The sequence below is a fragment of the Triturus cristatus genome, chromosome 4_1 (genome assembly GCF_964204655.1).
Source record: "Triturus cristatus chromosome 4_1, aTriCri1.1, whole genome shotgun sequence".
In the NCBI taxonomy this organism is placed as follows: domain Eukaryota; kingdom Metazoa; phylum Chordata; class Amphibia; order Caudata; family Salamandridae; genus Triturus; species Triturus cristatus.
The window spans coordinates 201,587,947-201,876,304 of NC_140585.1; the positions used below are offsets into that span (position 1 = coordinate 201,587,947).

General features: G+C 45.2%; 1 protein-coding gene across 2 annotated transcripts; it reads right to left on the reverse strand.

Moving 5' to 3' along the window:
- Positions 1-80,599: 80,599 nt before the first annotated feature.
- On the reverse strand, positions 80,600-219,340 carry LOC146854034 (C-type lectin lectoxin-Enh4-like). Of its 2 annotated transcripts, none has more exons than XM_085651886.1 (7): positions 219,291-219,340; positions 210,481-210,528; positions 197,824-197,945; positions 141,211-141,348; positions 138,648-138,765; positions 85,655-85,730; positions 80,600-80,830 (listed from the first exon to the last, which is right to left on the reverse strand). In XM_085651886.1, the coding sequence occupies exons 2-7, from the start codon at positions 210,521-210,523 to the stop codon at positions 80,812-80,814; spliced, it is 516 nt and encodes a 171-aa protein (XP_085508012.1). In that variant the 5' UTR covers positions 210,524-210,528; positions 219,291-219,340; the 3' UTR covers positions 80,600-80,811. The 2 variants fall into 2 exon arrangements, with proteins under 2 accessions (XP_085508012.1, XP_085508013.1); XM_085651887.1 differs by lacking the exon at positions 219,291-219,340 and adding an exon at positions 217,504-217,546.
- Between the last annotated feature and the right edge of the window lie 69,018 nt (positions 219,341-288,358).

The following is a 288,358-nucleotide window of genomic DNA, read 5'->3' on the forward strand; positions in this document are numbered from 1 at the left end:
GTCCCTATGGAAAATTGCATGGGGAAAACACGTTTTGGGACCCCCCTTTTTTCTCAGCCCCCGCTTGATGAATCGCCCCGAGACTTTCAGGGTAGGAGCGGAGCGGAGCGCCCCACATATTTTGAGTATTTCGCGAGGATTCGTCAACCGGCGCCAAAGTTATTCCAAATAGAATGTTGCGGATTTCCTATGGAAACACGGTCCTAACTATAACTATCTACTGGCGACCGACAGTAGAGAATATATATATATATATATATATACCCAAGCATTCCCCGATTCTGGAGTCCCCGACCCTTCAGGGCGGCCTCACGGAAAAGGGCTCGGAGTAACCCATCAAAACACCATCTAGTGGAGAACAAAGAGTGAGGCCCAATACTGGAAACAAGGCTTTTATTCCGGCATTTTTAGCAGCACAGCATGCTTCCATTCGCTAACGTTTCGGCGATTGCCTTGTTCACAGCTGGAAGTTAAAACACAGGATTTGCAAAGTGCGTCAGTGCGTGCTTTTGAAATGTTGATCACATGACTGTTATGCTCAAAATACAAGTCCCACAGTGCATTGTAAAATCATTATGAATAAATGTCATGAAGATTCTCATTATTATTTCGCCATTGTTATGGATTCAAAGTTCTTACTTTGCAATAACACTATTGTTAATCTAGGGTTTTCAATCAGAGTAGCCAGGCGAGTTGATAATCCTTGCATGTTACTGTCGATTTTCATTTTGCCTGAAAAAAAACCCCATTATCCAGCAAGATTGCAACAGGAAATAATCCCTCACGAATCCCTTCCAACACGCGCTCATTTTTTGCTTGAATAGCTTTCCTTAGTAGGCTGGGTGAATGAGTGGGTCATACTCCTCGTTTAGAATACACCCAAGCATTCCCCGATTCTGGAGTCCCCAACCCTTCAGGGCGGCCTCACGGAAATGGGCTCGGAGTAACCCATCAAAACACCATCCAGTGGAGAACGAAGAGTGAGGCCCAATACCAGAAACAAGGCTTTTATTCCGGCATCTTTAGCAGCACAGCATGCTTCCATTCGCTAACGTTTCGGCAATTGCGTTGTTTACAGCTGGAAGTTAAAACACATGATTTGCAAAGTGCGTCAGTGCATGCTTTTGAAATGTTGATCACATGACTGTTATGCTCAAAATACAAGTCCCACAGTGCATTGTAAAATCATTATGAATAAATGTCATGAAGATTCTCATTATTATTTCGCCATTGTTATGGATTCAAAGTTCTTACTTGGCAATAACACTGTTGTTAATCTAGGGTTTTCAATCAGAGCAGCCAGGCGAGTTGATAATCCTTGCATGTTACTGTCGATTTTCATTTTGCCTGAAAACAAACCCCATTATCCAGCAAGATCGCAACAGGAAATAATCCCTCACGAATCCCTTCCAACACGCGCTCATTTTTTGCTTGAATAGCTTTCCTTAGTAGGCTGGGCGCATGAGTGGGTCATACTCCTCGTTTAGAATACATCCAAGCATTCCCCGATTCTGGAGTCCCCGACCCTTCAGGGCGGCCTCACGGAAATGGGCTCGGAGTAACCCATCAAAACACCATCCAGTGGAGAACAAAGAGTGAGGCCCAATACTGGAAACAAGGCTTTTATTCCGGCATTTTTAGCAGCACAGCATGCTTCCATTCGCTAACGTTTCGGCGATTGCCTTGTTCACAGCTGGAAGTTAAAACACATGATTTGCAAAGTGCGTCAGTGCGTGCTTTTGAAATGTTGATCTATATATATATATATAACTTTATTATTTTTCATTGTGAACTATGTTATCATTTATACACATTCCCACTACACACTATTTTAACTTATTTAGATCACAAAACTATACACATATATGTTACTATTCCCACTCCAGTTAGTAGTAAATCAGGGTAGATGCTGGACTCTAAACAAATACTATTTACTATTCCGACTCCACTTAGTATTAAATAAAAAAAGGTACTTGACAGTAAACTTATATAATTTACTGTTCCCTCTCCACTTAGGTGCCGATTCCGATCAGGTAAAAAAAATTCCCGTACCACTCGTATCCGTATATTTTTACGTACGAATCGTACAAGTCCCGTCCCACCGGTGAAGTACGATTCGTACGTGAAAAATATATACGATTCGTATCGGGAAAAGGTCTACGAGCGTACCCGGACAGTTTTACGTACAAAACGTAAAACTGAAGTCCGAGCGCACAAGTACGATCCGTACCGCCCTTCCGAATACACAAGCGTATGTTAAACTTCCCATACGTAGCGAACTCTGTACCACTCGTATCCCGGGTAAACTTGTGCCCTGGATATGAGTCGTACAGCCCTCCTCTCCCCCCGCGTATGTCCGCACGTACCCCCGTATGTCAGCACTGTACCCCCCCTATGTCAGCACCGTACCCCCCATGTCTGCCCCGTACCCCAGCCCCATAGTTGGACGCACCGTACCCCAGCCCCGTACTTGTACGCACCGTACCCCAGCACCGTACCCCAGCCTCGTACTTGGACGCATTGTACCCCAGCACCATACCCCAGCCCCGTACCTGTACGCACTGTACCCCAGCCCCGTACTGGTACGCACCGTACCCCAGCCCCGTACTTGTACACACCGTACCCCAGCACTGTACTTGGACGCAACGTATCCCAGCCCCGTACTTGTACGCACCGTACCCCAGCACCGTACCCCAGCCCCATACTCATACGCACCGTACCCCAGCCCCGTACTCGTACGCACCGTACCTCAGCACCGTGCCCCAGCCCCATACTTGGACGCACTGTACCCAAGCCCCATTCTGGTACGCACCGTACCCCAGCCCCGTACTTGTACGCACTGTACCCCAGCACCATACCCCAGCCCCGTACTTGGATGCACTGTACCCCAGCCCCGTACTTGTACGCACCGTACCCCAGCACCATATTTGTACGCACCGTACCCCAGCACCGTACCCCAGCCCCATACTCCAGCACCGTACCCCAGCCCCGTACTTGTACGCACCGTACCCCAGCACCGTACCCCAGTCCCGTACTTGGACGCACCGTACCCCAGCCCCGTATTTGGACGCACCGTACCCCAACCCCGTACTTGGACGCACCGTACCCCAGCCCCGTCCCCCAGCATCGCGTATGTACGGACCTTACAACAACATTGCGTATGCGAGCACGGTACAACAACATCGCATATGTACGCACCTTACATACGCGAAAACGACTCGTACTGAACCAGGACACTGTACAACAGCACAAGGAGGGTCAATTCGACTCGCACAACACCACAAAACACGTCTACAGTAGAAAAAACATCAAAATGACTGACCTGGCACATCCAAACAGGCACACAGAGGCCCAAACTCACAACCACCTCTTATAACACACCCACCAAAATTTCAAACTCAGGCCCACCCACAAATGGACCAATAAAAAGGGCCCACACACACAAACCATGAGCCTTTGCAACAGACTCACTGCAGCTACAGAGCACATCCCAACAACTGCACCCATACACCTTAACATATACACCTTCACACAAACTCCTTCACACATACCCCCTCTTCACATTCCCACACACACCTTCACATTCACACCTACACACCCACAACCATCCACCCCCTCACCCCACACATGCCCACAGACAAGAATCCAAAGTTCACAAGAGAGAAGCTGGACATCCTTGTCAACAAAGTCATCAGCGTCGAGCCACAGCTCTTTGGAACATTGGTCAGACAGACCAGCATAGCCGAAAAATCACGCCTGTGGCAGAGGATCGTCGATAGGGTGAATGCTGTTGCACAAATCAGAAGGACCAGGAATGAATGCCAACCCAGGTGGTACAATCTGCGGAGGGCAGTCAAGCGGAAAGGGCCCACACACACAAACCATGAGCCCTTGCAACAGACCTACTGCGTGAATGCTGTTGCGCCCGTTCGAAGGACCAGGCATGAATGCCAAGCCAGGTGGTACGATCTGAGCAGGGCGGTCAAGAGGAAGATGAATGAAGAACATGCCCAGAGCAACATCACTGGAGGTGGGCTGCCCCGCAGACCGGTACATTACCATCCCTGGGAGGAGAAGGTGATGGCCCTGCTTCCGCCGGTGGGAGTACACGGACTTCAAGGACTTCCAGAGCCTGGTGAGTACACAAACAACTCATGGAACATGGGGGGAATGGCATCCACACCCCAACTACACAAAATGCACGCAACTACCCCCAAGCCCTCACCGGACACAACCACACTCAAAAACAACGCTCATGGCACTAACATATGTATGTCCCATTCACAAAGCAAGGCCATGCCATGTCCCAGGCTAAGCGAAGCACTAACCCAAGACTGGATGTCCGGGATGCTGGGAGGGTGTTGCTCACAAAACACATTGTTCAACTCTGAATCAGACACCATTGCCCTCAGCCCATATGGCCCAGGTACATACCCATGCACCATGCTCAATGCACAGGGACTGGCAAAGTACTGACAAGGTAGCTGACACTTGGCCCTGCTGTAGGCAGCACAAGGCCCTCCTGTGACCACTGCAAACTCAAACACCAACACAGCAAGCTCAGATATCTAGGACAGGAACTCACACTCACTGTCATGGCAGCATGCTCCATGGGGGGACAGATACATCACCTGGGAGACCCACTGCCAAATCACAATACACCCACCAGCAGGCCCTGTCACACACACCCCTTACACAAGCACACACCCCCAGGGCAGGCAATGGATTTACCCACTATCACAATGGACATGTGACACAACAAGATCAATCCATAGCCAAAGAAGCATCCAAGCCAAAAATCTACATGTCAAACACTCAGGAGAACATATCAATCTGTCCCCCGCAACATACCCATCCACAAGTGAACATTAAGGAGAATGCTAGGCACATACAACTACCTGGAGGAACTGTGCCAACTTGAATATGTATGAAACATGGATGTCGCATGAAACAGCATTAACATTGTCTCTCTCTCTCACACACAGGGCAACCTGATGGATCTCCCCCCAACAATGGGGGTGAAGAATCACAGTCCCAGGCTTGGGAGGAACCTGAGCCCACCGGCAGCGACGCCTCTCAACACTCCGCGGATGACCCCAACCCACCTGGACCCTTTGGTGTCCAAGCCCCTGCAGCACCTGCTTCAGGAACATCTGTGCCAACTACCACCCCCATTCCTGCCACATCCCAGGAGACACCCAGGAGCCCTGCCCGCACTGAACAACTGAGCCAGTCTGACCTGGAGGGACAAGGTTCGCCGGGCACCCAGGAGGAGGCATACAACCCCGCAACTGCCATCCCTCAGGGGTCCCGTATACCCGATGTGCCCACAACGGCAGGCGGGGCTCTTGTGGGCAGGGGTGGTGGGAGTGGAGGCAGGCAGAGGCGAGAACCTGACCAGCCAGCTGAAGGGACCGGTATGTCACACATACGCAACATCATGGACGCATACCGGCGTGACACCAGGGCCATCAGCCAGGTAGTGGAGACCCTCACAGAGATTAAGAACCAGCAGGCCGAGCAACACGCCAGTCAACAAGAACCCCAAAGACGGATGGAGGCAAGACTGGCTGAGCTCCTGGCGGTGCAAACGGACATAAGCCGTTCACTCTGTCGGATCACCGACAACATGGGCAACCCTCCCTGTGCCACCAGGTGAAGACCACCACCAGCCACAGGGAGGGAGGAGGAGGAGGATTCATCCGACGGAGCGTCCCAAGCATCGTCAAGGCCTGCATCTGAGGTTCCCGCGAGGAAGGTGAGTCGTCCACGGAAAAAACTGTGAGAGGCAGCGGACCATCCACATCTCCCAGGTCACCTGGCCTGGCACCTGGCCTTCATGCGCAACAGCATCGCCTCATTCACTGACATTCTCTGCCACATGGACTTGCTGGTCACAGTCTGACCAATGATGACAAACACTGTGTTCTGGACTCTGATGACTTCAAATGCCAAGGATCTCATCTCGCCCTGTGAACTTTGGATTCTAGGCACACTGTATAGCACCTATTTTATCCCACAAAACACACCCCCCACCGAGAATAAAACTAAATTTCTTTAATTCGATGTTGCAGTCATTTTGCATGAGTCCACAACATACGTGTGGGGAAATGTCAAACTATGCCTGAGTGTTGAACTAACTCCAGCCATCCATACCCTGGGATCGGATGTATGACATTACAACGGGTGTCAATACAACGCGTGCAGTTACATCGCATGCGTTACAACGCATGCGATGTTACAACGCTATGCCATTACAACGCAAGTCTTTACATCGACTTGCACTAGATGGCGTGCTAACATTAGAAAAGTGTAATTTACTATTCCAACTTCAGTCCACTTAACAGTAGGGAAGGTGTTGGGATAGTAAACTACACTATTTGTAATGTTAGCACGCCATCTAGCGCAAGTCGATGTAAAGACTTGCGTTGTAATGGCATTGCGTTGTAACATTGCATGCGTTGTAACGCATGCGATGTAAAAGCTGCGCGTGGTAAAAACCGCGTTGTAATGGCTGTTCCCCCCTGGGATCTGAGTCCGGCACAGGAAACACATGGGTCACAGTGTATCATCCAATACAGACATGGAGCACAATACTCACCCGTGATGGCCTCAAGCTGCTGAGGGGGGGCTTGCAATACTGTGCGGACAGACCTATTTGGAAGAGTATCATTAAGGCGTAGAGGTCATGGCTCATCTGGAGGTTCCCAGGGAGGGAGTCCCAGGTATGTTTTACCAGGTGGGAAAACCATCTCCTGCATGCTGGAGTGTGGTGGATGTGAAGAATGGTGGCCAGGGCAAGGTTGGATGCACGGAGCTGGCCCAACGGGGTATTGGATGACAGAAGTCCAAGATTGGTTTGTGGTCTGGGGTTGTGGACTGCCTCCTGAGTGTGGGTGAGGAGTCTAAAGGTCATCCTGCAGCAGATAGTGATCCATTGCAGCTATCTCAGGTGCACGGTGATGTGGCTGGGGCGCGGGATGTTGAAGCTGAGGTGTGCAGATGCACCCTGGATGTGGACAAGTTCTCCGGGAGTTTGGCTATTCTTGCTCCATGGAGGGCGGGGGTGTAGTTGACACGGCTGGTGTTGTGGACCTGGGGGACAGTCTGTCTTGCCTTGGAGTTGATCTATCTGTGGATCATGTGCATCATGCGGAGGGTGTTGCAGCATGAGGTACAGATGCTGGTGAGGTGCATGGCAATTGTGAGCGACGAGTCCATGATGCACACCACCTTGCGTGCGTGGCCACTGGGTGCTGGTGCAGTGCCCTGGCGGGTGGGACACAAGGAGTTGACCCAGCTGTAAGGGGAAAATCCTCAGATGATTACCTCAGTCCTGGCCAAGTCCAGCCTCAAGTGGCTGATGTTCAGCCATTCATCAACGGACCTCATGCCTTCTTGAAGGTTGGAACTGGCAATGGCTGTGTCTTTGGTGAGGGTGAGGAGCAGCTGGCTGTCAATGGCATACGAGATGATGATGAGGTTGTGTGCGCATGTGATTGTGGAGAGGGGGGTCATGGACACATTGAAGATTGACACGCTGAGAGATGATCCCTGGGCCATGTGCCAGATGACGCCACTGTACTACATGCTTAAGGCTTGAGTCCCACTCCCATGGCCTTGCTGGTGAGCTACTTGATGATGTCATCCTGGTCTATCCTCGGGATACCAGTGTTGGAGATGTGTGAGCTGACAGTGTGTGAGCACATCGTGTATAATGCTGTGGAGAGGTCAAGGGGGGTGGCCTCACCATTGTTGAGCAGGGCAAAGTTGTCGGTGTTGGTGGTAATGATGAAGGTTGCAGTGCGTTGATTACTGTGGAAGATGGTCTTGTGCAAGTTGCCTGGAGCTCTTTGCGCGGAAAAAGTTTGTCAGTTGCTCGTTGACTGTCTTCCTGATGACATTTGCTGGCTAGGGAAGCACGGTGATGTTCCTTGAGTGCCTGCGTTCCTGCCGTCCGTTGTCTAAGAAGGGCCTGGGTCACTGCATGCCTCTTTCTACCATGGAATGTAGCTAACTCCAATGATACATACATGACGTGCTGGACGGGGGCTACAAGGATGGGGAATGATGTGGTTGAGATGTGTGGGAAGGGGCCTGATGGAGATCCCCAGGGGATGTTGCACATGAGCTGGGTGTTGTATTTCCTGATGATGGAAGTCCAAAAACCTGAGGGGGGTTGGTCCCGCGTATAATAGAGCGTTCTGCCTCTGTGTGCCAAGGCTGGCGTGTATGTCCATGAGCTTGCAGTGGTAGAAAGTTGCAAGGGATTGGCTCAGCCTTGCAAGGGTGGGGTGTCTTTTGGATGGAGAGCTGTTGTCAGTGCACTCACAATGCTGATGAGCTCCTTGATGTTGTGCGTTTTTTTGCCTCGCCCCATCTGAAGGATCTCCAATTGTCCTTGCTGATGATATGGTGATGGCTGTGTGTGCCGTTTTCCAGAGCTTTAAGGCCGCTGATGGTTATTTGTGTTGCAAGCTGTGCACAAGAGTCCTGCTAGACGTGTATGAGTCCAGTAGGTCTGCCTTGTCCCAGGTGGCTTAATTGTTGTGGTGCGACACAGGAAAGTCCGTCAATGTGGCTAGATTGTTGGATCAGTTGCTGATCCAGTGTGTGAGGTTGCAGGGTGTGGCAATGGTGTTGGTTCCAGTGTCCCACACAGCATGTCTGTGTTGACTTACATCAAGCATCTTTGGTCGGAGACGTGGATGCTAATGTGGATGGACCAATGATGGATGCTGGTGTGGCTCTCATCCAGCCAGAAGTTTCTGGCCCACAGCCACATGTATCCTGTGGATGTGAGGGCATGCATGAAGATTGACGTGTTGATGGCTTTGCAGAATTGTGGATGTAGGCCTGGAGATCTGTAGATGAGTGTTACTCTGAGGGTTTGCAGGGGGTTTGTGCCAAACCGCATTTGTGACCCTGAGGGCGTACTTGTAATAGATATCAATTCATCCTCCGGGATTGTATGTGCTGTCCCTGCGGGTGCTCTTTTATCCGTCTGAGATGGCAATGAAGAAGTTGTGTGCTGAGGAGTCTTTTATTCAGGTCACTGTCATGAAGGTGATGTGTGGGCCTCTTGTGTTGAGGAGTCCAATGGCGTGCTGTTGAACGGAGCCAGTGTGGAGTAGGAGGGACATGACCTGGTTGGTGTGACAGGGCCTGGAAGACGGAGCAGCGCTGTGTAGGCAGTTGGAGTTGCACACGCAGCATGCGAAGTTGTCGTGTGTGCGCTTAGGGTATGCCTGAGAGCAGGCAGTTGATTTTCAGTTGGACATTGCTTGGAGGGTGGCTGCAACATGAGACTGTTGTGTGATGTGGGTCATGCAAGGACATGAGGGTCGTGCAATGTGCACGTTGCATGCGCTGACGGTCCTGCCTTTGGCATGACGTGGCTGCAACAGTGGCACAGACAAGCTGATGACAGCCTAATGAATGGGTGGAGGGAGGAAGGGAGGAGCATTTTGGAGGCGTGTGGGTTGCACAATCCGGGAACTTGGTGGGCCCTTGCCGCAGGGGCCGCAGCAGCAGGCGGCATGTACTGGAAACTAGGCCGAAAGTAGCACACAAAGACAAGGTTGTCAGAAAGGACAACTGCAACAGGCTTACGTAAAGGAAGGAGTGTCAGGTTACTCATGGCTCACCCAGAGAAAATGGATGAACAATCACCAAAGATGACTGACACAGGATCAGGAAAGAGAAGGCCGAGCTGCGCACAGGAGACACACCCTCAGCAGGCGTTGACGGCCAGTTGGGGGAGCAACCTGCCCAAATACATACACAACCATGGACTTCATGCACAATAGAGATTATTAGCCATGAAGAACTGCATGCATGTTGCCGAACTACACATACACTCATATGCACAATCTTTGACAACTATGCAAGAGATGACGCATGCAAAGTGGCAAGAGACCTGCATTGACAGAGATGAGGCACTTTGGAGGGTGAGGAACACCTTTATTACTCAAACTCACACTAAGGGAAATGCACCAATATGAACAGACTCACAGGTCATTTGACTGAACATGTGAGACCTACGCTGGACACCCCCTTCACAACACGGATGTTGTAAATCCAAATGAACTGGCACACAAGTTAAGGGGATGAGCCAAACACCTCCTGCTGCACACGGAGAGGCTGGAATTCCCCATTGAGCCTGTTATGGGGATGTCCCACACTATGTCCACCCGTAGCATCCCGTATGTTTCAGAGGGACGTTTTACACACATTGATGCCTTCATCAGAATCCAAAATCCATACAGATGACTGTCACGAAGGGTGACTATCAATTCATGGGAGTCATGCTACATGTTATGTGCCCCATGGTGAGTAGACATGTATGCATGATTGTTGTAAATGAAGATACAGAGTCCATCTGTACATGTAGGATAATCCTTTATTGGTGGCTTAGTTCCAGCATAGGTGATCAGGATAGAAGGAATAGATAGATGGTACAGAGACAGCCCCACCAGGAGCAGGCTCCCAACAGCTCAGCCTGAGTTGACCAACTGCCACTGTAAGCACAGAGAGACACCCAGGCATTCCATGATGTCATGATACATTCTACAGAGCTATACAGTGGAGAATAGTAGAGAAGTAACTTACTACAGTAACACAACATGCACAGAAGCAGTCCCCACACATTCCAAACACGTACCACCCCCAAAATGCCTTGCTGCAATCCTTACCCAAAATGGCATTTCCCCATGTCCGTGCATGAAACGCTGATTCAGCACACTTTGCAATACTCATGAGGAATAGCAGGAGGACAACGATGATACAAGCAGACAACATGCGCAAGAACTTGGGAATGACAGACACACAAGAAGTCAGCTAAAAGATTTTTCTCCGCATACATGGTCATTTACTAAACATGAACAACGTTGTCCCAATGCAAATTTAAAAGAAAGTGTCTCTGCTAAAATGTGTGGAAATGACATCATCACTCGAGTGACACATCAGAACACACATCTAAGTCACTTAGCATACAGTCAGCTGGACACACACATTGCAACACATGCCACCCAAGGCTACAAGCGTGCACACTCAGACCCAGTGACTCACCATTATGAGAAGAAGTTGCGTATGAGCTGACTCCGGATATCCTCCTCCTCCTCCTCCTCACTTGCCTCGTGACCAAGCCCTTCATCCTCCACGGGTGGATGTTCCTGCTCATCGCGCTCCAGGATGAGTGGCACTGCCTTCTCCACTGCCATGTTGTGCAGCATGCAGCACACGAGGAAGATTTTGCAGACCTTCTCCGGTGCATATGGGAGTGACCCGCCTGTCTTGTGAAGGCACCGGAATCGGCTCTTCAGGAGGCCAAACGTCCTCTCAATCACTCGCCTGTCCTGCCAGTGTGCATTGTTGTACCGGTGATCTGCAGCTGATCTTGGGTTGCGGAGAGGTGTCATCAGCCATGGCATGTTGGGATAGCCAGAGTCCCCTACATGGAAACATCATGTAAATAAGTTGGTCAGGAGATGCCGTAAGAGCCAAAGATACTGCAATACAACAAGACATGCTCATTCGTTATGCAGCCGCAGCATCATTTGTGGCACCCTGATACGCCTCATGATGTAGGCATCGTGTGCTGACCCTGGAAAACGTGCACAGACATGGGAAATCAGCATGTTTGCAAGACACACCACAAGGGCATTTATAGAGTGGTAATGTTTACGGATGCGATAGGCTACCTCCTGTGCCTGTGGTGGTACCAAAGCCACATGTGTCCCATCAATGGACCCAATGACATGGGGCATCCCTCCCAGGGCAAAGAAATCACCCTTGACACCTGTCAACTCCTCAGGAGTAGGAAAATGAATGAATTCATCAAGGTGCTCCAACATGGCTGCCAAAACATCACGCAGGACACGGCTGAACATTGTCTGTGACATGCCACTAACATCAGCTATGGTGAATTGAAACGTACCTGTGGCACAAAAATGTAGGGCTGACATCACCTTCATCTTGGGGGTCAGCGCAGTAGGATACCTGTGTCGCGGTTGGAGGTGTGGTGCCAGCTTGTCGGTCAAGTCCTCAATCAACTGTTGAGTGAATCTGTAACGTCGGATGCAGGCACGTTCCCTCATGGCAGCCAAGTCTGGCATTGGTCAGGGGACAGGCGGTGCCCTGCAGAAAATTTTATTGAATAACGAAGATTGAGAGCATAACAACATCAATGTCAATGAACAGAGCACATGCTAAACTGCTACTACACATCAGCTAAATACAGAGTCTGGTCTGTGCAATACATCCAGGACATGTATGCCAGCTTGGTAATACTCCTACGAAAAGCCAGATACACCCGTTGATTGGCAAGTCTACATGACATGCCCTGAAACGAGCTGGGGTCCAGTCTGAGTGAACAGCCAGAGACATCACAGGAGTGACATACATCCACATAGCTGCATTTAAAGGATGTCATCTCATACAGACAGCTGACGGCAAGCTAGACGCACACGTCACATGGAATGTCAAATGTTCAGATCAAACACATTGCGATGAAGGGGTACACGTGAAAACAGAAAACACAGACATTGAGACGACGCATATATGTCCTCATGTGAAAATATGATGTCCAATGCATACAGACCCTGCTTACGTGGGAATCCACATGTGGCATGGTGTGCGTAGATGTGTGCCATGCCCATCTCCACACAGGCACATGTTGGATGCAGCAACAGCAGATGTAGTTGACGGAACACTAACAGCAAGATCATGGGAACACATGACACACACATGACATAGTCACATCGGGGCACGCTGATAGTGAAATGTCAGTTGTTAGTGTCCCTGTCCCTGGCATCAGGGGACAGTTGAGGGTGGTGGTGACTGTGCCATACCAGTGATGCTGTGCTTGACACGTTTGTACTACAGGCACACATGTGCAAAGTGTGAAGGGGCAGTGTGCCACATAGTGCCCCATCACACATGACATGTGTACACAGGTCATCACACATCAATTGTGCAATTACATGAGAAGACTTGTGCAATATCACTGCCTGACACACCTAGGCCCTGCACATGAAAGTCTGCAATGATAATGACTTGATGTACAGCCTTGTACGAGTCGGAGACCTCCATTGCTTTCGTGTGCGCCTCCTATCACCAGTGTAAGCGTGTGAAACGCCCCGTACACACGATCTGAGAGCGTGTGTACGGCCCGTATCACTATAGTAGTGGTGCCGTAGGAGTGCGCGTGGTACGGACAGTACACACGCTCTGAGAGCGTGTGTACGGCCCGTATCATTATAGTATTGGTGCCGTAGGAGTACACGTGGAACGCCCGTACACACGCTCTGAGAGCGTGTGTATGGCCCGTATTACTATAGTAGTGGTGGCGTAGGAGTACGCGTGGTACGGACCGTACACACGCTCTGAGAGCGTGTGTACGGTCCGTACACACGTACACATGCTGTACACACGCTCTGAGAATGTTCCTTGTCATGTGGGTGAGTGTCTATGTGAAGTGTTGCACCACCGCTGCATGGAGGAGGCAACAGCTCTACCCATCTGATGTGAGAAGTAAGCTGTGCTGTGTGTCTGACTTGCTGAGCTAGCCCGACACCTGTGACACCCCACAGGCAAGTGGCACATGTGCAGAGTGAGGTTTGTATCAGCTGTTGCCAATGGCAGGTGATTGATCTGTGCCTGTGTACTCTGCTGAGGTTGCGTCAGTGGCCTGGGGCATGTAACTGCTTTGAGGTGCTGTCCATCAACCTGGTGTTGCATGTGATGCACAGTGTGTGCCATGATCAGGGAGTGTGTCGCACCCCTCCAGCCACCTGTGTACTTTCAATGCCATGTAGTGCATTGTGGCTTCCACAGAGGCCAATGTCTATATGAGAAAGATGCAATTCCTTGGCAGCATCCTATGCCCTGTTCAACATATCAAAGATGTTCAAATGTGTGTCTCTGTGACATGGAGCAGGTGTAGTGATGTTGTCTCACTTTGTCATCCTCACAGGTAACTGCCTACGAGAAGGGGGGGAACTGGAAGGAGATCGTCAGGGCCGTGAAATTCGCAGGGAATCGCAGTCGGCACCTAGCCCAAGTCCAAAAACGGTGGCAGGACATCCAGTGCTAGACCCGGCGGATCGCCCGGGTCCAGCTGGGGCTCTCACCTCCACGCCCCCATGGCCGGCGCCGACGCCTGACCACCCACATGACGCATGTCCTGGCAGTGGTCTTCCCTGACCTGGATAGGCAGTTACAGGAGAGACAGCAGCAAGGAGGGGATAGGTACATGTCTGTTTGTTGTGTTGTGTGTCACCAGCTTTTGGAAGTGCTCTGTAGCCTGGATACACTGCCAGGGTTTATATGTGCAGTGCATATTCTGTTCCCCAAAGTCAACCGGTGCTCTTATTAATCCCTTCCCCTCCTTGACATGTGTCCCCTGGTCTGTGTGTAATCACAATTGCACATGGTCATCTAGGCTGCCAGTTAATCCAAGTGCACATTGCTTTCTGCATCATGTGGGAGGGTGGTCTGTGACATGTGTTGGTACCTTGCCTGTGCCCTGTCCTGTTCACTCTGTTGGGTGTCCATATTTGTTGGCACTGATGATGAGTCTCAACATAGGAGTGTGAGGTTTCAAATGAACACACTTGCAGCATGCATGATCAATGTTGTGGCCTCAGACATGATGTGCATGAGTGGGAGATATGCATAGTGCCAGGACGGGTCCTCATGTTACAGTCAGATCATTCCAGGAATAAGGAGCAGTGTGCCCACTACAGTCACCTGAGACACCCTTGCCTCGTAATCATGTGTGTCATCCAACACTGTGCCCATTCTCAGTGTGTTCAGCATAGGTTTGCCTCTGTGGCATTGTTCCCTGGTCTCATTTGTATTTATCCAAAGTGTGCTACATGTGTCCACTGGACAGGGAGACCCCATTTGGCTTGTGCATACTCACACTGGGTAGTGCCTGTGTGTCTATTCACAACTATCTGTTGATGGTTGTTTGTCACAAATATGTGTTGCCAGCCTCACGAGGTGATGTTAAGTACATTTGGGAATTCTTGCAGCACATTTTTGTAAACCCTGATTAAGAGGTGTCACTTCTTGATCTGTCTCAATCACATTGTCTCAGGTATGGGGGATTTTGCGGGCGAGGCCTACATGGCCAAACCTTATGTCTCCTTGCCAGGTCTGACCTGTGTGTGATAATTGGCTGGACAGAGACTCAACGTGCAGTGACCCAGTGATGTCGTGCGGGGTTTAATGTTTGTGCTTTTGCAGCATGTGTCAATTGTTTAAATACATGATTCCTGCTCATTCATTTTTTTCACCAGCGTGTGGTCCAGATGCAACGTAGTTTGGTCTTTGTGTGCTGACATCTGTGTGGACATTCTGGCTTGCCATGAGGGTGTCTCCTCAGTGCAGGTATGCCTTTTTACAACACAATTGCAGGCCCATTAGCTTATGCATTGTCCTGGGTTTGGAAATGTGGGCCACTCCACATGACAGGCAGTGGGTCAGATGTGTTGCCAACTGTGTCATCAGGTAACGGATGGCCATGTGACAACTGACATAATTCAAGTTGTTAGTCAAAAAGTATTGTACCCTGGCACTCACAACACTTGTCAACAGGTCTTCATGTTTTAAATGCTTTAGTTTGATGTTTTGTTGTTAAGAATAATAATGTGCCTGCATTACAAATGTCTCGCAAGGAAGTGCACCACAAACCACCTTTACACTTTCAGGAAACATGCTGGCACATTTTAAAAGAAGGCACTGTTCTAATAAGACTGTTTTTCAGATTATACATATACATGTTCCCACAGTGTTGTGGAATTTGGGTAAGTCCTTGGTTGTTGATGATATCAACTTACGAGTGTCAAGTCATCAAGACCTCCGTGGGCCCATGTATATGTACTTTCTGTAACACCATTTCTTTCTAACAGTGGCTTCTTTAAATAAGGCTGCCAGCTTCTTCAATGACTGGGTAAATGTAGTTTTGTGTGCACCTCCTTGGGAGCCATCTTTTATGAAGGCACATGTGTATTCACAAAATGGCACATTCCCACATTCTAAACATGTCGATTGTGTAAAGTATTGTGATTCCCAAGGGACCAACATTTTTTCATTTTGTGTTCCAAATTACTTACAGGTCTCTGAGTGTGGGGACACCTTTAGAATTGAGGTGTGTTAGTTTGCCTGGGGTGCACCACTACTGTTTCTTTCAGGGTAAACAAGAGGTGGCATGACTTCATTGGATTGCTGTGCTCACCTGTTCCCAGACACTAGCTTCTCAGTGTATTTCGCATTCAAGTTTTGGGCTGGTGTGTCCTATTTCTCCTTGTGTCCAAGTGGCATGGTGGGTCTACCAACTGGGGAGTACAGGGCTTACATATGTGCGGAGTAATCTAGATGTTACTCATGATGCATTGCCTAATATGCACTGTGACCTATTGGTTTTGTACTCATGTGTCAGATGTATACAGGTCACTGATGTTTTTCTGTATCTTCACCTTGCCCACATCATCATCATTAGAAACCGAGGGAGACACCTGCACGGACCTGGAGGAGGGACCCAGCACCAGTGCCACCAGTGCTGGCGAGTCTGTGGGAGCCAGTGGCACGGAGGGCGAGGGGAGTCAGTCGGAGGACCTGTCTGGTGGCGAACCCAACTACGACGCAGACGGGTCCGAGGCTGACCTTATCGAGGGGGCAGAGGCTGCTACAACACCTGGCAGCAGCCCAACATCTGTCCCCACCTCCTCCATTCCCATCACTGCCCTCCCAGTTGCTCCGGTCCCTTCTGTCCGTGCAGAGCCCCACCATGTCTCCTTCGGGACAAGCACCGCACCCCCTGCCCCTGTCACCCCTGCTGCCCTCAGTGCAGAGTCTGTGGACATACTGCGGCAGTTGCAGGTTGGGCAGGCATCGGTGCTGAATGTCCTCCACGGCCACACCACACTGCTGACACAGATGGTGTCGGTTATGGAGGGCATGTCAGCAACGATGTCTGAACAATGCAGGTTTCGGCGGTCCATGGACTCTTCCCTGATGGCAGCAGTGACTCTCCTGCAGCGTTTTGTCCCCCCCACCCCAGCCCCATCCACACTTCCCTCTCCTATACCTGTCCCATGCACACCCAGACATTCCCAAGCACGCACCCCACCGGACACAGGCAGCACACCACCAAGTAAGGGCAAGAGCACACCTCCTGGCACGCACACTCAGGGGGATGTAGGCACACCCACTGGGTCTGGGGCAAAAAGACATACACGCAGCCACAGTCTGAGTCCGCAGGCCTCACAACCCAGTCCCTCCAAAAGCACTCCCCTAGGCTTCCCTGCCAAACTGTGACCCAAAGAGGTCGACATGGGTGAGCTGGCCCTCACCCCCACTGTGACACCACCCCGCAAGCGGGCGAGGAAGTCCCCGGGCAGGGGAGTTGAGTCCCCCCCATGTCCACCCCCTCCCCCAAGAGCGCTGCACCCCATCCCTCGGCCACCACCACTCCGTTGGCCCTGGGGTTTCTTCCGGTACAGGGGTTACTCTGGATGCCCTGGCAGCAGTGTGCAGCGCCGAGCTCACCTCCACCTTTGGCGCTGCCCCACCCCCTGTGGTGGAGACGTCCACCCCTGCACCCACAACACCTACCCTTCTCCCTCCTGTCCCTGCAGTGCCTGGTCCTTCCCCACATGATGCCCCCCCCGGTCGACGAACCTGAGGGTTCCACTGTGCAGGCAAGCTAGGGGAGACGCGTGCCTATGTGTCCCCCCAAGGACTTCTATTATGGACTGGCCATTGGCCTTTGTATATAGTGTGATTTCATAATTTGTTTTTTATGCTGAATAAAGCATTTTATTTTTACTTTGAATACTATTGCATTTCAGGTATTGATGTTGGTGCTGAGGCTCCAGGAGTTGGTGTTGTGGTAATGTGTTATGGTTCTGAGAAATGTTCTAGTCTCATGGTCATGAGGTGGGCCATGGTATCTGTGTGCCATCACAAGGTCTCTGCAAAGAATCATTGGTAGTGTGTGTTATTTTGGTTTTGAGACATTGTCCCAAGGAGTGTTTCTTCCTCTGTGGCACCTGACATCTTCCCTGCAAAGAGTTGCACAATTGTTGTGCTGACCTGTGTCTACATTTCCTTTGGTGGTAACGGATCCCTTCAACTATGGCCATGCCTGCTCAGCAATGTCTCCGGCTGCCATCTTTGCTAGTCTCTGTACTTGTGTATTGAGTATGTTGAAATGCCTTCATGGAGAAATTCTCCCTTTTCAGCACTATGCATGTGTGTACTCCCGGCCTAGCACACATATGGTACTTGTTCTGCAGGGTATTTGGGCACCTGACTCACAATTGTGGGCATTGTATCAGTGGGAACTCCACCCTATTCCTTCCATGAGAGACAACATCTTGGTGGCTGGCCCAGCACTTGTACATTTCTATCAGTCCTGGGATGTGCGTGACAGTGTGTGTTCCCTTTGGCTCTCTTAGTTTAGTAGGCAGTGACATGACTATACAGTCTTGTGGCATGATCTCAGTGTGTGTATTGTGCTGCATCCACCAGGGGTGGGTATGCATGTGTTATTTGTCCTCACACCCACATGTGGTGTGTCATGCAGTGGGGGAAAGACATCCATCATCCTGGGAGTGGGACACTGCTGTCAGTGATGTGTTGTTATGGCACTATCATCATAGTCCAAAGTTAGGGATGCGTACATACACCCATGGAGTTGTGGTCATCTGATAATGATGTACACCCCCCCATGTCTCTGTCCACTGCTGGGAGTCCTCTGCACCCACCCATATATGTATGTCCACTGCTGGGTGTCCTCTGCACCCACCCCTCACATGTCTGTCCACTGGTGGTAGTGATATGCACCCACCCCCATGTCTCTGGCCACTGCTGGGAGTGGTATGCACCCACACCCATGTCTCTGTCCACTGCTGGTAGTGATATGCACCCAACCCCATGTCTCTGTCCACTGCTGGGAGTTCTCTGCACTCACCCACATATGTCTGTCCACTGCTGGGTGTGATATGCACCCACCCCCATGTCTCTGTCCACTGCTGGTAGTGATATGCACCCACACCCATGTCTCTGTCCACTGCTGGGAGTCTTCTGCACCCACCCCTCACATGTCTGTCCACTGCTGGGAGTCCTCTGCACCCACCCCTATTATTGCAGGCCACTGCTGGTAGTCATTTACACCCACCCCTCACATGTCTGTCCACTGCTGGTAGTTATATGCACCCACCCATATATGTCTGTCCACTGCTGAGAGTCCTCTGCACCCACCCCTCACATGTCTGTCCACTAGTGGTAGTAATATGCACCCACCCCTATGTCTCTGGCCACTGTTGGTAGTGATATGCACCCACCCCCATGTCTCTGTCCACTGCTGGAAGTCCTCTGCACCCACCCCTCATATTGCAGGCCACTGCTGGGAGTCATATACACCCACCCCTCACATGTCTGTCCACTGCTGGTAGTGATATGCACCCACCCATATATGTCTGTCCACTGCTGGGAGTCCTCTGCACCCACCCCTCACATGTCTGTCCACTGGTGGTAGTGATATGCACCCACCCCCATGTCTCTGTCCACTGCTGGGAGTGATATGCACCCACCCCCATGTCTCTGTCCACTGCTGGGAGTCCTCTGCACCCACCCCTCATATTGCAGGCCACTGCTGGGAGTCATATACACCCACCCCTCACATGTCTGTCCACTGCTGGTAGTGATATGCACCACCCCCATGTCTCTGTCCACTGCTGGTAGTGATATGCACCCACCGCCATGTCTCTGTCCACTGCTGGGAGTCCTCTGCACCCACCCATCACATGTCTGTCCACTGCTGGTAGTGATATGCACCCACCCCTCATATTGCAGGCCACTGCTGGTAGTCGTTTACACCCACCCCTCACATGTCTGTCCACTGCTGGGAGTGATATGCACCCACCCCCATGTCTCTGTCCACTGCTGGTAGTGATATGCACCCACCCCCATGTCTCTGTCCACTTCTGGGAGTCCTCTGCACACACCCCTCACATGTCTGTCCACTGCTGGGAGTCCTCTGCACCCACCCCTCTTATTGCAGGCCACTGCTGGTAGTCATTTACACCCACCCCTCACATGTCTGTCCACTGCTGGTAGTGATATGCACCCACCCCCATGTCTCTGTCCACTGCTGGGAGTCCTCTGCACCCACCCCTCACATGTCTGTCCACTGGTGGTAGTGATATGCACCCACCCCCATGTCTCTGTCCATTGCTGGTATTCCTCTGCACCCACACACATATGTCTGTCCACTGCTGGGAGTCCTCTGCAGCCACCCCTCAAATGTCTGTCCACTGCTGGTAGTGATATGCACCCACACCCATGTCTCTGGCCACTGCTGGTAGTCATATACACCCACCCCTCACATGGTTGTCCACTGCTGGGAGTCCTCTGCATCCACCCACATATGTCTGTCCACTGCTGGGAGTCGTCTGCACCCACCCCTCACATGTCTATCCACTGCTGGGAATCCTATGCAGCCACACACCCACCCACCCACCCCCTTGGTGCAGTACACTGCTGTCCTGGGCCTACACACACACCAATATAAAGGTAATATGCTGCACCAGGCCGTAGGGGTACGTGTGATACGGACCGTACCCCCGCATTCATAGGGTGTGTACGGTCCGTACCACGCGTACCCCTATGGCCCCAATTCAATAGGGATACGGCCCGTACCCACGCTATGTATGTGTGGTTACGGTCCGTATCACTATTGTAGTGGTGCCGTAGGAGTACATGTGGTACGGCCCGTACACACGCTCTGAGAGCGTGTGTACGGACCGTACCACGCGTACCCCTACGGCACCACTACAATAGTGATACGGACCGTACACACGCTCTGAGAGCGTGTGTTTGGGCCGTACCACGTGTACCCCTACGGCACCACTACTATAGTGATACGGGCCGTACACAAGCTCTGAGAGCGTGTGTACGGTCCGTATCACACGTACCCCTACGGCACCACTACAATAGTGATACGGACCGTACACACGTTCTGAGAGCATGTGCATGGGCCGTACCACACGTACCCCTACGGCACCACTACTATAGTGATACGGGCCGTACACACGCTCTGAGAGTGTGTGTATGGTCCGTACCACGCATACTCCTACTGCCCCACTACAATAGTGATACGGACCGTACCCACGCTATGGATGTGTGAGTACGGTGCGTATCACTATTGTAGTGTTGCCGTAGGGGTACGCGTACACGTCCACTTCCGTTGTTGCGGGACGCAGGGATTGATGGACACGCCCCCCGAAGTGACCAGACCCTGGAGGTAATGTATGTCCTCTATTTTGTAGGATTTAATTTGGGTAGGGGGTATATTTCCTGCCCCTCACCCCCCCCCCCTTGGCCCCTGGGTGTTGATTTCACGTCGGACTCAGTTTTCTGGGATTTTTTGGCTGCCGTAAAAAAATAGCTGTGCGGAGTGACGTAGGGACGATTCGTACTTGCTGGTCCATAAAAGCTGCCTGACTCCGTATGGACGTCGCGTACACGCTGTTCAGGATCAGACTCGTAGGTATTTTCTAGCCGTACGGTGTTTTGTATGTTTCGTACGGAAATGGTATTTATGTACGAATCGTACTTGCTGGATTGTATGGTGGATTTCCCGGGTACAAGTCGTACGGAGAATACGCTCCATATGACGATTCGTACCCGGGTTTTACAGGATTGGAATCGGCACCTTAGTATTAAGTCAGAGAAGGTGCTGGACACTAAACCAATGGGGCCCATTACAATGGCGTAACGATCGCCACCCCGAGCCGGTGGGTATTGCGGAGGACGGAAAGTCCGCCGGCAGGCAATCGTTACGATTGCCTGCCGGGCGGAGCAGGGGCTCCAATATGGTGGTGGTGCCTAGCAGGCACCGCCAGCCATATTAGGATGTGGATTTTTGAAGGCCTTTCCATGGCTGCGATGCCACCATGGGAAGGCTGGTGGAGAATGGCCGTCGGGGCCGGTTGCGGCCCCTGGAGGGGTGGGTGTTGTGGGGTACTTGTTGCTGCACCAAGTGGCAGGCACCGTGTGGCCGCCTGCCATGAGGTGCAGTGACATGCCCAGCATGCAATTTTGACATCGCGGCGGGTGCTGCTATAAGCAGCACCGCCCGCAATGTCAAAATGCGGAATGCGACCGCCAGCGTGGCAGTGGCATCCTAATTCGTGCTGCGGGACTGCCAAAAGTCTGGCGGCAGGTCCCGACACCACAAGAATGGTGGGCGGACTCAGGTCTGCCTGCCATCCTAATAGGCCCCTAAATGATTTACTATTCCCACTCCAGTTAGTATTAAGTCAGGGAAGGTTCTGGACACTAAAAATATATAATTTACTATTCCCACTCCAGTTAGTATTAAGTCAGGGAAGGTTCTCGACACTAAACCTCTATCATTTACTATTCCCAATCCACTTAGTATTAAGTCAGGGAAGGTGCTGGACACTAAACAGATATAATTTACTATTCACACTCCAGTTGGAATGAAGTCAGGGAAGGTGCTGGACACTAAACCTATATAATTTACTATTCCCACTCCAGTTAGTATTAAGTCAGGGAAGGTGCTGGACACTAAATCTATATAATTTATTATTCCCACTCCAGTTAGTATTAAGGCAGGAAAGGTGCTGGACACTCAACATATATAATTTACTATTCCCACTCCAGTTAGTATTAAGTCAGGGAAGGTGCTGGACACTAAACCTATATAATTGTGGGATTTCATGGAGCATTTCTTTTTTTAGATTACATTTTTGAGAATGTATGACATTACATCGCATACCAATACAAAGCGTGCCATTACAACGCAGGTATTAAAACATGATGTCAATGACAACGACATGCCATTACATCGCAAAATTTAACTACGACGTTGCCTTTACCACGCATGCCATTACAACGCAAAGGCTTGCATGGTAAAGCTATACTCATGGTAAAAGTAAGCAAGGTAAGTGACTCTACCCTACCCTACCCTAACACTAATATAGTACCCCTGCACAACACTCCCCCGTCCTCTCCCTACGATAACACTACACTACCCTGCACGACCCTCTCGACACTACCCTAAACCCTTAAACACTACCCCATGCATGACCCTCCCCTTACCCCTATTCCAGTCCCCACACTGAAACACTACCCTGCGCGACCCCCCCAACACTACCCTAAACCCTAAAACACTACACTACACTTACACTACAACACTACCCTAAACCCTATAACACTACCCCCAGCACAACCCTGCTCCTACCCCCAGTACGGTCCCTACACTGAAACACTACCCTGCACGACCCTCTCGACACTACCCTAAACCCTTAAACACTACCCCATGCATGACCCTCCCCTTACCCCTATTCCAGTCCCTACACTGAAACACTACCCTGCACGACCCCCCCAACACTACCCTAAACCCTAAAACACTACACTACATTTACACTACAACACACCCTAAACCCTAAAACACTACCCCCAGCACATCCCTGCCTCTACCCCCAGTCTGGTCCCTACACTAAAACACTACCCTGCACTACCCCCGACACTATCCTAAACCCTAAAACACTGCACAACACAAACACTAAAACACTAACCTAAACCCTAAAACACTACCCCCAGCATGACCCTACCCCTATCCCCAGTCCAGTCCCCACACTGAAACACTACCCTGCAAGACCCCCTGACACTACCCTAAACCCTAAAACATTACACTACACAAACACTACAACACTACCCTAAACCCTAAGACACTACCCCCAGCACGACCCTGCCCCTACCCCCAGTCCAGTCCCTACACTGAAACACTACCTTGCACGAGCCCCCGACACTACCCTAACCCGTAAAACAATACACTACAACACTACACTAAACCCTAAAACACTACCCCCAGCACGAACCTGCCCCTAACCCGAGTCCGGTCCCTACACTGAAACACTACCCTGCATGACCCCCCCGACACTACCCTAAACCCTAAAACACTAGACTGCACTACACAAACACTACAACACTACCCTAAAACCTAAAACACTAACCCCAGCATGACCCTGCCACTACCCCCAGTCCGGACCCTACACTGAAACACTACCCGGCACGACCCCCGGATACCACCCTAAACCCTAAAACACTACACTAAACTACACTACACAAACATTACAACACTACTTTGACACTACCCTAAACACAACAAAAGTAACCCCCACCCCAAGCGCAATCCCCCTTACCTCACTCTCCTCGTGGTTCCTCTCTCCTGCTTCTAGCATCGACTGAGGGGCAGTGCACGTCCTCACAATGACGTGGATAGCCATTACATTGCATGCGGTGTAAAAGCGCATGCGGGGTGATTTTGGGGTTGAGTTGGTATTATGATATACCAGGACTGACTTACAAGAGTTGCGATTTCCTTTATTCAGCTACAGAAACGATAAGTTATTCATTGTGGGAGGAAAATGTTAAGAAAAGTAGTGTTATTGTGTTTGATATTTTCATATAAAGAATGATCAAGTCAATATGTATTTTTGTTTTCAAAATAAATATATTTGACAAAATATTTATGTTTCTGTAAGTATAAAAATTATAAGTATATATTTGTATTCATTTTGGAGAAAATAATGAGTTTTTTTGTGCATTTATGAGTTAAAGTCGGCTTTTGGCTATTATTTCAAGGTATTCTAGCCCTCTTGTTGAATATAGTCTGACTTTATGTTGTACGTATTCATACATTTGCCTAGTTTGTTTGGTAAGTTTGGGTCCTATTTGTGTTACAGATTGCTCCATTCTTAGCTGTTGGTAGCTCTGTTCTTTATGGAGAGATAGTAGGAGTTTGTGTAGAGTAGGTGGAGTTCTGCCCGTTGTTGCTTGGAAGGTATTATGCCATCCTTCAACAGCATTGTTTGTTTTTGCCTCTTTATTTAGTGTGCTGTGGTATACATTCCACCATGGAATGTGGTATTTAGGTTGCCCTCTGTGCCCTGATCTGTGGAGTTTTCCTACCCAGGTATCTTTAAAATAGTCTAGAATGGGACTTAATTTTTGTTTGTTTTGTTGGTAGTATGGACTTTCCATCAATAAGTTGTAATGTTCGGCCACTTCAGTAACTGGGACGTAGGCCAGCGCTATAAGTATTTTAATTTGGTATGCGAATGAGCTATTTGTCGCATATTCAATACTTTGGGACCCATTATTATGACGGACAGAAGCTCAGCCGTGCTGTTGGCGGTGGTGAAAAACGTCAATTTTCCTGTTCCAGGTGCAGACATTGCGACCACCAAATTACAATGGTCCCACAGAGGCCATTTTCTGTCCGTGGCGGTCTGTCAGACTTCGCACGCCATTTGCGTACGCAAAGCTGGCAGACGGAACCAATAGAGCAGGACCAGTGTGTGGAAACATGTTTCGTCCGCCAACCAGATTACAATGTTGCAAACAGCCATTCCCACCGCGGAGTAAAAACCACCACGCTGCAGATGGCAGAAATACAACAACGGAGAGGAAGAGCCGAAACAGTACCCATCTAAACCACCGGAGCCACAATGGATCCTGCACCACAGGCTTCCAAGCTGCACCACCTGCTGCACCTCTGGCAGACAAGACGCCGCTGTGCTCACCAGCAGAGGTACGCACCAATATCTCCACGCTTGAAACCTCTGAACAACTACAACTCCCAGCAATCGTGGCGGCACCACGATGAATGTGTCAACCTGCCAAATGCAAAGTGCAAGGCCCACCCAATCCCCATGAGTGACCCTTGTTGCCCCAGAAGGCAATTGAGGCCAATGCTGAGCCCCGCAGTTGCAGAGCACACACACCGCAAAATCAAACTATGTACGCAGCTGAAGGCTCCCATTGGATGATAGGTCATTCACATAGTGTGCGCCACACCGCGGCGGCACGGATGCTGCGACGGCAATCCTACATCATTCAATTGGGGCCAATGCCTATCATTGCTGGGAACACGTACTGCATTTGCAGTGGCGACCTGCGAATTACATCACACAAAACAACTAATTTGCTTAAAGTGATTGGTGCACCCCATGTGTTATGTTGTAGGGCATGAGGCCCCCATGCATATAAGGTAACCATACAGACACCTTACATGTATAAGAGAACTGGCCCAGGGTATGTGCGGCTGGACCAGTTTTTGGTAGGGTCAAATGTCTGGTGACGCCCACCAGCATGGATGACATGTGACTCACACACCTTGTAATCCTCTTTGGCTTTCGTGCCATTCCATGTAGACTGATGTACTTACATACTTGCATGATTGATTGTCTCTGTACACTTTGTACGTGATGTGGAGTACTGTCACACCCTACACTGATATCAGTAGCACTAAACAACAAATGAAATGCACATGAGAGAATGGCTATGGAGAGATGGGGGGCGCTGGATGAGGGTGGCAGTGAGGAAATCCGAGGAGGAGGGCATGAGTGAGAGCCTGAGAAGAGTCACTTGCCTGATACTCCCACCTTAGGAAACCTCCTCCTCCCATCAGGGTGACATTTAAAGGAAAAACACACTTTTTGAGAGTGATAACATCCAGAATGAGATTTCTGAAGTAAAGAATGTGTTTCACCAGCCTTTGTAAAACTGAGGAGAGATAAAGGAGGGCCCTGAAGCAGGCCTGGTGAGAGATGTAAGTGACAAATTGTACCCGCAGTGGCCCACCCAAATGCATCGTTGGCACACCCAAAAGAAAACACCTGGAGCTGGGTCTGCCTGGGAGGCATCCAAAATGTTGATGGGAGCCATTGATGGTACCCACATTGGCCTTGTTCCACCACAGGCAAGTGAACCCATCTCTAGGAACCACAAACACTACCACTCGATCAAAGTGCAAGTGGTATGACAGGCGGAGCAGAGCATCTCACACATGTGTACAAAGTATCCGGGCTCAGCACATGACTGCTACATCTGGCGGAACAGCACCATCCCCCAGCTCCGAACCCACACATGCCCAAGGTCGATGAGCGTGGTGAGGAAGAAGGCCTTGACCAGCATCAACAGCTGATCGTCAACTACTTCCGTTGAGTGTGAGTTATCAATGAGAGACCATTACTGTGTCTGTGTGCCTTGCTGTTGTGTGACGGACTTTGACAATTGTTCCTGAGATTTTGCACACATACTGGACTATGTGCAGGATTAGTGAACTTAGGCATGCAGGGAATGAACATGGATAAGTTGAAGACACAAAACATTTTAAATGTGAAGTTTTTACTACAGTGTAAAAGGGTGCAAAACATGTGCCACAACAGGTTGGGAATGCATGAGTACCTAACCAGTAACCACACTGACATATCCATGTAACATGAAGCAAGATGTCGCATCAAAAATCCCTCTGGACATAGACCCATGAGCATATCCCCCCACCACTTGCCGGAAGGAGTTGTGTCAGATGATCCTGGTCTATGGGCTTTGTCAGCAGACCCCATTAATCTAAATGGTGACATTTGCATCACATTTGTTGTGTCGCTCTCATCACTAGATGGATCCCTCACCAGGTGTCGGGCATCTAGCCAGCATTCCCATGTCATCCAAAGGGGATCCGTGTCCTCTGCCAGCTGTGAGACTTTGATGAACTGGGGTGCTAGGGCCCGATGAGAACAGACTGACAAGGGACAATGTTCTCCTACCACGGACAGAATGTTCAGACAGTACTCCCGGACCGCGCAGATAACAAGCTCTTCAGACGCCTCTCATGTGACAGACATCTACTAAGGTACTTGCAGGGCACAAGTCCGCAAAACAAGAAGTGGCGGGATTGACCAACTAAGACAAAATGCAAATCACCTCACAACGTCACGACGCAGCGCTCTGAAAGTAGTAAAATAGTACGAGTAAAAGGAGTTGTGCAAATCCTGGGACAGGACAGGCTAACTCATCTGACAGTCTTACAGTTTCTGCATTGATATACAGGGACAGAACATAGGCAAACGCATGTCTCACTTAAGTACCTGTGAACAGAAGGCAAGCTATGTGATTATGCTTCCCCCTTGGGCCTCTGCTTTCACATGTAAGGTTCAAGGTGGCCTACAGTCAGCATGTACAAACAGAAGGAGGCCGGATGGCCCCTTTACTTCGGCCTAGCTGGAGGTGAGAAAAGGCTCCCTCACTGCCTGCACGTTGCTGCTGGGAATGGGAAGCAGTCAATGTGGAGGTGCTGCTGAATGTGTCCCGGGGTCTGGAAAGTACACTGGGACAGGTTATGCATATTTCTGTCAGGACGAACTTCTTGGCAGGGGGAATGGCATACACCCCGTGCAGGGAGGTGGGGGATGCCGTGTACCTGCGTCTACACCCGACTTGAGCCCTGGGTACTTGCAAACCAACAATACCATGTAACATTTGTGCGCTACAGCTGCATGATGGAAGCCAGACTCATGGCAGACGACAATGTTCACAACGGTCAGATGACAGCCTCCACTTGTCCAGGTCTGTGGTACCAAGCAAAACAGACCGCAGAGCTCAGCATAGTCCAAGCCAATGCAGACAGGGCAAAAGTCAGAGAGGTGGATGACAATTCTTGTCAGGAGGCGTGAAGAAAGCAAAACGATGATTGAATTCGTCCTCAACTGTGCATGTTGCTGTAAAGTAGGTACTAATCCAAGAAGGCACAGGCAGCTTCGAAGGCAATCAGTTCCAAAAGTCGATCCAATTCATCATCAGCGAAAAGGACCACCATCCAACCCAGCAGTATGAAGGAACAGACGTGCTCCTCGCACCACAAGGTTGAAAGGAGCATCCCATCGCAACCTGGGAGAGGTTCGATGTAGGTGTTGAACAGGAGCCATTGCGCAAACGCACAGACGCAGCTGTCAGCCTGGCTGACACATTGAAAGGCAACCCATAAATGTGTCTCACCGAAGAAGTCTTGCTTTGTGGACCAACAAAGGAGTCACCCACAGCTCATGACCCAGGTCAGCAAGGTATGTGTTTGAAAGGCAGACATCCATGGCCCACTTAAACAGACATCTTCTGCAGGAAAAGACAGGTTGCGCGCAGGTGAAATAGGCATAGCGAAACGTTAGCCTATAACTGATGCCCAGCACAGCCAATGGGACACATCCAAAGACAAGCTGCATGTGGTCACGGTACAGTTGCAACTGACCGGGCTCATCCTGGCCCACTGGACAGTCAGACATGGTGTGAGAGTAAGCTCAGAACCAGGACCCAGCTGTATAGCCAAAGTAATCTTCTGAACCCATGAAATGCAGTGTGTTAATTGGAGGAATGACACTCAGTGGTACTCCCGGAAAAGCGTGGTAGGAAGGGACAAGGCAAGAGCCCACAAGTCTGATAAAAGGGTGCAACAGCCTTCAGTATCAGACCCTATCAATAATATGTGTCAGTTCACTGAGAATATAGTGGAAGAGCCAGCTACAGCAGTGACTGAATCGCGCGGGACGGGCAAGACACCTGGAATTCGAAGGTCTCCAGGATGATGTGGGAGTGACTACTTGTGTAGGCAAAGGCACATTGTACATGCACTCATTGAAGTATGCTTTTGCTGTGTGAATGTGAGGCTACAAATCTCTATCCACAATCACTTAGGGGGGAGTTAGCAGGACATTGCCACAAAAAGGACACATTGTGCAACTGTTCCTATGTACGTGATGCCTGGCCTGTGCACGCAGCTGTTGTGCCCATGCAGGAACAGCTAAGTACATTTGGGAAATAGATTTGGCATGGGGATGTTGTCAGGGACTGGTAGTCATGTGGTTAAACATGCATACATCGCACATGAGAATTCGTGTGCATCAGTAGTTCAGTATGTGAATGCGACAATGTCACCATCGTCCACACGATAGGATGTGTGGTGATGATGGCTCCTGTGGGCACACTGCTAAGGATTTAATTGTTCTGCACTATGTGATCCGTGACAAATCCTGTCATGTCCAAGTTGCTGTTCTTAAGGGGATGGGAGCACACTGCTTCACATCCCAGCACAGTTCACCCCTTGGCATTCTGGTAAATTCAGTTCAGTCATGATCCTTACTTGTCATGGGACTGAGGTATTTCACCGGAGTTGGGTAGGGAGAGGTACAGAGAGCCGATTAGATTGTGGCCGCTTCCTCAGCAGACACCGGTCACAATGTGTCTTACCTCAACTTATGTAGGATGACAACTTGACACATATGTGTTTAGGGAATCACAGCACTGACCTGCACCGACACACGACAACGGTAACACAGGTAAACATTCCTGCTGAACTGCATTGACCAGGATGCTAAGGGATGAACTGTGCTGGGAGGTGTAGTCATGTGCTCCAGTCCCCCTACTGTCCATGTTATGGTGTTGACCGGTGTTATCTGGAAGGCATATTGCACAGTGTTGCCTAGTGGTGTGCTTTTGCGGTTATTCTATAATATGTCAATGCACTGTTATTTCCTTGTCTGGTCCCGCAGTTCTTCAAGTCCCTGGCCCATCTGTTCCTGGTTCTGCTGGTATGCACCAAGGACAGTTAGCACGGTTTCCAGGGCCTCTGTCTCATTGTCCTCCTGTGACTGTCCCCCAGGTGTCCTCAGACCTGCCTTGTAGCGATGCCTGGCGCAGCCATCGCACACTGTCTCTAGAATTCCGGGTGTGCCTGGTGTTATTCACAACTGCTGGCAAAGGGACAGTGTTGGATGCAGCGGTGGTGATGGTGGAGGTGTCTGCCACACAGGTCATTGCTGCAGGGGTCAGCGTTGGTGTTGCAGCTGTAGTGGGAGTCGTGGTGGGGTCAGTGAGGGCCTGAGCATGGCCTGCCCTGGGCAGGTTGGAGGGGTCATGTAGGTCCTTCTCACCTGAACAGACCTAGGACTCTGCATCTGAGGGTTCACCTTCCAGGGGGGGGAGGTTCTGTCTGGGCTCGTCCATGACACGGTTGTCTGATGTTGCTAGCGAGTCACCTTTTGTAGTAAGGTCATTTTGTAAGTGTGTTCTGCACACAGCACAACTTTGATGTTCATGTTTGGCACATTGAATTTGAGATGACATGACTTTTACCTTGGCATTACTAGGCATTCATGTCAGTATGTCATCAGTCACACATGGTGTTGTGATACATACATGGCTTTAAGTTGGCCGGGTCTCACCGGTGCTTGGCACTAACATTTTTTAAGGAGGCCTCGGTACGGGTCTCTTTCGTGCTCTGACTTTGTGGCCTGCCACATGCCGTCCGTTCATTTTGCTGGAATGCATTAACAGCAGGCACATAGATGGGCGCATGGTCACTCTCCTCAGTTCTCACTGGGGGAGTAGTTGCGGAATGGCGTCATGGCAGGTGAGCATTGTGGGGAGGTGAAGTCCTTTGGGGATTCATTCTGTCTCTGTAATTCACTCCTCCAGAGACTCATGAGCAGCAACATTGTGGTGTTGTCACCTGGGCTTTGAGTGGTGAATCTTCCAATGTTAGATGCAATCCATTGTTGCTGCTTCTTTGTCTCATGCAACTGACAGACAATGACAAGGCCTGTAGTCTGGAGTTGTATTGGGTATCATGTGACTTGTTGTATCATTCATCTGGGGGCAATGGCAGTGACAGTGAAATGCTAGTTGGGGGACCCACTATGCTAGGCAGATAGTTATGTATGAGGTTTTTTGGGCATGCCATTCATTGCATTGGCAAGGCCACTTTGAGGGCCCTACCCCGTTTTTTAATCCCACTTGAAGCACTGGGTACCCACATTGCTTGTTGGCCATATGTACAGATACACCTGTTTCCAAGTACATGTCCCCTGATAAAAACTTGTTGCCCATCCAATTGAGTGACTGTATGAACATTTGGGAGTTTTCTATGTGTGGCTGTCTACTATACCACCACTTCATTATTTGTCTTGTGCTTTTTGTGCTTGCCTCCTGTGGTTTGTGAGGTTTGACAAGGTTTCCATGCATGAGTTGTGTTGACCCTAGTCATTCTGCTTTGAGGCAATGTGACTTGCATATTGGCTTTTTGCGGTTGCGTTCTTGTATTCTGCTTTGCAGTTGCTTGTGCCTTCATCAGTGACACTGTGAATCATGTGGCCTCTTTAATGGTATTAGCTGTATGTGCACTGCCTACAACTGATTGGGGTCTCCTGAGTTGGATAGCAAATATGGGATGTGGGGGGCATTTGGCTCCATGCTGTTTGTTTGGGTAGACCTAGGGCCTTGTGGAAGTTGTGGTCATGCTACTGGGTTTCAATGAGCACTCCCCAGTAAACTGGCTGACTACCTGTTGGAAGAAACTGTCGACGAAGTTGGCTGCCACCTGGCTGTGGGGTGAGCATGGTTGGCCATGCTGTTTGGGAGGGAGGCCAGTGTGCATGAGCTGTCCACCTACCTGTGAGATTGAGCTGCTAAGGAAATGCTGTCCTTGTGATCCATTCATATTGTAAGCGTGCATTCCACATGAGTTTGATATGGGCGTGCGATTGGAGCTCACTTGTTGTGCACTATGGCGCATTGTAGTGTGATGTGGTCATTTTGTTGGTAATGACCAACCTCCACCCACCCATCGATTCCTGTGAGACTCTCTGGATGCATTGTGGCAGGCACCTTCTCCTCCTATTCAGTGAAGGGTCGTGCTGCGATGGGAGAGCCGCCACCAGTTTTCTGGGCCACCGCTTGGTTCCTCTAGGCCCAATGCTTGACCCTGCCCTTGAGGTCGGCCCACTGCTACCTATTGTCATGCTCAGTGCGTAGGGTGGTCCCTATGCCAGTGACTTTGCTCTGGATCCTTGCCCTCATCTGATTCCTGCGCCCAGTTGAGGTGTGTTGGACCAGGTGGCCAAAAAGATGTGGTTCTACCCGGATTATCTCATCTACCATCGTTCTCAACTCTGAGTCGGTGTATTTGGGGATTTACAGGGGGCACGGTGCAAATGGATGAGTGGTTCAAGGTGCAGGGTGATGGTGGTGATATGTGTAGTGTGTGAGGTGTGTGGGTGGAAGTGTTGTTGTGTGGAGATGAGTGGGTATGATGTTGTGCAGTGTGAGTCTATGGTGTCCTGTCTCGGCTTCTGGTGTGCATGGGATGTTGATCCCGGAAGGGGTTGGCTTCCTACTGTGGTATGTGGGTGTGTCCACATGAGTGATGACCTCCAGATGTCTCTTCGATGCTGCACATGGCTTTCCTAACCAGGAGCAAGTTGGGAGGTATCATTGTGGCTTGTGCGATGTGATTGAGGGTGGCAGGGAGTACAAGCACCCATCGGGCATTGTTGTGGAGTTGGTTCAGTTCGCAATTCATTCGGCCTATCTGCTTGCACGGTGGTCGGACGCAGTGCTCCGTCCTCCGCAGTCGGATTTGCAGCTTTTCCGACCGTGGTGGACGGTCTTTTGTGACATCTGTCCGCCGTGGTCGGATTTTGCAAACGTTGCATCGTAATTTGACTGCTGGTGATGCCGCGGGTCATGCACGGGGGTTATTCCCGATGCCATGGGGGACGGAGGGCTTTTCCGTGCGCCATCGTAATTGGGCCCTTAGTGTTAATTTCTGAAGGTGTCTTCATATATATTGATTAAAATGATATTAACAACCCTGAATTGCTGTGTGTGGGAAGGTTTTTAGGATTGTATTCATCATTGCTTGCTCAAAATCAATCATTATTTTCTGGGGAAAATAATTATTGGTTTCTTGTTTAATTTTCGATAGTAGTTCCACATAGGTGCAGTTTTGTTTATTTGGTAGTAATGCATAGAGAAAAGGGATGTTAGTATTTTGGTATAATAAATGCACAGCATATAATTGATAGAATGGTTTGGGTCATATTTTAAAAGTCACATACATCATCCAAGTTTCTTACATTATTTGCAGTTCCAAACATAATAATCCTTTTATCTTTAGATTTATTATCATAAAGAAGAAATGGTTCTTCATTATGTGTAATGGACAGTTCAGGGGGAATTTCTACGTCTTCAAATGTTTTGGGGGCAGGTGTGGTGGTGGTAGTGGCTTTTTTCATTCGAGCTATAGTTCTTTTCAAGGAAGCAATAGAGGGCATTTGGCCAGTAGCATGTTGGGGTACTTTGGACAGCATTTCTTTCAGTAATTCAGTGGTAGATTTCTGAGAGCTAGCGCTAAGTTATTTTATATTGTCTAGAGCAGTCCTAACTTCTATTTCACTAACATGTGGGGGGTGGTTATGCTCCTTTACATACAGAACAGTTGTTTCTTTAGTTGTAGCTCTCCCATAACATTTATTTTAATAGTATTCACTACATTTCCAGTTTACTTTCAGTCCACTTTGCTTATCTTGGGTATACACATACCCCATGTAACATAGTAAAAATGTTCTTTTCTGTGAATTATGAATTGGGCGCCTTCAGTCATTTTGATGTTTGAAATGCTGAAAGAAATGTATATACAAATTACTAAAAAGAATACTGTACAGGTTTTCTTATTAATACATACACATTGTTATTTATATACTTACAATGTTGAATTTGAGGTCTTTTATTATGGTGATCGCTTTTCTTTGTTGTTTGATTTCAGTTTTGTTGCAGATATTTCTGTTGGCAGAAAAAATATAATGTTCATAATTTTGTTCAATTGTGCACGATGTGGGGGGATTTGGGAGAAAGTTACGTTTTGCTTGGGTATTTTCTTTAATTGTTTTAATAGATTTTTTGTTATTACTTACTTTTGGTGTAGAGGCAACATACATTTAGAAAACATATATTAATTATTTATCTATTATAAAAAGATGTTTTTAAAGATTAGCAGTAGTGTTAGTTTATAGATGGCATTCTACTTACTTTTTGAAGTAGGAAATAGAATTTTTTCAATGAAGTCCTTTGTCCTGGCAGCAATTCGGCAGATTTTGGTCTTATTGTTTCTTTTTGGTTTTAGGAGTAAAATAATGATTAATTTTTAGTTCTTTATATAGTGTTCACTTAACTGTTAGTGTTTATGTGATTGATTTTTTTAACAGTTTTTGTGTTTCATTGGTTATCATATGTTGGATTAATTATTTTGTTTGTTGTTTTCCATATATGGAAAACCCTAATTAAGAATCAGATATAGCTTTTTTTTGGTTTCAGATTTCGTTCACTAAATGTGTATTACATTGTATTGGCTGTTAAATAATGTGTGCATAGTATTGGATTATAATATTTATATAGTTATTATTAGTGTCTTTATAATATGGTTTTGTATTATATATTTTAATATTTTTAAAATCTGTTGTATTTGATTTATTTTGTATGAAATGTATGTTTATTGATGGAAATATATTATTGCAGTTAAGTTTTGTGTATTTTAACAGTTTTTAAGATGTCAATATTTTTTAAAGAACGATATTATTGCTGTCTATATTATTGTAATCCAGATTTTTGACATCTATCTTTTTAGACTATGTTCGATCTTTTACATAACGTCATTTTAGTGTTTGATAATACTGATATTGATATAAAAGTTTGATGATATATCTGTGTCGATATTAGTGTATTTATTTAATTAAATATAGGTTACAAATATTATACTATCGGGTAAGATAAGCTGTATACGACCTTACGCAGGAGCGTACAACCATACAAACCCTAATTATCCAAAGGGGGATCTGTACCAGTATATTCGGTAGGATTAGCACGATGACATCAATAATGATCTAGTGTCGCAGAACTGAGATCAACATTTGACTATTTTTCAGAAACAGCGACTGGGCCGGTATCCTGGTTTTCTACAGGGCTGCGATAAAGTGATTCCCTTACTACAATCAGCTTCAATCAGAGGAGTCTACTTTTACCTCTCGCCATCAGATTTAAGCTTAGAGTTGAACTCCTAGTTAAGGAATAGGAGACCCTTACCTCCCGAGAAATATACGCTCAAGGGCATATGAGGATTCATCATTGCCTTATTTAGGTTCTTAATTGACCACATGTGTATCATTCCTTTTTCAATATCTTTGTTTTGAGAGTCCATAAAAGTCTTTGTCTTGAAAAAGATGGCGATATAAGAGTCCATCGAAACGCGTCGACGCTTCATTGAAATGTTCACAATCTGTTAAGTGGCTAGACAAATGAGTAGTTTATGAATTGGATAATACCTGGTACTAGTCCTAAAGTTTTTTCTCAAGGGGAAACATCATTTACAACGCGGGCATTACATCGCGATGCCATTACATCGCGGTCTTTACAACGCAAGTCGTTACAACGACTTGCGCTAGATGGCGCTCTAGGACAAGGAATAGTATAATTTACTATCCAACACCTTCCCTACTGTACGTAGACTGGAGTTGGAATAGTAAATTATACTACTCCTAAGTCCTATTCCTTGTCCTAGAGCGCCACCTAGCGCAAGTCGTTGTAATGACTTGCGTTGTAAAAACCGCGATGTAATGTACCGCGATGTAAATGTATGCGTTGTAACGTCATACATCCTTCTCAAGGATGTGTACGCTACTTATGACATAGGGTTGTATGTCTTATGATATGTACTCTCTTTCTGTTTTATTTTGATTTTTCTACATAAGTTTTTAATGAAAAGAGATATTAGGCTTGGATTATTGTCTTGTTAGAGTTGTTTGTTGGATAAGAATATCATCATGTATCATGATTTTTAGGATTATTTGTATATTCTAGCTGTTTTTTAAAATTAATAAATCGATTTAGTATTTTATCACATTTGATGCTGTCAGGATTGTCTACTGGAAATATATGCTCTCACTTTCAAGGATTGCAGGTAGCATGAGTGACTGAGAATGAGTGGAACGGATTGACGCAAGTGGTGATTTTTTCTCCAAAGGATAAACTTTTGTGATACCTTGTCAATATTAGTGTCATCAATATTTTTGTGTTGATAATATGGTAGGTCTGTCGAGATTATGTCAGTGATTCGAATATTACATATGTAAATAGAAAATAAAAATACATTTGCATTAAGGCCACGGTTTAGTATGTCCACAAGAGGAAGGAATACAGTCAAGTGAATCACGTAAATGACTTTTGAATCCTATAATACAAAATTACCATAACTCAGAGGGTTGGTTCTGGGGCCTGATACCAAAAATGAATATAAACTGGTAATGTAGCTTAGTGACATAATTCGCCTGCAGCAGTGAGCTGGGTGAAACACACTTCAGAAATGAATAGCAATGGCCAAACTCCAAACTTCTGACTTAATCAGTAACTTCCCTTTTAACCAGTCGCAACTCAAGCATGCACCAAACAAGTGTTGTATGTGTTTTTATTTTTTGCATTTAGCTTGCAGCAATTGTGAGGGTGATTTGGCTTGGGTTAATGGGGCAGGTGGGAGGGGAAATGAGGTGAAGGAGGATGAAGACGAAAACACTAGCACTTTCAGTCACTTCATCGCTGCCATAGTGTAAGATTGCTTATATGTGCAATGTTCATAATTTCAGTGTAATTATGAGTGATATATAACTATGAGCGACACTTTCTCTCCAGAAAAATCAAGCAATAAAGACAAGGGAAACACATAAATATCAGAAATCACACCTATCCGAGCAACGAGAAACTCAAAGAAGATCTTAAAACTGCTGCAAAGCACCAGAAATGAAAGGGCACTAACTTAGTTCCCCGTTTACTTAGACTTATGATCATTACTCGCTTAAAGTAAATTAAACGAGAATTGGAGAAGGTACTAGTGACACTTACTTGTCTGCTTTTAGACATGCATCTGCCGCTGTTTTAGAGTGTGACCCACTCAATAGTTCGAGCAGCACTGAAGGGTCAGGCATGGTCGAGGTCAGTGCCCCTTGTCTGCTCTGGCAGTGGCAGACGTGGCAAAGAAAAACAAAGCAACCACCCACCACATGCTTAAGAGTGAGATTTCGAGGTTTTCCCTCTGCTTATGTGAGACATTTCAGTACCTTACATGCAACACTTTGAGTGATATTTTCATGTACCGAGCAGTGCGATGATTTCCATATCATGAGGTTAATATCAGAAATGGCTCTCTTTTATGTAGTGTAATGGAGGAAGCAGTCAAACCAAGCAAAGCTAGTGCCTTGTTTGAGCTAAGCATCTGACTCTGGCTCAGCCTGTGTGCATCCGAAGTGGCTCAAAAATAGAGATAGTCTAAGCGCCTTAGGTGTTGTCTCATTCTCCCACTAAAACAGTTTTTAAAACACAGGAACTCTTAATCAACTGAGTGGAGGTATATAGTCTGATTATCTGCCTAAACTAAAAGCGGAACATGTAAATTATTGTTTTTATATAGGTAGCTGCATTTAGTATGGGTTTTATGAAGAGCCGTAACTAAAAAGCACCATCGGGGGACCTTCAAACCTGTTTTCTTCTCATAAATCCCTTTAATTACATCATTTAGGGTTTGAGCTACATGAGAAATTGGTCTGTTTTTGTAACGTCAGGAAAAGTCAGTAATCTTAACATTATATGTGTGTCAGTGTATGAGTGTATGTGTGTGTGTGTGAGCGCAAGGCCACTAACCTACTTCAAATTTCTAACATGATACCCCTCGAACCATTTTTGTGCTATGAAAAGACACATCCAAGTCATCTGTAGTCAGTGTGACCAACATGCAGAGTCCCCTCTACTCTTGCAGTGCCCATTCACAACTTTACAGAGATGTGATTTTTTATATGACTGAATGCATACTATCTGTGCATTCAGTTATGTAAATAGTGTGTATATTTATAAATACATCAGTCAAGTCTATCGATAAGGTAATGCATAAGCCTACATTTTAAAGTGATCCACAAATTTGTAAACACTAACTCATTTATACAGCACAATTCCAAAATAAAAGTGAGATGACCATTACTTACGCTGATGCTAGGCGAGGGCGGTTGACCTCCTATCTGGGGAACTGGGTTTGAGTCTCCGCAATGAGGCGGAACATCCTGTGATTCTGGGCAAATCACTTAATCTCCCTGTGCCTAACAAAACAAGCATTTGCAATGCAAATAGGTCTCGCATTTGTGAGTTAGAGCTATTGCAGTTGTAAATGGCAATTTCTTTTTTACCTACACGTTTTATTTTTGGAGTGAATGTATGTAGTGTGCAAAATCCCTTGGAAAGTTCCTGCACTTTGTAATAAATATATTGAAAAAGACGCAGTGTGGATTGTGTCAACAATTGCTTGGCACGTACCTCATGGGTGAAGTATCGCCACACATGCACACCGTGGTGCTTTAATAATGCGAAACTCATTAATAAGGGTAGTGCTTACAGACTAAACAACGCGATCGGGATCGGAGCATGTGAATCTGAATCCTGGCTTCTCTTTAATTTTCTGGACTATTTGACTCACTATCCTGCATCTTGGTTATCGCCAAAACACTGGGAGGCAATGAAGTTTGCCAAAGGGGCGGGGACAGGGGGGCTTTGGGGGTACGTGAAAATGTATTCATTGCCTAGTTGTCAAAGGTCGCCCGGTGCTATTAGTTAAAAGAGTGCAGATTTCATTAAGATATTAAGAGTACTTTACTCGCATCTATGAGGAAATTGACATTAATTAAACAAAATGCCAGAATGCATGTCAGTTTTCACAGTGTTTTAGACAGTACTGGTTGCTTAGTTTCATTGCATTCATTTTTGTATTTACTCTTTTACACAGCATCCAAAGTAGGTTACCTAACCCCAAAGCCCGAGTTGTTAAATGACCAATAGAAGGGAGTCTTTTACATTTGAGCAATTGTGTCCAAATGTAGTTTTGGTAGTGCCATGGAATGACCAGCCAATGAGGTACTCGATGAGCAGTTATTTAACTACACGTTCAAAACGTGCGGTATTGTGGCTGTTGTTTGTTTGAACACAACAACCTCTTTGAATGTGTTTATTAACACAGAGGTTCATCTACCAGACAGTGCTCACAGAGGGGCGACTAAAGCACAGAACAAAATGTATTCATTTATCCTGAGTGTAAAGGCGCCCAGAAGGCTTAGGTGCCCGCCCGGAGATGCTAGGGATCCTAGCGCTTCTACAGACTCTGCCGTGCTCCTCTGCACCAGCAGGGCACAACTCAGAATTTGCCGCTTCTGCGAGGAATAGGTGAGGGGGATGAGGTTGGAGCATGTGGGAGTTGCTGGCAGAATTCCAGGTTATTGAAAGTGATGATTCTGACGTGAGGCAATGGGGACTGACTTTGTCTGTTTGTCTGCACCAGTCTATTTTTCTACCATCTACCGGGCTCACTGTCATGTATCCATTCATCTCTCTTTGTTAGAGGTGCACAAGCCAATATATTAATTAGCAGGTAGAGCCAACCGGAGAAGAGCCACGCGTATACGAGCCAGTGGGCGAGACGTGAAAATGATCGCCATGTTAATCATACAGTAAACATCATGTAAATGTGCATTAATGTCTCTTCAGAATTTAAAAAAGTGCATTTCTTTAGCGCGTCACTTCAGTACACAAGATTATAGCACTGAATTGAGAGGAAGTTATTAAAAGTGCTTGTTTTAAGCATGAGTTAAAACACTGCCGCTCCTCCTGCCCGACAACAATGCCATTTGTGAACTAAGAGGCGTAAGTTGCCATACATACCCTGAATGTTGCCTAGAGTCTTATTATATTTAGAGTAACATTAAAATCTAGTTAATTAAACAAGAGAAGTTTTTGTACAGCACGCATCTTGAACGCGCATATTTCAAGGTGGCAATAATAAAGAAGAATACAGAAGTGCCGGCAGGCAAGAAAACACGAACGAGAGTGGGGGGGAGGGGCAGGGGAGGTTGAAAATTCACAGACTGAGGGTGGGGGTGATGGGGTGGGGAGACCGGGAAGAAAATAGTGTTCGGAGTAAAGGGGCCAATAGCCATGGAAGGATACAAATGAAGAATGAGGAGGGACCAACAAGCCTCAAACCAATCGAAAGGAAGCATTTAAGACAAACGCCAATGGGCAGAGAGTGGGAGGAGCTTCCACGAAGCTTCCACACCACAGTATATACTGCATGCTTTGCAAAGCGATGGCAGCGCATGCGCTCTGCAACGCTAGACGAGGCCTAAAAGAAAATAGTGCTAGGAGTAAAGGGGCCAATAGCCATGGAAGGATACAAATGAAGAATGAGGAGGGACTAACAAGCCTCACACCAATCGGATGGCAGCATTTAAGACAAAAGCCAATGGGCAGAGAGTGGGTGGAGCTTCCACGAAGCTTCCAGACCACAGTATATACTGCATGCATTGCAAAGCGATGCAGCGCATGCGTGCTGCAACGCTAGACGAGGCCTAAAAGAAAATAGTGCTAGGAGTACAAGGGCCAATAGCCGTGGAAGGATACAAATGATGAATGAGGAGGGAATAACAAGCCTCAAACCAATCGGAAGGCAGCATTTAAGACAAAGCCAATGGGCAGAGAGTGGGTGGAGCTTCCACGAAGCTTCCACACTACAGTATATACTGCATTGCTCGCAAAGCGATGGCAGCGCATTCGCGCTGCAACGCTAGGCAAGACCTAAAAATGAAACTCCCCTCGTGTAATGTAACTGCTGCTATGTAAAGCGCTCTGATACCCGATTCGGGTCAAGTTCGCGCTATTTAAAACTCTGTAAAATAAAATAAAATGTAAGATAAATGGATGTGCTAGCGGGAAAGGAGGCTCGGGCCTTCATAATCACACTTAACTTCCTTTGTATGTTATTTCTGGCATCAATCCAATAGTTAAAGCATTCAATTTAAACAGTTTTTTTCAAGACACCACACCAGGTTGTGCTCTTAGAGCTTCAGTAAGATGCAAAGAACACAGTGTTGTCTGTTACTGGCAATCACATCCAATCTTTCAACTGGGCTGCACTAGTGTAAGGCTTGTGAGACATGGCGATTGGCCATTTGGTTGGCTGTTTTTTCGAGAAGATGTAGCAAAGCGTCTTGCTGAGCTCCTGAAACTGCATGAGAGACTCATAGGTGTCTTCAACGGAAAGGTCCTGCATATTCCTTGTGCCAGTCAATGCTTGGTCATCATGAGTGACCGTATTTTGATGAAGCTGAGCAGCTAGACTCACAGGCTGCTTACAAGACTTAAGCTAATGGAGGGGTGAGATGGTCTATTTGAGACCCGGAAAGGCTTTGGACACAACTTCAGGTGTCAGTCTCCCAATGAGCTCCTCTTGCACTACATGCTACTGCAGGGTGGGCCATGTTCATAGCAAACCACTAGAATCTGACAGTTTAATGTGAGGAATCCCAAATCAAAATCATTGAGAAAGAGATTGGGAGATTTCAACCTTTGATTACACCTTTCGAGAGCTCAGCTGTGTCCCACAAATTACAAATAATAGGTTCCTAGGATATAGGTCATTGCCCCTTTTCCTTAATGTTGGAGCAATTTGAGGAAAATCATTTTGCACAACCACAAGGGGTTTTGAAAGAGGTGAAGTGCAATTGGTTATGGTTAAGGGAGGAGTGCAGAGAGTAATACAACGTGTGACAGAGAAAGGAAGATGTTTTAGCTCTCTAGTGTACACAATGGTTTAAAAAATATACATGTATGTATCTGTTTGATTACACATAACGCAAATCATAGTGTATAGATGCAAGCAAAAGTTCTCAGCATAAGCTGATGTTTGCATCAGAGGTGTAGCAAGAGTGCCACGGCCTAGTGCAAGCAAGTAAATGGGACGCCAGACTGCTGTAAAACAGGACAATATCCAGGGTTAAATGGGCCCCTCAACCCTACTGACCTTGGTTCCACTGCACCCACTGCACAATTGAAAGCTGCACCGCTGGCATGTAAAACGAAATGCTAGTGTTTGTGAGAACAGTGCACACAAGTATTTTTCCTATGCCGTTTCTAGGTCTCGCGCCTAGCGATGCAGTGCGGAGCACTCCTCGCGCAGCGAGACTCATTTTGTGGAGGGTTCGAAAACGGAGCCTGGAATCACACACGCTTGTGCATGTGCGATTCCTTTTGGTCCAGGGTATTGGCGTTTGCGGTCGTCTTTTTTAGAAAGACAGCATGCAAGAGGCCAAAGGCGGTGGCATTGCTCTGCCCATGGCCTATTGGTGTCTGTTACCCGCACGCCAACACATGTTTTCAATTATTATGCCCAGACACGGGCGCGATAATTGAAAACGGATCGCTCGCTATGGCGCGCGCGCACCACTCGTTCTTCTTTGAGTAATCTCGTCCCTAAAAATTGTTTATTTTGCCAGAAGGCGCATTTGTACCAGCCTGTTGCTCTGGTAATGTAATGCCAATCATGTAACATGGTTACAATAAATAATTATATATGCATATAATGTCCGATATCTTTCTATAGTAAAAAAACAATTTAAAGAGGTTTCGGTTGGGGCACTGAGGTAAGAAGTGTTCACGCATGCCCATAAGAATTCTTTTGACATATATTACAACTCTGTTTTCACACAGGCTTTTGTAGTCCCTTGTATTTCATAAATAGATTTAGTTGCCCTTAGTTTGACTTATAACGAGCTCTAGAAGTTTGGGGAAAGTTAAATTTTGGACCCCGGATAGCGGACCGTTGATGATGATGTCTGTAACCTTTCTGCAGTGAGAGCGCGGCCCCAAGCCTGTCTGTCGCCTGCAGATGCGCACGGTTAATACTGTCATGAGACCGCGTGTTCTCAGCCTGAGCTGTTCCATTGTTCTCTCTCTTGCTGCAGACGCTTCAGTTCTCCTCTGTCCCTCCACGGTAGTGTGGTCTCGCGTTTTATAATCTCCGATCTGCAGAGGAGGGGGCAGTGGCTCGTTCATCACGGATGCGGTAAAGGGTAGTGTCAGTTTCTATTGATTCCCTCGCCTAGGGGCCATTGTTGTCACTTGGTTTTAGATGGTTCGAACACGGATCCTTTCACCTTGGTGAAGGGCCCTGCTGTGTGGTCCTGTTCCGCCATTTGAGGGCAGGATGCCAGTCGCGGGTGACACTTGCTGTGTTCTGTGATTGGCAGCGCCATGATCTCCCTTCTGCTTGATGCTTCTGTAGAGTAACCCCCTTGAATCCACACTCCTTTATGACCTGAGCAAACCGTGGACCATTTCTCTGAAAACTTTAAATTACAAACTAGAAGTTTCTTCGGTCAGTGCAGCACGCTTGTAAAATCCAAAATCTATCAGCCTTTTGTGCAGTGTCATCATTTTATTCTCTGTATGCAAAAGAAGACACGTTCTGCAAACTAACACGCAGCCTTAAAAATAAGGTGTGTTTGACCAAGAATCATCATTTCTCCTTTTTTTTTATTTAGGTATAACATACATTTCTTTATTTAGTTATGACACATTTAGTTGATTCATGTCAGTGTTTGAATTATCTAGAGAGATTATATAGAGTGCACTACTGAGTAAACGTCCTTCTGGAGAAATACTTTTTTACCTATTAGTTTTTGTTAGCATTTCATTTCCCCCATTCAATTTGAATTTTGTGGTTTTGTGTGTTGTGATGGGTTACTTTTCTAATTTGTCTGCATACTTAAATGAGTTTACTCTCCTTTATTTGCAAACCATTAAACGAAATCATGCCAAACAAAAAATGCACTCACTATTTCATTATTTTATACTGGTCTTAAGTTTTAAAAGACATTCCTTCATTTCGGATCAAAGGCAATTACGGTTCTTTCTTAATACATTTATGAGTTTTTCTCTGAAAATATTTTGTTTTTACCCCATGCTGGAGAGGGCAGATTTAAACACTGCATTGGACTCGCTTCCTCCAAAGTATAATAGGGCTGATGTTTTCCCCCTCCGCTGACATTAATCTTCAAAGACTATCTTTATCCTGAGTGTCCCCTACCTATCCTTGCCACTTTTAATGGAAACCTAAATCACACAAACCTATTGAGTTAAATTAGATAGTAGTTTGTTTAAATAAAGTTGTGCATTAACATTACAGTGCATTGAGTAGTCCTACCACAGTGTCCACACAAAGACACAATTTCAAGGAAAATCCTTTGAGCAAAACATACCAATCTGGTCATCCTAACCATCCCTCGAATGTCCTCAAATTGTGTGTCTCCTTCATTCTTTCATGGTGCCACAAACTAATTTATAGCAAGTGTTGAGTCCGTTTTGAAGTACTAGACCCAGGTTCTGAAGAGGGTTTCTCAGCTGTTAGTAATGTGGTTAATTAATCTGTATCATTTCCTTCAGTATGAGTTTTTGACTGTCTTTTTCCATGTTTGCAGCATGCCTCAGTCGCTTTCATGCTCCTTTTTTAACAGCATTGTTCAAACCCTGCACTGTAGGCTTTTTAGGTCGAGCATTAGAGACCTCTTGTATATACTTTAGTATATACTTATATGTGTATTTACTATGTGGGCTCCGGAGAGCAGCCCTAGGACTTGTCTGCTTCCGCTTACTTATATGTGTATGTACTATGTGGGCTCTGGAGATCAGCCCTAGGACTTGTCTGCTTCCGCTTAGGGACTTTTTTTTCTGTTCAACTGCCTCTATTTAACATTCTTGATAGAAAACGACCAGCAGAGGTCAGTAAAATACCAGAATCACTTTAGCGTTCTCTGAGAAAAAGCCCAGATCCAATCACGTAACTCCTTTTAAGGTGGGCTACGTCCTGCAGGTACAATAGGGGCATGGCAAGGGAACACATTCTTTATTTGGAACAGAGTAACTTTTGCCTACCGTCCTGCTGCGTGGATATTTCCTTTTCCATTTCAACACAGGACAAAATAAGTTTGTTTATTCTGATTGACCTTTCCTGATCCCTGCAGCTGCATGTCAGATTAGGCTGTGACACAAAGTTTGAATATTCGAGCAGGAAAGATAATATGTTACTATTTGGTCTTATTTTTAAAATCTGCACAGGCCCAGCAAGGCACATACTTTGGTATGCTTCATTTAAATCGTTTTTATCAGGGATGCGCGACAACAATAAAAATGTCCAGATATCTGGTGATTAATGATCCTACTGGATGGCAATCCTTTGTTGGTAGTTTTGAAATGCAGATAAACTGTATTTTATCTGGATAGTTCAGTGGGTTACTGCCTTTGTCACATAGATTATTGTGTTACTTGCAGTTCAGAAGTTATACGCCTAACATAGGACTTATGGACTGTCATCAAAGAGCTGCATACAAACATGAATAATATGATTAGAATTTCACTTTGTTTTGTGTTGCTATATAGTTAGAACTTCCCCAATCTTTCATTATTTAAATTTTCCTGAAAAGTGTTTGGGCAGATATACATTTGTATTAGTAAAGCCAATCCTCAACCACTAGGGTATGCTTTAAATCCTGAGTTTGTGCTTCCTCAGCCCAAACCCTCTTAAAATATACTGTCTACCGTTATGGATGACATGTGATTCCTAAACCTTGAAATCCTCATTAGCTTATGTGTCATTCCCTATAGACTGATTTACATACTTGAATGATTCATTGTCTCTGTATAATGTGTGCGTGATGTAAAGTATTGTGACACCCTACCCTGATATGAATAGCGCTATAGAACAAATGAAATGCATATGAGAGAAGGGCTACGGAGAGATGAAGGGCATTGTTGGAGGGTGGTAGCAATGGTATCTGAGGAGAAAGAGTTAATAGGTGGGGTGCCAAAAATGACTTTCGCACTAGTGCTAAAGCCAGCCCTGTCATGGCCTTTCTGTTTTTATTTAATTAGCAGTCAGGTAATTAGGGCAACTGTGGAACACATTTTAAAGTGCGTGCTACATATATTTACTGCTATATTCAATGTTTTAAGTTTGTAGGTGATATTACCAATGTTTTTACAGGAATAAAGAAAGTGGAGCTGGATGGTGGCTGATATGGGGCTGTGGCCCAATGGTCAGCTGTGCGATAAGGTGCACAGGAGAGGGATGGTAGAAAAGTGAATAATCATGCCTGGAAGTACTTGTGTTAAAGCCTGGCCTGTTGGAATTTGAGGGTTTGCACTTAGGACCAGACATTGCTCTTACTTTCAAATAACTCTCCACATGCTCTGTATACACACTGAATCGATCTGTTGTATCATGGCGACTGTTTGCAAGTATGATGTAATCTAGGGCTTGTAGGCTACTACAAGAAGTGACAATTTGGGCCCACAGTGGCCCACACAAATGCACCCTTGGCACACCCAAAGAAAAATTCCTGGAGCCGGGCCTGGTGTCTTGTCTCCTGCCCTAAATGTGAAATATAATTCACGGTCCCCTTGACATACAATGAACATTCAAATTACAGAATTATTAATGGTCGCTGAGAGATGCTAGAAACCGCATGTGCTTCGGGCGCCTTGAGGCCCTGTCAAGAGCATAAAGCGCTATAGACATTCTACAACACCATGTGGAAACGTAAAAAATGTTGTGATTAAAATGGCAGTCTTCGGATGCTCCTGTTTGGAGTAGAGGAACGCTACACACCTTTATGCGCTTCTGCCCACTCTTGGGGCGACTTCTCGCTGTAAAATCCGGTGATTACATCTCTTCTGCTGTAGCTTCATTGCGCCAGCGCCATGGCTCTTAGCCTAGCATCTCTGCAGCTGTATGTGCAATAGAACCCTTTCCTGTATCTAGTGGAAGGGACTGAATGGCATGCAGAGGATGTCAGGGGGCCCTGGTTCAGTAGTGACCGAACAGTGAAGATGGCAGAAGCAGACATAAAATCGGAACAATAAAAGCTGAGTAGTTGCCTAGTACGCCAGTTGTTCAAATACCCTTTGACACAGGCAGTTTGCTGAACTTCAAGGCCTCGCAATTTTGGCAGAAAAGAGGAATTGAAGGGCTCTCGAGATAAAGTGATTAGCTCAGGATAACACAGGGTGGGAATGAGTGGAAGCCGAGATTTGAAGTCAAGTTCCCTGGTTCAACAGTTAAAGGCGCCCCATCTCGACAGCGTCTCCTCGACTGCCTCTACCCTCCTTGAACAGTGGCTTCAGACACACCACGGCTGCTCTCTACTCTGTCAGCGCACCTGAGAGCTTTACTGTTTTGGCTGAGCGCCAGCGAGTGAACTGAGCAACATTGAAACTGTTAACAGTGTGGCACTCATGCCGAGCACCTGCTGATTCTGTATAATTAACAGCGCGGTGCTTTTGACGAGCTCCGTGCTGATTATGTATGCAAGATCACATCCGGGTTGTACATTCGAGGAAATAAATTACATTTTGGACTATATTCGTGTACCTCGTTGCTACAATATTTATTACACTGACACACCAAATTCTTCCTTTCCGCTAAGGTAGTAAAGTTTCAAAGCATAGTGCTTGTAAATAAAAACAAGGGGAGGGGCATAAGCAGCGCCATGCAGGCTCCACGAAGAAAGGAGCCCATCAAGCAAAAGGGAGGTTGGGACATCTGCAGCCCCAGAGGGGGCAAAGAGCAGCTGTTTAGAACAAGCAGGGACCAGAGGTTAAACAAGTAGTCCCTGATTGAATAGATAACAGCCTGCAATGGAGCTAAACTGTAGTTAGTTGCTGCAGCTTCCTGCAAAAAAGAGGCAAAACGGACGTGACGTATGGGATCAAAAGCCGACCATAAGCCAGATAAGAAGACCTATGCCAGAATCAACCAATGGCAAGCGACAGGAGAAATTACCCTCCATATTAGTGTTTACTATAGGTCTTGCTACAGCGCACGCGCTGTCTAGGCGAGACCTAAAAATAACAAATTGTGTAAAGAGAACAGACATTTTTCAATCCACAGGCACAACTTGATATTGACGTGCCTTCATTGTCTATCAGATTACACTAAAGAACTGCAAGAACCAGCATGCATTGCTGTGGAATGCAGCAAATGTCAATCCAATGTGATGAACACAGGGTGAAAAAAGAATTTAAGAATTAAGTGTTTAGTCTCCCATATGCATCATAAAAAGCCCAGAGTGCCCTAGAAGCATGACACCAGTGAAATGTACAAGTGTTAAAACAGAACCTTATGAAATGGCTGTAAGAGCTGAAGGACTAGGCGAACAGACGAAAAAGTGTGTGCTGGATTTCGGGCTAATATTTATGAGTGCAAGTCTTGTGTGAAGTATTGCAGGTGTCATTTTATAGAAAACATGCCATTTCCAGCATGCCATTAAGACCTCTTGGTACCATGAATTCCAAGTATGGTATCCAGAATGTTTTGCTCTGGATCAAAAGTTTGAGTGTATTGATGCCCAGTTATTGTGGGATGATTTCTTGAAACGTAAATCAAAATTGAGCAATGGGGTAGCTGCTTTTCCAGTGTGAAGGCAAGGGTGAATTGGGGTTCTTGATTCTAATCAAGCTTTTGTATTTCGTCATTCGTACTTTTACTTTTCTCTCTGAATTCCCAACATAGAGGCGGCTGCATGGGACTTGATAGTATAAACCACACCTTGTGAATTACAGTCTGTTGACTTGCTTGCCTATCAATGGATGTGTAATGGATTTGCCCACAATGACATTGTTGTCATGTATGAAATTGTGGCATTTGGTCATTTCTTTGTGGGTTTCAATTTTGGTCTCTTTTTTTAGAAGACAAAAGCTCTCTCAAATTTCTGGTTCTGATGTCAACAAAGAGATGTTTTTGTGCTGAGTCCCTTGAAATCAATTCTGTCTGTGGTAGTTCCCATCTGCGTAGGATGATTTGTTTTATGGCTGAGGACGGGGTGGAGAAACTCAAAACAAATACCTACCTACTGGATGGTTCTTTGTATCTGTAGTTGTTTAGTTCTGTCTATGTGTGCATATGATCTAGAGCTAGAGAAAATGATGTCTATAATGGTGGTAGAGGTACAGCTTGGCGTAATTGGCTGAATTAAGATATAAATCTTCTGATTCAAACACAGTACAATATTCTAATTCAGAAAGCATTGAAATCACAATATAAACATCCCAATCATCGGACTATAACCCGGGTACTATTATATCACACATACAAACTTTAAACATAAATTGTATCTGCAGGGTCTCCATAGGACCGTGTGTATCAAATGGAACTTTATCCCAACAATTTCATCATTTATTGGAATGGCTGAAATGTTGACAAGGGATAAGTCTCTTTTTATTTTATGTGAGGAAGAATGGACCCCCGTTGACCAGTTCTGTAGCAGAACTTTCAAGGAGGTAATGACCATTAATCGAAAGAAAAAAAAACACAAAGCCAATCCACATGAATAAAAAAATCAAGGAAAATACTATCCAGATATATATCCAAGGAGGGACCAGATTGCCAAATCCACGTTGGAGGTGGATGCAAAACCAAAGACAAAAGGACTGTCTGAAGAAAAGTGGTCTTGATCCATTTAGTACCCAGAGGAACTCAACTGAAAAAGAGGAGGCTGCGATTCAGCAGTCAGATTCAAAAAGTGTAACTCATAAGGTGTCTCCAACAGCAGATCAGTATAAACAACTTCCATTGTAGAAGATAGAAACGTGGAAACAGATACAATGTCAACTGAGGTTTCAGCCTCCCCCCGCCGGCAGCCTGGAAGAAGCACAAATGGTGGTGCTCACAGGCTAAAAATGAAAGTCTAGTGGGGGACCACTCCTGGGCATATTATGGAGAATTGGCCATATGATGTAGTTTGACATGTTCAATGGAAACAAAGCGATTTTCTGTATATCCTGGAAGTGGTGGTAAAATTACTGTTCATGTACCCCGGATGCCAAGGAATGGAACAGCAGCACGGTACATTGGTCCATAATTCTTTCTTGATTGCCACTTTTTCTCAAACAAGGTCTCTAACTTTGGAAAGCCAACCAGATACAGGGATCTGAGTCTCAGGATTCACCAAGATAGTTGCAGACAAATGTGCACAAGCCAGGGAGTCACAGCATTTTTGTAGATCCTGTAGGACAGTAGAGTGGTTATCTACATCAAAGGTCGCAGCAGCCGCAACAACATCTGGAACATCAAGGTTTGGAACCTACACTTTAATGCCAAAGAGCACTTTCTATGGGGTCCGCCCACCCGTAGATCTTTTAGGAAGATTATTTAATGCTTGTTGAACCCCATAGAGACGGCATTACCATCCACGCCCTGTACCTAAAACCCTAGCCGCTAAGGACTGCTTTAATTCACGGTTCATTCTTTCCACAACAGAATTACCCTCAAGCCTATAAGGAGAAGAAAAATGCAGTTGCAGACCCATGAACTTCATCACTTTAGAAGCGAAAGCAGGATCTTGGTCCGAGTGGGATAGACAACAGGAATAAATCCCAATGATGTCTTGCACGGCAATATTGGTCTAAGTAAATACAGGCAAAAGGCTCATTTGAAATAAACAGACATGTCTGCGGTGGAAGAGACATAGTAAAACTTTTAATTTGTTGACAATTGTCACAACACAAAATATACTTTTAGGCTCATTAGCAATATGCGTTTTCGAACGTGTGATTGTGGCTACTTTAGATGTGGCTACTGCAGATTTGGCCGCCTCATCAGCCAAAGAATTCCCTACTGTGTGTGCTCCCACAAGTTGATGACTCAATGTATGTATTACATGAGTCCGTGGCAACCTATCATTACGTTTTGCCACTTTAACCCAAAGCATCTTGTGCTTGACTGTGCTACCTTTGTTATACTTGAAATCACTTTTTCACCCAAAATCTAAATTATCATTAAACATTGGCTCACAGTAAAACAAATTACACACTATGAGTGTGGGGGAATAGGGATTCACATGCTTAAGTGTAAGAAGCAAAGCTCTTAGTTCAGCCAACTGTGCAGTACAGTCTCCCAGAGACTGAGGGCGAGAAATTGTAGGATGAAAAACACCATCTAACTTAGTGCCTGAAACAATGGTGCATGCCGCAGAATATTGTTGCTTAGGAACTATAGCCGGTTGTGCCGAACCATCAGTATAAATAATACAATTATAGTCTTCAAGAGGAAGAAACGAAGAGGGCGTAGGATAAAAGTTAATGTATACCTGGAAGTGTTCATACTGCAGAAATTCTTGCGTCTGCAAAGAAGGGTCAAATAAAAAGTCAACATCAATGGCTGTAAAGGAAGTAGTCCACTGAATTCATTGGGGTTGAAGGGCTTTGGAATTAGGAATGCCAGCTTATGTGACAGCCTCCAAAGAGTGCACAGGAGAAAGAAGAATATTGTGTTTACCTTGAGCAAGAGGCCGTACCTTGAGAATGGCCATCTGTACAACAGTCAGTATTATTTCAGTGGAAGCAAAATGCCTTTCTGATAAGAAATATAAATGCAGTTTATAAGCAATTGGAACAGTTTCACCCTCATTAAAGGTGACATGTAAAACCAAGTGAACCCGGTAAAATCCAGATCACTAAATTAGTTGTATTAACATGTGTATGTAAATATCGTGATTTAAGCAAATGAGACTTTAAAGATCTCAGAATTCCAGTGCTTGCAAGCATCCAACAGGATGCAGAAAAATCTTGGCATATTAATGTATAGAGCGGTTTAATATGTTGAGCATAATCAGGAATGTAAGTCCTACGAAAATGTGAAAATCCAAGCAGGGACTGCAATTTATCAAGTGTAGTTGGAGGCTGCAACAAGTGATCCAATCCTGACTCTCTGGTGCCAAATTGTGGCTGAGAAAACCTTGGTTTACATTTTTTATGAAGCATTGTATTAATTAAGGCCATGCTGTATGTATTTTGCAAAGCAAATGTCTGTGTATGACTATTAAAATGTCTGTAATCCAATACAATAGGATAGGAGTGATCAGGTTTTCAAAACCTGAAACATGATTATTCATTTGAGACACACACTGTTCAATTACTCCCTTATACTCTAACCTGAGAAAGAAAGAATTTCTTTAACGGATGCTTTGGCATCACATTAATAGGATACTGGGGCTGAGGCTGCGGAGTAGAACGTATAGGACTAACATTATCCCAATCAACGTGGTTGCGGTATAAAGCAGGGACCAAAGCAAGGACCCATTCAGAAGCATACACTTGCTTACATACCTCTGGACACAATGCGAGAAGGAGGGGCGGATAATGTCCTTTCCATGGCAAAAAGCAAGAATAAATGGAGGAGGCCAATCAACCTCCACCAAAAAAATTTCATACAAAGAAGTCAAATTGTCCCAAAAGATAGCTTTAATGGTGCATTTAATGTCATCTTCTATTTGAATGTTTAAATGATAGAGCCTATCCTGGGGTGCAACGCTGGTGTCCGCAGTCTCAACTGTGACAAAAGTTTCAGGGGCTCTCGCCCCCATAAGCTGGGGGAGTGTCTTATGCAGTATGGTGAATTCTGCCTCATGGGTCTCCCACAGGTGTCTAGTTGAAAAGAATTAGCAGGTTTGGTAGGTTTCCCTAGGATCCGGCTGGAGTGGGGCTCAAAATCCACAGCTACCCACATTGTAAAAAAATACTTTTGGTGGAAAAATATGATTTGTCTGAGTTGCGTTTGGTGCCCTTTTGTGTCCCGGCCACTTGGGCTACCCACCCAAGTGAGTAACTGTTTTTCTAGTGGGACTTGAGGGAATGTTATTTGGTAGGAATTTTGTAGCTGTCTGCAGATTTGATTACTTTTCCTCACTGAAATACAGGGAACATTTATTTTTATAGGTAGAGTGTGAGATTTGCAAGGATCCCTGGGTAAAAAACCCTGGTTACATTACCCCACCCTGGACTCCATCAGGAGTCTAGTTTAAAAAAATGTGTTGGGCTAGTAGGTTTCCCTAGGTGCCAACTGAGCTTGGGTCCAAAATCCAAAGCTACCTACACACCCTTTTTCAGTGGATAAATGTATGTATGTATGTATGTATTTCATATTTGTAAAGCACACTGTAACCCTACGGGCATCCTGGTGCTGCAGTAAAACACTCTACCACCATGCTTCCTAGCTAGCTAATTGATATGCTAAGCCTGCACTCTAGGGAAAAGCCAAGTTTTAATTTTTCCCCTGAACTTCATCAGATCTTGTATCTGTCATAGCTCAACTGGCAGACTATTCCAAAGACGTGCTGCCGCATAGCTAAAGACTCTTCCGCCCGATTTAGCTTTCTTAAATGTGATGTCATTATGTTGCATGTTGAGCCCTTTCGTGTTGCAGGCATTTGGCATATAGCTGAGGCATTCTGGATAGTCTTAAAGTCAGTGGAGGAGGTGATTAGCGATTCCGGCACAGAGTGGGCTGCTTTAGTCTAGTCTGCTAGTAACTAGGGCTCGAGTGACGGTATGCCAGATGCTCTTGGAATTCCATTTGAAGAGTTTTCTGAGGAAGCATAGTATGTAGAAGCAGGAGGAGCTGACTGCATCACCTGTGAACTGCCGAGCCCACGCCGTTGGAATTGCATGCAGAAACACACGGGGCCAATCACAGCCTGTCAGGAATTCTATAAATTGGTATGCTACACAAGAGACTGTAAGAAATAATTTTTTACTCCTTATGGGAAAGTATTCGCATGATGGAATGAATAATTTACCAACGGGGACTAATACAATATACTAAAAACCTATTGGGCCGTTCATACTGTGGGAACACGTATAAATTGCGACATAACACAGAAAACGTTTGTGGTATACTTCTTGAACTACCTGTGCTGGCAGTTCTCCCATAATTTGAATCAAAGAAATAGTTAGACGACGTCTAAGAAATCAGGAAATCTTTTGGGATACAATCGTTCTTTGTCTGAGAAGACATCTGGAATCAAATATATGTGCAGCCATTGAAACCTTTAAAATTTGAAAGAGCCTTGAGGAAGTCACTTGACGTGACAAAACACGTGTCGGCTGTTGCTCATTGGGATCAAGACCATAAAGCTACAACAATCTTTTTACGAACTGTCTCTTCAATGTCACACTTATTTTAGGGACATTGGTTCTTTCTTGGTCTTGTTTGAAAAGTATGATGTTTTATACAATGTTTTTGTAAATTAAAAAATCACTTTTTTGTTCGAATCCAAATCAGTTTTGTTGCCAGTGATATTTCGCCAATACTCGATGCAGTTTGCTTTGGTCATATACAAATACGAATAAGAGTCATTACTTTTGAGTGCCGGGATATTTGTATGTTATATTGTTTATCACGGTGAATGCAATGCATGGTCTGTGTAGTCAGGCATCTAGGTAGTAAGGTGCATTTTTATCCTGAGTGGCACCACAACCAATTTTTGTTCCCAAAGATCAACACTGTCTTGTCCGAGTAAATGTTTCAGGCAGTTGGTTTTCATCCATTTTGCTTTGCAGATCATGCATTTGGTGAAGTGTGGATCTAGTCATGGAGGACTTGTTGGACATTGAGAGGATGGGCTATGTGTTATTGATGTAGGTAATGATGGAGATAATGTGAGCTCTGATGACATTGGCTTGTAAATGTTGAACAGTGAAGGGTTTAGAAATAATCCTTGAGGGACTCTGAAGATCAAGTCCTTGGGATCTAATGTGTAGGGTAGGAGTCTAAATCTCTGTGTTCTCCCTGTGGGGAAGATGCATATCCATTCTAGGGATAGACCTTGGATGCTTTGGTGTGTAGTCTTTTCATGAGGCTGGAATATGACATGGTGTTGATGCAGCGGAGAGGTGTAGTAGTCTGAATGTGGTGGTTTCTACTCGGTCCAGTAGGGTGTGTGTTTCTCGTCTGTGGTGGTGATGAGTGCTGTCTCTGTGCGGTGGTTTGTTGCGAAAGCCAGATTGGGTGTGGTCAAGAAGATTGAGGAGTTACAGGTGATTGGTGAATTGAAGGTTGATTGCCCTCTCTATCACTTTTGCTGGAGACAGTAGAAGAGAGATGGGATGGAAGATGCTCAACTCGTTGGGGTCTGCCTAAGCTTTCTTGAAGAAGGCCATGACTGCAGCATGTTTTCTGTCTTCAGGGAAGGTTACTGAATTAATGGAGGAGTTAATGATGTACATGAGAAATTTGCTGATCAAAAGTGAGTCCCAGAGTGGACTGTTTGCATGATTGAAGAGATGTCCTCCTCGGTGAGTGTTCTCCAGTTGGTTAGGTGTGTGCCTGAGTGGATGACAATGATGTCCTTGGGGTCAGGTGTTTTTTGGGATTATTGTAGATCTTTTCAATTTTACTGTCCAAGAACTTCTTTGTGGAAGTAACCTGAAGCACAATGCAGGTATACCATAAAAAAGAGAGGTTAGACATGGTTAATGAAGGGTGTGGATAGCGGCTGAAGATGGCGGACACATGAGCAAATAGCTACGTGCCGGCCTGCCATCAATCTGCATAAATCCTGGGTGCAATCGCCAGCCTGGCTGCACTGACATCAATTCCCAACTCCGGGGCTGTACCAGAGACGGACCCCTGGAGTTTGTGGGGCCACGGGGGCCAACGTGGTGAGGTAGTGATCAGGGACCCCCGGCAGCCTCAGGCCCATGTGGGAGCCGTGCCTGTGAGAAAAGTGATAGCGTGCTGTTATTTCCCCAGGATGCCTGAGGCAGTGGTGTGAGTCCTGGGCTGGAGCCGGGCGGGCCTGGCCGCTTAAGTGACTGGTGGACGCAGCTTGGCCCTGGGCAGTGGTGTTGGCTGGGTGAGAGGCCTATCCCGGGACTGTGCCCCAGGGCATGGAGCCCTGGGTGCAGACGGTGGTGAGCAGTGCCCAGCGGGGACTTAGCGGAGGCAAGAAGAGAGCTTGCCTCCTGCCATTTCTCAGAGACCCCCTGAGGCGGTGAAGTGAATTCTGGGCTCCTTGCCTGGCTGGAACTGTACGTGCCCGGCCACTTGAGGGAGTATTGACGGTGGCTTAGCCCTGGGCGATGGCGTGGCCTGCGTGAGGGGGAAATTCTGGGGCCAGGCTCCGGGGCATGGAGCCCTGAATACATACGGCAGTGAGTGGTACCCAGCGGGGATCAAGCAGAGGTGAGAGCGGGTGATGTACCCTCTGGGCATAGACAGGAGCCGAGCAGAGAACAGTGGTGGACCTTCAGATCCTGATGACCCTTGTGGCCTGGGCACAGACAGTACCGGTGAGCACTCTGGAGTGTACTCGGGGTCTGGGGTGGGGCCCAATGGAGGGGGAGCATAGCGGGGGTCTGCTGGGTCCCCTGCCTTTGGCAGTGAATCTGTCAGGGCTCAGTTCGGAGCCCAGAGGAGGAAGGAGTGTAGATTGCCAGTTTGGGTGGGCCTTGCCGGTTCCCGGGCCTGAGTCAAGGCCCGGTGGATGTGCAGAGGTAGAGGCAGGACAGAAGCCCTCTGCCCCGAGTAGCCGCTGAGGACTGGAGACACAGTGGTGTCGTCCTGACTGCAGAGAGCGCCTAACTGCTCCTGGGGCTGCGCAGAGGAGGTCGGCTGCGGCGACTGGACTCCGGGGAGAGGTGGCCCTTTATGGAGGCGCCATCAGGGAATAACACAGCCACAATAGACTGGGAATAACCCTCCAGGGTCTCAATGTTCCCGGATTATACCCTTGAAGTTCAGCGGAAGCGGGACTCGGTCCTGACAGTCAAGAAAGCCTCATGGAAGGAGGGCCTTCAGTACTCCCTCATGTTCCCTGCACGGCTCCATGTGGCTCTTGATGGAGATACACACTTCTGTGAGGACCCTAGGGAGGCTTGGGACTGGACTGAGGCATATAGAACCGAGACCCATTGGAGCATGTGGGGTCGACCTCCCATGACCGAAGGCTGCAAAACCAGGAAGAGATCTAAAACGCATTCGTCCAAAGAAACTGAGTCCCTCTCATACTGAGCGTGAGCAAGAAGCCACCCTGCAGGAAGTTGCCAAGATTGTCTGAGATGGTGGTCCCTCATCGGAAGCTGGTTAAACTTCCCTCAAAGGATCTGGGGGCTCGGACTTGGACAGGATTGACTTACCCACAGTGAGACACAAAAGTGCAGATGAGATTATTTAGCTGGGGGTCTTCCCCACTGTCCTTCCTTTTTTCCTCACATGGCCCCCCCCCCCCACGCTCCTATGGGACCACTAGCTGCTCCAGCAAAAGGTGCAGCTGTAAGACTGGAGGATTATTGGGGCCGATGCACTGCAGGCACCACACCAGGAAACACCGTGTGTTTGAGCACATTCTTCTTTGGAACCATGACCTCCCTGTAGGCTCTAGCTGTGGCTGGTGTGGGCCTATCTTGAACTAGAAAGATGTATTCATGGTTTGGGCAGATGGTTATTGCCTGCATACCCTGGGATTGGAAATTTGTTTATTGTTTTGGGGTTATTTTGAATGTATATTGTTTAAGTTTTCAAACCAGGTTGAGGCCCTAATTTCACCCATTTTGGGGACCAAGACAGGGTGGGGGCCGTGGTGGGGGTAGGCTGGGACTTACAACGAATATTTCACACAATGAGCTGAAGCTCCTTACTTGGAACTTCAGAGGGATGGGGTCAATGTCCAAATGGCACAACATCTATTGCTACCCGGAAAGATGAGGGGTGCAGATACCTCTCTTGCAGGAGATGCATTCGTATTCAGGGGGAGCTAGATTTGCTGCGTAGGAGATGGAGAGGGCAGGTATTTGCAACCACACACTCAGTATTGGCCTGTGGGGTGCTGATATGGGTCAGACTGGCGGTTCCCTTTGAAGCCACTCGCACCTTAATCAACAGAGAGGCTAGATATGTTCTGCTAGCGGGGCAACTCTAGGGGCGGCAGATTACTGTGGGGTGCATATATGCACCGAACAGGGATCAACTGGTTTACCTGGCCGGCTTGTCCACTCTTCTTGCTGACATCAGGGTGGGACAGGTGATTCTGGGTGGGGACTTTAATTGTGTACCGGTGTGGCACTTGACCGTTCACACCCCCCACTGCCTGGTACCCAGGCCCATCAATTAGCAGCAGGGTTGCGGGAATGGATGGCCCATTAGGACCAGCAAGACATTTGGCGGCTCCAACACATGGGCCACAGGGGATACTCTTTTTATTCCCCTAGGCACCAACTCCACACGAGGCCGCGTGCCTTTTGGTGCTGCCCAGGGACTGGCAGCTTCATTAAGCACACTGAATACTTAGGTCGAACATTCTCGGACAATAGCCCCATGACAATATCATACCAACCCCCTATGCGAAGGCCCCCGATCCCGACATGGAGGCTTTACCCCCCCTGTCCTCCCAGGATGTTCCATTCAGTGAATTCCTGAGGGCACTGGTGGATACTTTTTTGTAGATAAAGCACATACTGCCTCATCAGCTCTGGTGGAATGGGAGGCATTCAATGAAGTTGTGAGGGGGTGTGTATGGGAAAAATAATTGGTGTCCAGAGGGAGTTACATTGGGAGCTCCTGACTATCGAGGACCTTTGACACTATAAACTGGGCCTACCTCTTCAAGGTTATGTGGGGCTGAGGCGGCTGTTAGACTTCTGGTGGCTTTTGGGACTCTGTCAGGACTGCAGGTCAATAACGTAAAACACATCTGTTTCCAGTGGTGGGACCGTTAGACCTCCCCGCTGAATTTAACTGGGCCCCTCACACATTTAAATACCTGGAATCCGAATCTATCATTCCCTGGAGGATTTGAAGAAGGGTAGGCTGGACAGGACAATTTGAGCACTCCGGTCTAACGTTCTTCTGGGGCAAATTGCGTCTTCCCATAATGGCTAGAGTAACATTGAACTTTTTTATTAACCTGCCGATACTTATGCCTGCAGCCTGATTTTGCCCGATTGACGCATTGGTGAGTATCTTATTTGGGCATATGGGAGACGGAGGGTGTCACTACAAACTCTGCTGTGCCCTATGAGTGAGAGGGGCTAGGGGTGCCAGACTTCAAACTTTATCAACTAGCTGCATAACTACAATGGGTGGCCCAATGGCTGGAGGGTCTAAATCCAGAGAGAACCTTTCTTATGGAGCCAGAGCAGCATCTCTACCTGCTGCTAGCAAAGCTCCTCCGCCAGGCGACCAGCATCCCATATACCACAACCCTGCAGACCACTGCCCTGCAGTGCTGGAAACTCTGCATGTCCAGATTACCGGACACACCACAATACTCTCCGATGCTACCACTGCTTAGGGTGCCCTACAGACAACCACAGTTGATCTTACTGACTGAGCAGCTGGCGGCCTGGACCGAGGTTGGATCGAGACTGTGAGGGACTGTTACTTGTACAGGAAGCTTCTCTCTTTTGCAGAATTGGTTGAGGGCTGTGGACTCTGGCCGGGGTAGTTCCTTGTGTACGAAGTGCTGGTTCAGGCATTTGGGAAACTCTGAGGAGTGTCCCGGGTGGAGCCAGAAACCCATGCAGTACTGCCCTCTCTGGTCACCCTCGGAACAACAGGTCATCAGATCAAATGGTTTTATAGATCGCTGCTGGATGCTTCCTTGACCCCACTCTCGCACTCAAGGGATAGATGGGAGAGGCTCCTGGATAGAAGCTTCACTGACTCAGAGTGGAGTAGGGTATGGGAATCTCCCCAAAAGATTTAAATACATACAATTACATTTTCTACACATGTGTCAAGAATTCCTGTCATACAAGGGAAACACGCCCTTATGTAAACAGGAGAGCTGTTACATAACTCAAGGAAAACACGCCCTTATGTAAACAGGAGAGCTGTTACATAACTCAAGGGAAACACGCCCTTATGTAAACAGGAGAGCTGTTACATAACTCAAGGGAAACACGCCCTTATGTAAACAGGAGAGCTGTTACATAACTCAAGGAAACACGCCCTTATGTAAACAGGAGAGCTGTTACATAACTCAAGGAAAACACGCCCTATAAAGGGAGGAACCGGGAGGTACAACGCTGTCGGATATTGTGTTCACACCGACGTAACTGCTTCGTGAAGAGCAGTGTTCCGGAGTGGTGCTCCAGTAAGGCAAGAACGGAGGTAGGTCGAGTCGTTACTCCCTGGGCCGTGTCTTGCCCCATCGTCACCTGTGAAGGACCCGGAAGCTCTACCGGTCAACCATTGAGCTTCGCTTTTTGACTCGGCTGAGTCCAAGCGCAGTGGCGCTTTTGCTGGTTGGAGTCGTAACTCCCAGCCCGACCAGAGACACAGGGACTGCCAGCTGTAACGCACACCAGGAGGTGTTTGCCGCGTTACAGACTCGGAAGTCCACAGGATCGATCGAGCGGCTGCTCTCGGTTCAGTCTTCTTGCTTGTGATTGGGGTATCGGTGACGCATCACCAGGAGGTGACTCCGCGTCCCGGTGCAGTCTGAGGAAGAGGTTGAGCGGCTGCTCCCTTCAGGTAGAGACCCCGGCTGGGTGTTTCCCTGACTCCTCGATTCTCCCCAACACTCTTCGTGCCCCTCACAGCCTACCGATTGGCATTGTCGGCCATTTCATTTCTGCCCTCTGTTGGCATACGCCGGGACCGGCGTATATGCAGAGGACGGTTAGGACCATCCGTGCTGTGGGCTGGTAGCGTACTTAGCCTGGAGGATTCCAGTGACTATAACTTGTTTATTCTTTGTATTATATTTGCCTTCATTAAAACAACTAACCCTTCACTAGTGGTTGCGTCCTCATTGTCGTGTCTGTTAAACGATCCTGAGACGTTCAGGGCGTTACAAAATATCCGACCTTAATAACACTAACTGTCTCCCGGTCGATAACAGACATGGCAACACTTGATGATGTGCTGGCTGCTTTAGCGGCCATGCAAGTTGAAGTGGCTGCCTCTAGGCAAGAAACAGCCGATGTAAAAGCCAGACTGGATGCTATCCAATTGGACCCGCTCACGCCAAGCACCTCCCTCACGAATCAGACCCCTGCGGTAGTAGTGGAAATGCCGGTAGCCATCCCCTTGGCGACACCAGAGAGGTACAGTGGGGATCCTAACACAGTGCAGGTATTCCTCACACAAGTGGCGCTACATTTATCGTGCAAACCAAAGGCGTTCCCCACGAGTCAGGCTCGTGTGGCTTTCCTTATATCCTATTTGGCTGGAAACGCGGCACAAGGGGCCGTACCTCTGGTGAGCAGGGACGACCCCCTCTTATGTGATTGGGGTGCTTTTCGCGAGGAATTCCTGAAGGTATTCGACAGAAGGGCTGACTCGTACACGGCGGACCGTGAAATGCTTGAGTTGAGACAGGGATCCAACGACCTGGTGCAGTATCTCAACGCGTTACGAAGGCTGGTTGCGGAAACCAAGTGGCCTGTTGCTAAACAGACGGCGCTCTTCCATCAAGGGCTGTGCGATGAGCTCAAGGACGCCGTGGCTCATATTGACCCTCAACCCAAGACATGTGAGGGCCTTATCAACCTGGTATTACGGCTGGAACATAGGCTAAGTGAAAGAAAGGGGGATCATGGGAGAAAAGGAAAATCCCTTCCATCCTATGTGACGGTGGGAAGTCCTGAAACTTCCACCGCATCCAAGGGAGAACCCATGGACATCGGCGCAATACGAGCGAGCCTCACAGCCACGGAGAAAGAGTCACGCCGTAAACAAGGATTGTGCCTATATTGTGGCAAAAAAGGCCACTACGTACGTGAATGCCCTGCCAAACCGAAGACGTCACGTTATCGGGCCAACCGGTCGGTAACAGCCGTGGTGGACATACCGGCGGAAAACTAGAGGACTCCAAGACCAGAGAAGGGGCATCTCGGAGTCACTCATCCATCCCTTCACTTTCCAACTCGGTCACTAAGGGACAACGACACCTGTTTATCACGGTGCACGTGGGAGTGCATGACCAGTGGATACCCGTTGTGGCCATGGTGGATTCAGGGGCCACTGGCATGTTTATGGACCACAACGAGGCATGCAGGCTAGGGCTAGTGCTTCTTCCCAAAGCTGTACCCGAAGACGTCTATGCTGTAGACGGAAGGCGATTGGTGACGGGGCCCATCGGGCAGCACACGGGGGTCCTTCCGATGAGATATGGGTGGAACCATTTGGAACAAATCGATTTTAACATCATCCGAGCGCCCCAATATGGTGTCATATTGGGATTGCCGTGGCTACAGAAACACAACCCCTTTGTGGATTGGCCAACACATCGCATCGAAATGACGTCACCGTATTGCATCCTGCATTGTGGAATAAGAACGGAATCCCTTGACGCAGATGAGAGCGGGAGTCAGACGGTGGCTACAGCGGCAGAAAAAGATGTGGCTCTCCCCCAGGCTTATCACAGTTTTGAGGATGTATTTGATGAGGTGAAGGCGGAAGTGCTACCACCACATAGACAGTTTGACTGCCAGATCGACCTGGTGCCAGGGGCCAGCGTTCCCAGCGGCAGGCTGTATGCCCTGACGGAGCCTGAAAACGTGCATCTCCGGGGGTACCTGGATAAACTCCTCAAGCTAGGATTCATCCGCCCGTCCAAGTCTCCGGCCGCCTCGCCACTCTTCTTCATCCCGAAGGCTAATGGGGAGCTGAGAGCCTGTGTGGACTTTAGGGCATTGAATGCGATAACCATAAAAAATCGGTACCCCTTGCCTCTCATCAGTGTACTTCTGGAACAGGTCAAGAAAGCTCGTATCTACACCAAGTTGGATTTGAAAGGGGCATACCATCTGGTGCGCATGAGGGACGGAGACGAGTGGAAGACCGCCTTTAAGACCAGGTTCGGCCTTTTTGAGTACCTCGTCATGCCGTTCGGTCTGTGCAACGCCCCGGCAGCCTTTCAGTACTTTTTGAATGAGGTATTCAGAGAGGAGTTGGATATCTACGTGGTCGTATATATCGACGACATCCTCATCTATTCGTCCAGTGTGGAGGAGCACGTACACCACGTCAAAGCTGTGCTCCAAAAGCTGAGGGAAAACATGCTGTTTTGTAAACTCAGCAAGTGTGACTTCCACGTCACATCCGTGGAATTCCTCGGAGTGATGCTGAGTCCAGAGGGACAGGAGATGGCAGAACGAAAGATCAAGGCGGTGAAAGAATGGCCGGTGCCCCAAAGCGTGAAGGACGTCCAAAGTTTCATTGGCTTCGCCAACTTTTACAGGCGGTTCATAGATGGATTTTCAGGAGTGGTGGCCCCAATCACACAGCTACTGAGGAAGTCCAAGGAGTTTGTCTGGTCCCCTGAAGCGAACAAAGCCTTTGAGGCCCTGAAAAGCGCCTTTGGTAAGGCGCCGGTGTTGGCTCACCCCGATCCGGATCTCCCCTACGTGGTGGAAGCGGACGCGTCGGATGTGGCGCTGGGGGCTATCTTGTCCCAATGCAACCACGACACAGGGGTGCTTCATCCCGTTGCGTACATGTCCCGCAAACTCAACGACGCCGAACGCAACTACCATATTGCGGAGAAAGAGCTTCTCGCAATCAAGGACGCCTTCACCGAATGGAGGCATTGGTTGATGGGGGCAAGACATGTGGTATCGGTGTACACGGACCATCGGAACCTACAGTTCATGACTGCCACTAGACACCTTTCTCCCAGGCAGCTGCGGTGGATGATCTTCTTTGCGGGGTTCAACTTCCGCATCACATATCGGCCGGGGACGGAAAACCGAAAGGCGGACGCCCTGTCCCGTCAATCTGCAGTTAAGGAACCATTGCCTGCGACCGAGCGTTCCATCATTTCCCCGAGGATGGTATTGGGGGTTATCCAACCGGATACTTTCCTGAGGGGAATAAAGAGAGGGATCAGGTCATTCGCATGGCGGAGGTGGCTCCTCAGTCACAGAGAATGGCAGCTGAAGGACGGGATACCCCTGAAGGGCAGGTGCCTATTGATACCCACGCCTAGGCTAAGGAAACAAGCATTCATCTGGTGCCATGACTCTCCATGCGCAGGTCATTTGGGCTTTGAAAAAACGGTGGCTAGCATGGGACGGCATTTCTGGTGGCCAACCATGAGAGTGGATGTCAGGAGGTGGGGACAGGAGTGTCCTACGTGTGCTACCATGAAGGCCGACCATGGCCGAACCCAAGGGCTCTTACATCCACTTCCAACCCCGGATAGACCATGGGATAGCATATCACTGGACTTCGTGGTGGGCCTACCGGTAGACCAGGGGATGACGGCAATACTGGTGGTGGTGGATTACTTGACGAAAATGGGGCACTTCATCCCCTGCAAGAGAGTCCCTACGGCCGGGGAATTGGCGTCACTACTCCTAAAGAATGTGGTACGACTGCATGGATTACCTGGGGTGATCGTGTCGGACCGGGGGTCGCAGTTTACTGCGCAATTCTGGAAGACTTGGTGCACTGCGCTGCATGTTAAGACCGCCCTGTCCACCAGCTACCACCCTCAAACGGACGGCCAAACCGAGCGCCTGAACCAAACGCTCAAACAGTATCTGCGATGTTTTGTGGACCAGGGCAGGGAAGAATGGGTCGACTTGCTATGGGTTGCAGAGATAGCCTATAACAACGCCACTCACAGCTCCACACAGTCATCTCCGTTCTATAGCAACTATGGCCAACATCCCAGGTTCTTGCCATTTCTACATCCGTTCAGAGAGGACAGGATTCCCGCCACAGCGGACAGGGTGGCACACATAAAAGACACATTGATGCGCTCAAGGGCTGTCCTAATAGAGGCCAAGAGAAGATACAAGGCTGCGGCAGATAGGAAGAGAAGGCCCGGGCCACTGTACCGCACTGGAGACTACGTCTGGATATCCACAAGAAACATGAGGTTTCGAAAGAACAGTGTGTTCCATCCCAAGTACATGGGCCCCTATCGAATTACCAAGTGTATGGGTCCCGTGAACGTGAAGGTGTGCTTGCCCCAGTCATTGCGGATACACCCTGTCTTTCATGTATCATTGCTCAAACCAGCACCCTCCAAGCCGTCTGGGACACCTCGGCCGGTATGCGTGGAGTCGGAGGTGGAGTATGAAGTGTCGGGCATACGGGCGTCCAAATGGCGCAGGGGGAAGCTGTGGTACCTGGTTGCGTGGAAAGGCTATGGCCCGGAGGAGCATTCATGGGAACCGGCTGAAGGGGTTCATGCTCCGCGCTTGGTCTCCTTGTTCCATCGGCGTTTTCCTGCCAGCGCTGGACCCGTGGGGAGCCGCTGAGAGGGAGGATGTACTGTCAAGAATTCCTGTCATACAAGGGAAACACGCCCTTATGTAAACAGGAGAGCTGTTACATAACTCAAGGAAAACACGCCCTTATGTAAACAGGAGAGCTGTTACATAACTCAAGGGAAACACGCCCTTATGTAAACAGGAGAGCTGTTACATAACTCAAGGGAAACACGCCCTTATGTAAACAGGAGAGCTGTTACATAACTCAAGGAAACACGCCCTTATGTAAACAGGAGAGCTGTTACATAACTCAAGGAAAACACGCCCTATAAAGGGAGGAACCGGGAGGTACAACGCTGTCGGATATTGTGTTCACACCGACGTACCTGCTTCGTGAAGAGCAGTGTTCCGGAGTGGTGCTCCAGTAAGGCAAGAACGGAGGTAGGTCGAGTCGTTACTCCCTGGGCCGTGTCTTGCCCCATCGTCACCTGTGAAGGACCCGGAAGCTCTACCGGTCAACCATTGAGCTTCGCTTTTTGACTCGGCTGAGTCCAAGCGCAGTGGCGCTTTTGCTGGTTGGAGTCGTAACTCCCAGCCCGACCAGAGACACAGGGACTGCCAGCTGTAACGCACACCAGGAGGTGTTTGCCGCGTTACAGACTCGGAAGTCCACAGGATCGATCGAGCGGCTGCTCTCGGTTCAGTCTTCTTGCTTGTGATTGGGGTATCGGTGACGCATCACCAGGAGGTGACTCCGCGTCCCGGTGCAGTCTGAGGAAGAGGTTGAGCGGCTGCTCCCTTCAGGTAGAGACCCCGGCTGGGTGTTTCCCTGACTCCTCGATTCTCCCCAACACTCTTCGTGCCCCTCACAGCCTACCGATTGGCATTGTCGGCCATTTCATTTCTGCCCTCTGTTGGCATACGCCGGGACCGGCGTATATGCAGAGGACGGTTAGGACCATCCGTGCTGTGGGCTGGTAGCGTACTTAGCCTGGAGGATTCCAGTGACTATAACTTGTTTATTCTTTGTATTATATTTGCCTTCATTAAAACAACTAACCCTTCACTAGTGGTTGCGTCCTCATTGTCGTGTCTGTTAAACGATCCTGAGACGTTCAGGGCGTTACATGTCCTATATGAAACCACATCAACTCTTTGCTATATTTGGGGAGGACTGCTGAGCTGCCCAAAGTGTGGGCAAATGGACGTGGACTTCCTGCACATGACTTGGAGCTGTGAGAGGCTGCAGACCTTTTGGCAGGCAGTACTTTCTAAACTTAATGCTGCGCTGGGGCGGGCCTTGGAATCAACAGCAGTAACGGGCCTACTTGGAAAGTCGGCAACAGAATCAAGGACCTGCCCTTGGTGTTAGCACGGAGACGTATAGCAGTGACATGGAAGCAATTAATGGGGCCACAAACCAACACATGGATACAGGAGTTGACGAAGTGGGCTTGGGGCTGAAGGCAGGACACTGCATAGAGAGGAACTGAGGGGTCTGCGACAGCACCTGGTCGCAGACCTTTGGAAGGATACCCTACATATCTGGGACCACCCAAGCCATGTTAATAATTCGGACAAAGACAGGGAAACCCCAACGCACTGATAGATATTCCTCCCCTCCCTCCCTAAAAGAGAAACACCATGACAATGTACGATTGAGCTCAGTGCGCCCCTGCATCTGGCACATCTGAATCGGGAGCTGGTCCCCCCGCACCCGCATGTCCCCTAGAGTCCCTCCTAGTGTCCCCAACCTGAGCTATTGCTAGTCTCAACATTTTTTCGTGCTTTTTTTCCTTTCTTAATTTCTTTAATAGTAGTAGTACTGTTCATTGAGAGCCTATCATTGGAGCATTACATGGCAATATAACACTCCCTACCCGGTTATGTCACCTCCGAAACAGGAAAGTACATCACTTTTCATGAATACACAAATATGAACACTACTGCTACCCTCACAGATTCTAGCAGGGATAACTGCACTACAGGAAAGGGGAGATTTTGTACACAATCAATGTTGGATGATGCTCAGTGTAAAGAGTGTAAATCACTGAAATTGTGTGCTGTATACTAAGTGCTAAACTGAAGTGATAATCAATGAAAATATTTACTTACGATGTACCCTATAATAATAAAACACCAAAAAACAGATTAAAACAAAAAATACATGTTTAATAATGGGAAAACATGCAGGTCGAGGTCAACTAGACTGACTGGTACACAGTGACAGAAAACCCATTGTTTTATAGCTACTATAGGGAGAGAGCTAAATTAAAAAGTGTCTGAGTGATCAAGTGAAAAATATATGAAAGTGAATAGTAGAATGCATAAAGTGAATATGTGAGTGGAGCAAGGAAATTGGCAAAAGGTGGAGAGGATGGGAGAAATTAAGGGGTACATTTTGCGTGTAGTGGTGAAATAAGTGTTTGTTGCTGTGAATATTTTGTGAGGGGAGGATGAGTATGGCTCTTATCTGTGAGTTATGAAGTAAGTTATTTAGGTGGTGAAGGTAAAAGGCTGAGCTGTTGATTGAACTGAATGAGTGAGTGTGTTTGAGTTGTGGAGTTAGCCAGTAAGTAGAATGGGTATACTGAGGTATTTTTTATCTATTAGTTGTTGCAAGAGGCATTTGGGAGGTTGTGAATTCCACTACGTTGCTGGGAGATGAAACGCTCAAACTAGAGACTATTGTATTAACTAATTATTGGGTAGAATACTTGTTGAAATTATTTTCTCGCACCTCCCAAACCGTCAACGTGGGTTTGGACACAAAAGCTCCGTTTCACATGAGAGCATCTCAGGCCTTGTGTAATTCAGTCTAGGGAGCTGATGTAATATTAGCAATAGAGAATAGCCGGCATGCGAAAGCTCCAGTTTTTTATAGAATTCCAATAGATTGGTATAAACATCTACCAGATTTCTGGGCCTGTTAATAATCAAAATAATAAAAGCTGCTATGGTGGGACTCCTAGTCAAGACATGGCAGGAATCCATCATAGTTCCAATTTTTAAAAAGGGGCACAAGAGTCAACCTTACTGTTGTCGCCTTATTTTTTTGTTGGATGGTACAAGTAAAATCTTGGGCAGGATTATTTTGGCCAAATTAGAACTATGGGTGTCCATGTCTCAGGTGCTCTCGTTCTTTCAGTTTCAGTTTCGACCAGGGCTTGGAACCATGGAGCAGTTGTTAAACCTTTCCCTAATTTTCCAAAAACATACAAAGGCTCTAAAAGGCTGTGGGCATCTAGCCTTTATGGAGTTAAAGTGTGCCTTTGATACAGTTGACCGTCCTAAACTATGGCCTGCAATGGCTCCCTTAGGGATTAATGGAACAATGATCACCTTGCTCAGCAGGCTCCATAATTGTAGATCAGGTAGAGTGCGTAATAATAGGGAGGGAGACCTAACAGAAGAATTTTCTTCTGATATGAGGGTCAGGTAGGGCTGTGTTCTGGTTGGCTGTGTTCTGGCTCCATTTGTTTTCCTATAGCATATTATCGGGTTAGGAGAACATTTATGTAGGGTGGGGGAGGACTCCCAGAGGGCCAATTTATGTTGAATTCCTATGTTACTATATGCAGACTTTTATATGCAGATGATGCTGTCCTCATAGAGAGGACAGCTAATAGCCTACAAATTTTGCTTGTTGCTTTTAATGTTTTTATGAATAATTTATGGCTCAAGGCCAACCTCTTCAAATCATACATATTGAAATGTGGGCCAAAAAATGCTAAGACAAGGGAATTTTTACTCAGAGGGGAAGAAATCAGGAACGTCCCTCATGTTACCTGTTCAGTTCAGTTCAAAAGCTTTATTCGGTATGTAAAAATACAACCATATAAGCAGAAAAAAACACATAAAATACATAGCAAACAAAAATATCTTGTACACTGAACATGACAGAAGACAATATGTAAAAACATTATTAAAGTGCATAGTGCTTCCTTGAACAGTTCAGAATTAAACTTAGTTTACCAACAAAGCATCTACATTATATTTTTAACAAAGTGCAGGTTCCATATAAAGTGTCTAATATGTGCAGATGTGCAAAAGATGCTAAGTATAGTAACAATTCCAAAAATACAATGTTCATCCAGAATTCACTCAAACTACAAAGTGCATATAAAAGTCTGAGCGATACCTAAATGTGCAAAGTACATAACAAAATAAAACTAATCAACACAGGCTATGGACTTCCTTATATTCATGCATTTTAGCACATAGGATGCCACAAAGAAACAGGTATCAGGACTTTCCAGAGTTGTTAAAAACTTCATTGCTGATTTGGTAGAGCGTATCTTATGTTTTAAAAGGATAGGTTTTAGATAAAATTTCCTAAGATGACAATAAAATTTACAGAACAATAAAAAGTGACAGCAGCTTTGTTTTGAAATATTATCACAAGGACACAGCATATTAGATTTGATCTTCATATCCGGGAATGAGACTAAATGATGCACAATCCCTAGCCTTAGGCGGGTTAGGACAAATCTGTGGGAGTTATAAGTCACAATCGCAAGATATGTCTGGAAACCTCTCCTTAAATTCAAATCAAGGTAAGAAGCAACAGTTGTTAAATTACTGGACTGATTCTCTCTAGCCGCATTCTTATATGCTAGAAACCTCAATTTTATATCTTTCTTTGGTATCAGTGCAGCTGCTTCAGGGTTCAGACGAATATTACAATCAAACAGAAGATTAAACCAGTAGTAAATATAGCTCAGCCATGGTATACGAGACAAATTATCAAGGTTCAAACAATCCTTGATAATTGTTTGTGTAAATACTGTCTCAGTTTTGGACCAGATGGAGCGCCAAAGTAGCAATGGGCGTAGTGCAGCTAGGTCCATGATAAAGTCAATACCGGCTTCCATATGAGTTAAAATATTGGGAACTGAGGGGGGGGCACATAGCAGTTTCTTCAAAAACTTATTTTCATCATTCTGTAAACTATTAACAGGATGGTGGCCCCATACTCCTGCCCCATACAAAGCGGATGAAATACACCTAGCTTTGTAAATAGCCAGCATATCTATCATTCTCCTTTGCCCTAATTTAGCCGCGAATCTAAAAATACTACTGGTATTTCTATTCATCTTTAACCTCACATTCTCGTCCTCATTAGTCCATTTCCCATCTCCAGAAAATGTTATCCCCAAATAACAGAAACTGTTGACCGATTGTATCTTAACTTTATCAATAAAGAAGGAAGAATTAGATTTCACCCTCTTTCCGCAGGTCATAACAAAAGTCTTAGTCTTATTGATTATCAGTTTCCTATCTTTGGTAAATAACACAAATCTATCTATAAGGCGTTGTAAGCCATTCTGTGTTCGTGATAAAAGAACCGCATCATCTGCGTATAATAAAATAGGGGTAACGCTTCCATCAATCAAAGGGGCGTCTGAGGGCAATTTGCTTAAAATCGAATCAATTTCATTTATAAATAGTGAAAATAAAAACGGAGCCAAGACGCACCCCTGGCGAATTCCTCTTGCAACTTTAAAAAAGGGCGTGCATTCTCCCATAGGACCATAACGTACTTTGCATGAAAGTCCGGAGTATAACCGGGCCAGAAAGTATACACACTCTTTGGGGGCAACCAGATCTAACAGGGTGTCCCATAAGATATTGTGATCTACAAGATCAAAGGCGCTGCTTAGGTCTGCGAAACAGAGGAACAGATTACCATCCTTAGCAACAGTATATTTATGTATAAGGAGGTCTAAATTAACGCACTGTTCCAACGTCCCCAGACCTTTCCTGAATCCGTATTGTGCCTTTGAAATTATCGAATTGTCCTTGGCCCAAGTCTCAAGTCTATTTAAAATTATTCTGCTCATGATTTTTATAGATGCGTCTAATAGGGAAATGGGACGATAATTACTTGCCTCGGACCTGGAGCCCTTCTTAAAAAGGGGAATGATTATAGACTGGCCCCAGGAAATTGGCATCTGTCCCTCCACTGTTGCGTTAAATAACCTGGTCAGAATGGGGGCCCACAGATGTAACTCGGACTTATATAAATCCAGCGGGACCCCATCCGGGCCAGGCGCCTTACCACCTTTGCTGTTACTTAGGCCCTCATAGACCTCGTCCAGGCCAATAGCCAGGGGCAATCTTGGCCAGGTAAACTCATTATCCTGATGGGAATCTAAAATGAACCTATCCGGGTTAAAAATATTTAAAAAATGATGCATCCACGATTTACAGTCAACATGAGAGGTTATTTCAGGCACTATATCATTTTTTAAAAAGGGACTATTTATGGTATGCCAATATAATTTACTATCATTTATTTCAGCCGCAAAGCTGAGATTGTTCCAGGCCTCCTCTTGGAGAGCTTTTTTCCTCTTAATAAGTGATGTTTTATAAACAACACGACAATTTTTAATTATTGTACAGTTTCGAGGTTTGGAGCTCAACGCGTGTTTTAAAGCATGGAGAGCCTGAGTACAGCTTTTGTCAAACCAACCAGTGTTGATTTCTTTTTTCCCCTTATAAGGTTTTGTAAGTAGGTTGTCGATTGTTTCATTAATTGTACATAGGTGGTTAAGTACAACATGCGAGTGTACCTCATCGCCAATACAATAATTTACCTCCATGTTGCATTTTCTTAAGACCTCCTCCAACAATTCATGTGGGACAACCTTTGTCCATTTAATCCTAAACCCATTAGGTCTTACTGCCTCGATATGGTTAATACAATTGTTGGCATCCATGTTTTTGTAACCCCAACTATGCAATGATAAAGAGATACTGTTGTGATCACTTAAAGTTTGCTCATTAACACACAAGTTGGAGTATGCACAATCATTAGAAAGTAAAATGTGGTCAATATATGAATTAGCTCCTCTTCCAGTAATAGTTGGACAGTTTTCGTTAGTACTGTTTTTCGTGCAACTTAACATATCCAAGTCAAACTTAGCTAGCATCATATTTAGGGCAGTGCCGTACGCACAATGTGGGAAGTGTAAACAATCGTTTTCCTCCGTATTACCACATTCCCTTCTTAATCCACATAAGTTACTCGTGGCAAAAGGACAAGGACTTATATTGAAATCACCCAACCAAAGGACGATCGACTGATGGCCTGAAACTGCCTGTGCCCTCACAATTTCTTTTTCTAGCTGAATCAGAATTTTACCTCTGTCAGCAGTGAATACATTATTATAAAAATTTATCAGCAACAAATCTTTCCCTTTATCAAACTCTAGACATAATACCTGAGAATAGACATCCACTGAAACACAACTTTTAATTTTGCAGGAGTTTAGTTTAGTTGATATTAAAAGCAAGAGGCCACCTTTGGCTCTTCCAGCGATCAAACTCACTGCATTCAAACTGTGTGCTGAATATCCCTCAATAAAAATAGGTTCCTCGCACCAAGTTTCCTGAAGACATATTATATCATACCCTATGTTAATAAAATCCCTCCAGAAAGGGGAATCTAATTTCCTTTTCAAACCAGCAATATTCCACGTAACAACGCGGTAACCTGTATTGGGGTCACAGTTTGCCACTATACAATCGTTTACTGGCTCTACAAGGTAGGGATCTGAATTTAAAAGGGAGTCTGCGATGGAGGGCAAGGTTATAATCTGAGTCCGTTTAGTTCCTATGCTCTCCATAACAGCATCCACTTTATTAGATTCAGGTGGAGAGGGCGAAAGGACAGTCGCTACAATATTAGACTGGTCACAGATAGCTTGTTTATCGTTCGACTTCCTGGTATTATCAGACAGTCAGTCGTTTTCCTCCAATGAGGACAGGGCAGAATATCGGTTAAAAAGGGGGAGGGTATAATCCCTCTGCCTGCTAGGTGGCTCATTTCCGTGTATATCCCCTCTATTAAAATACATCAGGGCTCTCGGTGGCAAGTTAGGAGGGTAACCAACCCCCCCCTAGTTAAACCAGGTTCATAATGCTCATCCTGTTGGGGCCGTGGCAGTTGCGAGCAATTCAAATAACTATAAAAATAACCCAGAGGTCTAGCAGAGACTAAATTAACTTGGTTGGGTAAGGAAGCGGCTCTTAGGAGGACGGTTGCCACGTGTTGTGGGTATTTAAAATTAACTATGATACAGTCCCCTCTGGTAGTTTTCCTGCCTTCCCCTATCCAGCCAACTCTGCGGGTAGACAAAATATCGTTAGAAAATGCCAGCGGAAAACCACAGTTTTTGTTGAGCCAGGCAAGTGACTTATTTTTTAGAGAGTCATGAGTTTCCTGCCTGGAGTTAAGCATACTAGAGTCGACCTCAGGAACATTAATCAATACCACTGCGTAAGGTGCACACTGTGGTGGGAGGTTAACAATATGGTTTCTCTTGTGTTTAATAGGCCCAGCATCTCCCTCAGCTACAGGCTTCTGAATATTCTGTGGGCGTGTATGTGCAGAGAATGATTTGCCTGATGAAGTGGCTATAGTAGAAGAAGAAAGTACTGGTATCGCAGTGGATGACGCATTTATAGGCCGACTTAACTGGCTGTTATCCCCCGAAGCCATGGAAGCTCCCTTACTGTAAATACCAGACGGATGCAAAATGGGTTCCAGGGCACCATCTGTTGGATTATGGACCACAGGGGCCGAAACGGCCAGTTGGGGGGTTATCAAAGGGGAAGGTCAAATTTCATAAGAATCCAAGAGACCCTTTAAACTGTCTACTTCTGCAGAGACTGAATTTAACTTCGCCAGCAAGGGGCTAATTAAAGCCTCCAGTTTGGACTCAATGATTGATACCAGATGTCCTATTGAGGCTGTATGAAGAAAAACCCCCTCAGCTTTATCATTAGTCCCCAATATTTCTTTTAACGAATCTGGTGTAACCCCCCTACTTGATTGAGATGTACCCTGCTTTTTTGACTTGTGAGTCACCACCCTCTTCACTGGTGCTTTCCTACACGCCCGCACTTTCCTCTGCATAGGAGAAGGAGTTGGGGTGGTTTTTGAACAGGATACTATAATCTGTGGGGAGGATGAGTCATTTAGGGAAATAGGTTCATCGATGCTTTCAGCATTAACCACATCAAGGGGTACATCGGCAATCACATCTACAGTGTCAGTATTAGCCCTACTACTTTCAGAAAAAGATGTTTCAGTATTAGGTGCCAATGTGTCCACTGGGGATACTTCAAAGCTCTATCTACCCAATGAGAGTCTCCGATCTTTGTTGATCTTGTTTACAACTTTTACCAGGTAGTTATCCATAGTCCTCTTTTCCCCTGTGCCGGATTGGTTAGAAGACTTGGACTTCGACATCAATGATGACAAATGCGATAACCTGTGAGACAGGTATATACGTGGAACTGATCACTTACAGGTCCGTCGATAATCAAGAATCCGTGGCCCTGCCCTGCCTCCTACTGCCCCGGACGGCCACAGACGGCTCGCCCTCTGCCCGGGCTCAGCCCGGCGTCGCCCGCGCGCGTCCCGCGACGCGGAGGCAGCGTCGTTCTTTTAAGCGCCTCGTGGTGCGAACGGGACGTCCGCGGGTCCGGTGGCGCTTGGGATGCTGTGGGATGTAGTTTCCAGCTCTGTCCCCACTCTGCGGCCGCTGGTGTAGACGGCGGCGGCGGGGGACTGCAGGACAGCAAATGGTCAGCGCTGGCAAGGTAGGACAACAGCAGGATATTCCACAGTGGGTCAAGTTAGACTGAGAGACCCCATGTTACCTATCTGGAAGCCCCATTTGATTTGAATTTTATTTGGAAGTTTTTACTTAATGTCAGAGCCGTGCAATTTCAAAAGTCGATTGATGCCGCCTTTAGATTTGCCAAGAGTCTGGGCCATAAGCCAATCAAAGAAATGTTATGTAAATGGCTCTCAGTGTTAACTTTTGAAGCTGGGATATGTAAATTGTAACTTGTTTCAAGTAGTAGAAAATAAGTTTATAAGGAGACTGCTTGCAGTGCCTCAAACAACCTGTTACTTTTTTCATGAGGAAGCTGGTTTCAGCTTTTTAAATGATTCTTTAAAACTGCAGCCGCAATTTCTCCAGAAACGAATTTGGAAATACCCTGAGGCACTTTTTTGTAGAACAATATTAACTGTATAAAACTGGACAAATGTTTAGACATTCCATGGTTTAGATTCATCAAAACAAGTTTTGCCAGGATGGACACCCCAGAATACCTTACAAACTCTGACACCCTGAAAAATGTTTCATCTGCCAAAATTAAAACACGGTTCTGAGCGATCAAGTGCAGCATTTAATGTTGCTGGACAGTTGGAGTTTTCTTGACAGCCTCAAAATACAACCCACCCTCTATTTGTAGTTAAACCTGAGTGAGAGGAAAAGTCTTTGTTTACCAGGTTTCAGTTAAAAACTATACACTTCCTGGCTGCCATTCTAACCTGGTTCACGTGGTTTTCCTCACTCCCTGTCTGTCCTTGTGATGGCTCTGCATGCCAAAGCACAGAGGGCCAGATGTACTAAGTTGTTTTTGGCGCAAATTGGTTTTAGACCCGTTTGCACCGGCAAAAACCTGTGGCCAATGTACTAATCCTATAAATAGGATTAGCAACTCGCTATTAGGAAGGGGCATTCCCTTTCTAATAGCGACTCCAAAAGCTATGTAAGAATGTTTTGCGACCGCACTTGCAGTTTACCACCCTTCTCAGAAGGGTGGTAAAGCACTTGTAAATGTGAAGGGGTCTCCAGGGGACCCCTTCCCCTTTGGGAATGCATGCGCAAACATGTTTAAGGGCAGGCAATGGTCACAGGGACCACTGCCTGCCCTTAAAAAACAAGAATGAAAAGTAAAATTTGTATTCTTTAAATGCATCCCATTTTCCTTTAAGTTATATTGACTACATTTGAAAAAAAAACTGATTTAATTAAAAGCAGTCCCAGGCATGGTGGTCAGCTGACCCCAGCAGGCCACCATCCCTGGGAGTGCCAGCCATTCCCAATGGGGTTGCATATTGCTATAGGCTTAATAATATTCATGAGGCATGCAATTTGCGACCCCATTGGGAATCACAAACAGTGTCTCTGACACTGTTGTACATTGATGTTTGTGACTCGCAAATTGCGATTGCAATTTATTGCAATTTGCGAGTCGCAAACATCAGTGGTCATACATCTGGCCATAAGCACTTTATTCTATTTTGTAATTGTCACCCCCCCCCCAGAGGAAACACTTTCTTATCCCGTTACTATTAGCATTGGAAATTAGAGCCCATGAGTTGGTGATGGCTTATTTGCACTCTTTGGGAAGTACAGATATTATATGTGGAGTTTTAGACTACATTTTTACAGTGTTTAAGACTCGTAGCAAATATTAGCCCGTATCTTTGAAAGCCTTCTATGAATACACCCTATTACTGTTTTTAATGTTTATTTATTTTGCATCATGGAAATTTATATGATTTTATGTGAACGTTTATGGGTTTCTAGAGTCACATAAAGTATTTTAATTGATGGATAGTTGCTCTATCTAGCTGCCATAGTTGTGTCATCCTTGTTCTGGCGCAACTTCAGGCATGTGCATGACTGGAGGTTGACATGAGTGGAATTAGAGTCAGTGATCTGCTCCGATTGTGCCAGGGCAGATTTTTAGAGAGATTTGTTTTAAATTGCATATCCTGGTGAGAGATCTCTAAGAGTAGGTTAGACACTAAAGCACTAGTGGTGTAATTAAATATTTGGGGGCCCTCTTGAGAGGAATGTTGAGAGGTACCCAGCCATATCCATGGCCAGGTAATCACCACTCACTCTGTGGAAGTACTTTAAACACTTCAATTCCTCTGACACCTGCACCAGCAAAGGCACTTGCCAAAGGGGCTGCTCACCCCTCCATGGTGTCCAATGGTTAGATCCCTGCATGGGCTATCCCCAAGCAGGGATCCACTAGGGAGGGGTACCATTGGAAAAGGGAGATCCACCCCGTTCCAATTATACCACACCTGTCTTTCTACATGTTCAGGGCTGGGATAACCCTCTGAGCATGAAGAAAGTGAAACTGAAATGAGCCTATAGCCTCATTTGAGTTTCGGTTTCAGAGAAATAACGTCAGTGCAACGTGCGAGCTGATCGTCATTTCCCTGAAACCATCAGAACAGCCTCAGGAGTTGAGAAAACCTTTCCCTAGCTCCCGAAGCTGTTCAGGCCTCAAAGAAATCCCTCTGCTGCCCTCACCAGGGGGATTTTTAGTGCCGTGTGTGCGGACAGCCGGAAGCCATCCTGCGCACACAAGCACCATGGCGCAGAATGACTCCCAGCCGTCCTGCACATGGAACAGGTTAAATCTACCGAGAGCCATTTGATCACCTCATGGCATCGAATAGATCGTGTTCTTTTTTTATTTTTTAATATGAGTTTTATATAGCGTGAACTAGACCCGAATCGGGTATCAGAGCGCTTTACATGAGCACCAGATTCGTTAAAGAAGGACACATTCATTTTTGTTAGGCGCTGGAAGATTAAGTGATTTGCCCAGAATCACAGGATGTTGAGCGTCGTTGCCGAGCCTCGAACCTAGTTCCCCAGCTTCAAGGTTGACCGCTCTAGCCGTAAGGCTGCATCCTCTTCTTTGAAATGGTGCATGTATATTGCTGGCTGTTGTTTGCCAGTCTGATATTGCTTCCTTATAATTCATTAAGCTTCTCCGTTAAGAGGGGCATATTAGATGACAAGGTGTTGTGGAAGGAGTTCTTGAGTTAATCACTGGGCGCGTGGTGATTTTAGGTAGGGCAGGCTCATCTAGAGTGAACCTAAATAAATGGTGATCCGACCATATACACGGAATTATGGAGAGATAAATATGGTGAGACTGATAGACCAAATCTGGTCCAGGCCCTGGCCTTTATTGTGAGTCAGGCCAAATATTTGTTGGGTAAGGTTAAGATTGTGTAGCATTTTTGCCAGATCCCTGGAGTTTTGCCCCCCTTGTCTCCTCATTTTCCCAATAATTCAGGTCTCTGAGAAGCAGGATTTTTGTGGTCAATAATCTGCGAGGACATGTTTTTAGTTGTTAGCCAGTCATTGAGGAAATTCCTGTATGTGATCTGATGGTCTATACATAAGGACACACACCATTTAGGAGGTGGAACATTCTAGTTTAATTATAATGTTATCACCTGACATGATTTGTAATGGTGTAAATTTGGTCAAGTCCAGATGTCTTTTGATTATTGCTTCAACTCCTCCACCTTTTTTCCCTGATGGTCTATTTATCTTTAAAACCTAGTAGTTTTCTGGCAAAGCTGCTAATATGTCTAGCATGGATTTGTTTGTTATCCGTGTCACAGTCATTAGCAGAATGTACTGTGATTCTGTGTTAATAGATGGAATATTTCTAACTGATGTTTGACCTTAGATGGTGTGTTAAGATATAAAATAGTGAGATTGTTAGTTTTATGTATGGTGGGAGTGAAGGCTGTGCTATTGATGGTGGCTGTGATATTGTTTGGGTTCTGCTTTGTAATGGCCATGTTAAAGGAGGGATTATAGAGACATAACGATTTAAGTCGATGGTCCACTGAGGATTCCAGTGACTTAGGGGCATATGTATCAAAATCTCCATTTGCGAATCTCAAATAGCGATTTTTTGAGAATCGCTATTTGAGAATTGCAAAACGGGATGTATTTAAAAATTCGCACATATTTTGGGAATTCTTAATATTCCTTAGTTGCGATTAGCAAATTGCGAAATCGCAATTAAGGAATACCTTCCAATTCATTCCTATGGGCCAGGAGGCCCATAGCACTGAATGGGAAGTCATTCTCAAATTGCAAATCGCAATTTGCTAATCGCAAATTGAGAATAATTTCAAAGGTGCAAGGGTGTCATGATGACACCCTGATGCACCCCTGAAATTAGCATGTGTGCGCATATAGCGCACACACATGCCCTAAGGGCATGTATGTGCGCCACATGGCACTTTGAAAAATGCCAAAAAGTGAATTTTTCAAAGAAATCGCAAATTACAACCAACTTGAAGTTGGTGGGAATTTGCGATTTCTTAAGGAGAAATCGCACAACTTGGGTGCGTGTTACATAGCATTTATGGAATCGCAATTTGCGATTCCTTAAATGCTTACGCAAAATTAAATAATCGCAAAATTAGCGATTCCTTAAAAATGCGATGCTAAAATGGCTCATACATCAAATGTTGCGATATTGTATTCGCAAACGCTGTTTTTTTGCGAATCGCAGCGTTTGCGAATACAAAATCGTTTGATACATATGCCCCCTACTTCGTGAAGAGAGGAGTATTAATTCATTAGATGTATAGGTCAGGTTTTGGGCATAGTAAATGGCCCCTGGCCCCAGACGGATGCAGACAGGCACAGATGGGCTTGCCTTTGGTGCTCCAGCGGTGCACCTACGCTGCCGCCAGGGCTTTAAGGGATCCAGAGCTCTTGCTAGCTCTGCCCTTCTGCGTACTGATTGGTTTTCATAATCCAATCAGAACCAAATGCGTCCAAATGCGACCAACATTCAGAGTGCTGTGATACGATTAAACAAATCAGATTCAAGCTCACAGTACTGTAGTTTTGAAAAGATAGATTATTAAAGGTCAAATTCAAATTCATAGTGCTTCAGTTTTAAAATTAAAGATGTTTAAAATGTGAGTTGCATAAAGCAAACGCAGTGCCGCTTTCTTTACCAGCGCGTCCCCAGTGCCACCAGAGTGTTAAGGGCTCTGGAGCGCTTGCCTGCTCCGCCCTTCTGTGTACTGATTGGTTCCCCTAATCCAATCAGAACCAGACTCACCACGTCCTTAAGCGATGAGCATTCCGTGTGCTGTGATACCAATAAACAAATCAGGTTCAAGTTCACAGTACCTAATGTGCCAGAGTGCCAAATGTGCCATCATCGCAAGTCTATTTTGCAGTTCAAAAACCTTTATAAATCTTGATTCGCAACAGCAGGATGTGAAAAGTACATTAAACATATTTGGCAAACCAGACCCATAGGGCAGAAACTCTCATGAAAATACTAGCAAAACATTTTAGTTGACAGAAATTGTTCTTCATGTTTCTAGAGAAAGTGTCCTTATATTTTCAAAACAACACAACAATTTCGAAGATATTTTTATTATGTTTATAAGTGATTATATTTTAGAGTCAGTTCACTTTGATTACGCCACTGTCTCTTTGTAAATAAATCAGAAATATAACACATTTTTGAAGATGAAAGTTAAGATATCCTCTTATCTCTCAGAGACACTAGTTTGGTTGGATGCTTGTTTTCATGTTTATGGCATTGACACCATGATTCATATACATTTCGTAGGACTTAATCAGTGCCACACAGTCTGAAAAAGACAAAAAAAAATGAATTATCAGCCCCAGCCACCAGTAGCATACTGTTAAACCTCTCACTGCATTCAATTTGCGCTACCTTGTCCTTTATGATTGTAAAATTCAACTTTATTACACCTCAAAGGGTGAAAGTTATCAATCACTGAGAACTGGTGTGTGCGGCCAAGGGGGTGCATTCAAAGTGTGCGGAAGAGACCAAGGCGTGTTGTCACCGTAGCTGTGACTAAGCATTCATCGAAGTAGTTTCAGGTATTTCTGAGTTTTTGAGGGTCTGAGAAAGAGGAATTTACAAAGTACTTCTAAATACTTTTCTGAATACAGCCATATTTGTAATTATTGGGCTAAATATCAAGGAGCTTATTTATGAGAGGCTTACACCACCGGGGCGTCACTATGTTTTACGCTCCAGCGGCGCAAACCTCACAATCATATCTGCATGGCAATGCAAAGCCTCTGTTCGAGGTTTGGCATGGCCTCATTCATGTGGAGCGCAGGTCACTGCCTTGCCTTACTCTGCATCAAGGAGGCGTTCCATAGGCATTGCCGTGGGTGACCCCATGCAGCTCCAGTGAACTTTGATGTTGCCCCATATTTACTTAAATAATTAAACCTGGAGCAGCGCCAAAATCATACACCTCCCAATAGCAGGCATAACAAGAACTATTTTTATTTCTCCTCAGTTTTTCCAATTTCCATGTGTGCTGCATTCTGCAGCATGCATAGAAAGAGGTAAATGCCTCTCTGGATTGCTTTTGTGCAGGAAGGTGCACCTTCATGCACAAAAAAATCCTTCCTGCAATGGAGGCACCGTGGCACCTTGGCACGTTCATGCTAGGCAATAAATTGTGCACCAGCGCAGGGAGAAACGACAGGAATGTAGCGTATTGCATAAATATATTGTATTCCTGCCCTTTCATATTAGAGTAGGGCAGCGCAGCAAGAAGACTTGCCCAAGGGCCTCATTTACGAGGAATTGGCTAGGGCAGCGCAAACAAGTGTTCTTGCTGCACTACCCTATGCCTATCTGAAAGGGGAAGAATACACTGTATTAATGAAATTCAGTGCATTTCTGCCCTTTCCCCCTGTGCGTGCGCACATGTTGCTACCTAGCACCAACATATGCAGCTTTGCATCTTAGTGCAAGGATACCTCCATTGCAGGTTGTTTTTGTGTCGGATGGGGCACCTTCCTGCACAAAAACTATCCTGAGAGGCGTTTTCCTCTTTCATGTGTGCTGCAGAATCCAGCTCACATGGAAAGAGGAAAAAACAAGGAGAAATAAACGTATTTCTCCTTATTACACCTGATCTGGGGAGGCGTAAGGTTTTGGCACTGCCCCAGGTTTCCATAACTCCTTGACGTAGAGTAAGGCAAGGCATTGACTTGCGCTACTTTGTCTTACTCCTTATCTATGAGGCCATGCAAAGCCATGCAGAGTTGCTTTGTGTGGCCTCATGGATATGATTGTAAGGCTTGCGCTGCCGGAATGCCAAAAGAAGTAACGCTCCAGTGGCGGCCCCAATAAGCTCCCAAATGTTTAACAAAGTGTGGTAAATATGTTTTTCTGTTTTATCCATTTGAATTAATACTATGTAGCGGTAATCCAACAGAAACCCCCACAATTATATTTCACCATATTGACCCAAACTGAAAAATCGGTTTAATGCCCGTCTGAAGTGCGTTTGTAGATCTAGTTAGTGCAAAATATAGGCCCTGCACTATGGTGCTCATTTGAGATTCATGCAAGAGAGCCAATAAATATGTGACTATTGGAGATGCATTTGAATAACTACTGTCAACTAATTTAAAATCCCCAGCCATCTATGGAACAGTTTGAAAGAGGTTCTGGAAGCACTTGTATTCTCTAAGGGAGAATGAAAGTTGGTCACCATGCCCACTGTGACTGAGGCGCAGCAATCCCAATACATGTTTCTGGTGTCTGGGATGGTGGCATTACATTTACTGGTTTGGGGTGCAGTGTCTGTACCCAGGGAGGATGCCTGCAACCTCAAGTAATCCTGATAAATAGATTACCTTAATATGTGTTATTTTTTTAACAATGTGAATGCTCCTGAGTTAAATATGCATCAGTTTTGCAATACTGGCCTTGGAATTCAGAATATCTGCATCTGTAGGGTAGTTCTTGATCTTCTTCAGTAAAACTATCTTTAGGGCTCTCTCAGATGATTACAAATATCTTCAGTTTAAAACCGATTAGTTCACAATGAAGGATGACTGCTGACCTTAGAGAGAGTACAAGGACAGCCCAGTGCCTCACTTCTTCCTTCTATCCAGGTCTAGTCTGAGTCAAATACGCACCATTTCCTGCAAGAGCAGCCCCCAGGGCCTGTAGTGGCAGTTGCTCAAAAGGGGAGGCTTGGGCAGAATTTAGATTACACCGGAAAAATCAGAGTAATTTCAATTTTGGTATTACTCTTTGGTGTGGAATTACTAATAATTATGTGATTAGTCCTGCTTGCATAGCTAAAACTAATTTAGGGGAATAAAATCCTAATGTGAAAGCATATTTAGAGAGTGGCTGCCCGTGCCCACTATTCGTGTTTCTTAGCGCAAAATGCATCCTTGCGTCCACTTTGGATGTGAAGGGGCATTTTGCAAATGTTCCCAGGCCAGGAATGGGGTCCCCCAGGCTTGAAGTATTTTTACAGGGGAAGGGGACACGCAGCTCCCTCCTTGAGCCTCTAAAGGCCCGAGGATCCCATCTCCTGGGGCCACATTACATCTTCTGTCCAGGGGAGTCCACCCCAGGACACAGACTTTTGATCTGTTTCCCTGTCCGCCCCTTTGAATAAAGTATAGGGCCTCTGGGGATGAGGTCCTCGTGCCCAAAATGGTTCACGGAGTGGGGCTCAGACCCCCCCATTTTAGAAAAAAAGGCCCTGTGATTGGGGTCCCCAGGGCCTAATAAGGCTCAGGGAGGGGGACAGGCAGCCCTCCTCCCTTTAAAAAAAGGGTCTGGGGTTCCAAGGGCCAATTGAGGCTGAGGGAGGGGGGCTGAACATTTCAAATAACTATAACATTCCTTTAACCTTTGGTGAAATGTTTAAAATTAAAAAAACAGCCCTGGAAATTGGGAATCCCAGGACCATGATAGACTTGGAGAGGGGGGCTACGGAGCCCTGCCCTGAGGGCTGGGCTCCTTAGTGCCTAATGAGGCTCTGGAAGGGGTGCCAAGCGCCCCCTCACCTTACAAAAAACACCCTAGGGGATGAGGTCCCTAGGGACAGGCCCTGTGGCCAACCCCCCACCATACCAGAAGGTCATGCACAGCATAGGGTTGGCTTCTAGCAGGTGTTGCCCGCAATGCCTGGCCACAGGCCAGACCCTCTGGCCAACTCCTGTTTCATATGACCAAATGCCCTGTGCAGTGTGGGGTTAGCTGCCTTTAGAGGGGCTAGGCCAGGGTTGTGGCCAACCCTCTGCTTAGGGGTTTGGCCTGGTGGGTTTTGGCCAGCCTCCCCAGTGTGGGGTTGGTAGCATGCAAGGGGTTGGCTGCGGGGTTTGGATTTACACAGGGTAATTAAATGCTACTTTACATTAAAAAAACACATTGAAATTCAATTAAAAAAACAAAGGTTAAAGAAATGTTATAGTTAGGCGAAATGTTCAGTAACAACGTAACATTTTAATATAAAAACACACTGAAATTCATCAGTTATAGTTACAGGTATTTCAAGTAGCTATACCTCATTCCCTTTCCATACACTGCTAATTCCCCACATATCACATCACTCATGACATCTTCTATGACATCATTGATAATAACATCACTGCAATAGTTGCACTGAAATTATTGATTAGGGACATCTGTCATGTGAGAGAGGCCAGTTACTCCGCATATACCCTACTATGCACAATCATCATTTGAGAGAAAATTCTGAAAAGATATGCCAGTCCATCCATGAACACTACTATGCACACACGTCATCTGAAAGAGAGTTCTCAAAAGAGAGGGCGGTCCCTCCCACACCCTAGTACGGACACCCATCATCTGAGACAGGAGTCTGAAATGAGAGGCTAGTTCCTCACCGCACCCTACTATGGACACCCATCATTTGAGGCAGGGTTCTGAAAGTAGAGGCCAGTCCCTGCCTATTCACCAATGTGCATACCCATCATTGGAGACAGTGGCCTGAAATAAAAGATGATTAACTTCCCACACTTTACTATGCACACATGTTATTTAAGAGAGGGGACTCAGTGAAGAGACCAGGACTGAAAAAAAAGAACATAGGGGGTGGAGAAAATCTTTCTCAAGAGAGAGGTTTCAGTGTAGAGGCTTCTTTGTTTGCAGAGTTTAATATACATACCCTAAGATACACAGCTATTATGCATGCAATATAGGTTAAATGATGGGCTTGTGAGACTCTTGCAAGAGCTGGAGTAATATTCAAGAGAGGGTAGGTGTTTGGGTGTGCCTGTTTTTGCAAGAGTCTTGCAGATGGCAGTATACCTACAAAAAGGGATTAACACCATGAAACAATCACATAAAACAATCACATAATGTTGGAATAGGGTGGCTCTGACAACAGCCTTTAATGTAGTAATGAGTGATATCGTATGTGAGTCATTTGCAATACATGACGGGGCACACGTTATTGTTAGTGCTGCTTAATGTAACTGCTGAATTCCTGTGGTTTTTTTTAATGTTAATGTTGTCACTGAATATTTGTCCTAACTATATGGTCACTTTAACCTGTGTTTATCAATGGATACATCAATTATTATAGTACACAGAAAGAAGTTTCAAAATCATTTATAATATTTTAAATACGGTACGAATAATGGAGTCTTACCGATTACTGAGGTAATATTTACAGACATAAGGGAAGGAAACTCCTGCCAGAGGGAAATCATTCCAGGTAATGTGTCCTAGAGCAGAAAGAAAATAGTTTTGTGTCATTTTTGTGTTATTTTTTTCTCAGCACCCTTAACTAAACTACTGTCTTTTAACATTTTCCATATTTATTTCCAATACATATGAAGGCGTTTCAACAGTAGAGATATACATTAAGGCCTTTATGGATGAGCTCAGTCAAATATGTAATAAATGTGGCTAGATTTGGGTGGGTATCGGTCTTCTAGACTTACAGGGTTAGTGATTAAACCAAATGTTTCTCCTTTTACTATTTCAAAGCCTTCAGGAGATGATATTACAAAGTTCAGCAATTATCTCTTTGGTGCATTATATATATATAGTGAATACATGCTTATATTTTTATTTAATACTATTTGTTTACATTTTCATCATTAAAAGGTCAATAGAAAATTCAATAATAGCAATATGATAAGAAACACATACATATTATAATTTCTGGTAATTAAATATCAATGAAAAAAAACATTTCCATGTTCAGGAAGTGAACAACTCCTAAATTAGTTTTTCACTTCTTAACCCTCCCATAGGTTATATTATTGGGGATTCTTTAATATATTTTAAAAGCTGCAATTTCTAATTGGGATTAGGTAATGATGTTTAATGATACTCCCTCTTTAATGGTAAAGTCAGATTCAGTACAATTTTGAAAATGCCAGTTTTCGAAAGTTGGCATTTTCCTGCCCTAATCCCCTTGTGGTTGTTGCCTGTCTTGGATTACATGACTGGGTGTAGCTGACAGTTAAACCTTGTGAATTCCTCCCAGATAGTCACAAAATAGAGGGATTAGGTGGGCCTAAATTTGCCATCTGCTGGCAGGACTGGGGTAGGGGCGAAACTGAGTATAGTCCCACTTACACCTGAATAGCCTGTGCTATGCCTTCACACAATAACGGTGTATTGTCAGTGCAGCCAGTTTGGAGCCAGGTCAGGGGAGTAAGGAAATTCCATGCACTTCAAAGATCCTTCCAAAAGCTTCTCCCACCTCCTAGAAGAAGAGCACTAGGGTTTAGAAATAGGACCTTCAGACCAACTCCTAATTTGACGACTGGACCTGCGGAAGAACTCTTAGAGAACTATATGCTACTACGACCTGGTATACACTCTGCCAGAGTGCTACTTTACGTAAAAGGCTCACTATCAAAAGATTGATTTTACTATGAAAAAAAAGGTTTTTTTCAGTTGTTCAACATTTGGAATCACACAAAGAAGAACCCATTAGACTATATTGTTTTATAGATTTGAAACGGAAGAGGTGTTCCCCAAAAGACGCACAGGTGCAGTGAGAGTTAAGTGAGTAAAAAGTGCGCTACTGCTATAGTATATATACATAAATGAATAGTGACTGTGGAGGATGCACAGATGTTTAATATGTACTCTGAAAAAGACTTGCAGGCTCCTAAATCACATACACACAGTACACTATTATCATATCAATGTTTAGGCCCAATGGTGTAATGAAAGTTTAAGGGCCCCCCCCGCAATGTACATGGAGGGCCCCCTGCTCCGGATTTAATCGGGACCGCTCAGGCCTGAGTACTGTGCTGAGGGGGCCCCCCTGCAGCTGGCCCCCCCCCCCACATCGTGGGGGGGATGCAGGAGCCTGTGTTACGTCCCTGTTTAGGCCCTCTAAAGTTATTTGTACCGGATCATCATCAGGCCAAAGAATAGGGAACACCCATGAGGTAGTACTCATGTAGTAAATGATGAACAGTGCATTTGAGAATGGATTCAGAAATCATAGATATGCTAAAATCTAATAACTATAATCCCCTTTAGAAATGTGTGACTTCTGTGGAGGATGGCTCCAAAAACTGTCCATAAACATAAAATGGGTACACAGTACGTAACATTCTGATGGGGCAAACAAATAATAAACCACTGTAGAAATGAGATGTGCCTGGAGAAGCTATGTTTCAGAACAGTGTGTCAAGAAATACCTGCCCCAATAGCATAAATGTCACCATTGAGGAATCGGTGTACCGTAAACTCAGCCAAAACAAGGGGTTCCTAAGTAGCAGGGAGACAGCTACATGAAACCCAAATGTGCTCACAGTATGGGTCAGGGGGAAAGAGATTTACCCAGGAAAGGCACAATTTGGTTGAGTACAAAGGTGTAATATAATTTGAATGGCAGCCAACAACCATGGTGTTAGTAACCTTAAAACAAAGTCCTTGTTTATGAGGGTCTAAAAATGGGTAAAATTAAACTCTCACAGAAATGTGTCAAGGACATCACACTTTCCCACTTTTAATTTGGGGGGGTTTCAAAGGCTCACATCATCAATCTATGTGAACCATTTATAAATGATTTTCGAGGCTCATCGCATCAGTCGATGTGAGCGATAACTATTTTGATGAGCAAAGTGCTCTGAGTACCAGGAGAAGACTGGGACCAACCTGCTTGCATTGCCGGTCGGTTTGACTTTGTGGCTGCTCCTTCTGTGTTGTTTTCCGGAACAGAAAGTCTGTTTCAGCAGTGTGTCACCAAATGGGACTCTGACCTACTGGAACTGTTTTCGGATACAGCCCTCTGCCTCATCCATTTCAGCAACTAAGTCAGAACATAAAAATCTTCACTTCTGCTTCGCCAAATGAAGACAATCAATTTTTTTTTAAGACCGAAGGTAAGAGTTGACAGGGCCCAATACATTTCTTGTTTCCAAACCAGACTCCATTGTGGTCGGCCATAGCCTTTGACTATCAACCTGTCACTTGTGAACTAGAAATCACTGGTTGGCGCGTAGATCACTGAGGTGCTAGTTTTCACTTAAAACCTTATAAGTTCATAACTACAGTTCTACTGATTGGATTTTTATTTATTTTATTTATTTATTTGAAAGGTTTTATACAGCGCTGGCTGGACCTGGGGGTATCAGAGCGCTTTACATGAGCAGAAACAGTTCAGGAAAGACAGTTGTTCAATAACATAAACACAGACAGGCAAGACTAATACATATTAACCTCTTCGGTGATCATGACGAGCCCAGCTCGTCATGAGGCACAGTGGAGCTGTGCTCATGACGAGCTGGGCTCATCATAACCGTTGCGGCCCGCCCACGCGCGGTTGATTCCCCGCCTGTGCGGGAGAATCAATCAGTGGGCGGGGTCGTGACGAGCTCGGCTCGTCATGAGCACAGCTCCACTGTGCCTCATGACGAGCTGGGCCCGTCACGAGAATAGCGCCACCGCCGCCGCCCCCCATCTTCCCCTGCACCGCGGGGAATTACCCCCGCGTGGAAGGGGTTAAGTTAAACGGGGCAAAAAGCAAATTACATGAGTAGAGGCAATCAAGAAAAGCGATTTTACACGGTGACAAGAACGCAGGTACAGCCCACAATTAAGAAATGGGGGAACACAAATTCTGGGCGGATTAGAGGGTAATTAATAATTAGATTACAATAAATGGTTAAGAACAAATTAGGGAGAGAAGATGGTATCGACGGAGAGAGATTATAGGAAGAGATGGGGGTAAGGATAGGAGATGGGGAGGGGAAAAAAGTGGGGTAGGGTGAGAGTAAACAGGGAGATATGAAAAAAAAGGGGGGAGGGATAGGTGAGAGCTAGGAAGTAAGTAAAGGAGAATCAGAGCAGGGGAAGCAGAATGCAGGGTCAGAGGCAAGGTTATGGACCTCAATATTTGTTGATAAGGTGATGCTTTAGGTCTTTTTTAAAGCTGAGGTAGGAGGGGTTACAGCACATGTCCCTAGGGACAATGTTCCAGATGTTCGGGCGTTCCCGGAGAAGGAACGAGATTGGGTGGTTTTCTTTTTGAAAAGCGGGGGAACGAGGAGGAGTGCATTAGTTCTTCTCATTAGTCGGGAGCAGCCCGCTTTATTTAGTTTGTTTGTAAGGTACAACGGGGTTTGTTGGTGAAGAGCTTTGTGTGTAATGCATGCAGTCTTCTAGAAGGATCTTCCTTCAACGGGTAGCCAATTAAGGGCTTTAAGGGCTGGGAAGATGTGATCAAATCATTTACCAGTGATGAGCCTGGCCACTAGGTTGAGCACAAATCTAAGAGGGGCTAGGTGTACTTTGGGGGTTCCGGTGAGGATAGCATTGCCATAGTCAATTTTCGAGAGGACTAGTGATTGGACAACCCATTTGAAGTAGTCCAATGGAATGAAGTATTTGATTTTCTTGAGATGTCGGAGAGAGAAGAGAGCTCCTTTAGCCAAGTTTTTAATGTGGTCATTAAGAGTTAGGTTTTCGTCAATAGTGATACCAAGTGATTTCACCAAGTTGTATAAGGAGAGAGAACAATTGAGGGCATTAGGGTCCGAGATCCAGCCTTGGATGGGGAGCCGGTTGTTTTTTGGAGAGAAGAGAATGAGTTTTTTTAGGGTACAGTTTGAGATGTTTGGAGTAGAATCAGGATGGGATCTTACTCAGGGAATTGTTTAGATGAAGTACATCAGAGTGGGATCTAATCTTATAGTAAAGTTGGGTGTCATCCGCATAGATGTGATAGTTGATTCCAACTTGTTTCAGAATGAGGGTGAGGGTTCCATAAAGAGGTTGAACAGAGTGGGGAGAGAATAGAATCCTGAGGGACACCTAGGGAGACAGGTGTAGGATTAGAGTGACAGTCATTGATTTTGATTTGCTGTGTTCTGTGTTGGAGGAAAGAGGTGATCCATTTGAGTACCAGACCATTACGACTAAAGCGAGCTTTAAGTGAGTTAAGTAAGGAAGAATGTTTAACTGTATCAAAGGCAGCTGAGAAGTTGTGGAGTATACGTAGGCAGGTCTCACCATTGTCAAGGAAACAATGGATATCATCCATTATGTTTAGCATGGGCGTTTCTGTACTGCAGCCTTTTCTGAAGCCGGATTGCAAGGAGTCGAGTAAGTTGAAATTGCCAATGTGTTATCCAATTGGAGCATAGCACATTTTTCAAGGGCTTTAGAAAGAAGTGGGAGGTTAGCGATAGGGTGGAGGTTGTTAGGGTTGATAGGGAGTCGGGGACACACCCCGTGGCAAGGGAGATATTAAAGATAGTAGTCCAGTAAGGGGCAAGGATGTGGTTTAGATCTTGGACAAAGTTAGAAGGGAGAGGGTCTTTCCTGTGTGAGGTCGGCTTTAGTTTTGCAATGATGCTAAAGACTTCGAGCTCAGTCATAGGGTGGAAATCATGCCAGGAGGCAATATTTTTCGGCTGTGAGTTGGAAAGGATGTCATCAGGAGAAGTTGGGACAGGTCGGTGAGTGGAAGGATTAGGTGGTAGGGGCGGAGTCAACAAGAGAGGTAAATCTATAGTAACATCAATGGCAAATTGGGGGCTGGGCGGGACCTGAGTTAGATGGAAGGATTGATCTATTTTGGTGATTTTGTCCGAGAGGAAGTTAGCAATTTTCTCACATCTCTCTGTTGAGGCCGTCAGCTCTGGGGGGGCAGAAGATGTTTGTTTTTTGACAATGTTAAACAGCTCTTTGGCACTATTTTTGGTACAATCAAGTTGTGCTTGAAAGAAGGTTGCCTTTTCATTGGAAATGTGGTTCTTATAGGTTGATCTTATGGATCCAAGGTGGGCAAGATGGGAGGGAGAGGGGTGTTGTCTTCATGTTCTTTCAGCCACTCTAAGTGAACGTCTTTCGTTATTGAGAACTGGATTGAACCAAGATTTGGATGGGATTTTTCTTTGTTGTTAGAGTTTAAGAGGGTCTATTTGGTCCAAGACATCCTTAACGGTCTTATTGAAATATTTAGTGAGCTCATTGGCATTATGGGTGAGAGGGGTGAAAAGGAGGTGTACTTGGAGTTTAGACGCATGTTCACCAGAGGGTATTTGTTTAAGGTTTCTGGTCCATTTCATGGGTTTGATATTTTTGTAGGGGGGTAGGGCACTGGTTGCGATCTTAAACAGAATGAGGTGATGGTCCTACCAGTCGATGGAGATGATGTTGGAAAGGGAGGCCAAGTCATTGTTGGAAATGATGGCGTCGAGAATGGCCCATTTGGTATGGGTTGGATTATGACATAGTTGCTTAAGGTAGCTTATCTCTAGAAGGTTGATGAGGCGCATGACTGGGGGATCCTCAACATTATTCCAGTGGATGTTAAAATCTCCTAAGCAGAGATTTTTTCAGTCCAAAAGTGAGGCTTGTGTAAGAAGGTCGGATAATTCATCAGCGAAGAGAAGAGGTTCACCCGGAGGGTGGTAGATGTTATGTAGTCGAATCAGGAAAGAGCTCTGTACAGTGAATTCAGCGCCAAGGTATTCAAAGGTTAAGTGGTCCGTGTTATTTAAAAGGGTGAGTTGAAGTTCATTTTTAAAGATGATAGCTAGTCCACCCCATTTTCTGTCGGGTCTGTCTTTCCTAATTATAGAGTAACCGGGGGGGGTGAGTATGTCAAGAATAGCCATCGAGTGGTAATTGAGCCAGGTTTCAGTAAGTAAGGCGATGTCAATAGCTTCGCTGAGGATGGTTTCTGATACTTACGTTGCATGTCGGACAGCCGATCAGCAGTTAATAAGCATGCTGGAAAGGGGATTTGGGTTGTCTTTGGTGGGTTTGCAAGAGTGGATGGTGGTAAGTTGAGCTGGGGGTCTAGGGAAGATGGGTGAGGAAGGGATTCTGTTAGTGCCCACAATCACTGTAATGCTGGCTTAAGGGAGTGAATGATCAGGAATCAAAGGTTTAGGTAGGAAGGAGCTGCACAGGTCAATTAGGTCAGAAGTGGAGAGGTAGATCACAGCACAGAGTTGCCTATGTGTATGGCTCCACAGTGGTGCAGTTCTCCATCGGTTGTGTTGGGAGATGTTTTGGAAGCAAGAACAAAAGGAATCAGTGTGATTATGAAAGGTCCTGGAGTTGAGGGCATTGTAATCCTCTCGGAGTCGTGGACGTTCAGTCGTCATGGTTGAGAGTTTACATTCTATGTTAGTTAGTGTCTGAGCTATAAGATTGAGGGGAACTCAGTTGCAAAGGAGGGAGGATGAGGCGGGTTCCGTGTTAACCGAGGAAGGAAGTCCGATGTGCCGGGGGGGTGGTGGGGTAGTGAGGCTAGGAGGGGAAGTCTGAACAGTGTTCAGGCTGTTGGACTAAGTATTATGCATATCATTGAGTCAGCCCATGAGGTAGGAGATGATAAGAGGGAGTGAGGGATGTAGGGATAAGCCACTTTGGGTTGAGGGGGAAGAATGCAGTTAGGAGAGGGAGAAATTGGCATGGGGTGTGTGCGGTTGTGATGTGTAGGGGAGGGAGGGTCAGAACCAGGGGGTGGAGACAACATATGGGCATTATGCAGTTGGGTTGAAGAAGGTATAGGAACTAGTTTGGAGAGTTGGTAGGACAAGGTACTGAAATGATTATCAAAGATGTTGAGGTGAAATTCAGAGGCTTGAATGAGGATATTACCTGTTTTGGTAGTAGACAATTTGAATCCATTTGGGATTTTATTTGATTTAGTGACTGTAAGGTGGAGAAGGAAACTGTTTTTCCATTTCGAGGGGCGTTTGGAGTAGAAAATGAAGTTTGTTTTCATAGGAGAGGAGAGGCTGTGGTAGGTATCAACTATTAATGTTTCAGCGTGCCGAATCACTAATTTGTGTTTAAAGTTTTTCTTGGTGTTTTTGGAAAGATTAGATGGGTATAAGATGTTCCATGAGTTGGGGCCATGTCTGGAGAGAGCAGAGTCCGGGGGAGTGAGGAGGGGATTGGGGGGACATGTTCGGTAGCAAAATGAAGACTGGGGGGAAAGAAAGAGGAGGAGAGAAGCAATGAAATAAGAAGGGGAGTGAAAAACTGTTGGGTACATAGAGAGAGAAGAGAGTCAATGCTAGGGGGAACAGAGGTGAATTAGTCAGGGTAATAAATAGTTAAGAATATTACAATGAAAGAACATCAATATTGCGAAACCTGGACATATTCGGACGCTTGATGGGGCAGGAGGGAAAGCAGAAGGAGAAAGGATAGAAGATATAATAAAGGGAGTGAAAGCTTTGGGGTGAATTATTTATTGAGAGAGGAGATCAATGGTAGGAGGTAAGAGGGGTAATGAGTCAATATAATAGACAGCAAAGAGTATCACAATCAGAGAACAACTAAATTGCAATACTAGAGTAACTATAGTATAGTATAGTATAGAGTTCACTATAGCATCTGTGGTTGTTGCATGAAAGATACCTGTAATTAGTTGCCTGGAAGCTATTTTAACATTGGACACAGTATTCGGATGGTTAAGGGGGATAGACTTCACGAGGGCAATGATACCCTGTGGAGTACTCGCACAGAAATTGACTATAGTCTCGGATTATTGCTTTGTGGTTTGACATTGAATTTAAGTGCATTCTACAAGCAAGATTAGCAGTGGTGTTCACCAGATCAGCATTTGTGATCACTGGAGCGCTTCATTAATTCAAGCTGGGGGCCTAATGAGGAGCCTCCAGGGGGCAGCAGCCAGACCATGGATCTGTAATATGGCCTTGTGAGTCTGTTTCAGCTCCAGACCGGTCTGGAGGACCAGTGGCCCACAGAAAAGAAAAAAGTTCAAACTTCCCAGGCTGTCTGGCGGGGGCGGGAGTGAGCACTGTCGCAGACCTCAGCAATGGTATTGTGGCCAAGGCCGATTAAGTGTAGACAAACGTGGACAGCGACTTCCCTCCAGAGGCGCAAGGGGGGCTTGAAATATTGGAGTTTGAGGGAAGGACTGCTACTTGGTGGCCATCTTGGGGCACAGGTATAGTTTTTTAAGGGGGCTCAGGACAGCACAGATAGGGCCGTCAATGTAGGCACAAGGAACGCAATCAAAATTCTGTGGTGGGACCACACAATATACGGCCACAGAGCCACCACAGTGAAGGGAAAACAAACCTGGAGGGTGAAATAGGGTGAGGCAGCATCAGGGCAGTGCCGGCACCAGGATTGAAACCGCCACTTAGGAGGCATGATCGATCACGGCCAAGAGGACTACGCTACAGAGGCTGTGGCTGATTCATGCAGAGCCTCGCCATTTCAAGAAGGGCAAAATGGCAGCCAGTGCAGGCTGCCGGCTGCATTGTGGCACGGTGCGGATCCGGTTCCGGTAATCCCGAGGCAGCTCAAACATATGAGAGTGCCCTGAAGAGCTGGATTAGCTGCAGACAGCCACCTTCATGGGGAGAACCAGGAGCAATCAGAGGAAAAGTTTGGCATCAGGGAGAAAGCAGCCACCAGGGAACCAGACAAGGCTGCTGGCAATACGGGGTAAGGGCACGGATCCGGTTCCCGGTGTCTGGAAAATAGCTGGAACAGAGGGCCACAAAACAACACAGCTCGAACAAATGCTAGACAGGCTGTGGGCAGTATGGAGACAGGGCACGGACCTGTTTCCCGGTGTCTGGAGAACAGCTGGAACAGAGGGCCACAACAAAACACAGCCTGAACAAATGCTAGACTGGCTGCAAGGCAGTCCAGAGTCAGGCCACGCACCTGGTTCTCAGGGTCCAGATGTTGCTGGAAAGAAAACGCCCCAACACGGTCCAAACAAACTCTAGACAGTGGCCTCACTGGGGGGTCCGGTCGTCACCATCTTGGGGGGGTACTCAGCAGGAGGATAGTTGGTTGGGCAACTCAGCGGGAGGAATGTCGGTCGGGCGATTTAGCTGAGGATCGTTGGTTGGGTAACATGGTAACAACTCACCTTGGCCTCACTGGGGGGATTCAGTTGTTAGCCATCTTGAGGAGCCATCTTGAGGAGCACTTAATTCAGGAGGATCGTCAATTGGGCACTGAGGCAACCTGAGGACCAAAGTAGGCAGAGGGCTCAGATCCGGCTTCAGAGCTCCGGCAGCAGCACGAGTGGAGGGCTCCCCAAAAGGCAAACCAACACCAGTTATTAGCCCCGACAGGGAGGACCAGGACAACGCCATATTGAGGCCCATTCAGACTAGGTGTTGTGGAGGATAAGGAGACGAGGCGAAGTACGCCCATGCCAGAGAAAATCAGTCCAGGAGAGCAGCATGTCCGATGGCAGATCCACACAGCATAGATACGTCTGGAGGTGGATGAGTTGTTGCACATCCGGCTCGGCGGGCTCGATCCAGGTGGATTTTTGTCATTGTAGTGTTAAATAAATTATTAATATTTACTCTTTTTTTCTAAACTTGTTTGGAAGTTTTTGGGTGTTGTGTTTCCACTGTATTACTGTTTGTGTGCTGCATAAATACTTTAAACTTTAAGTTATGCCTGACTGCCTTTTGTGCCAAGCTTCCCAGTGTTAAACTTATGTTATCTTAGTTTCCTTTGCTGTTCACGCTGCAAGGAACTGTGGCTGTTGCTTGATAAGGGCTAAGAACCCAGTCAACCAACAACCCATTTTCTCACAACTTCTTCATAAATAAATGACGCTTAGATATGTTAGCACATTTACAATGAGAATGTCATTTTTGTGGAAAAACATAAGAATTACACATGGGAAAAACCCTAAGAAGCAATTAATGTGGATGCAATAGTTTCAGTTATAAAAATGATAAATATTGTGGAAACATGTTTAGGTTAGATTAAAATTAACTTGTAAATCTATTAAAGAAGTGATATCATTTGGATTTAATAGCTGAGAAATCCCAAAACGTTTTTAACATAAACATATTTAAAAAAATTATGGGGTCCATTTAGGATGTTGGGCGGTGGCACCAACGCGGCGCTGGCAGTGCGGAAAAATGGCTTTTTACGCCCGCGAACAGCGGACCTCACGCCCGGCATATTAGTATGGTCAAACATAGGCCATTTCCCGACCGCCCCGGTGCAGCGCGCACCGCCATCAAAAGCGGCGGTGTGAGCCAATGGAGACTCACCGCCGTGTGGAATGGTGTCTGCCCCGCTCCACAAATTAGGATGACTCAAGCAAGCAGACGCACCGCAGCAGAGACACCGCCCAACCAGAGACGGCAGAAGCTCGACAGCGGAGCGCGAAACCAGAGTCCCGGTCACGACCGCCATGGACCCAGCTCTACACGTCTTTCCGGTGCTGTACCTGCTACATCACCAGGAACTCATGGACCGCCGCGGACAACACTGCCGGTACGCAACAACACAAACACAACACACAACACACGGGCTGACACAGGGCCCAAATCGACATCAGACACCCTAGGGGGGACAGGGACACATCCACAAGGGCACCCACACATCTCCCACCTGCCACAAAGTCACCCCACTGGATCCCAGACACACAGCTACCGCCACCATGCAGCAATGTCCCAGTCATGTGACCGCAGCTGCGAACACAAGCAAATACATATGCACAATGCAGAAGGCAGGGCCAGTGACAGGCATGGGCAGGGCACAGGGCCACACCCCCTCCCAACACACACTAGCACAACCCATGAAGGCACATGCCATGTGCCCCTCCTGTGCACCGCATGCACAACAACAAGACAGGGCAATACACACCCTGCACCACACAACAAACAATCATGGAGACACACACTGCAGGAGTGGCTGCACAGGAACACACAACACACAGCACAGTAGCACAGGGCCAGGGAAACACATACACCACCACACCACCACACTCAGGGAAAAATAAATGAGGACAAGCAACAAATGAACACATACAAGGAATTAACATTCAAATGGACACACAGCCTGCACACTCACACATACATACCACAGACTGACACCCACACACACATACACGCCCCACATGCCAACAGCAATTGAGCACAACAAATATGGAAACCAAGGTGGGCTGCACACAAATGGAAGGCCATGGAGACACACAACAAGCATACGTACATCACATCAACACAAGGAACAGAGCACAACACCCTCACACCATCAAATCACACATGGCTGGCACAGTCAGTGAACTCAAACCACAGACAGCTCAGTGCAACAACACAGGGAGACAGCAAGGCAAACCACATATAGGCACAAGGATGTAAGGAAGGCCCTGAAGTCAAACTGTGAACAGCCACACATCTATACAGCTACTTCACAGGAGTACACCAGCACACTACACACAGGGACCAGCTACACACCTCAGGACTGACAAACACCAGTAAGAATCTACACACATACCCCCCTCACACCAGCAGCACACAGCACCAGTGCCAAACACACTGAAGGCTGGCAACACTTGACAGTCAATACATACATAAACAACCGCACACCCTGGGCTCAGCCACAAACATCACACACACACACAAAGGGATGCCACCACAAATGTGGAAACAAATACATCAGACAAACACATAGCCCAACAGAAACACACACAAAGCCACAACAACAATAACAGGCATGCCCTGTGCAGCTAAACTAGGGAAAGGCAATGGGAGCACAGACACAACAGGAGTGCACAACCTCCTCACTCAGGAACAATGCACAGACAACATACAACAACACACACACAAAGTGCACCATCACAGAGCAACAGAGCCACAGCAAACAAACAACAGATGTACAGGCAGAACAATCACATAGTAAACACAGCAGGAAATCAGGGGATGCACACCAAGCAATCACAAGGCAACATACACACACAGCACTGCATGCACAACAAGCTGTGTGTGCACAAAAAGCATACCAGACACACACAGGCATCAGTGACAGAACAACAACCCACACAACACCATACAGCACAGCACAAAGACAACAGCACACCCAGGAAGTGAAGCAAACACATAAACAACACACATACATCCAACACAACACCCAATAAATGCACAAGTCTGGGACACAAAGGTGGAAACAACTTGCCCACAGGACTGGGCAGCACACACAGTTGAACTGCATTGGAGCAACCATGACTCACAAACAGCACCAGAACATCACACATGACCCATTGGGGAAATGCCCTGAGTGACACATTGACCCTGGCCAAAGAACTGCACCACAAAGCACAGTGTCACAAATGAAGTCATGGGGAGGCACACACACATAAAAACCAAGGTGACAGCCCACACCAAAGTGAAGTGTACTGCATGTCAGTAGGGGACATGTCAGGAGTGTACCATACACAAAGAGAGGGAGTGCAGACCCACAATGGGTAGGCAGCTGAAGCACAGATAGGGGATGGCATGACAACACACACAACATGCCACACTGGAGGCAAGAAGGCATGAGAAAACACAACCACAATGGCAGTGTGGAGCAGCAAATCTGCACAGTCCAGCAGACACATGGATGTGCAACAAAACACAACACTGACTTGCCAGTAACACTCTCTGCATACTCACAAGTGACAAAAACAACAAGTAGGGGAGCTAGAGGGCGCCGGACTGCAATGGCCGCACTCCTGTGAGGCTCTCGCCAGCCGGGCGAGTTAATACTGCATTAGCCCATCCTGCATCCAGAAAACAAACTTCTGTCCCGCGCCGAGTGCTGAGCTGGGGCTGGAGCGTACCTGTGGCTGGTCCTGGCCGATCGGACTGGCGAAGCGGGAGAAATCGCCGCCGTAAGCTCTGGCGGATGCTGCTGAGTAATTGCTGGAGCGAGGAGGCTGGCGCGGGTGCTCACGCGACGCCGCGGTTTCCACGTGGACAGAGGGCCGCGGCGCGCGGCGGCTGTTGGTGGCGGCTGGTGGAAGCGGCGAGCAGCAACTGGCGCTGGAGACGGGCCATCTGACGGCTGAGGCGGACCTACTGCGGTGCCGGTAAGGCGGTGACGAGCTGGGGCGCTGCTGGGGGCTCTGAGCTGCATTACGGCCGCGGCCTGCCGGATCTCTAGATTGTCAGACCAGTGGGGGGGAGGTGCAATATTTACCCTAGAGCTGCAGGACGATTCGAATCCCTGTGGACTACGCCCCCCCTCCGCCCCCCCTCAGGATCCACTGTGGAGGGACGCTCCCGCGGATACTGCGCTGACCACAGCTAATCTTGGAGTCTTGCGGGAGGGGCTGACAGTAACCGACTGGCTCCCTGGCGTGGCCAATAGCGCGTGGAGCATGGCGTTGTAGCCCCCCAGACATCACCATTGCTGAGTCCTGTCACGCATGACACACACTACTAGAGCAGGTTGGTTATCCTGCTGAGCCGGACGGACCGTCATCGCAGGACCCCAGGGAACTTTGCGGAGGGGCTCTGGCGGAGTAGCGACTATGCGCTGAAACTCCACCTCAGGATGGTACATTGAGTTTGGCGCTCTTTGTGAGCTGGTCCCCCCGCCTTTGTGGCACCGGGCCCCTCCCCCCCCCTTTTTTGTAAACTACGAGCGAGGCCGTGGGTGGCGGTGGCTCAGAGTGCGGGGCTGTTGCCTATCACGATACACGCCGCGACCCTAGCGGCTCCAGCGAGAGTCCTCCATACTGTTGAACTATAGGGGAACTACCACCTGGCTATAATGGGGAAAACAGACACTAAGCAATCACGACTCCCCTTCGAAACTCAAAAGAAGAAAGCTCGTGGTCCTCCACCGGGGGATGGCGATTCTGATGTAGGAGACGCTGAAGACGTGGACTGGAAGGCACTCTTGCTCAACATGCAAACTAGCCTCACCTCAATCGACTCGAAAATTGACGGAATGTCTCGGCGCCTAGACTCTGTAGTACATAGACTTGACCAACAAGAGGAGCGAGTCAAAGAGTCGGAACAGCGGATATCGGGGCTGGAGGATGTGGCGACGGGCACCACACTCAAAGTCTCGCAAATGGAGAGATTACTGAAGGTGATCTCCAACAAGAACGAGGACTTAGAAGCGAGATCGCGCCGCAATAACGTGCGCCTCATTGGTCTGGCGGAGTCTACATCTGTCGGTAAAATGGAAACCTTCATTGAAAAGCTCCTGTCGGATCTGTTTGGCGCGACTGCCTTCTCTCCACACATGGTGGTTGAGCGAGCCCATCGCTCCCTGGGCCCTCGCCCCGTGCCCGGAGCCCCCCCCGCGGCCTATCATAATCAGATTTCTGAACTATAGAGATCGCGATACCCTGCTTAGGCTAGCCCGGGAGAACAACCTGTCCAGTTTGAAAACGCTATACTCTCCTTCTTTCCAGACTTCACGCAGTCGGCGCAAGATGCGCGCCGTAAATTTGGGTCGGTCAAGAAACGTCTGATGCAGAGTGGAATTCAATACTCCATGCTGTACCCGGCTCGCCTACGGGTGGTCTATCATGGCAAGCCTCACATTTTTCAGGACCCTTCTCAAGTGGAACTCTTTCTCAAAGACCACAAGAGCTCCCGGGGAGCTGCCGGGTCTCCATCGGAAAGGGCTGGCTCCCGATCACCCACTTCTGCGCTGGACTGATAAAAAGCGTCATGGCTATCACTCTAGCCCAGCCTGGTACCTCAGACTTGCTTTGGCCCACGCCATAGATCCGGACCTGGGTGCTCGCTGTGCGCATGGGTCTGGGCCCTGGCCCTCTCACGATGAGCAGTTACTATCCGGACTTTGTTGCCCTCATGTTTTTTCTGGATGTTAATTAACTATGAACTCGCCCCGGCACTCGCCTCCCCCTCCCGCGCCTTCCGCTGACTAATGCGTCTGGTGGACTGCGGGTGAAATATCGGGGGAGGTGAACGGCAGGTCCGGACCCCGAGTGTCCCCCAATTGGGTGTTCCCCAGTAGGGTAATGACTTATTGTAGGGAGTTTGTATGGGGTGGGGGAGATGCTCGGTATGTTTGGGATGTCGGAGTGGGCGGGCGGGGAGGGATTCAAGGGGTTGGATTTGGTTTGTTTGAATTTAGCAGGGGTAAAGTCAACATGCATAGTGTTGTTGTACCGTTGGACACCTTCAAATTCCAGTGGCATAAGGGACAGACTTGCGTGGCACGCTCCAAGATCTATTCCTCCACTACCTGCAGACATGAGTCGTGCAGTAGACACTGACACTGGTGGGGGAGGGCTACACTCGGCGATCACCTGGAATGTTAGAGGCCTAGGGGATCCTAGGAAGCGTAGACACATCTTGGGAGCGTTAGACAGATTAAGGGTGCAGGTGGTCTTCTTACAGGAGACCCATATGGATCCCCACCGCGGTGGCACATTTGCCGCCAGATGGGCAGCACACTCTATTTTTGCGCCCTATTCGTCTTATGCGAGGGGCACCGCTATTCTGATAAAAAGAGGGGTCCCCTACACTCCCCTGGGCCACGTAGCCGATCGGGAGGGACGTTATTGTATGGCTTGGGGTAGGATCGGTGTTGAAACCATCACCCTGGCCTGCTCATATGGCCCTAACTGCGACGACCCTAGCAGCTTCATTGCTCTCTGGAACAGAATAAGGGAAGTGGGATCCACACATCTCATATGGGGAGGCGACTTCAATGCGGTGCTTGCCCCTGCGCTAGATAGGTCCAATCCCTCTACACTGCACTACACCACCACACACAGATACCTGCGTGACATTTGTGATGCACAGGAAATCATAGACGCCTGGCGTCACTTGCATCCGACTCAAAAGGAGGGTACGCACTGGAATACTGCACGCGCCATGTGGGCCAGACTGGATTACCTGCTGCTTTCCAGAAGTTTAGCCCCCTCGCTGGTCACAGCACAACATGTGGGCCGCACATTCTCTGACCACTCCCCGGTGCTGGCTAATTTCCGCTTGCATGACATGATGGGGAGGTCGCCCTCCTGGAGACTCCAACCTAACATTTTACTTGATGAACTGTTCCGCACAGAACTGTGTCAAGACATTGAGGACTTCCTGTCGCACAACAAGGGATCAGTGGACCGAGTTGCCACCCTGTGGGAGGCGTTGAAAGTCACGGTGCGGGGTATTTGTATCTCAAAAAGCTCAGGTGTGCTGCGCGCCGTACGTAACACATTGCATAAATTGGAAACCACGTTACACACATTAGAAACTCAACCTGATTATGCCACTAACTCAGCTACGCAGGCACAATACCGGACCGCACTGTCGGAATACAAGTCCACCGCGGAGCGGGAGGTTAACTTCAGGGGTAAATACTTCAAGGCGAGGGCTTATGGGGAGGGAGAGCGCCCTGGGAGGTTCCTAGCAGGAGTGGTTCGCCCTCCGCGGTGCTCAAATTTCGTATTGGAGCTGGAGAGCGAGGGTGGGACACCTCTGCGAGACACAAACTCGCTCTTGGATGCCTTCACTGCCCATTATTCGGCACTTTACTCCACTACCAGAGTAGGTGAACTTGATATGGATGACTATCTGAGGGAACTCACATTAGGATGGCTCTCGGATCGCCAGCAGGAGTTCCTGGCTGAGCCCATCAGCCTGGAGGAAATTAGAGACGCAATTGGTCAGATGTCTTCGGGTAAAGCCCCCGGCCTGGATGGTTTGCCCATGGATTTCTACAAAGCCTATGTGGATATCCTGGCTCCGGTGCTGCGCGAGGTTTACATGGAGGCCCATGAATCCGGCGCACTTCCCCCATCAATGCAGGAAGCCCTAATTACCTCCCTACTTAAACCCGGGAAACCGCCCCAGTGTTGCGACTCGTACCGCCCCCTCTCCTTAATCAACTGCGATGCCAAGATTCTGACCAAAGTATTAGCCAATCGATTGCAGTTGCTATTGGGAGGTCTGGTGCTGTTGGATCAAGCGGGATTTGTCCCAGGCAGGGCCACCTCTTACAACCTCCAGACCCTCTTCTCAATATTGCAAAACGTAGACCATGACTTGCCACTGGTGGAGGTCTTTTTAGACGCCACTAAGGCATTTGACTCCTTGGAATGGGACTATCTCCAATGTATCCTGCGCAATATGGGGCTGCCGATCGGATTCACGCAGTGGATAGGTATCCTTTATCGTCAGCCGATGGCCCGGGTGGGGGTGAACGGCCGAATATCAGAGGCCTTTGCTATATCACGGGGGACACGTCAGGGGTGCCCCCTATCCCCGCTGCTGTTCGCCATTGCGATGGAGCCGCTGGCTGCTCGGCTCCGACAGCATCACAGGGATAAGGCCCTGCGTTGCTTGCAGAGGGAGGTGCTAATATCATTGTACGCGGATGACATCACTCTATACCTCCGCGACCCTGCTGCTAACCTTAATCCTATCCTGAGGGAATTCATTCGGTTTGCGGGCATGTCCGGTATACATATTAATTGGGGAAAATCCACTATTTTCCCGCTCACCGCAGCTGCACAGCCGTTCCCCCTTGATTATCCACTGAGGTGGTGCGAAGATGAGGTCCGATATTTGGGTATACTGCTCTCCCGGGATAGGGAAGAATTGATGCGGATGAATTACGGGCGCACATTTGATCATATTCAAACTTGTGTAACCAGATGGATCACGTTGCCGCTCTCATTTGCGGGCCGCGCATCTCTTATTAAGATGGTGGTCCTTCCCAAACTCCTCTACCTCTTCTTAAATATCCCATATTATCCGGGCAAGTCCTTCTTCCAACGCTTGCGCTCCGAGCTCATCCGTCTAGTTTGGGGGGGGAAACGACCCCGCCTGAGCTGGGATGTATTGACTCGCCCATTCGCGCAGGGGGGATTTGATTTACCAGAGTTTGAGCTCTACTACTATAGTGCCCAGGCACATTACGTCTATCATTGGTTCCACCCCACTCCCTTTATGCCACAGATAGCGGTAGAGCACTGGTTGGCAGATCCCGTCCCACTGGAGGGCGCCATATTTAGTGTGCCAGAGGCCAGAGCTGTGCACCATACCACAGTTTCCGCCACGGTCCTGGCATGGCGGCATATCGCGAAAAAACTCTGCACGCCCTTGATGTATTCCCCATTGCTTCCCCTGGCATACCATCCTCTGTTACCCGGTCTGCAGGAACGATTAGTTAAACATTTCTTAGACAAACATAACATTAAGACATGGGGTGACCTATATAAAGATGGACAGTTTCGATCACTGACACACATCTTAGCCGACAACACACCTACCCCCATGGACACATTTCTTTACATTCAACTCCGCAGTGGGATCCGCGCACTCACAGAGGGATTTCCGGATGAACCGCCCACCTTAGACCCTCTACACCAATTGTCAAGGCTGTCACTCCAGCACACGCGGTCTCCAAGCTCTATCATTCACTCCGCGCAGCGCCGGACCCAGTACCCTGCAGGGCGCGCACAAAATGGGAAGCAGACTTAGGGGTACCCATGGAAGACGAGCTCTGGAGCTATTGTTGTCTGCAGACTGAGCAGATCTCCTCCAGCAGTAGATTCAGGGTTATTCACTACAAGTTCCTGCATAGACTTTACTGCACCCCTGCTCACATGTTCAGGGTGGGCCTGCGAGGGGATGATTTCTGTTGGCGCTGCCGCTCACCAGCGCCACACTTTCTGCACATGGCCTGGAACTGCCGGGAAATCGCAGACTATTGGTGTCAGGTGTACGCTGGCATTTCAGTGATGATTGATGTCCCTATGACACCTTCCCCAACGCAGGCACTTCTGGGATACACAAAAAGCGTCAAAAAACCGGTTCGCAGGTTTACCACGGTTGCTTTTCTCATAGCGAAGAGACTCGTAGCATGTAGGTGGGGGAGGGGCAGGGCTCCTAAGTTCAAAGACTGGATCAAAGACATGGTACAATGTCAGGACACGCTGCTTAGATATGCGGAACTTCTACCCTCGGCGTCCCGACCGGTGGATATCTGGAGTCCACTTACAACTTATCTGTTATCACATCCTCAGACATAGCACGCCCCCAGATGACCAATTGCTCAGACCCTGACCGACTGATTCCACTGGGTTGAATTGCTTGTAGGGATGGTAGGGGAGATTCAATCCGGTGCAGATGTCCATATATCTTGCTCCTGCCCTGCAGATCGGCGCTCCCGTTAATAACTGGCGGGGTGGCCGGGAGTTGTCACAGCCCACTCAACTGGTGCGAGGGGGTGGCGGGATGGGGATCCCCCCTCACGGCGCCTCCGACAACGATGGTTTACCACTGTGGGTGAGATGTATTCTATATTGAAAATAGGGAATGGGGGGCTGCCGCGCAGGTCGGCTCTGTATAACACACAACTTATGAATGTTCCCATGGTCACTGATGGCATAAAGGTTACACGACACACAGAATGGTGCAGCTTCACTTACAGCCTCAACAGATGTTGCAGATTAGTGTGACGCTGCCGGCCCCACGCGGGTTGTAGGCGGACAGCTGTGTAAATTACCATCGTTCATCTCGTATACTTTGCCGCCGGCCACTGGATGGTTGTAGGCGAAGGGGCTGTGTATGGTTTAATCCTGCTAAATAAAGGTTTTGTTGAAACTTAAAAAAAAAAAAGTGACAAAAACAACAAGTAGGAGTCAGACAGAACTGCAAGGACACACCAACACACTGCACAACATACAACTCACACATGGGCATACAACCACATCCACAGGGATGAACAATCAAAACAACAGGCACACAACTCCTGAGTGACACATGTGTGTAGTTGACATCGCAGAGGCATGCACACATCAACACTCCCCACAAACTCACCCCCTTCACACTGCACACTACCTGGCCATCCAAGAGCACAAATGGAAAGTAAGCCATGGGACTAGGATGACTGGCCATCACAAAATGACCACACACATACACTACTGGGCACACATATAGGGAGAACACACACACATGATGACTCTAGACAGCCTGCCTGCAATAATGTGTGCAGAACTCCACTGTGCTGGCAGTGCCCCCCACCTGACATGTGTACAATATAGCCAACATGAACTAATCAAGTAAATGACTACTGCTAACCATTCAAAATTGACACCATTGCCACCACAAGTATCTGGGTCAAGAAGAACTGAAGACTCTGTCATCCCTGAAAAAAAGAGAGTAAGTGAGCCCAAACATTGACTATGTTGAAGTGCCACACAGACCATATGGCACAGTAAACCATTTACACACAGCAAAATAACTTTATTCAGTAAGGACACTGACAAAATAGAGAACAGGAGAAACTGTCTTTATTCACATATTGCACAGATAGGCACCATGAGAAGAGAAGAGCAAGGCACAAGATGCAGACTGAGTCCATGAGAAGCTGCACAGGCAGGGGGCACACAGCAGTGAACGACAAGGCCAGTGGGCAGGACCAAGTGCAGACTGAGTTCATGAGAAGCTGCACAGGCTGGGGGCAAAACACAAGGCTAGTGGCCAGTTCAGGGTGCAGAGTATGTCCATGAAAAGCTGCACAGGTAATGTGTGTGACTGTACCTTTCCATGGTCAGCAACACAGTCAGGGGGCAAAATGTGCAGTACAGGCCCACCTGTGTGAGAGACAGGTATGTGAGGGTGACTACCACTCAGACTTGGCTGTCAGGCGGACTGGGAGCTGGCTGTGTCTCGGGGACTGTCGGGCACTAGAACGGGGAGAGAACAGAACAGCTGAGGTAGAGTTATCAGTGGCTTGGCAAGCCAGAGGGCTGCTTGGACCAGGTGGTGTAGTGGCACGTGGAGGTGGAGTCATGCAGAAGGGAGACACAGTGTGGCTGGGAGATTGTGGAGGGGTGCCCTTCCAATTCTTGGGGGTCCTAAATGGCTTGCCTCACTTTGGATCAATGGGAAGTGGTGTGGGCACAACAGGCACACTCACCACCACTGCTGCAGCAGATGCAGGTGCTGTCAGCCCCTCTGGTGATGTGCTGGACCCAGTGGAACGCTTTGCCTGGCTTCACCTCTGCCCCCCCTTCCCCCTTCCCCTGTTTACTAGGTGTTACCCTTACAGTGCCCTTTGGCCCCTGCTTCACTGGGCTTGGAATGGGAGTCAAGGTGGTTGGGGATTCTGCCTTGGGGCCCTTCCTAGGTGTACCCTTGGCATGCACCACATCCTTGGTGGGCACAGACACTGTACGATTAGCTTTGCGCGATGCTTTAGGGGCAGGAGAGTCCTTGGATGGGGATGCCACTGAGGCATGTGTGCCTGAGGTCTGCTGCTTTGCATTTTGTCCACTGGTGCCGCCTGACAGACTTTTCTCCCTGCACTCTGGGGTGGCTTTGGTCTTTTGTGGGGATGGTGTCTGCGTCCGGGACTGCTTGGGTTGCTGCTGCTGTGTGCTTCGTGTGCTGTATCATGACCGTGGTCACTATCGTCAGACGTGGCCACTGCCAGGAGGGTGGACAAAGGGACCGGAGCTGAACTGTGAGTATGTGCTAAATCCCAACACGGTGTCTGCCTGCTTAATGAAGGTCAACTCAGGCTCCCCCCTTGACCCGATTCCTTTGAACACCCTCCGCCTGCTTTACCCTGATGCTCTCCTTATCATCCAAACACTTCTGAACTCCTCTTTGCGTGAATCCACTGTTCCGGAGGAATGGAAAAGGGCCCTCATAGTTCCACTCTTAAAAAAATCTGGTGCAGACCCTAAGATGCTCTCCAACTTTCAACCTATCTCTTTGCTGCCCCTGTTTTCAAAAATCCTGGAAAGGCATGTTAACACCCACCTTACATCTCACGTGGAGACTTCAGGTTTTCTTCATCCGTCCCAATCGGGTTTCCGTTCTCATTTCTCCACCGAAACTACTCTTTTGGGGGTCACCGAGAATCTACGCTCCCGCCTTGACCATGGCGAGACCACGGCGCTTATTCTTCTAGATCTAAGCGCCGCATTCGACACGGTCTCACATCCCATTCTTCTGAAAGCCCTAAGATCGGTGGGAGTGTCGTGCTCCGCTCTTGCCTGGTTGGCCTCCTTCTTAAATCAACGCACTTTCCAGGTGGTTTCCTCCGGTTCCTTCTCCTCCGTTCGTTCATCTGTGTATGGTGTCCCCCAGGGGTCCTCACTGAGCCCTATGCTCTTTAATATCTACGTGAGACCCCTAGCTACCATCGTGGAAGACTCTGGTCTTTCCCTTTACTCATACGCCGATGATACTCAGATCCTTTTCTCCCTCTCCTCGGCTGCTGAAAACTCTCCATCTGCTCTCAAATTAGGCCTCAGCCGAGTAGCAGAGTGGATGCAGGCTAACTTTCTGAAACTAAACGGAGATAAGACGGAGGTGCTCATTCTGGGCAAGCAAAAGCATCTCTGGAGCTCTGCTCATTGGCCATCAGAAATGGGCCCTCTACCCATCCCAGTCTCCCAGGCTCGCAATCTTGGTTTTATCCTGGATGACTCACTTTCCATGCGACAACAAGTGCTCAAAGTGGCGGCCACTTGTTTTTCCATCCTAGGGTGGCTTCGTAAAATTTTATGGATGCTTCCACTCCCGACCAGACGCTCAGTGGTCCAGGCTTTAGTCACCTCTCGCCTGGACTATGGTAACGTGCTGTACATCGGAGCCACCCTAGAGCTTCAGAGGAAACTTCAGCTCGTTCAGAATTCTGCTGCCCGTCTCCTCTGTAAGGTCCCGTGGCGATCTTCCATCTCCCCTTATCTGAAAGACCTTCACTGGCTCCGTATAGATAGCCGTGTTAAATTCAAGGCCTTCTACTTTTTGCACAAAATCAAACATGGCTCGGCTCCCGGCTACCTGAGGGCCCTGGTCCAACAATACTCCCCTTCCCGTCCCCTCAGGTCATCCACTCAAGGCAACTTCCGGATCCCACGTTTTAAACTGACGAGAATGGGTGGACGCTCCTTCTCCTGTGTTGCGCCTAAGTTGTGGAATTCTCTTCCGACCGTGCTTAAACATGAACCATCGTTGTTAAAATTCCGCAAAGACCTCAAAACCTGGCTCTTCTCCCACTAACAACTCTATGCGTAATCATTAATTCTATTGGTGCCGGGAGACCCCCTGCGGGTAGCTGTGCACCTTATAAATTTAATTACAAATACAAATACAAATGTGCCTGTTGCAGAGCAGACATCACTGTTGATGACAAAGCCTGGACTGTCCAGTGCAGCCCACCCACCTCGGAATGTATGCCCTCCATGAAAGCAACCACCTGGGCCAATTTCTTGTTGTGGTCAATGAAGGCATTGAGGAGAGCTGTCTGGCCTACACACAGCTGGCACAAAAGGTCCACAGACTCAGCACTGATGGCAGCGGGGGGCAGGGGCAGCGGTGCCAGGGGTGAAGGACACTCTTCCCCTCTTACTGTGGCGGACACAGGCAGCACCAGAGGAAGTGGCTGGGAGGGTGGGCAATGGCCACTGTGTGGTGGAAGTCGCTGCAGAGTCCCCATTCCCTGTGCCCTCCAACATGGATGCATCCCCGCTGGCATCGGATGATGTGGTGCTTTGCGTCTCGGGCTGGGACTCATCCAGCAGACTCCTGTCCCCCTCTGAGGCGCTGGTGACATCTGTTTCACTGGGCTCCTGGGCAGCTGTTGTGCTAGTTTCACCCCCACTGGTGTCCGTCTCCTGTCCCTCTGTAACCACAGGTGATGCTGCATGAGAGAGAGAGATGTAGGATCCGGTCAGTGGCAGCAACAGAACAAACATATGCAAGCAATGCATGACAAAAGTTGACCAAATCAACATGTTGCACACCACCCTGTGCAATCACATCGTGCCAACTCACTATATAGACTCGAGCAGTGCGTGGAAACTAGAAACTCAGGCATGAGTGAGCCATGTGATGACCACACAGCACAACACACTGCTTGTGGCTCTGTTCAAACAGACACACAACTAGTTCTGAGCACACCTAGGGACATGATGGGGGCACACTACTTGTTGCCAATGACAGAACTGGATGGAACAGGAGGGGACAACACAGACCCTGACTACAACATGACAGTCCACAATGGACATTGGCCCATGCCACCCACCATGTCGTACCTTGGGGACAATATAATGCTGCACATTGCTGTAAGATGTGTAGGCCTCCCCAATATGGGTGCATGCAATGGACACATTGAGGTACGCACAGTCAGATCGGGCACACTGCCGTTCCCTCCCATGGGATTCCCAAGACTACCCCAATGCAGAAGAAACCTGAAGAGCACAACTCAGAATGTAATGTGAAGGCAGAGCATCCAAATCACCTTTCTAAGTACAGGTAGGGCAAATGCCTGCCACCGGTTCCCAGGCCAGCAGCCACTTACACGCCACAGCATCACACTACCAACATCACATAGGGCAGCGTTGGCACAGGCTCTGTACACATGCAGCCACTCCCAGCCAAAGTCAGACTCCCCAAATGCTCACCCCTAGCATGCTGCTGATGCTCCTTCAAACGTGCATCCAGCTCAGGCTGTGTCACCGCCAAGATATGCCCCATTGGTGGTGTCATGCTGCGCCGTGCCAAACGCCCAGTGCAAGGAATCTGCCTCAAGGTCATCTCCGCTACATTCTTTGCCAGCCGGCTGATGTCGTCCCATCTCTTGTGGCAGTGGGTGCGCCATCAGCTTGAGACCCCCAGAGCTCGCACCTTCGTTGCAATGGCACTCCACATGGCCTTACGCTGGTGTACCTTGAGCTGCAGGCACGGGAGACAAGAGGGGGAAATGATCAGTGACACAATGTCATGTACCGACACCTATCAGTATAGCAGCAAGATACAAAATCATCACATATCCACGATAGGTCAATCAGAGACTAAAGTACAGCTCACATGGGACACCTGCATGGGAAAAGTTGATGTTAAAGCATGCAGGTGTGAGGGGAACACAGTCCCTGCACATCTCACACACATGCAGGATGTCAGCACTGAAAAACCCATATAGCCTGCCCACATCTCCAGTCCATTGTTGGCTTGAGCAACACATACATCACATGTCAACCTGTGTTTGGGGGTGGACTCACTGTGTCCAAGACTACACAGCACGACCAATGACATTACTGAGGCCGCGAAGGGTCGCGAGACAGCGCAAATGGCTACCAACAATCCAACACCTCGTGGAGAACGCGACCGGATGGGGAAAACTTGTCGGCGAACGCGGGGATTCAGGTAAGGCGATCGCGCGCACGCGAGAATTTATTATTTTACAGCGCGAGCAAGAAACAAATTATCGCTAAGCTGCGGAATGCGGAAATTTTTACATTTTCGCGCTCTCTGCGGAACGCGAAAATGTCAAATTATCGCAATTTCGGCGAGCGGAACGGAAATTTAGCCCAGGCCTATTGGGTACACACACCCTCCCACTGGAGACAGCATGCACATACTGCATCAGTCCAACTACATGTGTGGCCCCCCTGCCCTACCCCACCACTGTTGAAGACTTACCACAACATTTGCGGCACCATATAGCCTTGGGTACTGTGTGAGCACGTCGTACACCAGGACCTCCAGCTCCTCGCTAATGAAGGGACTGGCACGGATCTTCTCTGTCCTTGCCATCACTGTGGACATGAGACAACGGCAGGGGATTTGGGTGGTGAGGGGTCTCAGGCAGAAGTCCCGCGATGGCAGCAGCAGGTGAGGGGTCTCAGGCAGCAGTCCCTGGAGGCAGCAGCAGGTGAGGGGTCTCAGTCAGCAGTACCTGGAGGCAGCAGTAGGTGAGGGGTCTCTGACAGCAGTCCCTGGAGGCAGCAGCAGGTGAGGGGTCTCTGGCTGCAGTCCCTGGAGGCAGCAGCAGGTGAGGGGTTACAGGCAGTAGGCTCTGGGAGCAGTGGCAATGTGAGGCTCACTACCACACATATAGAGCCCCCTGGGGTAGTTTCAAAGGTGCCAAGGTGCAGCAATTGGTGGTCCAGGTCTGCCTCTTTCAAATGTATCCAATGACCGCCTCTGCGGTGGCAGAGCACGCCTACCGCAACCTTCAAAATTGCATCATGTCACCACAATCATGGCTCCCATTGGCTGTAAGGGCATGCTCCATGGCGGTGAGACAACGCTGGGGCCCGGGGTGCGCTACCGCGATGGTGCATCTTTCAAATGCAGCCAATGTCCGCCTCCGTGGTGGCAGAGCACGTCTACCACGCTCTTCAAAATTGCATCATGTCACCACAATCATGGCTCCCATTGGCTGTAAGGGCATGCTCCATGGCGGTGAGATAACGCTGGGGCCCGGGGTGCGCTACCGCGATGGTGCATCTTTCAAATGCAGCCAATGTCCGCCTCTGTGGTGGCGGAGCACGCCTACCGCGATCTTCAAAATTGCATCATGCCACCGCTATCGAGCTTCCCATTGGCTCTAGGACAAGCTCCATGGCGGTGTCACACCGCAGGGGCCTGGTGTGCGCTACCACGATTTTAGTGGTGGAGCATGCCAACTGCCATTTCCACATGTCTACATGCCTATGACTACCGCACTTGTGTGAATGTGGTTGCTGATGACACACCGCCGGGGCTAGGCGGTAGCTACCACGATTTGGGTGCCATGCATTGACACGAGGCACCGCAATTTGGGTGACGAAGCATGCCCACCGCCATATGGGCATGTCTCCATGCCTATGACTACCACACTTGTGTGAATGGGGGTGCTGGTGACACACCACCGGGGCCAAGCGGTAGCTACCACGATATGGGTGCCATGCATTGACACAAGGCACCGCGATTTGGGTGGCGGAGCATGCCCACCGCCATATGGGCATGTGTCCATGCCTATGACTACCGCACTTGTGTGAATGGGGGTGCTGGTGACACACCGCCGGGGCTAGGTGGTAGCTACCGCGTTATGGGTGCCATGCACTGACACGAGGCACCGCGGTTTGGGTGGCGGAGCATGCCCACGCCATATGGGCATGTCTCTATGATTATGACTACTGCACTTGTGTGAATGGGGGTGCTGGCGATACACCGCCGGGGCCAGACGGTAGCTACCGCGATATGGATGCCATACAATCGCAATGCCCATCTGTCAAACATCAACAGGGCACAGTGCCAAGATGGTCAATGGAACATCACTGTGCACACAAGGCTAATCTCCCATTTACTCCACTGATCGCTACACATGCCATGTTTGTGTGTGTGTTTCGTAGATTGGCCTGTACCCACTCACATGTCACTTATGGATGTGATGTTGGTGTAGGCAGGACAGTGCTGTTATTGACTCTACAATGTTTAGACATGTCAATGTGTTGAGGTGCAGTGACAATCACAGCGATGCTCGTCCCAATGAATGATGAACTATGTTGCATTGCCTCTCATGTCTGCTCATGCACACATTCGTCATTCCAGCGCCAACTGTGGTCATTGTGTGGTGGATGTGTGCCACGTTGTAATGACGCATTGAGGTGTGACAGGGCCAGCAGCTAGGTATGAGACTGTGGGTTCGATTAGTTACACATTTGATGGATGCTATACTCCCAGGCATGCCCATTTGAAATGTGGCCTTATCCCTATGTGTATTCACATTGACCAAGGTGGTGTTTTAGGTACTTGTCTTGTGTAAGTTGACAGGTGTGGCCTTTGTGCACATGAAGGTGTCCCTACATGTGAGCTGGTCTGTTAGTCAAGGTTGATGTCAGTCATTGTTGTCGTTGTGTCATCCAGAACGTGATGTGCTTTGCACATCTCATGATGTATTGCATTGACACATGTTCACTATCATCTCCACTAGGAGGAGGCCAAATTTGATTTGTCACTTGACGGTGCTGGAGGACATTGAGGATGTTGCAATCATACGGAAATGTCGCCTGGACAGAGCCACCCTGAAAACCCTTTGTGATATGTTGGCGCCCCACCTGCAACCCCGCAGGACATATCCAACAGCTTTTACCCCTACTTATAAGGTGATGGCAGCCCTGCATTTCATTGCCACTGGATCGTTCCAAGAGACAGTGGCCAGCGCTGGTGGGATGTCACAACCGATGTTCAGCATGGTGCTGCGTGATGTACTGTCCGCCATGATGCTATACAAGGACAGATACATTCATTTTCCCAGGGGTGCTGAATTGCCAGCTGTGAAGGGAGACTTCTATCCCCTTGGACACATCCCAAATGTTGTACACAATGGTTTGTTCCCGAGCAAAGAAGAGAGCAGTGTTCATTGTAGGGATAACAGTTGTATAAGAAGAAGGTCCAATCCATATGGATGAGGATATATCTTCTTTATTGTCTCAGTTGTCCAGATCACATGTTCTATAAATTCAACCAAGGATATATGCAGCCACCACGTGTTTCATCTTAGGGCAAATGGCCCCAACGACTTCCTCAGGGCTACAAGATAATAATAAAAATTACAATAAAAATTACTCATCAGACAATGTCTCATTACTAATCACATATATTACTGTGAGCAGCATGAACCATTCAGATAATAACACCAATGAAAGACCCAGGAAAAAAGAAAAAAGAAAATAAGAGAAAAGTAAAAAGACAAAATATAGGAGGACACCTCTGTGATAATTACTATAGTATTACATAGTGTGTCAGAGAAAATTCAAACGTTGAAAAAGATTTTTGGAAGTGTACGAAAGGATCAGTGTGAAAGTAATCCAAACATAATAAAGAAGAAGAGAGGATGAATAACACAACTCAAGAGCTCAATTATAAACTCAGGTCATATATCCCCTAAGATATTACCGCATAGTATAGTGAATAAGAAATCATTGTAATTGATATAGGTATCCACCAAACACGGAGAGTAGAAGAATAATCACTAAACACTCTCGTATGCAATAGAAGTGTAGTGTCCTCATAATATCACAATTTAATTTGTGCGTAAAATTGTATGTATATATGTGACACTCACCATAAGCAATAAAGGTTCTGCTTGAGTGTCATCTAGTGCAATAATATACGTGGCGAGTACGATGAGAAAGTCAGCCAATATTTTAAAATATTGCAGTACAATGCCAGATATCTGAAAGGTAAATAAGGATCAAAAGTTTAAAGTCCCTATGTCACGGTTTTAAAAAACCTCAAAACAATAAGTCTCAAGGTGTCGATAAGATTCATCAGTTTATGACAAAGTTACCCTTTGTGGACTAATAAGCAAAATTCAGTAACATTTATCATAAATAAAGGGAAAACCACGGAACATCAGTCTAAAGGATAAAGTTACCTCAAATCTGACTCCGAGAATATGTCCCAGTCAGCATATATTTTCATACGGCAATGAGTAGTCTGAAAACACAAAGGGGATATACCATTGTCTCTCCATCAGAAACACATAACATACTTCGATCTAAAAAGCAGTTCTCAATCAGAGGGAACATCAATCCCTCATAACTCAATAGTATGGACGCCTCTGTATGCAGCCATAATTTATGACATATATCAATAAATAGAGTTTCCAAAGCGCAAGGAGACTACTAGGCGGTAACACTAAGCACATCCATAATGCACCCAAAATCCTACCTGAAATGTGGAGAGTGCTCCGATAAGTATCTGGGGTCCGGTGTAAGTAAAGCAAACGGGCACCATGATGGTCCCGTATATATAGGGGCTCGTCCCAGCGTGTGCGTCACTAATGATTGTTTAGAGAAAGGACTGACGAGCAAACCGTTTGTATGGGAGTCGCCATCTTTAAAGGGTAATTATAATTGGGAGAACCCTAGTTCTGACGTGTAAATACAAAAGTAACTTAAGAGTGTTGAGCATCATAATGTTTAAAAACAAATTAAATCGTAACACATATAAACCAGTAAATATAACCCTAAATTAGAGTAAGAACACAGTTATGTGTTTCCAAATGTCATCGCATCGCCAACCACAATATCACCAGAACAACCCATAAGAGAAAACAACAGCGAAAAAGGAGTCATAATTTGTAAATAGCAAAGGAGCATGTATCTTTAGGGTTTAGAATATAGTAAGGCCAAATGTCCCAAAGAGATCACAATGACATACAACAGTTTGCAAATCAATCCTAAAATCGGTATGAAAGGTACTATGATCCAAACTAAATGGGCATGAATTATGACATTTAAATACATCATACATATCAGTACAGAATGATGGCTTGGAAGATCAAAACATCAGGATTTTATAGTATTGTAAACGAAAAACCAACATAAAATACTCAATAAATGTTTGAACGGTATTTTGACAGTTAATGTGGAAATATTAATATTCCATCTTACTAATAATAATATATATGAAAGTGACAATTTAGATCGTTCATTTACAGATACTCCAATAAAGTGCAATTATGGTACGAATCTCAACACATAGTCATTATTATTCCAGTTGATCAACAACCAGAACTACAGAACAGAAGATTAAATTAAAGTCACTCATTTTCAGATACTCCAATAAAGTGAAATTATAGTACAAATACCACAAAATTGTCATTATTATTCCGATTGATCATCAACCAGAACTACAGAGCAGACGATTCAGATTAGGTGGGTTAGGATAACATAGCAGATCAAGATAATGATGAGCAGGGCCACGAATAGGTCCTAATCATGTATTCAGAAAGTAATGTAGTTCATGATCTACATTTATTCCGAGTTCGACTGCATGTAGTTTTGAAATCCATCGGGCCTCAGATTGCCGTAACCTCAATTCCCTATTACCACCTCTAGGGTCACTCTTCACAGTTTCAATCCCATAAAAACTAAATCCCAATGAGGATCCCTGTTTCTGGCATATAGACGCATGGCAACCAATTGGGTATCTAATATCAAGATTTTTTAAAGCGCGAAAATGCTCTGCCATGCGTTCCTTAAGGGGGCGGATGGTGCTGCCCACATAAATCATGCTACACTTACACTGAATCACATAGACAACGAACTTTGTCAGGCAATCAATATGATCACGAATTTGAAACTTACGTGATCCATTATATTCGAAGTCTTTTATTCCTTTCTTAGTGAACCTACACATACTACAGTTATCACATGCGTAGGATCCAATATTAAGTGAGTCAAGCCAAGTATTTTTGATTGATGTCTGTTTAGGATAACTCGGACTAATGATGCTTTGAATTGTTCTTCCTCTCCTATATGTAATACTTGGGGATTTTGAGATGTATTGTTCCAATGATCTATCTGCCATTAGTAATGACCAGTTGTTCTTGAGAATGGCATAAAGTTTATGTGACCAAGGATGGTAGTTGGTCACAAGTCTAACTAAAGACTTGGTGTCTTTCCTGTCTTTATATGGTATACTCTTAAGGGTGTCAGATCTATTCAGTCGTATGGCCCTATTTTTAGCTCTACAGATAGTTTTTCCTGAATAGCCCCTAGCATGAAATCTACATTCAATATCCTTCACTTGTTCAACGAAATCCTCTTCTCTGCTGCGATTTCTGCGTGCCCTCAGCATTTCACCGAAGGGTATAGCATTGATTTGGCTCTTCGGATGAGCACTATTGGCATGGAGCAAGGAATTGCACGCTGTGGTTTTTCGGTGCATTTTGCTATGTATTCTCCCCTCCTGATGGAAAAGTTCAAGGTCAAGAAAGATAATACTTTCCAAATCAGATGTCATGGTAAAAGTCATGTTGTAAATATTGGAATTCATATGCTGAAAGAATTCCTAAAGGTCCTCACTACTGCCAGTCCAGATGATTAGGCAGTCATCTATATATCTTCCACAATATAAAATGGAGTCATGCCATCTAGCACCCAAAGGGCCCAGATATGCTCCGCCTCGAACCATTCTTTAAAGAGACAAGCAAGAGACAGAGCAAACCTGGAACCCATCGCTACACCGCAGGTCTGCAGGTACCATACCTCATTGAAAAGAAAGGCATTGTTTTTTAAGATTAATGATTACGTTTCAATCAGCATCTCAGAATGCTCAAGGAGTTCTATCGGGCGTCGGTACAAGAAATGCTTCAAAGCCTGAATGCCATGTTCATGTGAGATATTAGTATACAATGAGACAACGTCCATTGTGACGAATCTCATGTCATGAACCCATGTGAGGTCATTAAGAATATTTAAAACATGTTTCGTATCCCTAATGTATGAGGGAAAGTTGTGTACATACCTTTGTAAAAAGGTGTCGACAAATTCCGCCATCCTTTCAGTTGGCCCTCCAATTCCAGAGATTATTAGCCTACCTGGCGGGTTACTGAGATTTTTATGGATTTTAGGAAGGGAATACATACAAGGATATCTAGGTTTATCCGTCTTGAGAAATAGAAATTCTTTGGGGGATAAAAGGCCACATTCCTGCCATTTAAGCAGTTTGAAGGAAAAAGTTTTGTGATTTGAAACATCGGATTGTTATCAATTTTTTTATACCAAATGTCATTAGTAAGTTGTGATAAGATCTCCATATCATATTTTGATCTGTCCATTATGACCATATTTCCTCCCTTATCGGCTTCTCTCACTATAAGGTCTGTATCTTTAGATAGATCTTTAAGTGCTTTCCGTTCATTAAAAGACAAATTGCATGATTTAGATGTATATTTAGTGGTAGTCATATGTTTATCCCACTTGTCTAAATCTAAATTGACTTGTTTATAAAAGAGATTGATATTGTTTCCACTAATAAGTTGAGGGGTCCAACGGGACTTATTTTTGAGACCACTATCAATGCTAAAGTTAGTCAAATGATTTAGATCAGAGGCCACATCACGAACATCAACTGGTGCATCAGCTTCCTCATTCAAAGATAAAAGTGTGGTGACATTGAGAACATCTTGAATTGACACATCTCCAGTAATCTCATCACATCCTCTAGAAACATTAGGCTTTGGGTTTTGCTCAAAAAACCTTTTTAATTTTAGTTGCCTTACAAATTTAAATACATCAATTCTAGTATCAGTAACATCATAAATTGAAGTTGGACAGAAATTCATCCCCTTTTGGAGTGCTGTAATAAGGTCTTTGGATAAGGTTTTACTCGATAGATTAACTACCTGAACATTTTTTATCTGTTCTGTACCTATTGTCTGTTCTTGTTCCAACATCCCAAATGTTGTTGGGGCCATTGATTGCATCCATGTCAGTCTTGTGCCACCACAGGCAAGTGAGCACATTTACCACAATCGCAAACATTACCACTCCATCAATGTGCAAGTGGTGTGCCTGGCAGATATGACCATCTTGGCTAATCTTCTTCCCTAGTGTGCATGGATTGTGGGTGAGTATGCCTAGTTGTGTGGCATGCTAGGTGTGTGACCTGCTGCCCTCAACCTCTGCGACGTTGAAATGTCTATTTGTGTTTGTCATACCTAGGTGACTCTGCATATCCCAACCGTCCCTGGTTGCTGAGCCCACTGCGGAATCCCAGGTCCTCGGCTGAAATACGCTACAATGAGGCCCATGGGGGGACACTTCGTGTGGTGGAGCGTGCTTTTGGTCTGCTCAAGTCACGTTTCTGCTGCCTGGACAAGATGGAGGTGCACTGGTATACTGGCCCAGGGAATTGTGTCAGATTGTAGTGGCATGCTGCATGCTCCACAACCTAGCCATTCGCAAGGTGGTTCCCCTGCTCCTGGATGATGGTGAGGACCCAAGGCCCCAGCCAGCAAACCAAGCCGTGTCCAGTGATGAGGACACTGGAGAGGAGGAAAGTGTTGACCTGCGTGAACAGCTCATCACCCACTACTTAACTTGACGGTGGGTGTCAATGTGCAACACACCCATTGTCTGCTGATATTGCTGTTGTAAATAAACCCAAATTCAAAACAAAGAAAGCACAACACTATTAATCAGAAACAGAAATCCAGAGAGGTCATTCTTCATGTCGATTAGCAGTCTTTATTCTCATAATACAAATCTCAAAATTCCCAGCACACGATTAGCCGACTCATGTTTCGTCTTTGCTCAGACTTTTTCAAGGCATGAACATCGGGAATAACACTCCAAAGTCAGAGTTACGCCACATCTAGTAATGCGTTACAGTGTATATATGCACGCCTAATCCGGATGTTATAGTGCAAACACCACAGCTCCAAATGACCCACACACGACCACAAACACAATCCTGGTAATCATCCCTTGTTAGAGAAATTTCAGTATGATTCAAAACTGAGTTTTCGAAGTCGTATGGCCATTAGAATCGAAAATACCCGGGCTTTAAAACCATCCGTGAATTGCTAGTTATCAAAGGATCCTCATTAACATCCATATTATAATTAAGACCATCACCTCGTAGTAAACCAACCCATCCTATTGTGTATTCCTGTGAATCACTATAATGACATCCGATCAAGAGGCTGGTAATAGTGCTCTTGTGAGAATAAACACCAAAGTAGCACTCCTATTACGGCTACTGCGGCACAACCATGATACATTGTGACTCAGAACTTTCAAACATCAAAGTCTCTCCCCAATCCATAAAGTCTCACAATCCATGAGAGATTAATTTGTTTGTACTTACCAGCCTCCACTCCCAGGCTACTCCTGTGAGACTCTCTGGATGCAGTATGGCAAGCACCTTCTCCTCCCATTGTGTGAATGGTTTTGGTGGAATGGGAGGGCCACCGCCAGTCCTCTGAGCCAGCTCACGGTTCTTGCTCCTCCTCTCCTTGACCACCCTCTTCAGATCATGCCAACGCTTCATGATCTCCTTTTTTGATCTTGGGGTGGTCCCTACTGCATTGACCGTTTGGACTATCCTTGCCCACATTTATGTCCTTGTGGCTAATGGTGTCTGTTGGACCAGGGTACCAAAAATATGTGGTTCCACTCTGACTATCTCATCTACCATGACCTTCAACTCACTCTCAGTGAATTTGGGCATTTTCTGTGTGGCCATGGTGTGTGGTATGCAAAGGGGTTGTGGGTGCAGGAGTGTGAGTGGTGGTTGTGGTTGTGCTGTGTATGGTGTGTGTTGGGCAGGGGGGTTAGTTGGGCTGGTGTGGAGGTGGTGGTGGTGCTGTGTGTGGTGTGGCTAGTGATGTTGTGTCCTTTGCCTCTCCGGTGAGCTGGGGGTATGTGTCCCTTCTGTCCTGGAGTATTGCAAAGGAATGTGGTCGGGGAAGGGGCTGGTTTTATACTCAGCTATGTGGGTGTGTCCAATTGGGGTGTTGCTGACAGGTGTGTTGTCCTGGGATTTGTATTTTTCTTTTTGCCATGTGTGTTTTGTGTATTTGGGGGGCATGGCTAGTTTTCTGTGTGCACTTATTGGCCTTCTTGTGGGTTTTTTGCTTGGTCCGCCATATTTTTTACAGATCGTCTGCCGCGATGGCTGTGCTTCAGCTCTTCCGCTGACTCTCCCATTCATCCCATTGTGCGACCGCGGCGGTCAGAGAGAGCGGTACGTACCGCAGGACCGTCGGGGATATCCTAATTTCCGCTATACTTGCGGCGGGTTGGTATTTTTCCACCGCGAATCCGACCGCCGCGGACGGATTTTGGCAATCTTCGCCTGCTACGGGTGGTTTTTCTTGGCCTGGTTCCGCCGCTGTTGGATTTTTTTCGGCAGTTGATCCGAATTTGGCCACCAGTTTTCCCACGGTGCCGGCGGGCGGTTGTTTTCTGCTTCCATTGCGGTCGGGGTAATTTTCCGCCCGCCATCCTAATGGACCTCTTAGTTTTCTATATTTAATGTACCAGACCATTGAAGAAGAAATATTTTCACAGTTATATATTTTAGAGAATGTATATTATTTCTATAAATCTTATGGACACTTAATTAATGGCACTGTCTTTATTTTGGGACAATGATTCATGTGTACTATTTTATATAAAAAAATATATATTAAATTATGTGTTTTTCAAAGTTACCCATCCTGTACTAAAATCTTGCTGAAAAGGCGAAAAAAGGAACTATTACACTTCTCCCTTTTTGCATTTATGAATTTATTCAGGGAAAATAGATATTAAATATAAAGCCTACTCCCATGAGACACATAAGACATGAGACACATAAATGTATCCAAAAAGTAATTAAAAATGTGAGTTTTTCCTTGATAGAAGAAAGACAAATCTTAACAGTTGGAATATCATCTTTTTCCAGTGGAAATGTTTATCTTTAAACATAAACTCTAAACAGATAGTGTTCAGAATTAAGCTCAGAAATATTAGAATAGAAGAAACTGTTATAAACTGACCTCATATTTAGGTGTATACATTCTCGCCTAGTTATACTGAACTGCGTTTATGCTATCTTCTAAGTAACCCACACTGCATGTTTTTACTTACTTTCACTTGCCTGGCCTAGCATGTTTTTCACCTCGGATTATTCTCACCTTTTACATCGTTGTGCCATACGTATACTCAGCTTTTGCTGGCGTCTAGGGTAATCACTCACACACATAATCCTGTCATGTTGCACTTACAGCAGTCCACACACTGCATTTTTTACTGTTGTTTGGGTTCTTGTACCCACTTCAACATGGCACACGTTTTCGCCTCACACTTCCGTACACGTTTGTAGTCCCTTCTCACTTTCCCAACACACCGTCTTTAACACTCAGGACACAACGCCCTCACATCGTTCCTCGCTACAGACTCGCTTGAACTCATAGCCCGGAGGTGTTAGTACACTCTGTACATGTTTTCAACGTTCAACCTTTTTCCTCAGCACTCTTCTCACTCGTTTGGCATGCCTGTTTCGGGGCAAACTTTGTTTATATAAGTATATCCTTAGCATTGTTTTTTTGCTGCACTTGAGGTTCTATTACAGGACCGGAGGCTTCGGATTATGCTTTTCCTTCTTTACTGCATAAATCACAGCAGCCAGTAAAACATACAATTTAGTAAAACAAACTACATTGTCCATGGTACTTTGCGTCAGCCACGCCTCCTTAGCCCTCCATAAGAGCCCTGGTTACTGTCCCATCATCCTCTATCTTTGCTGCTCACAGCAAGAGATAAGTACCCCTCACGCTGTATTATTATTTGAATACTGGATTGGTCATTATATGCCAGGGACGATAGAGCGCGCTGCGCTTCAGAAGTTATTGTCAATGTGCATGCATGGGTTTGTCTTACTTACGGTTTGCTGCCTCATTCAGCATTTTATAGAGGGCGTGTCACGCCGTAAGTGGGAGCTTTGCTCCGATCCCCAGCGCTGCTGGAATGGAGTTTTAAAAGACGCGCATTAGGCGCGGAGGTACCAAGCCGCTGGGCGTCGAGAAAGCGACCGGTTGGGTCGAAGCGCTTCAAGCGCCGGTGTTTTGGGCTTCCCTCATCGCCCTGGTGCACCGCAGGAGCCAGGGTGGTTCCCGTCCGACGTGTGCAGCCCACGCGATCTGATTTGGGCTGGTTTTGGACTTGTTTTGGGCTCACGTTGGGCTGCACACGCCGAGATTGGCCCGTTTTGCCATTTCTACTGCGTTTTGAACACAAACCGGTAGTAGGAAGGACGCCTGACTGGCTGAAAGAATCGTCGCCCTGCAGGAGTGAGCACACACTCCAGGAATAGCTTCTTTTCGGCTCCTGCGCCTATGTTAGGATGCAATAATCTGAATACAGCTTTTGCTGAGGGGGCTTGGTACAAATATTAACTTTTTTGTGTGCATGTGGGCTGCCCCCCCCCGTTTACTCCTCCAATATAAACTTTATGTCACTTGGCAAGCTTATCTGATATTAATTACTCTGCCCCACTGCATTATTATTATTACCATGGATGAGTGGGTGCGCTATGAGAATGAGGAGGATGTCTATTATGAGGGACAGCAGGAGACTGTCCTGGAAGATAATATAGTGGAGGCTCTGGACGCTTCCGTTCAATACTCGGTGAACAGGGCTCTAGCGACCACAGTTCCCAATACTGTGCAACAAGCATTGGCAGCTGCGCTCAAACCTATCACCAAGCAGCTTGAAAGTTTTGCCAAGCGTCATGGTTTTACTAAAGATAAACGTACTGCGCGCCCAACTACTGACGTAGTCAAAGCGCGTCGATGGCCACATGCTACCGCCCTGGATTCACTTCCGCCACCTGCAGGCGATCACGAATATTCCACGGGAGGCAAGGCAAAGAGTAAGCAAAAGGTCTATGTGGACTCCGATACCACGACCACTGATACCGATGCTACTACAACTGATGATGACGCCCCTCTCAAGAAGAAGACCAAAAAAGTGGCTTCTTCCACTCCGGAGACTCCAACCAATACTCCTTTCACCTTCAATCCTAGTGAAATAATACACCCCAGATCGTCGGACTGGGCTCCAGCGCCCGAGGTCATTGAATACTTGCATGAGAACGTCCGAAAAGGATTTGACAAAGAGGTCCGCAACCGACTTAGGTCGGAGTGCCCTCGACCAGACCTACCTGATAAAGTTGCAGAGACTCCCGAGATAGACGTAAGTCTACTTACTTTTCTAAAGAAGTTTGCCAGAGACCCCAAAAAAGGGATAGTTCGTGCCTGGAGAGGGTGTCAGGACAAGCTCCTTGACATAGTAGGACCCCTCGCAAAAATACTGGAGATGGCGCTGGTGGCCAAGGAAACAGCGAACCCGGTGGATCCGGATATCCTTGCAGGATGGACGCAGAGGGCCATTTGCCTGCTTGGCAATGCCAACTGTGCCATATCTACTGAACGACGTAAGTCCTTGCTCATGCGTATGGACACTAATCTTACCGATCTGGCAAATGCTGAAACCGGTCCCCTCGCAGAGGGCAACCTATTTGGAGACCGTTTTGTGAAGGATGTGTCAAAGTATGTGGGAACTTTTACATCCTTGGATAAGGCTCAATCAGAAATCAAGCGCGTGTTTACCCAAGGCCTTTTCAACAGGGCCGGACGAGGCAGGGGACGCTCGTCAGGCCATTTCGCTAATCAAGGTCCCCCCAGAGGTGACTACGGTCGCGGAAGAGGTGATTGGGACTCTACTAGAGGGGGAACCTTCTATCCCACTCGTCGTCGATTCAACAAACGCCGGTTCCAAGGAGGTGGCAACAGAGCGGGCTTTCAAGCACAGAACTCCGCAGGTAAGCGTGTCAGATTTGTCCCTTCTACATTTGGGGGGTCGCACTCAATTCTTTCTACACAATTGGCGCAACCTTACCCAGGATGAGTGGATAATTCAGACGGTTCAAGCGTTCCAACTGGAATTTTACGAGCCACCCTGTCAGGACACACTTCCAAATCCTCTCCGTTTTTCCCACCAAGAATACATTTTTATAGACAACGAAATAGAAGAATAGCTTCAAAAACACGCAATAGCTTTATGCAACAACAAGCCACACGGTTTTTGCAGCAATATTTTTCTGGTCCAGAAGAAAGATGGGGGTCACAGACTGGTCCTGAATTTGAGGGAATTCAACCACTACCTCGTTTACAAACATTTCAAAATGGAAGGGATCCACCTTTTGGCGGACCTGTTAAAGCAGGGGGATTGGCTGGTCAGACTAGATCTCAAGGATGCCTATCTGTCCATTCCCATTTTTCCTCCACACCGCCGTTTCCTGCAATTTCAATGGAACGGTCGGTGGTTCGAGTATTTGGCCCTTCCTTTCGGGCTTTCCTCGGCTCCTTGGTGTTTCACCAAGGTGATGAAGCCGGTGGTTGCACGTTTGCGGGAGCAGGGAATATGCTGGATTATCTACCTGGACGACATCCTGATAATGGCTCACAGTCCGGAATTGGTTTCACATCATCTCCAGATGACGATCTCTCTCCTGCAGAGTCTGGGGTTTGTAATCAACCATGCCAAATTGGCCCTGATCCTGTCTCAGACGATGAAGTTTCTGGGTTTTGTGATAGATTCCCAGACGGCCCAATTGCGTCTTCCCAAAATGAAGCTCAAGGACTTGAAGAAAGAGATAGTAGCAATTCTCAGCAAGCAGATGGTTTCTCTCAGGGTTATTGCCAGAGTAGTGGGGTTATTGGCATCATCCATTCAAGCGATTTTCCCGGGGCCACTACATTACAGAGCATTACAGAGGCTCAAGATTCAACACCTACAGAAGGGTCTGGCATACACAGACCTGGTTCCCCTGTCACAGGAAGTAAGCAACGAGGTGCAATGGTGGCTAGGCCACGTGGAGGCATGGAACGGGAGAGCCATTTTTGGCTCCCTACCCGAAGTGGTCATCGAGCCCGACGCCAGTCGTTGGGGTTGGGGCGTGCGCTGCGGCGATATCTCCACAGGCGGAAGGTGGTCTCCCCAGGAACTATCTCTACACGTAAATTGTCTGGAACTCCTAGCGGGTTCCTTTGCGATTCAAACCCTGTCCCCCAAGCAGACCTCCTGCTGCATCCTGCTACGGATGAACAATGTATCGGCAGTGAGATACATAAACAAATTGGGAGGGACGAGATCATCCCTGTTGGTGGAGATTGCCAAGGACTTCTGGCATGCTGCCTGAACCGCCAGATAACGGTAATAGCGGAATATATTCCGGGTCAGGCCAATCTAATAGCGGATTGGAATTCCAGGCATCTCAGGGACTACAGCGATTGGAAATTACTGCCGAGCATATTCCAATGGCTGCAGGATATTTGGGGTCTGTGTCAGAGTGATCTGTTTGCTTCCAGGCTGAATCGGCAGATTCACAACTTCTTCAGTTGGAGGCTGGACCCAGCAGCGAAAGCAACAGATGCGTTTCTTCAGGATTGGTCGGGGCAGTGAATTATGCATTCCCACCTTTCCTTCTCATCCTGAGAGTGGCCTCTCAGATTCTCAGACAACAAGCAGAGGTGATTTTAGTGACGCCACAATGGAGAGCGCAACCATGGTTCCTGATATTGTTGGAAATGAGCTGCGATCTTCCCAGGATGCTCCCATGGTCGGAGTACCTTCTCCTGGGACCTCACAGGGAGCGACATCCTCTGATCCTCTCGGAGCGGTTGACGCTGATGGCATGGCGACTTTCCGGCAACAGTGGGAAATGCCGGGATTTTCAGAGACAGCTTCAGCTTTCATCAAGCAAGCTTGGGCGCCTTCCACCAGGAAGCGATACTCTTCAGCCTGGACAGGCTGGATGGGTTGGTGCGTGGAATGGCACCTGGATCCCATGGGGGCAGGCTTACCCAATATTGTAAATTTCCTTTCAGAGAAGGCAGCAAGCGGGTTGGCTTATCGATCTGTAAATAACTTTCGATCAGCCATTTCGGTAGGACATAATTCAATGGGAAACCGGTTGGTATGCATACTATGGTTTGTAAACTTCTTAAAGGCATAAGGATAGCGAATCCTCCCACACCTAAGTATTCAGGCTTATGGGATGTTTCTTTAGTCATTTCTCTTTTCAATAGTTGGCCAATGAATAATCTATTATCACGAAAACAGTTGTTTGCAAAACTAGCAATGCTTTTATGTTTGTCAGCTTGCAGGCGTTCATCGGATGTGCGGGCATTGGAAATTACAGATAGAGTATTTACTCCGGAAGGGGTTTCTTTTACTACTACAGGCCGTACCAAGACTCTCTCCAGGCATATAGAGTATAATGTTTTTTCCAGCAATGAGAAATTATGTGTTGTCCAATGCTTGAAAACTTATGAGGATTGTACTCGATTATTGAGACCTGAATGCTCTACTCAACTTTTGATTGCTTTGCAAAAACCTTTTAAACCAGTGTCTGCTGCAACCATAGCCAGATGGCTTTGTAATATCATGAAGGAAGCTGGTGTTGATATTCAAATGTTTGGTGCACATTCTGTGCGTGGTGCCATGGCATCAAAGTCATTTATGTTAGGATCTAGCATTCAAGACATTATGCGTTGTGCTGATTGGTCATCTGAATCAACTTTCAAACAATTTTATTATAAACCGGTGGGAGATATAACATCTGTTGTTTTTAATAAGCGTTAAACTAGCATAATCCGAAGCCTCCGGTCCTGTAATAGAATAAAAAATTAGCTAGCATTCGCGCCAAGAATTTTCAATTCTATTAAGGACACGGAGGTGAGGATTATCCCTGTTCATGCTTACCCACCCGTTGATATTGTACTAAATTATAGTAATATGCAGAAATTACGGGTTGTTCATGTTTGTTTTCCCTAGGCGCAGACAAGAAGTCTGAATAAGAGATGTCTTCAAGTTGAAGCCTTTCGATAGAATTTGGTTTCCTGTTAACTTCCATGTTGGAGGATGTTCGTGAATATTATTGATTTAGTGGACTTTTATATAATTCGAGCAAAGAGAGAGGAAGATGGGACAGTAACCAGGGCTCTTATGGAGAGCTAAGGAGGCGTGGCTGACACAAAGTACCATGGACAATGTAGTTTGTTTTACTAAATTGTATGTTTTACTGGCTGCTGTGATTTATGCAGTAAAGAAGGAGAAGCATAATCCTCGCCTCCGTGTCCTTAATAGAATTGAAAATTCTTGGCGCGAATGCTAGCTAATTTTTGATTCTGTACGTGTTCTCACATACCACCGGCGGTCTACAACTTCTGGCGCTTTTTCCTGCGCGTTGACATCCGCATGCACCTCAGATCCTCTTTCGTGTCTAGAGGCCTGGCATTAAGCTTTGTTGACTGCCTTTAGCGGTTTAACTTCACTACTTCATTTGATTATCACCAGACTGCATGTTTATTGCACGTACCGTTATCACACCTACCGACACACGTTTGATCTACTTACGTTCATCTATGTTTTAATGACATCATCCCACAGACTAACCAGTGGCCAGGCCGGTACTTTGAAAACTTCTGGGCATTGTTTTCCGATGTTTTTATTTATCAGAATCTCCTCACTCGGGTTTCCTCTAACTTATACCTGAAAACATGGTGAGGGCTGCTTATCCACTCATGAGTGGCGTCCTCTTTGATATGTTTATTCTACAGATTTTCTCCCCTGATGAAGGGCAAACCTAGCCCGAAATGCATGGGGAGACACGTTTGAATATGTATAATGGTAAAATGTATATTTGAAGTTATTCATCCTCGATCTGAACGTATATTATCGATAGAAGAATCAACACCTTACAAGAATCACCATTGCAAGTGAAATGGCATCAGTCTTTGTATCATATCAAATGTTGACCTATGTTATTTAGCTGATTTTATCTACATTTATCAGAAGGTCCATGGGGAGAACCATCCACCCTTTTGACCAATATCGCTGGCACAATATTCTCTAAATATATCATCTACAATAAGGGTTCTCATTATGAGTAGCAAGAAACAGATTGCACTATGGATTGCACCCAATGAAATCCACCACTGCAGAGCTTGGAATTCACCTGGTGCAGTATGTACAAAAGCTACAAAATTCTTTATTGTGTGATTAATTAAAATCATTACAGTAGAAAAAATAAATTAAAAAGCAATCTTATGTTGAAAATACACATGAATTATGATTAGACAGGGTAAAGGCATTAAAAATACATATGAAATTCCATTTCTGTGCGAGGATTAAAATACAGTAAAAGAACCTGAACGTTCGAAATCAACACTTGTCAGACTCCACCCTCAATACCTTAAAGCACATAACTGGTCTGCTCTAGAGGTACAATAGTCTGCATATAAAATTTTGGGCGGAGCTTCACAGTTAAAGGTTATGTGGCTAAATCTACCTTTGATTATAGCCTACTTGATGGAATCGTCACTTAGTATTTTATTTTAACCTGGCTTTTGCTATATTCATAAACCTAGTGCAGTGAACATCCTCTTATAACAGATTTGGGGAAATAAACTGCTGATGTTAGTGTTTATCATATCAAAATATGTACTGTCCGGAAAGTTACTATTGCTTTGTCTCATATTATATTCCGGCTGATTTGACCTACCAAAGTTTAATATTGTATGCCAACTTAATTAAACCCAGTACTAAGGGTGGTGGCGATATATTCATATAAGTAGCACTTCCGATCCCTAGGCAAACAGGGATTTCCACAAGGGTCAGAATGACCAGACTACTCAAAATGAAGGCTTACACATCTAAAACATTTGCAGCAGGAAAGATCCCTAAACCCTCTTTTCCAATCATATATAATTGCCAAATTTTTATAGCAATGTTACTGGCCAAATGTACTGCAAAACGAACCATTCGTCACGCATATATCAAAGATTTTGGAGGTAGAGGACTAGCCACCTTACAGCATAGTCATCATTCCAGCATTGGCTGTGTTTCATGGTACAACTGTTTCCTTGGTAAAACCCACCAACACGCAATTTGTAGTTATGGTCACTGTGCAAGTTCAAATTTATTGTTTGATTACTAAAAACCATAACAAAATATTAAAACCATGTGACTCATGAATACATATACAAAGATTTAAAAGGAAGCGAAAAAGAACCCTAGTTAGCGCAGGAACAGTGCAGGTTTTCCAGTGCAAGGCTTTTCCAGCGTTGGCCCTGCCTTGGACGGACCATTTTATGGTGCCTGCCCAGTGGCAGTTTGATGTTCCAGTCATATCGGCTCCCAGGGTATACACGGTGGAAAGAGCTTGGTCGAGACTCTCAGTGGATACCTGGGCGGCCCATTTGGAGGCGTCCCGGCCTTCCCTTGGGTCTAATCCGTTAGTCGCCGATGAGAGGCTAAATATCTGGCTGACCAACTCGCTTGATGCTCTCCTCCCTAAGAAGAAACAACTCTCTATGGGTAAGAGAGTGGGATCGGCGCCCTGGTACACATCAGAGTTGAGAACTTTGAGAAGGGGCTGCAAGAAATTGGAACGATCTTGGAGGAAAGATTGGAGCGAAGCAATCCGGAGAGAATACCGGGCGGCTCTTAGCACTTATAAATCCGCTATTCGGGTGGCTAAATCTGTATTCTTTGAGGAGAGAATAGGCTCGGCGGCCAACTCCTCAAAAGAATCGTTTAGGGTTATCAAGGAACTTCTAAAAGCCCCCGAACCTCCAGTCCTCCATGCTGACCCTCTTGGAAAATGCTCCGAACTTGCCTCCTTCTTTAAAACTAAAATAGATAACATCCTTTCATCACTCCCTCGGTTAGACGAGGAGACTTCCTCTGATGGAAAGTTGGAGTTTCTGCCCAGGGCGCGGACAGCGGAGTTGGCCTCCTTTGGATCGGTCACTGAGGAAGAAGTTCTCACAGTTTTGACGACCATGAAAAGTGGTTCGCCTAAAGACCCTGCACCAATGAAATATCTTAAGCAGGTGGCCTCTATCATCGGTGGTCCAGTGACGGATTTGATAAATCTATCTTTTGCCCAAGGAGTAGTGCCCCCGAGTTGGAAGGGAGCGGTTGTCAAGGCTCTCTTAAAGAAGCCTAACTTGGACCCCGCTGACCTTGCCAGCTTCAGGCCTATCTCCCTGCTCCCCGGCTTTAGCAAGGTAGCGGAGAAGTTGGTCAATCGGCCCCTCTCGGGCTTCCTGGAGTCCAACTTTCTTCTGGGTGACTCCCAAACGGGTTTTCGTCCCGGTCAGGGGACCGATACTGCCCTGCTGGCAGTTGTGGAGAATGCCAGGAGCATTCTGGACACAGGGGGATCAGTGGCAGTGATCCTCCTTGACCTCAGTGCGGCATTTGACACTGTGGATCATCAAGTGCTTCTCCAACGACTGTCGGGGGTGGGGGTCTCCGGGCTGGCCCTGAAGTTGTTTCTCTTCCTTTTTGGCTGGCCGAACGTTTGAGGTGTGGGAAGGCCATATGAAATCGTCATCGGTTTCTCTCCAGTGTGGTGTGCCACAGGGCTCATCGCTGAGCCCCACCTTATTTAACATTTATATGGCTCCCCTGGAGAATGAGATACTGCCCCTGAGTATCAAGATTATCAGCTATGCTGATGATACTCAGCTGGTGGTAGGCCTCCCCCAGTCATCTTACCATCCCGATCAGCTGCATACCTGCTTGGATAAGATCTTCAAGTGGATGTGTAGCTCAGCACTCAAGCTTAACGGCTCCAAAACGGAATTGATGATATTGGGGAATTCCCCTCCTACCCTGCCTCCGAGTAGCTGGCCTAGTTGCCTGGGAGCGGCTCCCACCCCCAAACAGGAGATCAAGAGTCTGGGGGTGTGGCTGGAGCAGGACCTTACCTTTAAGACTCACGCTAAAAAGACCGCAGGCGTGTGTTTTGGTCTGCTCCGTTCAGCCCGGAAGATTTTACCTCTCCTCCCAGTGGTCTCTAGGAGGTTACTTGTTCAGGGACTCATCATCTCCCGGCTGGACTTCAGTAACGCGTTGTTTCTGGGGGCCCCAGAGTCCACCCTAAATAAATTACAGCAAGTGCAGAACGCGGCCGCCAGGCTCCTGATGGATCTCCCCAGGCGTCAGTCTGCTCGTCCTGCGCTGAAGGCGCTGCACTGGCTTCCCGTTAGGGAGAGGGTGAAATTTAAGGCACTCTGCATGGCCCATAAAATCTTGCAGGGGAAAGGCCCTCCTATCCTTCGGGATATGGTGCAACCTTATAAGGCCTCTCGTTCCCTTCGTTCAGAGCATCAACATCTGCTGCAGGTCATGAGAGTAAGGAAGGCAAGAACTGGGGGTAGAAGGTTTTCCATCAATGTGGCCATTCTGTGGAATTCCCTTCCACTGCACTTACGCTTGGAATCAGATTTCCTACGCTTCCGCAAGTTGTTAAAAACTCACCTGTTTTGTTTCCTGCTTAATACCGGTGCCTCATGTCATGGCGTTTCTTTCTGGATGAGCGCGGGGATGCCCAAGGGTAACCAGGCGCGTTATAAAACTCACTAATAATAATAATAATAATAATAATAATAATAATCTTGCGATAAAAGTGGGTTGAAAAATTGTCCGACTGTGCATTTGTCTTTTACGGCTCAGGCTCATTAAATAACACAACTGTCATGGAGTGATTTTAAGAAAATTTAGAAAAACGGACAAATAAATATGGCAGCTGGTTTTCAAATTCTGAAAACAGTGTCCGTGTCGGCCTGGCGGAGGGAGAAAGTGGCCGCTAGAGTTTTTAATACAAAGAGATGACAAGACCAACCGGCAGAATAATTGTTGCCTTCTCTTTCCCCAGCACTTTAGCAGCTCTGATGACAAATTTGGTGAACCGAATGTTCAGATTTGTATTTTCTTGGTTCATAGCTGCTATTACGGCCTGGCGACATGTGCGAGCTCCTAGTTTGTTCCACTCCGCTCGCAATAAAGTCCTGTCATTTAGCAAAGCTGGGCATGCGCAGGCTATGTGCGCCAAGCTTTCGGAGTGGTAGCTGCATTCCCTGCATTCGATGTTGAGACTGAGGCGCCGCTATTGCGGCAAATACTCGCCTAGCCTAAGGGCTATGAATTTGACGTTCCAAAAGAGGGAGTATGTGTTTGATAAGTAGGATGACTCAACCCCTGGTTTATAATCGGAGACAACGGCCCAGGCATATTTTCTTCTGGGTAATTTTGCCCTGTCGGAGTGGAAAGACCAGAGCCGAACGCTTCGCTTGAATATGGTTTTCAATGCCTGTTGTGGTGGGTTTGTTCCCCAATATTCCGTGACTCCGAGTAGCTGTAGAGAGCGGGCCAAGTGTTGCCAATATTTTTGGCTAAATGCGCTGGTTGATATTTCATTCCAGAGTTTGGACTCAAGGCTGCCATCCCGGAAGTTGCGTAGTCTAATGCAGAGCTTGATAAAAGCACCGGCCTCAACGCCATTGTGATCTAATAGGCCGAGTTCTAATCTGACTTGGGCCGGAGAAGAAGACCTCGACAGGTGCCATGCTCGCTTAAAGATTCTGGTGGTTCATTTATTTAATAAGGTGTTTGTTGAGCCCATCATAATCTCATTTCCGTATGATAAGGAATTGGTGATCTTGCCTTCATCACCTTAAGCAGAGAGGTTAGGCTTGGCCCTAGTAAATGTTTTGAATGTTTTGCGGACGCAACCTCAAGCGATAATGCTTTAGCCTTGACGGGGTCTTTTTGTTTGACGAAGGAACCTCTGGGGTCAAGGAAAATTCCCAAATATTTATATTGTGGCACTGTATCGATGCTTTTATTGTTGAAAACCTGACCTGCTTTTCCGCTGCTTCTGTTTGCTGAAATGAATTATTTTTGTTTTTGACAGATTCAATTCAAGAGCATTGTCAGCTGTGTTAGAAAGGAGTTCGTCAAGAAGCCTCTGCAGGCCTACCTTTGTGTGGCTCAGTAGCACAAGGTCGTCAGAATATAACAGATTGCTGATGCAGGTTCCATCCAGTTGGGGCGGGTGAGAGTAACCCTTGTCAAGTATGGAAGATAGATCTGAGATAAACAGGTTAAAAAGAAGGTGCGCCAAGATGCAGCCTTGTTTGACACCGCTTCCTGTTTGGATCATTTTGGAAACATGGGACCCGTCGCCCAACTTTATCCTTATCCATGTCTGTGTGTGGAGTTGGATTATGGCTTGTAAGAGGGCGGGGGATATACCCCAGCGGTCTAATTTTTGCCATAGGCGGCCGTGTGGCACCCGATCAAAAGCCGCCTTAAAGTCGATGAAGCAGCAATATAGTTGAATACGATGAACGTTTGCCTTCGCCATCAAAACAGTTAATGTCAATAGGTTGCTGGTTGTGTCTGAATTAGCTACGAAGCCGGTTTGGTTGAAGGGGAGACGCTGTGTTGATTTCGCCCAGGTTGACAGTTCGTATTTGGATTCGATATCAAGAAGGGCTATCATTCTGTAACTTTTTGGAACATCTCTTTTACCACTTTTGTAGATCGGCTGAATGATGGCACCTTTCCAGGAATCCGGGCTGTGGTCATTGAGCCTGCAATGTGGGAACAGTGGTGCAAGGAGACCTGACCACAGCGTTTCCTCTGACTTGAACAGTCCCTGAGATAGACCATTGGGGCCGGGGGCTCCGTCTGACCTGCCTTTCCCAATTGTCCTGGCAATGGTGTTTATTAAAACTCTGTGTGTCGTAAAGATCTCTGGGGTTGAATCGTTGCGTAGCTCCTTTCTCATAATTATGGGTGAATCCAGGATGCTTTCAACTGTAGTTGTGGACCGGGTGCTGCCTGTGCAGTGGTTTCCGGTGAGTGATGGCCAAAGTTTGCAAGTCGAACGGGGTGCTCTGTCCTGCTTATATGTTCTCTGAAGTGATTAAATAGAAATTCAGTCCAGTCGTCAGCACTTATGTTTGCGCTGCTTTGTCCTCTGCCTCCTAATGGGCCACTGTTCACAGGGGACCAAAATAACTTTGTATTGGACCTTTTGCTGGCGCAGACTAACTTCGACCAGAACTGGTCTGATGCCGATTGTTTGTCTCTGTGCACGGATGTCTTAAAAGCTTTTTGAGCTTGCTTGTAGTGGTTGAATAAAATTATGTTTTCAGTGCTTTTTCTGGCCCGGTGTAGGGCAGCATTTCTTAGGGATTTTAACGTTTTTGTTGCTGGTGAAATGCGAGACTTAGATGGAAATTCATTTAATAAACTGTTCACCAGTGCTTCCCAGCCGTCTATAATAGCCAGCAGACGGCCTTTCCGCCTGCCGAGGTCCCCCCCACCATCGTAATGTGGTGGGGGGAAATGGGAGGTGGGCAGTGAATTTTGGCCAGTGGATCGCCACCGCCATGCGGGCAGTGGCTATCCACCCGCCAACATAATCGACCCCATAATTCTTATTTATCTGTCTATGTGGTGGGGTTCTACCTAATTTCACTAATAGGGTTCATAATGAGATACTAGAAGAGTATCCAGAGGGGTGGTAAGCTGAGGTTCCATTATCAGCAAAGGAACCTTGTTTGTTTGGCGTCTTTGCTTCAAATCAGATTCACCACTAGTTCCACATTTCTTTTCTCAGACAAAGAAATGAAAAAAAATTGACATGGTCAGAGAGAGCACACATGAAAAAGGACACTTATTAGATGCCATCTTCTCCAATGAACCCAAGTTAGTGGTAGGGTCAACCATGCCAGTGCCATGGACTGATCACTATTTCATCCCTTTCACACTGGATAACCCCCAGGCACAGCACATAGGTGATAAACTAACCAAGACTAGGAATAAATGGCCTAGATTGTTAAAGGATACCATGTTAAATGATCTAGAAGCCTAGGCCCCAGGCATAACAGACAACCTAGAAAAGTCTGATAAGAGGTGGACAGAATGGATTAATAATGTAGCAGCCCAATACCTGCAAAGAACCAGACCAAACAATCAACCATCTAGGAAAAAAGCAGCCTGGTTCAACAATAACCTAATACAGATAAAAAAAGGCCTGTAAAAACTGGAAAGACTTTGGAGAAAAAAGTTATGACCCCGCTATAAAAAGCCAATACAAGACAGCTATCAGACAGTATCATAATGAAATGCTCCAAGCCCAAGCCAAATTTTTTCGAAGTAAAAATTAACTCAGCAGGTAACTGGGCTAGAGAGCTTTTTAAGATAGTGTGCTCACTCACTTCCCCTGAGCAGGAAACAAACATTCCCAATTCATCCAAGGAGAGATGTAATAGGATGGCAAACTTTTTAAAGAATGAAGTAAAAATCATATACAATTCCCTGCTAGGAAACAATTGCCCAAATCAGGGTGAGATTCAACTGAGCAACACAGATGACATGGAAAGGAATACAGGGATGAGATTAGACCACTTAAAACATAAGTGAGGAAGCTATGACCTCCATCTTGACAAAGATTACATCTGGATTCCCCCTAGACCTGATGCCGCCAGACATCTTGAGGCAAGGAGGTAAAAAAAACATATCAACAACCACAGCACTTATATCACTCTCCCTGACACAAGGGACTGTCCCCCAATCCTGGAAACATGCTACTATCCGTCCGCTGCTAAAAAAAGCCCCAGCTAGACCCAGCAGAACTAGGGAATTACTGACCCATCTCACTCCTGCCACTACTAGGCAAAATAACCCAAATATATGTTAATCAGGCTCTGTCCCAATACATAGAGGATAATTAGATACTGCATGCCACTCAAATGGGATTTCGATCCCAACACAGCACAGAGTCAGCTCTGTTGGTGGCAACAGAGGAATTGAAGGGAATCCTAGACCAGGGAAGTTCAGGAGCTATTCTGCTCCTGGACCTCAGCGCCGCCTTTGATGCGGTGAATGATACGCAGGCTAAAGGAAGCCGGTGTCACAGACTCTGCCCTAAAGTGGATAACCTAATTCCTAGAAAACAGATCCTTCCAGCTAATGGAAGGTGAGCTTTACTCTGATATCCTCCAACTGGCGTGTGGAGCCCAACACTATTCAATCTATATATGCTACCACTAGCCACTAGCCAAGATAGTGCAGCAATTTGGATTGTCAATAGTGACATACGTGGATGGCACCCAGCTGATATTATCTGTGATGGAGGGCCCCCAATCTAGACACCACAACTTGGCACCATGCATGATGCAAGTTGCCGACTGGATGAACAAGGGGTGCCTAAAAAGAGCTCATGTTCCTGGGTAATAGGGAGATCCCAAGAAACACGATTAGCTGGCCTCCAGAACTAGGAGATCCCCGGTCCCAAAGACAGAGTTAAAGAATCTGGGAATCTGGTTGGACAAAAATCTGTCCGTGGAGATTCAAGCCAGAAAAATATCAGACTCATGCTTCGGAGCACTGCGAATGCTACGGAAGATCCTACCGCTCATTCCTGAAACCACTCAGAGAACAGTGATACAGGCCCTAGTACTGTCACGGCTGGACTATGGCAACTCCCTGTATCTTGGCGCACGCAAATACCTCATAAACAGATTATAAGTGGCAGAAAACACAGCAGCTAGGATTCTACTCCGCATCCCGAGACAGCAGTCAGCTAGGGCAGCCCTGAAGACACTACACTGGCTCCCAATAAAGGCCAGAATAGAGTTCAAATCACTCTGCATCGCTCATAGGGCCATGAATGATAAAGGCCTGACTTTAATTTAAAAACTTGCACACATTACATCCCAGGTAGGCACCTTAGATCCTCCATAGATCTACTCATGAAACAGACCAGGATAAAGAGAGCCAGATGGGGAGGTACATCCTTCTCGTATCTGACCCCGGTACTATGGAACTCCCTGCCTAGGGAAACACGCATGCTAACTGATGAACTGGCATTCAGAAAAAAGGCCAAAACATGGCTCTTCCCGTAATCCTCTATGCAACCTCTGCCAATTCTCTCAGCGCTGGGAAGCCCTCGGGCAGCTATGCGCTTTACAAATCCATAAACATAAACATAGCATCTGACATCTTGGTGCTTCAAAGATAACACCACAATTGGTGTTCTCATGAGAATTCGCAAAAGCGCTTGAGCAGGCTTGGTGCTACATAGTAAAAACCATTTAAGAGCAAGGCAGATAAGTTAAAGTGAAACACAACAGCAAACCATATTTCTATTGTATATTTGTAAGGACCTATTACAAATACTACTTTCCAAAGTAAAATAGTTTACAGAGTAAACAATTAACAACATTTAACCGATATGCAAACAAAAGAAAATAAGGATTCCTTGATGAATGATTTTTCTATTATAAAACAGTCCAACTATCCAACATTGGGTATCGAATAAAAACATACACATAGAATGTTCAGCATATATCCATATAGATATTTCAGCAGCTACAAAGTATTTGGAGTTTAGAAAGGAGGTTTATAATGTGAGGTTGTTTGGTCTGTGATAGCCCCACTTTAAGCAAATGTAGTGCTCTTTCTGTAGCTAGTTTCATAAAAATGTACTCACCATCGTTGAAACGCCAAATACCAACACAGTTTTCATCGTTGTTAAAGTTGTTAGGCTCGCCAACACCAAATAGCTTAACATTCATTTTAGATCCATCAGTAAAAATGAAATTCCCTTCCTTAGAAAAAAAAAAAGCAAATTAATGTGATGAATGAACCACACATCATAGATTAACATAGTATCAGTTAAAATGCATTAGCTTAGAATAAAAGAAAATGCTACTGGAATCTAGCTATACCTGCCTGGACCATGAGTGTGAACCCGGTGCTGGGTTGCATGTGTTGCTGGCCTGGCAATACGGGCTGAACTGTTCCCATTAGAGAAGGGTCAAGGCTGATTTGATTATGGGTGGGTCAAACTGAGTTGGCATGGTAAGCGATAAACACTGGATTGGGATGTGGCCTGAGTAATTACTGGTGCTGAGATTAATTCAAACATTCCATCCATCATCTTGTTTTTGATGAGTGTATGAAGGGTACATACACAGTGACAGATGGTGGCAAAATATGCTCAGCAAAGAAAACAGCAGAACAATTTAAACACATCAAGTCAAGTGATACTTTATTCACAATGTTTCCATCGCATAAATGTCACACAGTAAAATTTATAAAAAATAATGCATTAGAGCTAAAACAGTACATCCAAAGTTTAAACATATATCTTGATATGTACAAAGTTAAAAGCTCTCCATCAAATCTAGCAAATGCGTGCCTACAATTGCTAAAGGATGTATCCAAAAGGAGCAAAATCAGTAAACATGTCAAATTCGTCACAAAGATTAACAGGACAAAGGGATCACTTAAAATTTACTATACCAAAGAAATAATAGTGGACCGCATTGAAATGTCCTAATTTAGTTAAGTCATACCTTGTTATGTGCTGGATTGAGGCCCTAACATAGGTGCGCCGTTTCAGAGGCACAAATCCTTCGTGCCACAAAGACAGGCAGGCCATTTCCCCTACATTAGCCCTCCCTTCACAATAACGAGCAACAGAGGCTGTCCCTTAGCTGACATGTGCTCTGGGTCCTAAATACGTAATTTCAATGTCCTACAGTGACTAACCTACGTCACAATGAGTTCTTAGAAACAGACCCTTAAGTTCTTGGGATTTTCCCTAGCACAGGATTATTGATTTCTCGAAGAACTCATTAAATATGCATGAACCACTATTCCCTAAGGGTTCATTCCTGATGTCTTCCTCTGACCAACTTTACCTCAATACTAACATTCCAAGGCACCTATCAGGTATAAATATACCTCCCTGTGCCCAAGCAAACCAGAGTGGACCGAGACTTCCATGCCGACACTCTGACCTGAGACGCTGCAACCTGCGTCATGCCACAGCTTCAGCTGGTAGAGGTCCATCCACCCATCCTGGGGTGTCCAGCTTGAGATCAGGATGAAGTCCCACTAAGGTAATTGGGTTAGAATAAATCCTAGGGGGATTTTTGGCTCCCTAGGACCTGCACACATGCTAGGTACACATAGGTACATCTAGTTAGGCATCATAGGTGTATAGGCTTTATCTTAATGCATTCTGTATTTCATGTATGTGTTCATTACTATTACACAATGGTAAAACTGTACCATGCATTTTTATTCTACTGCACTGATGGCCATATTTCTCTGCTACTGCCCAACAGTTGTTGCAGCACATATTACCAGTACTAGAATAACAACTGTGCAATACATTTTATTGTAAACACACCTGACTGTTTCTTCTATGTACTTCTCTGAGATGAGTGACTGAATTAAAAGTAGTATAATGTTTCCACGATCCTGAGGGATCAGGGTTTTATGTTATGTGGTTGCCAGAAGCTATTCCCTTCTTGGGGTCAAGACGTTTCTAGTGGCCTCTGAGCTAGCTGGTATACAGTAATTAAGTTTAATATACGCGATAGGGGCATACCGGCCTCAGTCCTATGCCAAGTCTATAGTGTGCAGAACCTATCAGGAAAATAGGAACTACACTACAACCTGATTACATAGAACAACTGATCCTACACATTTCCTTCTTCAAGTCAATTCAGTTCTTTTCTACGTAGAAGGCTGCCCAAAGAAAAGAGGCCATTATATAATACACTGTGGGTTCAATGAAGCATTGTAAACAGTGTAAGGCATTCTTACTGTGCAGTTCACCCGTACTACGTAAGAAAGGAACTAAAATCCGGGGCCTCTGCTGCTCATAAAACTGGCAAAATTACAGAATATGCTTGTTAAATTGATGGGAGACTCCACCACATGGACAACATGAAAGATTATTATAAGAATAGGAGTTAGCGGGAAACCCATCATCAAAGGAATGATGTTAAATGCATAGGGGCAGATTTATGAGCCCCTTGCGCCACTTTTGCGTCACTTTTCCCATGTTAAAAGTGACGCAAAAGTGGCGCAAGGGGCTCATAAATCTGCCCCATAATTTGTAATTCATGGACATTTTTAATGCTTTGGAATTGCATCTCAGCCTGTAATCAGGGCACAAGGGTCATTTAGGTCAAAAAGTAGAGATGGAAAATATATCAGAAATGCATACTGTTTGACTCTGACTAGCAGTCACTCACCTGAAATGAGTCATGTCCGCCGATCCAGTAAGATGCCCCGGTGGGCGGGTTAGGTTTACCCATCAAAGTATACACAAAATCATTTTCCTCATTGGAATGAATAGAGGCTAGATGAGAACTGATGGCAAGGCATGCTGTCTTAAATAGAAAATTCATAATGTTTTATTATTGTATTACTTTGTTTCTTGCAAGTTTTATTGAGTATGAGCGAGACTCCAGATAATGTAATATTGACTTACAAAGATCAGTGAAATGACAATACAAATGTATCATTTGAAGTTTCTATCTATCTATCTATCTATCTATCTATCTATCTATCTATCTATCTATCTATCTATCTATCTATCTATCTATCTATCTATCTATCTATCTATCTATCTATCTATCTATCTATCTATCTATCTATCTATCTATCTATCTATCGATAAACCTAAAAACAATTGTACTATGAAAGTTGAAGTTTAGTACACTGACTATAACTTGAGCCCTATCATGCATTTCTTATGAGCTTGCATATTACAGCACACATACATCACTCATGACTTGTCAAATAGCATCATTATTAACATTGTTGATTATATGATGATACCAATACTGTTTTAATTTCATTTTACCATTGTTTTAAAGAACAAAAGTATTTGCTAATTGTCTCAAAGTGTCGTAATTGATGTAACTAATAATACAACATTTGTAGAGCTATTCATACATATAATATGATTATTCATACACCATATGTTGTGAGAAGAAAATTCCTTGCATGGTGAGAGACATGCAGCCCCCCCCAGACTGCCCAAGCAGCAGATATATCTGCATCCTTGGTACCAGTTTTTAGTCATGGGTCAACATAGATTCTGTGCTATGACCTAAGATTGCCTCAAAGATTGCATTGTTACAACAAGAGGGGCACACAAAGCATTACCCTAGAAATGGTATAGGACTACTGCCCTTATAAAGAGTTAAGTAGCACAAGCTCAGTGCTGGTGGTATGCAATGTTAGGTATGGCGTTAGCCTAGATATTTTGATTTTACTAAAATGATGTACATAATATAATTACATATAGGGGCTTTCATCCAGCCCTCATCATCCATTGGTAAATTGTTGGGTCATTCACATTTATCTTCTGGCCACAACAGTAAACAGCATTAGACAAGGGGTCTGCAAACTTCATCCATTGTCTAACTTTACTCTGAGTGAAAGCATTCTGCTCTTTCACAAGGAGCCCATCCACAGACAGTTTAGCCACATTTAGTTCATGAGTTGACTAGGGTGTGAGTCCTGGTCAAGCAACAGACCCAATCCCTTTCAGGGTAAACAACAAAAAATCACTAAATTAACCTGTGCTTAACCCTGGGTAGCTTGGCCCAAGAAGCAGTCAGGCTTAACGTAGAGGCAATCTGTATACAGCACACGAACAGTGATAAAGTGAAAACACAACACAAGAAAAATCCAACACCAATTGAGAAAAGTCAAGTACATTTTAATAAATTATTTGGCACCAGAACTGCAAAAATCCAATCAATAAGTAACACTGTGCAGCTGCAATGTAGGCATGCTTGTTTGTGGTATAGTATATAGAAGCCTGTAGGTTCCATATTGGAAGGCAAGTGTCTTGGAAATGCATGTGAAAGTGTAGGAGCTTCCCAGACAGACTTGTGGATTCCCTGCATTCCTGAGAGCTGTGTGGGTCACACATATTCAAAGAAAGTAGCATCAGGCACTTCAAAAAGGTTTTTTCATTCTGACGAGGTCACTGGTCAGTGGGCCAGGGCACATCTCAGGAAGGAGATAGAATGGATACGGGAGTCATAAAGAGCAAGGTTGAAGGCCTTTGTAACATTTTGGTAGGCACGGCAGTGAGGCTGATACCTGGGTGGTATACAATAGCCACTCCTATGGCCTGTGTTGTGGGGCTATCTTGCTTGAAGTCACGCCTGTATGACAGACAGACGGCTTCCTACTCAACGGACAGGACAGAGGACTGGGCACTGCAAAGTGGGCAACCCTCAGAACATGAACTTCAAATGCTAAGACAATAAATCCTACCTGTATCTGGAAACAGATTATGAAATGAGGAGTTTGAGACTCCCAAAATTGTCAAATGAGAGCTGTACATCAAAGCTTGGGAAGCTCAGCATATCTGCTTGTTGTGACCAGGACTGAGGAATTAGGTCTGCTCGTCTTACAGGTGGGTGAGGGGATGTCACCCATGAGCATCAAGGCCACTTGCTCTGAAGCACCAGCATCTGCCAGCATCTGCCAGCATCTGCCTGCTTTGTGAACAGGAGGTTAGTGGCCTTAGAGGGAACAAGGGCTACTGAAAATCCTGTCAAATTGTTCCCTGAAGCAGAATGTGCGATGCTGGTACATGTTTGGACCATTGCACCAATCACACCATCCTCCTGTTTGTAGTTGTTCATGGATGTGACATCAAAGAAAACTTGAACAGAGATGAGAAAGAAAGCAAATGAAAGCAAAATAATGAACAGAGGTATCATAACAAGCATTGAGAGATGAGAAAGAAAGCAAATAAAAACAAAAGAATTTAGAGAGGTATCATAACAAGCATACGGAAATAATCAGGAAGAGGAATTCAACTTTAGGATGCAAAGGATCTCTAAGGAAAAAATTAGCAAAGATGAGGGAAGCCATAATGGGTGTGAATTAATATGTTAACGAGAGCCCACAACAACTTACAACATATTTGCTTGACCCTTAAATAATGAATCTACCCTGTTGTATGGCTTGTACCTCCCTCAGTAAAACTGTGCGTTTGTTGGGCAACATACATTTTAGGATTGTGCCAGACTGATTTCGTACACACCCCCAGGATATGTTGGGCTATGTCCCTGCCAGTCACAGCTCACAATCCATACCCCCAGCCTTACACGGCAATACATGTGTGTGCAAACTTAGAACATGACAAGGCAGATCCCCTCACCATATCATGGTAACAGATCTAGAACCTTTTCGTTTGGTTTCTCATGCATACCCAGAGAAACACACAAGAAATAATCAGCAAGGCTTTTCACTATTTATAAAAGCATTGTTATTATTGTGCAAAATACGTGCTCTGTGATATTTAGTATTATATAACATATTAACATAACTGTCATTATAAGAACATTTAAAAGGATGAACATTTCCACCATTGTGCTAAGACAGAGAATATATGCATCCATAAAAGTACTGTGTATAATTGTACTCCTACTTAGCACTCCCTAACCTAGTTTTGCCAATGGTGGGTGATCTGCCAAATCCCTGCCAGGGTGGAGTAATTTCACATTACCTGTGGGTAGGTGTCATCTGAATGCCTGTCTTGGAGCAGAGCTGGACATCCACGTTTTGGTACGCAGGAATTAGAAAAGCTGGAATTCTGACATAGTGTAAACCTGCAGTATCAGCTGAGTGATACTCTGCCTAAACAAGGAGGTAGTTGTGTATATATAACAATAGATCCCATGTGGGCATATCAGAACCTCTGTCAGGCCATAATTGATTATTGTAATTGGATATAGTTGTCACCTTTCGGACAACAAAACAAATAATATTTGTGTAGTGAACTTTATCCCTTGTACAGAATGTTCAGGGTATTGGGATAGTGTGCCTATGAAGTGGAAATATAAGCAGTGCAGATTCAGAGAATTTAGTTCTGCATGGTCATGCACGCAAATGTATGTCTAAAGTCACTATGTGAAAAAAGAGAGGGCAACTTAAGAAACATAGGTGTGTAAAATTGTGGCGTTTCTCACCGGGTCTATCCAGACCATGTGACACCCAGTCCTTGGAAGAAAGTCAGTAAAAATAATCTCTAGATAAGTGCTAAAATGTAAGGATCAATCAATATTAAAGGAACCCTACTAAAATCTGCAAAGCATCATGTTTCTTTAATAACAAGGAACACAGAGAAAGCCTTCACTTAAAATCAATAGAAAGGATTAAATCAAGCATAAAAAAGCTGTTAAAATATATTTGAAAACACCTTAGCTTAAAAAAAAGGCAAGTTTAAATGGTGTCTCACGATTCAAAACTGCCAGATTGTTTATATGTTCTGTGAGGTAGACGAAATATTCTCTTCCCAGTCACCCTAAACGATGTTCCCAGAGGCAACCATTGAATCACATCTATCGAGCAAACATGTTCCTGTCCATCCACCAGAGCAGCTGCCGAAGGACGAGTAGCCAGTGTGAGATCTGCAGAAGTCAAGCCAAGATCCAGATCTCTAGACACAGAAGCATTCCGGGAGAGCTTGTAAAATTATGTTAGAAGCAACAGCAAGCGCAGGGGACAGCAGTGCATGTAGGCCTTTAATGGGCTCACCAGTAGGTCAATGTTCAAATGCTGAACCAAATGCGTTCCTAGGCATAAATCCAGTTCAATTGAAGGTGGACAGGATACAGTGGAATGAGAACTACATGTGGTGTAGCCACAGAGGCCAAAAGGACAAGAACCAGTGTTAGTTTAGTTCCTGAAGCAAGAGTGTGCTAAAACACTGTATCATGCATTCATGACAGAGTAGCCTATGCAGAAGTGGTAATTACATTTGTCTTCTTGGTTGGACATCTATTACACAGCAGAAAAAAGATAAGCAAAGTCTTAAAAATTAGGAACAGGACCAACAGAAGACCTCCAAAAATGCTTCCCAGCATGGAGTGTATAAATGAAGCAATAACTATTTTCTTACAAAAGTGTGCTACTCCTACGGTACTAGAAATGTTAAAAATTCAGTGTATGAGCTCCCGACAATGTAATGGAAAATTAGTGTTAAGTAGCGACTGTATCTAAGAGGAAGACCTTGCAAGATCAAACGTCTCCTTTGCAGATGTTAATTCCACATCCTTCTGATACAGTAAAGCTTTCAGTCTTCTCAAAGCATCAAAGTGCACGTTTGAAAGCTTTATCTAAGACCAAGGGGTCACCTCCCTAACTGGGCAGGCAAGTGGAAACAGTACTTGTCTACAACAAGTCACAATTGCAGAAACCATCACCACATAGGTGATTCCCGGCAGCATTAATCATTCAACATCAAATAACTCCAATTTGAGAGCAATTCGAAGGCCAGGTGTATCACAGCAGCTGAGGAGCCCTTCAGATAGGAAAACAGGTTTACTATTAATGCATTATATGAGCCATGAAGTGAAACCACTCTGCTAACCAAGGAATATCCTAAATTATTCTCACAGTTTGACCCGCTAAGAAAGACCTCAGTTTTGCCATTCCTATATCGATATTTAAAAGTAAAATTCCATTATCCATGCACGTGGAACCTGGAACCATTAGCTAATGTTCTAAAATCTTTGGACGTTCGCTTCCACATGTTTGCAGATGACACCAAACTCTATATGAAAATCTCCTCCCCGGATGACATCATGTCACTCAACTCCACCCTACTGACTACCCAAAACTGTTTAACCACCTCCTGCTAAACCCCTCCTAAACAGAATTCCTCCTCATTTCTCCACCGAAACATACTCCTAAAATAGACCTCTGGATGAACCAACTCACCGCCTTTAACTGCTCCCCCCGCATTATTGACTCGGCTAAATCTCTAGGAAGCACCCTGGACAAGCATCTGAATATGAAGACCCATATTAGCAATGTGTGCAAGGGAGCTAACCACCTTCTGAGAACACTCAGGAATCTCAAACCTTTCCTACCTCAAGCAGATTTCAAGCAAGTGGTCCAAGCGCTTGTTTTGCCGCGGCTTGACTATGGCAGTGCTACGCTATGTGGCCTCCCCAAATACACTTTGGCCCCCCTAAAGGCTTCACTGAACGCGGCGGCCAGATTGATTACGGCCACCAAGCGAAATGCACACATCTCCCCAGTCTTAAAATCTCTAAACTGGCTGCCCTATGAAGCTAGAATTCAATTGAAGATTGCCTGCCTTTCCCACAAAGTCCTCCACTTCAAAACCCCCAACTACCTTGCGCAAAAGCTAGAAATATCCGGAGAGGGGAGGCCGCCTAGGAGTGCTAACTCCCTCCTCTTGAAACCTCAGATCTTCCATATAAAAAGAGAACATGCCAACGAGCTTTGCACCAAAAATTTGAATCTCTTCCAAGGTTGCTTTCTAACTGGAAGCAAAAACATTCCTCATGAATAAGTTCTTACCTTAACATGATGGACGATTATCAGCTCTAATCGCATCGGAAATACTACAGTATTGGTTATTAATCCTGTTTATTACTATTGTATTTGCTCCCCTTCTGTCATTATGTATCATCCTCTAGCCCATTCTTCGTTACCCCAGGTTTATAAAGGATCTGTTATGTGTGCACTATATGATTCAATGCCTATTAGATTCCCCATTTGATTCTTGTTGTGATCTGTTACCTTCCTTTCCCTCAAATTGTGAAGTGCTCTGATATCCCTCTGGATCAAGTTTGCGCTATATAAAACTTTATAAATAAATAAATAAACATATCCTTCTCCTAGTGCCTCATATCTGCCTACTTGATGGTATTGTAAACAGAATTGAAAGTGGAATGTCAATACTGTCAGATAAATAAACCCATTGATTTTGCAATCTATGGAAGGTATTTCTGCAACATTGAATGGTAACTTCTCTATGTGCAACATAGTGTACGTTGCATACTTCCTTGTGATGATTATCTGTTTCTTGTCAGTTTGTAAGGTAAAAACAAGCTTGTGGCATCAAGGTGTCGCCATGGTATGCAGTTGGTGCAGAGTTTCTTCAAAGTTCAGCTTAATAACAAAATTGGTCTTAACTGTGACTGCCCATGTTGTTAAGAGGAGATTTTGTTCTGTATGATGTCTATCACAGATTACACAATGTTACCCGGAGTATATGCTGGTGGAGTATGTAGTTATACCCGTATCCACTACCACAATTAGAGCTTTTTAAATTTGCTCCGTCAATATTGCATACAAGAAGAGCTTTTGACATGCTTTTCGAGGATCTAGTAAATGATTCCTGTAGTCCCACATCCTCAGAATGAAGAGACAAGTGTTGTTTCACCTGGGGCAATGTTGAGGATTTTACCTAATAAAGGCAAAACGTCCCAAAAGTATAAATTGTTACCACTCTGGAGTGTTGTGCCTGAACGTCACGTGAATCGAGTCTGAATCGAGTCTGCTGATCTTAAACCCTTCTGTGTCACCCAGGAAACGTGCATACACCGGTTAGTATTTACCGACCAATCAAACCATTCCCTTTTTTAATTGGTCCCTAAAGAGTTGCATGAACTGTTGCAAAGCAAGATTTCTAATGCTCCCTCTGAGTAATTTGTAAACTGTTGTCAGTTCACTAAACATACAAATGTGGGACTATTAGGTGTATTTAAATCTTTTATCTTAGCCAGGCCAAGACAAGATGTCTGCAGCACTGTTTTGTTCAGGAAAATCACATGTTGTGGTATTTGGCATGCTCTGAATAATGCCTCATTCCCCTGAACCTGCCAATCTTTCCCAAATTGTTTTTAACTTAACTGTGTCCCTCCACAAGTTAAATCTTCATGTGGACAATCTGAAAAGATAAATTCAGAATGAAACAACTTTGTATTAGTGAGCATAATTGTCTTTGCTGGAGATGGTGCACGTCTATAATAATAAGACACTGGGTTAGTTGTATAGTGACCAGAGAACTATGCAAATGTTTGTGAGCTACTCCATGGTGCTATAGGGCATTGCAGTTAATTAAATATTGCATGTAGAGTACTTGCTTCATGCAAGAAATGATCACCATAATGCTGAAATCAGCATATTCTATCATAGTTAGAAGTGCATTTATACATTTCCTCAGAATTAAAAGCAGTAGAATACTGGAGATCCTTCATCATGCACGGTTTCAATGTCAGAAAAATCGGAGATGGTACTAGGGGATGCAAAACAAACATGGAATTTGCAAATGTTCAGTAGGACTGAATATACACTATCCCAAACAATTTCATCTGGAACCGGTACAGCAGAACTGTTCACCAGGAAAAGATCTCTTTGCACTTTGCATGATGAAGAACGGGGTGTTAAATCAAGTTAATTGTTTGTACAGCAGAGGGTTCGGGGAGATCGTCCCAAGTTAGAATCAACAAAAAGACTTTCACAAAGCCAATCCATAGGATGAGGAAAAGTCATGAAATTGTAATCCACAGATATAGCCATGGAGGAACAAAGCATGTCTTCTTCAACCATCAGCTATGGAATTCCCATCAACGTGTATCCCTACAAGCTGATGACACAAGGTGTGATTCACATGAGTCGTGGCAAGCGTTCTTTCAGCTTAGCTACTTGCCCCTAAGCATTTTATGATTGATGGTGTACCTATAGAATCTCTGAATCGATTCTGAATCCAATACCATAGATACTTGTTGTAATACTGGACACAATATTACAAATCACAATGAATGTGGGGAATTCTAGATTCATATTCTCCAGTGCCAGAATTAGAGCCCTTTGTTCTGACAGCTGTGTAGTGCAGTCAGCAAATAACTGCCTGTTAGTTTTCTCATGGTGGAATTCTCAATCCTACATGCAACCCTTCATGGCAGCACATGCTACAGATTATTGGTTCTTTATACCTACCGCAGGTTGGGCAGAACCATCAGTATAAATGATATATTCAATCATTATATATCACATCGCCCCTCCTCTTTCCCGGGCTGCACCGCTGAGGCAGAGGTTGATGGCGGCCGGCGGACGGCGTTTTTCTGATTGTACGGCTTCCCAGCGCTCTGAAGTGCAAGTCTGACCGGAGCGGCTCTTTCCACCCCTCTTTCCACCCTCGATTTCGCATCTGCAGCCGTGGTGTGGTTTGCGGGCGGTTTTGCGGAACGGTGTTGGAGAGGTCACTGGTTTACTTGAGACTCAGTGGTTTTCGTCCATCGGAACAGCTGCACCTGGTGATTTGCAGTCCTATCTATGTTCAGGCAAGCAGAGTTGTGTGGACGGCGCTGAGTGGGGCTGGACGGCGATAGGAAGTGAAGCGGGCCGCACGTGCAGGGAGTACCGGTGGTGGGAAGGGAGCCACGGGAAGGATTGGGGTGCCGCTCTAGTCTTTGTGGTTTCTTGGACGCTGCTGCTACACGCACGGGACCCGCTAGGAGAAAGGCTCCCGGACTTTTACAACTCCTCAGCTGATCTGAGGCTTGCCTGGGTGTTCTGCGGGACTACGAGGACCAGGGGGCCAAGTAACATTGTCACCGGCCGCACCTGGGTCCTCTTCCCGCTCCACCCCTCTGTGGCCACGCCTCCTGCCTGTGAGGCATAACTTCAGTCTTCTCTTCCCGCAACGTGGGACGCGCGTGATGACCGGGCCAAGACCGGGCCTGTTGTAGCCAGTTAGAGATCGGACTGGGCCGACTGGGCCCCCCTTTTTGAACTCACACCAGGCAAAGGAATCGCCAGGGGATAGGTCTGAGTTGTGCACATCATCTCTGACACGAATAGGTGGTCATGGCTGCAAGGGAAACTAGGAGCACTGCTGCAAGGTCTGGAGCCCAAACACTTTCTACTTTGGGGACTATGGACAACTTCATCATAAGGGCCAACTCTGTACTGGACAAAGAAATCACCACGCTAGAGAGAAGACTTTCACAGGGCTTAGCTGCATCGAAACGCTCCTCTCTGGGGGCTATTGCTAGGGCTCTATCGCCCATTCAGCAGGGTCTTCCGGTGAATGCCAGGGATTTGAGTTTAACACCTCCATTACTAGGGTTAGTTGGCGATGTTCAACCCTCAACTAACATTGTTATCCCTGACACACAAGGTGATTCCCAAAGCCCCCTCCTTGTCCCCTCCACCCAACCCCCATAGGGCCCTGTGTTTAGGAATAAGACTCTAGAGGTAGGCCAACGCGAAGGTGCAATCAAGAAAAGGAAACAGTGCACCGAGGGTCTGGGGGGGAAAAAATCTAAAATCCCAAAACATGATAACCTCCAATCCTCACGGAATATGAGCAAGGGACAAGGGAGGAACCCCCAGGTATTTAACACCAACCCAAGGGTAGAAGCTACTCCCCCACTCTCAAGCAGTCTCTCTGCAATTTCCAACGCTGACGGGGAAGTGCAATTGGGGGATAGAGACTTGAGCTCCACTATAGAATGCCTGATAGACTTCCTCGAAGCTAGATTAACACGGCTAGAGGCTAGACTAAGTGGTATTGAGGAGGGTATAAACGCTACTCAGCAAACCCTTATGGAATCTACCCAGGGGGTAGGGAAAGTAGAGGGCAGGTTGACTAGAATGGAGGATTTAATGAAAGATCTGGTAAAGGGTGTAGGGACACTGAAGGTACCGCAAAACAGCAGTGGTATCTGTTCAAAGTGCGCAGCAAGGGGAGATGTAGCTCCCGTAACATCATCCACCCACCCAACGAATCCATTCTATTCAGCCACTACTCTACCTACTACACCTGGTACCAACAATCTAGTCCCAAGTAATGATACACCACGGGGCATTCCAAACCCTTCCCCACCACCCCCCCCATCTATACCTCTCAGGGGGAACATTACCAACAAAATCCCTGTAGCTACCCCTGTTACCCAGATACAGGGACCTAATCTCCCGGTAAATCTGCTAAAGAGACCCAATCTATATCCTAGGGAGCAAGCTATGCAACCTTCAATGAAGATCCCTGATTCCAATTCCGCCAGGAGACCAGCCCATCTACCTCCAGGTGCCGCTCCTTATGTGGTAGTGCTTAGTGGTGTCCCTGAGCTTGCTGAGGGCTCCAATGAGACTCCCACTTCTATTAAAAATAAGACCATAGATTGGCTCAACAAATTTAGGCCCCTACCCCCGGGCATGCATAATGAGGTTATTTTGGCAAGGCGGGTTCCGTGGGTAGGAGAGTCAATCAAAAGAGGCACAGGGGACCCAAGAACAGTTGCCTACATCTGTAATTGGGTTGGGGGCTCACCACATACCACCATACAGACACTTCCCTTATCGGCCTTCTACCCCGACAAATTAGAGCGGTTTGCGGAGGGAGGCGACGAGGGTTGGTCATGGGTGGGCCCGAGAAAGTTGTACCAGGGGAGAAGAGTCTATCCCCAAGGGGAACCCCGGGGCATGAATAGATGGGACCAGCCAGCCTTGGGTCTGAATGGGGTCCCATTTATTCACTCTATTAGATTTGACTGCCTTGATGCTGTGGATTGACGGTATAATTCCAAAGGGGAGCACACTGTCTGTCCAACATTTGGGGGGGAGAGGAATATTGGGGTGGGTGCTCACCAAGAAAGGTCTCTTCGCCACGGGCTATCCTAGGCAGTGGACGCTCTGTCACTGGGGATTGGGCCCTCCCGGGGTCAGATCAAAGTATTCCTGCCGAGATTGCTACAAATACAGATAAGGATCTGAGGTCATTAGAAATCTTATCTTGGAACAAAGCGGGGTTACCCAATAAATTAGACTGTAGTGAATGGGCGGACTTCATTAAAAAATACGATATATGTATGTTCCAGGAGACATGGGCCAGAGAGAGTCACTGCTATGCTGGGTTTGCAACTTTTAATGTTTTAGCCACATGGGGAGGGAAGGGACGCCCGTCCGGTGGTCTGTCAATATGGGTTGGTTCTCATCTTGGCTGCAAGGCCGAGATTGTAGAATCCAACTCTCTGGATATTTTGTGTGTGGCCTTGTGTTGGCCCACTGGGATGGGTCTAACACTGGTAAATGTATATTCCAGACTGGTTGGAGTAGCGGGCATTTCAGGGACAATGGAGGACCTGGCTACATTTCTCGACTCTGTCTCTAGCTCAGTAACACTCCTTGTCGGAGGCGACTTTAACACTCAGTACGAACCACTCCCGGCTTATCTAGACGCGGTCAGTAGTGAGGAGGATGATCTCTGGGATATTCCAACTATTGCGGGTCCCCCGGTCAGGGCATGCTCACCACTTGTATCCCAAATAACAACTATGACCCTTGCAAACTCACTCAGAGCTTGCAACGGCAGGTTTAAAGGGGACATACCTCCGCGACCAACTTTTAATAGACTAGGCCATGAGTCCCGGATAGATTATATACTAACTAGATTACAGGATTGGAAACTAGTCAAAGAATTTAAAATAGTCCCCAGGCCGGATAGTGATCATAATGGCCTGTCCCTCTCCTTAGCAGCCGACGGATTCCTCAATGCTGTTGTGGTAGAAAACAGAGCATTGGTGACAAGTTTAATTATATCCAGTAATAGGCGAAGAATAAGGTGGGAAAAACTCTTGGAAAAACCAAATCGTATCCGGGCGATTTATGAGTTAGTTGCCCCAGCCCTCGAAAAGGTGGGAAGGCTTCTCCCACAATTGCCTTCGCCTGATGGATGCCGTTCTTTGGGGGATATTCATCTGACCCTGTGTAATAACCTTGCTGAGGTATTGAACCCGGTGGTTCGGGAGAGGAAAGCGAGAAGAGAAAGAGCCTCCTGGTTCAATGCCAGCTGCAGGAAAGCCAAGGCAGACCTTCTCCAGAGACTCAAAAACAGGGAGGCCCATCTGGTTATTAGGGAAAAGCGGGCCGCTTATAAGCTCCTCCTTGAAAATGCCAAAATAGATTGGGACTGGGAGAACTGGTCAGAAATGACATCTGCTCTCAAAGTCAGAGATCCCAGGAAGTTCTGGCAAATAGTGAAACATGGCTCTGCTGAGCCTGCTCTGACTATAAAGGCAAATATTGCGCCCGAAGCGTGGGATTTTTCATCCCTCTATAGTGTAGCTGGGCTGGATCACCTGGGAACCGAGGCTGGAGAGATAGTGTCCCTAACCACTGGTAATTCTTCCATGATGGAAGATTTTAACTTGGAGGATCTGGAAATGGCGATTGCTCGCCTTTCCTCTGGAAAAGCGCCAGGACTTGACAAGCTCCCAGGCGACCTCTTAAAACATGAGGTTAGAATCTGGGCCCCCTACTTCCTCGTACTTTTTAATGCCATTGTCCACGGTATGGCGGTTCCCTCTACTTGGCTGGGGGCAGAGATTGTCCCTATATTTAAAAGGGGTTCACCTCTGCATCCAGCCAACTACAGACCGATCAGTCTGATAGACGTCCCCCAGAAGCTTTTCGCGAGGCTTCTGTTGGATCGACTTTCGGACTGGATCGAAGATAGGGAAATCTTGAGCCCCCTCCAGGCTGGGTTTCGACAAAAGGTCTCTACCATAGACCAGGTCTTCAGGCTGTCCCTCATATATTGGAAAACAATACAATTGGAGGGTGGCAGCCTCTATACTGTATTTGTGGAACTGAGGGCGGCCTTTGACCTGGTTCCACGTGGTAAGCTGTGGGAAGTGCTGGCTAGAGTGGGGGTACCAAGTGATCTATTGTCGATGATTATTCGACTTCACACCAACACCTATGCTCAAGTGAGGTGTGGTAAGCAGGGCGCCCTATCCAACAAGTTTCCCGTTGGCAGAGGGGTAAGACAGGGGTGCATACTTGCACCGACCCTGTTCTGCCTCTTTGTCAATGGGGTCATTGACCACCTCAACGGGGTCCCTAATTCTGACGTCCCAAAGCTGGCAGGAAGGAGGGTTCCGGCAATTATGTTTGCGGATGATACCCTCCTCCTCTCCAAGTCGTCGATGGGAATCCAGCGTGTTCTGGATGGCTTTGTGGACTTCTGTAGAGAGCACGGACTGGAGATTAATACCACGAAGACCAAATTTATGGCCTTCAATCCCCCGCCTAGGTTCCACTGCATTCCCCGTATAGGGAACAATACGCTAGAACGGGTTAACACCTTTGAATATCTTGGTGTAACCCTCAATGAGAAAATGGGGTGGGGTCCGCATCAGGAGAAAGCAAAGCTAAAACTAGTACAACATGTGGGTGGGATATTAAGGCTGTTGGGGAAGAATAGGTCAACTCTTAAACCTATAGGCCCTCCGCTCCACATTTATAGGGCGCAAGCCAGAGGAGCCGTTATTTATGGCAGTGAATTATAGGGCCACAAAGTCTCGTCTTGCTTGGCAAAGGAGGAGAACAGGTTTCTCAGGTGCTTAGTAGCCCTCCCTCCAAGTACACCTTTAGTGCCACTAAGACTCGACTTAGGGATTAGACCCCTGGAAGAAGATCTGGCGCTCCGCCCTCTGATCTACTGGTGTAGATTGTGGGCGGTGCCCGAATTGATCCATTATAGGCAGGGCTTGCAGGAAGTCCTTAGCCTTCCAAATTCGGGGAACATTGGTTGGCTCAAATTTGTAAGGAGTAGTCTGGTGGGTCTAGGCCTTGACACCCTATGGAATGATCCTCTAGATGCTTGCCCCAGGCTTCCAAAAAAGGCCCTCACTAAAATGTACTATGACTCCAAGGCTCCCATATTGCACCCCTGCACAACCCCTGGGACCCTCACGGAGCAATTTATTTGTATTAAAAATGCTTATAGCCTGGAACCAGCCCTGGACAATATACACCCAGTACTAATAAGGAAGCTGTATCTGCAATGGAGGCATGGGTCCCTGCCAATCCGTGCACTCACTAGTCACTGGATTGAGTCCGCCCCTAGCACTTGCCCGGCATGCAGATTAAGTGACGAAACTGAACTGCATATAATATTCTTTTGTCCGGGCTATAGTGAGGCGCGGAAAAAATGGATCATCCCCATTTGCAGGAACTTGGGTTTTACTAGGTGTCATGAAGCCTTTAGAATCCTCAAGAGTGAAATGGCTGCCCATATTGTGTTTGCTGTGGCCAAATTTCTGGGGGCTTTCTGGCATACAAGGAGACGGTACCTGAAAACGCTCACCTGATTCAATTTGTACTGGTTTAAACTGTATATGACTGTTGTAACGAGCGGCCATATAGATGTCCTGGTGTTCTAAATGTTTTAAATATTTTAAACCACTTTTTAACTAATTCTATGCATGTTTTTAAATATTTTTATAATAGTATAATTCTATGCATCTTTTATGGAGATATTCTCCGAAATAAAGCTTATTTGACTTGACTTGACTTGATATATTCATATTGTTTAAGAGGCATGACTTCATTAGGCAGAGGATATTCATGTTCTTATTGCAGAAATGTCTGTGTTTGTAGTATAGAGTCAAATCTATAGTCTACAGCTGTTGCAGTAAGATGGTTGGCCCACTGTATCCATCCCGGATGTAATGCTTTTGCATTAGGAACGGTAGCTTTCGTGACAGCCTCTAAGGCTGGCACCGGAGTCACGACAAATATTTGTTACCCCTTGGACAGTGCTCTATCTCTCACCACAGCAGTTTGTATCACTGTCAGGAGTTTTTCTGTTGTTACAAAACGCATCTCTGCATTAGTGTATAAAGGCAATTTATATGTAATTGGTCCAGTGTCACTCTCAATGTCACTTTCATCGAATGTAACATAGGTGTATCCTGATGAACCCACAATGACACAGATCACTTAGTTTGTTGTGTTTACACAGGTGTGTAAATGTTTTGAAGCTAGCATGTCAGCTTGTACTGAACATAATCTGTGGGCCCGATTCACAGAATTAACTTAAGACAAAATCCTAAACTTACTACTTTTGGTATTCATAGAATGCACTTACTACTTTTGGTGTTCACAGAATGCACTTACTACTTTTGGTATTCACAGAATGGATTTACGACTACTAACTTTACGTCCGCACTCGGGCAGGAAATTCCGGCCCGGAGGCGGAGCTTCCGGCCCAGAGGTGGAGATTTCTGCCATGGCTAAATCTCCGCCACCGGCCGGAATCCCCACCTCCAAGTTCCTTTCAAACCTGAATAACATACAGCCAATATATAGAGCTTAATCTAATCAGCTGAGGAGAATTTTTCCCTAACACCAAGGACGTCTCCTGTCAATAGGTGATTAGGGGTCTTTGGGTACACAAAAGAAAACTACCCCAGCGAACCCAAACTCTAACATTGGAAGTGCTATGTTGTACGGCTTGAACCACAATCAGTATAACTGTGCGTTTGTTGTACAACATAAATGACAGGAATGTGCCGGACTGATTCAATTCACACCCTCAGGATATGGTGACCTATGACCCTGCCAGTCACAGTGCACAATCTGTAACCCCAACCCTGCAGGGCAACAACTGTATGTACAATCTTAGAACATGACATACTGGATCCCCCAAGGAATTTGCAGAAACCCTTTTCGTTTGGTTTCTCATGCATACCCAAAGAAACATAAGAAATACTCAGCAAGTATTTTCAAATGTATTTAAACATTGTGATTCTTTAGTAAAATATTTGCACTGTGATATTTAGTAGAATGAAACAGATTAGTGTAATTAACATTACCAGAAGAGTGAAAATGGTGAATATTTCCACAAATGTGCTTAGACAGTGAATATGTGTGGGCATATAAGTACTATATAGTTGTACTCCTACCTAGTGCTCCCTAACCTAGTTTTGCACAGGGTCTGTGGTCTGCCAAATTCCCTCCAGGGTAGACTAACGCCCCATTACCTGTGGGCAGGTGCCATCAGGATGCCCGTCTTGCAGTAGAGCTGGACATCTCTCGTGTTGGTATGCAGGAATCAGCAAAGCTGGAATTCGACATGTGGTAACCCCACAGTGTCAGATGAGTGCTCCTCTGCCTAAACAAGGAAGTGGTTGTGTATTTATAACAATAGAACCCATGTGGCTAAGGTGTAACCCCTGTCAACTAATAAAGAGAGAGAAGCCCCACGTACCAAGGGACAGGGCATTACTTAGTCAAAGAAAAAGATAAATTCTCTTCGGTAACCAAATAAAATAGTTGTTCAACTAATTATCTCAAATATACCGCAAACCATTCATATCAATCATACAACAAAAAAAATATATCTATATTTGCAGTCCTACAAGACAACCACTGACTAATAAAGGAATGCCACCTATATTTTATTGAAGTAATGTTGGAGCCATCAAAAAAGGTTCATTATACAGAATTCACAAATCTTCATAAAATAAAAAACATATCTCATTATACAATTTCATGTATTACATAGAGGACATATCAACTAATCAAGAGGGAGATGCAAAAATTCATCAAGTATCAAAAAAATATTATATCACATACATAGATCCTACAAATATTACAAACACTATATCCACGTATTAAAAGCAATTAATACTGTATAGTCTAAAAGAAAGATAAAACAAAAGAAGAAGAAAGCTAGACAGACAGCAATACACTTAATTGTGGTCCGTAGACTAATCCAGGTAAAAAAACTCAAATGCCAGACATGTATGCAGTCCAAGCGTTTTTATCACAATCATTGGCCGGTACACTGGATTAAGTTTATTCCAAGTGTCGACGCGTTTCGGTGGCGTTCACAGAGTAATGGCCACCTTTATCAAGACAAATGTAATGTGCCTCTCCTTTTAGAATCTTCAAACAAATACCTATGTATAAATAAACAGTCATTACTAGCTATACACATAGTACTAAAGTTATTAGTTCCTTAATTACTCTCAATGTATGGAACTCCCACAGTGAAGATACATCAACATACAGTGTATTGTCACCTGACACAAAATAAGGGCTAGCATAAAGAGTAGAGTATTCAAAGAATTGTTTGATTATCTGTATTATCTGAATATCTGTATTTATGGCACTACAGTCTACAGCATCATCTGTCTACAAATCTTTGCCATGCCTCTTTTTCAGCACTCCATTGCTCTAAACACTGTTTGCTCTCTACAATTACCAAAACATACATACTTAAATAGTTTACCTTGTGGAATTTCTTCCTGGCCTGCAGTAAGCAGGAGAGTAAATGCCATAAAGGGAGGGTTCTGTGGTGTTCTCTGGACACACAGATGGTGAGGTCATAGACACAGCAAGCATGACCAAAGATCTAATCTATCTAATCTTCAAACCCTCAAAGATCATAAACCTGGTGAGTGCCTGTAAGGGCATGTCTAGGTGTCAAGAGTAGGGGTGGGTGGAATTTGCATGGTGGCGCTACGCAAAGCTCCGCGAAACAGTAAAAAATCTCCGGGAACACGCAGAAATTACGCAAACACGCGGAATTGCATGTTTGCGATGCTTTATTCCTGTTCGCGATCACTGTTTGCGTGCTCGGGGGAAATATCTTGCGAACACACATTTTGAGAACGCGAACAAGCAAAAAATTCTGCAAAGCCGTGGAACTCAGAATTTTGGGCAATTCCACGTTCTCTGCGGAACGCAAAATTACCTAAATTCTACAAAGCGGAACGGAATTTGACGCCCAGGCCTAGTCAAAAGTGATATAAGCAACCTTTACTGTATTAATCTTAAAACAGTAACCCACATTTTTCAACTGGATATCTCTGAGAGTTAGGAATAGGTTAAAACTCATACTACAAATTATGTAAAGCCTCCAATACAGAGGGCACAAAACAAGGACAAGCAATTCATTATGCAAATAAACTATAAATAACATGCAGCAGAAAGTTTTTGTCACAGCACATATGAATGCAAGAACAACCTGTGAAATTCATTGGTAGTGCTGTGTTTCGCAAGGACAAAATACTGGTCAGGATTTTTTAACCATAGTTGAATGTTATTAAGGCATATCAGTTCAAAGACAAGCCACTAGCATTCATTGTATGTGGTACAAGGAAACTCTAATAATATAAAGCATCAGTTTTTCTAATGGATCTAGACAAAATCCATGAAGATAATCACAGAAATTATCTCTATAATAACCACATATTAGCATGATCAAGGACTTAAAAAAATGTCCAGTAATGTGTGACTTTCCTTATGAATAAAACACTGTACGACCATTTGTGTAAACAAAGTATGGTTCAGCACCATTGTTTCTAAATGAGAGACTGTAGTGCCTTTATTTAGTGAGACATATTCTATCCGAGTTATACCTTACTTTATAATTTAGACAATTAAAAGTTCAGTGAAAAGAGCACCACCTTTTCGAACTATGGGGGATCAAGGGATTCAAACAAATATTTGTAATTGAATGTATATGTTCTGTGCAGTGTATTCGTCCCCTACTAGTGGTCTCTTAAATCCAACAGGATCTGTAACAGCAGTCACAGGCCTGTTGGAAAGTGGCTTATTGGTAGGGGTAAGTATGTATCTACAACAAGAAACAAGCCCACTAACATGGTATAGGTTCCTGTAAAGGTCACAGTATATTAGCCGTGTCCTCAATCATTTGTTGCCGACAACAAGCATTCAGGCATAACTTAGGAGACAGAAGTGTAATGCATTTTAAAACACCAATACATCAAAAAATTGAGACAGAACACACAATAAAACTCCTACACCAATTTCATAAAAATAGGAAATATTTCTAAAAACAAATAGACACCAAAACTAAAGTAGCGGTCTTCTTCCCGGAAGGGTTACAAAGGTCTGGAGTTTGTGACAGTTCCAGGTGGACTCCAATCTTTTCAGCTGCAAGCAGATATGGAGTCCTGGGTTCGCTTCAGTGCTCAGAGCCAAGCCAAAGAGCGGCTGTTCAGGTTTTAGCCTTTTTATAGCTGTTACCTTGTTGCTCCTGTTGCACGGGAGAATCTCGGTTGCTGGTTTTGTCGCCCTGCTGGTGGGCGGCTGTGCGGGATGCCTTTGTGCTGCCATCGAAGTTGGGAACTGCTCTATCACCCAGGGAGAAGACTACAGCCCCCAGGGTAACACCGCAGCTGCCGCGCGTGAGGGGGAGTCGTGCATATAGCGCTGCCTCTCCACCCGCGACGTGGTGCGCGTGCGGGATTGAGGAAATATGAATTTTGTGATCAGTTATGTCCCCTATCGTAGACCCCAACGGCTCCATGTGCATGCTATAAGTACATGTATGTTCCCTCCAGTTCCAGTTTTGCAAGACGCAAATACATGTGCGTCCACCGTCAACATGTCCTCTATCAGATCCACCATGAATGGGTCAGATATCCCATTCCTAGGTATGAAAGGCCACCGACTTTATGAGGTTCACTTTCCACATTTCACAGATTCAGGCGAGTAGGCCCTGAATTCTGCCATCAAGCCTTTTCCTGCCTTCTGCCTCTGAAAGCTCCAGTCCGAGCATGCATCTGTATCCATGAACTTTGTCCTACTCCCTGCGCGGCTAACGGTGCCTAATCCAGCCTGTTGCCTGCCAAAAACTGTATTTCACCTTCAAGATTATCTGCTCCGCTCCTCATCCGATGCATTCCTGTCTAGTAGTTTAGGTAAACATTCTTCCAGCTACCGTGCAAAGAGCCAGGCCTCACTGTCCTCATGCAAGTAATTCATAGCCCCTGTTACCATGGAAGATTCCTGCCCCCTCGCATCTCATGTAGACACTTAGACGCTTGTACACGCACTAACAGTCAGTATAGAATAGATTCCGTCCGAGAAACTTTTCCTTTTGGATAATACAGTTCTTTAAACATAAGATATCGGATATGATTTGGGATTAGGTTGACATGACCCCCCAGACTTCTGTCTCCACATGTAGAGCTAAATGTCAAGTCCCCTTCACCCTCTAGTTGCACGTCAATCACACGTCATGCGGCTGCGCGCGCATCTCTGCCAAGTATTTCTGCTGACATTGCAGGATTCTCTCATGGATCCACCCACTTGTGACATCATGTTTAATGACGTATTTGGTTACACCTATGTTTACGCCTTTTTTCATTACGTATGTGTATTATATCTGTATTATCAGCTGTTACGCCTCTTGCATCTGTCTTAATGTAATGCTTTCCATATAAATACCATTACTTGTCAATAATGTATTGCCTTCCTTCCTGAAACCTCATGGTGATGGAGTGTGAAGCCTGCAATTCGAATTGTATTTCCTTTGTAGAGGAATAAAGCTTTTTAGAACCTCTAATACCACGGATTCTGCCTCTTATATTTACTGAGTTATTCTTACTAGACTTTACCGCATAAAAAATAGTACCGGTAATGAAATATTTACCACAGAAATTGGCGCCCGAACAGGGACACTTTCTCATCTCACGCGCCGGAGGTGCGTTGCAGGCCCGGTCTCCTGCCACAGCTGAACGGACAAAAACGCGTACGTGCAGGATTTCCTGTATCTCCCTCCGGCCAAGCGGAGGTGACTGAGGCTGCGATCAACACCCAGACGAGGCGGTGAGAAGTGCGAAGTATCCCGACCAGAGCCTAGCTGAGAGAGCAAGATCCGAGGTATACAGAGGCCCACCAGGTTCCGAAGTTCCGAGTCCAGTCGAGTCGAGTCCAGTCCGGTCCAGTTTCAGTTCAGTTCCGAGGCCTTCCGTTCCGAGCTACCCGGTGAGTACCATTGCCGGGGAGGCATTTAAACGTGCACATAGTCTGTGCCGGTCAAGACGGGTTAGGGTACACAAATCCGGTCTGCACTGTTTCAGCAGTGTATCTGTACTGTTTAGCAGTATATCTAGTATGTCTTGCATATAATTAAGTATTATTTAGTGTTAGTATTATGTCAGTAACTAGTTTCTTATTGGTCATCATTATTCGTTAAATGTTAAATATTAAATGTTTTAATACGTTCTATACATTGTGGTGTGAATGACTGTTCATTATTGTGTTTATTTGTATTAAGGTTGTTTAAGATTAAGTAACCAGATCTAAAAATGCCGTTCTTTTCGAAATTAAGACAGATCAAAACTAGAAAAGGGGTACTCGAAGAAGCTGTTCCCATCCCACCTAGGGACACTCCAGGGTACTTTATGTATCATAAGCATGGCCTAGATGCCGTGTTATTTCTTGATTTATGGGTGGACTACACCAAGGATTTACCAGAGAGTCAAAGATGGCCCGCAGCGGGGACCTGGGATGCAGACTGCATCATGAGAGTAGAAGAAGAATTATGGGAAAAGAAAGCCAGACAGTCACAGAAAGATGCCATTGAATTATGGCGTAAAGAATCATATAGACGTACAGAAAAGGCGCTCAGACAGGAAGAGAAAGGTAGGGAGAATTCGAATAAAACCCGAGAAAATTTATTAATAGAGGAAGGTACCCGAGTTAAATCGGAACAAGTAGATAGACAAAGAAACACTCTTATGAATGGTATGTATCCTCTTCTGGCCGAAGGATTACCTAAGGCTACCCCGGAAATACCAAAAGACTTGACTCCTCCATTGCTCCCGACAAAAGCACATCCTAAAACAGCAAAGGACGTTTTCCTTTCCTCCTATTTAGATGACGTAGCTCCCGAGTATGCTAATACCATACCACACACACCGCTTGCCGATGGTGTTCAACACCAAGAGCATCCGTCTGTATCTCCGCAGCAGCAAACTCCTGCACTAGTTCCAACAGGTCCGTCCGTTTCTACTGTTTTTCCCGCATCTACAATTTCTATCTTACGTCCAACGAATCCTTTCGTGCCTAGCACCTCAGACGGTGCTACAGGAGGTACGACAGACATGTTTGCCACACCACCACGAAATAAACAGACCTTTAGAGATTTAGCACTTCAACGTACACCCCATCTAGTGACATCCGACATGTTTAGAGAACATCTTGTGGATTGTAGATACGATCCAGTGCCAGGTAAACAGGACAGATTGCTAATATCATCACTACGTATAAGACGGGCTACATTGTATTTAATGACGATACCAGGAATGGTTGAGCACCTAGACAATATATATCACTTTGTCCAAACAGGGCGAGGCCCAGAAAGTATTAACGAAGCTATGGAGTACCAGAAAGTGGATGTACAAAGACAACTACTACGTTTTTTCATAAACTGCGTGATCAGGAACCAAGACAGGCCTGGGGCAGATCATGATACCATGCAAAAACTTGCCAAATGGGGTCAGAACATATCAGATGAGAAACATGATAGACAGGCGTGTGTAATCGCCATGTATCGAAAGATCCGCAAGGAAGTAGAACGAATACATAAAGAAAGACGAGAAGCAGACAGAATTGAATCAGAGGGAGAGGAGGAGCAAGAATCAGAACAAATAGAAACGATAGCTTACGTAGGTAGAGTAAGACCCCATAATAATACTAGAGGCTTCAATGATCCGATATATCCGATACGTCCAGAATGTAATAGACATTTTCAAACCCCTATGTTAAATACAAGGTCCCCTGAACACCTATTCCAAGCCGCTGACAAATTACTCCGAGATCAAAGGGGGTACCATATGCTCGATTCCATGGATGAACAAGAATTGGCCAGGTCAGCAGTACAATGGGCTGACAGTCCCAGCAAATACAGTGATGATGCACTAGCACACACGTTTCTGAATCTTGCCCCAGACGAACAGCGTTTAGCTAGTATATACATGATTCAACACCTCCTTATATTATATAAAAGTCAACACTCCGATCCTGGACCCTTACCTGACATATTGACCGAATTACTCACGAATAAATGGAAAGGTTCAGGTACTGATTTGATTAAAGAAATTCTAGAATTTCGAAACCAGTATATGACTTTCGTGTGCCCAGAACACGTTCCAGTTCCCACTATGGGAAGAAAAATGTATCACATAGATAGACTGAATCCGTTACGCGAAGTACACCCAATCAGAGGTGAAGGTAATAACTTTACACGCGTGTTTGTGTACACGCCTATAACTAAAATCGAATTATTAGAAATGAAGAAAGTAGTACCCAGCCATGACAAGGATCCAGCAGGTTTCCACCGTGAGATAAAAGACATGCTACTCATGGGAGAGTGTACCTACCCCGACATTATGAAAATACTGAAAGTGTTAATGCCTGCCGGTGTTTACGAGAAACTCAAAGAAAAGGAATGGGAGGTGGGAGACCAAAAGATAGATTGGACAGCATTAGAAAACGAAGAAAAGGCCCGAGCTGCAGGAGCAGGGCTTGGGGAAAAGACTACAGCACTACCAGGATTACTAGTACAGGTACTGCCACGTTTATTAACTACGAAAAAGGAGGACTGGGGTGCAATCTCAGCCTGTAAACAAAAGCAAGATGAAGACACTAGTGATTTCTATTCCCGATTTGAAAAATGTTTTGGTATAAATAGTGGCATAAAAGCAAGTAGCGAGTCATATCCACATTTGTTTGTGACAAAATTAGTTGAAAATTCCCTACCGCAAGTTAAGAATAGAGTATTGAAATTTGAGAGTACCTAGCAGGGTAACACCCCGTCACAGATGTTACAGATGTTACAATATCACCACAATAGAATTAGAGAAGAACAAGAACACGAACAAAGACGTATGAAAGATACAAAAATGAAAATGCTTGTTGCTCAGTCAGTTCCAGCTGATGGTCACCAAAAGGGTGATTCAACAGGTCCAGTTAAAGGGACATGTAACTATTGTAAACAACAAGGTCATTATATACACGATTGTCCAGTTTTGAAACATAATATCGCCACGGGTAGAACTCAGGAAAGACCACGTCCACCTAGACAGGATCAGAATCAACAACAAATTCCTCAGCATGCACAACATAGGTCAGCTCCGCAACAACTAGCTCCGCAACAGGCAGCTCCACAACAGACCGTAGCACCACCACCAGCGCAGCCTATTGCTGCCACACAAGCGACAACGCAACAGATGTACCAGTATGCACAAGCAGATTATCCTGATTATCAGCGATACACATGAAATAGCCTAGAGAGGGAAGTTGGCTTACCCCTTATTGAGGTTCCTGTAGATCAAGAGGGACCTTATGTACATAGTGAACTATTAGGGGAAGACAGAAAGTTTTTACTTGATACAGGGGCAAGCAGAACAACTATACGACGCAGTGAAGTTCCAGGGGCACCCCTCTCAGGCTCACAAAATATTTCCCTTGGATTCTCAGGAAAACCTATAATTAATGACGTAACACAGCCCCTTCCACTTACGGTTGGTCCATTGACACGAACTACAGATTTATTGCTTACTAAATCATGTCCAGAAAACTTGTTAGGTATAAAAACATTGAAAGCTCTAGGAGCTATAATATGTTGTTCTCCGGAAGGAGTACGATTATTTTTACGTTATTTTAAAGGTCACTACGTGTCCAGAGACATGGATCACCGGTTGCAGAGCTTACCTACGCATTTATGGGCACAAGGCCCCACTGATGTTGGTTGCATGAACATTACACCATATCGAGTCACACTAAAAACAGGAGTAGTACTACCACGAATGCGACAATATAGGTTACCACCAGATGCTGTTGCGGCCTTACTGCAAATCATTGACGAACTCATTGCACAAGGAGTCGTTGTCGAAACCGACTTCAATGTATGCAATTCCCCGATAATTCCGATTCTTAAAAGAACGGATCCAAAAGCATCACCAGTATATCGATTAGTTATTGACCTGCGCGAATTAAATAAATGTATTGTACCACAATACCCTGTGGTCCCAGATATCTCTTCATTACTAACTGCTATTGATTCAGAAGCAACGTTCTTCACTGTAATTGATCTCAAGAATGCTTTCTTTAGCGTCCCAATAGATCCGGAAAGTCAATATTTGTTCGGATTCTGTTTGAAGTGACGAAGTTTTAAATTCACACGCGCACCTCAAGGATTTACAGAAAGCCCCAGCATCTATAGCCAAGCACTAAAACGAGAACTTGACAGTATCCACATGCCAGTTAACACTGCCTTGCTTCAATATGTCGATGATCTGCTGATCACCGCCCGAAGCGAACCTGAATGTGAAACAGCGTCACTGACGGTTTTAAAATTTCTGGCCGACAAGGGGCACAAGGTGTCCCCTTCTAAGCTGCAATTCTGTGTCCCGCGAGTTGTCTACCTTGGGCACTCGCTGTCCAAGGAGGGAAGACAGCTTACACCCGACCGCATCCAGTTAATTGCTAACATGCCACCACCCAAGACACAAAAGGGGGTGCGGGCTTTTATAGGCCTCACTTCCTACTGTAGGCAGTGGATCCCTCAATATGCATTTCTAGCAAAACCACTCATCCAGTTGACAACACAGGAGGCCGCCACACCGACTGTCCTCCCTTGGACTCAAGAACATACACATGCTTTTGAAAACTTAAAGAAAGCTTTATGCCAAGCACCTGTTTTAGCAACACCATGTTACAATAAACTGTTTACACTATTTGTTACAGAACGCGAAGGTACTGCCTTGTCAGTACTCACTCAGGAACAAGCAGGATCACACAAACCATGTGCTTATTTCTCTAGTACATTAGATCCAGTAGCTCAGGCTCTTCCTGCGTGCCTGAAATCAGTGGCAGCAACAGCTTTAGCAATCAGACAAAGCGATGCCATAGTGTTAGGACATCAATTGACAGTACAAGTACCACACGCAGTAGAGGTTCTCTTGAACCGCACACAAACACAACACTTGACTATAGCGAGACTCACCGGTTACGAATTGACATTGTTTCAGCCACACATAGAAATCAGACGTTGTAATACGTTAAATCCTGCCACACTTTTGCCAGTAAATGGAACAGATCCATTAGCACATGATTGTATTGAAGTCATTACTATCACGACAAAACCCAGACAAGACCTGACAGATATCCCTTTATTAGATCCAGACTTGACATTGTATGTAGATGGTTCATGTATGAGAACAAGTACAGGAGAGTTAGTGGCCGCTTACGCAGTCACAACAGACACTGAAGTCATTGAAACAAATTGTATTAACATTTTGTCAGCTCAAGCAGCAGAGCTCATCGCTCTGACACAAGCCTGTATTCAAGCCAAAAATAAGAAAGTCAACATATACACAGATTCACGTTAGGCATTCGGAGTCGTCCATGACTTCGGCGTGCTGTGGCGAGAGAGAGGTTATTTAACTTCTCACGGTGCCCACATCCAACACGGACCCCTCATTCAAGCACTATTAGATGCGATTCATTTACCTACTGCAATATCGATTATGAAATGCAAAGCTCATATAAAAGTTACCGATATCATTTCTCAGGGTAATGACCTAGCTGACAGAACAGCTAAACAGACTGCTCAGAACCAGACTCATACAACTGACGCGACAAAGACAATAGTTCCGACACCAACACATTGCATGACAGTTAAGGATCCCGCCCTTGATATAATTGACATACAGACACACGCTACACCAGAAGAAATAAAGAAATGGACTGAATTAGGAGGGATCCAAACGGATCAAGGATGGATGACGAAGGAAAAATCTATATGGTTTCTTCCCGATTCCATGGTTCAAGTCATCATTAACACAATACACAGTCCAGCGCACCTAGGAGAAAAAGCTATGCTAGACAGTATTCAACACATTTGGTTCAACAAACACTTGCGAGCAGCAGCCAAACAGAAAGTACGTACCTGTATGATATGTTGTCAGTTTAATCCAGGTAAAAGCATCCCCGTAGAGCAGGGTGGATTTCAACCTCCCGATCATGCTTTTGAAGTCCTCCAGATGGATTATATCCAGATGGAACGATGTCGAGGATTCAAATATGTTCTCGTAGTGGTCTGTGCTCTTTCCCGTTGGACAGAAGCCTACCCGGTTTCAGATTACACTGCCCCGACTACTGCCAAACAGCTAGTGCGAGAATTCTTCCCACGATATGGTTTGCCACGTGTTGTATACTCAGATAACGGCCAGCCATTCTCATCCGAATTAATGAAACACGTTTCACTTTTGTTAGGCTACCAATGGAAATTCCACTGTGTCCGACATCCTGAGGCAGCAGGTCTCGTGGAACGCCATAATCAAACTCTGAAAATTAGATTGTCCAAAATATGTAGAGAAAAAGGTGTCGATTGGATAGTAGCCTTACCAGTTGCACTCTTTTACATGAGAATGGTAGCACATTCTCGAACAGGGCTATCCCCGTACGAGGTGATCTTCGGTAGACCACCAAATATGTGGGGGACGCCTATACCTCGCAAAATCACTGATGTTGACTGTAATATGCTGACAGATTACCTGGCTTCCTTGATGTCTGCACTACAATCTTGTCGTTCACAGGTAGCTGCAGCTTTTCCCGATAACACTGAGGTGAAGCCCCATGACGTGGTTCCAGGTGATCTGGTCCTAGTGCGGAATTTCGACCGAAAGACCCAACTGGAGCCTAGGTGGAAATCGCCAAAACTTGTTCTACTAGCAACAAGGACAGCCGTGAAGATCGAGGGACGTAAAGGGTGGTTGCACTCGAGTCATATCAAGAAATTTTATGGACTACCGTCCAGTGTGAACACTCAACCCTGCATTTCCTCACAGACAGACTCAAAGCTCCCCTTGGTTGAACCCACGAAAACGGAACTTTATAAACTGAAATTAAGGTCTAGCAAGTCAGACAATTTGATTGTTTAAGTCCTCTCCAAGGTGAATCGGTTGAATTTGTCTCTGACATGTATCCTCTAGACCAGAATAGAGAAAGAAATCAACAGATGCAGCTTAAAAAGCATGCGTATTGTAAATCGCTTCGTAGTCATTGCACAGTAACACTATTAATTTTGTTTTTTCTAAGTTTTCTGATCATTATAACTAGTATATTACTTCGTATGTATTACCCTATTTCTAAACGTGCTTATAATGTTACTGCTGAACATTCTTTTAGTGAATTACCTCTGCATGAGTTGTCCTATAGATTTGCGCTGCGCAACAACACATTCATTAGTATGTTACATCATTCCCATCAGACCAGCAATGCTACAAATTGTTGGATATGTGGCCGACTCCCTCCTTATCAGAACTATAAAGGAGTTTTGCCCCTCTTTCCATATCCGTTCACACACAATGGCTCCTGTGGAGCATGGTTTAGTTTGATTAAATCCCTAGATTCAAATTTCGCAGTTTATCAAGACAACTGGGTATGGGGAAACCTGAACTTGGTTTTGCTTAAAGTCTGCTACCCTAACAAGGAGGGACTTCCCAAAAGAACAGGAACTGATCTAGAAAATGAAGTATATGGATTAGGTAATTTTACACTTAACCTCCTGATTCTGAATGTCGAATCCGAAGCTACACCAATCTTGCCCGCTATGTCAGTATTCCCAGTTAAAGGGGAATTATGTGTAAGAAAGAATGGTTCCATACACATGGGCCATAGTAAATGCACCACTGTAATAAAATTCAGTGATCAAGGCAAATCTACATTTAGAGCTTCCCGTCATTCTTACTTCATATGTGGCCAGAACGCATATATATGTCTACCTCTAGATTGGGATGGTACCTGTTACATAGCATTCCTTCTGCCACCTGTTTTCCTAGCTCCTCCTGATTATCACAGAAATACCCATTTAGTACACAATAGACAGCAGAGAGATCTCCCGATTGTCGACTACACTGAAACGGCATGGGAACAATATACAGATTTCAATAAAGGTTTCTTTCCCTATATAGGTACAGTCACTAATAGTAAGCTGATACGTAGATTAACTAGAACCCTTGAAGCAGTAGTAAACGAGACTACTTCCGCCTTAGGCAATTTAACAGAAGAGCAGTCTGCTATGCGGATTGTTGTGCTTCAAAATCGTCTTGTCCTTGACGTCATCCTGGCCGATAGGGGCGGAGCTTGTAGAGTCATCGGATCAAGTTGCTGCATTTTCATACCAGAAAATTCACCGTCAGTATATAAAGCCATAACCCGCCTTCATAAGATTATAAGCCAGATACACCAGAGCCCAGGCACCTGGACTTGGTCCGGTTGGTTCTGGAGCATGTTGTCAGCCTGGGGATGGAGGATCCTATCCTTCCTAGGTATCGGCTTTCTCATACTATTCAGTTGCTGCTTATGTCTACAATGTGGGCCAGCGATTTGTGGCCTGTGTGCCACATCGTGTATCCCACCTCCAAGTTTTCGTTCAAAATCCCGGAAGAAGAAAGAAGAACAAATGATGCTATATGAACAGATCGATGGATTGATGAAGATTGATATCTCCTGAGGGTCCGTAGGGGACAAGGAGGGAATGAGGAAATATGAATTTTGTGATCAGTTATGTCCCCTATCGTAGACCCCAACGGCTCCATGTGCATGCTATAAGTACATGTATGTTCCCTCCAGTTCCAGTTTTGCAAGACGCAAATACATGTGCGTCCACCGTCAACATGTCCTCTATCAGATCCACCATGAATGGGTCAGATATCCCATTCCTAGGTATGAAAGGCCACCGACTTTATGAGGTTCACTTTCCACATTTCACAGATTCAGGCGAGTAGGCCCTGAATTCTGCCATCAAGCCTTTTCCTGCCTTCTGCCTCTGAAAGCTCCAGTCCGAGCATGCATCTGTATCCATGAACTTTGTCCTACTCCCTGCGCGGCTAACGGTGCCTAATCCAGCCTGTTGCCTGCCAAAAACTGTATTTCACCTTCAAGATTATCTGCTCCGCTCCTCATCCGATGCATTCCTGTCTAGTAGTTTAGGTAAACATTCTTCCAGCTACCGTGCAAAGAGCCAGGCCTCACTGTCCTCATGCAAGTAATTCATAGCCCCTGTTACCATGGAAGATTCCTGCCCCCTCGCATCTCATGTAGACACTTAGACGCTTGTACACGCACTAACAGTCAGTATAGAATAGATTCCGTCCGAGAAACTTTTCCTTTTGGATAATACAGTTCTTTAAACATAAGATATCGGATATGATTTGGGATTAGGTTGACATGACCCCCCAGACTTCTGTCTCCACATGTAGAGCTAAATGTCAAGTCCCCTTCACCCTGTGGTAAATAATTTAATTACCGGAACTTAATTTGATGCGGAACATTAATAAGAATAGCTCAATAAAATAAGAGGCAGAATCCGTGGTATTAGAGGTTCGGAACGGGCTTTATTCCTATACAAAGGAACATAATTCGAATTATGGGCCTTCTATTCCATCACCACGAAAGTTCAGGAAGGAAGGGACATATATTATTGACAGATAGGCAGTTTTATAGAAAATACATTACAGTAAAACAGATGCAGGAGGCGTAACAGTTGATAACAGAGATAAAAGCATACATGCGTAACTAAAATGGGTGTAACTAGGCGTAACTAAAGAACGTCATTAGGTATGATGTCACAAATGGGTGGTTCCATGAAAGAATTTCGCAATGTCAGCAAGAATACTTGGCAGAGATGCGCGCGCAGCAGCATGACGTATGAGTTGACGTGCAACTAGGGGGAGAATGGGACTTGACATTTAGCTCTACATGTGGAGACAAAAGTCTGGGGTTATGTCAACCTAATCCCAAATCATATCTAATATCCTATGTTTAAAGAACTGTGTTATCCAAAAAGAGAGGTCTCTTAGGATAGAATCTTATTCTATACTGACTATACTGACTGTTAGTGCGTGTACAAGCGTCTAAGTGTCTACACTAGATGCGAGGGGGTAGGAATATTCCATGGTAACGGGGCTATGAATTACTTGCATGAGGGCAGCGAGGCCTGGCCCCTTTGCACGGTAGCTGGAGGAATGTTTACTTAAACTGCTAGAAAGGAATGCATCGGATGAGGAGCGAAGGAGATAATCTCGAAGGTGAAATACAGTTTTTGGCAGGCAGACAGGCTGGATCAGGCACCGTTAGCCACGCAGGGAGTAAGACAAAGTTCATGGTCACAGATGCAGGCTCAGACTGGAGCTTTCAGAGGCAGAAGGCAAGAAAAGGCTTGGTGGCAGAATCAGGGCCTACTCGCCTGAATCTGTAGAAATGTGGGAAGTGAACCATATAAAGCCGGTGGCCTTTTATACTTAGGAATAGAATATCCGGCCCATTCATGGCGGATCTGAAAGAGGACATGTTGACGGTGGACGCACATGTATTTGCGTCTTCATAACTGGAACTGGAGGGAACATACATGTACTTGTGACTTATACATGAAACCGTTGGGGTCCAAGATAGGGGACATAACCGACCATAAAAATCCATATTTTGCACGTCATATGTTGCACGTCAATCACACGTCATGCGGCTGCGCGCGCATCTCTGCCAAGTATTTCTGCTGACATTGCAGGATTCTCTCATGGATCCACCCACTTGTGACATCATGTTTAATGACGTATTTGGTTACACCTATGTTTACGCCTTTTTTCATTACGTATGTGTATTATATCTGTATTATCAGCTGTTACGCCTCTTGCATCTGTCTTAATGTAATGCTTTCCATATAAATACCATTACTTGTCAATAATGTATTGCCTTCCTTCCTGAAACCTCATGGTGATGGAGTGTGAAGCCTGCAATTCGAATTGTATTTCCTTTGTAGAGGAATAAAGCCTTTTAGAACCTCTAATACCACGGATTCTGCCTCTTATATTTACTGAGTTATTCTTACTAGACTTTACCGCATAAAAAATAGTACCGGTAATGAAATATTTACCACAGGATGACGCCCGGACGAAGCACGGACCAAGGGCGGGCCCGTCTGACCCCGTCAGAGCCCGGAGCCTGGGCTGGGCCATGTTACTGATATTTTGGATTTGTGACTGGTTTACCCTGACAGCTGACTAATTCACAAGAACTATTTATCAAACAGACTGCATGAGACTCATAAAGTTAAGCTATTAATCACATGTTCGTGTATGGAGGGGGTTAGTATGAATAAGCATAAATCCCTAAAAGGGCAGTGGGTAGCCCGGACATGAGATGCCTTTCTCTCTAGGGCTGAAACCGTTTTGATACATGAAATTGCTCTAACTGAGCGTAGGCAGTCCCTATAGCCTATAGCAGGACTACCACGGCACCACAATAATACGTTAGAGCAACCAATGTCAGTTTCTGGACAAACAGCCGAAATTGACCTGCTAACCTCAGTAGAGGAAGTCTCACCAGTTTTAGCGGCCCAAGCACCGACAAAAGACTCACCGGAAATACTAAATCTAACTACAAAGACAAATGTCCTGACGAGGGGCCGAAAAGTAAAGATTAGCCAAGGAAAGTGGACAGCCCCCCATCGAAAAAAAGAAGGGGACAGGGAAAAACTGTGAGATGGATTAAGCCACGCTCTATTTACAACACTAAGTTAGCATAAACAAGATCGTTTTTAGCAAGCAAGCTTGTCGTTTCTGCTGCGCTGCACACGACACTGTTGTTATGTGTTATTCATTTTAGAAATGCTGGGCCCGATTCACAGAACAAACTTAAGACAAAATCCTAAACTTAGTACCATTTTGGTATTCACAGAATGCACTTACTACTTCTGGTGTTCACAGAATGAACTTACTACTTTTGCGATTCACAGAATAAACTTACTACTTTTGCTATTCACAGAATGGATTTACGACTCCTAACTTTACGTCCGCACTCGGGCCGGAAATTCCGGCCCGGAGGCGGAGCTTCCGGGCCGGAGGCGGAGTTTCCGGGCCGGAGGCGGGGCTTCCAGGCCGGAGGCGGAGCTTCCGGCCCGGAGGTGGGGATTCCGGCCAGTGGTGGAGATCCGCAAAATCGCAAAAATAGTAAGTTCATTCTGTGCATACCAGAAGTAGTAAGTGCATTCTGTGAATACCAAAATGGTACTAAGTTTAGGATTTTGTCTTAAGTTTGTTCTGTGAATCGGGCCCACTGACTTGACTTTGCCTTACAGGATAACAAACTGTTATTTCACATTCTTAACCGTGAAATGTGCCCTTGGTCTGTACATCATGCAAATAACGCGTCTGGGTCACTAGAAGGTACAGAGTGTTGTGTTTAGATTGATCGTACCACTTGTTAGACATATCATGCATACAGCTGCCAATATCTGAAGGACAAGCGTCTTTAATATTGCAGAACAGATTGGTTTTACATTCATTCGAACAGAAGAGCTGATGCATGCGGTAGCTGATCCTTTGATGTGATTCTACTAAGCTGATCTATACGGTATGGGGTCCCCCCTGTTAGCCTAAGAGACCTTCTAATAGTCTAATAATAATAATGTATTAGATTATAGTGAAAGGAGTGTGGCCGTATACCACTGCCATTAATAGTATGATTGCTCCTTTCATTTTATATGGGATTGTAATAATGCTTATGGTTCTGATCTGTACTGTTAGTCTGCTAGTGTTAGCCAAAGTACTGCATCTTAGGACGCGAGGTTTATAAAATAAACTCTTTAAACTTTACTGTGTCTGTATTATTATGTTGTGGACTAACAAATAAGTACGAACAGGTATTTCGGATTCCCACCACTCCTGAGAAATATCTAAGTCACTTGTTCTGGTTTGTCTATACATTAGGACCACCTAGCTAGATCTAGGTTAACGAATGGGATACTAAGCTAGTCGGATAAGGGGTTCTGGGTTCTGAGGGGAGTTTTCTGGTACACCTCTGAGGTCCTGGTCTCCTGCGCATAGTTCTGTGCAAAAGCAGAATCCCTGCAACATGGCGCACCTAACGTTTGGTCTTAAGATCTGAGACGCTTTAGTAGTACTAGTGTTTAGTCCACAACTGCCCTCACTCTCGTTTCCGGAAAACTTGAGTGACAGTTTAACCTACCTAGGTTTAGACTAAAGGTTCTATCAATCTTGAAAATTAAAAAGGTTATAATTTTTGATCCCAAGTGCTACTGTGAATCTCGTTGTTACTCTTTAAGGTGTCCTTATGGCGGTTAATATTCCCGCTCATAGTAGGGTTCCTCTGCGCGGTCATTTGAGGGCGTATGGGGTACCTGATGACGGGATGTCCGTAGTCTTTGTGGTCAGTGCTGATACCACCTACCCATATGAGTTGTTTTACTCATGGGTGACCTTTGCGGAGGTGGATACAGATGATAATTTGTTCCACGAATATACAGCCTCGGCTGTACCTGCGGCTTATGCCCCATATCGAACTCTGGAAATTCCTATTTCTGCCTGGCAGCATACAATTTGGTTTAATGGCTCCCTCCCCCATGAGGTCGTATCGGCGAGAATGGGCCCGTTGTCAATTGCAGGGGCTACATGGCCGGTACTGGCCGGATATACTCCCCACCCACGCTACCTGACGGTGGGAGTGGGTGATTTACGAACACTACACACAGCCCTGATTACGGTCCATAGGGCTTTAGTGCAGTATGTGTCACACACAGTTCAGGTGGGAGCACCTGCGGTTGCTGGACACAGGGCGGATCACCATCACGCGGTGGTGATTAGCCCTGTTATGGTTAACGCGGTAGTCGGCAAGCGCCCCCTCAGTAAGGATGAATTTCCTTACTGGCTTGCGGAAAAACTTGATCAATTGGAAGCCGTGTTTCCAAACACTACACCTGTGGATAAACACAGGATACTCACCATTACTTTGCCGAAAGACCTAGTCCCTGAACTTGTTGATTGTGACAATTGGGGCAAGGTCTTTGCTGGGACATATTCGAAGTGCTACGGCACTCCGTCTATGGCTGTACTACCCTCCGTCATCAAGAAAGTTCAAGAAAGTCATGGTGCGGAGGCAGCTATTGAGTTGGGATTAAGGCTTGTCGACAGTTTCGATGTGATTTGTTCCATGGTAATGGGCAACCTCAAAGGAGATGCCATGCAGTTCCAAGTTGGTAATATGCTGGAGCTTGTGGCTGATGCCGATTAGGCCTGGGCGAAGCACTACGCTACGCTCGCGTAGTTTGCGAAGTTCGCACTACTTCGCACTACGTGAACTGCACGTAGCACAGTGCGAACACGCGTAGCGTAGTGTTGCATAGTGCTGCGGTCATTTTTTGCTTGCTCGCGGTCCTCAACGTCAAGTTGGCGACCGCGAGCAAGCAAAATGACATCCCGGCGAGACTTTTTCCTTGTTCGCGATCGCGAGCATGGAAAATAAACCTCCCGGCGAGATTCCCAACGCGAGGAGGTCAGGTTTCTCATTGCGAGGGGTCGCGTATGCTCGCGACCGCTCGCTATGAGAAACTACCAGTTCGCGTTGAGAAAACTGCCGCTCGAGGAAAAATCTACTCGAGCAGCAGAAAACTACAGCTCGCACTGTGCAAGATGCCATTTTCAATGATTGCACAGTGCCGGTTGCTTGTCCGCACTGTGCAATCATTGAAAACAACATCTTGCACAGTGCGAACATGTTACTACGCAGTTCGCGAAGTGCTACGCGTAGCTCGCGTAATGCGAACTTCACTTTGCGAAGCTTCGCGAAGTGCTACTTCGCGAACTACGCCCACCCTTAATGCCGATAAGCCTAGGGAGTTCGCAAAAATTATTGCGAAAGCCTATAGGATGGTTGGACGTAGTGCCTTAGGTGTGAAACCCACCATCAAAATTCCCGATGTAGTGCAACAAACTAAGGTGAGTTCGTCTACAAAAGACGAAAAGCCCAACTTTCCTAAACAAAGTTGGCGAGCCAAAAAACAAGAGAAGCAGCAACAGAAACAGGTTTCTCGTCCTGACTCACCACTTCAGTCGTATAGTGAACGCACTTATGATTTGCGCGATCATACTCGTATTAATAGGTTTCAGGTTTCTAAACAACGCTCTCCTCGTTCTTCACAGGAAACATCGACTTCGCACTGTGGTGGTGGAGAGCGTGGAAGAGGACGGGGCACTCAAGGTCGAGACCAGCCCCGCCAGACTGACGGTAAAGGCAAGCAGGAAGATGCTGCCAGACCACGTCCACCATTTCAGAAAAAGAAAGTTGCTGCTATCTCAGCGAGATATGCCTCAGATGGTCAGGACACAGCTTCGGAACCTGACATGGGCACTAACGCTGCTAGACAGCGCGGCGGAAGTTACAGTAGTGCAGGAAGCATTGCGTCCATTTCTGGAGGCGACAGTAACTGACATTGACAGTTGAAACTGCTGATACTCGCGTAGCCCCCCCGGAAAGATTATTTGAAATAGTCCTTAATATTGAGGGTGACATACAACGCAAAATTAAAGTGGTTTTGTGGGATAATCTTACCACCACATATGATATTCTTTTGGTGGAGAAATTTTGGCCTCCGGCTTTCATTTTGGACGCCCCTAGGGGAGAGGAAGTTATACTTCCTTCCTTTGGGCACGCAGTGCCCACGGAGGAGTCTACTAGGTTAGCCGGGGAGTGGGCGCAGGTGCTCGCGCCTGCGTTATATCGTAATCAGGTTGGTTGGGAAAAATGTTCTCCCAATCACGAGATTCCATTGCGATCCGATCCCCAGCCTCAACCCCAATATCCCATGCGTCGCGAGGCAAGACCTCACGTCGCGTCCATCCTTGAACAATTGGAATATCAAGGAGTGATTGAGACATGTGTGTCACCCATGAATAATCCTTTATTCACTGTAACGAAGCCTGACGGGTCGTACCGCCTAGTTTTGGATTACCGGCATTTAAACTCACATTGCCGGTTGTGTGCGGTACAAAATACTCATAGTTCGGCTCTCGTAGATAGTCTTGTGAGAAAACGTTTCAAAACTACGCTCGACTTATCCAATGGCTTTTATTGCCATAACCTGGCCCCTCTTAGTTATGAGTGGACAGCATTCACCTCGGGTGGTAAACAAAAATTGTTCAAGAGGCTCCCGATGGGCTATAAGAACAGCCCTGGAGTTTTTGCCGCTCGCGTGGTCTCTCTCTTGGAGATGGTAGACCCGGAAGCGTACTCGTATGTTGATGACATCTATCTGACAGACGACGAGTTGCTTCCACACCTTGCTCGTGTGGATAACATAGTGACTATGTTTGCAGACTTCGGTTGCAAGTTTAACTTCAAGAAGTCCCACATTGCTGAATTTACAGTGTTGTTCTTGGGGTACGAACTCAATAATGAAGGTCGAGGCTTGGCACCGCAGTTCCTTGAGAAATGCACAAACCTTCGTATCCCCACGACACTGAAAAAACTACAATCCTTGCTGGGTTTTCTGAATTTCGGTCGATCCTACATTCCTGATTATGCCCAGCGTATCAAGACGCTTTATGCCTTGATACAACCAACTTATACCAGATCTTGCTGGCTGCCAGAGCACTTGATGCATTATATACTTTGCAAACTGATCTTCTTACAGCTAAATATCTAAAAACTCATGACAACCACACCAACCTGGTCATTAGAATTGTTCCAGGCGCGGAAGGGTTCACGTACTTAACGTTCAATGAGGGTGACACAGTCCCCATTGCGTACAAATCTCATCTGTACACTTCGGCTGAGCTGCGATTTTCCACTGTTGAAAAAGTCTTAACAGCAGTTCAGATGGCGATCCTGAAAGAACGAGCGCTATCACAGGGAAAACGCATGCTGGTGGTAACACCGTTTCCTGCTCTCGAAGCAGTCACTAAAGCTAGTGTACCAAATTCCAAAGCTTTGCATCCAAGGTGGATACAATGGGCGACCTCCTTAGCTTCGCCTGACGTCGAATACATCTTTGACGTGGCGTTGCAGACTCAAGAGAGTTTGGAGTATGAATTTGTTCATCCTGCTCCACAGTCATTGCGCCCCTTTGAGGAATACCATTGTGTCATATACACTGACGGGTCGGCGCAACCCGCAACTGGATCAAGGCACGCTTATTCAGCGGCTTGCGCAATTGTAGTCGGTACTTTCGTGAATGGAGAGTTCAAATCTGATGCAGTGCATACGCAGTCATTGGGTGATTGTACCGCGCAACTGGCGGAGCTTCGTGCTCTGGTGCTTGCACTTGAGTTTGCTGATCACAGAGTCACTACTCTTATAGTGAGTGACTCTTACTATTGTGTTCAATCTTACAACGACAATTTACTTTTTTGGATTATGAATGTTTTTCGTGATTCCAAAGGTAGCGCAGTGAAGCATAAAACGCTTTGGGCTCGAGTGTCGGAACTCAAAGTGAGTCTGCCACTTGTGGATGTAATTCACACTCTTGGTCACCAACGAGTTGGTATCCATGCTGTCGGTAACAGTTTGGCTGACGAGGCAGCTAAAACAGCAGTGGCGACATATTTAGTATCAGCAGTTACAAGATCAAAATCTTAGATAGATGCAGACATCTTAGCAGCTATAGCTGCTTCTGAGACAAGGACAAACTTCCCTAGAGGTTTCCCTTCTCGATACCATTATCACTTAAGTCCTGATAACGTCCCATTAGTGAGGATTAACGACGTTGGTGATAGATTGATCCCCAACGCAGACTGCAGACCAAATTTGATAACAGCTGCCCACGAAGGTGTTGCGTCTGCGCATGCTGGAGTGTCAGCAACTGTGTCTCTTTTGCAGCAACGTTACTGGTGGTACGGTTTGTATAAACAAGCGCGGGCTTATGTCCTTAATTGTGACATTTGCCAGCAGATCAAACCCTCTTCTGTTGCGCGTCCACCTCCAATGCAGCTGCATATATCTAATCAACCACTAGCGTGTGTTTATTTAGATCACTGCGGTCCTTTTACCTCTGATACTGCGTACAAGTACATCTTGGTTGCAGTGGATTCGTGCACACGTTTTCTGTGGGTGTGGCCACAAAGGAGTGCTGATGCCAGGACTGTCATCAAAGCATTGCGTGTCTTTATAGGGAGTTTTGCGTGTGGTACCCTTCACTCTGATCAGGGCCCGGCGTTCGCCTCTAAGGCGTACAAAGAAGCAATGAGAAGTTTGGGGGTCCAAGTCAAATTTTCGTCTCCATACCGGCCTGAGGGCAATAGTGTTGTGGAACGGATGAACCGTGACCTAAAGCTATCGTTGACAGCCAAGGTGTTAGGTACAGGCCGGAACTGGCTTGCCCACTTGTATGACGTCCAACGTGCACTTAATAATCTCCCTAGGAGGTCTCTGGGTGGGCGGACCCCGTACATGATGCTCTTTGGAGTGAGAATGTTTGTTCCGGACCCTGATGGTCTAGACATGGCGGCGGCTGCCGCGCCTTTTGACCTCGATGACCACTGTGCTGTATTACAGAATCTACAAGAAGCAAGAGACACTCTAGCGAAGGAACACGTGCCCTCTACATCTGAAGAAGCGCTCCTGATTCCGGTGGTCGGCTGGCTGCCTCGAGTTGGTGATCTGGTCCGTGAGAAGGTGGAGAACAAGAAGGAGTTTGGCCCCTCTTATCGTGCACCAGTCCCGGTGCTTGGAGTATTGGGTACACGTACAGTTGTTTTACCACCACTTCCTGGTCGCAAGGAAAACAGGTACATTTCAATTGAAAATGTCAAGCTACACAGGGTGGCCGATTCTCCATAGTATGACACCTTCGGTTTCCTGCCCTTCAATGCTGAGAAACTCTGTTGTGTTGCCACCCTCTATCATCGTGCCTGAAGTTTCCATTGGGATGCATACAGTTTCAGACCTGCCTGTGCCTCCTTCTGCTGGTGGTTTGCCTGGTGATCCGGAGTATGCTTATCCTACAGAAGTCGCTTTGCCCCTATTGAATACAACAACACTTACCCAGTCACATTCTTCCTTTGAAACTGAATCATTGACTTCCACTGTCCCTTCCAAAATCTCTATATTTTTTGCCTGGTTCAAGAGAAATTTTTTGGTTGCACCTTGGACTTACATCTGGTTGGTGCTAATTTGTATTTTTTTATTCATGACAATTGGCTTTGTGGTAGTGTTTTTTAGACTTATCAATGGACACTACCTGAATGAGCGTTCTACAATTCAATTAATTGATGGAACTTTGGCCCCCCATTCCTCATCACACATCATGAAAAGAGACCAGACGTTTGTGAACATTACCGCCTGGCCTGTACGTGATGGGATTGCTTGGGATGCGGTGAACTTTCAAATTCATGGTCCCACAGAAGTTATTAATGTGCCAACTGTTTTCGTGTTTCTATGGGTGATGTAGTTAAACAAAACATCCGCTCAGATGATTGGGATGTACAAGCAATAGAAGCATTGTTTTCTGATTTAAAATATTATGCTGCATTTGATGCTGAAGATCTGTATTTAAATACTGCAAACTATGATGAGCAATTTTGTTTTCAACATTATGGCACACATTTCCTACACAGAGCAAATACTTTTCGAAATTTTGTTAATTTCACTCAATGGGAACATTGTCATGTCCCTATGCCCGGCAGCTCTGCCACTTTATTGAAAAAATTCACATACTTTTCGGATTTTAGTGTGTCAAACCCTGAGTCTTTTTATTTTAAGGTGGAGGTAGAACCCACTTCTAAGGTCAGACTGACACACACAAAATTATTATATTCCAAATCCTTTATGGATGAATTGGCTATTGGAGGTTATGACGTATGGAAAGCTACTATCGATCTTAAATCGGTTTGGGGAACTAAACCGTGGCAGGTACAAGGAACAGAAGCTTTGCATCGTGCCTGTCTTATCCCAAACCATATTTTATTTTTAAATTCGTCTATTTTTCAGACCACCTGTTTTGGATTGGCAATATCTAAAAAATTAATTTCCCCCTCGATCCCTGATCTGGGTGCTTATCCTGGTTGGGAAAATCACTCAGATCTGTCCCTTACTATGTTGCAGTCGCTTGTTTCCAATGGCACCTTCAATATTTCGACATTGAATCCTGAGGGTTGGTTGGTATGGCAAACAAGCTCAGATTCCTGTCAACGTCGGTTTCTGGATTTGACTCCAGGGTATACACAACTTAGGGTTGACCCTCGTTTTACATCTTCACACACAGTGACTACCTACTCTGTAGGTAAATTATGTCAGTCATGGCTGCAACATTCCACGTTAACTTCAGTTAAGCTTAATTTATCACGCTTAAATGACAAAATAGATTTAAATGATTTTATTAAGGGTCCTGCAAATGGCAGGTCTAAACGATGGGCTTATGCTATTTACAATGAAATCTGGAAATTGTCGCAAATTGAAGCTGCTTCTAGATTACGTGCTGTTGACCAGGCCAATATGGAAAAAGAATTGGCTGTGATAGATAATAGTATTAATACGTTGTCTTCTAGAATTTATACATTAGATAATATTGTTTCTTCTGTCGTAGACATTGTGCAAGATGATGTATCTGTGTTGTATCATGGTCAAAATCAGTTGCGTTCAATTATGCAGTTTGCATGGACATTGCAAACGTTAAAGGCAGGGAAAGTCCCTTGGGATTACATGAATATTTCATCATTGTTCCTTCCGTTTAATTTGACTGAAAAACAGCAGTTCATGTCCATGAAAGATGCAACTTATGCATTGCTGCACATTGAAAAATTAGAACCTTTACCTTTTTCTGTAGCTGAGTTAAATTCAGCCGTGTGGCTAATTCACGGATTAGTCACTTTACCGTTCAGTTTGTTCAAGTTTAGTTCGTGCATGAAACATTATGCCATCGGCAGATATGAACAACTTGGTGATGCATTTCTGCATGAAGTTTGGTCACTTCCGTTCACTTACAGATGCGTGCGGTATGGCAAGGAAGTTTACTTAAAAGGTGAAGAATGCAATTTCGCTCCTGATCACTCTGTGGTTTGTAGACATATACAATTACATGGCGCTTGCAATATACACGCTCCTAATTTAGCTTGTGGGGGCGATTCCAATGCCAGTTATAACGTCTTCTTTTAAGCTGCTTGCCAACGGTAGTTATTTGCTTTTAAATAGTGAAGCTTGCTGTGGGATGCTAGAGGGTATTCCTTTCATAGTGACTGTTTCACAAAAAGTAGTTTGCTGTAATAACGTCCTTTTCCCACCCCCGCAAGGCCGACTCGATATATCCATCTGGCCAGCGATTCCAACCTTGAACGCAGAGTTAAATAGGATGAGCAGAATAAGGGCTCTTTTGTCTAAAAAAGAGGTTGCGTTGACTTCGTCCCGTGAAACATTTCTTCTTAATGTTGCGAACACACGCACTGAGGTACAAGCTCTTTTAAATACCGACCTCCCCCTCCATTTTGGAACCTTGATTCAAACTATCTTTAATGCTTCGTCTACGACTGGCCTTGTTCATTTTTTTAAAATTGTGGGCTCGGGCCTCGTTACATCTTTCCAGACTGTTTTTGGTGTGATCCCCGCATTTTTACATTCTATTTTTTCGAGTGTCTTCGGAAGTTTCCCCTTGCTCCTCGCTTTGGTGGCTGGGATCCTCTTGTTGATTTGCGCACTTCGGTATGGCTGCACACCGGGAGTTGCAAGACAGAATGCTATGCTTGCTCCATCTTCGTAACCGGATGCTTGATTTCTACGGCACCTTACCACTGGCGGTATTAAGCGTCAAGTATGGATTGTCTTTCCGGTTTCCCTTTTTTACGTGTGTGCAACCTGTTTTTCATTGCCTAGATTGTCCCTTCCAATGGGCTCTGGACTTGTGCCTGTCAAACTTGGCGTCACCTGACCCGGATTTTGATGAACTAATGTGTCCCTTAGTGGCTCATGAATTTGATTGTTCTGGTGTCGGGTTTATGGCTTTGGGCGCTGCACACGGAGTCCTTGGAAACAGGGATATCGGAGAGGCAGCTATTGATTTCCCTGAAAGGAGTTATATTGAGGAGACTGACAGTTGTCCTATCATGGTGCTGGATGCTCCGATACTTGATGAACATGTGTGTTCTTTTCCCTTGCTCAATTGGATGGCAGATACTTTTGCGGAACGCTCCAATGATTTCCTCTTGGAATCAGTTGCAACTTACGGTGCATATACCTTCATGGATTGACTGATTGACATTGTCACTCCGGGGTGCATCCAGGAGTGTTAATTTTCTACGAAAGGTTTGTTTATTTTTTTTATATATCATTTTTCATTTTTTAAACGAATTCTTTTTTTATTATTCTCGGACGTTACACTTACCTTATATGGACTTATAGTTCATGCCATTGGTTCCGTTCTAAATCACTTGAACTCTGCGTTCTTGATAAGTGTGTCCCTATTGGTTAGTGCTCCGATCATGGGGGGGTGTGAGATGGATTAAGCCACGCCCTATTTACAACACTAAGTTAGCATAAACGAGATCATTTTTAGCAAGCAAGCTTGTCGTTTCTGCTGCGCTGCATACAACACTGTTGTTATGTGTTATTCATTTTAGAAATGCTGACTCGACTTTGCCTTACAGGATAACAAACTGTTGTTTCACATTCTTAACCGTGAAATGTGCCCTTGGTCTGTACATCATGCAAAGAACGCGTCTGGGTCACTAGAAGGTACAGAGTGTTGTGTTTAGATTGATCGTACCACTTGTTAGACATATCATGCATACAGCTGCCAATATCTGAAGGACAAGCGTCTGTAATATTGCAGAACAGATTGGTTTTACATTCATTCGAACAGAAGAGCTGATGCATGCGGTAGCTGATCCTTTGATGTGATTCTACTAAGCTGATCTATACGGTATGGGGTCCCCCCTGTTAGCCTAAGAGACCTTCTAATAGTCTAATAATAATAATGTATTAGATTATAGTGAAAGGAGTGTGGCCGTATACCACTGTCATTAATAGTATGATTGCTCCTTTCATTTTATATGGTATTGTAATAATGCTTATGGTTCTGATCTGTACTGTTAGTCTGCTAGTGTTAGCCAAAATACTGCATCTTAGGACGCGAGGTTTATAAAATAAACTCTTTAAACTTTACCGTGTCTGTATTATTATGTTGTGGACTAACAAATAAGTACGAACAGGTATTTCGGATTCCCACCACTCCTGAGAAATATCTAAGTCGCTTGTTCTGGTTTGTCTATACATTGGGACCACCTAGCTAGATCTAGGTTAACGAATGGGATACTAAGCTAGTCGGATAAGGGGTTCTGGGTTCTGAGGGGAGTTTTCTGGTACACCACAATTCTCTGAGGTCCTGGTCTCCTGCGCATAGTTCTGTGCAAAAGCAGAATCCCTGCAACAAAACAACTACCCATAAATCGGCCCCCCTAGGCATAAAGGCCAAGGGCTGGTGCTGGAGAAGGGAGCAGTTCCTCAACTACAGGAGTGCCCCCTACCCCCGCATGAAAATCTAGTAGTTGGGGGGGGGGGGGTTCAAAGTATGAGCCAATTGGAATTCTGGGCAAAACTGCCATAATTAGACCCATGATAACCATGTTGTCCTCTATTGAAGAAAGGTTACTTAGTCTGGAGCAGTCAAACGCTCGGTAGCACACTCGAAGTCTGTAGTGCAAAAAAGGGGTGAGCTTGAGGAGGTAGGTAGCGGAGGTAGTAGAGGTAGCAGAGGCGGGCCCACAGAAATTAATTCCAAGAGAATCCCTGCTCCGAGAGTGCCACAGAATTCGCATGAACCGGACACTCTGTCTACAACTAATTTGGAGATGAGAGCTGCGGTCCAGACAGATAGTTCTGCATCTTCCCAACAGAGACGCCAGGTCTCTTTAGCTCCTGGTCAGCCTGAGAACAGAAAGGAGGAGGGTATTGTAGGTGTGCATGTACAGCTTAAGCAGAAGAACTGGGATGAAAATTCTGATAAGTCAAACACTGTGAAACAGAAGGGTAATAATCCAGCAAAACAAAACATGGAGGGAAGTTTCATATCTGAGCCAAGGCAGATGCATCTCCCCCCGCAAGCCAACCCTTGCACCATTGTTCCTACTAACGTACCTAGACTTCCTCATGGAAAACTTGAGCACTGGTCCACCCTGAAGAACAGGGTGTTACACTTTGTGGCAACGGAGACAGGGTATGCAGATATATTGTTCTCAGAATTTAAGATGAAACGCCGCATTCCGTGGGTTGGAGGTTCTCCTAAATCATTGCATGGGGATTATGTCGTGATTTCCTTTAGGTCTCCAGATTTGGTGAGGAGCATACTAGACACGATCAGTCACTATCGAGTCAGGAAGGGCGGGATAAGCGTGGTTCACCTAGGCTTTTTCTATCACCCTGCAATGACCCCCAAGTTTGTACCAATGATAGAGAATATCAGAGGTGCTCGTCAACAGAGATTTGGTATTCCAACATCTAACTTCTTTGAGCCCCTCTACAGTATGGATGTGGTTGATTGACTGAAGCCATCTGCTGATATAGTTGGATATTGGGGTGAACAAAGTAAATCTAACCATCTGGACCCATCTCCACAGGTTGAGTTACACCCGCGAGTGGATTCAGCGGGGGTTATACCTTTCAAAAGAACAGAGGAACACATATATGTGAGATACCATCATGAGAACTTAGCCCCCGTACTAGAACAGAATGAGGATAATAAAGGTCTATTGGTGCCATCTAGTTCAGATGTTATTATTGAAGTAGGGTCGACTTCCATTAATTCGTTATCCAACCAGATTGCTACTACTACCTCTGTTGTTACGTGGAATATATCAGGCTTATGCTCAAAGGTACAGAATCCCGTTTGGGTTGGTTTCATAGAGAATATAGATATCCTCTGTCTGCAGGAGACTTGGGCAATAGAACCCATCCATATAAATGGTTTTAGGACATATCACACTCAGGCAGTGAAGGCTATGGGAGGAAGGTCAAAAGGTGGTAACTGCACTTATGTTTCCAACATAATACCCCTAGGCAATATCTACTTTCATGAGGGGGATTGTTATTATCATCTGGTAGAATTAGTATTAAATGCAATTAATCGCCTCATATTGATCAACTTATATAATAATGCTCCCCAAGATGCCTAAGGAGTAGTGGTAAAGAATATCAAGGAGGTTTCTAAAGGTTTATGCACTGTGGAAGGTAAAGGTACTATGTTTCTGTTGATGGGAGATTTTAATTGTACCCAATGTAACTATACTGATAACAGAAGGTGTGGTTTATTCATTGGGTAGGATTATAGCACCCATTTTACACACTCCAAAGCAGGGGATTTATTTAACGAACTCATCTTCGGTATGGATCTCGCCTATGTCAATGAATTGCTGGCTACACTGCACTGCAACTCCCCCACTTTTAATGGGAGAGGGTTTGCAACAACAATTGACCTCACGCTCTCATGCGCACGTGGTCGCTGCCTTTGAAGTGGGTGATATTGCTAAAAGCAATCACTTCCCCCTCTCCATAAAGCTTAAGTTACCAATTTGTAGATCCAAAAAGTTTACAAACACTACTTCATTGCTGGGGAATGTAGTACTGGGAAAAACGAATGGTTATACACTAAAATGGGATAAGGTGGATGCGGATCTGCTGACCAAAAACGTGATAGTGAATTGCTGGTCTGCTCTGGATATTTGCCTGGGTGAGGCTGTATCCGATGTTGCTATTGTTCATTCCTTTAATGATATTACGAGGGAGGTAAAAAACGTGTTAACAGTGCAACAAAGGAACAGATCAACATCTCCCGGGTGGTTTAATGGAAAATGTACCAGGGCCTATGCTAGTTTAAAGAAGGAATTGCATAAACAACCGAGATCACCATCTAAAATTAGGCAAGCTAGATTAGAATATAGAGGGGCAATAAAAGGAAGAAAGCAAACACTGAGCAACGAAGCCTGGGATTCCCTACACAATGCGGCCCAGCGGAAAGACTCTGCTGCATTCTGGAAGGTCTTGAGGACCCCCTTGTTATCTTCTAGTAGTGGCCCTTCTGTCAAAGTAGCAATTGCGGAAGAAAAATGGATTAGCCACTTCTCAATGGTGTACAATGAGCAGAGAAATACTGGGCGGCAATTTGATGATGGTGCACTAAGTAGTGGCACCGGGATTGATCTGGAAATCACCTTGTAAGAGGTGAGTAGGGCCCTGGCTAGTAGTCTGGGTGGCAAAGCCCCAGGACCTGATGGGGTTCCTGTCGATATGTTTAAATTCAACGTTTCTCTTTGGGGGCCCATCTTAACTCAGGTTATTAATGCCAGCATTAAGTCTGATCTCCCATCAACGTGGGTGCATTCAACAATAATCCCAATTTATAAAAAATGCGATCGCCAAGACCCAGGATGTTATAGACCGATCTCCGCCCTGAACTCCATAGTCAAAGTGGTACGGAGGGTCATCCTGGAGCGCCTTCAAAACTGGGCAGAGGATAGTCAGATAATGTCAGATCTGCAGTATGGTTTCCGTGCTGGTTTAGGCACAATAGAACAGAGTCTGAATTTGCCAATTTTGGTTGGCAAGTACACCAGAACAAAAAAAGGAAGTCTTTTCTTGGCTTTTGTAGATCTTACCGCGGCCTTTGATTCAGTTAGACATCACAGGCTGTGGGAGGTCCTTGAGACGGTCAGGGTTTATCTACAAATTATTATGTTTTTAAGACGACTGCACTGTGGAGCTACGGCAAGTGTTCGGTATGGGCTGAAGGGAGAATGCACGCAAGCTTTCCCAATCAAGAGAGGGGTCAGACAAGGTTGTGATCTGGCCCCTTTCCTTTTTAATCTTGATATCAACAGATTAGAAGAAGCATTACTCATGCAGGGCAATGATTTTCCGCAAGTAAACAGTCGGCCCATTCCCGCACTCCTTTATGCGGACGATGATGTGTTATTGGCAAGTACGCAAAATGGCCTGAAGAGAGTTCAGGATAGCTTCAGTGTATTTATGAACGATTTAGGTCTTAAAAGTAACATTGCGAAAAAATATGTCATCAGATGTAGGCAAGGCACCCAGAAGACCTGAGAAATGTTTCTGGATTGGTAGAAGGGATCAACAGCAAAAAACTTTCTCTATCTAGGTATACTTTTTAATCAACATGATTCTGCTAAAAAGCTGGCATTTTCTAGATCAACCACAGCTCTAGTAACATTTGCAAAACAATTAGGTGGGAAACCATCCTCAGAACTCCTACAAATATATAAGGCAAAATGTATCAGTATGGTAACTTATGGGGCTGGGGTGTGGGGTTTTGCAGATGCCACCCCGATACAAATAATTGAAAATGCTTTCATAAGGTATATTTTATCCGCACCCCCCAAGACCTCCTCATTTATTTGTCATAAAGAGCTGGGTCTACACTATATGTCTGACCTAGTAAAAGTAGAGCCAATACTCTTATGGCACACAGTTTGGTGTAAAGACCAAACAAAATTAATTAGGGAGATTTTGAAAGATGCACTGAGGTTAGAGGGGACTCTGCGGATACCCTGGATTAAATACATTCACAATTTTATGAATGACCTGGGGCATCCAGAGTACTATTTAAATCCAATATCAATGCTGGAGATTCCCAGAAAGATCTTAAATAAAGATTGTCTCCAGTTAATGGAAACAAGCAGAATGATAGGGGAAATTTCAAACAAAATCACTGTGAGGCAACATCAGCTGACACGTACAACCTTAGGGATGGAGCCTTACCTATCATTTGTATCTGGAACATTTGATAGATTCCTTTTAATTAGGTTTAGACTGGGAAATATTCATAGATTAACATCTTTGCCGAAAATGAACGACTGGTCACGCAAACTAATACCGTGGCCTTGCGATAAGATCTCAGACCAGTCGACCATGCATGTAGTTTTATTCTGCAAATTTTATATGGAGCCAAGGAAAATTTGGATTGTACCATTTTTAAAGGATTTAGGGCTTAGGCTGTGCCACCAGGCCATGCTCTCACTCCTGCGTCTGGAAAATGAGCACATAGCGTGGAGAATAACAACGTTTTTTAAAAAGGGGCTACAAATCAGGAAATCATTTATTATGAATTTGTAAACTTTATAACTGAGGATGATATCTGTTTCTCTTTTTTTATATGTATAATGTTGTAAATATTTTGAATTGAACTGTATTTTATTATAACTATGTGCTTTTATGGCTGTATTGTAAAACAGCCAAATAAAGCTTTCCTTGACTGACTTGACTGACCAAAACTAAAGAAATCCAGTGTAGGGAACTGGAGATATGATTTTTTTAAAGAATAACCACTTTATAATACCTCAAAACCTATAGCACCACTGTGGGACATCTGTTCACGTTTGACTGTGACAAAGTCAAAGTTTGAGGCCGACAGCGAAGGAGCCCTGGTTGCAATGATACACTAAGAGGGAGGCCCTGATCAAAATTTTGGCAAGGCAACTAACCTTAAATTGTGACTGGGTCACAATTGAAGGTGGCCGGCTTGACCCTCGAAGTCAGGTTGGGCACTCAATGGAGCATTTCCTCCAAAACTTCCACAAAGTTCTACATTTTCAGGAGGTGCTTCCTAAAGGTCTCCTTTAAGGTTGAAATTGTCCAACTCACCAGTACATAGGTCTGGAATCTCCTAGATGGTCTTTGGGATGTCTGGACCACAATTTCCACAATGCACCTTGGCAATTCCTTAAAAGTTCACTGTACGCACTCCAAGATGGGTACCCCTGGTGGAGATGATGCAGGTGTGCTCTGTTAACCTGTAGCTTGCAGGGATTACAAGCATGAAGCAAGCCACAGTCCTTAGAACTGTAGTACCAGATTGTACAGCAGGCAGAGCCATTCAGAGTGCAGGACTTTGGGTTTAAATCCAGATTCCTGCAGGACAGTCCTTATATTCCTTGTAGATTTGGGTAGCAGATCTGAGAAACTATGCAGCTCTCACATATTTATTCAGTGGTCTGGAGTGACAAGCAAGGGGTACCCCTGTCCAATGAGGTGCTGGGTGCCACCCAAAAGCAAGACAACTTCCTCCAAAGTGTGGCATGTGCTTGTCCCACAAAGCACTGCACTTCCAAAATCCAACATGGATGATATATCTCAAAAGGTGTAAGAGCTTGATAAACCAATCCATAGTGTGGCTCATTTCCATAAGCTCTTCTCCCCCTGACCTCTGCAAATTCCTGTCCAAAGCTTGCCATCTGGCAGGGGCACGGGATGTGAGGAACAAACGCGTGGCTTTCCTTTCTGATCTGTTCATTCCTTGAGTTCAGTTTGATTTACCCAGTCCCCTCTGCAGGACACATCCTCCGCCTAATCAGAGCAGCCTGGCCAAGCCTGCTAAGGATTACCAGTCAGCAGAGACCGATAGAAGGCTGGATTTTGGCTTACAGAAGAGAACGCTCCATAACTTCTCTTCTGTACAAGCTATGATAAATTCAACAGCACCAGTCTTGTAAGTTGTTGACTTATATTTGGCTTCCTTTCCTATCAATGGTTATATCAACCTAAAATATTGCAATGTTAGCCTATGGAGCTCAGTATTTACAATGGGAGAAAAATTACATGGGCAGATTTTCCCTTAACAAGGGCAAATACAACATCTTTTATAAGGTCCTGGTTTACAGTTACCTGCCCCCTCTCCCCTGGTACAAATTAGGTAGATTATCTTTAAAAATGCATGTACCACCAAAGTCAAGTTTGCACGCAATTACATTTTAAAGGCAGTCTGCAAAGCCTGGTTGCCTTTAAAATAACAGCAGGCACTCAGCAGTGCACAAATGCAACTGCAGGAAATCTGCTAGGCCTCTAAACGTCCATGCCCTATCATATACTAGGGACTTATAGGTTCTATAAATACCAATGGTGAAAGGCAGGACTGCTGTTAAAGGACAGAAGGTGAACAGCAGCACAAGCATGCAAGAAATCTGCCGGTCCTCTAAACCTCCATGTCCCATTATATACTAGGAGCTCACAGGTAGATTGCACCCCCTGTCCCTATTATCTACTAGACACTTATAGAGTCTGTTATTGCCAATTGTAAGTGTACCCAATTACATGTACCTTTTTACACATAGCACTGACCCTGGGCCTGCTTAGCAGAGGCCAAGCTACAATAAGAGTCTGTTACCACCAGTATCCTTTAGCAACATATGGAGGTGAACAGGGCAAAAGGATGACTTTCTAGCAAGGCCTCATTGGAATTATGAGATGTTATACACATCCCTCCAACTTTAAGGAGAGCCATCACTCTAAAACTTATAAAACACAGCCTAAAACCAAGGGATGGTAGAGCAGTTTTCGTGATAGAGACATACAAATCCTTTCAGACAGAGGTATTCTATTCATGGATTGTATTCCTAGAATCAAATCCAGTAACACAAGTGTTTCACTTCTTTAAAGGAGATGAACCACCTGAGGAATATATTCTTTATGAGGATATTGAAATTCCACTCACATACATACCTGGAGCATAATCTCTGGTTTAGAGGCACCCTAAAACAACACAAAAACATTACCAGGCTCGGTCTACTAGGTAGACCAGGAGCAACATGGCCGATACTAGCCGGCTACACACCACATCCTGACATTGAAGAGATGTCAGGCGAGGAATTACGTACTCAACTACAAGGGTTAATAAAACATTACAAACAATTAATCCAATAGGTCATGGGGACTTTCACAGTCCAACCACCATTAACCATTTCAAATCAAACGCCTCAACAGGGGAATACACTAAAAATAACTCCACAGACTTTAATCGCAGTCGTGGGTAAAATGCCCACAAAGCGTGAACAAATTCCATTCTGGATAGCTCACAAGATTACTCAAATCAAAGCAGTATTTCCTAATACTAGCCCTTATGAGTAACACAGAATACTGACAATCTGTTTACCAATGGGGATCACACCACAACTGGAAGACTGCACTACTTGGGGCACAGTTTTTGCTGCCATCTATACTAAAACACATAGGGGCAGATTTACAAACCCCTTGAACCACTTTTGCGTCACTTTTAACATGGTACAAGTGATACAAAGTGACGCATGGGCTTGTAAATCTGCCCCATGGTGTTACATCAATTGCAGTAATACCAGCTGTCCTCAAACAAATTCAAAACGAATACGGGGCAGAGCCTGCTCTGAATTTAGGTATGAAATTACTGAAAAACTTCCACCAGGTCCCAACAATAATATTATCTAGTATTAAAGGGGAGCCAGCATCAGTGGCGATCCGCCAGCGCTTAAGGGAATTTGATGTAACAGAACATCAACAAGAACTACTCAGAATAATAGAACAATCTTACACTAAATTAGGCATATACAGTTTGGGTGAAAAACCTTTGAAGCCACAACTGTCTGAAGGTCCTGAGAAGGACTCTAGTAAACAAAATCCTACATCTTCTAAAAAGAAGTGGGGAACTAATAAACAAAATCCAAAAGAAAAACGTTCTCAATCCCGAGTTAGGTCTCCTCAACAGGAGCCCTCTGAAAGGAGGTATAACCTCAGGAATAGAGATAATTTGAGAAAACCTGACTGGTATCAGGATACTGATACTCTTTCCTCTCGTACCTTTCAGATATCGTCACAGACATCAGAAAGAAGAGGATGGTCAGATCACAAAGAGGAACGCGTCAAGTCCAGAGACAAACAGCACATTCAGAAAAATAAATCAAAACCGAATTCACCAAAAAGAAGGTAGCAGGTCTGAAGATCAGACATGCCGAGGATACTGAGAACACAGCTCAAGAACGGAGAATGGACTCAGACAATGCTGGATGGTGCAGCAGAAGTAACAATAGCTCGCCAGAACCTGAAGGAACTTCTGGAGATAGTGGACTTGAATGAGTACATCGCAGTAGAGACTGTAGACACCAGGGTTAGTACTCCACAAAGGTTGTATGAAATAACACTCCAGATTGAGGGAGACATTTCAAGAAAAGTTAAAACACTCTTTTGGGAGAAACTTTCAAGGGGTTATGATATACTTCTAGAAGAACAGGACTGGCCACCAGAATTTGTCAGGGAGTGCCCACATGGCGAAGACATCATTATGCCAACCTTCTCCAACCATATTCCAATTCTCCTAAAATATACTTATGCCAGGAAATGGGCAGTTGCCCAAGCCCCAGCATTATACAAAAATCATGTAGGATGGGATAAGGAATCAACTCACCACAAAATACAACTACAAAATCAACCAAGTGCACAAAGGCAGTACCCAATAAAGCAAGAAGCTAAAAAACTGGTCAGGGAGATCTTAGATCAACTTGAATACCAAGGGGCGATTGAAACATACACCTCCTCAATGAACAATCCTTTGTTTCCTGTACCCAAACCAGATAATACATATCGTCTAGTTTTGGATTACAGAAACTTGAACACTTGTTCTAAAACATTTGCAGTGCAAAATGCACATAGTACAGCATCAATGAATAACATTGTGCATAAAAAATATAAAACAACATTAGACATTTCAAATGGTTTCTTTTGTCAAAACATAGCACCTGAAAGCAGGTACTTAACAGCATTCTCAATAATGGGGACCCAGCGTCAACTTTTTAGACTCCCACGAGGATTCAAGAACAGCCCGGGGTTATTCTCAGCAAGGGTAACTGCGGGGCATATCATCAAGGGGCCGCAATAAAATTATCGCCGCTTTAGCGTCCGTTTTTGGGCGAAAAGCGGCGATAATTTTATTGCTCTATTAGCAAGGACACGCTAGCGCGTGTTTCCTTGCCTTAGCACCCGGCTTCTTTCCGCCTAGCCTTGCATCGCTAATGAGATGCAAGGTAGGCGTGCCATGTAAAACTGCATTGTAAAATATCGCTAATGGGCCTTCGAGATATTTACAAGGTGGGCCTCAGGATTTTTTCAGATGTTGGTTTTTGGCAAACGAATGTCTGCTAAAATCCTGACTTAGCTATACTTACCATTGGGGGTGGAAAGGATATTGCCGTTTTCCATGGAACATCGCTGGAAAACCAGCGATCTTCCATGGAAAACACGGCTATCGCTGGACAATTATCGCCATTGCGCTATGCGTTGTTAATACAGCACTAGCATGGCGATAATTTCCAGCGATAGGCGGCGATAATAAATCTCATGCTAAGAGCGGCCAGTGATAATTATCGCTGCCGCTTGATAATATGCCCCCAAGTTACTACAAATGTATGATGACGAGCCATTATCATATGTCGATGACATCTATCTGACAGACGATGAGCTAGATAGGCACTTGAACAGGGTGAATGCCATAATACTGGGCTTCGCCTTTGAGGGCTACAAATTCAACCTTAGAAAAATCCAGAATTGCCAACCTCACTGTCCTTTTCCTAGGATATGAGCTTTCAAGTGAAGGCAAAAGCCTGGCAGCTCACTTTTTAGAAAAAACGCTGAAAAACTTACAATCCATCTTGGGTTTTCTAAATGTTGGTAGAATTTACATTCTAAATTACGCCGAAAGGGTTAAACCTCTCTACGAATTAATTAAACCTGATTTTTCAACAAAACATTGGACACAGGAACACACAGGTATCCTGCGTTCACTCCAAGCTAACATGTTAACAACAAATTACTTACAAACACGCGAAAGTAAACGCAATTTGGTGATCCAAATAATTTCGGGTCAATGCGGATTCACTTATTTGACATATAATAAAGGTGAAAAAGTACCAATTGCATACAAATCAGATTTGTATACACAAGCAGAAATGCGCCTCACTTGGACAGAAACAATACTGACAGCAGTTCAAACCGCTGTCGCAAAAGAAAGGACACTAGCTCAGGGAAACGCATTATTGTCGTGACTTCAGTACCGGTCTTAGAGCCTGTTACAAAAGCGAACATCCCAAATGCGAAAGTATTACATCCTAGATGAATACAATGGGTTAATTCTCTTGCTGCAACGGATGTTGAATATGTTTTTGATCCTGATTTAAAAACACAGTCGTTCCTGCAATATGAACATGAATGTCCTCTGCCCACTGAAATTCTGCCTCTCGATTAGTACGAATTCATAATTTATACTGACGGATCAGCACAACCCGTTACAGGGAGTAAGCAAGCTTACAGTGCAGCGTGCGCAATCGTTAAATGTCGCATGCGCGATGGTAAATTCCGGCCAATGGTCAATAAAACTCAATCTCTAGGAGATTGTACAGCTTAGCGAGCTGAACTACAAACATTCAAACTGGCACTTGAAAATACGGATCGTTATCGGGTCCAGCAGAGTATCGATATCCGTTGGCATGACTGATGGGAGTGTTAAACAGATGTGTAGCACGCATTCTTCACCACAAAACAGGCAGCGTAGATCAGGTAAGATGCAATCTTGCCAGATTGGTCTAAATGACAGAAACCATGTTGCATTTACTTCCCGTAGACGAGGTATGCCCAAAAGTTGCACTATGAGCTCACAGCACTTCCGTTCTAGGAGAGCTTTCTCCAAGTTGCTGGGAGTGACGCCGGTGGATAGGCTTGTGTACAGATCTGCAGCCACTTCTATAGTGGCACATTGATACTCGAGTAGATAAAGCTGCACATATGTGGAAACATAGTGGCTTATTTATGAGCCCTTGCGTCACTTTTGCGCCACCGGTGCGTCACTTTTTGTGACGCATCGGCGGCCTAAAACATGCCTCCTGTTGCGCCCTATTTACAAAGGAATGCATATAAGCAGATGCGTCACTTTGTAAACACCTGCGCTACATTATACCTGCGTCAGGTTTAATGTATGCAGGGTGGGCGTTCCCACGTAAGTAAGCCTCGTAGAAGTGACGCAGTGAACTCTACAGGATTTCATTGTGCCACTTCTAGGGTGATAATGCGACAATAACTTACGCCTGCTCACAGCAGACGTAAGACTGATACATGCCCTTTCACATGGGGCGTGCCCCATGTAAAAGGACACATTGCTGGAGTTGCGTCACTTTTGTGACACACTCCAGCAATGCATCACTTTTACGCCTACAGATACATCAGAAATACTGACGCATCTGTAACTCCTTGTGACATGATGCGTCATACAGTAGATATGACGCATCCATCATGTCGCAAGGCGGTCACACTGAGAAGTGACGCATCACTGCTTTCACGCAGCGATGCGTCACTTCTCATAAATGATGCCCGTAGTGAGGGTTACCAGGAGCAGATATGCATTCAGTGCAGCTCAGAAAGATAGGGATAGAGCTCCATTGAACTGTGATCAGGGAATACAAGGTTTTTATGAATCACTCCAAATTACAGGTTTAAAACAAACAGGGGAATTCCATCGTGGGAGACAAGTGGCCTTAGAAGTGATTCTGCAGGTGAAATTACCAGGCAGTTAAATTTTTAAATTCTAAATCACAAATCAAACAAACAAAAAAACTGAACACAGTGCTCCGTGTTTCATGCAAAAGTTGATGACTGAAGTTAATGCGGTTTATGTTTAGAAAATGGTAACAAATGTGTATGTAATCTGCAGCAGAAACAGGGTATTCAATTCATATTTGCTTGAAGGGTTTGGAGGAGTTGGGAGGTTCCCTATGGTTTTCTGTATCCCTTAAGGTTTTGGATGTAAGGTCTAGTTGTTATGGTTCTGTGGATGTCCTCAATACATTATGGAAATCTTAAACTATGCATAAAGAACTTACCTCTGCTGCAGTCCAAGAAACCATTGAATCGAATCTCATGTAACACGCATTTTTATACTGAACCCAGCCGGCTTCACAGTTACCTTGAGCACACAAACATGTTTCCTGGGCACCTGCAATAACTGGCAGAGGGTAATGTATAGCAATAAAAATAGAAATGTAAGTAATTGTCAGAAAGATGGAGTTATTATTATACAAATTATGGCAATTTTCACAATTCTTTTTGTTTGCAAAATTCATTTTTGAAATGTATAAAGCCATTAGGTATTCATACATACACAAAGGAGCAACATTTCTCTAAGAATCTACCTACTCAGTGAAAGAAACAAGGAAAAAAAGATTAGCTCTGGGAAAGGAATGGGAGAGAGAGTGATGCGCAGGCAAGGAGGGAGTTGAAACCAAAAAGGGTGAAGGAGAAATATAGATGTCAGTGATCGAAAACCCTTATCATCTTAATGGCACTGTGATACAGTTCTATAGTACTATGTTAGCACAGGAGCATAGTGTTGCAATGTTACAGCGTTGCTTACGTAGAATAACTCTATCCACATTTTTGGAAATGTGCTATTTCTCTAGGATCACCCCAGAGTTTTGCCTTCAGTTGCTGAAGCCGTTTTTGTTGGCAAAAATACTCTGTGCACTTTACTCCTTTTGACCTTTTGTAAAGTGCTTGGGCTCCCTTCTCTAAACATGATAACATTGATATACCTGAGTGGCACATATATTTTACATGTACGTCCTTCGTATATGGTACCCAGAGCCTGTAAATTAAATATTACCAGTAGGCTCCAGCATTCATTGTAACACAGTGTAGGGCTGATGGATGATCCTTGGGCGACTCCGCAGGTGGTTAGTGTGGTCTCTGAGATGAAAGGGGGAAGTCTGGCCCACTGTGTTCTGTCAGAGAGGAAAAAGGTAATCCTGTTGAGGGCTTTGTTTTGGATTCCCGCATCATGGAGTCTGCGGGATAGGGTGCATGTGAGACTGTGTTGAAGACCGCAGAGAGGTCCAGGGGGATGGGGGCCACAGTCTCACTTTTGTCGAGGAGGGAGAGGATGTCATCATTTGCAGCGATGTGGGCGGTCCCTGTGCTGTGTTTTTTTATGAAGCCTGATTGGGAGGGGTCGAGGGTGTTGTTTTCGTTGATGAAGGAGGCGAGTTGGCTGTTGACTGCTTTTTTGAGGACTTTTGCCGGATAAGGAAGTAGGGAGATCGGTCTGTAGTATTTGAGGTCAGTGGGGTCTGCCGATGGTTTCTTTAGGAAAGGGTTGATCTCGGCGTGTTTCCAGTCATCAGGGAAGGAGGCGTCTCGAAGGATCGATTGATGATGCTTTGCAGCTTGGGGGCAATGATGTATGCGACTCTGCGGCAGATGTGGTGGGGGTTGGGGTCTGAGGGTGCCCCTGAGTGGGTGGTCCTCATTGTCTTTAGGGTGCCTTTGATGCTGAGGGCGGTCCAGCTGTCCAGCGTTGGCTGAGTGGTGCTGAAGGTGGTGGATGTGGGTTCCTCATGGAGGTTGTTGTTGTCAAAGTTGTCATAGATGGTCTTGATTTTGTGATGGAAGAAGGTGCTGAGTTTGTCGCAGAGGTACTGGGAGGGAGGGATGACGGTGGATTCGCTGTTGGGTTGGACAAACTCTTTGATAATGCCGAAGAGTTCCTTGCTGTTGTGTGCGTGGGTGGAGATTCTGTCCTGGAGTACCTTCTTTCTTGAATGTCTGATGAGTTTGTGTTGGGCAGTGGTGGCTGTTTTATAGTTGTCAAGGTCTGCTGGGTTTTTGGAGTTCCTTCATATTTTTTGAGGCGTCTGCAGGTCTGGATTCCGGAGTTCTATGGAGTACAAGCTGGCCCTCTTGGCGTGAGGGTTGGGAGATTTCTTGAGGGGGGCGGCGGTGTTTGCGCATTCGGTGATCCATTTGTGTAGGGTATGGGGGTGAGGGTAGGGTCGTTGTCTGAGGTGGTGGGAGAAGAGTTGCTGAGGGTGGTGGGTAGTTGCTTGTCAGAGATTTTGCTCCAGTTTCTGCATTGGAGCTGGGATGGGCATCTGCGGAGATCTTTGATTTATAGTTGAAGTGGATGCAGCTGTGGTCCGTCCAAGGGAGTTTGGAGGTGTGGCTGAAGAAGATGGAGTGATCTACTGAGAAGATAGAGTTGAGGGCGTGTCCTTTTGAGTGTGTACGTTCTGGTACAATCTGGTTGAGTCCTATGATGCTCAATCACAGTCAGCCTAAAATTGCATCGGGGTCCTGTCTACTCTGACCATTGGATGGCAGTTGCTACTTAATGCTTTCTTGCACCATTTTTATTTTAAACATTAAAAATGAATATCTCAAATTTCTACCAAGTCAAAAAGTAAGCCAAGAGCTGGCCCAATCTACTGCTTATAAAAGAACCGCGCTCCACCACGGTAGGCCTTAACGTTTGACTTTGCCTTGGTCTTGCAGGGTTTTGGTGTCATTCAATTTATTCGAATGTACTCTATTTTGGGGATTTTTTTGTGTTGTGTTTTCTTACTGTTTATGTGCTGCATAAATACTTAACACAGTCAATCAGTTATTCAACTTGACTGCTCTTGTGCCAAGCTTCCAGAGTGTTAAACACAGGTTAATTTAGTGACTTCTGTGATACACCCTGATTAGGATTGTGGCTTTTCTTTGAGATTGGTTAACATTCCCTCAAACTAAAACCCTTGTGTGGCCGCCATGGCTCACAGCAAGGGTGGGCATGGGGGGAGGTTTCGCGGGGGAGGGGGTGACATGCGGGCGGAAGGGAGTCCGCATAATAAAATTAAATACCTTACTGTGTCACCGGGTCCTGTGGCACTGCTCCTGCTCTCCTGGAACTCAAGGAACAGGAAGCAATGCAGTGTTATGATTGGTAAGCAACAAGGCCCCCTGGTCAATCACTATGCTGCAGTGCAGTGTTGTGATTGGTTTTGAGCATCCTGGTTGGACGCTCAACCAGGGAATGGGAACCTGGGCTTGTTCTCCATACAGGCTGTAATGCAGCCTGCATATAGAATGGGGAAGGTGCACATGACTGATTTGAGCGGCCCGAGAGGGCAGACTAAGCAGTCATTACACACTTCGGAGTGTACAAAACTCTCCTACCCTGCCCTGCTCGATGACCAGAACAGCCCCTCCCACCCGCCTGCCGGCAAAGAGGCAGAAAACATAAAATGATAATAACTGTGCATCTCAGCCTATCCTTCGCAAGACAGCTGGCCAAAGTGAAATGCACAATGTAAACTGGAGTAAGCACCACTCCCCTGCTGACGGTCAGTAGCAATTCCTTGCCCTCAAACATTGCTAGGGCTGGGACCAGTGAAAAATAAAACAGTAATTAATTTTATTACCATTTTATTTTCACTTTTGCAACACTTGCAGCATGGGGGTGACGCTCCTCCACTGTTGCCGGTAGGAAAATGAAAAGCAATACAAATCTCACAAGCAGAGGACACTTGAACTAGACAAATCCTGTAGGTGCAAGACCACTGATTCATTGTCAGGGAAACTGCTATCCCACCCTCACAGCTCCACCATCAAGTGAGGCCCTCCTGAGCCCCTGCACTCTGTGTTGGTGTTTGAGGCCCTTCTCCACCCGCAGGCTATACCTTCGCCTCATCCCTGGTGGTCTAGTGGACCTCTCAATCTCTCTCTTGCTTCATTTTTCTGCCTGCTTTTTCTTTACCTTTCACCTCTGTTTTTTACCCTATTTACTGTCACTCTCTATCAGTTTCCATCCTCATTTCACTTTTCACCTCTGTGCACCTCTCACCCACTTTCTTTCCTGCCACTGCTGCCCCGCAGCCCCTCCCACCAAGCGCGACCAGCCCAAGCTGGTTTCAGCTCCCAGCCTTCTAGCTGTCAAGTCCTCCCCAACCCCTACTTGATGGCGGCCGCTGCAAGGACAGGCGAGCAAGACCACTGACTCATTGTCAGTGAAATTGCTCTCCCACCCTCACATCTCCAACATTAAGTGAGGCCCTCCTGAGCCCCTGAACTCTATGTTAGTGTTTGAGGCCCTCCTCCACCCGGAGGCTATACCTGAGCCTTATCCCTGGTGGTCAAGTTGACCTCTCAATCTCTCTCTTGCTTAGTTTTTCTGCCTGGTTTTCTTTTGCCTTTCACCTCAATTTTTTCACCCTCTTTACTGTCATTTTCTATCATTTTGGATCCTCCTTTCACTTTTCACCTCTGTGCGCCTCTCATGCGCTTTCTTTCCAGCCTCCCATCTGTCTGGCCCTCCCCGACCCCTACTTAATGGGGGCTGCTGCGGGACCGTGCAGCAGACATGCGCAGAGGGTGTGCCGCTGGCACACCAAAGGCAAGTCTGTCTCCGCCCAACTGCGACCAGAGCCAGTAACCCTGGATCTCCGAACCGCCAATGCTACAACCCTCACCGACGACCAGCTCACCTCCTCACTCGGCAACTCCACCCCAACCATTGCGGAAGACGACGACCCCAACACGGCAGCCCGAAACTCTGCACAGATGGATTTCCGACAGCCCAACACCATAGCTCCCCACAAGAGGAACAATAAAACACACACACAAAGACAGCCAGATGGTTTACCACTGAACTTCAAGAGTCCAGACACACATGCCACCACCTCGAAAATGCCTGGAGGAACTCCAAATCTACAGAAGCCCACAACAACTTCAAAGTCGACCAACGCACAACACCAACTCATCAGAAATATGAGAAAAACAGCAATCAAAGCCAGAATCTCAACACACGAGCTCAACAGCAAAGAGCTCTTCGGCATCATCAAGGAGTTCACCCAACCCACCAGCGAGTCAAATGCCATCCCTCCCTCACATGACCTCTGTGACAAACTCAGCACTTTCTTCCAACACAAAATCAAGAACATTAACGATAACTTTGACTAAGACAGCCGACACACTGAATCCTCATTAACCACCCCCAACACCTTGAAGCCAACGATTGACAGCTGGACAGGCCTCACCACCGAAGACACACTGAAGACGTTGAAGTTAAACCACTCTGGGGCCCCCATGGACCCCTGCCCCCACCACATCTTTAACAGAGCTGCCGACACCATTGCACCCATGCTTCACCACACCATCAACCACTCCCTAGCGAACGCCTCCTTCCCTGATGACAGGAAACACGCCGAGATTAACCCCTCCTGAAAAAGCCCTCAGCGGACCCCACCAACCTCAAAAACTACAGACCTATCTCCCTGCTCTCGTTTCCAGTGAACGTCATCGATAAAGCTATCAACTAATTGGGCTACAGAAAAAAAACACAGCACAGAAACCGCCCTCTTCACTGCAACAGATGACATCCGCTCCCTCCTGGACTGAGGAGAGACAGTAGTCCTCATCCATCTCCACCTCTCAGCGGCCTTTGACACAGTCTCTCACCACACCCTAACACGTAGACTTCACGACGCAGGGATCGGGGAAAAGGCCCTCAACTGGATCCACTCTTTCCTCTCCAGGCAGAACGCAGTGGGTCAGACTCCCTCCTTTCCTCTCAGACCCTACACCAACCACCTGCGGAGTCCCCCAGGGATCCTCCCTCAGCCCCACGCTGTTCAACGTCTACATGGCTCCGCTTTCCCCCATCTTAAGAACCCATGGACTCAACATTGTTTCATACACAGACGACACCCAACCCATCCTCTCCTTATCCAACCAACCCAACACAGCCAAACACAACTTTCAAGAAGGCATGGAAGCAGTCGCCAACTGGATAAAAAGCAGCTGCCTACAACTCAACACTTACAAAACAGAAGTACTCATCATTGGCCCACACCCTGGAACGACATCTGGTGGTCCCCCGCCCTCAGAAGCCCACCCACCCCCACAGACCACGCACGCAACCTCAGAATCATCCTGGACTCTGAACTCAAAATGGACCATCAGATCAACTCTGTTGCATCCTCCTGCTTCCACACCCTCTGCCTCCTATGCAAGACCTTCAATGGATCCCCCACGAACACAGGAAGACCATCACTCATGTCCTTGTCACCAGCAGACTTGACTTCGGCAAAGCACTCTATGCCGGAATAACCAAAAACCTCACCCGCAAGCTACAAAGCATCCAGAACGCCGCTGCAACACTGGTCATCAACCTGTCAAGACACTGCCACATCTCCCAGCACCTGCACGCACTCCACTGGCTCCCCATTGAGGCTAGAATCACCTTCAAGATTCTCACCCACGCACACAACGCCCTCCACAACACCAGACAAGCATACCTGAACAGCCTACTTGAATTCCACGTACCCCAAAGGACCATATGATCAGCCCAACTCTCCTACGCCATGGTCCCCCGCACCAGGAAGTCCAGATCGGGAGGCCGCTCCTTCCTCACGGCCAGAGCCTGGAATGCACTACCGCTCCACCTCCGACAGATGACATCCCTCCCCATCTTTACGAGAAACCTCAAAACATGGCTCTTCGATAGACCTCCTCCCTGATGGACTGGAACCTGTACCTCCCCTCCTCCCCAGTGCCTTGAGACCCTTACGGGTGAGTAGTCGTACTCAACAAACCCATGATTGATTCATTGGTGTACATATAGAAATAATGCTACTTAAATACTTAGAAATTACAGAATTAGACATTTTAAAGGTTCAAATAAGAATCTTTATCATAGATGACAAAATGCCTCTGTGCAATTTATGAGAAACTGTACCCCTGTCACTTTTGCTATCCTCCTTCGCTGCACCCTTAGCTCCACACAATCTTTCCCAGGGTAATCACAGCTGCTCAGCTAACCTTTCTTTCTAAAGTCTCTCTCAATTGCCTCCTAACCTGCCTCTTTACAATTTGCCACTTGGAATCAATTATGTTACCATTCCTCTCTGAAGTTGCTCCTCTGCTATCCTTCCTGTATGCAGTGTGTCTCTCTGGACTGCTCGCTAACGTTTTTCTCTGCTTTTCTTCTCGTTCTCTCTCTCTCCTACGCCCTTGAAGATCTTTTTCTCTGCAGTTTGATCTTTACTACCCGTCTCCTGGTAGCACTACATACCAGTGGTGGTGGAAAGGTTTTTAGAGTGGGGATGCTGCCATTGATGTTATGTTCATTTTATATCAGTCATAAGAATTGTGAAAAATCCAAATCCAAATCCAAAATCTCAAAAGGACAACCATCCGACGCATCCTGACCATCATCGCCCAACAGGCCGATTGCACCAACACAGCGGACAACCAACATCCCACCCACACAAAGATGCTGGCTGTGCTGCAACTGTTGGCCTCTGGTAGCCCCCAAACAACACCCACCAGAGTCGGAGGAGGCTCACAGCCAGCCACATCCAAGTCCCTCACACCAGTCCTGGATGCCATCATCAGCCTGGTACCCCAGTACTTATACGTCCACCACAATGCACAGGATCCGCTGGAGACCAAGCAAGGCCATAGCTGGATGCACGCACGTGTGGGGGGCAATCCACTGCACACATGTCATACCTGTGCCCCCTGGTGACACAGCACACAATCACCACAACAGTAAGCACACGTCTCACATCAATGTGAAGGCAACATCCGAACACCGTGGAATCTCCACCAATGTCGTCTCCAAATACCCAGCCAGTGTACATGATTCCTTCATCCTCTGACAGTCCATCATTAACCAGCGTTCCCAGGATGGCACCAAGAGAAATGCACCGCCCCTGGGCAAGTTCATGAACACCCCAAAACACCTCAACTCCACAACCATGCAACGTACTCTCTGGCAAAGTACACATCACAAAATCACAAACAACATGCAAAACAACATGCCCACCCACCAGACACGACAGAACAACTTACAATGGTAACCAGGGCAAGCCGTGAACATGAGCCATCAACGGCATGGCACCTCAGCCACACAATAGCAGAATGTGGGTAAAAGTGGGAACCAGGCATATGTGAAGGAGGCAGGAGAACCATGACTTTGAAAGCACAAAATGCCAAGAGTGGCAGAGATGTGCTGGACAGACCGCAGTATGCAGAACACACCCATATCCATGGCGGCATACACCGCTGGTGTATGGTGTGCAGTGGACACAACCATGTCACCCCAGCCAGTGGAGGTGTTCATGGAAATGTTGCCTGTTACGTTCCCCCTGTAAGTGTGAGCGGAGTGGGATGGCCCAGTGTAGGCCAGGCCAGCGTAGGGGTGTGAATAAAAAGCACATAGCCCTGGGCGTCGTCCTCTTACGGAATGCCCAACGTCTCTGCAAGGGCGACGCCTCCCACCCTGCAACGAGGCTGACGCCATCCTCGTGAGTGGAGTTGCCTGCCATCCCGTGCGCCTGCCGTAACCCGGCCCACTGGACCCCAAACTCGTCAGGCCCGCCCCTGAGCATCCAGGCCACACTGATCACCTGCCGACGCCGGCATGTGTCAAGGAGGGGGCACCATGTGCCGGCGCAAGCTCCAAGCCCGAGGCCCGAGGCCCGAGGCCCACGACCTTGGCAGCCTCCTCAGACCATCACGGCCTCCACGACACAGGCCTGCTTTAGTCCTTTCTCTTTGATGTACTCTACTGCTGCCTCCCGCCTACACTACGGTCAAGTAGGTCACACATTTGGAACTGAGTCTTGATTACACTATGGCAGAGTACATATGTTTATTGCAGATTTTATATCAGTGTACTTCCTTCGATGTGGTGCCATCAACTCTGTTCATGGCATTCTTACGACACATGTCTGTTGTTCCCTGCTGTTTACTGCCTTCGGCCTACACTACGGATAAGTAGTTCGCACATTTGGAACTGAGCCTTGATTTCATGATGTCCGAGGCCATATATTCATGGTAGCCTGTAATTCACTGTACTCCTTCGATCAGGTGGCAGCAACCATGTGCAAAGCAGCCAAACGACACATGTCTGTGGGCCCACGCGGACTACTGCTCCTGGCCTACGCTGCACTCGAGTAGGTCACAGAATTGGAACTGAACATCGATTATTCAAAGGCAGAGTAAGAATCATTGCACGCAAGGAGAGGTGAAAGAGGAAGACGCGGTTCAGTTAGGAGGAAAAAAAGGATCATCGTTACGGAGGTGATCAAACTCTACCAACAAATAACTCTGTACATCGCAAGACAACGACAAGTGGCTGTGGGCCCATGCTGACTGCTGCCTCAGGACCTACATTGTGGTCGAGTAGGTCACACACAATTTGAATTCAGTCTTGATTTATTTATAGCTGACTTGATGTCATTGTACAGGCCTCAACGCAGACTGCATCCCCTTTCAGCCCCGATGCACTCTTTCTGGTTGGACTTTGGTGGCGACTGACTCCATGGACTTGGGTTGTCGTCGCCATAATTTCAGTGATACTGACTTTGTGGCGAAACAATGCCGTGGCATTCTTCTCCTCCATTTGCTGCTTCTGGACAGCTTTCACCCTCTGCATCATGCCCAGGAGGACACCTTCCACTGTCCCCCGCAACCCTCCGCCGCATACACCTTGGACATTGATGAGGACCTGCTCAGCTTGCGTGGCCCATCTGACTGCACCGCAAGTCACCGTCCCGTGGCGGGGTGCATGTGCTGGCCGGAGTTCATCCAGGGCCACTAACTCTGTGCTGGTCAGGTCCGGGACCCCTTCTTCTGAGATATTGGATGGCCCCTGAGGCGATGGCCTTGGGGTCATCAACGCCATGTGTCTGGGGCCCTGCACTGTCCGCTGCCTCCGGCCTCAACTGCAGCCCACCAGGGCTCACATATAAAATCGAGCCCTGACCGGCCCGGATGTCGCATTACCGCAGGAGGCACACGCCACCACCGCCAGGACCAACTCCAACTGCCAATTGCCAACTGCCAGTGTCGAAACATTCGTACTGGCGGACTGATGGAGTTGCTCGCACCTGTTGTAGATGCCAACTTCTGCCTGATCCCCTGCTCAGCACTCCGGGTGCCACTAACTCATTGCACCACAAATCATTGTCCATTACTGTTTTGGTTATGGGCTGTGGAGAGCTCACGCAGCAATGTCACCTCACGCAGTGTGGTAGACCTGGTATGACTATGTGGAAGATGATGCAGGTGCGACCGCCCCACTGCAGCTGCATCAGAAATGTCCCGAAGGGACACAATCCTAGACATTTTCTTCACATGAGCGCACTTAGCTCTGGTGGCCCAGACTCAGCACACTGCAACTCACGGACACTTCTGTTTGCTCATTGTGTGACCTCTGGACTTGCTCCGGCTACCTCCATGATGCTCTGCAGTAGGCAATTACATTTTCAGGTGTTGGGTCTGTGAGGCTGGTGCGTTTCCTGGGGCTCCGCTGTCTTTCTCTGCACTGCCTCTGTGGTGGTCCGGTGGAGGTTCCGGGTGGGGGTTGAGGTCCTGGGGGTGGTGGTAGTGGTTGTTGTGGCCCTCTTGGGTGTCCAGGCCGCATGATCAGTGGCTCCATTGCATGTGTTGCCCTTCAGGTGTAGCTCTGGGCTGGGCTCCCTTTTGTGGTGCAGGCTATCGTCCGACTTTGCACCATGTCAGAGCAGGTGTTTGTTTTCTGGTGCTAACGCGCCTTATCGCCTGTTTTGTGTTCCTATCGCCTGTTTTGTGTCCTTATCGCCGATCTGGCTAGTTGTTGAGAATGTTGAGGAGTGGTGTTGTCGCGGCTTTTCAAACGGGATCTCCTACTCTGCATCTCATTAGCGATAGTTGCGGGGGTCATCTGTGGTTATGTTTTTTGTGGCTGCTATCGCGGGTAAACTGGTGCTGTGGGCTGTTAACACCAGATTGTGAATAGGGTGATACATTTATTGCGCATTTGGCTGCGATAAAGTACCATTAAGTCAATGATAGCTCCTTGAGAATATGCCCCTTAGCGTGGCATTAAAGCAGCCTCTCTGTATTTCACTTGAATGAGCTACCCTCAGAACAGTGCAAGTTTGTGGCTGCCCGGGGGGTAGTGCATTCTTTCTAATATGGTGCCTATGTTGCATCCTGCACACCTTTAGTGAGGTGTGCCAGGGCACAAATAGGGAAAGTGTGCTGTATACATAATACGGCCCTGGTGTGGAAATGCATTGTCGTTTAGAGATAGCACATTTTTATGAGTTAAAAAAATATGCTTTATTTCTGCTTTTCTATTTGGTGGCATCTTTTGAAATAAATTTGTAATTGATAAGAGGTATTTAAATGTTGTTGCATATTATTAAATAAGGAGATTTCTTACAGCCTTTGCTTTCACTTCTTGGATCCCAACAAGAAAGTCAGCCAGGCCACTTTCAGAAAATCCTCCCACTTTGCAGCCAGAGAAATGAAAAAAAAAACAGTTTCTGACTAATCATTGACTTATCAGAAGTCATAGCCTGACATTTGACCTTTGTCACTAAATTCACAGTGCCTATGACAAGATAAAGACAAAATTTAAAAGTATATGTATTGCTCATGCCCCTTTTGAACTCCAGCATGGTTACTTTTGGGGGTGTTACAGCCCCCCAGACACCTACTTCCAATGCCTAAACTTCAGACTGCACTCCACCGTTCTCTCCCAAGCATCTTCATTTATAGAGTCTCTCTTCCTCTTCGTTATAACTATCAATAGTACAGCAGGTGCATTGGTACCAGGGCTCAGGGTGTAGGAGGGCCCCTGGACTCAAAGTATACCTGTTTTCTACTAACAAACCAGGAGATGAGAGACTACTTTCCCTGCTTGCATTAGGGCACATGTTGCAATTGCTTTGCCATAGCCCTCTTGTCTCCCTTTTGGTAGACTTCTTTTTTGGCTCTCAATGTAAGTGGCCCATTCTGTTCCGGCCCACTTGCAAACTACTGTTTGCACAGGAATGTGTTTTGAGGTATTTACCATATGCCTCGCTATTTTCTCCAGGAACATTTCAGCAGTTGAAATCTGTCAAGTTCTACGGGGGTAAAGCGTCGCCCCCACTAAATTAAATGCTCCCAGGAAATGCCCCAGGGATGGAAACAAATGGTATAAAGTTAGTTTACTACCATTTTATTTTTCACTAACCCACATCTCGGGTTGAGTGTCAGGACGGTGCAGGAGTGGCAGCAGCAAGGAGGATTGGTGAACTGGCCATTTAAGTTTAAAGTGCACATGCCACTTTGGTTGGCTGTCTTGTGACGGGCAGCTAGGCATGTGCACTTTAAACCTTGCTAACCCAGCTGTTTCATTCAGCAGGGTTGAGGACAAGCACATCTCTCCAGTGCCCTTGGGGGCACTGACAGAGCCCCCTCCACCAAATCCTGGCACTTCGTTCATGCTAGTTAACAGCATGAGAACAGCTCCAAGATTGATTAGGGGAGTTGTCTGGTGCCCCTGCTGGCGGGGAGAAGAACACCTAGACTGTAGCAAAGAGGATATGCAGCAAGGTTAGTGACTATTTTATTTACTTTGTTTGAATTTCTATGTGCTAATGTGCTCTAAATCGCATATATGTTGATATTTGCAAGAACTCTGAATTAAAATGTTTAATGTCCCAACCCCTTATCTTCCTACCTGGAGCTCTTCTAGGAAAACATGAATATGCAAGCTTTTCACTTCTCACTATTGTGTCATTCCAGAATTAAAACAAAATATATGCAAAGTCCCCTCAGGCAGAATACAATTTGGAAATGTGATTGAGATTTATTACACTATTGGATGAATAAAATAGCTACATGGATAATCATTACAATGCAACTAGTAACACTTAATTTTACGAAAAATATAAATCACAAACCTTCTATGATCGAGAAGAGCAGCAGAATTCCGAATATATTCATGGTTTCTGAAAACAAATAAAATTAGGCGTTTTTAGTGATTTCCTTCTGACTTGCTCAGGAAGGTTCATAAAGTGGGTAAATGTATTTTAGTCAGCCTTCACCACATATTAACAAAGGAAAAACATGCAAAGCAGGCTTAGGCTGCTATATTTTCTTTTGAACCAACCATATTTCTAGAGCAAAATCTAAACAACCCAAAGGAAGCTAAATGGAGGCGTATTGAGAAGTAGCCAAGTGCCTGAAAGGATGGGTTTGTTTATCTTTTCAAGAGACTAGAGCTTACTGAATCAGGAACCGGCAAGGAACTCAATCTCCTTATGTAGTTTAGAGGTTGACGTGGACAGGGATTGAGAGATGGCTAGGAGGTAAAACACTTTTCTAGGAGGGAGATTGTCTTTTGCTCCAAAGGGAAAGGTGTGGAATGACTAGTGCTTGTGAAGCTGAATTGACTACAGTACATGTGAGAATGTCTGCTGCCTGTCCAAGAAGATGATTGTCATGGGATAGCTTCATGGAAACAGTTGTGGTTTTTAGATGTACATAGAATTCTGCCTGTGGGTTGAAAGTCAGTAATGTTATCATTGATTGAACAAGGCGATTGTAAGCTAGATAGCCCCTTCAACTAGAGAACCAGGACGTCAGCTCAACCATTGGGTTTCACTTGTACAACTTGCACCACTTGTAAATTGGGTATAAATAAAAACACCTTGTTCAAATATACCACCAAATCAAGATCACAAAATAAGACATTTTATAAATTGTCAGACCTAGTATGTAATTTATGTGATTATCTGTGGTTGTGACCAAGTTCAATTTTAAGTTTATTGTTGAAGTTAGTTAAGAACATAAACATTTCACTGATTAAAACTATAAATCAATATAATAACTTAAAAATGTGTATCCCAAACATTCCAGAGACCATGCAGCTTGTTTCTTGCTAATGTACGTTTGTAGGGCAAGTTAATGAATTCAAACTGGTCCAATATTTGTTCAAAATAGGCACACATTAAACTGAAAATATCCCGGGAAGATGAAAACTACCACTGAACTTTGATCTTTACATACGTCCTGCCACAGAATTTCTTTAAATGATTTCATAGTTAAAAACTGGTGGGGTATATAGGCCTTTCTCAAAGATAAAACATTTACAGATACCACTGTCTACAATGGGTTAAGTGAATCAACGAGGTTCCTTTTTGGGCAATCACAGCATGGCAGCCGATCAACATGATTATAGCTTTTAGTAGGACAGGAGGTCCTGGGCCAAGTTCAAGAAACTGGAGTAGTGTTTGTGCATGAGCTTGGCCATGTGGACTTTTTCTGCAGTAGATGCAACCCAGGTCATGTTTTTCAACATTTGAGTGGCCCCTGGCAAGTCATTAATTTTATGCAAATAGGCTAGAACACTGAGGTCATCTGTTCACCATGAATATAACCCGGACCCATTTTATGGAGATCAAGCAACCCAGGGATTCTTGGTAATGGCCACTGCCAAGAATGTCATGGATTCACAGTTTAACTGCAGGTTGCTGAGGTTAAGGCACACTGTAATAGAATCCCTGCACATACAGATGCATCTGCCATTGATGCTTCTCTTTAGTAGTTGCACTTGCTGCTTATGCCGCTGAGTTCTTGTGGACAATGTGTATAATATATCATAATAGTTAGCTCAATGGCAGCACTTATGGGTAAAGAGATGTCAAAGAGAGAAGTAAAACTCTATACAACAAGACAGTCAAAAATATTTGCTATTTATGTAAATACGTAATCAAGTTAATCAAGAAAAGTGTGTGGTGTCTCAAGTAAACATAGAACCTACGTATCGAAAGGTGACAGTTTGTGACATAAAATAGGTTTCAAATTATACAAATATGACCATAGCATAAATATTCATTATTTAATAGAAGCCTTTTTTGGGGGGGGGAAAGTTTTATATAGATCAGAGCGCTTTACATAGCACCAGTTTCGTTACACAAGGACACATTAATTTTTTCTTAGGCACGGGGAGATTAAGTGATTTGCCCAGAATCACAGGATGTTGAGCATCGTAGTCGAGACTGGAACCCGGTTCCCCAGCTTTGAAGTCGACTGCTCTAGCTGCAAGGCTTCATCCTCTCCCCAAGTACAATAGTAGTGGCTAGCCTTCTAGTACAATAGTAGGGGCTATAGAATGATTTGTTTTAGATGCATGTTAATGGCATTTGACCCCACCAACAAAAGGGGGTTTCTTCAGGACCTAACAATAAGGGACACCTGAAAAAAATAATCAAAGGATTATTAACTATAACTTAACTAAAAAAGAGTTTGACTATATGAATACAGAAACACCCCGTACTCCAGTTCTTTTTTCTCTGTTGAAAATCAACAAAGTGTTACTAATCCACTAGTTCGCCCTTTCTATCTGGTGGTGGCTCAGTTTTAGAACCCATTGGTAGATATATTGAATATTTCATTAGGAATATGTCCCATACAAGAGTCCTTTGTTTGGGATAGTATGTTTATGATAAACCTCATTGACAACATGTCCTTCAATATAGAGAGACTGACTGGCTGGCTACAGTAGACATATCATTATTGTATACAAACATACCCCAGGAAGAAAGCATTTTGCTAATACCTGTTGAATACACGTGTACAGCCTGTTCAAGTTCCTACTAGTTTCATTATTTCTCTACTGAGAATTGATTTACAACACAACCACTTTATATTTGAGGGTGAATTGTACCAACAATGCTCTGTAACTTCAATGGGAATAGTTGTTGCTCCCAATTTGGGAAACATATATATGGATTATACTGAACAAACACATGCTCTTTCCATGCATAATATATAACATTTTATGTTGGAAACATTATATTGAGGACATTTTCCATATCTGGTTTGGCCCCGAATGTAACTTTCACAATTTTGTAATATATCTAAATGGTGTTCAAAAACATCTAACATTTACGTCCACCATACACAATTCAGAAATCGCCTTCCTTGATTTAGCCATCAAACAACAGGAAAGAGTACTGTGCACTAGCCTCCACAGGAACCCACAGAAAGAATCACTCTCTTGTCTTACAGCAGCAACCATCCCAGAGCCTTGAGGGATAGATTACTATTCGGCCAATATCTACTTCTCTGTAGAAATTGTTCCCTCAAAGAGGGCTACATGAGAGAAGCTCAAACTCTAAGAGCCAAATTGTTTGCTAGGGGTTATCCCAATAAAATAGTGAAGAACTCCCTAAAACGTGCATGGTTTTATCCTAGAGAGGAATTACTCATTACCAAAAACAAAGCCCCTCTCGAGAAATTGATTTGTGAGACCACCTTTGGCACTCATACAAAAAAGATCGGCAATTTGATTAAAAAAACTGGTATCTTATTTGAAACATTGATCCCACAATAGAATAACCAATGTTTGAGTTCAAACATGGGAAAAATATCAAAGACCATCTGGTGCACTCGTCCACACAATGCGGCACTAGTCATAAACCTAGAACACTAAAATCAGCTTGGGGCCTTCCAGAAGTGAAAGGTCACTTCCGATGTGGTAACTGTATTGCCAGCACCTTTTCCTTTGACACAAAGGTTTTTGAACACGGTAACATCAGGCAAGACTTGATTCTTTTCGCCAACTGCAATACACGTAATGTAGTCTACTGCATATGGAGTCCATGCCAGTTGCCTTATATTGGGCAAACATTACATCCAATCAAGACACACATCTTCCGACATCGTAGCAGAATAAGATGCACTGTACTGAACGCACCTTTGGTAATTCACTTCATTGAAAAGAACCATACCACAAATGATCTTAAATGGCAAGTTATCAGCATGGCAACCATTCCTGAAAGAACAGGAGACCTATCACATTTTCTACAAAGATTGGAATGCCGATGGATTGAATGGGCCAACTATTTCAATCATGGACTGAATACAGCTGAAGAACAGCGTAGTTTTGTCGCCATTCTATTGAACTGATTTGACAATATGTCCTTGAACTGTACCTCCATGAATGAGTACAATGAGATGTCACCTCCCAGAGTTGTCAAAACACAATGATACATTTTTTCAAAATTGTCTTGATTATAACTCCAAAATTGTAATTGTGATATTCTCCTTCTATGCATTTATGTATAGATATGTTTAAACAGATATGGTCTCATTCTGTACTCTCCAAATATCTTTGTCCGTTGCCACTTTTCTAAATTTTTATTTTTTTATTTTTACTTTAATTCCACAAAAGCAAAACACATTGCATGCATGGGCTTTGCCAATTTCATCCTTTCAAAATAATTCATGGAGATAGAAAACATCCCTGCATGGGGCACTAACTAGTGTGTGCTTCACCAAGTGAACCCAGAGTGGCACAATACTTGTACGCTCTTCTCTTGTCTCTAGGAATGCCAACCACGCCGTATGACACAAGGCCGTGCAGGTGAGGCTGACCTTGGCAGTCCTCCAGAAATGGATTTCATTACTCCGTGACATCGAAGAAATAGTGAGGTTGACTATGGCGGCCTGACTCAAAATTATTTATGAGATGAATCTTCTCTAGCTCTCCTATTTTGGGTAAGTCCCTTGGGAACTTGTCATTCTTGCTTGATAACACTGACATCCCTTGAGAGAGGCAGCATTGAGCACTGCGGCCCCTTTTCATTCTCCCTCCCCTTTCTTCTCATAGATAATAATCTACAACACGGATTGTCATGTAATCTATGTATGTACGGATGTATACCACTATCCAATACGTCGCAAGGACTGTTTGTCCCCTTCCCCTCACAGGGGTGAGTTACAGATCAATACAGTCTATGCCAATTGCTCCTCTTCGCATTACATTATGGCTCACATGTAGTTTTTTATTTCTCTCTCCCGACTAGTGCCCGGCTGGGCCCCATGTGAGTACCTTTACTAAGAATGCACTTCCTTTTGGTGTGTACCTCACAACTCTGACAATTCATTCATATTCATTTAGGTACAACCGTTAGTCATTAGACTAGCTTTTGAGTTTTTCTCCATTCTGGCCCACTTAGTTATCCTTTGATCATTTTTCTCAAATGTTCCTTATTGTTAGGTCCTGAAGAGACCCCCTATTGTGGGTGGGGTTCTAAAATGTTGATGTGCTTTGTTTAAGCAGTAATGATTTATTACCTGGTTACATTTCAAAGAATTTATAAAGTCTCTTGATATTTAGTCCAACTACTGATTATCAAGCACAATTGGTGTTTGAGAACTTTGATTTATCTTTTTTTTTGTTGGTACTATGAGAGCTATGGACATAATATAGGTGATTTTGGATCTGAGAATTAACTCTAATTGAACCTTTGAAAGTATTTTACTGTTTCTTCTTCTAAGATGGACACTGGCATGATTTGGTTTTACATGCATGTCTAATATAGTTACAACTTGTGGGACTGGTTATTAGATTGTGGTTCGAATTTTGAGCTGACTTTAGTATACCAGTAACAAACCTTTTTCCTAATAATGGCTCCGTTTGTATTTTATATGTTTTGAAAGAACACGTTTCAGTTTTTTTCCCAAGATGGCTAATGTTATACTGTTGATATTGAACAGGTGTCCAATATGTCTAGGCTTATTGAAAGTACTTCCAGGTTGGCTTCTATAAGTTTGGGAGAATAATATCATGGCACTATTTTCACACTCAACCATGATTCTGTAACTTGGCTCTGAATACATGTTTTAGGTATGACAATACTAATACAGTTGATAAAACTAATGTTGGGGCAGTAATTGTCAGCAAACATTTACCATTGTAAAAAGTAAGTGGACAATTGAGATTTTTATATTGTTGGAGTGGAATGTACCTTTGTTCAATAGCACTATTATTTGGACTTTTGATTATTCATTTGCTTGTATAATTGGGTTGTGATATGCTTCATGGTTTGACCACTATCTGATGAGCCTACCTGACTTGTTTAAGATGACCAAAGGGTTATCATTTGGGTAATAGACAAAAAAAATGATTTATTTATTAGGAACTGGCTGTGCTGTTTCCCAACATGATGTTAATTCTTATGTACTTCAACATACATTTCTCTGAAATGTTTGGGGTAGTTTGATCACCAACATTTAGAATTTAATCTCTGATGGTGCAGTGGTATGATTATAGGTAAAATAGCGCTCCAAGGATAAGTAGCACTTTCACACACATTTTGGATTTCTGACAAATTTATATGGACGGTGCTAAAAGAAGAGAAGAACCACCCGCCTCCCCAAACACGTGGTCGAAACCAACATAAACATAAAACACAATCCTCAGCACACATCTTTACAGTAATACGCAAGTATCCAATCTGATTTAGTCAAGCATAAATGATACAAAGAATTTTTGAGCTTGGTTTCTTTTCTTTATTCTTTCTGTTCTTGCATCAGCCAACAAGTGTTTTGTCGCACAAAAGGGAAACCCTCCCGTGAATTTCACAAGGCTGTATATACAAAACAAACACAAGCCCTTGTAAAGCTACACAACACAGGTGTATTTATTACACCCATTAAACCTCACCCGTGTCCGTAGTGGTATTTATAAGAATGTTTACGGCATGCACAGGGATCTTGGCACACTAGGACGAGCAAATTGCAAGTCATAAGATGTTATAAGTTGGTGAGTGTGGGCAAACATATATTTTGCCCCGTATATTATGCGGTGATGGAGAAAACCAATATATGACAAAATTATCGGAATTCATCTGCGTGCACCCATTGTGTGTGCACTGATCAATAAGTGTCAAGAAACAACACTTGAGGATCTAGTTCCAATTTCTAGGTGAAGGTGAGATGAGCCAAAAGCGGTGAGCTAAGTGTGGTGACTTTAAAAATAAATCCCACATCACTCCTCAAAAGTTAAAAATCAGAAATACCTTTCAAGAGTCCAAAATGTTCCCTGAAAGAACCAAACCCTATTTTAGTATGCACTATTTAGAGTTGAACAGTTCATTAGGAATCTAATACGTCCATATATTAAGTCTACTTACTTTATCAGTGGAGATAATTCCATCCCACAGGGAATATAAAATCTATGTTCTGATGTCCACGTTGCATATACATTGAATCTTCGCCATGAGCCAAAGTTAGAGCACCAAAGAAACATAGGAATGCCTTAAAAACTCATACTTGATCACGTGTCAGCTGAATATTAGTAATCTTTCTGTATCATAGCGCTATGTAAAACCTGTATCTAATAACACACAGCATATCTCAACAGTAATCACCACGCTATTCAGAACTATATACGTTCGCGCCGGGTATTGTTCCAAACGCCTCACTCCAAAGCTTAAAATATGACCCAGGTGCTCCAGATTCTCCTAAGTCTGCAACACATCCAAACCATGCTGAGTAACACATGCAAACCATGCTGAGTAACACATGCAAACCATGCTGAGTAACACATCCAAACCATGCTGAGTAACACCTTCAAACCATGCTGAGTAACACATCCAAACCATGCTGAGTAACACATCCAAACCATGCTGAGTAACACATCCAAACCATGCTGAGTAACACATCCAAACCATGCTGAGTAGCACATCCAAACCATGCTGAGTAACACATCCAAACCATGCTGAGTAACACATCCAAACCATGCTGAGTAACACATCCAAACCATGCTGAGTAACACATCCAAACCATGCTGAGTAACACATCCAAACCATGCTGAGTAACACATCCAAACCATGCTGAGTAACACATCCAAACCATGCTGAGTAACACATGCAAACCATGCTGAGTAGCACATCCAAACCATGCTGAGTAACACATCCAAACCATGCTGAGTAACACATCCAAACCATGCTGAGTAACACATCCAAACCATGCTGAGTAACACATCCAAACCATGCTGAGTAACACATCCAAACCATGCTGAGTAACACATCCAAACCATGCTTAGTAACACATCCAAACCATGCTGAGTAACACATCCAAACCATGCTGAGTAACACATTCAAACCATGCTGAGTAACACATTCAAACCATGAATTCTGAAATGTATCAAGACAGGTAAACCTAAGATTGCATCAGAAATATATGCCTTCCCGATAGAAGTGCAGGGAGGAGAAATATGTTCATTTCTCCTTATTGTTTTCTTTGTCTACGTGTGCTGCATTGTACAGCACACTTAGAAAGAGGTAAACACCTCTAAAGGGTGTTTTTGTGCAGGAGGCATCCCTTCATGCACCTAAATGACCCTGCCTGCAATGCAGGCACCCTTGCACAAGGAGTAGGTGCCAGCATAGGCGCTAGCCAGCTCATAGTGCGTCAGCACAGGGAGAGAGCAGGCATGCCCCATCTGTTGGTAGATATAGTACATTCTAGCCCTCTCCACTTCACACAGCACAGCAGGTTGTCTTGCTACATTGTGTTATGTCAAATATTGATAAATCTGCCCCGAAATGTCCAGCATTTAGGTTCCAGCACTGTAATCAAAATACTGATGAGACATACACCTATGTACACTATATGTGTGCTAAATTACAACATCCGTCACCCCACAACTTTGTACATTTAAAGCAAAATAAAAAGTCTTTTAAGGCAGCATTTTGGGGCAATGGAAAAGCATCCCACACCTTTAAGCTGCCTCCAACTCTAGTCTCCCCAGCATGAGAAAGACCCTTACCCTGAGCTCCTCTGCAATGCATCCCCTTCCTGCACACAAATAAACCTCACTGCCACACACTGTCCCATTTCTCCGCACAGCACCCTTGTAGCAGAATGCAGGGGTAAGCAACAGTTTAATTCCCTGCTCAATGAGCAAATGTCTTACCTGGCAAAGCTGGGTCAGCAAGCTTCACTGTTAAGAACTGACTGTATGTCAAAAACAGAAGTTGCATTTCAGTGAAATTATACTCGCCTTATGTTAGCAGGCTTATGCAAATAATTGAATGCACATTCTGGTCCCCCAAATATTTCCTGTATCTAGGCTTACTAGACTGGTCTCCCTCCTCGATTGCATGCAAATATCTAGGGGCATTTCCTGCTTGACGAGTTTTCTCCTATCTGTCTAGGGTATCTGAGGAATTTTCCCATCTTGCCATTGCCATTACACAACTGACACAAATATGGCCTTCCTCCTGAATAACAAGAATCGTTTTTATTCTTTTTCACAGGACTTATGGTGTCATTTTGCAGTGACCCTTCTCACCACTTCTTAGGAATCGCAGCTTGATCATTTGTACTTAGTTCTGTCTACCATGTACATTAAGTACTTTTAAAACACATTTTTTCACAAATAGTAACATCATCAATCACCTTCTTAGTTCTTTTACACTGCATTTAATATATAGAGCCGATGATATTAATATATAGATCAGGTCATTTGTAATGAAGAAGCTGCATGAAAATGGTGAATCTGGAGATGTGGTCAAAGGCCTTCATCCTGTGCCTTCAGCAGCATCAGTGCCTTGGTAATGGACACCGTTCATTGTTATTATACTGACCTTGTGGTAGGGGCATGTATAGACCATAAAGTAAAGTGAGTATCCCATGCCCTGTTGATTTCCTATCAGCAGGGGTAAGACATTGTGATCTTGACAACTTGTATTCAGGTGTTCATTAGAACAACTGCTCTTGTGGCCAATGCTCAGACCCAAAAATGACATCAATGCCTTAATTGTATGTCTGTCCACTGCAGCACTACTTTTCTTGAGCATACACTGTGCTGGAAAGTAAAATGCTTTCATGTGATGTACACATATCAATGTTAAGCTTTGCTCGATTTGAACATGCAACATCGACCGATGGCCTTTGCCAAAAGTTAATTTTAAACCTTTTTTTCAGTGTGATTCATTTAACAGTCAGGCAATGGAGAATGGATTCTCAAGCACAGAACATTCATTGAACAAATAGAAAAGCAGTACTGGTGCATGAGTGGCATGTTGATATGTCAATATGAATACTCAGTGCATTGGTGTGTTTGTATCGCTGTGTTCGCCGAAACTAACGTCTGCTAAAATGCAGACTTAGGCATACCTAATATGGGGGGCGGAGGGTTGTGCTGATACGACCACAGGGTCGTATCAGCAAGGTTATCGCCGTTTTGCAGGGAACATCGCTGGAAAACCAGCGATGTTCCCTGCAAAACGGCGAATTCCCCGCTATCGCTGATAATTATATTGCCCTGGGGAAACGCGTTGTAAATAAGACGCTAACAGGGCGATATAATCCAGCGATAGACGGCGATAAATAGAAAAGCGTTAAGCGCACTTTGCGTTTATTTATCGCCGTCCTTGTAAATATGCCCCAAGGTTCTCAACAAATGATGCGCTCAACAGAAATGAAACTGCACACTGGGCAGCATACTGGGTGCTGACCTGGGCCCAGTCACATAGAACTTTTTTCTCCTAAAAATGCCGAATGCACCGTATCCCAGGGGCATGGAGTGCTGCCGCAGCTGCTTATTCCTGACCCAATTGGAACCATGTGCACAACTCCAATTGGAGCCAAAAGGGGCAGTAATAAGAGTCCTGGGTGAAGGTCCAACGTCTTATTTCAGAGGCATTACGAAGTGTCCAAAATGTCAAAAACATGCAAATGACTTACTGGCCTACTGAACAGGAATAAGGGTAGTGACAAGGGAGAGGCAGCATCGCTTTCCAGCCATAGACAGGCCAGGTCTGCCGGGCCATGGAGCTAATAAAATGCGAACATGCACTGCGCCGCTCCACAATAAGCCTTAACCCCTTCAGTGCCACGCCCTTTCCCCCTCCTGTGCCGGGCGTTGCACTAGTGGGTGGGGCTCATGACGAGATAGTCTCGTAATGGGCACAGCGCAACCGTGCTCCATGACGAGACTATCTCGTCATGGGCACTGAAGAGGTTAAGATCTTGGGTATTAAGAGTGAGTGTGTTTCACTGTACTCATGCCAGATTACTGGCCCACGCAAAATGGATCAGCAAAGCACGCAGTGTGCGAAAAACCACACAGGAAAGCAGCATTGGGATGTTGGTCCCTGACCTTTTGGAAAAGTACTCTGTACAAAGGGGGTCCCAATATTTTCTGCATTGCAATCACGGTTCTTTAACTGTGGCATTAGATTACCCAATTTTGGGTTTTTCTGTTGTTTTTAATTGTATGACACCTTGATTGGACCAAGATATACAGTGGTTGGCTAGGTGAACGTATCTAAATCACTTGGTGCTATTCACTTTTCATTCTTGCACATTGGTTTGGTGGAGGTTTATTATTTTCGACTTTAATTGAATGGAGGGCCTTAAAACTTTTGGGTTTTCTGATGATGATTTTACTGCATTGATTGGTAGGGCAATTACAGGTGATAATGTGACCCCTATACAATCTAGCGATAGTGGAGAATGGAACAACTTACTGAACTTAAGAAAGAAACTTAAGCGTATGGAATCTCATGCTCACTATATGCTCGAATACTTACGATCAGGAGTGATCCCTTCTGGTTTAAGGGTACGTAATGTCCCCGTATTGTTTGTAGAAGTCCGTAAGTTCCTGGAGCGGTGGTCGCATATTGCGAACCGCTGCTCCAGGGACTGGATGATTCTTATAATAGAAACCACCAGGGAAATGGTGGAGGTCCTGAGCAAGGAAATCACATCTCTAGAACAAAAATTGAATACCTCCACGGCATTAGAGGAAGCAAAAGCTAGATTGGAAAAAATCAACACCGATATGAAGGACTTTGAGATATATCTGAACAACAAAAAAACTGATAAACTAAGAAAGGATATCAGATGGTATACACAGGAAAAGGCATACCCATATCTTCGCCCTACTTACTGCCAGGATTCAAATTACAATCAAGACTATCCAGGTAGGAATAATAATTATCAAAGAAAAACTCAGAATTTTTCTGAAACGTTTTCATCGGACTCTGATAATGAGGCTAGACAAGACTTAGATGAGGCTCAGTATGATTTTCACCCCCGTAGGGGTAGACAGATGGGAGCACAGTCATATCGTGGCCAGACATCTTTTTTATCGCGGGGTCAATATCAAGGAAGATACAGGAGATGGGCATCGGACAGAGGGGACCCACAACCAATGGCCCCTCAACATCAGCAGCCAACCCGGAACCAACAATATTGGCGCCAATAGTCAGTATGAGGGAATGTCGAAAGAAAGATGATGTATTACCCATCTTTAATCTGTCATCTGTCAATTTAGACACAGAAGAATGTTCCGTTTTAAGTCGAGGCTTGTCCTTTGTCCCGGTCACACGGCCTAATCTGTTCAAACTACATGAGGACTTGTATACCTTCTTCAGGAAGGTTAGATTGAAAAAGTATTTTCTGGACCGTCCGTCAGAAATGAATGATGAGAACCAGTCGAAGTGTAAACCTCCATCTCAATTCACTCCGACCTTGGAGATGGTCGTCCCAGAAGTACAGATTTTTGAACAAAATGTCATAAAGGAGATTACTAAAGTAACCAAACATCTACCATGGGTGAGAAACAATCCGTCCCTTATTGAAAATAATGCCTTGCAGAAGATCAAATCCAATAAAAACCTTATTGTGAAACCATGTGACAAAGGTGGTGGAATAGTTGTTATGGACAGGAATGACTATGATGACAAAATTCTTAATATGTTAGCTGTTCCCCAACATTATAAAAAATCGCATCCCAGAGAGCTCGTTCATTTGAAAAAGACAATACAGGATTTAACAACTAGAGCACTGGAAGTTGGTGACATTTGTCAACAGGAATACATATTTTTGAACAAAACTTGCCCAAAGACTGCTGCTCTTTATGGGCTCCCTAAAACTCATACGGCTGTTCATAATCCACCCATGCGGCCTATAATATCAACTATAGGCTCTAGCACTGAACCTCTCTCCAAGTATGTGGACTCGTTTTTATGTCCTCTTACTCAAAAATATGCTTCCTTTGTCCGCGATACCGGAGATGTCATCAGTAAACTTGAGGGTAGACCATTCAACCCCATGACTGAAATTCTAGTAACGCTTGACATTGAGGCCTTGTATACAAACATACCTCAATGTCAGGCGTTACAATCTTCTTTGCTACGGAGGTTCCCCGGGGATAGACCGGACGATTTCATTTTGAATTGTCTGGAGATTGTCCTTTTGAATAATTTCTTCGAATTCAACGTGTCCTTATACCAACAGGTTAGGGGCACCAGTATGGGGGCTTCGGTTGCTCCTAGTGTTGCCAACACCTACATGGGGGAATGGGAAATTAAGCATGTGTTCAATGAGGCGGCTCCTTTCTTTGACAATGTGGAGAGTTGGAGACGCTTCATTGACGACATTTTTTTATCTGGAAGGGTGACAACGACTCATTGAGTGAATACATCTTATGGTTGAATGCAAGTGATGACAATCTGAACTTCACAGTGAAGAGTAGTGTCCACTCTGTGGAATTTTCGGATATTCTGATCTCAGGATCTAACAATACCTTGGAAGTTAGTCTATTCAGGAAACCTACTGCAAAAAATACCATCCTGCAGTACCATAGTTATCACCCTAACATCCAAAAGGACTCTATTCCATTCGGAGAGTTCCTACGGGTGAGAAGAAATTGCACAAATATGTTGGATTTCCACACTCATGGTGATGCTCTCAGATTGAGACTCTTGGCAAGAGGATAACCAAAGAGATCAGTACGCCACGCGTACAAGAGGGCAAAATATTATAATCGTGATGCGTTATTGGAGGGAGCAAAACGCACTACTAAGGAACAAGTGGTATGTGTGATCAATCACTCCCCCTTGAATTTCAAGATTAAAAACATCATCCAGAAAAATTGGAAAATCTTGAATACCGATACTGATGAAACCCAGCTAGAGCAACCCCTGGTAGCTTATCGCAGAAATCGTAATCTTAGTGATATATTAGTACACACAAGATCGAGCCCTAGCAATATTTTGCGTCAAACTACCATAACGGGCTTACCAGTCATAATGGGAAATCATACTTGTGGCTCCTGCCATGCCTGTGACACTGCTTTAGTTACAAATGTATTCGTGTATCAGGGTTATACTGCTAAATTGAAAGATCTTACAAACTGTAGAAGTCGAAACATCATTTATATCCTCCTGTGCCCTTGTAATCTAGCTTATATAGGGGAGACAGCACGTGAATTTAGGGTACGCTTTAGCGAACATAAATCTACGATTCGTTCATGTAAGACCTCTGCTCCTCTTGTCCAACATTTTTGTACTGAACATCATACTGAACAAGACATTAAATGGTGCATTCTGGAGAAAGTGAAAGGCCAAGTAGGGATCCCCATGGAAAGTTTGCGAAAAAGGAGAGAGACCTTTTGGATTTTTACCTTTAACAGCGTGAAGTATGGCCTTAATGAAGAAATTCAATGGAATGTTACCCAACCATGGTGAAGTCTTTTGGGTAGGTATCTTTTTTTTACCACCTTTAGATGTCAGCCATTCTTTGTCTATCGGTTTCTGAATTACATTGTTAGGAGTCCGTTGAGTAACTTACCGTTAGTATCTATGAAATCTGGATAACGGATGGTTGCCCGTTTATGAGATAAGGGTTAGACTGTAATTACTGCCTTAAAACTTTCTAATATACCTGAATATGAATAGCTCTAATGAATCCCTTGTAAGAGTAAAAATTCCTCTGTGATTGGTTTCTCTAAGCGGGAAAATTAGGGTTTGTGGATAAATGTGGAGTCATTGATGGATCTGATTGTCCTTATAAAAGTCTTTGTGAATAACTATTTTGGAATATAGCTTTTTTCGTTCAGAAAGTCTGTCTTATTTTGCATATTCCTTTTTCTCTTTGGAGTGAAAGTATGTATCTCCTATATAGATGGAGACACATATATATAACTTTTTGCACAATGTAGTGTTGAGTTTGGCGGAAGTTAAGTGGTTCGATGTTTGCAGTCCCTGTCGTATTTGACTGCTTAAAGGGAAACCATGCGATTATTTACATGACTCTCTGTGTACTGTCTTTGGATTCCTAATACTGATGACCTTCTATAGACCACTGTAATATGGCGCTGCTGGAAAACGTTAAGCCTAGAATCGTTCCCTTTCGTGGAAAGTCGTACGAAGGTGTGGAGTTTTTGGAGTTTTTGGAGACCTTGGTTGTGAGCTTTAACTTGTATATCATAGTTGGTCGGTTAATACATATCTCTTTGGGTAATGTATTATGGATTAAGTCTTTATGGTAACTTGGAAAAGAGGCATTATGGCATGAATCATGCCTTTCTAAGATGGCGCTCCATAATAGCGTTACTCTGTTAGTCCCTTTTTCCCTTTTTTTTGACGATCTGAGAAATACCACTATAAGATGGCGCTGACGAAAAAACATACTCTCTAATTGAGAATCGCTCTACCTTGGGGATCGAATAATGAGGTTATGGTGTTTATGGAGGCCGTGAGTTTCGACTTGTGAAATATAGGTGGCCTATGATTACATATGCTTACCGAATCTCCTGGGGGGATGTAGTTTAGACTAGGCTGCTGTGGCAATTCGTATCAGGAATTAGGGCAAGTAATACACCTCTCTAAGATGGCGCTCTTATTAGCGTCAGTCTGTTAGTCCTTTCTCAGTGATTGCTTAACTCGCAGGTGAAGCTGCTCAGGCAATATTGGCAGATTGAATGCAGACTGGAGGAGTATGAATAGAGACACGCATTTGGGTCAAGGCTCACTTGCTGACTGGAGGACGATCTGAGGACGCCTACGTGCTACTAAAGGACCTTGATGTTTCAAACATTGGTGAGTCAGGAGGGAATGGTTTGTACCGTTATTTGAACTGGGGTAACTTTGAGTCCTTTTCTCCGCTGTCAGTACCTTGATTTAGCCCTTGATTTACTTTCAACCAACAGTTAGCTGGGCAGTTGGTGATATTAAAAGATTAGGCACCGCAACCCACCCTGAAATAAATGTGGGCCACATTTGTACGGAATAGTGGGGAAACTTTGGTATCGACCTTATATATACCTTTTAAGGAATTCTTGGATATATTTTTCTACATTCGCCTTTACTATCCTGGGTTAGGACGATGGGAATTTGTTTTTGATGAGGAAGTACACAGTTATGATTATCGGTGCTCGATGATTTCACTGTGGTCGCTAGCCTTTGGACCTAGACTCTACATTGGGGGAACCAAGAATATTTGACTTTCACCTTCCCGTTTGTGCTCTTTACGTTTTCCTGTACCTTTGTCATCATAGGGACACCACAAAGAATTGTAACAGCGTGCATCTGTATCTTTGGGGATTCTTCCTATATCTGGGTCCGGATGAAAAAGAAATACCCTGATGGTCTTTAAGCAATATATTTCTTAAAGGTATTTATGACCCTTCGACTTTGGCGATAGTATGCAGTAAGGAATATCCCTTTAATTAGAAGATAGGTGATAATGCAGTATACATTAATTTCTTTACACAGATATATGGAACACTACAGAATTATTGTTGGATGCACCGTGGCCTTACACTATACCTAGTGGGACTTGGAGGTTATCCTCACTGGTATGTAAATATTGCGCTGATGTAATAATTAGATCTAGTTATATTTAAATAGGGATTTAATATGGATAAGCATAAAATGCAATTACCTTGATTTAGTCGTTGTGTCTTAAATTTTATTAGGGTATCGTCTGATGAAAAGGAAAACTATGAGAAAAGGAAGGAAACTACTGTGATTACCTTTTACAGTACAAACAGCAAGCTTTGTAGTTCGATATTATTCCCCTTAATAGTAAGTATTTTTCCTTACTCTTTTGGCAGGACTAGAACAGAAAATATTATCTTTGTGTTTGGACCTATACCATTTCAGTTAGAGTAGAGTACCATAGGTACTACTTCCTCCAACATCTTGATCAAATAATTTCTGCCATAATGTATTTGTCTTTGATTAAAAATAACAACTTTAATTGTATTGTCTTGCATGATAGCCTTCTAAAGCTATCTCTGGTTCTTTTTATAATTATTTTGGTTCACCTTGGTGCTTATATGTATAAATTGGCTCAATCGGTGTCTTTGTTATAGTACATAAGTTTCCTAAAAATAACGTTCTGTGGCCAGTGACTAAATTTTTTTTTTTATATATGAACTCCTTTTAGGATATCCCAGGTTGGGAGAACTTGCGATACGAGAAGTAGCTGGTCCTGATGAAGGTGGTTTTCACGTTCTCTTTTGCCACCGAAACGCGTTGACCAAGGCTCTTTGTAGATTCTACAAACTTGTTGTAGTAGCTCCCTCTTGGGGGCCATAAGGACTACCTTATAATTAACAATGTGCTAATTGGGACAACTATCAAGATTTATGTGTAAGGGGTGTTTTGTATGTGGTTGTATGAATGAAGAGTATGTTTGTGCAGTGTTCTTCTCCCTGGGTTTTGTTCTTGTCATGATTTGGAATAATAATTTTGTATCAATGAACCGATAGGAATAATGTGTAAAATATAGTGATGATGTTATTTATGAAAATTGATTTATATGTAAAAAATTCTATCATGTTTATATAAAGAAAAAGGAAAATTTAAAAATATAATAAACAGAAGTAAAAGATATAAATTGTTGTTTTTTGTGTGCTAGCCGATGCTGACTAGGATCTTATGTAAAACAAATTTTTGATCATATATAGGAAATTAAAATAGAGGTCGAGAGGGAGCATTATTTGTTAGGTTGTTTCACTGTACTCATGCCAGATTACTGGCCCACGCAAAATATATCAGCAAAGCACGCAGTGTGCGAAAAACCACACAGGAAAGCAGCATTGGGATGTTGCAAACAAAAATAAAAAGTTGGGTAACACCACCATCTTAATGATGGCAATGTTGCTGCAGAGAGAAAGGGCAGGGCGACTCAGTGGTCTCTGGCTGTGGTAAGGTGGTGTATTGCCTTCCCATTGTTTTCGCCCATCATCACCTCCCTGTTGTAAATTGGCAGCGATTGGATTAGCATTAGCGGAATCCATCTTTTATTTAGAGGCTATCTTGTCCATTTTGTGGAATCCATTTTGTATTTCTGGCAGCCTTTTTGTTTGACATGTGCTGCCACGTGCTCACCATGTGCTTTGTCCTCCCTCAGTGTTGACTGCTCTTGTAATCTGCATAGAAACAAACTATATTTAGCATCTTCCACCTTTGCACATGCCCAGTGAGATTTCAGCTGTCCTTGCAGCTGTTAGTTGTATGTAACTGTCAGGATGTGTTTACTAGCATTGGCAAACTGTTAACTCCTCCTACTTGTCAACTGTGCATTTCTATATGACATTCTATGTACATAAAACCTTCCCCTGTCCTTGTACCGCCCTCCTTTAAGCCCCTGTGTGGGTATAAAAGGACCATGCTCCTTCTGTTTGGTGTGCTACTTCATTCAATACTGAAGGGTGCTGTGTGAATGTAGTTCCACCTCATGAGGTTTATTAAACTTTGTATTTTCTATTCTAGTTTCTGTGCCAACTTCTTCCTATTGGTCTGAGGACTCTGTGCAGAGAAGGGGAAACCCCTTGCACTGGTAGGCCTAGCTGAGGTCACCTTCTACAAATTGGCGCCCAACCAGTGGGGCTCATCGGCGACTCGGATGCCCAAAGGATTGGTCGCGACGAAGGATTGGAATCTCGCTCTGGACGCGATCGCTGCCCGATGAGACCCGATTCTTGGCAACCACGGCGTTTTCCTTTCTTTCTGATCTCACCATCCAAGTGGTGCCGGTCCTCGACTGAGATCTCTTCTGTTGATTCGCCGTGCAGTGACCATTTGGTCGATTTTAGAACTTGGCAGTTGGAACCTGGACACCAAGTGATTGGTAAGTGTCATTCTGCGGCGCTTGCTGTTGGTTTTTATGCCTGGGATTGGTAAGGTAGTTTAGTAACACTTATTGCGGCTTTTGTATTTTGGAATTTGTGTTGGCCAACTTAGATTTCTATGTGATTCATATATAAATTGCAATTTATATAGGCAGGTAATGAGGAGAATTTTCTCTATCTGAATTGATTTGAACGGCACATCGTACTAAAGGTACCTTAAGTGCTACTCTGATTATAATACTGCATATTCTGCACTATTTTTGGCGTGTCTGTTTTCAGCACACTTCGTAGGATGTGTTGCTTTTGTAGTGGTACCAATTTGAGACTTGATGAAGCACAACCAGCCCCCCCAGAGGGGACACCTAATAGGGATATGTATATTAAGTATGGTCTTTCTTCTATAATGTACAGCACATTATGGAATAAATACACTCGTAAGGATTCTGAGTTGCGTTGGCCTATGCATGGGTCATTTGATTTACGAAAGATTGAGTATGTGGAACAATGTATGTTTAAGCGAAAGACTAGGCAAGATATGTTTGACTGTGTACGAATGTGGGAGAAAGAAGTGCATGAGCGAATGAAGCGTGAGCAAGCCTTGATTGAAAAAGAACAGCGAAAGAACATGTATGCGAAAGCATTAGAGTTGAAAAACAAAGAAATAAAAGAGTTAAAAGGGAGAGAAGATAGAGAGCGCAATTTACAGGTAACTGGCCAATACGCTGTTTGGCGGCCCCTTTATCCTATACTTAATAAACCACAAGATGATTTCTTATTATTAGATCGTCCTCCACCTCCGTATACTGTTCATTCTGCCCCTCATGAGTCTGATGAGGACTCCAGTTCAGAGCACCAGAAGGCACGAGAAACTCGTTCTATGTTGACTGCTGAGCATGCATCCCAGCTTAGATCTGCTGCTCGTAAAGCAGCTCGTAGCACTGCCCCTGCCTCTGAACTTCTAGATAGTATGAAAGGGTGGCAGGAAAGGGATCAGCTGTATTTTACTGAAGTGTTTGCCGCAGAGGTCCTTGAGCTGTTTAGGAAATATTCTGAGGAGTTAGAGCACGACGATGTAGCAGTTAATTGTAAGCAAATGCGTGATGGTCTTTTTGTTTTCCCCCAGGTGAATGATACAATCAGGCGTTTGGTTAAACTGCGTGTTGATGCAGTCCGTTTGCGAGAGGAGAAAAAGGCTGCAGACGTAGCGGGACAGACATCTCAGACCGGCATGGCACAAGCTTCTATCTCCGGAACAGATAAGACTATGATAGTTCATGCGAAACCTATACGGGAGGCCGTGCCTTTGTATGTTCCTCCTAAAGGACAGGGTACAAGTGATGATAAGGCCTCTATCGATGCAAAGGGTTATTTTATTTATAATTGGGTTTACACTCCTTGGAATAGGACGGATGTCATGGCACTTAAAACTGCATTGCCTGATCCGCGGAAAAATCCAGCCGCTCTTTATGAGGAAGTTGAGGGTGCTATTAGCTCTTGTACTATGACTTTGCTTGATATTGATTTATTTTTCGGATTGATATTACCGCCTGAAATGTGGAGAACTGTTCGTAAAATTGATGATCGTGCAGCTTTTGGGGCGTTATGGAAAGACTTAGAACAAATGGAAGTAGAAAGGGAACCCGCACAGAAGCCATGTCAGTTAATTTTAGATCTTCCCGCAGCTATATTAGTTAAGTTAAAAACGATTATTCCCCCTAAAAAGATAGATTGGACTGTTTTAGCGTCTTGTAAGCAAAAGGCAGATGAATCGGTCTCTGATTTCTTTACACGCTATGAAGAAGCATTCCACGATTTTAGTGGCCAGTCATTGACAGATGACACGGGCAGACATCTGTTTGTCGATAAATATGTCGCAAACCTGTTGCCAGGAATAGCTAGTCGCTTAAAAGCCAGTGAGAGTTCATGGACTACCTCTTCTCCGGTTTCTCTCTTTACTATGGCTCAGTATTATGAACGCCAGGAATTAGAAGCAAAGGGTAATGAGGATAAGAAGACTAGAGAATTATAAACGAAGGTTATGTTGGCTCAGGCTTATGGTCTGCCTTTTAGAGGTAGTGATAAAGGTGGATCTTATGGTTCGTCTTTCCCCTCTTATATTCGTTCGAATTTGTCTGCTGACCAGTGCGCGTACTGTAAGAAATTTGGGCATTGGGCTTCCGATTGTCCAGCACTGCGTGCTCAGCAGTGTCCACGTGGTCGTGGACAAATGAGAAATCGTTCAGGATATTCAGGGCCTAGAGGAAGCACAGGTGATCGTGCTAGGTTTGATGCTAATATACCTGGGCAGGATGGGTTTAACACTTTTGAAAGAAGGAACCAATATCAAATGTCCGACTATGTGCCGTCTGATTCTCAAGATTCTGCTTATGCATAGGATTGCCTATGATGGGGTAAGGCATCAATTGAAGTTCCAGTAGATCAGAGGGGTCCCTATGTTACAGCACATGTTTTGGGTTCTACTGATCAGTTTCTGGTTGATACAGGAGCTACTCGTAGCGCCTTGTCTAAACAATTGGTTCCAAGGGTTCCCCTGTCTGGCTTAACCATTACATTGATAGGTTTCAATGGAACCCCTTCCCTTAACCCACTGTCACAACCACTTGCATTCCATTTGGATAAATATACTGCTCCATGTCCATTTTTGCTTTCCCCGAATACACCAGACAATATTGTGGGTCTTGATATGCTCAAGTATTTCAGGGCTACGATACGATGTTCTCCAGAAGGTGTACGTGTTATCTTGAACGACAACCATCCTGTAAAGGAGAGAGCTTGTCTTGTTAAAGAGGATATTGCATTAGCTTCACTCCCTAGTAATTTGTGGGCTACTTCAGACACTGATGTAGGGCAAATGGTTATTCCACCAGTACATATTAGTGTCAAGGAGGACGCTGTGCTGCCACGTTTGCCTCAATACAAAATTTCACAGGAAGGTAAAGAAGCACTCATACGTATTGTCCATGATCTCATTGAAGTGGGCGTTGTTGAGGAAGTTCCTTACAATGTTTGTAACAGTCCGATTCTTCCTATTCTGAAAAAAGATACTGACACTAGGATTTGCCGATTCATTATTGATTTGCGAGAAGTTAACAAGATTGTAGTACCACAATACCCCGTGGTTTCTGACATAACAACACTTCTTACTTTGGTTCCTCCGACAGCAACTACATTCTCTGTGATAGACTTGAAGAATGCTTTCTTTTCGATCCCTATTCATCCTGATAGTCGATATTTGTTCGGTTTCACTTTGAATAATCGATCGTATAGATTTTGTAGAGCATTAAAAAGACAACTTGATTCTTTCGTTTTGCCTGAAGGTGTGGCTCTCATACAATATGTCGATGACATCTTGTTGGCAGCCGATACCCCTGAACAGTGTGCAAAATGTACTTTGTCCTTGCTTTCTTTTCTTGCTTCCCATCATCACAAAGTGTCACGAAAGAAATTGCAATATTGTAGACCGAAGGTAACCTACTTAGGTCACATTCTGTCTAAGGAGGGCCGTGCAGTCACACCAGATCGCATTCAAGCTATTTTAGACACACCAGTGCCCCGTACTCAGAAAGATGTCCTTGCATTCATTGGTCTTACTTCTTTTTGTAGGCAATGGATATTAGGGTTTTCACACATTGTTAAACCCTTGCTAGCACTTTTGACTAAAGATACTCCAATGCCCCTCCCATGGACAGATGAATGTGAGACTGCTTTCCGACAGTTACGTCAAGCTCCTTGTTCAGCACCAGTGTTAGGTACTCCAGATTATACGAAGCCTTTTACACTCTACGTACATGAGAAAGATGGATGCGCTTTGTCAGTTTTAGTGCAGACACACGGCGACAAACAGCGTCCCTGTGCATATTTTTCAGCAGTACTTGATCCTGTTGCTCGTGCGTTACCTGGATGCTTCCGTTCAGTTGCAGCAACAGCTGTGTCAATACGTCAGAGTGAAGGGATAGTTTTGTAACATAAGCTGTTGGTGCTAGTACCCCATGCGGTTGATGCCCTTTTAAATCAGACGAAGACGCAGCATTTAACTAGTGCTCGCCTGACACGATACGAATTGACATTGTTGGCCCCTCACATTACACTAAAGAGATGTGCTACACTAAACCCAGCCACTTTGTTGCCATACCCGGTGACTCAGTCTCAGTCACAGGAGTCTCATGATTGTATATTCCTTACTGAGGAACAGACAAAGGGTTGTGTCGATTTGCAAGACACGCCCCTTTCAAGTGTTGATGGGGAACTATGGGTTGATGGGTCCTGTTTGAAGTTACCAGATTGTACAACGTCAGCTGCATATGCAGTTACAACACTTCAGATGGTAGTTGAGACAGCTCGTATTCCACAGAAGTCAGCTCCGGCTGCTGAGCTAATAGCTTTAACACAAGCGTGTGAACTTAGTACTGACTTATCTGTGAACATTTATACAGATAGCCGCTATGCTTTCGGAGTGGCTCATGATTTTGGGCTACTCTGGAAGGAGAGGGGCTTTCTTACATCCCACGGGATGCAAATAATGCATGGAGAATTAGTACATAATCTTTAACATACCCGAAGAGAATAGCAACATAAGAAAGTAACTGATAAGATAGGACAAGGCAATGCTTTTGCAGACCAAACAGCCCGTGAAACTGCCATGCTGCGAAGCACCACGTCTATGTACATAGTGAAGTCACAGGCTGAACGCTGGCATGATACCAGACAGGAAGTGCTAGATATGCAGAGATCTGCTTCTGCAGAAGAAATTGAGCAATGGTCTAAGGAGGGAACAAGGGCTGTTGGGAATGAGGGCTGTTGGAGGAATAAAGAGATGAGCAAGTGGAGATTGCCTACAGCCTATTTACAACCTATGATTCATATGGCACATGGGCCGGCACATGTTGGAGCCTCCTTGATAACGAAATTGCTCACGCAAGTTTGGGAGCATCCAGAAATTGCCGGCACATCTAAAAAGATGGTGCAGTCTTGTCTGATTTGTCTTCAGCATAATCCTGGTAAAGGGACACGAACTCCTACAGGAGGGTTTGCTACGCCAACCGCCCCTTTTGAAGTTTTGCAAATGGATTACATCCAGCTTGAGCGCTGTAACAACTTAAAGTATGTTTTGGTAGTGGTATGTACCTTCAGTAAATGGATAGAGGCATACCCTACGAAGGACAATACAGCTCTCACTACAGCAAAAGTACTTTTGAAGGAATTCTTTCCTAGATTTGGTGTGTGTAAACTTTTATGGAGTGATAATGGACCCCATTTTATTGGGCAAGTTGTCGAATATTTGCTGAAGGGACTAGGAATTAAGCAAAAATTTCACGCTGCTTTCCATCCACAATCAGCAGGGCTAGTGGAAAGGTATAATGCCACCATTAAACTAAAACTAGCAAAAATACTGGCTTCCACATCCTTGAGTTGGCCAGACGCATTACCTTTGGCACTGTTGTCCATTAGATCAGTGCCACATTCGCGATCTGGTCTTACACCATATGAGGTGGTGTTTGGAAGGCCTATGAACATTTGGGGAATTCCTAAACCACGTCCCATACATGATGTACCATGTGTGATGATCAGTGACTACCTATCACAATTGACTGACAGTGTGATTTCTATTCATCAACAGGTTCGAGAAGCCCTTCCTGATAGGTCTGCAGTTGAAGGCCATGGACTTCGACCTGGAGACCAGGTGATGATCCGATCATTCCAGAGGTCGAGCAGCTTGGAACCGAGGTGACGCGGCCCGGAGCAGGTGCTCCTTTGAACGTGAACTGCGGTCCAAGTGACGAACAGGAGGAACTGGGTGCACTCCACCCACTGCAAGAAAGTACCGTCTACCTTGGTGGATCCTACTGCCTTGATCGACCATCGGGACATCCTGGATACAGAGAGAGGCCAAGCCATATCACCTGACGAACCTGAGGAAGTCTTCCCAGACCACACGATTCTTGGAGTATACCGATACCAACTAAGTCCACGGAAAGAGCCTGCATCGTCGAAATAGACTGGTTGAGCAACCACCCTGGGTTTGTGAAAAAGAATGCCGATGTGGCAAGTGGGGGATCAGTCCTGTATAGAATAGCGACACCCGTCTTGACCCTCGGTGAAGAAACCAACGGCTGCCCAGGGATAAGAGCTCCAACGATTGTTTCCAACGACAAGCTGATCATGTCCACAATGAGATCAACTGTTGCTAAGAGAAAGATTATTTGTGCTATAGAGTTTGTTGTTGCTATGGTGGCTGTAGCAGTAATAACCTGGTTCGTTGAGAAAGTGGCTCCTGCTCGAGAGCTTTTGATCGCCACTACTCCAGTATCAGTTGAACACCACTACTTTACGCTTCCCTACCATGAGCAGAAGCATCGACAATCTTATTTAAATAATACCTTTATCCAGATGTTGCATCATACTCATAATGCCACAAATACTACCAACTGTTGGGTGTGTGGGATGATACCTGCACATCAAAAGAAAGGAGGAACACCTTTTATTCCTCTTCCCTTTTCTCATAATGGTTCTTGTCAAGCTTGGTATGCGCTTTTGTTTGCATCTGGAAGACGTACAGTAGGCGGGCTTCTTTTTCGCCTTAATAAAGTATGCTACCAAGATAAAGATGGTTATCCTCAAGCCAAAGGGACCAAATGGGAATGGGAAGAGTATCAACCGGACAATATTTCAACACCATATGTCTTCACAAATATGAGAACTTTTACCAGTGATGAACAATTTGTGATTTCTGTTACTAGAGCTAAAGCAGATCTATGTGTAAGCAGTATTGGAAGAATTCCAGTGGGGAAAAGCGAATGTACTGTAATTCTGACTATTGAAGGTGTAAACAACAGTAGTTTTATAGCCTCACATAAAACCTACTTTATCTGTGGTAGCCACGGATATTATCAACTACCTGCTGGGTGGTCAGGTATGTGCTATGTGTCCTTTCTATTGCCCCCTGTGTTTCTGGCACCTGCATCATACCACCGGGACCTTAAATTATTCAACAATATCTCTAGAAATAGATATAAAAGGACAATAAATGCTGACGAAGTAGACCAAACTGATACCACTCTGCAACAATATGTCGATTTTAATTTAGGTTTGTTCTTCTTTGTGGGTAGTAGGAAAATAAGACGATTGACTAGAGTTGTGGAAGCTGTTACCAATCAGACAGCTATGGCACTTGGGAACATTACGGAGGAGCTGCAAATTGCAAGGATTGTAGCTCTCCAGAACCGAATGGTTCTAGATGTGGTTCTGGCTGATCGAGGTGGTGCATGTCGCATCATCGGTAGCAGCTGTTGCGTATTCATACCGGATCACTCACCTTCAGTATATGACGCAATATCAAAACTGCATAAAATTGCTGCAGAAATTCATCCAGAGACTGGTACTTGGACTTTTGCTGGATGGTTTTGGACTCTTGTTTCTGCTTGGGGCTGGACGCTCCTGGCTATCCTTTGTGTAAAGAGTACAATACTTTTTACATGCTGTTTTGTGGTCCAATGCTTTGCTCCATTTGCATCTCTGTCTGTATACCTGTCAAAAGGAATGTTGCAGAAACAAAGGCCCAACAAATGTTGAATAAAGAGGTGGCCGAAATAATGCTAATAGATGTACGGGATGCATATATAGATTACCCCATAGGAACGAGGGTCGTCTGTTGTAAATTGGCAGCGATTGGATTAGCATTAGCGGAATCCATATTGTATTTAGAGGCTATCTTGTCCATTTTGTGGAATCCATTTTGTATTTCTGGCAGCCATTTTGTTTGCCATGTGCTGCCATGTGCACACCATGTGCTTTGTCCTCCCTCAGTGTTGACTGCTCTTGTAATCTGCCTATTTAGCATCTTCCACCTTTGCACATGCCCAGTGAATTTTCAGCTGTCCTTGCAGCTGTTAGTAGTATGTAACTGTCAGGATGTGTTTACTAGCATTGGCAAACTGTTAACTCCTCCTACTTGTCGACTGTGCATTTCTATATGACCTTATATGTTCATAAAACCTTCTCCTGTACTTGTACCACCCTCTTTTAAGCCCCTGTATAAAAGGACCATGCTCTTTCTGTTTGGTGTGCTACTTCATTCAATACCGAAGGGTGCTGTGTGAATGTAGTTTCACCTCATGAGGTTTATTAAACTTTGTATTTTCTATTCCAGTTTCTGTGCCAACTTCTTCCTAATGGTCTGAGGACTCTGTGCAGAGAAGGGCGAACCCCTTGCACTGGTAGGCCTAGCTGAGGTCACCTTCTACATCCCGGTCGGTATGAATCTGGATGCCCAGTGTAGTGTCTTGCAGGACACGTTCTAGTGCCCTGCAGGAACCTGTACTTCCAGCCACTCCCCTGAGGGCTGGACACACATGCACCCCCACACCCATCTATCACAGGTGTCATGAGTGACGTGACCCCGCTAATAAAAAGGCCCGGGTGCACGTGCTCGTGGCCAGTTACTACTATACATCTCCTGGTGTCTGTGTCCGACGTTACTGTAATGTGGGCCTGAGGCCCAACACCACATTGGTGAAGAGACGGGTCTGCCCTCGCATGCCCGCTGTTAGGCGCTTGCAATTCCTCATGGGGAGGAAATGCGCCCGGGATGTGATATCCCCACGGCCCTGAGGCACGAGCTCGACACTGTCCCGAATGGACGCTTGGAGACTGGCTATCTCTCATCTCCTATGGCCCTGGGGGGAAAGGAGAGAAACTGCAGCCATCCTGCACCAGGGTGAGTGAGTGCCTCGCCAAGGAAGCGGTGAGTGTGCCTACTGCTGCGCTCCGACTGCCGCTGTAGCAAGTGATGAGCCCATTGACCCTCGACCGACACCCCTGCATCAGCCCTGAGCACAAATGTGGCCCGAGGTGTCAGCCGACCGGAGGAAACAACACGGCCCAGCAACATGCCGCATGAACATGCTCCCTGGTTTGTTGCCAGCGGGAAAAGTTACTCTACAGCACTACATCGAAATGCAAGATTTAGTAAAACCCGCTGCAGAAGAGTGCCTGCGAACACCGGTGTACAGCGACAGCGCCAGAGGTAGGGCTGGGATTGCCCTGCACACGAAAGGTGCGCCGCCACACAGAACTGCCACACGAGCGACTGGGGGGTGTCGTAAGTGGAAGGAGCGGCACGGAGAACAGGCAATGCACCCTTTACCTGCTTGGGCATTTGGAAGCCGTCTCGCCCGACGCCGGCTGCCCCACGAATAGAAGCAGAAGCGCTGTCCCCCAGACTCTGGCCACAAGCAGCGACTGGCCTGCAGGTAAGGAGTGCCTCTACCTCCTGCACAGAGGCGGCCCATCACTAAAGAGACCCGCCTAGCATGCCCGCGATCGGAGAGGCAAACACTGCGGCCATTCGAGGAACCGGCTTCCCTGCCCAGCGAGAAAGCTGCAAGACACAGCCCCCTGCTCAGGACGGAAACGAAAGGCTCACAAACTGCAGGTCCTCACCCCAGACCCTCTCCACATGTGAGAAGCCATCAGCCTGTTGGGGGATGCGCTATGGCCCAGACGACTGCCCCGCAGCAACTGTGAAGCTTCCTTAACACATGGAAAATCGTTGCAGTGCCACCCAGCTGCGAAATCGCTGCACCACACCGAGGCATAGGAAGTTTGACCTGAGAAATAAATGCGGCCTGCCCAAAACTGCTGCAGCATGGAAGAGAGGAGGGCAGGGCAAGGAAAGCAACACTCGTGCCATAGCTGCAGCACTCTGCCCCCAGGATGGAAGAGGAGCGTGGATCAACTGCCACCACCCCGAGAAAAGTGCCTGCACTGCACATTGCCCCTTCATGCTGATAACGAAAGAAACTAAATAGGCAAAGAGAATTTTCCCAGCCGCCCAGGATCAATCCTGAAATAGCCTGCACTGCTCCAACATACCTTTTGGAATCCCATAGGAAGGAGGGTGACCTCTTCTCTGCATGAGAAGCCGCACAGCATGCAGTTTCAAGAAAGACTGTCGGAGCCTGCCATGAACACAAACTCTACACTGCCACCCGGTGGCCATTAGTCCACTCCACCTCAACCAAGTAAGCCCATGAGAGCCCGTACCAGTTGTCACCCCGGGAAAGAGGTAGCCAGATCGCAGAAGTATGTCTGGATGACTCAAGCAACCTGGTTGCAGCAACAAGCGGGTCTAAACACACTCCCGGTGAAGCAAATAAATGCTGCCAAGTGCCCGAGCAGCAAGGAAGTGCAAGAAGTAGCACGTAGAATGGGACAGGTGTACCACAAGGAAAACTGGCACCAAGCGCACACCACTGGTGGATACCTAACACCACCTCAAACAAGACACACTGCCCAGCCGGAGCAAATTGCCAGCAGTGCCCTCACAACCTATTCTCCCCAAACTGTAGATGCAGGCCGTATGGAAGGCTCGGCTGCACCAGTACTCTGCCTGTAGGCGCAGAGTCAGCAAAACAGACCACTAATCCTGGGAGGAAGATCGAGGCTCAAATCCTGCAGGACAATTAAGTGCGCTGACTGCCCTCAGAGGCTAACAGTCTAAGGCACAGCAGACAGGCTGCAGCACCACCCAAAGACCAATAGTGCCAAGAGCACAGCACAAGTCTACAAACCAATGGCCACAATTGTAACACTCCTGTGCAACTATACCCACACCTTGTAAAGAGATACCCGGAATCCAGGACTACCCCAGCACCGGAACATGCCAAGAAGCAAAGGACAGCAAAGCCCCGTAAGACACCGAGCACCAAATGAAGCACACAAAGACTGGGTGCCTTGCGCACCACCCCAACGGGCTGCCTGGACTTTCAAAGGAGAAAAGACTATGGCACATCACCAAGGGCCACCAGAAAAGCTTCTCTGGCCCAGGCAAGCGCTGTCCAAGCTCAAGCAACAACACCAAGGATAACCCCACTAGCAAGAAGTGGACGACCAGCCAAGACAGCAACGTCTCCCGGGAACTGCCCCCAGCAACAGCGCAAGAAAGACTGGTGCAGAGCAAGCACCACATGTGGCTGCCCAACAGGCACAACCGCAAGCCACACCCCAGGCACCCCAAGTGCCAGAAGAAAGCGCCCACGTAAGAAGATGGAGCATACCAAGTCAGAGGCGCATAGAAAGCCATGCAAGCGAACCTGACAGCATGGGCAAGCGCCCGGGAGATAAAGACATCTCCGCAAAGGAAACACTGCTGAACGCAGGTAGGAGAGCACCCATATCTCCACCGCCCCAGCGAATCACCGCAGTGGGCCGAAGACCACACACAGTGTCCTCCCTCACACTGCCTCAAGACAGAGTTGGCCGCGACCCACGACAGGCAAGAGAGGAGTCGCACACCCCACGTGGCAAGCCGCCACTGCTACATGCGCTCCAACAACTGGCGACACGTGACCGGACGTCACGTCACCCAGCAAGCAAGGAGTGCGCCGGAGCGAAGGCAGAAACTAGCGCCATGACAGCGCCACCTCAAGGTCCAAGCGCAACACCCTTGAAGAAAGAAGAGAGTGACAGCCCTGTCACCCCGAAAATTGGGGGAACACAGGTGGGCTGAATAGACCAACAGAAGGGAGAAGACCGAGGACTCGCCCAGAAAGCCAAGAGCACAGCCTGACACACCAGACAGCCACCAAGGCGGACCGACATCCCTGGATACAGCACCACGGGTGAACTGAACATAAGCTGCAGCAAGCGCAAACCGCGTCTCATCCCTACGCTTCCCCAGGCGACCGTCCATCCCCAAGCGTAGGCAGTCTAAGTCAAGTGGCATCCCTGCTCCTGTCTGCAGATGCCACGGGTGAAGATCAGCACTGAGTGTCCGTCCTCACACCGCCTCAAGATGGAGTCGTCAGAGGCCCCAAGACAGGCAAGAGAGTATCCCCACACTCTACATGTCAAGCCGCCACAGACACTCCACCTCAGCAAGGCGGAGGCACAAGGCTGCCAAGTCCCTCCTGACATCCAACTCTCCCAGCAAGTCACCACCACCTGTCATCCCAAGTCACCACATGGCTGGCAACCGCCATCATGTCAGCCATCAGCACTTGCTTCAAACAACACCACTCCCAGAATATCGGTGGACTGAAGTCCTGCACCGTTGCCACACCAGCCGACAAGAGAACCAGAGGCTACCTGTGAACCTGGCCTACACCTGAACCGCGGCAGCGAGAGCAAGTCTTGGCCAAGACTCATCCGCCCTAGAGAGTTGTGCGTGTGACTAAGTAACGGCTCCTCGGTGGCCCTGCAGCTGCCTCCAGTCGGCACACAAGCAGCCACGAGCACAGCCCTCCTGCAGTACCGCAGCAACCCCGACAACGGGCCTCCCCAGGCGGGAGAGTGAAGAGAGACTTTGCCCCACCGACAGGTCATCGGCTGCAGCCAAAAGGTTCCACAGAGACAAATGATCAGACAACGCCTCCAAGAACTCTCACCTGGGACTCCATCCATTTTCATGATGCAACCCACTATAAAGAACTGTTCGAACTCACCACAGACCATCACCGACGTCAGCGAGATGAGAGCCACGCAAGATATGTCATCAGTGAACTGACGTTACGCAGCGGGCATCTCCAAGCCAGCGGTCATGTCTTGAACTTCTCAGGTTAGACTACGGGTGCCCGCCAAGAAAGTCCTGCTGCAAGCAAAGTCACCAGCTCCTGTCTGACGTCGTCCTGCCACCTGACTCAGAAGACTGATGGACCCTGTGGTATTCAGTTAACTGTTTGTTTTTGTCCCCACAGGTTGGACTAACGTTTTTGTTTGTTCCTCAATAAAGTTGGGGAGGAATGTAATGTCCTGCGGGACACGTTCTAGTGCCCTGCAGGAAGCTGTACTTCCAGCCACTCCCCTGTGGGCTGGACACACATGCACCCCCACACCCATCCATCACGGGTGTCACGAGTGACGTGACCCTGCTAATAAAAAGGCCCGTGCTCGTGCACGTGCTCGTGGCCAGTTACTACTATTCATCTCCTGGTGTCTGTGTCTGATGTTACTGTAATGTAATGCCTGAGGCCCAACACCACACCCAGATAGCACACGGGCACCGTGGTCCAGCTGAGCAGGTTTTCCAACTGTATCAATGTTGTGGCAGTGGTGAGAGTAAATATTAGGCATTTGTCACAGTTGATTCACAATCCAGAGTTGCAGCCGTACAGGACAACATCCCTAAGCGTACAGGCCAGAGGCTATGCCACAAGCGCATACAGAAGCAGAGAGTAGGGCTGTCTAGACGAGTTCCCCTTGTCATGGTACCTGGGCCATCACTCGACTGTTGGTTCTATGTAAAAGACCTGCACTAGTTTCAAACATACTTTTACCACTCCAGCGCACCGCAGCATTGACATCATAAACCCTCCCACTCAACAAAATAGAAAGCCTTTTTCGCATCTAGAACAATTGACATGGCAAGCACATCCGGGTAGATATGGGAAATCACAACAAAGAGCGTATGAAGGTTCTATATCTGAGAACTGACAGATATAAAGTAGGACTGCTTAGGGCCTACGATGTTAGGGACACTGTGGTGCCAGTCGATAAGCCAATATTTGTAAAAAAGTCTTTGTGTCCGTATTAAAAAGTAAAAGTGGCTAATAGGATGAACAATAACCAATAGGACTTCCCGCAGAGTTGGGGGCATACACCCATTGCATACTATTTCCTCGAAGGCACAAGCCTGTCCTGGTAGGTCTTGTAGAAGTCCACCGTCAAACTGTCTGTGCTGAGAGCCTTCCCACTCAGCATGTCTTTTATTGCAGCAGCAATTTCCGAGGGGTGGAGTGGCTCCATAAGCTGTACCTATTGGCATCCTTCAGCCATTTCATGGTGATATAGGTTAGGTAGTCATTTGTGTGCCTGTTTGTCATGCACAATTTGGGAGGAATAAAGGTCTAAGTAATAGAGGCAAAACTGATTTACCATCTTCTCGGCCCTCTGGAGTGGTGTTCCCTATTCATCAAGAACAGTTAACACTATATTCATTTATTGCCACTTTTAGAAAGTTGACATTTACTTACATTAGCCATTTGGTGCATGGTGCCTGTCTCTGTTCAGTCTGGGCTGGGCGACAGCTAGACTTTGTGTATTTGCTCTAGACAGCCACACACAAAGGAAGCTTATGTCTGACTTGATGGGACATCTTGGGTGATGGGAGGGAGGAGCTGGTCACAGCCTCACACTTACACCTGAATAGGTTGTGTCCTGTCCACAAAGAAAGGTCTGCATACCGCCCTGAGGTGAGTCTGGAGCCAGGGCAGGAAAAGAGGACCTCTGTGCACAAATCTGTCTTTGAAATCTCATTCACTTCAAAGGCACAACTGGGCCTTTGACACCATGACTTCAGTACACTTCTGTACCTGTGGTCACTCTGCCAGGAAGAAGAGCTTCCTTGCTACTAAAAGGACTTCCACTCTGCTGCCGTGCTGAGCTGCCCTGCTGCCTGCTGTACTATTGACTGGGTGCAAACCTGCTTCACTTAAACCCAGACTGACTCTAAGGGCTTGCTGACTTGCCTCCTATTCTATCTATCTGTCAGGAACCTAGTGAACGTCATTTCTGTAATGGAGAATCAGAATTGCAATCGTAGGGTTATTGTGAAGCCCTCTAGTTGCAATTGTTGGGTAAACGTCTAGGCGGAATTGACCCCTTTAAGATGGCCGCCCTATTTGCTAATTCTTCTGATGTACTTGTGCTAAGGCATGGATATCGCGTGATCCGAGATTTCATCCTCGGCGCGCGCGCATTCCATTGCGCATTTCAATTTGAGTCTTGACAGGAGTAGAAGTTTATTTTCGTGTCGCGCTACAGTTTTTTGTCAAAACTGGTAGCGTCCCTCATAGTTAATGCACATTCTCTTCAGAAGAGTAGAGTAGCATTCAGACTAGTACGTCCTCATCACAGCTCCTCGTTTTGGGCAGTTGGTCAACTGTGCTGCCCCTTCCGCTGAGAAGTTCAAAGCTTCCCTCTGCTCGTCGAATTCCTGAGAAGCTCCCTACTGTTTCACGGCTCCGGTAGGCTACCGTCAAATACGAGGTGAGCCAGTGGAATACCGTTGTGACCAGAGACAAGTAAGAGCTAGACTTTGTAAAGACTGCGTCGTGAACACAGCAAGTTACAACTCTGTGATAATAAATGCTCAGTCTCCTTTTTTCCCCCGCCTTTCATGCGTGCTTCCCTTTTCTTACCTCCACCCTTTTTTCCTACCTGGCTTCCTTTTTGCGCGTACAGTCCTAGGAGCTGAGCATAAGGAAATCTGCTTTCATTCCAAGGCTTCGCCTTCCCTCCCAGAGATTTGGAATGCAATGAGAAGTACTGACTATCGTTTCATCAAGAAGACTACTCAAACTGCTGTATGTTGTAAATCAGACTCCTCCATTGGGTAGTCGCAGAATTAGCGAGAAGGTAGGAAGAGAGGCCATAGAAGAATTAGAGAAGTAGGTTAGGAAGGGAGTTTAACTGTTACTTTTCTCTCCCATGTGCACTAGGAAGTTGCTGTCCCTCAATCCCAGCTGCAATCTTCTGAATATACAGAAAAATAAAGAAGAGAAGCAATACTCACGCAGAACCTGGTAGGATTCAAAAGAGAGAGAGAGAGAGAGCTCGATAAGGAGGAAGAAGTCAGAAGTAGGTACAAGTGTAGTATTGAAGTGTTGTCTCCCTCTGTGCATTAGGTGCTCCCGTATCATCTAAGAAAGGCGACGAAGGGGTTCAGGTCCAGCACGAGTGTCTCTTCTCTGTCCACTTCCCCTTTCCCCCGGCCTGGAGAAGCTGCTTAACGCAGTGAGCTCCGGGAGGCGGGCATTGGGAAAAAGCAACATTCTGCCTCCGTGGAGATTCCAGCGCACCTCTGACAGATTGAAGTGCCCACGAATTTCCTTCACCCAGGCAGAATGGCTGAGGGATTTAGTTTAAAGGCTTTAGGAGAAATGTTAGAGGGAATTCAGCGAGAAATGGGGACACTTAGTGAAGACAACAAAAATTTAAGGCAGGATATATTAGCTTCCCGTCAAGAGACTATGTTACTCTCTAAGAGGGTTAGTGAAATCACGACAGGAGTTCCCATGTCCCAGTCCTTGTCTAGTAACATTCCAGCTGACCAAGACCAATGCACAGTAGCACAGGTAGTGCATTCAGTTTCTCCACTCATTCCTTTGGCCCCCCCAGAAAGATTTAGTGGAGATCCACAAAAGGCCCAGCTTTTTCTCACGCAGTGCTCCTTACATTTTATGTGTCGTTCTACTCTCTTTCCTGATGCTCAGTCACGAGTAGCCTTTATATTATCCTACCTGAGCGGGGATGCTGCAAACTGGGCCATGGCTTTAGTTTCACAGGATGATCCTTTTTTGTATGACTTTGAACGTTTTAAGGCTGAATTTTTGAGGATCTTTGATAGACGCAGAATCTCCCAAGCTACAGATAATGAATTGTTAGAGTTGCGTCAGGGATCCAAAGACCTTATAACATATTTGACTCATTTTAATAAACTTTTAGTAGAAACAAACTGGCCAGAGGAAAAAAGATCTGCCCTATTCTATCGGGGATTACGTGATGACATCAAAGATACATTGGCACAGATTCCGAATCGGCCTACAGAGTTTTCGGAACTGGTGGACCTGGTGTTGGAGATTGATTTCCGAAGTTCAGAGAGAAAAGGAGAAAAGAGGTCACGAGATATACGATGGAATATTCCACGATTCGATAGAGCAAGAGCTGATCAGAGTAAGAGTTCAGGAACTTCCATGGAAGGTGAACCCATGCAGATAGGATCTGTTCGCGGTCCCTTGACCCGAGAAGAGAAAGAACAAAGAAGACAAAAGAAGCTCTGTATGTATTGTGGGAGTGCTGGACATTTTGTGAAGGAGTGTCCTAAGAGACCTAAGACCGTAGCTTCGGGAAACTCCCAAAACCATCTGTAGGCGGAGTCGCTCAGGTGGTGCAACAAGGGAATCAGACTCCTGTGAGCCATCAAATTATGAATACCCTTCAAACTCTAAGTCCACATTTAACTTTGCAAATGACTGTACGATTCAGCAAGAAAGAAATCACAGGAGTGGTCATCATGATTGATTCTGGGGCCACTGGCAACTTTTGCGATATTAAATATGCCAGAAAGATGGGAATCCAAGCGGTGCTTAAGGATCGTAAGGAATCAGTTAGAGCAGTTGACGGAACCAACCTCTCTTCGGGCCCTATTACACATCATACCGAATTGGTGGAACTCATTCAGTCCAACAGCCACCGAGAGAATATCCAATTCAATTTAATTGATGCCCCGCAATTTCAAATTATCCTAGGTATTCCGTGGCTCTCCTTGCATAACCCTAATATTGATTGGGAAAATCGGACAGTCAACATGGATTCATCCTTTTGCTCAGAACATTGTTTCCCTCAAGCTGAAGAGATTTTGGAGCCCTCGCTAGCAACTCTGTTGTCCTATGGGGGAGGATCCATTGGAGTTATCGATACCCTGGAAATTCCAAAGGAATATGAAGAATACAAGGAGGTATTCAGTGAACAAGAGGCTGAGAAGTTGCCACCACATCGTTCTTATGACTGTGCCATTGACTTGGAACCAGGAGTTGCGCTGCCTTGCAGTAGAATTTATGCTTTGACCGAAGCAGAGAACGGCTACCTTAAGGAATATCTCGATAGATACCTTGCCAACGGCTTCATTAGACCGTCTCAGTCGCCGGTCTCTTCTCCGCTGTTCTTCATTCCGAAGAAAGAAGGTTCCTTAAGAACGTGCATAGACTATCGTGCAATTAATCGAGCAACTATTAAGAACCGTTATCCACTACCATTGATCTCTGTTCTTCTTGATCAGATTAAAGATGCTCAGATATTCACCAAACTAGATTTGAGAGGGGCCTATCACCTTATTCGTATGAAGGAGGGGCATGAATGGAAAACTGCCTTCAGAACCAAATATGGATTGTTTGAATATCAGGTTATGCCATTTGGTCTCTGCAATGCCCCAGCGGCCTTCCAACATTTTATCAACGACGTCATGGGGGATTTGTTGGATAAGATTGCTGTCATCTATTTGGATGACATTTTAATCTTCTCCAAGAATCCTCAAGAACATTCTGGTCATGTTAAGGCTGTACTAGAGAGGCTACGTCAACATCAACTGTATGTCAAATTAGAAAAATGTGCTTTCAGTGTACAGTCAGTAGAATTTCTGGGATTCTTAGTGTCTCCTGGTGGAATCACAATGGACGCTAAGAAGGTTCAAGCTGTAATAGAATGGCCTCCACCTAAGAATGTAAGAGAGATCCAGAGCTTTTTGGGGTTTGCCAATTTCTATCGCCGGTTTATTCAAGGATTTTCGCAAAAGATTGTCCCGATTACTCGATTGCTCAAGAAGGGTGTAAAGTTCCAGTGGTCAGTTGAGGTGGAACAAGCTTTTGAGTACCTCAAGAAGAGTTTCACTTCAGCCCCAATCTTGCTTCATGCGGATCCAGCCGAGCCATTCTATGTGGAAGCAGACGCTTCAGATCAAGCTATTGGAGGAGTCTTGTCCCAAAGGCACAAAACTACTGGGCAATTGCATCCTGTGGCATATCACTCAAGAAAACTTAGTCAAGCTGAGATCAATTACACTATTGCTGAGAAGGAGTTATTGGCAGTCAAAGATGATTTCGCCGAATGGAGACATTATTTGCTTGGAGCTCGACATACGGTTACAGTATTCACCGATCACAAGAATTTGCAATTCCTCAAGTCCGCACGAACTTTAACTCCTCGACAATTGCGATGGTCCCTTTATTTTGCAGATTTTGATTTTGTAATTACTTATCGTCCAGGAAACAAGAATGGCAAGGCGGATGCCTTATCGCGAATTCAGACAGAAGCCACAGAACACCCGATAGATCCACAGCCGATCATTCCAGAATCAAAGATTGTATGTACTCTCTCTTTGACCGACTACAAAGAAGAAATTGGAAAACACATGTCTCCTTCTGAAATGACAGAATGGGCAAGTCAGGAAAAGGGAAGAGAGATCGTGGATTCTTTACCATACTTTAATGGAACCCTCTATGTGCCTACTGAGGAGATTCGAGAACATGTTATGAAAGATTGTCACGATCACCCTTTGGCTGGCCATAAGGGCACCCTGAAAACTACTGATCTAATTCAACGTTACTTCTGGTGGCCCCACATAAAAACCCAGATTAAACAATATGTAGATTCTTGTGAGTTATGTGCCCGAGGGAAATCCACTAGACAGGCTCCCCAGGGGTTTTTGCAACCATTACCCATCCCAAAGCACCCTTGGCATACTGTCACATTAGACCTGATAGTGGACCTACCATTGAGTAGAGGTTACAACACAGTATTGGTAGTAGTAGACACCTACACTAAGATGAGTCACTTTATCCCAGTAAAAGGGGTTCCTTCGGCTTCAGAGTTAGCTAAGCTTTTTAGTGAACATATAGTAAAGATACATGGGATTCCCAAGATTCTAATTTCTGACAGAGGTCCCCAATTTGTGTCCCACTTCTGGAGAGCTTTTATGAAAGGTTTAGGAGTAGAGGTCAGACTCTCCACTAGTTACCACCCTGAGACAGATGGTCAGACCGAGAGGATGAATCAAGAGTTGGAACAGTACCTTCGGCTGTTCCTTCTGGATCAGGGAGGCGATTGGTCCGACCTGTTGTGGATGGCTGAATTTGCACAAAACAACGCAAAGAATGTCTCCACAGGGTTTTCCCCATTCTTTTTGAATTTTGGGAGACATCCAAATCCTTTTACCACTCAAGGAGATTTTGGGGTGCCTTCAGTTAAGGATCTATTTACAGAGTTATCCTCAGCTCATAGGTCAGCGGAATCTAACCTACTCAAGGCAAAAGAAAGCTATAAGAAGCAAGCAGACAAACATAGGAAGAGAGCAAGAAAGTATCAAGTGGGAGATTCAGTTTGGTTGTCCTCACGTCACCTCAGATTGAAAGGCAATCGAAAATTTCAGCCTCGTTTTGTGGGTCCTTTTCCTATAGAACAGGTCTTGGGTCCAGTGACTGTTAAATTGAAACTACCTGCTCATTTGGGTATCCATCCTGTCTTTCACGTTTCCCTTTTAAAGGCTGTGGCATCAAATCTTAGGAAAAGTAAGACACCCCCCCCTTTAAAAATTGAAGAACATTTAGAGTACGAAGTTAAAGGGATCTTAGATTCTAAAAAGATTAGAGGAAAACTATTTTATCTAATTGACTGGAAGGGGTATGGTCCTGAAGAAAGATCCTGGGAACCTGCAGAAGAGGTTCATGCTCCATTACATATAAAACGTTTTCATTTGCAACACCCCTTCAAACCAAGACCGATCAATCGATCATTGAGAGGGGGTACTGTCAGGAACCTAGTGAACGTCATTTCTGTAATGGAGAATCAGAATTGCAATCGTAGGGTTATTGTGAAGCCCTCTAGTTGCAATTGTTGGGTAAACGTCTAGGCGGAATTGACCCCTTTAAGATGGCCGCCCTATTTGCTAATTCTTCTGATGTACTTGTGCTAAGGCATGGATATCGCGTGATCCGAGATTTCATCCTCGGCGCGCGCGCATTCCATTGCGCACTTCAATTTGAGTCTTGACAGGAGTAGAAGTTTATTTTCGTGTCGCGCTACAGTTTTTTGTCAAAACTGGTAGCGTCCCTCATAGTTAATGCACATTCTCTTCAGAAGTGTAGAGTAGCATTCAGACTAGTACGTCCTCATCACAGCTCCTCGTTTTGGGCAGTTGGTCAACTGTGCTGCCCCTTCCGCTGATAAGTTCAAAGCTTCCCTCTGCTCGTCGAATTCCTGAGAAGCTCCCTACTGTTTCACGGCTCCGGTAGGCTACCGTCAAATACGAGGTGAGCCAGTGGAATACCGTTGTGACCAGAGACAAGTAAGAGCTAGACTTTGTAAAGACTGCGTCGTGAACACAGCAAGTTACAACTCTGTGATAATAAATGCTCAGTCTCCTTTTTTCCCCTGCCTTTCATGCGTGCTTCCCTTTTCTTACCTCCACCCTTTTTTCCTACCTGGCTTCCTTTTTGCGCGTACAGTCCTAGGAGCTGAGCATAAGGAAATCTGCTTTCATTCCAAGGCTTCGCCTTCCCTCCCAGAGATTTGGAATGCAATGAGAAGTACTGACTATCGTTTCATCAAGAAGACTACTCAAACTGCTGTATGTTGTAAATCAGACTCCTCCATTGGGTAGTCGCAGAATTAGCGAGAAGGTAGGAAGAGAGGCCATAGAAGAATTAGAGAAGTAGGTTAGGAAGGGAGTTTAACTGTTACTTTTCTCTCCCATGTGCACTAGGAAGTAGCTGTCCCTCAATCCCAGCTGCAATCTTCTGAATATACAGAAAAAGAAAGAAGAGAAGCAATACTCACGCAGAACCTGGTAGGATTCAAAAGAGAGAGAGAGAGAGAGAGAGAGCTCGATAAGGAGGAAGAAGTCAGAAGTAGGTACAAGTGTAGTATTGAAGTGTTGTCTCCCTCTGTGCATTAGGTGCTCCCGTATCATCTAAGAAAGGCGACAAAGGAGTTCAGGTCCAGCACGAGTGTCTCTTCTCTGTCCACTTCCCCTTTCCCCCGGCCTGGAGAAGCTGCTTAACGCAGTGAGCTCCGGGAGGCGGGCATTGGGAAAAAGCAACATTCTGCCTCCGTGGAGATTCCAGCGCACCTCTGACACTATCAGGGTCATCAAAGACTTCAACTTATCCTGCTACAGTACCTGGACTTTGCTTGCTGCAAGTGTTGCCTTTGGAAGTGGTGCCACCCCAGTTCTAGGCTCTTGGAAGTGGGTATAAAGTAGTGCTTTGACTAGAGCCCATGCATTCCCATTGGAACCGGCCCATTTTCATCTCTGCATGAGTTACAAACCAATACATCCTCGTCATTGCGTGGAACAAACCCTGTGCATTGCTTTCAGATGCAAATACAGATCATGTACTGGGAGAGCAGGAGCTGCACATTACATTCAAAACCATCGCCTCACACAGGGAACATTGCCACAGTTGTGTGGAAAGAATTTGTATTTCTCTTCCATCACATCGCTTCGGGTGCACCTCGCATCTTCGTCGATGACGACGCATCCCGATCAAGGCACGTAGGTTCAGTGCACCTAAGTAGGTCCCTGTATGCAGTCCACGCTCCATCGCTCTTGTCTTAAACTTTTGACTTTGCCCCGGCCCAGTGCGATCCGATTAGAGCACCTATTGCTTCAAAACACTATTTTACATTTATTCTTTAAAAATGTATATCTTGACTTCTACTTGTGTGAATGTTGTCTTTTTGATTTTGTTTTATTTATAAAATCCTAATCCATTTATTCTAACCTGGTGCGGAGTCTTTATGTAGTGTTTTCAATGTGTTACTTTTTGAAGTGTTACACAAATATTTTACACATTGCCTCTTAAGTTAAGCTTGACTGCTTTGTGCCAAGCTGCCAGAGGGTGAGCACAGGATAATGTAGGGTATGTTGTGACTTACCCTGGCTAAGATTTTGGTTCCTGCTTTGACATAGTGCTAACTTCATTATTGATGGTTGTATTATTATTATTATTATTATCTTTCTTCTCAAACGTTCTCCTTAACCCCTTGCATGCGCATGACGGAACCACGCCGTCATGAGCCACGGGTGGCGTGTGCTCATGACGGCGTGGTTCTGTCATGCTGCGGCCGCTCCGCCCACGCGTCGCTGCTTCCCCGCCTGTGCGGGCGAAATAAAGAGTGGGCGGAGTCGTGACGGAACCACGCCGTCATGAGCACAGCTCGCCCGTGACTAATGACGGTGTGGTTCCGTCATGAGCATGGCGGCGCCATGCTCACCCCGCACCCCCCCCAGCGCCGCGGCGGAATTTGCGCCGCGGCGAAGGGGTTAATAATAGTGCAATATTGTGTCAATATCTTCAAACTGCTGTTTGGTGGAGGATATACAAAAAGGAACATGCAATTTCTGCTTTCTGAGGATCTCTTTGCTGAGACTTTAATTTGTTGCTGCATCAAATTCAATTCAACTTCAGTGCATCAAGGTGAGATCTTGCAGGGATTTTGTAGTTTTGCATGTCAGATTAGGTTTTGGCGATAGCAGGCCTCTCACAGTGTAGGTTCTGGAGCCTTGGAATTTGTGGATGTTGAAAATCACCCAGAGAAGGAAGGTGTTCGTAAAACTTTCAGAAGTTAACTTGTAGAGTTTGTGTTTAAATTCCAGAGAACAATCTAACATTTTGCATACTCCTTGAAACTAGCAGAAAATGTGATACACCATAGTTGGCTTTACCAAAGCCTCCAGGGCTACTACTTGGGGCAGAGTTGAACCTTCACCGCTTTCTCTCTTTCTTTCTTTTAACTAGAATCTGAGACCCTGAGCCTGATTCCTGTCCAGAAAATGCATAATCTGAGTGTAATCTTGACATTAATGCCATCTTTACTCCACATGTGTTACAATTGTGCGTTATGCCATCTAAACTAGAGTAAGACTATCCTCCATTTGATTTTCTCCAATTCCTCCCAAAAACTCCCCTGGTCCTCAAACATGGTTTTATTTGACCTGGCATGCTACAAAGCATTCTTGTTGGCTTCTCTAAAAACTTGCTGAACAAACTGTATTGTTTTCACAATGTTATAGAAAGACTACTTTGCATTCTCTGGTGCAAAGATTTAATCACCAATGCCCTGGGATCAGTAGGTTGGCTGCCACTAAAGAGAGATCCTACTTCAAAATGCTGTGATATTGTATTGAAATGTTTGTTCCTGGATGTGTGCCAGGTTCTTACAACTTTACCAGCCATCCAGGTACTTGCAATCTTCTTCTACCTTATTAAAACTTGATATGCTTAAAATTCTGTAGAAGTATTGCATAATCCATAACAAGATTCAAATACCTGTAACAGAGACAGTGGTGCTGGAACAATTTTCAGAAAGTGGGTGCTGCCATTAGTGGTACATCATTGAAATCAAAGGGATTGTAAAACATTCAATTCTTACACTACAAATATGCATAGCAAATGTACTTTTTGAACTCCTGATATATTTTTTAATATATGTACAGTTCATTTACAGATATTTACCTTTTGTTGTGGGCTAAAAAATTATCATTTTATACTCACAGTACCCCAGCATGATTGTCACATAGTTCAATTTACAAATGTCTCTCAACTTGTCAGAGAAAGAAAAGTAAACACCAATTTCAATATTAAAAAAATGGCAGAAATAAAACAAGATAAAAATGGATGTTCATTGCTGATTCACTGTCTGAACATTACTGTTTTGGTGCTGCTGCAGTACCCTTTGAACCCCTATGTCCAGCGCCTATGAAGAGTTGACTGTCTAAATATATGAATGTAATATAATCACACACTTCAGTAGTTTCTTTTCATAGTGGCCTGGAACCAAGACAAAGAGTGATTTATATTTTGTCCATGGATAAGCATGGAGCAAGCTAGAGGGAGTTACCAACTTCACCAGTGTGTTGGCTCCATTCTTGTGGTCAAAGGGTGGAGATTAGGCCTGGGCATAATTATCCAGTGTAATCACATAATGCCATTAAGTTATCCTTGCTAACTTGAAATGTTTGAAATTGCGATATCATTCCACATTGCTGTGCTTGTGTTTTTTGCAATCTGTTTTTTGAAAATGTGTCCTTGTATCTAGAATGAATCTGAGGATGTGTGTTCATGCCAATGTAACCGCCAAATACTGGTTTTGCATTTTACATACCTTTTTTAATTATGCACATTTTACACACCTCTCTTCGAGACCCAGTTACTCAAGTGAGTGAAGATGGATAGAAGACTACCTTTAGAACGTCTGTAATGACTTTTAGCAAGGAATTGATGATTAGATTTTTCTGGGCACTGAAAGTTGGGAGATAGTAGGAGAGAGGATAAGTCAGCAGATTCTGTTCCTAAGTGTGAAGGAGTTTCTTTGCATGTCCTGCCCTTTTCTTTATCCTTGATTACTACCACAGAAATACTGGTGACTGCCAGGTGCAGAATGTTAGTTACGCTTCATTGTGCTGATGGTGTAGATACTCCTGTCTGGAGCTAAAATCATTACTAACTTCTGTGAGACTCTTAAACTTTAAAACAAATTGTGTGTCCGCACTAAGCCATAAATTGGCAATCGAAAGTGAACCACCTCAAACCAGTTTTATGCCTTTAGACAGTGGCAACATATCCACTCTTTGGAAAATGGGTATAAAGTAGGACCCAAATCAACACATTTTTTTCCAGTTTGAAAATTTCAAATTATTCATGGCAAATTAAGGGACTGCTCTGCAGAATACTCATACAGCTCCTCTGAGACCAGGGCTAGTGTTAGCATAGCCACCAATCTCCCAGAGATGAGGTGACATCATCCATGTAACTGATGAAGAAGCTTTGCGTCTGCCTCGTACCTCAAAGACTGCCTACCGTCTCAGACTGCATCGCAGATTGTCTGCCCGTGAAGGATGAAAGTTTGTCCAGGAGGAGAATTCATCTATGTTCTTGGCAAGTTGAAAACTTAAAAGATTCCAAGTTCCTGGTGAGCTGTATGAGGAACCAACAGGCATTGTGCTACCCGGAAGAAGCTTCCAAGGAGTGTTTGTTAAATATTGCACATAACATCCAAAGCAATCAACAGCAGATGACAAACTGATTGTCCTGGAATCTCCTGCCCCAGAAGCTCCACATGGAACTCTGGAATCTACATTTATACAAATACATGTCGCATGCCTTAAAGTGAACATACACATAAATAATAACATAGTGAAAATGTAACAGTGTTGCATTAGGTTTTCAATCACACATACTTCTTCTGTCTCGTGTCCATCTGTTCAAGCTATATATATTTTTTCAGCCCATTTAGCCCACACTGAGTTATGTATTGGTACAAACCCTGCATTTATATCTGATTGCAGCCTTCAGATATAATAAAAAGGTGGAGATATTTTCATTTTTAACAAATGTCCTCCATATTTATTTCCACTTCTGAAATGGACAAAAATAATCCCACAATGCTAACCAAGTTAATAAAGGCCTGAGTGTCTAGCTTCTTGCAACACCAAATATGTGTGGATTGTCCAATAGAATACAGTGTAAACAATCAATTATGAAATGTTAGTGCTGATGAAAGATTGTGACTGTCTGTGCTGTAGTTTTATATTGATTACATATATGCTGCTGATCACCCAAACAATAAAAACATTTAGCTAAGCCTATCATGCGATATGCACAAACCACAACTGTTTTGTGGAGCTTGACACTTGATCCACTGCTCAGCATTGTCCTAATCAATGTACCTCTCTCCAGTTAACATGGTTAGGTCTGTAAGTGTCCTCTTGTTTCCCAGATAAGCATTGGACTTTCTCTGACTTTTTTAACTGGTATTTGTAGATTGTATTTCTTCTAAAATGAGATAAATGTGTTGAAGAAGAAAATTACTTTAAGCTGAGTCTTAGCACCTAATTAAGGGTTTGGCGGTACATGGGACCACCACAATCGCAGTGGAGGTGTGGTGGCAGTCAGGGACTGCCGCACCAATGGTCCGACTGCCGTATTGCAAGTATGGCGGTCGAACCTCCAGAAAACATTCATAACCGCTGAGGATCCATGATCCATTGCGGGGTCTTGGGGGCGCAATATGCTTGCTGGTGCTGTTGCGCCCCACCAAGCATATTACGAGTTTCCTCACCACCAACGGCCTTATGGCAGTTTTCATGCCATAAAAACTGCTGGCAGTGAGGAAACAAAGGGGGCCCTATTGGGCCCCCTCTTGCATGTGGATTCATGCAGTGGGGCATGCAACAGTGTTCCTACACTGCATGGTACAGTCCTGAAGGAACGTGCATTGGCGATCCCACAGCAGTGCAGTTCTAAGGCTAACATATGAGCATTTGTACTGCACCGCCGTGGCATGGCCATGCCGCTCACCTGCCAGACCACAAAATGACTCGTAATCTGGCAGGCAGGGACAGTCTTGTTAGGCAGTATGAGAGCCTAGCAGTGGTGTGGTAGCCCGCTCCCATGCTGCCAAACCCGTAATCAGGCTCTTAGTCTATTTTTTGCTATCCGAGTGGTCTCAGAAGAAATTAGAGACAAGAGATTTGAGCTGTTGAAATGAGAATCTAGTAAAGTAAAAACAATCACAGTCACATGTGGATGTCAAGCAATGATCTAGAATAATCACACAAACATTGCATACCAAGTTTAGTTTACCGGTAAGACCTTCTCAACCATCACATTAAACCTCATTATTTAGTGTGGGGTCCATTTACCAATTTTCACTGGTACCACAGCACAGGAAGGAAACAAGTATAGTGTGGTTCTTTTTATGAAATGAATTTCTTCATTGCACACTATAATACCATTTTTCTTTCCAAAGTCTACTGTTGAACTTAAGGTTAAATTAGCCTCTCTTACCTCTAACTGACCTGTTGGTCTTGCCACAAAACAATTGTTGTGTCCTCCTTGATTGAGTTTCTGCATTATACGCACTGCTCCTTTTAATTTCATTTACAATAGCTGGAATACGCTGCACTACCAAACAACAAATATACATGCATATCTGTTTTTATGTTATGTATTTAATCAGAAAGCTGGAGGGGGATCATCTATAAAATGATAATTTGCCACTTCTGTGATGTCAGGCCAAGTGTCCTCATCCACAAATGGGTCTTCTGTAACATGATCATTTTTTGGGATGAAATGTGTATTCATTTTAATTATCTTCATTCACTCCACATTTAAGCTGCACTGAATACATACTCCAAAGACTCACTGGCTACTGGACAATGTTAATATTGGAAAAGTCGATGCAGACAATGATGCGTGTATGTTCAACAATGGGATTGTATAATTATTATTGGTTTCTCCTGTCATGAACTCTATAGCAACCATGACTCAGAAATACATGGTCTGGCAGGCAGGCTCTGAGACCAAGACCTAAAGTTATTGATTAATATGTCACAGGTGGAGTGGCATGTAGCCAGAAGACAAATGCGCAAGCAGGAAACTCAGATCCAACCCACAGATAGCTACAGCGACACCAAAATGGTCAGGGAGATGATCCCCAATAAAGTACACATGGCCAAAGGGGTGGATGCATTCCTAAAAACACCATAAAGTCGATGCCACACAAAGTTAGGAACACACAGCCAATCAGAATACAACGCACACTGTACATGAAGCGATCATGCACCCCTCAAGCTGGACATCTGGACATGATGCCCATTGGCCCTCACTGTGTCTACACAAGCTGAAAGGCCAACTGCATTTCTTTCCAGGAACATTATTTATGACTGCAAAGACAATCCCACATTCTTTACCAAAAGAGGATCAGCGGAAACAGTCTATGATCCAGAAAGAAATCTATAAAACCTTGTTCAGATCGATTGTACTTCAATTCAGTGCTCAGACCCACTTCTGTTTCTGTACTCTTGGCTCCAGCATTTAATTAAACCACCTGTTCCTGTTTTGCCAAACGCCTCTTGTCTTTCATTTTTTCAAGCTAAATTCATATTCGAGCAACATTTTGGTGAGCCAGCCAAGAGAGATTTGTACTTTGGACCTACTGCAGATGAAGGAAGGAGATCCCACCCGGACAGATTCACAATTATGCAGCCATTTATTGTAAGTTCTGCTGAATAGATGGGGGAAAGGTCTGTCAGAGACCACATCTGATCATTAACCCCAGCATTTGACAGATTGCAAACTAGGAGGACATGCAAAAATGTCACCTGAGCACCCTGCCACTGATAGATATCTGGCATGTTACCTATTTTATGTTTCTGAACTGAGTCGTCGAAAAGCGGCCTCGAAGATGTTCCCTCTGAGTCACCTTTTTTTGATAGTCAGCTAGGAAAGGTAAATGTTGGATGTGGCTTGGACGGCTGGGCATGATACAGATGGTATCTTGTCCCCTGGGTGTGATACAGGGGCACTGCCTGTACCCCTGGGTGTGATACAAATGGTATGCATGGTCACTGGGTGTGATATAGGGCTGACACCTCAATTTTAGTTTTTTAGTCTTAAAGGCTTTTCTCAGTGCTACCGGTTTCTTAACACTGTTGGTATCTGGAAGAAGTGAGAGATGCTGTTTTCTTGGACATCTGGGCGTGATACCGATGGTACCCCTGGCCCCTGAGTAGGATAATGGGAGTGATTCTGACACAAATGCCATGATAGGTGTCTTATTCCATAAGCGATGTCAAGAGTCTGCTAAGTAGTCTCGTTGAAGAGTAGATTAACACAGTGATTGCCGAAACTCGCATTCCAGTAATCATGCTGACAAACACCGAGCATGACGGGCCGCATTCAATCTGTACAGGCACCAAATTTGGAATGCCCTGAGGGAAATGTTTATCTGACTGCCCAGATGTAGGAGGATTAATTGTAGAAGGTATAAAACCTGGGGAGACCATAACCAATGTTCTGGATAAAATGAAGGAATGATGGGGCAGGATAGAGGACAGCCATGGACCAATACGGACCCCCACAATGCTTTCTTTTATAATATCCTTAAAAAGGGGCTGCCCACCGAAATACAGGTGGGTTGGACAACATAGTGAGGCTAGACACCAAACCATGGCAGGAGATACAAGCTCACATATTAAATTATCCTAAAAAAAATCAAGGAAAGGATAGGGAGAAACAGGAGCAAGCCCAGAGACCTCTAAGCTGGTCCAACACAAACTGCAAAAGATTGCGCTTGAGGGAACCGGGTTGGCCGGCAGAGTACAGATGGCACCAGTTTTGAAGGGGGCTCCACCACAAAACCCCAAAGGGTTTCAACCTAGCTTTAATGACAGGAGTCAATGTCACAACTGTTACAGAATGGGCCACATGGCCAACAAGTGTTGACTAAAAGCATATCATGAACAGAGGTCAATGAGATTAAGCCTGTCCCGCAAAGTCTCCATCCACAAAGCAAGCCCAGGGAAACCCGAATAGAGCTTACCCTCAGACCGCTGGGAAGTCAGTCAGCTATTGTGCCACCCCAACAGAGATTAAGTAGTTGAATGAACATGTGTCAACAGCAACAACAGACAGGGAACCCAGTTCAACAGAGACCAAGGCCACAACCACAGCAGGTAAAGGTAACTGTTTGGGAAGGCAATGCCTCAGCACAAATACAGAAGCCAAACTTGTAGTAAGTTAGGAACCTCATATGCATTCCACCCATTTCATCCACACCCCAAAATTTGCTGCACCCCAAAAATACAAAAGAATGAAAAATAGAAACAACATCAGGAATTTAAGCCTTTATTTGTGTTTGTCAATTCATGTCTCCTGTATGTGTTTTGTCGACCAAGTATCCTCGCTAGAGTCTGCCATTCAGGGTGCCTTTGGGAGCAAGGGGCCCCACTCCTCTATTGATACCCCAGAGCGGGGCTGGCTGACAACTTTCCATATCGAGGGCAGTCTTACAAAGGCGGCAGGGTGGCTCCCCACGCGGTTCTTCAAAAACAGGCATGCATGTCTGCGTAGCCAAATCCAATTGGGACGGTGTTCCAATCACCTAATCAAAGAGACCCCATTTTTGGGCACCCAGCCTTGGACCCAAAATCTCTTCATGGCACAAAGCCCCAACAGTGGCACCAAATTACCAGAAGCCTCCAGCCAAATGGAGGCCCCCTTTCAGTTCTAAAACTAGGCTGTTTTATTGTATTGAAAGTAAAAACCCCATAACCTCCACAGCACACACACAAGATCCAACAGGTTGTGAAGCACCGCATGGCACTCAATCAGTCAGAAGAGAGGGTTTGCCAGAACAACCAGCTTTCCTAGTCAATCACCATCATTAGGCGAGTTTTGAGGAATTCTTGGCCTGAAACCCTCTATTCAGCAACTTTTATCATCCTTTCCATCAAATCATCCAAATATCCAAAGTCTGTTTACAGGGTCAAGTTCCATCAAAAGTATGACAGAAGAGTGTCTCAGGTTAGAAGTCCCTAGCTACAGCCAGGAACCGCAGGTCCAAATACCCTGGAAAAAACATGGTCCGAGGGAAATAGGAGTGTCTGCAAGAAGGGGGTCTGCAAAGTCCATCACAGCTCTGACCGAGCTGCTCACCTTCATAATAGGCCTGGCAATAATCCAACACCAATTACATACACCATCTAGAGAAAACAGTAAACTCAGCCTCAAACACTACAAAAAGGCACGAGCTGGAGTACAGAGTGCTAGGAAACAGTTTCCTGACTATCTCCGCTTTCATGAAAAAAAAGATCACTATAGATCTAGGGAGGCACCCAAAATACCATCGAAAATAAGTACCAAATAGCCCTAAAACAAACAACAGAAAAACGGCATAGCCAAGACACCTGGTGCCACAGGGGTCAATTTGCACGTTGCAGGGTAGGGACATAAGGGGTACATAATTGACTTCATGGCACTTTGCACTCGCCATTAATGCTCAAATAAGTGGCACTCCCACCCATTACACATCATCCTGCACATGTGTAGGAGAAAAAAGACACCACCTGCACTGATAGCACCCTATGCACATCCTAGGAGAGAAGGGTTAGCAATGCCCATGAAACCTTAACTGAATTGACTTCATCCTAATATGTTCACGAGATCACCACGTAAAACCTCTTTACCAGTATAAACTCCAAGTCAGGTACAGAGCGGGGGGAGGCCTAACAACTCATAATAAGATGACACATTCTGCAAACAATAGCCACTCTTTAATATAAACCATCAAAAATAGATACCCTGACTGGGGCCACTTACAGGTGCCTCACTAAACTGATGTAAATGTAGTGTGAAGAACAAACCCTTAAAGAAAAGCACAGGAACTCTGAAGAAAATGATTGACTATGGCACATGCAATAATGCACTGTTTTCTTAATTGACCAATAAATGCAGCACTACATGTATCCAAGTGCACCACCTTTTCAGCTGCCACATCATCACTGCAACAGGATCTTCAGTGAGCGAATTATAAACTACAAACGGTACAATGATTTTTTTGCCTTGAAATTTGCTCACTAAAGACACTCACAATTACCAGAGGATTCCAGAAATCTCCTGAACATCAATGAGTTAGGTTCCAGCCTGATCAAGGAGGGGAGTGAATTCCATAAGATGGGGGACAGGACTAAGAATCTCCTGCCCCCTGCTTTCTGTTCCCTGAAACAAGGGTTACTCAACAGGTTGGCAAAAGAGGGTCCAAGAAGTCAAGGAGGTGTAGTATGGCTTATAGGTCCATTGTAGACATTTGCTAAGTTGTCATGAGCTTTGCGGCCATGAGGCTGCTTTTGCGCACAACACTGCAGGCATATATTTCACAAGACCCTGTTTGTGCCCCTTTTCACATTAGAACTGTCTACCTTGCACTTTCTCTGCTGTGCTCTCAGGTTTAGTCTACACACGCTGTTCAAGGTTAAACAACAAGGCCCCTTATTATTCCGTTCTGGTCAGTCCCTCGCACCTAGACATAACATGCTACACACAGCTGCACTACTGGAAATCGCGTGCTTTAATATTGCAAGGGCCACATGTTTTAACTCACTTGGAGAGATACCTTTCTGAAGAGAAGATCTGTGCTTGTCTTGCGATGTGAACATTGCATCTAGGCCTTGAGGTAGGGGGGTTTGCTGGCAAAGACCAGTGGTCTTCTTTTTTATAATAAACTATCTCTTGTCACAGGGAGGGTAGTTAGGTTGTTTAGCCCTTTTCCACTGTTGTTTCTAAAATGATATCCCCGTTCGGATTCTATGGTATTGTAACAATGCTGACTATATTGTGTTTATGCATTTTGCTGCTAGTATTGGCACGTGTACTGCACCATAGAATGTGTTAGTTGAAATAAATATTTTAAACTATACCACGTCTCTGACTACTCGCATTGTGGAAAAGTACGAGTTCTTCAGCGAAAGAGTGTTTGGCTCCCACGGTTCCCAATATAGAGTGATGTGTTCTGGGTTGTCTAATCATTGGTAGCTTCGCTGCAGATGGAGAACGAATGAGGCACTATAGCTAGTCAGTTTGGGATTTTAGGTACTAATGTGGTAGGTTGATACACCCCTATTTACTGAGGTCCTGTTTTCCTGTGCATAGTTCTGTATATGTGCAGAATCTCTGCCTGCTACAAAGGTTGGAGCCCAGTCATAAATTGATTTCTAAATAATACAAGTCATTTTAAAAAGAAGCTCTCTATTTCACAGAGAGCCAGTGAGGCTCCATTAAGGCAGAAAAGATGTGCACAGGTCTATGCAATTTACAGATATGCTTTCTGCTTATTTTGAATCATTTTTAATTTGTGTAAAAAGTTTCAGGGAGATTCAAATGCATGGAGTTTGCATAGTTTAAGTCGGTTACAATTACCGATGCAATAGCCGCTTGCAAAGTCTTGGGTGTCAGAAGAGGAGTGACCTTCCTGATGGGTTTGAATAGGCCAAAGCACTTTGTCATGACTGCCTTGATATGGGGATCATGGACAATTGATTGCCTGCCACAGCACCCATCTTGTTGACAGAGGCCGCTGTAACAGGAAGGGCACCAAGCTCAGAGGGCCAGTAAGTGTTGGACCAGAGATGGGTTCTGTGATTTAGAATACCCAGCTCCATCTTATGAGCATCTAGGTTAAGGAAGTTAGGGGCTCATTCCGATGGCGAAGAAACAGCCACCACCGGGCCGGCGGTAGCGGTCCCTTCGCCATCTGGCTCTCATTTGCCCCAGCCACATTAGGATGGCAGAGGGAATTGTGCCACAAGTGTGGCGGGCGTAAAGAGTTCCCACCATGCGTCAGCCACAGGCAATCGTTGCGATTGCCTGGTGTAGCGGAAGTGACCGTGGATATGGTGGCGGTGCCTAGCAGGCGCAGCCTGCCCGAGCTCAATGCTAAACATTATATGCTAAACATGGTACTAAATGAAATTGTGATAAACAAGGTGACAATGTGTCCCAGGAAGTATTCAAAGAAGTCCGTTCCATATGAAGAGTTCTACTGTAAGCCGATTGTATCGCCATCTAATTTCAAATCTTTAGTAAAAAGTCAATTTTAGGAAGAGTTCCAAATCTCGTTCTGTTTTGAAAATATGGAGGCCAAATTTATAGTTTTCCCGGTACACTGTGAGCCGAATCAAAAGTCAGTGTATGGGTCTGGCGTAAACATGAATTCATCTTTTCCTGTAGACAAAAGATCGTCTACTGATGTCGGTGACAGTTGGAATACCTCGCTTAGAAGGTTGACTGCACAGAGATGTGAAGCTTCGCCTTCAACATTGGATGCCACAGTAATGTCCGCGTCCGTTGTTACCTGTGTGCCTGTCAATACATCTCGTACCTCAGCAGTAGCAGGAAGCATCTGTGAGATCTCAATGAATGCCGTCATCAGAATTGGTAGCCTCTGGGAACAACAAAGAGCATGGGCCGTTATCCGGTCCAGCAGAGTATCCACATCCGTTGGCATGACTGATGGGAGTGTTAGACAGATGTCTAGCACGCATTCTTCACCGCAAAGCAGGCAGCGTAGAACGGGTAAGAAGAAATCTTGCCAGATTAGTCTAAATGACAGAAACCATGTTGTATTAAATTCACATAGGCTAAGTATGCCCAGAAGTTGCATTATGTGCTCACGGCACTTCCCTTCTAGGAGAGCTTTCTCCAAGTTGCTGGGAGTGACGCCGGTGGATATGCTTGCCATAGCATAATTGTAAGAATAGAATCAGGATTCCTGCAACGATTGCCAGAATTAATGGCAGACCACCAAACACCGAATGCACGAAGTTTGGAATGATTCCAAGGACCGCCTGAAAAGGTGTTAACAGTCCTGAACCTATGGTCTTAAATACATGTACAATCCCGCTCGAATCAGACATGTTTAAGTTATGTCCCATCATTTCTATGAAATGTATAGGGCAGTTTGTACTCCACAGAGCCTGTATCTCAGCCGAAGTCCTTGCAATTTGCATATCATAGGTTTCTTTGGCCGAGGTCAAAGGCACAGTTTGTTGCAAAAGCATGGCTTTTATTCTGCTTAAAGTATCAAAACGTATCAAAGAAACATTCAAAGAAGGCCATAGAGGCGACTTCCTGACTGTGTCTATTTGGGGTAACAATACTTGCATACAACAAGTGGCCCTGGAGCTAACCGTTACCAGATATGGGATCCCTGGCAACATGCCACAGCAACTCTGATCATTGAACATGCGGTAACTCCAGTTAGAAAGTTGGCCAAACGCTGGAATAATCGCAGTAGCTGGTGTACCTTGCAGGTGGCAGGACAAATTTGCCACTGAACCATTACAAGCCCCGTGTAAAGAAATGTCCTGAGATGAGTGAACCGCTCAGTGCATTTTCACAGTGTGTACCGCTTAGAAGCACTTCACGACATCTGTATTTGTAAGGTAAATCCCAGGATGTCTTAATGTATTCTTTACCCACCCTTTATTTGCCTGCTTGCATTTGTTTGAGGCAATACTGAAAATGAAAAGTAGTGACAGGCAGAGTAATTTTGCCATCGATGAGCCATTCTGTAGCTGGTTTTTCTTCTACCGTAAATGGTAATTTTTCCAGTTTTTCAATGCTCAGCACTGTATATTTTGCTCCCCTCTGTGCCAGTTTGATTTGTTTATTTGTGAGATTGTATTTAGAGGCGACGTGTTGATAAAACCCCAAGGCACATAGCCTGCACCCAAGGATTGCAGCGTCCAGCCTAATAACATAATAGAACGTAACTGAGATTGGCCTTGTTGTAACATGGTGAAATCTTATTCCAGTATGTCTATAGCAGAGGATACAATGTTGCCCAGTGAATATATTCTGGATGACAAAGTTGTTAACCCATTGTCGACCACAGCAAGAGATTTCTCTAAAATAAAACGATCAATTTCACGTATTCTTTCTGCGGCCTCTGCCTGTGAAACCTTCCATATTTCATTGTAAGCAGCATAAATGCCGGCGTATATGAAACGTTTCTGACGCGGTTTTCTTGCTCCTAGCAAGAAATCCCTAAGGTCTGCGCCTTCTTTAAGTTGTTTCACATCCTCGAGTGTAGATTTTTATAACCAGTCGAGGCACAATTTTCCTGCACTGTATGTTGTGACTACCCCCAGGTGCTGTCTTTGAACATAGCGTGGGTCTGGCTTATGGATAGTAAATCCCTGTGTTCTATTCAGGAATCTTTCTTGACACATGTTTGTGTCTGTGGGCCAGAGCAATCATTTTTCCAATGCAGGATCTGATCTGTTGTTTTGTAGTATTGTGTCTACTGTGACCACTCCCTGTGTAGTGTCATAACTTGCAGGTGTTGGTACAGAAGGGGTGTTCATGTCTTTGATCTTGGCTAATCAAAGGGAAGACGTTTGTTGGACAGTGTCATTCAAAAACATTATGTGCTGTGGGATGATACAGGCTCTAAACAAAGCTTCTATCACCTGCACTTGCCATTCTTTAGAACCCCAGACAGATTTTGTGTTGATTGTGTCTTTCCAAAAGTCAAACCCTTGTCTAGACAGTTGGGCAATAAAGGCTGCAGAATAAATTTGTTTTGTATAAGTAACCATATGTTTCTGTCCTGTTGTGTTTACATTCCTATAGAAAAATGTTTCTGGATCAGATGTATTGTATCCTGAAAAATATGGAAACTTATTTACAAACATTTTGAGCTACCCTTTGGTGGTGTAGGACAATGTTCCCATTGGTTAAACATGAATACAATTCCAGGTGTTGCAGATTTATGCAAGAAATGATGGCCATAGTGGTTATAGTGGAGAGGTGTGGTGCAGCTGCCAGTGCAGAAGACTTTGGAGCACTGTGTTCACGGTTCAATCCCAGGCTCCAGCGGCAGCTCAGCACCATGTGACTCTGGGCAATAGCTCACTTAAGTGCCTTGAGACCCTTAAGGGTGAGTAGTTCACGCTTTACAAATACAGATTTTATAGCAATATAGCTGTTCATAGTCTGATGAACCTTCTAAGTATTCATTCTTAGAGAATGCAGCTGACCTTTCTAGATCACACATCATGTTATTAACAGCCTCAAAGTCCCAATCATCAGAATAGGTACTGGAGGTAATCAAGTCACTTAATGAAATTTTAAATAAATGTGGAATCTTCAAAAGTTCTGGCGGGCCGAATATATCATAATCTGTTTTGTCCCAAACAATACCACCTTGTATAGGAACTGCTGTGATGTTCACTGCTGACAAGTCTCTTGCTTCACGATGGGTTGATTTGTGTGGTTTTAAAAGTAAGTTCACAATTTTACTTTCAATCTCCAAACAAATGTATCTGCCATTTATAAGCACGCTAAGAGTCATTACTGAAGCTAGCCAAAGCAGAAAGAAAAATATTACAGAAATTATCCATAGTTCAACCCATGGTGAAACCACATAAGTCTCTATCAAGAAATGCAAAAGGTCTTGTACTTGTTGTTTGAAAGTTTTTTGGGCTGGCGTCGTTTCAGGCTCACGCGGATCCTCAGAAACCGCATTAAAGTTATTGAAATCGCTAGAAGCAGTTCGGTCAATTGTTGTAATTGCATCAGGATTTGTTGAAAGCGCTGGAACCAGTTGATCCCGTGTTACATTGGTGTAGACAGGTGTATCTGGATGAACTGTTACTTGAGTTTCAAGAGGGATGAGTTCCATAGCATTGTTGCTTAGTCCTTCATTTCTTACTGCTGAAGTCTCAATGCTGATGAATCTTTCAGTCTGAACCTCTTGGATAGTAGCGAGAAGAGGGCGTCTGCTACTAGGTCGGAGTCCACGAGGCCTACTATTTAGTATCGGCCACATAGTGTGGTTTGATAAGGTCGATTTACACATATCTTTTCTCCTTTTTTCCAGCAAGGGGCGGCAGAAGTACTGTTCTTGTTCGGTGGACGGCTACAACAGGTACTGGTTGTCTGTAAGAAGGACCAAATACCTTCTTGTCTGCAATCTTCTCTCTGACTAGATCCCTAACTTTTGGGATCCAGACAGGCCTTGCTGGGACTGTTGGTTTTTCCACAGTGGTGGTTGGCTTCAGGAACACGTTGCTTTGTTTCGATCTTTGTTCATTTAGATCCTGTAAAACAGCCAAATGATCTTTGATATCAAAGGGTTTATTTTCCACCACTGTGTCTTTTCATTCGAAATCAGGAACCCACATTCTTGTCCAAAATAGGACCTCATATGGAATGACCCCCCAGAGAACTTCTTGCCAAATTATTCAATCAGCGTTGGACACCATAAAGATGTTTGACCCACCCATCACCCGAACCTAATACTCTAGCTGTTATAGACTGCTTTATGTCCCGTTTTTTCCTATCCACAACAGAATTTCCCTCAGGCTGAAACGGAGAGGAATACCGCAATGCTACGACCAAACTGGCTATGGCTTCTTTGTAAGCCCAAGAGCAAAACGCAGGGCCCTGGTCAGAATGTAGTGTGCAAATTGTGTATGTGCCGATAAAGACTCGCAAATCTTTTATAACAGTTTGAGCGTCAGCTGAGCGCTGAGGCCACATCCATAGGAACCTTAAGCACAACACATCCATAGGAACCTTAAACACTTGACCTTGTTGGTAGATCGCTCCCCCACCATACACCTCCGCCTGTGTGTCCTGACCCTGCCCCAGCTGCCGCTGCTGTAGAAGTTGAGGTCCCCTCCACCCGCAGGCTACCACCTGCGCCTCATCCCTGGTGGCGAGTGGTAGGCCTTAGGTTTGTATAAGTGTCGCTGTCTGTCTTCCCTGTACTGCCTGCATTCTTATTTGTGCCCGTTTTGCTTGCCTTCTGTTCCCCTCATTGCCTCTTCATTCTGTGCCCTCTTGCCTTCTGTTCCCCCTCGCTGCCCCTGATATGTACCCATTTTGCCTTCTGTTCCCCCTCGCTGTCCCTGATTTGTACACTTTTTGCCTTTTGTTTCCCCTCGCTGCCCCTGATTTGTAGCCATTTTGCTTGCCTTCTGTTCCCCTCGTTGCCCCTTCATTCTGTGCCCTCTTGTCGTCTGTTCCCCCTCGCTGCCCCTGATTGTGCCCGGTTGTCTTCAGGTGCCCCCGCCACTCCCGTTCCCGCCGCTGCGTCCCCGCCCTCTCACTGCCCATTCGCTGCCCCTGCCTCCCGCTTCCCGCTACCCAGCTCCTCCCTCCCACATCTCCATATATGGTGGCCATAGCGGGCGTGCCTAAGGCAAGCCCGTTTGCGCCCATCTTCTCCGCAAGCCCCCACGTCGCCTTCAACCACACCACCGAACTCCTCTGGACCGACCACCGCTGCATTCACTTCTCCTTCTAGAAACCCACCACACACCACCGTACCAAACACATCCCTCGCCGCTGCAGAAGAAAAATCACCGAAGACCAACTACACGCAAACCTCGCTCTCAGCCCACCCACCGAACCCTCCAACACTGACGACGCTGCCCACAGCCTCATAAGCTAGATCGATGACTGTGCCAACACCCTCACCCCGCTGAACAAACCCCCCCACAGAGACACCAGCAAGAGGGCCAGCTGGTTCACCCCAGAACTCCTAGCCTTCAAGCGAGCCTGCCGGAAACTAGAGAAGAAATGGCACAGCGAACAGACTCCGGACAGCCACCAACCCACAAGGACGCCACCCGCAACCACCAGCACCTCATCAGAACTGCCAAGAGGACCTCCTTCAAAGACCACCTCGACAACAATGCACACAATAGCAAGGAGCTCTTCAATATCGTGAAGGAACTCTCCAACTCCAGATCCAACACCAACGACATCCCGCCGTCGCAAGCCCTGTGCGACTCCCTCACCACTTTCTTCCACCGCAAGATAGCAGACATCCACGACAGCTTCAACACCCAGACAGCCCCAATGGACAGCAACACAACAGACTCTCCGCAAACCATCGACCACGAGCCCCTGATAGCCTGGACCAGCGTGAGCATCGATGACACCATGAAGATCCACTCCGGCTCCCCGTCAGACCCATTCCCGCACCACATCCTCAACAAAGCCAGCAGCTCCATCGCACCCCACCTGCGCAACGTCATCAATCTCTCCCTTGCAACCGCGAGCTTCCCAGAGAGATGAAAACACGCCGAGATCAACGCCCTACTCAAAAAACCCAAGGCAGACCCTAGAGACCTCAAGAACTTCCGGCCCATCTCGCTGCTCCTGTTCCCGGCCAAGGTCATCGAGAAGATCATCAACAGACAGCTAACCCGATACCTCTAAGAAAACAGAATCCTGGATCCTTCCCAGTCAGGGTTCTGCAGCAACCACAGCACCGAGACCGCCCTCATCGCCGCCACCAATGACATCAGGACCCTGCTGGACAATGGTGAGACCGCAGCCCTCATCCTCCTGGACCTCTCTGCCGCCTTCGACAACATCCGCCACCGCACACTACGCGCATGCCTCCACGCCATAGGGATGCAAGACAAAGCCTTCTCCGGCAGAGCCCAGAGCATCTGCCTCCCCCATTCTGATCTGAAGCCTCCAAGATCATCTGCGGCGTACCCCAGGGATCCTCCCTCATCCCTACACTGTTCAACATTTACATGGCCCCGCTCGCACACGTCGCCCGACAGCACAATCTCAACATAATCTCCTACGCTGACGACACTCAACTGATCCTCTCTCTTACCAAGGACCCCATCACCGCCAAAGCCAACCTCCACGAAGAATGAAGGCCGTCGCCGACTAGATGAAGATCAGCCGACTGAAGCTGAACACGGACAAAACAGAGGTCCTCATCCTTAGCTCCAACACCTCAGCCTGGGACGACTCCTGGTGGCTGACAGCACTGGGGGCAGCCCCGACACCTACCGACCATGCATGCAACCTGGGAATCATCCTTGACTCAACGCTCTCCATGACCAAGCAAGTCAACGCCATCTCCTCCTCCTGCTTCAACACCCTCCGCATGCTCCGCAAGATTTACAGGTGGATCCCGACAGGTACAAGTAGAACAGTCACCCGGGCCCTTGTCAGCAGCAGACTCGACTACGGAAATGCCCTCTACGCGGAGCCCCGACAAAGCTCATCAAACTACTGCAAGGCATCCAAAACGCCTCGGCACGACTGATCCTCGATGTTCCACACCACGGCCACATCACCCCCTACCTGAGAAACCTGAACTGGCTGCCCGTCAACAAGAGGATATCCTTCAAGCTCCTCATCCATGCACACAAGGCACTCCACAAGACTGGCCCAGCCTACCTCAACAAACGACTTTCCTTCTACATACCCAACAGCAGCTCCGCTCCGCTGACCTCGCGCTCGCCACCGTCCCGCGCATCCAAAGAACACCCACCGGCGGGAGATCCTTCTCCCACCTCGCCGCCAATACCTGGAACATCCTCCCACTGAGCCTACGACAGACCCAAGACCTGCTGACCTTCAGGAGGCTACTCAAGACCTGGCTGTTCGATCAGTAGCGCACCCCCCTCCCAGCGCCTTGAGACCCTCACGGATATGTAGTGCGCTCTACAAATGTTTGATTAATTGATTGATTGAATCCACTGCGACCATTATATATTTATAGTTACCGTCCCTTTGCAAGGGACCGCAGTGGTCCAGGTAAACACAAGCAAATGGTTTGCCTGAAATCAACAGGGGTGTCTGCGCAGGACGTTTCACTGTGAAGACTTTCATCTGTTGTCATATTTCACATTCCAAAACATAGTTTTTGGTCTGTTTCCTAATGCCAGGCCACCAATATCTCTGCTTTAGTAAAGCTACTGTTGCAGAAACACCTGCATGCGCAGAGGCCATCCCTTCATGTGCTGCTAGGATCAGTCCTAATCTACATTCCATGTTTGGAATCACCCTATCCCCCCACTCCAGGGATTCGAGCAAAAGGAATGTTGTTTGCACCAATTACATAAGAGTACTTGAGTGGAAATTTCTTTGGTAACGATGCACCACTGCCTTTGCTTGAAGCATTGACAGCCAACAATATCTCACTGTCTATTCTTGTTTTTGAATGAGTGATCGCAGCTACGGAAGCTGTTTGTACAGCCCCCTTCATGGCTTCATCAGCCAATGAATTCCCTGCAATGTGAACGCCATCCCGTTAATGACTCAGCGTGTGTATCAATTGAGTTTTTGGTTCCCAAAGCGTTTTATGCTTTATTGTGTCACCTTTTGCATCATTGAATCCGTTTTGAAGCCAGTTCTGTAAATATTCATTATATGACTGAACACAGTAAAAGGAATCGCACACTATAAGTGTGGGGAATTTGCGATTTGTACTTTCAAGGGCCAGTTTGAATGCTTGTAGTTCAGCTCGCTGAGCTGTACAATATCCTAGAGATTGAGTTTTAGTGACCATTGGTCGAAATTTACCATCGCGCATGCGACGTTTAATGATTGCGCACGCTGCACTGTAAGCTTGCTTACTCCCTGTAGCGGGTTATGCTTATCCGTCAGTATAAATTATTAATTTGTACTGATCGAGAGGCAGAATTTCAGTGGGCAGAGGACATTCATGTTCATATTGCAGGAACGCTTGTGTTAGTAAATCAGGATCAAAAACATATTCAACATCTATTGCAGCAAGAGAATTAACCCATTGTATCCATCTTGGATGTAAAGCTTTTGCATTTGGAATGCTCGCTTTCATTACCGCCTCTAAGGCCTGTACTGGAGTCACGACAATAATGCGTTTCCCCAGAGCTAGTGCTCTTTCTTTTGCTACAGCGGTTTGAACTGCTGTCAGTATTTTTTCTGTTGACGTGAAGCGCATTTCTGCCTGTGTATACAAATGTGATTTGTATGCAAATTGGTACTTTTTCACCTTCATTAAATGTTAAATAGGTTAATCTGCTGTGACTCAAAATTATTCGGATCACTAAATTGCATTTATTTACACGTGTTTGTAAGTGATTTGTTGCTAACATGATAGCTTAGAGTAAACACAGGATGTCTGTGCTTTCCTGTGTCCAATGTTTTGTTGAAAATTCAGGTTTGATTAATTCATAGAGAGGTTTAACCCTCTCTGCGTAATTTGGAATGTAAGTTCTTTCGAAATTAGGAAACCTAGAATCGACTGTAAATTTTTCAGCATTTTTGGAGGTTGGACTAGCGCGCACTTTTCTAAAAAGTTAGCTGCCATGCTTTTGCCTTCACTTGAAAGCTCATATCCTGGAAAAGGACATTGAGATGGGCAATTCTGGATTTTTTAAAGTTGAATTTTTAGCCCTCAGATGTGAAGCCCAGTATTATGGTATTCACCCTGTTCAAGTGCCTATGTAGGTCATCGTCTGTCAGATAGATGTCATCGACATATGACAATGCCTCGTCATCATAAATTTGTGGTAACTCTGTTACCCTTGCTGAGAATAACCCCGGGCTCTTCTTGTACCCTTGTGGGAGTCGATAAAATTGACCTGGACTACCATTATTGAGAATGCTGTTAAGTACCTACTTTACGGTGCTATGTTTTGACAAAAGAAACCATTTGAAATGTCTAATGTTGTTTTATATTTTTTACACACAATGTTATTCATTAATGCTGTACTATGAGCATTTTGCACTACAAATGTTCAAGTGTCTGTAATCCTTAACTAGACGATATGTATTGTCTGGTTTGGCTACAGGAAACAAAGAATTGTTCATTGAGGAGGTGCATGTTTCAATCACCCCTTGGTATTCAAGTTGATCTAAGATCTCCCTGATCTGTTTTTTAGCTTCTTGCTTTATTGGGTACTGCCTTTGTGCAGTAGGTTGATTTTTTAGTTGTATTTTGTGGTGTTGTGTTTCGATTTAGATGCCCGTACATAGGTTTCCCTAAATCATGTCCTTATATAGGCACAATTCGTATTTAGGTACAGAATCCCAGTCCTTATTTAGGCATTAGCCATGCTATCCAAATACAGGCATGGTCACCTACATCCATCCATCCCAACTCACAACGAGTTCTTAGAAACCAGACCCTTAAGCCATCGGGACTTTCCCTAGCTAAGATTATTGATTTCTCCAAGAACTCATCTATTATGCATGAACTACTATTCCTTAGGGATTCATCCATGACATCTTCCTCTGCCGACTTTACGTCAATGCTAGTATTCCTAAGCACCTTCCAGGTCAAAATATACCTTCCCTTACCATGGCAAGCCACGGGACAGCTCGGCACGTATTGACTGCATGATTCGCCACGGCAAATTCGGAAGAGACCAAATCCTGACGCACTGACCAGACACTGTCATCCCTGCTCATAGAGAATCCAGCTTCCAGTGTTCTGACTCACTTCGCGGGGTGTTAGAGTTTGACCCAGAAAGAGATTCCAACCTCTCTCATTCCAAGGTATGAAGCTGACTAGAACCTGGAGGGACTCTTGGCATACCAGATTTAACATATAACATATAAACTTAGTATATACCGTACTATAGAAAACAGCACCTACTCTTACCTCGCACTACACTTAGGTAAGGTACACTGGGGTAGAGCTATTTATAAGCATCAGACGAGTATTCACTTTTTAGCCTGTGTTATGTATGTATGTGTATATGAATATATGTCATAGCTAAAAGACAATGCTATTGCAGTATTATTTCTTCTTACTGCTTACGCTGTGCGTATTATATTTTGCATACTGTCTAATGATTGTAACAGCTCATATCTCTTACAAGAGAAACAAGACTCTTCAATAAATCCTTTTTATTGTAACGCCCATCTATCTAATTCTGTGTAACTCTGGAGAAACTAAGCATGCACGATTGACCGAGGGAACCTGTTGTCTATTGTTTCCACGATTCTGCGCCACGTTCCGATTCTAAGGGAAACAAAGTTGTCATGTTTATGCGGTTGTCAGAAACTAATCCCTTCTTGTTTATTCGAGAAGTTTCTAGTGACCTCTGAGTTAGTTGGCACATTCAAGTAATTAAGCTTAATATACTCGATAGGAGCATACTGACCTTAGTCCTATGCAAAATCTATAGTGTATATTATTCCAATGCGCAGAGCCTATAAGGGAAATAGGAACTACACTGCAGTGGTGAGGTGAGTCCTCATCTCATCCTACATGATTTTTGTATAATGCTGGGGACTGGGCAACGGCCCATTTCCTGGCATAAGTATATTTTAAGTGAATTGGAATATGGTTGGAGAAGGCTGGCATAATGCTGTCTTCGCCATGTGGGCACTCACTGACAAATGTTGGTGGCCAGTCCTGTTCTGCTAGAAGTATATCATAACCCCTTGAAAGTTTCTCCCAAAAGAGTGCTTTCACTTTTCCTGGTATGTCCCCCTCCTCCATGTTATTTCATATAATCTTTGTGGAGTACTAACCCTGGTGTCTACAGTCTCTATTGTGATGTACTCATTCAAGTCCACTGTCTCCAGAAGTTCCTTCAGGTTCTAGCGAGCTATTGTTACTCCTGCTGCACTGTCCAGCATTGTCTGAGCCCATTCTCCGTTCTTGAGCTGTGTTCTCAGTATCCTCAGCATGTCTGATCTTCAGACCTGCTACCTTCTTTTTTGAGAATTGAGGTTTTGATTTATTTTTCTGAACGTGCTGATCGTCTTTGGACCTAACCCGTTCTTCTTTATGATCTGAACATCCTCTTCTTTCTGATGTCTGTGAGGATATCTGGAAGGTACGAGAGGAATGTGTATCAGTATCCTGATACCTGTCAGGTTTTCTCAAATTATCCCTATTCCTGAGGTTATAACTCCTTTCAGAGGGCTCCTTTTTGAGGAGACCTACCTCGGGATTGAGAACGTTTCTCTTTTGACTTTTGTTTATTAATTTTCCACTTCTTTTTAGAAGATATAGGATTTTGTTTAATAGAGTCCATCTCAGGGCCTTCAGTCAGTTTAGGCTTCAATGGTTTTCTCCCCAAACCATCTCTGCCTAATTCTGCATAAGATTTTTCTATTATTCTGGGCAGTTCATGTTGATGTTCTGTTATATCAAATTCCCTTAAGCATTGGCGGATCGCCACTGATGCTGCCTCCCCTTTAATATTAGATGATATTATAGTTGGGACCTGGTCAAAGTTTTTCAGTAATTTCATACCTAAATTCAGAGCAGGCTCTGCCCCGTATTCATTTTGAATTTGCTTCAGGACATCTGGTATTACTGCAATTGACGGAACACCATGTGTTTTAGTATAGATGGCAGCAAAGACTGTGCCCCAAGTGGTGCAGTCTCCCAGTTGTGGTGTGATCCTTATTGGTAAAAAGATTGTTAGAATTCTGTATTTCTCATAAGGGCTAGTATTAGGAAATACTGCTTTGATTTGAGTAATTTTTTGAGCTATCCAGAATGTAATTTGTTCACCCTTTGTGTGCATTTTACCCATGACTGCGTGTAAAGTGTGTGGAGTGATTTTTAGCGTTTTACCCTGTTGAGGGGTTTGATTTGGAATGGTTATAGGTGGTTGGACTGTGAAAGTCCACATGACATATTGGACTAATTGTCTGTAAAGTTTTATTAACTCTTGTATTTCAGTAAGTAATTCATCGTCTGCCATCGATTCGATGTTAGGATGAGGTGTGTAGCTGGCTAGAATTGGCCACGTCGCTCCTTGTCTACCTAGTGGACTGAGCCTAGTAATGTTTTTGTGATGTTTTAGGGCGCCTTTAAACCAGAGATTATGCTCCAGGTGAGTTAGTGGAATTTCAATATCCTCAAAAGGAATATATTCCTTATGGTGGTTCATCTTCATTAAAGAAGTGAAACACATGTGTTACTGGATTCTATTCTGGGAATGCAATCCATGAATAGAGTACCTCTGTCTGAAAGGATTTGTGTGCCTCTATCACGAAAACTGCTCTGTAACCTCTTGATGTCAGGCCGTGTTTTATACGTTTTAGAGTGATGGCTCTCCTTAAGTTTGGAGGGATGTGTATAACACCCTCATTGGTTTCATTAAAACCTGTAAGATTAAAAGCTGTTACAACTGGGTCAGCCGCAGCTATACAGTTCTCGGTGTTACTAATCCCCGTTAAGGGACATTGTTTGAAAAATGGAGAACAAGTTTCAAGGAAACAAAGATAAGGTGCACACTATTTTGGAACACTGTATCCTTCAACGTTGAACAAACCAAACAGCTTGGATTTTTTTTTCTGATTTAGCTATGGTGGATACATAGCCTTACCCACTCCAGACGTCTTATGGAGTATGTGAGTAAGGGTCTCTGAGAAAAGCACGACTGAGTTACTCAGTATCTAGCGTTAAATTAGTGCCTTACCAAATGTTGGGCGCCATGTAGTGTAGTTCCTTTTTCCCTAATAGGCTCTGCGCATTGGAATATGAAACACTATAGGTTCGGCAGGCGACTGAGGTCAGTATGCCCCTTACAAGTAAATTAAACGTAATTACTTTGTGCCAGTTTACTCAGAGGCCACTAGAAACTCCTTGTTAACAAGAAGCAAGTAGTTTTTGGCAACCGCATAAACTTTGTTTCCCTTTAGAATCGGAATGCTCTCAGAATCGTGGAAACAATAGATAACACTTTCACTCAGCTAATCGTGCATGCTTAGTTTCTTCAGAGTAACACAGAAAGAATAGACGGGCGTTTCAGTAAAAGGATTTATTGAACAGTCTTATTTCTCGTGTAAGTGATATAAGCTGTTACGATGATAAGACAGTATGCGAGATATATTATGTACAGTGTAAGCATTAGAAAGAAATAACACTGCGCTAGCATTGTCTTTTAGCTATTTCACATATAGTTATATACATAAATAACACAAGCTAAAATGTGAGTACTCATACAATGCGTCTCTATCTAGTTCTACTCTAGTGTACCTAACCTAAGTATAGTACAAGGTAAGAAGTAGGTGCTGTATTCTATAGTATGGTAGGCTATAGTTTGGTATGCCAAGAGTCCCTCTATGTTCTAGTTGGCTCCATACCTTAGAATGAGAGCGGTGGGAATCTCTTTCCGGGTCTCAAACTCTAACACCCCGCAAAGGGAGGCAGAACATTGGGAGCTGGATTCTCTGTGAGCAAAGATAACAGTGTCTTCTCAGTGCGTCAGGCTGGGATGCGGGCTCCTCTAAAGTTGAGGTCTCCTCTAACTTGCTTGGGCAATAGAAGGTATATTTATACCTGGTAGGTGCTTTGGTATGTTAGCATTGACGTAAAGTCGGGCAGAGGAAGAAGTCAGGAATTAACTCTTAAGGAATAGCGGTTCATGAATAATGAATGAGTTCTTGGAAAAACCAATAATCCTGTGCTAGAGGAACTACCAAGAGCTTAAGGGTTCGGTTTCTAAGAACTCGTAGTGACGTTGGGGTGGACGGATGTAGGTGACCATGCCTGTATTTCGATGGCTAATGCCTAAATAAGGACTGGGATCTTATGCCTATATAAGGGCAATGCAAATTGTGCCTATATAAGGACATGTTTTAGGAAGATTTAAATACGGAGACCTAAAGTGGAATACAACAAGGGAATTTTCTACACTTCTTTGCTGTGGCAGCATCACTCAAGGCTTTGTCTTGTTTCCCATTCGAGCTACTAGTGTCCGATACATGATAGTGACTTTCTGAATCAGACCAATCTGAAATATTCGACAGGGAAAACAAAGTATCCCCACCTTCTGTTTCAGGCCCCGACTAATAGCAAGTTTTCCACTCGGGGTGCCCTCCTTGGAATTGAGGTGGAGCATCTAGTTCGATTTGTGAACCTTGACTGTGGGTAAATCTTCTTCATTCTGCTGGGAACCCTCTCCTCCAGTTCCCTTGGGAGCCTGCACCCACCGGCCCACTATCTTTTCAAATGTTGGAGTTTGGCTCACCTCAGGTGACCACCCCCCAGACAGGATTTAGTGTATTGGAACTGGGTGGGTGCACAGACTCTGTGCCATAAAGTCTGCACAAGGGGCACATTTGGTGTCCCTGTGCCTAGTCCAGCTCAAACCAGTTCTTGGAACCATTTGCCACCAGGTGGGCATCATGAAGGATTGGTCGGTGCCAAAAAGGAGAACCTTCGTCCTGGCTGAATTCAGTTGGAGGCAGTTATATGCCATCCAATGATTAATGGCCTGCATACACTTGTGAAAGTTGAGTCCAATTTCTCTCGAGTCATTGGCTAGTGGCCCACAATTTGAGTTTCGTCGACATAAGACATAAGGCTGAAGCCAAACAATTTGATAAGTTGCGCATGAGGGGTAACATAAATGTTGAAAAGAATAGGGCTAAGTGATGAGCCCTGTGTAACCCCACATGGGAGGGAAAAGGAGTGAGATACACATTTTTCCAGTCTTACCATTTGTTCAAGGCCCTGCAAATACAAACTAAGAAGTTTCCACATCCTGTCAGTGACCCCGATATGCTTCAGACAGTCCAGTAAAAATTGTAAATTGATACTTGTATAGCGTACTACTCACCCGCAAGGGTCTCAAGGCGCTTGTACGAATACCGCTGTGGAACCCATCCTGGCTTTCCCTGTGAGGCGTCCACTCCTGGGCACCCCCAAGGTGGAGGCTATGCATCCTTAGCGTTGTGGGGGCCGTTGTGAAGATTAAGCAAGCTATTTCCCAGAGTTGCAGAGTGGGACTCCATGATTGGAATGGCACCGAGGCAAGAATTATCAGGTCCGTGGAATTTTTGAGCCCAAGACCCGCTGAGGCGGGGAATTGAACCCTGGTCCCGGGCTAGACCTCTGCATCAGGGTCTGCCACTCTAATCATTGAGCCACACTTCTCCAGTAGTCTGCCATGATGTACAATATCGAATGCCGCTCACAGGTCCAGAAGTATCAAGGCGGCCTTCCCGCCGTGAACTAAGAATATCCTTATTTCCTCATTTGCTTTAATTAAAGTCATCAGAGTGATATGCCCAGAGCGAAAGACAAATGAAGTTTAATCCAAAAGATTGTTGTCCAGGATAAATTTCACTAGCTGACCATTTATTTTTCAATAATCTTTGCCAGCAGGGGGGACACAATATGGGGGGTAGTTCTTTGGCTCTGTGGGATCAAGAGATGGCTTTTTCATTAAAGGGAGCATCAAAGCTTTCTTCCAGATGGATGGAAAAATGGCTGTATGAAACATGTGATAAAGAATTCGGTCAAGATTGGGGCTAATGTCTCTGCGATAGCGGCTGCTATCTTAGGTGAGCAGGGATCTTCTGGAAATCCTGGTCTTGCTCATGTAATTAGTTTTATAATGGTTTCAATGGATGGAGGAGAAAAGGATTGAAGCTTGGGGTCATTGGAAGCTTTGAGACTGTTGTCAGAGATACAAGAAAAAACTGAATGTGTAGTAAATGTTTGTTGCTGAGAAACGTTGGCTAAGGAGTTCCAGAAAGATTGGTAAGCAAATAAGGAGAATCTAGTAGGTTCTGTTGTGAGCTTAGTCACCGTAAGAAAATGTTTCTTGGAGGAAATAGAAGCTACTTCAATTTTTGTTGAAATGCATGCTATTTTTAGCAGAAAAGATCATGGCTTTATAGGAGTTTCGGCAAGATTTATACTTAATTCTTTCCGCTGAGTTGTACTGACAGCGCCAGTCCTTTTTTTGCCTTCTGCAAGTTTGCTTGTACTGCCTCGATGACCCAGCCAGTATATTGTGGAGCGACAGTTTCCGGGTCTTCTGAGACCATAGGTTGTGAGTTATGTAGAAGATTGGGAAGAACTTCAGTATCAATTGTGTGCCAATCATAAGTACTTAATGAGCGTCGAGTTGATCTTCCGGGCAAAGGAGGTCCCCTTCCTGTAAACAGGAATAGGGTGGCCGAATGGTCCATCAAAGTTAAAGGTAAAATATTATTAATACTCAGAGTAAAATGGTTGGAAAAGATTCCATCAAGAGTGTGTTGCGCCAGTGATTGGCTGAGAAAGTCCCGGAGAGGCAATTGTTTGAAGAAGTGTTGATGTTAAAATCCCCCATCACAGTACAATTGTTGTGGAGGATATCAGCTTTCAATAGGCTGCCAATTCCTTGAATACAATTAGAGCATGGGTCAGAGGGCAATACATCAGTGTCCCATTTAAAGCCTGGGTATTAGGCAAGGAGACACAAAATAAAACCACCTAAAAAAATGTGGCAGGTAAGGAGCGACAAGAGATAGATAGAGTGGTTAGATGAATAATAGCCAGGCCTCTCCCCGCATGAATGGATCTATCTTAGCGATAGATTGAAATACCTACGGGAATTGCTCCAATGAGATCAGGGGCAGATGTAGGGCCACATTTCTCTGATGAATACTAGAGATGGTTTATAAATTTCAATGAATAAGTGAAATTCTGTATTGTACTTGACTAGCAATCTAGCTTTGACCAGCATGCATGAAAGATGAAGGCCTGCAAGGAGAGAGTTAGTAGAGATGCATGGGCCATTTGGTAAATCAGAAATGGGAGCAAGTAGGTCTAAAGATGGATTACACTGTGGACAAGTGACATGGTCATTCGGATATAAATTAGTGATAACTGCAGTAATTGGAAGTTGCTACTTTCTATTATAGTGAAGAGCTAAAGGATCTTCAGTGGGGTATAACTAGGCTGTCCTGTTTTAGGTTTGAACCCATAATAACTGTTAAAACCCCACCAACAGGGAAATATCCTTCACCAGTATAAACATACAAACATTAAAAGAACACCTGAATAACCACAAACTGAATGTCATTCAAAGAAAGGTAAAGGAGATTAAAAGAGTCATATGGGCCAATACAATGTAACTTTGTTATACAAGGTAGCAGCAAGAACGACTGTGCTAACATTATTTTGTTTGAGTTTTGTTGTTTAGGGATGTCACTAAAATAGTATTTCTTCTTCCTTTTGCTATTCCAGTTTTGTGGTCTTTGGTCTAAAGGTGCAGGGTTTAGAAGGATGTGCTAGGTTTTGTTCAATTATTTTATAAAGTGTAGAGATTTCAGTAATATTAAAATCAAATGTGATAGTTTTACATTTGATTATTTCACTGATAGGTAAAATGGCTGGTTTCATAAGAATCTTTCTCAATATGTACCATCAAATTTACCCACTGAGAATTGGTAAAAACCTTGTGATACATCAGCCCCCATTTCTAGCGAGTCAGTATTGATAGTAGGTGAATTGCCAAACACCCCAAGATTCAATACAGGTATATGTGAAAAGAGTGCTGTCACCAAGCAACTGGGATAATGGTGAAAACATGACACCAGAGTTTTGGAAAACATGGAACGGTGTGTCACTTGGAATGCTGCTGTAAAATGTTCTTACCAAGTTCAACAAAGATTGGAGTGGTATTGTTGGTTTTTGTAGTAATTCAGGTACGCATATGACAATGTTGTGTGATGACCTGTAAAAATTGGTACCTGAGCTGAAGTGCTTTCCTGTAAGGGATCCTTGCCACTAGCTACATGCTATGCGAAAAGCATCTTTACAATCCTCAGAATTGATGAAGAATGCTATTGACTTTTTAGTCCGTTCTGGTGCACTGTTTTGTTAAACACTTGAACTAAAATGCAAATATTTCTTATTTCGTGCTTTGTGTGACATTAAAGAATGAGTCTTCCCAACTGTGTCGTTTAGCTGGTGGCTCTCAGTCCTAGAGCCTGGGAATACTATATTATCCATTTGTCAAGTGTTTACAGAATTTTTGCTGAGTGCTGATGCCAAAGGCAAGAAATGTGAGGATCTTCAGTCCCATATAGATAGTGATGTGAAAAAAGTACACTCTACTGCATTCTTAGATTTTTACAGGAAAATACGAATGCTGTAGTGGACATAATAAAAATAAACTGTCTGAAAACACACTTGTTCACCATAATTGGTATAGACGTGAAACATTTCCTTTAGAGTAGGCTGGACAACACTTTTAGTGACTTTGGCACTGCAACACGTTTCATGTTAGAGTTCTTGCCACTTGGTCAGCAAAGACATATTGAGGAGCAATGGAGGAAATTTTATTTGACAATGTATGAGAAATGGCTTGCAAAGATGCATAGAAATGTCCCTTCAGGTGCACAACTATTGGCATGGAAAGTTATGTCAGTAGACAGAGTTATCAAATTGTGTACTGGCTGTGTTGGCATTACCCGTCTCAAGTGCCAATGTTGGAAGGGGCTTTTCACAGATAAAGGTTTACATGGGAAGGAAAGAGCAAGCACGAATGACCAAAGACTCACTGAAGAAGTATTTTATGGTGTACTACAATAAGGTTGATTTGTAAAAATGTATTTGGACCTCATACACACTGTAGGTAGACTATCTATATACTATGCACTATAATTGCTGAAAGCAATATTAAAAGCAAAACAATCCATAAACACCAGCAAAATACTGTTTCTGATGTTTTTAACAGCATGAAAATGAGTAACAACTGATAATCACTGTTTTTAAGGTACTGAAATCACTTGAAAACACTGAAAAAAACACCACCAGAATTTACCAAGAATAGAAACTGAAAACAGGAAAGCCTAGGTATAACTGAGGTGGTTCAGGGCCTGGAGTAAAAGAACCTGGGGGGCTGGCGCTTGGCGCGATCATGGCGTGGACGGACTCAGACGGGCTTGCCTTTGGCGTGCGAGTTGAGTGCCCGCTACATGGACAAGCTTTTCCATTGTAGAAATAGCCCGCCATAGATGAGGGGCATGTTACGGGGGTGTGGCTTGCTACGCTCTGCAGCGCGAAGATCCAAACAAAAGAGTGGGTCAAATTTAAAACACACTAGTGTCCAGCAACCCATAGGACCGTCAGCAGGCTCCTTAACTGATTTTTCCTACTGGTAAAGCAAATACGACTAAATGAGAAGTGAGAAAAGATTAAAAGCATACAATAAAAATAAAGGGCATCAGCCCTATCCAGTATGGCGTTGGTGTACCTAGAGCGGTTGTGGGAGCCAGGCACCTCCCAAAAGATGGCAGTTAAGACTGCCTACATGGAAATACAAGCAGTCAGTGTAATAGTTCCCAGCAGTATGAGCGCGGATGCACTTTTCCGTTGTAAAAATAGCCCACCAAAAGTGGCTTGATGTACGTTGCAGCTCAGAGATCCGAAAAAAAGATGAGTAAAATTAAAAACAAATTGAGGTCCAGCAACCCCTCGGAACGTCAACATGCTCCCCTGACTGGCATTTCTTACTGGTAAAGCAAATAAAACTAAATTAGAAGCACACAATTAAAATAAAGGGAATTAGCCCTATCCAGTGTGGTGCTCAATGCACCTAGAGTGGTTGCGGTAGCCAGGCACCTCCCAAAAGATGGAAGCCAAAACTGTCTACAAGAAAATAATAGCCATCAGTGTAACAGTTGCAAGCAGTAGGAGAGACTTCAGAAATGGCCTTTTAAGTGCACAGAGGTACTCCCTTCCTGCCCTGGCTCCAGACTCACCACAGGGGTATATGCAGCACTTTGCAGGGGAACAGGACCACTGTTCCCTGTAAGGTGCATGCGCGAACACCTTTGTCATTCCGAGCGCGCAGTGTTGTGTGGGTAGCACGCACATAGCATATCCTGTCAGAGCGTTCATGCAGCCGCTTTTAAAATGCAACCAGTGCAAAAATTAGGCATTTTCTGGTTGTGGGAGGTGGAGGAAGAGACCATTGTGGAAGAGGTGAACACGGGGGAGCTGCAGGTAAGTGTCCTTCTTTTGGAAGCCTGTGGAGCTAAGGAGGGGCACCCATTCAGCATCTAGTGGCTCCTGCACGTGTTGCATTTCCTTTCTTAATAAAGCGTATCATGCCCTGCAATTAACATGAATACTTCCACAAAGGCCCAAATTCCGCTCTGCAGCTGTGCTCTATTAATTAAAGAAATGCAGCAAGTCCATAAGCATGACATGTGCTTTCAGAATCATCTGAAAGCACACGTTGTGCTTTTAGATTTGATGCATTTCTTTTGTTAATAGAGCACGGCTGCAGAGCTGATTGTGTGCCTTTTTAAAGTACTCAAGATGATCACTATGCCCATCATGCACTCTAATTACCATGTATACTTTCGTAAAGGCACAAAATCTGCCCCGTAGAAGCACTCTATTAACAAATGGTCAGGTCAATCTTCTAGACTTGATGCATTTTGTTTCCTAGTAGAGCACTGCTGTGAGGCAGATTGATTTGGGAGATTAGAAAATCAAGAGCCCATTATCAGGGCTTTAAGTGGGATGAAAAAACTGGGGGGTCTCTCAAGGGCACGTGGCCGATATAATTAGGGGCACGGCTTAAAACATGTCAGTTAGAAATCTCTGCTTAGCATAGTGTGCCGCCCGGCTGGTATTTTGCTGCTTCTTTCTGTGTTTGCATCAAGATTTATAATACAACAATATCTCTGAATATATATTACAACAAGTAACATTACACACCAGCATTGGCTTTGCCAATGTTTTTTAGTAGCATAGGAAAAATAAGGAACAACAATGGTATCTTTGTATAAAATAGTTAAAATGTCTAAGTCCTGAAATGATGAAAAAAATTATGGAAAACTGTAAGGAGTCCCTTTAAAGATACTTCAAAAGCAGTGAAGAGTAGTTCTGCTGTCATGGTAAGACTTTTTTTTCACTCGGAAGGTGAGGACACTAATTGAGATTCTGAAAGGGACCAGTCTCAGCACCTGCTTTTTAGAACTGCCGGTGATGAGCACTGGCAGGACCCAGCCCACTAAAAGCCCTGCCTAAAATGTTGGTTGTACTGAAAAGGATCTCTTTTGTAGGGACCAATCAAGAGTATTGCCATTGAAGGGAGGGTCTCAATCATGGATCCAGCTGGTAACTTCCTCCCTAGAACATACTATTCTGAGTTGTCGCAGCTGGAATAGGGAAAAACATAAAGATTTTTCAGGTGCATTCCTACACGTTGTTCCGGATTCCAGCCACGCAAAGCTGGCTTTTAGCAGGAGGGATCTATGGTTGGAAACATTGATGGTGACACCAGGGATGCCGCTCTTCTCAACTCGCATCGAGATCTTCATGAGCAAGAGGCAGATCCTTTTGGTGTTAAGACAAAATTACTGTGGTGATTTCATTTCATTTAGGTACATTTTTCAATTACATCAAATATAATTGTAATACGAGCAAGACTGTGGGGCAGATTGTGGGCTTCCGAGAAAGCATTCATGGTAATTGCAGTGCAAGACGGGTGCTGTGATTAACATGATTACTTTGAAAAAGGCTCACACTGTTCTGCACATCCACACTCTATTAATAGAAGAAATGCAGCAATTCTAGAAGCACGACGTGTACTTTCCGATGATTCTGAAAGCAGACATACACACGGTTGATTGCTTTATGAGATTACAACTTAGCGGTGTTGTCTTTTCAGTCTTGACTCTGCAGCCTAGCCATATATTTTCCATCACCCTCTGGTCCAATGTAAACCACAGTTTTTTTCATAAACCTATCAAGGACCAACTGTTCCGTATGGAGATTTATCATCTTTTTGTGTAGTTTTTGTGCCAAAATGCCTTAGGGTAAAGCTGTGCTGTCAAATGTCTAACTCACATGGTACAGTTAATGTCCTTTGCAGGGCAGAATGAAGCTTCTGGGGTGAGGCATATTGTTTTCTGAATAGGCCTTTGCAAAAAAGATGGAAACATATGAAAGTACGTGTCATGCTTCTTGACTCTGCATTTATCCAAATTATGCTTTAAATTCCAAGAGAAAGTGCATAAACCAATCCAATAAGAGGATATTGTTTATCTTTGGTCACTCCACTGGGGAGAGAAGGATAAAATGTATCTCCGGGTCCACAAATTAACCTCTTGGTTGGAGAATGACACCTAATCTTAGATTTTCCTTTAGGTAGGTGCTTTTTAACATATCAGCGGCCCTGCCACCAAAGCAACCTCTTTAGCATATCCTTAATCATTAGACCATAGTGCACGAACAAAACAAAAAATATATTTTGAAAGAATAAAGAAAAAGAAGAAAAAAAGTGGAAAGTGAAGAAAGGAAAGAAACCTCTAATCTAAGAACCGGAAGAGAAGGTGATATTTAGTGAGGTACATTTTGAGTGAAATTTTTAATCCAATCATCCCAAATTTCCCAATATGTGGTTTTCTTAACCAGTTTACTTGAACGATCTAATAGGGATACCCTCTGAATGGAGTATATTCATTCCTCTTCTGTAGAGGAACAGGGAAGATTCCACCTAATACTTAATTCCCTCCGGGCAAGAAGAATCAGTGGAAAAAAAAGAGCTTTATGATTTTTTGTTAAGTTTTGATTATCTGAATTCCCTGATAACACACTAAAAGGTGTATAGTTTGCTTAATCTCTTGACCCATATTATCTGATATGATCTTACCCACTTTCTGCCAAAAGGATTGAATTGAGGGACAGCTCCAAAACATATGTATCTCATTTGCTCGGTCGTCTCCACATTTCAGGCATTTCTTGATCTTACCACTCCCCATTTTATATATTTTCTGTGGTGTCCAGTATGCTTTATGTACTGTGAAAAGATGGTTCTTTTTAAAGGTGCAGATTTCACATGTGTCCATAAAAAAGTCATAGATACTTGCCCTAGTTTTTCAAGATCTTTATTCAGTAAGTCCTTCTTCCAAATCTCTGTAAATGAGTCTTGTGTGACTTCTCCACATTGAACTTATAGCCAATACCACTCTGCAACTTCTTTCCGCGTTGTATTGCGTGTAGAGATCTTTAACACCAAGTCAGATTTCCCTTCTAGCTCCTTTCCTGAAGATTTTACCCAACTTAACAATTGATAGTACTTAAATTTCGAGGCCATATGTTCGCAAATCGTGGAAAAGTGATGCCATAAAATTAATTCTGAGTTGACAATAAGTTGCCCCCATGTACAGATACCACAAGATCGAAGTGGAAGGGTGAGGGCTTCCTCCAGACAGGCCGGAGTGCCTGGAGAGTCCCAGAGTGGTGCTGCATCACTATAGTAAGGAATTTTTAGAAGTCGTCTAACCTGAGACCAAAGCTTAACTGCTGCCACCAGAATCTTCAGTCTCACCTTCTTTAAGAATTTTGGATGGCCAAATTTAAAAGGAAAAACCTTGCCTGGTGGGAGACACAAACTGTAAGGGCTTCAAAAAGCGGAGAGAAAGTTGGGCTGTTCATCAGTAGTTGTCGAAAGTTCTTTAGGTGGAAGGCACAAAAATAAAAATGTAAATCTGGAGTGGCGATACCTCAGAAAAGAAAGTGTCTTAGTTACTTTTTCTAAGTTGACCTGAGCTATCTTCTCGATATTGTGGACTATTTGAACACCTAGATATCTGATTTCCTTCTTGGTGAGATCACTCCTGTATTGGATATTCCATTTCATCAACTCTGTTTTTTGTTGGTTGATCAAATAACCAGACGCCCTCCCAAAGCTCTCCAACTGATCCCATATCACTGGGAATGATTTCTCAAAGTCACCTGTTAGAATCATAAAATCATCGGCATATAATCTGATTTTCTTTTCCCAACCATTACGACGAAAATGAATGATGTTCCGGCAAGCTCTTAGTTTGCAAGCAAGGGGTTCAATGTATATATTGAAAATAAGAGGGGAAAGGGGACAGCCCTGTATAGTCCCCCTGCCTATTTTTATTGATCTTGTAAGATTACCATTAACCAGAATTTTAGCAGATGGATTTTTGTAAATTGCTTTAACTGCTGTTAAAAACGTTTCCCCTCAATTAAGACACTGAATCATTTTAAATAAAAAAGGCCAACTAACTCGATTGAATGCTTTCGCAGTGTCGAAAGTTATTACTGCTAGTGGGATCTTATATGTTTGTGCCATGTCTATTGCCCCGATTAAGTTATGCGTTAACTCAAAAAGCTGCCTGCCTTTCATAAACCCTTTCTGATCTGAGTGTTTTAGTGGTCCTATTACTTTGTCCAGGCGTTTAGTTATGATCTGGGTGTATAGTTTATGATCACTATTTAAGAGTGAAATAGGCCTGTAAGATTCACAGAATCTCGGGTTCTTGTTTGATTTCAATAAAATAGTTATAGTGGCTTCTTCCCATGACAAAGGGAGGTCTTGGCCCTCTATAAAAGCCGAGTTAAACAGCTGAAGGAGGAATGGGGCAAGCTAATCCTTTAAAATGACATAGATCTCATTTGGGATAGAGTCAGGACCAGCGGCTTTCTCCTTTTTCAGAGCTCCAATGGATTGACCGACTTCCTCTAGAGTTGTGGGGCAATTTAAATAGATTTTCTACTCACTTTGAAGAGTTGGGAGCTCTAGATCTAAAGGGAAATCATCCATATAATCTTCGTTCAATACCAACTCTTCTGTATAAAGATTTTGAAAAATTGAACAAAGGCATCGTCAATCCCGGAATCCTCAACAATGATATTACCAGTATTTGAACAAGCTTATGTTTCGCTGGGGTTAAATTAAGTACAGTATTCAAATTACCTGG

Coding starts and splice junctions, on each gene's coding strand:
- LOC146854034 (XM_085651886.1), bottom strand. CDS start 210,523: ATGAATATATTCGGAATTCTGCTGCTCTTCTCGATCATAGAAG. Junction 197,946..210,480: donor GCTCTTCTCGATCATAGAAG/GTTTGTGATTTA, acceptor ACCCTCTGCCAG/TTATTGCAGGTGCCCAGGAA. Junction 85,731..138,647: donor TATTTGGCGTTTCAACGATG/GTGAGTACATTT, acceptor TTTCTGCTCTAG/GACACATTACCTGGAATGAT.